Below are 271,723 nucleotides of genomic sequence, written 5' to 3' on the forward strand. Positions count from 1 at the left end.
TGGTGTACCGGGGTGCAGGAGGCACACAAGGCTGATGTGCAAGTTTGAATGTACGGTATAAGGCTAAGTGAGTTGTTTGATATTAATCTGAAACAATATTTAAATATAGTTTGCTGCTATGTTGCTTGATTGTTCTGTTTCTTTAGGGTGGGGGCTAAGGGTTCTTTTCTTTGGTCTGATTAGGAATGACCTGGCCGCTATTGCTGCATGCATCACATGCACAGACCTAGGTCTGAGTGCTTCACAAGGGAGGGAGGTGGGTGCAGGTGGGAGGGAGGGAGGGCCAGGGGTTGGAGGGGGTGGGGGGCTGAAGGGGTGGAAAAGGTTGGGAAGGGAAAAATTCTAAAAAATGAGAATACCTGGTACTATTTGGTTTTTGTTCTGTGCGTTGCAGGACTTTCTATATGTGCACACTTATTTTTGCTGGTACAAAAGGGAGGCGATAACCTAAAAGGGATTTATGGGGAAACTTAAGGTAGGCACAATCAATATTGAGGGTTTAAATGATTGGAGGAAGAGGCAAAGTCTGGCTTATTTTGTGAGCTCAGCTTGTATCGATGTGTTATGTCTACAGGAGACCCATCTACCCTGGGGAAAGAAACATCTGTTAAACATAAGAGGCTTTGATCTGGTGGCCCGCTCCTCCCAGACCTCTACAGTTAGAGGCGTAGCAATCTTAGCTAAATCTTTGCTGGAGGTGCAAAGCGCCGCAAGGCTGATACTCTAGGGAGATGGGCATTGGACGAGCTAGCTGGTGGCTGTACAATCTGTGGGATCTATGGTTCCAATCAGGATGATCCGGAGGCGTTTTATTTTTTGGGAAGTGAATTAACTAGCTGGCCTACTCCTTTTATAGTGTGTGAAGATTTAAATATATTTGCTGACTTTACCAACAAGTGCCCTATGCAGGTCGTAAACCCAGGGTATTTCGAGTATTGAGTTTCCTAATTAAGACACACGGACTAGCTGATGTCTAGGGTGATAAGGAGCCTAATAACCCGGGGTTTAGCTTCTTCTCCTGCCCTTTTCAGAAGTATACTAAACTTGATTGCTTTTTATATCCTTAACAGAAATGAAAAATGTTAGCATAAAAAAACTGCCAAAAATAATTTCTGTGCATAGTCCGCTAATTTTGTATTTTGATTTAGATATGTTTAATAGGAAACAAGCAAGATGGACTTTTGAGAGGAAACTACTAGCAGACACTAGATATGTGGAGCATCTAAGGAAAAAGACCCAAGTGTACTTTGATGCAAATCGCTTTAGTGCGTTCAGAAATAATGTTTGGGATCCATTTAAAGCTGCCTTGAGAGGCGAGACAATCAGCTTCCCTGCTCGGCTTCGGAAAGAGGCTCGGATAGAAAACGAGAGACTGACGGGGCAATTAGCAGCAGCAGAAGAGCAACATGTGAGAGATATTTTACATGGGAAGTAAGGGGATGAAAGCCAACAGAGGATCTGTATTATTAAAGCAGAGCTCCATAATCAGATGGCTCAGAAAGCATCCAATGAGCACCAGGTTCATAGGGGTAAGCTTTATGAAATGGGGGAGCAGGCGGGTAAAGTATTGGCACTACGGATCAGGCAAAGAATTACAAAGAATGTAATTCCAAACATACAGGAATTATACAGAACCAATTGATGTTTTGAAAGTCTTTAAAAACTTTTATCAAACATTATATAAGGAAGAGATGGATACTGATGTGCCTAGGGGAGAGTTTGTGGATGTGGGCCCACAGTTGGATGATTCAGAAAGGGAATCTTTAGATAAGGATCTGATAATTAGTAAGGTATGCGAGGCAGTACAGGAACTAGCTGCGGGTGAGGCCGCAGGGCCAGATAGTATCCCACTGGAAGTTTACAAGAGCATCTTGAGTGAAATTGCCCCAATACTCCTGGATTTATTTAGCGGAATAATATGCACTGGCTTAATTCCAGAGTCTTGAAAGGAAACAAACATCATTGTGTTCCACAAAAAGGGGAAACCAAAAGAGAGTCCTGGATCATATAGGCCAATATCCCTCATAAATGCGGACACTAAAATATACGCCAAGGTTCTTGCTAAAAGGTTGGGGAGGGTCATTGGCGGTCTGGTCTCCCCTTGGCAGCATAGGTTCATCCCAGGTTGTGGTACAACTGATTATATTAGGAGCTCTATTGCCGTTTTTGATGCCCAGGCTGCCACTGGGGGATAGATGGCCATGATCCTCCTAGACGCGGAAAAGGCCTTTGACCGCATGAAGTGGAAGTATTTATTGGAGGTATTGGAACGTAGGGGCTATGGCCCTACCATTCGGAGTGCACTCAAGGCCATGTATCATGGTCCAGAAGTCAGAGTCCAGCTAATGGGAGAAAGTTCAGGGAAAATTTACACCACAAGGGGGACACGCCAGGGGTGTCCCTGTTCACCCATATTTTTTGCGTTCTATATTGATCCGTTGGTACGGATGATTCAGGGCTGTGTTGACATTAAGCCTGTAGTTTTTAATGGGTTTGAGACTAAATTGTTAGCTTATGCCGATGACCTGGCTGTAATTACTCCAGAACCAGATAGGGCTATGTTAGTTCTTGCCGGTATGGCAGGAGATTTGGCTGTCATTCAGGGTACCTTTTGAATGAGTAAGACACAGATAATCTGCACCAATAATATTACTAAAGCTGACTCAAGATATGTGGAATCGGCAGTCTATTTAGGAGTCAGGATCAACGCAACAACAGATCTATTATAAAAGATAACTTTACCCCGCTTTTAAAATCAATAACGACGGACCTGAAAAGAATTGATGCGCTACATTTGTCCCTAATAGGGAGGGCTAATGTACGGAAAATGACCATGTTCCCTAAAATTCTGTATCTTTTCCGCTCTGTCCCGCTCATTATAGATGAGGGTCTGATAAAATCATTAGAGGCAATTTTTATGAGTTTTATATTGCAGTACGGCAAAATTAGACGATCAATGAAGTATTTGTCTCTTCCGCAGGAAAAAGGGGGGTCAGGAATTTATCAGTGGGCATGAATGCTAACCCAGATGGCAATATTATTCGATCCAGCCAAGAACTTGGATGATACTCCGTGGGGCAATCAAACCCCCCCCCCCTCTATATATGAGCTATTAGGCAGAGAGGCTGTGGGACTGCTATTAAGGAAAACGGATAGGCGGTAGCACAAGAAAATTAGGTACAAGTTTCTAAGTAGTGCTTGGGGGTCTGGAACCTTGTGCAAAGGTCATTGGCAATCACGAAAATAAATTGCCACGTGTCACTTTGGAAATCCAGTATTTTTCCACAGCTTAGTAACGATAGAATGTGGAAGTTCTGGGAGCAGCAAGGAATTACAACAGTAGAAGATATCAGGGAAGGAAATGCCGTGTTGAGGTTTGAGATTATTCAACAGAGATATGGTATCTCAGCTAATTTATTCAGATCTCCCAAGCGTTAATGGCCAAGAGACCTCGATTCTCTCTAGGAGACAGAAACAATTTATTGGATTACCTAGTAAATGGTGGTAGTAAGATTAAAATGGTATAGAGATCACTATTGACTGGGATCCAAGATGACCTGGAAAAATGTGAGGTCTCTTGGGCCTCAAAATTGGGTGATCCAGACGTGGATGTGGATAAAGCTCTGCAATTAGATAAGAAACTATTTTGATCCTCGAATCTGAGAGCTCAGCATTTTAAAACACTTTTTAATCTATACTTCACAGCTGCTAAATTGTATGATTGGGGTAAAAGGGAGGATAACAGATGTCCTAGGTGTTTAGAAGGTCTGGCCAACCTGTTGCATATGTTTCATCAATGTGAGAAATTAAACTCGATCTGAGGGGAAATTGAGAAATTTTGGGAGGGGATGATAGGTTTTAAGATCAACCTATCCCCTGCCCTAATGATAATAGGAATAGATAGTAATCTGGGGTTGAAACAAGAGACCGAAGCCTTCGTGTTTATTTCTGTCGCGGTCCTTCGGATCCTTATTTCAGCAGGGTGGAAGGATACAGCAGCACCCTCCTTCCAGATGTGGCTGACCAGACTTCTGGGGATACATAATATTGAATCCTTTCTTTATGAGCATAAGGGAAGGAAAACTCAGGAAATGGGGTTGAACATCTGGGCCCCATTTAAATGCTGGAGGGATTCCTGAACATAAAAGGAAACTGTGTGTGGAGGTTGGCTTTTAGAAGCTGTATATGAGTTGTCTACGTATAATGCTGTTTTTATCCCGTTGCTATGAATTATTATTCATTGTATGCGGTGTGCCATATAGTACGTTTTTTTCTCTTAAATCAATTTATATATTGCATATTTCTTTTTAAAATAACTATGCAATAATTAGTATTCATTGTATGCTTGTATAAGGTGTGCCATATAGTACGTTTTTTTCTCTTAAATCAATTTATATATTGCATATGTCTTTTTAAAATAACTATGCAATATATAAGATATTTATTAATTTTTGTACCAGGAAATTCTCAATAAAACTATTTTTAAAAAAATGGAAGAATGAGGATCCTGACGGGGCTCCTGGGAGGTGAACAGCCTGCCAGATCTGGGAGCTCCTGAGGAGGCTCCACAAATTCCAAGGGGAGCAACAATACCTTTGGCGACGCCGGGTGAGAGGGCGGCGTGGAACTCTCTCCAGAGGCCTCTAGAGAAGAGTCCAGAACTCAGCGGCGACAGCGCCAAAACGACATGGGCCGGCGCCGATCGTGCCTCAACAGGCGCCGACTCAGCTGCATCCGGCGTCGAATTGGCACCGAAACTATGAACAGCTTCTGGATTTCACATTTTCTGAGGAACTTTCCTACCGTCCCAAAAGGGGATTTGTTAGACTTAAGATTTGTAAGCAGGTTTACTCCCAGACTGTTTGCTTTTTGACCTGTTTGTAGTTGGTTTTAGGACTCTGGGCACTTTACCACTGCTATTCAATGCTAAAGCGCATATGCTCTCCATTTAAATTGTGCATTATTGGCATTCCATGATTGGAATATTTGATTTACTGGTCAGTCCCAAGTATAGTGCACTGTGTGCCATCCAGACATGTAGTCTGTCCAAAGTGTCTCAGACCTGCCACTAGTGTCTGCACACAATTTTCACTGAAATCCCGACATGGCAAGTGCATCCACTTGTCAGGCCCAAACCTTCAGTTTTCTTTCATGTAAGGCACCCCTCAGGTATACCCAAGGGCAGGGTGCAGTGTATGTGAAAGGTAGGTACTGGTATGTTTTACATGTCCTGATAGTGAACTACTTCACTATTTTTACCATTGAAAGGCTATCTGTCCCCATGGTTAACATAGGAGCTGCCTTGTAACATCTTACAAGCGTAACTTTCCATTGGGACAAGATAGAGAAATGGTGTTTAGACTTCCTGAACTCAGAATTTAAAAAAACATTTTTTAGTGAAGATGATTTTTATATTGTGTGTTTGAAAAGGCCACTTTTAGCAAGTGGGCATTTTCTTGATTAACCATCCTGTGTACCTCTGCCTTTTGTGTATTCACTGTTTGGGTTTAGAGTGTAAGGAGCTGGGGGTGTGCATTCACAGCAGACAGACACTAGGGTGTGTCCTGTCTTTCCTAGGTGACTCATAGCAAGGCTGAAGACTTGGCAGCATTTAGAGTAGTGGGAATTGTCGCTTGCACCTTAATGGACTATGGCTGCTTTCCACATCCTGTCTCCACCTCCTGTAGTGAACCTGGCCTGCTCCGGGAGGAACTGGTTTGTGTGTGGAGGAACTTCGCTTGTATCAACTTCAAAGGTAAATATGTATGAATTTTGGGGCCCTGACCTCAGAACTTTAAATTACTGCTGGACTAATGAACTTGCCAGGAAGAAGAGCTGCCAGGAGTATTGCCCCTTTGCTGTTGTTGCTTTGTTGGGTTGGCCTGCATTTGCTGCTTCGTCTTTGGTAGGGAAAGACTGGACTGTTCTTTTGCATACTAAGTATTTCCAAGGGCTTGATGTAGAGAATCGCTCCTGTTGGAAGTCTCAGGGAAATCAATGACTTAAACATCTTCTGGGTACCGGCTTCTGGAACTGAAGGTTTCTTCTGCCACAGAGGCGAAAAGTAATCAGATGCCGTCAACGACACCACTGCTGGATCCGTGACCTGAAGGCACGCTAGCGGGCACCGCTGCATTTTGTACCGCAACCCTGATCTCACCGATGACACCGTCCACCACAGCCACAGAGCCCCTGCTTGCACTGCATCCCTGGTCTCACCACTGCTCCAAGCGGACATCAATGCCGCTGCCTGCACCGTGATTTGAGGCCCCCGCTTTAAGTTATACGATGCACCGCCCTTTCCCACACCGCAGCCTTGGCCCACCTGTAGTGTAGTTCCCATATTCCCAATAGGCTATGCGCATTGGAATAACATAAACAGCAGTGTAGACGTAGGACTGAGGTCATCTAGGTCTCTACTGACTATGTTAGACTTAATTAGTTTTGCCAGCTAGCTCAGAGGTCACTAGAAACTTTCTCGAATGTTCAGGAAAGGGTTAACCGTCCTGATTTGGACAAGAAGGGATTAGTTTCTGACAACCGCATAAACATAACAACTTTGCTCCCCCAGAATAAAGAGTGTATCTCAAGAGTCATGTGAAAACAATAGACAGCTATTTCACTCAGTCAATCGTGCATGCTTAGTTCCACCAGAATGCAGAGAAATAGAGAGACGGGCGTTTTCAATAAAAAGGTGTCATTTTATTGAGCAGTCTTCCTTCTCATGCAAGAGAAATGAATTGCCACAATTGCAATACTTATTATAAAGTGCGTACAGTAAAAGTAGTATTATGAAATAATGCTGTAAAAGCATTGATATGGTTTCTTAGCCATATGATACTTAAAATGGATAAAATATATACATACATAAAAAAAATTGACTAACGAACCCAACTGGTGCTTCTAAATACGCCTACCCCGGTGTACCTGACCTAAGCCTAATACGTGTGAAGGAGTAAGGAAGTTTGTAGTTTTTAAGTTAAGTTATTTGCCAAGTATCGGAATCAAGAATTCTCTCTAAGGTTTTAATCAGCTCCGTACCTTGGTTATAGAATGAAGGAGGTCTTGTATCTCGTTTCTCAGGACTCTAGCTCCCAGCAACCCGCGAGGGTGACTTGGGAACACCAGAGCTGGATATTCTCGGCTGGAGAAAAAGACAGCGTCTCTCTCAGTGCGTCAAGGGGAGGGGCGGTTTCCGTCGGCTCTCATAACAGCTGGGCTCCCGGGCAAGTAGAACGTTGCTCTGCTCCCAACCACCGTGTGTTTGCTTAAGGCAACGTTGGTATATTTATACCTGAAAGGTCCCGGGTTTGACGTAAGGTTGGACATAAGACGTCACTAAGAACTAACAGTTCTTTCTGGACTCCAAGAGCTCTTGTGCAAATCAAAACAAAAGCAGGGGGTTTTCCCGGGCTGCTGGAGGCTTGGTTTGTTTAAAGAACGTGTTGTGCTTTCTAGGAGTCTATGGGAGTAGCCTTGCCGTGCTTTGGACTGCATGGGCTATTACTAAATATGGATATGATTCTTATGCCTTTATAAGGATACTATTTATTATAACCACATAAGGGCATGAATCGGGAATATCGAATTAGGGTCCTAGATAGAAATACAACACCCACTCCACGTATTAATGTCCATCATTACTAAATAATAAGCAATATAAACATATAACAATGCATGTGTGTTTTCCAACCCACCCCAAAATACATAAATTGCATTTGAAATGGTGTATGGTTTATACACGAAAATGGGTATTGGTACTGTACGCTTTTTCAAGCAGGGTTATCATTCAGTTAAATGCATATATATCAGCTGAACGAATTGCGAAAATTGCACATGAAATGGCTCTGTATACAGAAGAGAAGGTTGAGACCATTTCATCACATATTTATACGATAATGTACATGTGCTAGAGGCTGAGGTAAAATATTGTCTCTAATGTCTCTAAAAATAGAAGCTCTGTTCTCTAAGAATAGTTCTACTTTAAGCAAAGTACCATGTGTCGAAAAAATTGTAAATATTTTGATTTGAAAGAAAAATAATTTCGCTTTCAGGGGGAAAATAGTTCCAAATGTTTTCAGTTGCTTTGTTTAACAGAACTGAAGGCCAAATTCAGAGTTCAGGGAACGCTGTGTGCTTGTTGTTTTTAAAAGTTATTCTCGTTGTTCAGGGGAGAACAGGCTTGCAAAAAATTGGTCTACAACATCAGGTGAAAGTTCGACCAAGTTTGAAAATACTGAAACTGTGCAGTTCTGTGCGTGATTGCTATCATCGATGTTTGGATCAGCAATGCTCACAGAAGGTTGTACCTGTTTGGTGCTGCTTTCCTCTCGTACTTCACCGCCACCTACTCGTAGTGGTGAAGTCTCAACGAATGCCGTCATCAGAATAGGTAGCCACTGGGGACAACACGTTGCATGAGTCGTTACTGGACAAAGCAAAGTATCGATATCCATTGGTACTGCTGATGGTAGTGTAAGACAGACGTCCAACACGCATTCTTCTCTGCATAGCAGACATCGAAGCACAGGTAAGATGCAATCTTGCCAGATTGGTCTGAATGAAAGAAACCAAGTTGTACTCAGATCTCTTAGCCGGGCCAATCCGAGGACCTTAGTGATACGGTCTCGGTATCTTATTGCTAGGATCGTTTCTTCCATCGTTGCTGGAGTCTTGTCTGTGGATTGGCTTGCCATATCGGAGCAGGAGGAACAAAAATAAAATTCCTGCCATGAGTCCCAAAATTAAAGGTAGGCCGCTAAAGACAGAATGGACAAAATTCGGGAAGATACCCAGAACTGTTTCAAAGGGTGCTAACAGTCCCGAAAAAACTGTCTTAAATACATGTGCGATGCCACTGGTATCAGACATGTTTACAATTTGACTTAACATTTTTACGAAATGCACGGGGCAATTTGTTGATAAAAGGGTATGTATCTCTGATGTCGTCCTTGCAACTTGCAGATCATACGCTTCTTTTGACGACGTCAGTGGCACAGTAGTCTGTAAAAGAATAGACTTCATTCTGCTTAAAGTATCAATTCGAATAGAAGAGATATTCACATAGGGCCATATTGCCGCCTCCATGTCTGGATTGCTGTTTGGATACAATACTTGCATACAGCAAACGATCCTGGAAGTAACAATTACGAGATAGCATTCTCCTAGCACCATTCCACAACAGCTGTGGTCAGTTATTAAAACGTAGCTCCCGTTGGAAAGCTGTCTGAAGAATGGTTCTATCTGTGTTGCAGGAGTGCCTTGCAGGTGACATGAAAGGTTATTTGAAGACCCTTCGCAAGCTCCATGCAAGTTAATACCTTGACACAGAAGTGTACCGCTTAGTGATTTTTTACAATTATTGCCACTAAGGAATACCTCCTTTTTCCCTTCACTATAACATTTGTGTGTGTAAGGTAAATCCCAGGTTGATTTGATGTATCCTTTACCCAACCTTTCATACTGGCCTTCTGGTATATATTCTTGGCAATATTTAAACTGGAAAGTTGTTATCGGAATTGTAATTGTTCCGTGTATTATCCATTCAATGACAGGTCTCTCTGATATTGTCAATGGTAATCTCTCAAGTTTTTCAATGCTCAAAATCGTATAGTCTGCTCCTTTTTGTGCCAAACTGATTTGTTTATCAGTAAGGTTAAAGATAGAAAATAATGAACTTATGTTGATTAGACGCCATGGCACGTAGCCTGAACGTAGGTTTTGCAACGTCCAGCCAAGCTGTACAATAGAACGCAATTGGGACTGACCATGTTGTAACATTAGCAAGTCTTGCTCTATTATATCAAAGGCAGATGATACAATGCTGTCCAGTGAATATATTCTGGAGGACAGAGTCGTTAACCCATTGTCCACTACAGAAAGTGATTTTTCCAAATGTATACGATCAATTTCTCGTATTTTTTCCGCTGTTTGAATTTGCATTACTTTCCAAGCTTCGTTGTATGCAGCGTATATACCGGCCGCTATGAAACGTTTTTGACGCTGTTTGCGAGGTCCCATTATGAAATCTCGCAAATCAGCACCTTCTTTAAGTAAAGTCAAGTGTTGCTTAATTTCAGCCAGTGTGGATTTCTGTAGCCACTCAAGGCATAATTTCCCTACACTGTATGTTGTAACTATTCCTGGATGTTGTCTCTGGGAGTATCTTGGGTCTGGCCTGGTCAGTTTGAACCCCTGTTTTTTGTTCAGGAATCTATCTTGACAGTTATTTGTGTCTGTGGGCCAGATCAACCATTTTTTCCAATCAGGATTTGTTCTGTTTTGGTGAAATATATGGGATACGTCTATTTCCACATCAGTAGTGCTATTACTATCAGGTATGGGCTTCCGAATAGACGGTTTATTTAAGTCTTATCTTAGCTAAACCAAGACAAGTCGTCTGTTGAATGGTATCATTCAGGAATATTATTTGTTCTGGGATCATGCAGGCTCTTAACAATGATTCTAGACCTTGTACCTGCCAGTCTTTTGTACCCCAGATAGTTTTTGTTTCAATGTTATTTTTCCAGAACTCAAAACCAAATGTAGACATTTTGTCATACAATTTTTCAGAATAAATCAATTTAGTATTTGTCAACATTGTTTTCATTCCTGTTTTGTTTAACATTTTAAAATAAAACGTTTCTGAATCACTATTGTTAAACCCTGAGAAGTATGGACATTTCTCATAGGATGTCTTCGAGCTGCCTTTTGGCAGAGTTGGACAATGTTCCCATTGATTATAATTAAAAACATTTCTAGGTTGTGCAGATTCATGCACATAGTGATGACCATAGTGATTGTAACAGTATAATTCTTCATAATTTGATGAACTCTGTAAATAATCATGTTCTGTAAATTTAGCTGACATTACTAAATCTGACATCATATTATTAATATTTTCAAAGTCCCAATCATCAGAAAAAGAACTTGGTATCACAAAGTCACTTAAGGAAACCTTAAAATGGTGTGGATACTTCAAGAGCTCAATCGGGCCATAAATATCATAGTCAGTTTTGTCCCATGCAATACCACCAGGTATTGGGTTGGCTGTGATGTTCACTGATGATAGTTCTCTTTTCTCGATGTGAGAGGATCTGTGAGACTTTAGGACCAAGTTGATGTACTGACTTGCTGTGTCCATTGTACTATATTTTCCATCAATGAATCTACCCAAACATAAAACCACGATGAGCCAAAGCAGGAGAAAATAGTACACCTAACACAGTCCAAAATTCAATCAATGGTGAAATCAGTTATGTTTCTTTTAGTTGGTGAAAAAGCTCGGTAATTTTTTCTTTGAAAGTTTTTTGTTGCTGGCTTGTGTCCATGTTCACTTGGATCATTGGAAAAGTCATTAAAGTTGATAAAATAGCCAGATGCAGTTCTGTCAATTGGTGGGATTGCTTATCCATTGATCTTTGCATTTTCTTTTGTTACATTTGTACACTCTGATGCTACATCTTTGTAGATTGGTGTATCTTCACGAACTGTTGCAATTTGGGTTTCAAGAGGCACAAGTTCCATGGCTTTGTTGCATAGTCCCTTTTTATTTACTGCAGGTTTATCGAATGTGATTAGTCTTTCAGTTTGAACCTCTTGGATTGTAGCAAAGTTTAGTCTTCTGCTATTTCTTGGTAGTCCACTGGGCCTGCTATTTATTATCGGTCACATGTTTGTGGTTTCACCAGATCGATGGAAACAATTCGGTTTTCCTTTTTACCAGCAAGGGGCGGTAGTACTACTGATCTTGTTCCGCTGACAGCTAAGACAGGTACTGTTTTTCTGTAAGAAGGCCCAAATTCCTTCTTTACCGCGATCTTTTCTCTGACCAGATCCCCAATCTTCGGAATCCAAACAGGTCTTGCTGGGACAGGTGGTTCTTCAGTGGTTGTTGGCTTAAACTTTGTTACTTAGACTCTTTCTTGTTTCATTCAAGTCCTGTAAAACAGCCAAACGATCTTTGATATCAAAGGTTTTTTCTTCTACCACTGAAGTCCGACGATCCAGATCCTGGATAATCATTCTAGTACCAAACAAAAGTTCGTACGGACTGATACCTCCTAGAGAATTTCTTGGCATGTTATTAAGACTACGCTGGACACTTATTAAATGTTTGACCCACCCATCACCCAAACCTAATACCCTCGCCGTTATAGATTGCTTTATGCCACGTTTTTTTCTTTCCACTACCGCATTTCCATCAGGATGGAAGGGAGAAGAGTACCGCAATGCAATGCCCATGCTGGTCATGGCCTCTTTGTAAGCTCAAGAGCTAAACGCTGGACCCTGGTCAGAGTGTAGCATGCCAATTGCGTATGTGCCGATAAAGACTCGCAAATCTTTTATAACAGTTCTGGCGTCAGCCGAGCGCTGGGGTCTACATTTTCAAGTGAATTCAGTCTTAATGATTATGGGGACGCATTTCTCCGGCTGGATTTCTGCGTATAGATCGCCTGATGCTTTCTAATAAAGGTATCCTGGCAATAGTCTGGTCCGGTTCACAACTGTGATCTCTGTTGCAGTCTGGACAATCCATTGCAAATTTGTAAATTTGCAAGCTCATCCCCGGCCACCAGTATTCTGATTGTAATTCTATTAGAGATTTCAAGATCTGTTAGTGCCTCGGACCCAGTCCCATGTGTTCGTCTTCAATCAAGAAAACCCTCCGGTTTGTGTTTGGAATTACTCTATACCCCACTCCAGGGATTTGAGCAAAACGAACAGAGTTTGCATCAATTATGTATGTATTACTGAGTGGATAGTTGAGAGGTAATGCTGCATAATCGCCTTTTAATGACGCTTTTACCGCCAGCATGGTTTCTCAATCTATGTGTTTTTAGAACGCTTTTTTGTGGCTACGGAAGCCCGTTGAACCGCTTCCGCTGTGGCTGTGCTAGCCACTGAATTCCCTGCAACGTGAACGCCATCACGTTGATGACTCAGTGTATGCATCACGTGAGTCTTTTGTAGTTCTTTCTGTAAAAGAACTACTTGTTCCCAAAGCGTTTTATGCTTTATTGTGGCACCTGTGTCATCTTTGTAACCGTTTGCTCCTTATCTGCATGTCATTGTTGTATGACTTGACGCAGTAATGCAAATGGAAAGGGGCGACCAATCGGTCCCCCCGAACGTATGGTGGAGTACCCCGATCCCCCCGGGAAGCCATTTTTGGGCGGGAGGCGCGTCTCGGCTGGTATGCCCGAAGCGGCGTAGCCGGGGCGCGCTTTTTCCCGCCAAAGAGTGGGTTGTCCTAGACACCGAAGCCGTCCGCCACGCCCCGGGAGGCGGGAGGAGGCGGGTTCACGCCCGCCCAGAGAAGTATAAAAGGAGCCACAAGCCAAGGAAGCATCCTCTTGTTCCTGTGCTCTGAAGCTGCACCTCCTCGCTGCACGTGAGCTCGAGACGGAACGAAGAGCCATTTTTGAAATTTGTAATCTCTCTCTTTTCTCTTCTAGCACTGCAAATCGCGTTCAGGATCTTTCACCTACGAGAAAATGCCGGGCAAGAGAGTCGCAAAGAAGGTCAGCACCGACCAGATGCTCCGGATGTTGGTGAAGGACATGGCAGAGATGAAGAGAAAAATGGCGGCCAGGGACGGTGCGGGAAGGCCAAAAAGACCCAACCCGACGGAGGCCCCGGCCGGAAGAAGGAAGAAGGCCAGGAATGGGGCAAACGAGGACGAGGTCCCAGTTCCGGAGGCTCCCCCGGTGAGCCCTCCTAGACCAGCGGAGATTCCCGCGCCGGCTCTTGCCGAGGGCCAGCGGATCCCCGTTGTGGTTACCCCAGTGGACGAAGGGGACATGCCTCCGGAGTTGGCCGCCCAGTTGGCGGCATGGCTGGGTAATAGCAGCGGGCGTTCCGTGGCTCCGGGGGACACGGCAGAGGAGGCCAAGCAATTAATGAGGCAGTTGCGGCAGTCTCGAGAGGCCGCGAAACCGCCTTGTCCGTTTGTTTCCCCGCAGGCTCCAGTAGAGCAACCCGCAGCTGGCACAAGTTCGGCAGCAACGGCGGTTACAGCTTCTAGCCCAGGTAAGCAGCTAATGCCGATTGCGGGGAAGGGGTCTGTACCCTCGAGAAGGGAAAAATTGGCTCAGCATATCCCGATGGAGGTCAAAGAACGGATATGGGCTGAGAAATACGTAAATATGTTCTCCTTACTAACTGACCATTATGAGATTGAACATGTGAAAGTCCAGAAGGAACTCATGCATCCGAGTGTTTGGCGCGCAAAAATGGCCGCCTTTAGAGTCGATGAGACGATAGGTAACTGGGGTAGAGCATTTGGCATATTCACTTCGATTATGGGGGAACGGAGACCCGATTTGTTGACCGAGTTACCTGTGTACCAATCACGTATTATGGAATATTCTCAGACATATGTTGGCAATGAGTGGTTTTGTTATGATAATATTTTTCGTAAGGCTAAAGAGTTCGATACGTGCCTGACGTGGGATTGTTACGACTCCATTTCGTGGCAAAAAATGGAACAATCAGGCATGTTAAAGGCGCCATTGTTGGGGGGGGGCGGGGGTGAACTTTCCCGCCAACCATCCGGGGCGCCCTTTCGGACAGGGGCAAGTAATGAGCATCACCCAAAGCCGAACGGCAATACAGGTAAAAAAGGGGTATGCTGGAACTTTAACAGGGGAAAGTGTACGAGGCCCCACGGGTCATGCAAGTTTAGACACGAATGTGGGGGGTGTGGACAGTCTTCGCATCCCGAGACCATGTGCAGAGCCAAAACGGGTGATAACGGTAGTAGGGCAAGCGCCAAACAGGTCTGAAATAGTCCGAGGGGCGGCTTTACCTACACCGGTTGATACCATGGCAATGATTCCTTGGCTCAGCGAATACCCTGATCATGTCTCCGCTGGGGTGCTGCGAGACGGATTTTCTTACGGTTTCCGCATCCCGGTGGGGAATTTTCAGGGTAAAGCACAGTGTAAGAACCAACTTTCGGTCCTGCATAATACGGCAGTGGTGCAAGCAAAGATTGGGAAAGAAGTATCCCGGGGTCGGGTGGCAGGACCATTCAACACGCCACCAGTTCCTAATTTCGTTTGTTCGCCTTTGGGAGTGGTCCCCAAGAAGGACCCGGGTGAGTTTAGACTGATACATAATTTGTCAGCCCCGAGGGATTTGTCAGTTAATGATGCAATAGACCCAGGGCTTTGTTCGGTGCGGTACGCATCCTTCGATGATGCAGTCGCCATGTTGAATCGCCTGGGGCCCGGAGCGCTGATGGCCAAATCTGACATCGAGTCCGCTTTCCGGTTGCTCCCGGTGCACCCGGACGATCAGCGTCTCCTGGGCTTTATGTTTCAGGGGCGCTATTACATGGATAAATGTATGCCGATGGGCTGTTCCATATCGTGTGCTTATTTTGAAAAATTTAGTTGTTTTCTGCAATGGGCATTCACAAGGATTACGGGTTTTCAGCATGTCATGCATTATCTAGACGATTTTCTGTTTCTGGGGGCAGCCGGGGACACAGAATGTGCACAGGCTCTAAATGAATTTTGTGATTTGATGAGACAGTTTGGTGTGCCATTGGCGCCAGGTAAGACTGTGGGGCCCTCAACTTCGCTCGAGTTTCTTGGAATAGAGCTCGATTCCGAAGAAGGTTGCTTCCGCTTGCCAGGAGAAAAAGTGCGGAAATTCAGGGCTTCGCTTGAAGCATGTATTAGAGAAACTAAGGTGAACTTGCATCAATTGCAGCAGATTGTGGGGCAGTTGAATTTCGCCCTTAGAGTAATGCCAATGGCCCGCCCCTTTTCCCGCTCGATTGCACAAGCCATGGTCGGTCTTAAAGAGGGGCATCACCGCACGAGGCTCTCGGCCGAGATTCGCCAGGACATGCGCATTTGGTTGGCATTCCTGGCGGACTTCAATGGTCGGGTTGTCTGGACGAAGCCGGCGGTGTCCTCCGAAGAGTTGGGGCTGTGGACAGATTCGGCGGGGAGTATAGGCTTCGGCGCCATCTTTGGCAATCACTGGTCGGCTCAAACGTGGCCGTCATGGTGGCACGAGTGTGGACTTACAAGTAACATTGCTTTTCTTGAACTGTTCCCTATTCTGGTGGCTTTGAAAACATGGCCTGAGGGGTTTAGGGATCACTCTGTGGTGTTCTGGTCTGATAACATGACCGTGGTTGAGTGTATCAATAGTCAGGCAGCACGATGCAAGTGGATCCTGAGGTTGCTCAAGGAAATTGTTTTACTATGTATGCAATTGAACGTGCTCTTTAGAGCGAGGCATGTGCCAGGGGTACTGAATCAGGCTGCTGATGCGCTTTCTCGTTTCCGTATGCAGGCCTTCTGGGGTTTTCTGCCCACAGCGGACCCGGTGGCGGCACCATTTCCCGAAGCTCTCTGGTCTCTCGGTGCCCCGAACTACAAAACCTCGTGGGAGAGAGTTTAGCACCCAGGACAAGGAAGGCATATGAAGGGGCGTTCCGTTCCTATTGGTCCTTTTTGGGTTCAGCTAGGGGAGAGCTTTGGGGTCAGGAAGAATTTGTCATAAAGTTTTTACTGTCTCTACGCAGGGCAGGCAAATCGGTGGCCACGGCCCAGAGGCATCGGGCCGCCATTTCCTTCATGGCGCGAGCTCATGGTATCCAGGACCCTACAGCGTCTTTCGTGGTACAGAAAGCGCTGCGTGGGTGGCAACGCCTTGAGGGTCGCAGAGTAGATGAAAGGCACCCGATAGGTCTGGATAGGTTGGCCCTGTTACTGTCCGTACTCCCTGCTACATGTTCATCCCAGTCGGAAACAGTGTTATTCCGGGCCGCTTTTGCATTAGCATTCCATGGGGCTATGCGGGTAAGCGAATTGGTGGCAAAAAATAAGCAGGATACGGGGGGTGGACTGTGCCGAGAGCACATTCAAGTAAAGGGGGAGACGATGATTGTCTCGTTTGTCAGGTCCAAGACCGATCAAGGCGCGATCGGGGATAGTGTTGTAGTCCAGCGGATTCCCGGATCTCCCATGTGCCCGGTTGCATGCGTTGAGGAGTATTTGGCGCAGAGGGCGGCATCATGGGGAGGGACCTTGCTGAGGCATGCAGATGCCACCCCACTGACGAAGTTTCAGTTCCAGCGGGTGCTTGCAATGGCAATTTCGGCCGCGGGCCTGAACCCGGGCGAGTTTGGGACTCATTCCTTCCGGATAGGGGCTGCTACAGAGGCTACAGCCAGGGGTCTGAGTGTGGAAAAAGTGAAACAGTTGGGGCGTTGGTCCTCGAATTGTTACAAAAGGTATGTGCGGTTGCACATGTTGTGAAGCTGATATCATGTACTCACGCTTCTTGTTTTTTGTTTGGTTACAGTTTCGCAAACCTACGAGGCGGGGCCGACTGTGCAGTCGGCCCGACACCTGGGAACCAGCGGTCAGAGATCACCGGCTGAGGAAAGAGTGGTGTGGGTCGTGGGCCACTCATACGTGAGGCGTGCCGGGGACGTATTCAAAGCAGGTGACATGATTCACACAGCTGGGGAATACGGGTACAGGGTGACCTTCTACGGAAGGGGCGGGCTCTGTATTGACCAGTTTCAACATTTTCTTGAGGGTTTGTTAGGGCGGACAAGGTCACCGCCAACTATAATCATAGTACATCTTGGGGGCAATGATTTGGTGAACACTGGTAGACGACTACTTCTCGAGGCAATACTATCCACAGTAAGTTGGTTGGCGAGGAGAGTTCCAGGGTGCACGATTGCATGGTCCCATATGATTCCACGAAAGGTGTGGCGGGGGGCTAATTCAGTGTCTGCGATAAATCATTCTGTGAAAAAGATTAATAACAAGCTTGGTAGACTGTTCCGTACCAGTACATTGCATTCGATTCCTCATGGTTGTATCAGGGGGGACAATATGTATCTAGAGGATGGGGTCCATTTGTCCCGGGTGGGGAATTCTTTACTCATAGGAGACCTCGTAGCCTGGTTAAGGAGTTTGCAACATGACCTTTAGGTAGGAGTTTTGTGGGGGGTCCGGATAGCCGGTCAACTATCCGGCCTGTGGCGGTAAGGTCATGATCGGTGAGCAGTCATTGGAAGATCCCTAGGGGGGGGCGTCACCCATTACGGATGGGAGCGCCCGGGGGGAGGTGGCCATTGGCCCCTCAACGGGGAGGCGGTCCCTTCTAAAGGACGGGACGCCTAAAGGAAAGGGAAGGCGGTCAAGGCCCCTCCCTGGATAGGAGGGGCTACGGGCCCCTCCTGGGAATTTCCCGGGGCCAGGACATCTGCGACGGCAGATGTGGTAAGTTGTGTAGGGTGGGGAGGGGGGTCTACGCTACCTTCTAGACACCTCACACGAGTCCTCGGACGACCACGTACATGGCGTCGAGTTAACAGGGGCCCCCATCAAGACAAGGGGAATTGATATGGCACACGAGGTGCAGTCCTCTGTGCGGCCGCCCCTCACAAGTGAGGGGGGTGTTCTGGTTTAGGGATCTGACACCGGTTACGACCTTGCCGTTGGCCCTTAACGTTAGGATGTACAATTTCAATTTGAAATGCAATTTTGTAAGGATGTTAGTATCGGCTAGGAGAACCTTTGTATTAGATATATGTTAAGGTTAGCCAAACATCGTAATGTGGATATGAAATTGTACATGATATGAAACTGTTATTTTAATGTTATGATTTTGTTTCATATTTTAATAAATACGGCCGGGAAGGGTAACTCCCTTCCCGCCTTCCAAAAGTTCAAGAACTGTTTCCGGTTTCCCAATTCTTGGGGATTGTGTTGAGAGAGGGTGGCGGGTATCTCAGCCATATCGCACACTATTAGTGTGGGGAATTCGCGATCAGCATTTTCAAGCGCCATCTTTAAAGATCTTATTTCAGCTCGTTCAGCTGAACAGTTTCTGAGTGATTCAGTTTTGGTAATCATAGGTCTGAATTTATCACAGTGCCAGCGACCTTTTACTATCGTGAACGCTGCATTGTAGGATTTTTTATCTACATCGTAGTGTTGTGCGAATCTGTCTATAGATTACGCAGGTATATTGTTTGAGAGGCAGAATTTCGATTGGCAGAGGATATTCTTGTTCATATTGTAGATCATCTAGTTTTTTCAATTTCGGGTCAAAATAGTATTTCACGTCTTCTGTAGCAAGAGAATTTTCCCATGGTATCCATTTTGGATCTAATGCCACTGTATTCAGATTACGTTGAATTGTTAATGCCTCAAGGGCTGATTCTGCTGTGTAAACAGTTATTCTCTTGCCTTGGGCTAGGGTTCTTTCTTTTGCTACAGCAGTTTGAACCGCTGTCAGAATTTTTTCTGTAGAACTGAATTTTATTTCAGCTTGAGTGTACAAGTGTGATTTGTAAGCTATAGGTACCGTTTCTCTCTCATTAGAGGTCAGGTATGTGAATCCGCATCTTTCTGGGATGACTCGGATTACAAGGTTGCGTACGTTGTCGCGAGTTTGCAATTTTGTTTTAGTTAACATGTCTGTTTGTAGTGATCTCAAAATTTCTGTGTGTTTTTGAGTCCAATGTATTGGTTTGAAATCAGGTTTTATTAATTCATAGAGAGGTTTAACCCTCTCTGCATAATTTAGAATGTATGTTCTACCGAAATTCAGGAAGCCTAGTATTGATTGTAAATTTTTCAGCGTTTTTGTTGCTTCGAGTATTGCACACTTCTCTAAGAAGTTGTCTGCCAGGCTTTTGCCTTCACTTGATAATTCATATCCTAAAAATAGGACTGTTAGATGGGCAATTCTTGACTTTTTAAAGTTGAATTTGTAACCCTCTGATGCGAACCCCAGAATTATGGTGTTCACTCTTTTTAAGTGCGTTTCCAGGTCATCGTCCGTAAGATAGATGTCATCGACATATGATAATGCCTCATCATCAAATATCTGTAGTAACTCTGTTACCCTTGCTGAGAATAATCCTGGGCTATTCTTGAATCCCTGTGGGAGTCGGCAAAATTGTTTTTGCGACCCCATTATTGAGAAAGCGGTCAAATACCTGCTTTCAGGTGCAATGTTTTGACAGAAGAATCTATTAGAGATATCTAATGTTGTTTTATATTTTTTGCGCATGATGTTGTTCATTAGTGCTGCACTGTGTGAGTTTTGTACTGCAAAAGTTCTGCAGCAGGAGTTTAAATGACTGTAGTCCAAAACTAGACAATATGAATCGTCTGGCTTGGAGACAGGAAACAAAGGATTGTTCATTTGTGAGGTGAATGTTTCAATCACCCCTTGATATTCAAGTTGATCTAAGGTCTCCCTGACTTGCTTTTTAGCTTCTTGTTTAACTGGTTACTGCCTTTGTGCAGTCGGTTAATTTTTTAACTGGATTTTGTGGGGAGGAGAGTCCTCATCTCATCCTACATAATTTTTGTATAATGCAGGGTCTTGGGCCACTGCCCATTTTCTTGCAAATGTGTATTTTTTATGAATCGGAATATGATTTGAGAAGGCAGGCATAATCATTTCTTGGTCATGAGGGCACTCCCTGACAAACTCTGGTGGCGAGTCTTTTTCCGCTAACAGGATGTCATAGCCTTTAAAAAGTTTCTCCCAAAAGAGACCTTTTATTTTTCCTAGTTTTATCTCCCTCTATACGTAATGTTATTTCATATAGTTTATGGGGCACACTAACTCGTGTGTCTGCAGTTTCCACCTGAATGTATTCATTCGTGTCCACTGTCTCCAGAAGATTCATCAGGATCTTGCAAGCTATGGTCACTTCTGCTGCGCTGTCTAGCATTGTCTGGGCCCACTCTCAGTTTTTCAGTTTTGTCCTCAGAATCCTCTGCATGTTTAATTTTAATACTTGCTACCTTCTTTCTGGGAAATTGAGTTTTATTACTTTGATGAGCAGGTTCTTTGTCTTTGGACTTGACGTGCTCGTCCTTGTGTTCTGACCGTCCTCTTCTTTCTGATTTCTGATTTCTGTGAGGAAGTCTGAAAAGATCAAAAGGGACGTGTATCAATATCTTGATATCTATCAGGTTTTCTCAATTTATCCCTGTCTCTAAGGCTGTATCTTTTCTCAGAGGGTTCCCTTTAAGAAGACTTGCCTCCTCGGCCTGGAGATCTTTCTCTCCGTTGAGGAGACCTTCCTCTGGACGGGAAACTTTTTTCCTTGGGAGTGGATTGTTTATTACCCTCCCAACCCTTCTTTGGGGTATTTAGATTATTTTTAATAAATGTTTTTTCAGGATTTTCAGTTAGTTGGGGTTTTACTGGTTTCCCACCCAAACTATTTCTTCCTAGCTCTTCATAGGATTTTTCTATGATTCTGGCAAGTTCAAATGGTTGGTCAGTTATATCGGTCTCCTTCAATTTCTGGAGGTACATTATATCGTCCCTTGCCAATTGAACTAATTCTCTATATGCCTTTGCTAATTCTTTTAGTTTAACTAGGAGTTCTTCGCTTGACATTGTTTCAATGTCTGGGTGTGTTGTGTAGCTGGCTAGAACCGGCCACGTGGCTCCTGGTCTACCTAGTGGACCGTGCCTGGTGATGTGATTTTGATGTTTTAGGGCGCCATTAAACCAGAGCAGGTGCTCTTGGTAAGTTAGTGGGATTTCAACGTCCTCGAAAGGAGTGTATATATCCGGAGGTTCCTCTATTTTGTAATAGTGGAAATCTTTTGTCACAGCGTGTGCTGCAGGAAAATTTATCCATGTGTAGAACACCTGTCTGCCGATACTCATGTGCCTCTATCATGAATATGACCGTACCACCTCTTGGTGATAGTCCATTTTCTATAAGTTTAAGAGTTATAGTTCTTCTTATATTGACCGGAATGAGTATAGCATTCGGATCCTTTTCTTGGATGTTTGTGTCATCCGCTATGAGGTGAGCTGTTATTCTAGCTTGCTCCCTTTCGTCTTCACTTTCTCCCATTTTATTGACAGAAATTTTTGTTGCAGATCAAGGTTCAAGGAAACAAAGATTAGGTGCACAATATTTTGGAACACTGTATCCTTCAACGTTGACTAAACCAAGAACTAATACATAGGATTCTCATCCTACTAAGTTCCGGCGGATATTAACCTTTCACCCACTCCAGACGTCTATTGGAGTTTTTAGGGGAGAACGGGGTCTGTGTGAAAAGCACGACTGAGTTACTCTAGTGTCTTGCGTTAGTTTTATCGCCTTACCAAACGTTGGGCGCCATGTAGTGAAGTTCCTATATTCCCAATAGGCTCTGCGCATTGGAATAACAAACAGCAGTGTAGACGTAGGACTGAGGTCATCTAGGTCTCTACTGACTATGTTAGACTTAATTAGTTTTGCCAGCTAGCTCAGAGGTCACTAGAAACTTTCTCGAATGTTCAGGAAAGGGTTAACCGTCCTGATTTAGACAAGAAGGGATTCGTTTCTGACAACCGCATAAACATGACAACTTTGCTCCCCCAGAATAAAGAGTATCTCTAGAGTCGTGTGAAAACAATAGACAGCTATTTCACTCAGTCCATCGTACATGCTTAGTTCCAACAGAATGCAGAGAAATAGAGAGACGGGAGTTTTCAATAAAAAGGTGTCATTTTATTGAGCAGTCTTCCTTCTCATGCAAGAGACATTAATTGCCACAATTGCAATACTTATTATAAAGTAAAGTGCGTACAGTAAAAGTAGTATTACGAAATAATACTGTAAAAGCATTGATATGGTTTCTTAGCCATATGATACCTAAAATGGATAAATATATACATACATAAAAACATTGACTAACAAACTCAACTGGTGCTTCTAAATACGCCTACCCTGGTGTACCTGACCTAAGCCTAATACGTGGGAAGGAGTAAGGAAGTTTGTAGTTTTTAAGTTACGTTATTTGCCAAGTATCGGAATCAAGAATTCTCTCTAAGGTTTTAATCAGCTCCGTACCTTGGTTACAGAATGAAGGAGGTCTTGTATCTCGTTTCTCAGGACTCGATCTCCCAGCAACCCGCGAGGGTGACTTGGGAACACCGGAGCTGGATTTTCTCTGCTGGAGAAAAAGACAGCGTCTCTCAGTGCGTCAAGGGGAGGGGCGGTTTCCGTCGGCTCTCATAACAGCTGGGCTCCCGGGCAAGTAGAACGTCGCTCTGCTCCCAACCACTGTGTGTTTGCTTAAGGCAACGTTGGTATATTTATACCTGAAAGGTGCCGGGTTTTACGTAAGGTTGGACATAAGACGTCACTAAGAACTAACAGTTCTTTCTGGACTCCAGGAGTTCTTGTGCAAATCAAAACAAAAGCAGGGGGTTTTCCCGGGCGGCTGGAGGCTTGGTTTGTTTAAAGAACACGTTGTGCTTTCTAGGAGTCTATGGGAGTAGCCTTACCTTGCTTTGGACTGCATGGGCTATTACCAAATATGGATATGATTCTTATGCCTTTATAAGGATACTATTTATTATAACCACATAAGGGCATGAATCTGGAATATCGAATTAGGGTCCTAGATAGAAATACAACACACCGAGTGGAGAAGTGTGGCTCAATGATTAGAGCGACAGACCCTGATGCAGAGGTCTAGCCTGGGACCAGGGTTCAATTACCCGCCTCGGCAGGTCTTGGGCTCAAAAATTCCACGGACCTGATAATTCTCGCCTCGGTGCCCATTCCAATAGCTTGCTTAATCTCCACAATGGCCCCCACAATGCTAAGGATGTCTGGCCTCCACCTTGGGGGTGGAGGCCAGGAGTGGACGCCTCACAGGGAAAGCCAGGATGGGTTCCACAGCGGTATTCGTACAAGCGCCTTGAGACCCTTGCGGGTGAGTAGTGCGCTATACAAGTACCAATTTACAATTTACCGACACCAGTGCCATCGACTCCTGTTAGCCAACCATCGGCGCTGCCTGCACCCTGACCTGTGGGCCCTGCACACTGAATTGACCCATCTCACACCGCAGCCTTGGGTCTACCGACAACAGCGCTTCGGCACAGACAACACCGCTGCCTGCACTGCAACGAGCACCACCCCACTTCGCACTGCAGCTCTGGTCTCATCGAGCTGCTGGACGACCGTCACCAAGCCACTGCCTCCACCGCGACCTGAGGGTCACCCTGCTCCACTTCACACCACAGCCTCGATCCCTGCTGTAGCCGGCGCTCCTGAATTCAAACTCAAGGAGTTAGACCTGCAAAGCGTGTGACTTCAAGGGCCTGATTACTCAAGCACTAACTTCCGGAAAGTACTGTTTTACAGGTCTCCCTCACACCGTGGCCGGCCTGCGACAGACTGTAACTGTTAGATTAGTTTGTTTACGATGCTGAGATAGCCCTGGACAAAGCTATCAATTTCCAGGATCTGTATATAAAGCCTAGTGTTGCATTATTCACATTTTGATCACTGTATGTTGGATTTTTATAGTTTTGATCTGGTTTTACACAGATAAATATTGGATCTTTTTCTAAAACTGGTGTGGTGTCCTTTTGTAACCTTTTCACTGTATTACTGTTTGTTATGTACAAATTCTTTACACATTGCCTCTGATATAACCCTGGCTGCTCATGCCAAGCTACCAAGGGAGTGAACAGGGGTTATTTTAGATGTGTAATCCCCTTACCCTGACTAGAGTGGTGGATTCTGCCTGGTTTATGTGCATACCCTAGCCAGCGACAAAAAGCATTTCTAACAGGATTAACCACCAAGCATATGCTTAAATGTGTATTAAAAACAGTTTCTCCCATCTGTACCATCCGCCATTTAACAGTGAGCCTCTTTACAATGAAAAGTTTCAACTCTCTGCTGGAACCTCCCAATTTATTAGTCCCTGCCCAGTAAATTAACTCAGATCAGTTTAAAATCCACACAAATAATCTGTCCTAAGCCACAAAACTGTTTAGGGGGTTTAAATGATTCCATTGCATTACCTCATAATTGTACCTAAAATAAATTGTAAAAAAGATACATTTAAAAATCACTTTTCGTGTCCATTGCTGTGATTGCAACAAGTATGGCAACCCTGGAAATCTTTACTTTGGCTGGGGCTAGGTCCAAAAGGACTGCCATTTCAACCTCAATTAGTTAATGTACACCGAATGAGTCTCTTCAAGGAAGATCATGTTGAGTTCTGCCACTCTGAAGAACTTCTATGCCAAACCTTCAGCACTTATTCAAAGACTAATCATCTTAAATTCAGACATGCTAAGGGTTGTAGCTTCAGGGATAGGGTGTGACACCATCCCAAATAAATGCATTCTTGGCTAGGTAGTTTGGTCTGGGGCCACTCACCCCTCCTCCTCCCACCCCCAATTCAGGGTTTACTATCTCTTTGTTGGTTTTCTTGTCCTGAGACAAGAATGGAAAACAAAATGGCGTTTATGTTAACGAGAGACTGAGATATCCATCTGGTGGCCGAATTTAAAATGTGAACCCCGATAGCCTGGAATCAATACCAGTTTTCCAGCTTGCCTAAATCCGGTCATCCCAGGCACATATTTTATTTCACAGAGCCTCCTTTTTAGGTCTCGCCTGAGCCAGTGCATGTGCCGCTCTGGCAAGACTTTTAGTAAGTGGGCTTCAAAAAGCTCACCACACGCGTTTGCTTGTGGCCTAAAGCTTGCGGTTACGCCCAAAGGCACCATCTGGCTCTCATCTCTCGTCATGGCTTATTAGGCGCATCGCTCGCGGGCACCCTGACGGCGCGCGCACATCGTACACCACTCGCCAGACGTGCCTTCTTTTTTTTCACTTTTAGCGCGAGGCGCACGCACACACACGTGCTTGTTTTCTTTTTGTCCATTCTCCCGCTTTCCTTTCCTTTAATTCCTCGTTTGATTTCTTTCAGCCTTTGCTTCCTCCACCTTGATTTCCCTCCTCTTCACCATTCCCCTCTTTCATCCCTCCTCCTCTCATTGCCTGCCCTCTTTATACTAAGCATTTTCTTGCCTCATTCTCCGTACTTCTCGCCTAGCCTCTTCCTTTTCTCTTTCTCCTCCTTTTTCTTTGTTTGCGTATCCATCCTTCTCATTCTTCGTACATTATCCCTCTTCGTTTCCCTTTCTCTTTCCTGATTTTACACCTCCCATCCTTCATTCTTTTTGTCAATTGCTTCCTTTCTTTTCCAGATTAGTTCTTTTCTCGTCCCGCCTTCCTTCCTTGGTCATTGTGCGTGCTGTGTAAATAACCATAGTGCACAGACGGAGTGATATAAATACGCCTATTTAGTGGGGGAAGTATTTTTTTTTTTTTAAATCAGTTTTGTTTTTTATCAAAACATCGGCATGCACATCAGAATACATTCATTCACATGTTATGAGTATACCATAAAACCATTCAAGCAATTTCGCAGGAGATCCCACGTTTGGTTGGTTAACATTATTTACAATATTGGACAGATCCCTTGGCACAACGCCCCTATAGCTCCCCGAGTTCATCATCAGTGCTGTCGTCTTCAATCTCTGGTACTGGCTCACAGATGTCCCCTCGATACGCGTTCCATGCCGCCCATATTTTGGTCCATTTCTGGGGGCATTTCCGGCTTATATAAACTGTTCTTTCCTTTGACATAATGAGGTCCATATCTTTACACCAGTTTGTTAGTGACGGTACATTCACTGCCCTCCATTTTTGCGCAATGTTGCGTTTCGCTACCATGAGTCCCAATGTGACCCACGTCTGTCCATGTCTTGTAAGGTCATTGGGCTCCCACACATTCAGGAGACATCTACGCGGCTCTGGTGTAAGCGATACATTCATTGCCTGTGAGATCGTGCGTAGTACTTTACGCCAGTATTCGGTTATTCTGGAGCAGTCCCAGAGTGTATGGAAGAAGGATCCCTCCTCGCCGCATCCTCTAAGGCAATATGGATGTTGTGCTCTGCCCATTTTGAATGAAGTGCTTCTAGTATAATATGTGCGGTGGAGGATTTTAAGTTGTATAAGCCAGATCCGCGATGGTATACCTATTTCTTTGGGTGAAGCCGAGGCCTCCTGCCACTCTGTGTCGTCCATGTCTCCCACCTCAGTCACCCATTTCTTTCTCAATGTGCCCATGAGGTCTGGTAGGTTATTGATGATTTTGCGGTAAGTGAGGGATGTGGTGCGTTTTGGCATGTGGTCTGTAAGTAGGCGATCTTCTAGTGGAGAAGCCTCAGGTACGTCGGAGTTCAGTGACAATATCGCCAACAATGCGTGTCGTATTGGAGTATACCTAAAAGCCTCAGTGGGGGCCAGATCATACTGCTGCAGCAGTTGTGCAAACAGTATCTCAGTCCCTTTGTCCCATATGTCTCCCACCGTGGAAATACCTATATCGTCCCACTGATCAAATCCCTTGCTGGTTTTCAAGTACCCCCAACCGCTTTGTGTCCCAGAGCGGGGTAAGTCTAGTGATCACCCCCCTCCATCCCAATCGCGTCTGCACCACGTGCCAGAGCATGACTGTATGTTTTGTCGGGCCCACCAATTTCGTGATCTGTCCCCTATTGTACAGGACTGCAAGTATGTTCCCTGCTCCTAACTGTACCCTGTCCGCCCTATATGCTGGGTCCGCCTGAGAGGCGTGTATCCATTGGTTAACGACCTTGAGATGTGCAGCCCAATAATACATGTGGACGTTTAGGAGTGCAATCCCTCCATCGTACCATCCGCGATGCAGTTTCGCCTGGGCTATACGGGCCGTCTTTCTGCCCCATAGCTATGTGGATACCTGTGTTGCTATCTGTTTAAAGTATTTTAGCGGTACATGGAAGGGCGTATAAGAACCGTGGCATAGCCATCATCTTCAACAAGGCGGCTTTCCCCAGTAGTGTGAGGTGAAGTGATTCCCAATGCGCCACATCTCTTTTTAATCGCTCTAAGGGAGGCACTAAGCTCTTGGAGAAAAATGTCGCTGGATCAGCTGTGATGTGGATACCTAGATATTTAAAGGAATCCTGAGCAATCACCAGTGGGCAAGTCTCGGGGAGCCGTGGAGGCGGACCCTTCAGTACATATAACACCGACTTGGTCCAATTGATCGTGTACCCCGATAGCTTACCGAAGTCGTCACTTCTCTCAAGGAGCACAGGAATGGCGTTTTCAGCGTCTGTTAGGTACACCAAAATATCATCGGCGTAGAGGGAAAGGCGATCTTCCCACCCCTCTGTCCACTGAATGCCTCTTAGCAATGGATGTCTTCTAATTCGTGTCGCTAGGGGTTCTAATACTAATGTGAAAAGGAGCGGCGACAGGGGGCTTCCCTGGCGCGTCCCTCTAGCCAGAGGGATAGTATCCGAAACATGACCATTTGCAGTCACACACGCCAGTGGACTGGTATACAGGAGACAAACCCACGAACAAAACTTTGGGCCAAAACCCAAATGAGTAAGGACTGCAAAAAGATAATTCCATTCCACCATGTCAAAGGCCATCCTCGCATCTAGGGAGAGGACAACCGCTGGTTCGGACAGGGCCGACACCTTTGCCAGCGCTCCATGCAGGCGTCTAAGGTTCCGAGCGGTGTTTCTGTTGGGCATGAAGGCGGATTGATCTAGGTGGATTAACTATGAAAGGTGTGCCAACAGCCTAGTTGCCAGAGCCTTGGCAAGAATTTTTGTCTCTGCATTGAGCAGGGAGATAGGGCGGTATGAGGTACATTCGGACAGAGGTTTACCGGGTTTCGGGATAGCCACTATTGTGGCCAATCTCTGGTCAGGTAGAAGTTTGCCTCTATCTATGCTATCAATGTACATTCTCAGAAGGTGTGGGCTAATAGTGTCCGCCATCTGCTTATACAATTCTATCGGGGTCCCAACGCCTTACACGACTGTAACAAGCGGATTGCAGCGTGAACCTCTTCCTCTGTGTTATCCGCCTCAAGCTCTAAGGGTGCCTCTCGTGTGAGTTTGGGCATGTCTATATCCTGTATGGAGGCCCCAGACTCTGCCTCTGACACGTTCGACGCTGAAGTATAAACCGCTCGGAAATAGCCCGCCAATTCCTGCACTATAGCCCGTGGATCGTATATCTTATGTCTAGTCGCTGTGATGTTGGAGACTGTCTCTTGTCGCAAATAGTCCCTATATTGTACCTGCCTGAGGTGTAAAGCATGTGCTGATTCGGGGGTGGGATTTGCTGAGTGTTCCATGACAGTTGAGTGTAATTCTAGCTCCAGCTCCGTAAGCTCTCTATGTTTCTCTCGTGGTGCCCCGTGATGGAGTCTATGGCTTGCCCCCTAATAACTGCCTTGTAGGCCTCCCACAGGACTGATTGGGAGTCCACTGATGTAGCGTTTTCCGCAAAGAAGTGTTTTGTGGCCTTGCGAATTTCTCTTCCAATGGCCGGGACTTGTAAATATCCAGGGTAGATTGGGTAAAGCCTCTTATGGGACCTATGATTGTAGGAGAAAGTTAGCAGCACGGGTGAGTGGTCCGATATGCCCCTGGGCTTGATTGTAATGTCAGCAACGTTCTCTAAGTTGGCCTCTGACGTCATGAAGTAGTCAATTCGAGACTGTTGTGAACATTAGAATGAAATGTGTATTGTCGTGCTGTGCGATGGTTGTGTTTCCATGCGTCCACCAACCCCAGGACCTCCGTGAAGCTCTGCAAGCGGGATACCCCCGCTGTCCGCCCCCTCACTGGATATCGGTCTAGTCCTGCATCCATTGTGGCATTAAAATCCCCTCCCATAACTAGGTCACCCTCCGGCAGAGTAAGTAAAAATTCACCAAGGGCTGGAGTGCCACAGTGTGGAGCGCCGGGGGAATGTATACTGATACTACATTAATAAGTTTACCTTCCCATTGTCCCTGTAGTGCTGCAAATCTACCCTGATCATCCTTACGACTCTGGAGTATGATGAAGGAAGAGATTTTTCGCACCAGGATACGTAGTGGGGGGGGGGGGTCACTGTAGCCTCAGAGGCCATGTCTCGGGTATGATCTGTCATAGAGTGTGTCGCTATAGTAGTGGCAAGCAGTGGGCGTGAGCCACAGTCCAACCGTGCCGTGTGTAAACCTGCCAGTTTGAGTGTATTCCCTCATGTTGCAAACTAAAACAAAGAATCTCAGAACCCACAATCCCCAACTCCCCGCCCTGCCTCCCTGCCCGACGGGCTCTGAACTGCCCGCCACCCCAACTCAGCAGAGTGCTTCAACCCCACCCGTAACACTGTACTTGCGTGAAGGGGGTAGGAAGTCCAAGGAGAGACGCAGACCCTTCTGTCCTCCCAGAGCCCACTGTGGCCCAGTGTCCAAAGTCGGAACAGCCGCCGTCTTGATTATGTGTGAAAGTCTCATGGTGAGCCAGAAAACCTGGGGTAGTTTATTAGCCTTGTCCGAGGTCTTCTGCGTCAGGCCGCTGTTCTTCATCCCCTCCTGAGTGGAGCTGTTCTTGGCTGCTCACGACCTCACTTTAGTCTTGATTCCGATGTCCTCTACGTCCGCGACGGGGTCCATCTACTCTCCGCCATCCTTCAAGCCAATCATGGGCCTCCTCAGGAGTCTCGAAAAAACAAGTTTTCCCGTCGGCTACAACTCTGAGTTTTGCTGGGAAGATCATCTAATAAGGCAGGTCCTTACCCCGTAGTGCTTTTTTAACTTCTAGGAAGGACCGTCGTCTCTGTGAGACTGCTGCTGTGTAGTCGGGGAAGGATACCGCTGAGTTCAAAATGTGAATCGGGGGAGATACCCTTGCAGTCTGTAGTATTGCATCCCTGTCACGGAAATTGAACAACTGTGCGAGCACCGGTCTGGGGGGCGCTCCCGGCTTTGGCCTTCCACCCGGGACTCTATGCGCCCATTCTACGGAGAAGAAGTTGGAGAGGCCCTTCGGCTGTAACCTGGTCTACGTAGAGATTCATGGGAGGAGCGCCTTCACTCTCCGGAATTCCGATAATCCGGACGTTGTTTCTTCGAGAGCGTCCTTCCTGGTCATCCAGCTTCTCCATCAATAACTTATTTTCGGTTTCAAGCCTTGACACTGTCTTCTTCAGTGCTGCCGAGTCCATCACCAGTGTTTTAGCGACCTGTTCGACTTCTGTTACTCTGTTCGTTATTTTTTGAAAATTAGCCCTTAATAACGAGACGTCTGTTGATATTATGCCTACTGTAGCCTGGACTTTTGTGAGGGCCGCCATTATGTCCTCCAGAGTCACTTTACTAGCGCCATCTCCGTCGGCTGCTTTGCCAGAGGGTTTCTTGCTCTCAGGAAGCGGTGGAAACTCTTTTCCGTAGGCATATTTGTGAGCTTGGCCTGGGTGTTCTGCGTTCGTGGAGCTCTGCCCGCCATGTTAACCCCCAGGGCCAGTAGCGAATGTCCCTGTGCTGCGGCATCTTTTATTACTGGGGTAGTCAGTCCACGGGGCCCTCAGTGCAACGAGGTGCTCCCCTCGGGAGTGGTGTTCGAGGAGAAAGGGGGGGGGGCGAAACACCCCGGTCCGGCACCCCTGCCGTCCCGTCTGGATCTCAACTGCGGGGGCCAGCTACACGCCCGCCTTCTGGCACTCGCCCCTCCCGTCCTCCACTTCAGGCTGCTGTTTTTCGGGGCCCCCCGGGCGCAAGGTGGTCTATGCGGGCGCGACCCACCTTCAACTCAGCAACATCTCCACCGGGCACGCCTCGGTCAGGGCCCCTGGAAAACGAGTCCCCGGCGACTAGGTCTCACCCCTCCGCTTGCAAGGCCAAGTAGATCTGAAGCCCAGTGCGGCGGCGGCGGCTGCTTCACCGCTCCAGATGGTCAGAAGTCCTTTTCCTGTGGGTGTGAGCCGCTCCTCCCACCGTCGCCTGGGCCGCCCCGCCTCCGCCGCAATCTGCACTGGGCCCTGCTGTAAATTTAGTCTCCGGCGGCTGTGTGGGGATTAGGCCCTGATAGCCCACCGATTTGTAACACCGGAATCCGGCTTCGGATCGTCTCCTACGTTACACCGGCGGCTGCCGCTTGGTCCTCGGCCCCAGCGTGTTGCTCTGGGGAACTTTAGTAGTAAGGATAAGTGTCCGGATAGTTAGGAAAGGCTACATCGCCTCCGGAGCTTCTTCAGGCAGCTGCCATCTTGCACGGCCACTAGCCACGCCCGGGGAAGTATTTTTTAATGAGATATTGTACTTCCAACTAGCTGCCCGGCAGCACTTTTTTACATGATTATTTTAAAATAAATTGTCCATTCCGGAGGGAATTAAAATACCCACATGTGTATTGGATTCAGTCCAAGATGGCCCAGTAATTTTACTTTGTGACTTGCATGGGGCGCAACCACCACAAACGCGCTCTCTTATCATGCATTCCATCAGCTGAAGCTCGGAAGCGCTAACAGAGGTGGCATGATTGCTTGAACTGTGGTTTAAGAGTAAGTTTCCAATGATAATGTGCTGCATGGACAAATACTTATAAGTGTTGACCCTCTTCTCATTTGTGCTCAACTTCCGTCTGCTAGTTTTTAATAGCACTGCCTGACCCCGTTCTTACAGTCTGAGCGGAAAGCCGAAGACTGTGGCATAGTGTGAAATTCTCTCACGTTTTAGATAGCCCGATGCACACTTCTGAATACTAGGAGGTATCACACTGCTTGTCAAGTCCACAGGCTATAGTGTATAAATTTACACGGCATGCAGTCAACAATACTCCACCCTACTGAACTATTCTTTGGGTGGCTCGCTTTTTTTATTTCACTGCCAGCAATGCAGAGCCCCCCTTATTGACAATGAATGTTATCATTAGCAGCAAAGCGGGCAGCTTTAAGGGTAAATATTTGCTGCTGTCAACATTAACTCACTTCTTTAAAAAACACAGCATTGTGCTGTAATAAGAGTCCAGAATCCAGCTATGTATTTTAATCCCATATGTAGGCCGTTTTTGCATCTGTGCAGTGTTCTTCTGCCTTTGCATGAAGTAATGGCGCCAGGGACTCACGGTATGCTTTGTAGTACTCAGCAGGTAAGCCGACCGGTCCTGGCGTCTTCCCACGCGCCATTGACGCGATTGCCTTCCCCAATTTCCTCCAAGAAGAGAGGCTCATTAAGTGCCTTCTTATGTTCCTCTGAGGCTGTGGGCAGTTGGATAGAGTCCAAAAACCTCTCTAGAAGATGCCTGGGGCCAATTCCTCTGGCTCTGTACAAGTGTGTGTAGTGATCGGTTAGGGTGTAGTGATTTAGCGCTGCGTATACACCAGCATCCCTTCCGCAGTGCGAAGTGCCCCTATCAGGGCATGGTTTCCCTCCTGCCATAGCAACCAAGCTAGTAGGAGGCCCGCTCTATCTGCCCTGGCATGGGACAGGCCATGTGTGCCGCGAGTTGCGGCATCGCGCCGTTCCAGAAGTTCTGCATGTTGGGTGTGGAGGGCCTCCAGCCGATATGAATGTCTGCCCCCCCCCCCCTCACGCTCATATTGTAACAGCTCAACTTCTAAGCGCGCAAGAGAGGCCGATAGCGTCCTACGTATATTCCACGTGGCTCCCAGGCAATGTCCCCCCGACAGCCACTTTGTGGGCGTCCCATTCGGCTAATGTGTTACTTGCCGTCCCTTCATTAATATTGAAATATGTGAGAATAGCTGTTCCAAGGGAAGAGCGAAATTCTAAGTCCTCCAGTGCACACGGCTGGAGTCGCCACGTGGGCACAGGTGGACGGTCTGCCTCCCAGCTGATCTGGAACCACAGGGAGTTATGATCGGAGGGTGTCCGCCCCAGGTATTCTGCTTGCGCAATTAGCGGGAGCAAAGACTGGGAACCCACCTTCCGGTCTAACCAAACATGCAAATCATGGATGCTGAATAGTAGTAGTAGGTTCTTTCAGTAACGCCCATTTAGAGAGCCAGTTCCTAAGCGCCTGCGCGTTGGACACCGCCGTTGTCGCAGTTAGATCTGTCTAGCAACATATTAAAATCACCGCCTAGTAACCAAGGAAGCCCAGCATAGGGGTTCAAGACCTGCGTCAGCTGTGTTAGAAAGGAAGGCTAGTCAATATTAGGGGCATACAACGATCCCAGTAACATCTCTTGACCATTTAGGTTTCCCCCGCACATGGGTGTATCTGCCCTCCCGATCCACCACCACCTCTTCACAGAGGAGGGGAGTGCCTGCTGGTACCCAGATCAGTGTACCCCACGCTTGCGCTGAAAAGCAAGTGCCATATATTTGCCCACTCCAACACCGCCGAAGTCTGTCAAGCTCCGTCTGGGTCATGTGTGTTTCTTGCAAAAGGGCGATACCCACTGAGTGCCGCTGGAGGTAGGAAAAGATAGAGGAACGCTTCGATGGCATGTGCATGCCACATATATTCCAGGTCGCGATATTACTGCGTGTCATAGTTAATCTGGGTAATCAATCGCGGCTTGGGGCGCAGGGGCCGCACCAAGGCGTCGGTGCCATGGTCAGAGAGCATAATAGTGTACACTGCAATGTAAACAACATAACTACTGCAAACAGTATAATAAATGGGGCGTATCCCCGGAGGGGCATCCGTCCAAACCTCAAAAACAACAGTTAATTATGAGCTATTCCAGTGTAGTGCCTGGCGAGGTGCGTGTGGTGACATTGACTTATCTGCACTATTCCCCCTCCCATGCCTCCTGTGTATACGGGAGGTGCATCAATATGTCATGATCTAGACTAGCGGCAAGCTGTCCCCCGGCGTTGCGCATGCGCCCAATTAGGTTATGAAAGCACCCCTAGTGTGCAGCGCAGCTTAACGACATGTGAATGGAAATAGAAAAGACAAAACAATTCTCTACTAGTGTAGGTTGACCATGTCTGAACTCAGCACAGCGGAATAATATCACATAATCAGGTCAGCAGTCTGTGGAGTCACCACTGGCAGGTTTGAGTCCTCTGAATTACGGTGGACTAGGTGATGAGCCACTGGTTCCCGGGGCACTGCGTATGTAGGCCTCCATGCGGTCGCCGCTATGTACAGTCCCAAGGGTTGCCACCACCTCCAGAGCTTCCAGACGTTCCATCCTGATTTTCTCCGGACTGGGCGCTACTGGGCCCAGCCTTGCAGATTGGTGCGTTCCTCCCCGCCTACGCCGTCGGGGTCTTCTCTCAGTCAGTCTGCCAGTATCTGAACCCGGAGGTCATGCTCCTGTCCACTGCCTGACTCCTTAAGCCAGTCCCACACTTCTGCCGGGGAGTCGAAAAAACAAGTCCCATCTTTCGTGACCACTCTGTCGGGCCGGGAATAGCAGGGAGTAAGGCAACTCCAGCTCCCCAAGTTGATGCTTCACCGCCATGTAGTTGCTTCTGCGCCGTTGCACAGATGCTGTTTAGTCCGGGAAGAACATGACTCAACTACTTCCCACATTCAGATCGTCTGACTTCCATGTTTCGCGCAGCACCATGTCTCTATCCTGGTAATTAAGGAGTTTGAAGAGTAACGGTCGGGGCCTGGCTCCCGGCTTGGGCTTCATAGCCGGACCTCTGTGCGCTCTCTCCACGACAAACTGCGGCGAGAGCACCCCCTGGGGCAGGAGATTTCGCAGCCAGTGCTCAACCTACTGCTCCGGATTTCTGCCTTCCTCTCCCTCCGGAAGGCTCACCATGCGAATATTGTTGCGTCGAGAGCGCCCTTCTGTGTCTTCTATTCGGTCTTCAAGCGCATGGACCCCGTCAATCATGTCTTGTAGTGCTCCCTTTGGACAATGGGTGTGGATACCTGGAGGCAAAGTTGGGAGGAGAACTTGCAGGTGAAGTTCCCGCTCATGAATCTGTTGCCTCTGCCTGCTGAGGCAATCTGCGATCGGATTGTCCTCGGAGGTGTTCTGCCAGGAGATACATTTTGTGAAGCATGGCCCATCTCCAAATGGCCTGTGCAAGGCTAGACAGCAGGAGGGTGTAAACCCCCCCCATGTTTCTGTAAGTAATACATGGCTGTCATTTTGTCGGTGCGTATCAGGACAGATTTGCCTGCCCGGTTAATCTGAAAGGGTTTGAACACTAGAAATACTGCTAGCAGCTCCAGATGTTTGATATGAAGGGGCTTTTGCCTCCACAAACCTTGAATTTATGAGTATGGAGATGAGCTCCCCAACCAGTGAGCGATGAGACTGCAGTTAGCACAGTCTGTGGAGTCGATGAAGGGCTGCCCTTTAGATAGGTTTTGTGGATTACACCACTGCAGAGAGCGATGGGTGCGGCCACCTAACAATACTAGATCTGTGCTCATAGACATTACATTAACGTTCTAACGATCTGTGCCCCTGAGACATTACATTAACGTGCTAAGCATTCTTGCAGGGGGAACTATAATGATGCAAGACGTCATCATTCCCAGTAGTTGCATATACACTCAAACTGGTAATGACTGGTTGGGCTGAAACTGAAATTAGAGCCCAAATATTGCAGATTCTGTCTGGATTTGGGACAGGCTAGAGTATTGAGAGTGTCTCCTAAGTAAATGTAAATTGATACTTGTATAGCGCACTACTCACCCGCAAGGGTCTCAAGGCGCTTGTACGAATACCGCTGTGGAACCCATCCTGGCTTTCCTGTTTGCGTGTTGGAGATGGGACTTCAACACAATTACTGTGAACCCAAGATCGTGCAGTAACTGTACTGTCCTTTGAGTATACTTTGGGTAGGAACTGGCTTTGATGAGCCAATCGTCGAAGTATGGGAAGACATGAATATGTTGTCTTCGCAGGTGAGCAGGGACTACTGCTAGGCACTAAACTCTGGGAGCAGTGGTGACTCCGAATGGAAGTACTTTCAACTGGTAGTGCTGTCCCGCTACCACAAACCTGAGATATTTGCGATGTGCGAGATGTATTGGAATATGGAAGTATCCGTCAAAGTCCAGAGTAGACATAGTCGCCTTGCTGTAGGAGTGGGAGCACTTTGCGAAATGTCACCATGTGACAGTGATCTGAGTGAATATACTGATTTAATTCTCTGAGGTCTAGTACAGGCCTGAGAGAGTCATCCTTTTTGGGTATTAGAAAGTACAGGGGTATAGGCTGGAACCGTGATATTGTAAAGGTACGGGCTCTATAGTTCTCTTTTGCAGAAGAGAGTGAACCTCCTGCTTGAGGAGGAGTAGATGCTTGGTTGACATTTTGTGTGAATGTAAAGGAATGTTTGGGGGATTGTTGGTAAGCTCCATGCATTTACCAGATTGGATAAATCCTAGGACCCATCCGTTAGAAGTTATTGTATGCCAGATGGGGAGGAATTGAGAGAGATGTCCCAAGACAGGTGTGGAATGATTTGCGGGGGAGAGAGGAGGCAAGTCACTGTTTGCTTGTTGAGGGGGAGGTGCGGGTGTGGAACCTTTACCTCATCCATTATTATTGCCTCTAAATCCGCCTCAAACATAACCTCTCGAAGAGGGTGACCGACTGTTGTTTCTATATGATGTTGAGATGTCTGTAGATCTGCTTTTGCCCCCGCCCCCCCCTGTAGAAGGAACGACGAAAAGAACCCCGATTGGATGGGGACTGTAGGGCTTCCATAGATTTTGCAACATCTGTGTCCTTCTTCATCTTCTCTAAGGAAGGGACTACAACAAGACCAAACAGACGTTCTTTATCAAAAGGTAGATTTAAGATAGAAGCCTGGCCTTCAGGTTTAAACCCTGAAACTCAAAGCCAGGCATGCCTTCTTAGCAAGACACTGCTGTTGATTGTAGAGTAGCTGTGCAAGCCGCATCTAATAGTAGTGTTTGAAATTAGTTTCCCTTCCTTAATTAGGTTGTGTGCCTTAGCAATATGTTAATAAGGTACAAAATGGAGCAATTGTTCCAATTCATCTTATTGCGCTCTGTCGTATCTATCTAAAAGAGCCTGTGTATTGGAAATACGCCTGTGGTTGCCTGCCTGTGTAGCTACTCATTTTCCGGAGGCATCTATTAGTTTAGATTCCTTGTCTGGAGGAGTGGCATCCCCCGAGGTAAACTGGATCTGTTGGTTCAGATTTATACGTATCTACCCTTGGTGTTGCGCAAACGGGATCTTTAAAAATGTCGTCCGCATGCTCTAGCATGCCCTTAAGCATAGGCAGTGTGTGAGTGGATCTCTCGGAAGAGCTTAGTGATTCAAAGAGAAAATCCTCAAATGACGCTTTATGAAGCTGAACTCCATGATATTCAGCTGCCCTATTTAATAACGAATAGTTTCTTACCTGTCGGTGTCGTTTTACAGCTTGAAGATCTTTCTGGATTCACCATGCTGTGCATTATTCCGCGGTCTAGTGGTTGGGTCCGGAATCGTAGTCTTTTCTTTGGTTTTTTAATTTTTTCGTAGCCCAGGTGGGCGTCGACGTCCCACCTTTTGGTGTCTGTCCTGTGACGTCGGCATGCTTCCTGCGGAAGCTCCCACCCTTGGGCGCCATCTTCGGATTCTTTTTTCTTTTCCGTTTGTGTTCTGTTTCCGAATTGTATGGCAATGTTTTTCTCTTTTCTCTTTTAGCGCTGTCTTCCTTGAAGTTCCATGAAGTCTTTTAATTATACGTTTTTTTGTTTTGTTTACCACCTCTTTTCTCCAGCCTCATCTTTCTGGCAGAGGTGGGTGGGTTCGCTAGTGAATCCAGAAAGATCTTCAAGCTACAAAACTACACCGACAGGTAAGAAACTATTCGTTTTGCAGCGTGAATCTTTCTGGATTCACTATGCTGTGCATAAACTTCGTAGCGGTTTGTTGTTATTGTGGTGGCTGGGTGGAAGATGAGCTTGTGTTCTTGAATATGTGCTGAAGCACTTTCTGTCCCACTTGTGCTTCCTTGTTCATTTGTATGTCCACACAGTAGTGTTTTGTGAACATGTGCACAGAAGCTCATGTTGCCGCCAGGCATATGTCCTGAATGGGAGTGTTTGCCAAGAAGGCTATTGTAGCTCCCTTCTTTCTTGTTGAATGGGCCCTTGGCCCCTCTACTAGTTCTTGTCCAGCTTGTTTGTGGCAGAATTGCATAGTTTGCGCGATCCATTGTGCAATTGTTCCTTTAGTAACAGCTTTTCCCATGAAACTTTCAGCAAAGGAGACAAAAAAATGTTTCGTTTTTCTGTGATCTTTAGTTCTCTCTATGTAATGCATGACTGCACGTCTCGCATCCAGAGTGTGCAGTGCCCTTTCTGCTTTTGTTGTTGGTTTCTGAAAGAAACTTGGTATTTGAATCGTCTTGTTGATGTGGAACTTGGACACCACCTTTGGCATAAAGTGTGGCTCCGTTCTCATCACCACCCTGTCGTTGTGAATTTGTATGTAGGGTTCCTGTAGTGTTAACGCTTGCAGCTCGCTTACTCTGCGTAGCGAGGTGATTGCCACTAGGAATGCTGTTTTTAACGTTAGCATCTGTAGTGAGGCTTTATGCATCTGTTCAAAAGGTGCTTTCATGAGTTCTGTCAGTACTATATTGAGGTTCCATGCCGGTGCTGGTAACCTTTTAGGTGGTGCTATTCTTTTTGCACCTTCCAAGAATATTTTTACAATTATAGAAGTAAAGAAGCTTTTGCCTGTTTCTCCTCTAATGTAGGCGACAATGGCAGCTAGGTGTACCCTTAGCGACGATGAGCTCAGGTTAGTCTCGAGCGGGTGTGTGAGGTACTTCAGGACTGTAGAGTCTCTTGTCATCTTGTTGTGCAGACCCTCCTTTTTGCACCATAATGTGAACCTCTTCCATTTGGCCACGTAGCACTTACGTGTGCTTGGTCTTCTTGCCTCTCGAAGTACCCTCAGGGTGCTCTCAGGTAGCCTTAGGTGTGCGAATTCTATGTCTTCAGGAGCCAGGCTGCGACTTTCTGGCTCTGGATGCAACACCTCTCCGTTTTGCATGGAGAGTAGGTCTTTCCTCCTCCCAAATTTGTGAGGTGCACTCTGTGTCATTTCCATAATCTGTGAGTACCATGTTTGTCTGGCCCACTGGGGTGCGACCAGTATGAGGGTCATGTTGCTTGTCCTGCACTTGCTGAGTACCTTGTGTATCAGGGGAATCGGCGGAGAAGCGTAGGCAAATGTCTTTGACCAGCTTATCCATAGGGCATTCCCCAGGGACCCCTCCCCTGGTTGCCTCGATGCGAAGTGTTAGCATTTTGCATTCTGGTGTGCTGCAAACAGGTCTATTGACGGTGTTCCCCACCTGTTGAACAGTCTCTTTGTTTCTTGTGCATTCAGCTCCCATTCGTGCGAGGCTGATGTCTGTCTGCTGAGCCAGTCCGCTTCCACGTTGTCTTTTCCTGGCAGATGTATCGCCAGTAGATCTATTTTCAATGGTATTGCCCATTTCCATATTTCTTGCGCTAGCTTTGACAGCGGTGCTGATTGTGTTCCTCCCTGTTTTGTTTATGAAGAACATCGCTGTTGTGTTGTCCGTCTGGATCAGCATTGTTTGATTGTATAACTTCGTCTGGAAGGCTTTCATAGCTAAGAGAACGGTCTTTGGTTATAGGTAATTGATGTGTTTTACCACATCTGCTTGTGTCCACAAGCCCCTCACACATAGTTTTTCCATGTCTGCTCCCCATCCCTTTTGGGATGCGTCCGTGGTGATGGTCACTGTTGGTGGTGTTAGAAGTTTCCCTTTTGTTAGGTTTTCTTTGTTCCACCATGATATCTCCACTTGCACTGCGTGCGTCACAACCACTAGGTCCTCTCAACACCCCGTCGCTTGTGACCATTGGTCCTTTAGCCACTCCTGGAGTGGTCTCATGTGTAGTCAGACATTTGGTATTATGTGGATGCATGAGGCCATCATGCCCATCATTTTGCTCACCGTCCTCACTGTCAGAGCTTGCCCCTTCTGGTAGAGGCGCGCCTCCTTCAACAGTGCCGTCGTTCTCTTCTCGCTTGGGAACACCTTCCCCTGAATGGTATAGATTTGTGCCCCCAGAAATATCTTGAACTGTTGTGGGTTTATGGAGGATTTCTTCCAGTGAATGGAGAAACCTAGGGCGATTAGTGTGTCTGTCACTCTCTGAGCGTGCTGTTTGCACGTATTGTATGAATTTGCCTTTATCAGCCAATCGTCTAGGTAAGGGTATACGTGTATCCCCTCCCTCCTTAAGTGGGCTGCGACGGCTGCCAGACACTTTGTGAACACCCTTGGTGCTGATTTTAGTCCGAAGGCCAATGCCGTGAATTGGTAGTGGTCTGAGTGGATTGCAAACTGTAGCAGATGCTTGTGCCGTCTGTTCATTGGGATGTGTAGGTAGGCATCCTTTAGGTCTATGGTGACCATGAAGGCCCCGGTTTGGATCTGTGGGAGTACTTCTTGCAGGGATGTCATTTTGAATTTCTGTGTCTTTATGAATTTGTTGAGGAACCTTAGGTCCAGGATGGGTCTCATTGTTTCGTCTACTTTGGGTACTAGGAAGTACGTAGAGTACACCCCCTTGTTCCTTTCCATGGGAGGTACAGGCTCGATAGCCTCCTTTAGTAGCAGTTCCTCTGCTTCCCTCTGAAGAAGCTCTAGTTCCTTTTTTGCTAGTGCTCTTTTCTTTGCTCTTCTGCTTGGAGGTGTTTTTTCTAACTCTATCCAGTACCCGTACTGTATTGTGTTGATGATCCATTTGCCCGTTGTAATGTTTCTCCACTCCTGTAGGAAGAGTTTTAATCTTCCTCCCACTGGTATTACGTGCTCGTGGTGTTTCGGTGCGTGAGACTTCTGTTTTTTGCTTTTGTGCTCCACCCTTGGAGTTTTTTGTAGGGTGTGCACTGTCAATGAAGCCGAGTCACTTGGAAGTGGTTTGCTGTCCACCCCCCCTGGTGTTTCCACGTCCTCCCGCTCTCCCGCGAAAGGACAGGCCCTTATGATGGTATTGCCATTGCTGTTTTTGATGGCCATGTTGTGTATGGGTGTCGCTGTGGTGGGAATGTTGGAAGGACTGATGCGACGTTCCCAGCTGGTTCCCACCTCTCCCGTGTGGTCTCCTTGACGGGGTCCCTCTCTTCGCTCCCCTGAATTGCAAGGCCCCCATGGATCTTGCGGTGTCATTATCCTTTTTGAGCTGTGAGCTTGTCGTCCACTATTGCACCGAACAGTGTCTCACCATTGAACGGAGTGTTCAGGATGTTGTGTTGCACCTCCGGTTTAAAGCCTGATATTCTGAGCCAGGCTTGTCTTCTTTCTGTGATGCCCAGCATCATAAGCCTGCTGGCCGTGTCTGCTCCGTCCAGTGCTGTTTTTAGGCAACAGTTTGCCAAGTTCTTGCCTTCCTCTACTAGGTGCGAAGCCCTTTGTTGGTGCTCCTGAGGTAGGTGTTTCACCAACGGCCCCAGATCCTCCATGTTCTGGTAATGGTGTCTGTGGAGTAGTGCATTGGAATTAGCCATGCGCCAGTGCATAGCGGCATTCCTTTCGATCTTCCTTCCTGTTAGGTCCATCCTTCTCCTCTCTTTATCAGGGGGTGGACCTGAAGTAGTTGGCACATTATCATCACGGCAACAGCAAGAAGATGGGCCAGAGTCAGCAGCGACCGACCCCTGTATGTAGGCTGGGTCCTTTGAGGAGTGCTTGTATTTTTTCCCCGTCCTTGGCGTGACGGGTTTACAAGTAGCAGGCTCCTTCAATGCCTCTCTTCCTTGCCCTTTGATGCTTTCAAGCATTGGCAGGTACTGGCTCCTAGTGTGCATTGGAAGTAGTGTCTCTACTAGGAAATCCCCTTTCGGCACCTCCTCTTCGAGCTTGACCCTGAACGCTGTTGCAGCGTTCTTGATGCATTCATTATAGAGCCCAATGTCGTCCGGTGGCGAGGGCCTCGCTGGATATGTGTCCACTCCCTCTTCTGGACTTTGGGCGTCGATGTCCTGCCACTCGACCTCCTGTGTATCCAAGTATGTTGATTCTTGGTACACCGTCTGTTCGTCCTCTCTCTCCTCCTAATAGGCATTATCATCTTCCTGATATGCCAGATCTTCCAAGCTCTCCGACGCTTGTTCTACTTCGAAATCTTCCTCTTCATCTTCGACCACTTGTACCTCTGGTGACTTTGTCCTCGAGGGAATTGTGTAAGATTTTATTTTTTCTTCGAAATCTTTCTTTCGCTGCAGGATGTTGTCCATCTCTGCTTCGAGCCTCCTCTTCTTTCTTTCCATCTCCGCCGCCTGGTCGGCGTCGAGTGGTTGTGCCGGTCTCTTTGGCGCGTTAGTTGGCTCCGAGATGGCTTTCGGCGTCGACGCTGTTTTCGGCATCGAGGCTGGCCTTGCGTCTTTCGTCGTTGACTTCGAAGATGGTTTCGTAGTCGAGCGCTCCTTTTCTTGGAGGCTTTTCGACGAATTTGGTTGGTCGCCGTCCTTCGGCGCCAGGGAGTCCTTCTGAGAGGATCCGCTGGGCCTGGATGTCGCTGCGGACGCCGAAGTTCTCGGTGTCGGCGCTTTCGGGGTCTTGGCCTCGTTTTTTCGAGAGTCTTGGGTGGACTGTCGAGAGTCTTTCGGGCCTTTTTGGGGCGTTGATTCTCCTACCTTTTCAGTAGTCTTCTTATTATCGGTCTCTGCGACCGTGTAGCCGATGTCTTCTTCGGCGACGTAATCCTCCTCGTCGGTCGAGAGTCCCAGGTCTTGAAAGGGACGGAGGTTGGGCCTTGCCCTGCATGGTGTAGTTTGCGATCCTTTGCCTCTCTCTCACTCGAAGGGTCTTCGGGGTGAATGCGGAGCAGGCGTTGCAATCTCTGCTTTCGTGGTCGACCGGCAGGCAGAGGTTACAGACTGGGTGTTGGTCCTTCTGTGCGTACTTATGATGGCAGTTGCGGTAGAATTTGAATGGTGTGTTGTCCATGTCTTGCGTTCAGGAGGCCCCCTGATTGCGCATTCTCCTCTGGACGTCGAAGAAACTCGAAATTCTTCCCTTCTTTGTCGTCCTTCCGATGGTGTAGTCTTCCTTCGTCTTTTCCAATGTTTTTTCTCCCAAAACTCAAGTCTTGCTTCTTCTTTTCTCCAAATCTCTGGAGCCCTCTCGGGAACGATCCAGACCCAACGGCGGAAAAAAGAATCTGAAGATGGTGCCCAAGGGTGGGAGCTTCCGCAGGAAGCATGCCGACGTCATAGGACAGACACCAAAAGGTGGGACGTCAACGCCCACCTGGGCTACGAAAAAAACAAAACATAAAACAAAGAAAAGACTACGATTCCGGACCCAACCACTAGACTGCGGAATAATGCACAGCATAGTGAATCCAGAAAGATTCACGCTGCAAAACTCTATGTACCTTACATTACCATCAGGTGGAGAGGGCTTTGTATGGTATAAGTCAGGATCGTTATCTGGGTTTGGATCTGTATTATAATCGTCCCATGGATCAGGACTCTTATCGTCTATACAGATCAGATACAGATCCTCTGTTGGCTTTCATCCCCTTACTTCCCATGTAAAATATCTCTCACATGTTGCTCTTCTGCTAGAACTTGCAGACGTTGAGAGGCTGACCACAGAGGGCGACTGGTCTTGTGAAGTCGCCCATCTTCTCCGCGACGTCGCCCATCTTCTCCGCGACGTCGCCCATCTTCTCCGCGACGTCGCCCATCTTCTCCGCGACGTCGCCCATCTTCTCCGCGACGTCGCCCATCTTCTCCGCGACGTCGCCCATCTTCTCCGCGACGTCGCCCATCTTCTCCGCGACGTCGTCCATCTTCTCCGCGACGTCGTCCATCTTCTCCGCGACGTCGATCTACGCTTCGACGGTGAGTGGAGGTGTCGCCTCGAAGGCGAGCGCCGATGTCTCCCTGACCCAGATCGACGGCGATGATGTGTTGACGTTGACTGGGATGTCCTCGACGTCGACCTCAGCCGAGGCCTCGACGTCCGGCCACTCTACGTCGCTTAGACCCAGTGCCCTGAGTCGGCTAGGAGCATATCGTCATCATACCTGGTTTCGATGTGGTAGCCTTAGACGTCGACCTTGACCGGCGTAGTGTTTGAGCCTTTTGTCAACTGGGGAGCCCCCCCCCCCCCCCCCCCGAGGCCGACACATGGGTTGTGGAGGAGGAAAGGCTCTCTCCTTGCCCAGATGTCCCACCTGCATCCTGTTGTCTTCTCTGCTCTAGGCCTTGAAGACAAATCTTCTCCCCGTCACGCAGGGTCCTCCTGGAGAAGGATTTACAGATAGCGTAGGATTCAGGAACATGTGAAGTAGGTAGACAGAGAATACAAACTCTGTGGGAGTCAGACTTGGCCTTCTTCCTGCCACATTCAGGGCACTTGTCAAACAAAGATTGCATTTTGACAAGAAAAATGTGGGCTAACTGCCAAAAAAAGACAGCAAAAGGAAGGAAAAGGCCAAAGATGTCGATTAAAATACTCAAACTAACTTTAGAGAGCCTAATAATTGGAAAAATATACCACTGAAGGTAGAGTTCAATGCTCCAGAGTCCTGCTAGCAGAAGCCGGAAAAAAAGAACTGAAAGTAACTGACCTTTGGTTGTGCATCATGGGATACCGAGGGTCTCTGGAAGGATTCTTAAAGGCACGGTATCCATTTACAGACACATAATGGCAGCCTAAGGGGCTTGTCTGTCCAACCCTTCATCTCGATCATGAAAAAGGGATCTTTGTGAAGGGGAGTTTCTCTATGTGTGAAACTTAGTAAAATAGTTACATTTAACTGTTACTTGGCTATCTTTTTCACTTCAGGATGAAGTAATGGCCAGAGTAGCCTAGTTGTTTTCAGGCTGCATTATTGTCTTTTATTATCTCTTAGGTGTCTATGCAGGACTGCTGAAGAGGACAACTTAAGAGACTATATCTATTGAAGTGCTCCGGGGTCAACGCACATGGGCAGGACTATTCATATGATTATGACTATACACAGATCCCCTACTACAGAAGGGCTCAATCTGATTTATGACCCAGGCTGGGGCACAGATGTGACAATCTGAACACTGGGGTATTTAACTCTTAAATAAAAGTCCTTGTCAACTCAATACTGGAGCCTGAGAACAACTTGATGTTTCTGAATGCTTTTAAATGAGAGAAATGTAAAATGAAAAGCTTCTTTAATGTAAGTTAACTCTTCAGTATAAATTTCTCTCATTATAAAGTTTTGCCTTTACACACATCAAGCATCTTTCTCCCAGTGGCTGGCAGACATGGTGCCATATTTATAACTGAAAAATATAAGCGGTTATTTTAAATGGGAGAATGTTAGAACTTCATTAAGCTTTTCCCTATTTCTCAACATTTCTGCAGAACATTTGTCTACACTTTAACTTTCTTCCATTTAAATAAAATGGTTGTATGTTTTTACTATACATGTAATGGTGTGACATATGTCAAAAGGTATGTCCTGCGCCAAAAGTACATGACACAGGCTCTCAGTCACCCATACACACATCCAATTCATACACATGTTCATGCATCTCCAAAAACCACACTCTCACAGACTCACATGGCTGCCCTGCCATAGTGCCCCTTAGTAGTCAAAGTATATTGTTCAAACCATAGTATTGGGCTCTCTAGACAGTAGCCTTTAAGTAAAAGATGCTGGGAGTGTCTGGTAACAATGCACAAGTTTCTTATCCTTCAGGAGCACACAATGATTTTCACTGATCAGAAGTAGCTCTCACAACAGAAAAGGATGGAGACCCCTGATTTAAAATAAGTGATTCCCAGAGAAGGAACTCAAGGTTGTTGTGTTGTAAATGACTCTAGTCATGAGTTCCCAAGGAGAACTACTAGGCCTAGGTGGGACGGGCAGGTGCCTAGCTTCAGAGGGTATTTGGGGTGTGACATCCTCAAATGTATTCTTGGTTTGGTAGTGGGATCTGGGGTCCTTCATGTCGGGTCTGCTCTGTGCTATTTTTTTTTCTCATTTCACTAAGAGGTTTTCACTTGTCCATTGTTTAGACCAGGAATTAAATCTATATAGTAACTGGTTTTCCAGTGAATCTGCACTCCCAGAAGTACACCTTGAAGGAGTGGGTGGAAATGTATAACTTTTTGAAATTTACAAACATTGGCTGTAGTATTCTTGGAAAGTTGAGTGAGTCTCAAGTTATCAGACACACTACTGGCGATCAGACACCCAAAAGGTGTACAGACGAATACTTGTAAATTGTCTATCCAGCGGCAATCGATGAGAATAGCATTCTAACCCATCGTTTTTAGTTTACTGTGACACTCCAGACAGAGGCCAACCTAATTTCAAATCAGTACTGACCACAACCGTTCATCTCGAACCTTAGTTACCTCATCCTGTCGTCCCCATCTCCCCAGCAGCTTACTGCTTTTTGTAGTTGGGATATTTGAGCTTCTCAGCCTCGCATCTCACCGACTTAGCTATGCCCTTGAGCATGATGAGAACCTAGCTACTGAGTGAAGGGTTATCAGATCACTGTGAGCTAGCAATAACATGGTGCAAACTCCTTTCAAACAGTCCCCAAATCAAAAACAACCCAGCCTGTTTTCAAATCCATTTATAAAAAGAACAAGCAATACCCAATTATTCTTGCTAATCTCTGTATCTGACCACTATTCAGTGGATCCCAGTTTGGATGTAGTGTTGGAGACTAGGGAAAACGTCTAATGCTTGATTACTATGACTACTGGAGTGCCCAAACTAGTTTCTATCTGTTGTAGAATTTAGTGTAGCCCTCCTTCCTCACTTCAACCCCACATAACCTCTTGGCAGAGATTCATAGTCAGACATGCCTCTCTACAGCCATATCAGATGGAAGAATAATATGAAAAGTAGACAAATAACAAAAGACAAAGGCAGTTTAGAATGCAAGAGCTTTTTCATTTTTAAATACAAAGGTTTATGAGTTAAATATCAGCAGCAGCCCTCCTGTTCACTGAGAATCTAGGCCCAGAAAAACACTTAGATACACGTTACATAAATATTTAAACATGAAAATAATACATAATTGGAGAGATTAGTTAAGCGTCTCCCTGGAAAGAAAATACTATTCATTTCAAAGAGCCGGCACAAAACGACATATCTAATATAGACAGTTCTTAGGATAAATTGACCTGTGGGGAAAAAAACAATCTCCTGGCACTGGAACGCCAGGTAAGGCAAAACCTCCAGGTCAGATCAAGTCCTCGCGAGCCCTGTAACTACAGCCAGAGGCTGCTGGTGGGGGGCACCAAGTAGTAAATTCATAGCAACATTGCAGTTCACATCGAGAGCATTTTTGTCAGTATTAATTCGAACTCTGTGGCATCACTGCAAACACCACTGATTGAACAAGTCAGCACAGAGATATGAAGACTTATCTAGCAGTAAGCAGGCTTTATGGCAGCTGTGGGATGATCAACAGGATGATCAACGAAATGAGCAGCTTGTATGGCTGTGTGAAATAACTGCACCAAAGAACAAGGCACCAACGAGCAAGCTTAGTCTTTTCTTTTACTGGAGACTTGCCAGACGACATGCAGTTTCCCAAGTCACATTTCAGGCTTCTAGTAGAAACTAGCAAACCCAGCCCATATTCAAGTGATATTGTGCACACCGGTCTTATTGATCCATGAACCCCTGCATAGTCTGCAGACACCACGGAACTAGATAACAGTCAACTGCTGCCCAGATTGTAGTACATCATGCCCTTAAGGACCCATGAACAATTGCATAGTTCACCTACAGACCACTACATAAAATGCAGTTCCTACCTACATTAGAGAACTATGAACCACTACAGAGGCCACAGAACCCCCACCCCCAAATACAAAACTCATGACCCGCTGGTTAGGCTTCAGTAAACTCCCATCACTGAGAACCACGAACCACTGCAGACTGCAGTACACGTATGTATCAGAGACTAAGGAATCCCCAATTGTGGTACACACCAGTACTGGACAATCAAATGTACACAGGGTTTAAACAGCAGTACACATTCAATCTCAAGGAACCAGTTCACACACGGTGTAACTGGAATCAGAAACCACAGTACATGTTGCTGTGCATACCCATCCAAGAAGGAACCACTACAGAGGTCCTCCACTAGTAGAACAACTCTGTATTAAGAATTTGAAGTACAGGCAAATTACACTTATTCACCAAGGACAGCATGTTGTCTGGCGCACAGGTCACAGACAACAGTATACTGTTGTACAAAGAAGCTGTAGATCTTACGCCTTCCCCAAACTGCAGTTCATGCCTGTACTCAATTTGAGAACTGAAAAACACGTGATGGTACGATTCCGGATAACTAATGCACACCGTGCACCACATACCTATACCTTTAGACTGTGGAACACATTCACAGGCCATTGATAGCAGTACACACTGACACTCACGTAGGTTGTACCAGTCCAGCCCTGTGCTGTGGATTGTGAAACCAAGACACATGCAGCCATACACATGCAATGGACACAGGCTGCAGTACACTTTTGTAGTGGAAGCTGCAAAACCCAATGCCCCAACCACACAATACCACTGTCCTGGAGCTTGACAAACTGAAGTACAGACAAAAGCATAAATATGTTCTGAGACAAGGTACATGGATCAATTAATAGGTGTTTCACAGCAGTAGCAGCTAGTTACTGCACTTAAATCATACTTACTGTGAAACGGTCTCCAGGCACTGGGCTCCAAGGAACCAAAATAAAAATCTGACGCACGAGCATCGAGAACAGCTGCCAAGGCAGCAGATTATAGTACATTCCCATGCCAAACACACACCCCTCTGGTCTGTACTGCTTTCTGTTCAGTTTACACTTTTCAGTGCCTCCTAAGAAATTGCTTTTAAATCTGGCAGCCAGTAAATAACAGGAGCAGGAGAAAGAAAACTAATTGCTGCATTTGTCATTGTAGATATTCCCTAAACAAGCTGCATTTAACATTACACTACATCAATAGCAACCTTGTAGAAATGTGTTCCTAGTTAGGAGTCCTGGTTAAACATAGACTTGCAAAAAAGCACACTAGGAAACATTCAAAACTTTCAGTCTAATGTTTCCAGTCTATCAAAGATAGTCGAACTTCGGTCTGAAGATGTGCATGAACCGACACACCCTCGTGAAAAGAAAGTTCAACAGCACCTTTTTCATCAGCTTATTCTCACAGCAAGGATGCAACTCAGCTAACGGAACAGACCTTTCTTAGGCAAGTTTTGGTCCAAGTGCCCTGCAAGCACACACAGTATCTCATATGTAGTACTAGGAGTGACTCATACACCATGCACATTGCAATTATCTGGGTTTGTTTGTGATTCTGCACATCACGTGCCGAAACAGGTATGTTTAGTGCCTCCGTCTGGACCATATCAATTGTGAGTCGCAGGATAGGTTCCAGAATGTAATGTTCATCCAATGATGTAGAACTTCGGAGCTACGACAGCTCCCGGGATCAAAGTGCTCAGCATGCCACTTGGCAGAGTACAAGAGGTTTGGTCCGGGTGTCAGAAGCTACTGAAGGTAAGGTGGCAGTGGATGGTTAAATTGGTAAAAGTAAATTTTTCAAGAAGGCCATTGTTCAATAAGGCCAGATTAAATTTAAAATGGGATGCGGCGAACCTTCCACACTAGTCATTTAAAAAAAAAAAGTATAAAAATATATACAATCATGTTTAACAGCACTTGATAAAAGCATTGCTTGGCGCCACTGCTAAGCTCCAGGAAACGTTTCAAGTATCTGGAAGACTCCAGATCTCTGGTAAATCAAGTGCTAGCAATATCAGCTAAACTTTGAATACATAAAAAAGTATGTAAAATAAAGTTGATCTCGAGCAAGCGGTGATCTGCTGTGCTCCTTCAACGTCTTCAACGTGCAGAAAAGAAATTCCGCAGAAAACTCAAATGATCTTCTGACAGATACTAACAATCATTTCAAAATATTTTTTGCTATGGAGAATAATATTCAAGATATTAATAAAAAAACAACACTATCTCCCCATGGTTGTTGGAGCGGTCCGAACACCATTCATTTGGCATTCTTAATGTTTCACGGTTCAAGCTTTCTTTCATAGGCTTTCCTTTTCATATAAACTTAACTCTGCACCGTTCCACAGTAGAACTTCTCTCTGAATTCTGTCCACTATCATCTGTAGTTATGGCTCTTGCCATATGGATCAAACATGAAGAGGCAGCAAAAAGACTTCTTCCAATCGCTCCATGCAGAGAAATCTTTCACACCGGCAGGCGGTGGATGAGGTATCCTGGCCAAGCCGGTGGCAGGCTCTCTTTCAACACCGTCATTTGCTTCCGTGTTCCTTGAGATTTACGAATACATAATAGGAGTCCATCCACAAAGACGAAATATCAGTGAACACTACACCAATGACTCAGGACTTCACACCACAGGTGTCCCCATCTGCTCATTCACTACAAGGAGACAGAAAAAAGAGTTTGTTCATTAATCACATGGTATACTATTTTTCCTAAACATTAACTCATGTTTAACCTAACCTTCCATTCCCACTGCATCTGTCACTCCCAAACTAGAACATCATTCCTCCCCTTCCACCTTTTTCACCCAAAACTGATGTCCACATTTTTCACCCGAAACTGATGTTCACCTATCTTTATCCTCAAAGTAAGAGATCACCACTTTGACTGTTGTTCAGTAGTTGCATTAAGGGTGATCATCACTTTCTCCGCAATTACTTCTGTGTCAAAAATGTAATGCTAAGTTTACGGTCACTATATCCTTCGTTACACATCAGTAAGAAAAAAATTATACATTATTCATGACTGTTCCCAGCAGCTTTGACCCAATCTTTGTCAGGCATAAGTCCATTTCAATGCCTATACGGGCGATTATTTCTAGAATATTTTCTACTGTAAATGGATACTTTTCCAAACCAAAGTGATAATTTTCAAGACAATAGAAAATTATTTTAAAAGACGCAATCATGCTCAAATTGGATAAATCAGCTAGAGGTAGTATGCGAGCTAAAAGTGCTTAAAAACTCTATTTGTGTCATGAAAACACAGTGTGGCATCACAGAAACACCCTTCACAAGAGAAAACCTTCAAACATTCAGGGGGGAGGGGAAAGGCACGGACAACAGGAGGGAGGGCGGGGGTAAACAAGGCAAGTCAACGGGAGGGTGCGGGGTAAAGAAGGCACCAAAGCACTTTGTGCCTGCAGTAAGAGAAACTTAAGAAAGAAAATAGTGCTCACAGTCTAAATAAAATGTACCATGTAACAATCGAAAAAAAGGGGACAGTCGCCATGGAAGGTGACAAATGAAGAGGAGGCGGTAATAAGGAGGGACTAACAAGCCTATTTTCGAATCAGAAGCCAGCATTTTGGGCAGACAATGAAAAGCCAATGGCTAATATGGGCGGAGAGTGAGAGGGGCTTCTATTCGCTACTCCACCACAACAAGTCTCGCAGAGCAGCGCATACGTGCTGGCTCAGGGTCGACCTAAAAAAAAAAAGGATAGTAGGAACTGAAGTCTACAGACTCTAGGGAAGTTTAAATTCACATTGCCACTTTACAATAAAAAACTAATGCTTTCTAAAAAGCTACTGTATTACCATGGAGTATTTAATCAAATAGCTCAAATGGAATTTTAGACGTTTTTAGAAACCAAATACACATATTTAAACTAAAAACATCAGCAAAGCACATGATCTGCTTTCATATGGAACATTTCTATTTGTTCTGTTTGTTCGAAGAGGTTTTGTGGCCTTCATACTTGCAAGAAATGTACATTTTAAATTTTAACATTGATGGATGAGGGAAGAGGTGTGGTGCAGTGGCCAGGGTGGTTGACTCTGGAACCCAGGGGCTCATGGTTCGATCCCCGGCGGCAGATCAGCCCAGCACCATGCGACTCTGGGCAATAGCTCGTTTAATGTTCCTGTCGGCCCCCAGCGCCTTGACGCCCTCGGGTACTTGCGCTTTACAAATACTGGACATTTACATGGATTGCAATGGAGGGATCAAGCTATGCATCTACAATTAAACTTACCAGGCAGCTCTCAATTTCCTGTAGTTTGCCATCCCTTTCTTCTGCACACCCTTTTGGCAGCTCATAACCACCTTCAGCCATTACGTTGTCACTAAAGGAAATAAGAACAGGTAAGGATAACAAACCGGGCTTTTTGGCGGGGGGAAAAAAGGACAAACTAAGATGTTAAAAAGCTGTGTATTAAGAGTTTGCACTCAATCATTCTCAGGACCACCTTGAACAAAAACGCACAATCACAAACTACAACACTCACCTCTCAGGCTGGCTGATGACTGTAGTTGCACCAATTGAAGGCTCTACACTGGGCTCTACAATAGACTCCGCATTTGCAGGTTTATGCACATCTACACCCACCGACCTATGGAGAATCAGGGGGGAAAGGAAAAAAATTAACCACAAACGACCACATCTAAACCACAACAGATGCTGAAGTATCATCACTGCTGTTAAATGTAATGTAAGGCATATTTTTATAGCGCTAACTGTCACCCAGAGGATATCCTGGCTCTTTGACTCTAGATACATCACGAACAGAACAAGATCACACAGCCCTAGGAAAAAGATGGGACTTGAGCCCCTTTTTGAAAAAAGACAGTTAATTCAAACTCCTCAAGGATTGGAAAGGAATTCCAGAGTTTAGCAGCCGTGAAGCCAAAGGAGCGGCCACCCATCCATATCCTCTGGATTCTAGGAACTGCCACCAAATAGGCAGAAGAGGAACGTAGAGGTCTGGCTGCCGAACACCATGAAAGGAGTTCCTGAAGCGCAATGGGCCTTTGACCGTGTAGTGCCCTGAAGACAATGCAAGAAGCCTTAAAGCAGATCCGCTGATGAACAGGCAGCCAATGAAGGTCCCCGAGTGCCAAAGATGATGAGGCTGAGCGCGCCCGTGAAAGGGCCAGCTTGGCTGCCATATTCTGGATCCGCTGCAATTGTCTAATCAGGGAACTAGGGCCTCCTAGGAGCAATGCATTGCAGTAATCAAGTCTGCGGAGTATGATGCTACGCACTACTTCAGGTCTGGCCGATACAGGTGGAATGGGGAGGATCTTACGCAACATTCGTATCATCATCATACAGGTACCAATGGTCTTGTTTACAAAGGCATCCAACTGTAGGTGTGGACCAAAGATGACACCCAGGTTGCGTGCAGCATCTGCTGCTTCGATCGTGACCGAGGTGGTGGGGGGCCAGAAGTCTGCAAGCAGAGGGCGAAATATTTTGTCCAGTGAGCAGTGCAGCACCTCGGTCTTTGATCCATTGAACTGAAGGGAATTTTGTCTTAGCCAGTCTGCAGTGGCTAGCATCAAATGTGAATTTGATGATGGGGGCGTGGCTAGCAGCCGATGATGGCGGCAGCAACCTAGAGAGGCTCCCGTAGCAAGGCGGCTTCCCGCAACAATCCGCATGCCAATCCGCTCACTACTCAGTCCGAAGAGGGTGTCCTGGGTGCGGTGACCGAGCGGCACCGGCACAGAAAATTTGGGAGCGCCTGGACCCCGGTTTCGGGGCGAAACCTCATCTCTGTCCCTTGTGCGAGACGGGCCTGGTGACACGAGGCGAGCATCGGTCTCAAGTGAATCCTGAGGCCGGGCGGAAGTTCACCCTCCCCGGCGCAACCATCCGGAAGTAGCCGACGACGCCATTGCCCGACACCTTTGGCTAGTGATCCTCCCCGACGGCGGTTCTACCCCTCCCGTGGAGTACACGGTGACGCTGGGCATCGGTGCCCCTTGGCTGCGCTCGACACGGACCAGAGGTCCTGCACAGCACCAGTCGCCATTTTGCTGAACTGGCCGTGGCCGCTACAGCTCCGCGGCGGCCGGCGGCACTGGCATAGCACCAGCGAACTTTGGCCTCCCACCAGTTCTGAACCCCCCCTGCATTCCTTTCCCACCCCCCGTGGACAGCGACGGACCTCCGGCCCGCTCCAGCTTCGACTTTGTCTCACTGGACAGCAATGGCGGGGAAGGGACAACGGCAGAATGCTGCTCAGGCGAAGCTTGGGAAATATGCATACGAGAGCCAGTCAGCCACACAATCTGAGCAGCGCAAATCATTGGGGAAGGGTGCTGACAACGACGGCGCTAAAAAGGCCACGCTGGACGACGTGCTACGGGCACTGGAGCAGGTGCAGGCCACGGTGGGTTCGACCGCGGCGGAGGTTACCCTTATCAGAGCCGACCTCCAGAAAATGAGCGAAAGGGTGAAGCAGGTGGAGGTGGTGACCAAATCTTTAATAGAAGACGTTTCTGACCTACAAGTGGCAATGGAGAGGCTGCAGGCGGACAATAAACTTTTGAAAAGTAAGCTGGATGACCAGGAGGGGCGCTCCAGACGCAACAACGTCCGTATTTTGGGGGTCCCGGAGTCTGAAACAAAGGGGCCATGGACCTGTACGTTGAAGACCTTATAAAGACCAAACTGGCCCCGAAGGGACTATCCAACTTCTTTACAGTAGAACGGGCCCACCGGGTCCCGGGTGGGACGCCTACCCCGGGTGCCGTTCCTCGCCCCATCTTGGCGAGACTCTTCAACTTTCGGGACCGCGATGCAGTCCTCCAGGCCGCTAGGGTGGCACCGCCCATCCAAATCCAGAATTCACGGATTTCATTCTTCCCTGACTACACGGCGGAGGTCACCCGTAAGAGGAGGACTTTCCTCGAAGTTAAAAAGTCACTTCGCGACCAAGAACTGCCGTACTCCATGCTGTTTCCGGCCCGGCTACGAGTGGTAGCGGATAAGAAGGTCTGGTTTTTCGATTCAGCAGAGACTGCCAGGGAATGGCTGGATGGCTGGCGCACTGTGGACCGCACCACTAACCGTCGACGCAACAGATCGGGAGGGATGAGTCGACGGGGCTCACGCTCTCCATCCAGGACCAGCGAGAATGGATCACCGCCGCAGGACCAATTGGGAGCTGCTGGCGGCGAATGAAGAGACCACAAGGGACTACCGAGCTACTCCTGAACTTTACTCCCACTGAATATTCTTTGAGCCGTTAATGGACACTGGCCCGGACGCCCAAGGGCTCCAAAGGGACCGCCTGCTTTGGGGGACACTCTCCCCCGACGTGCAAGTACTCTGTTTCAACGATGGGTTAAGCGCTCTGCTAAGTTGGGGTGGCGGGCAGTTTTGAGTCCGTTTGGCAGGGAGGCAGGGTGGGGGTGTTGGGGGGGGGGGGGATTTGTTTGGTTTTACGGGAAATTCATGCTATCGATCGAACAATGTAGAATGTACAGTGCTGTTTACTGGAACGATGCTGGGAGGGTGGGCCATGTGCTGAGGGTTCTGGCCCCCGAGTTTCGATGGTGGTGGGTGAGCGGCCTAACGTGATGCAGGCGGGTGAGACGCGATTGGGCAGCTCCTCCCTCAAGCTTCTGGCCTGGAACGTGCGTGGTTTGGGTGATAAAGTGAAGCGAGGCCTTGTTCTGTCCGAGGTCAAGCGTCATAAACCTGACCTCATACTCCTTCAAGAGACCCATCTAATGGGTACTGCCACCAAGGCCCTGGACAGGCGAGGGTATTCAATGTTGGCCCACTCCGAATTCTCCACTGGGTCCCGGGGCACGGGTATCCTGCTCAGAAAATCCTCAACTTTTATCACCAGTAGCACAAAAACTGACTCACAGGGCTGTTTTGCCGCAGTGAGCGGTCAATGGGAGGGGCGCCCCCTGACAATAGTATCAGTGTACATCCCGCCGTCCTTGCACTCTGTGATGCTGCCTGCCCTGGGCGATTTCCTACTGTCCCTCCCCGAGGGTGACACCTTGTTAGGCGGGGACTTTAATGCCCCTGCCGACCCACAACTCGATAGGTTCCCAGCAACCGCTCTCCCCGGGGGTACCTCCAGATTCCAGAGGTTCCTTGAGGCGTTGGGGCTGGTAGACATATGGCGACACGTCCACCCAACACTGCGACAGTACACCTTCCACTCCACCGTCCACAATAGCCTGTCCCGCATTGACCACTTTCTGGCGCTGGGGGATGGGTTGCAGCGCGTAGAAGAGGTGCTCATTCACCCAAGGGGCATCTCGGATCACTCCCCACTGACTCTCACCATTACTTCACAAACACGCTCACGCCACCGCATCTTCCCGATGCGTGCCTCATATCTTAAGGTGCCTAAGGTCCGGAAGGCACTGCAGACTGTCACGACACATTACTTCATGGAGAACGAGCCTACCGCAGCCTCGGCTGAGGTGCTATGGGAGGCCTACAAGACTGTCCTGAGGGGGCAAGCCATTAGCTCCATAACTTCGTATAGACGAGAACAGGCGGCGGAACACTCGGCGCTCGCGATACGACTGCGTGAAACAACCGCTGCCCATGAAACGGACCCCACCGACGACACACTGCATGCGCTCATGCTGGCCCAGCGTCTCTATACAGACCACGCTCGACACATTGCACAAGGTCACATCACTGACACGCAAAACCGGGTGTATGATTTGGGGGACAAGGCGGGGAAAATGCTGGCCTGGTTAGACAAAAGAGGTGGGAGTGCCAAGGGGATTCAACAGGTTAGGGATGACCAGGGGAACATTCACACGGACCCAGCTCGGATAGTAGAAGCGTTGGCTGCCCACTTCGAGAAAGTTTACACCCCGGAGCGAGACGTCACGGCCATTGCGGCCCAGGGCGCACTGTATGATTTGCCCATCCCGGCACTGTTGCCCGAGGCGGCGGCCGAGCTTGAGACGCCCTTCACTGCTGACGAACTGCGGATCGCCATTGGGGCCCTGCATACGGGCAAAGCGCTCGGACCGAACGGCATCCCAATTGAATGGTTCCAGGACCGCACTGCCGTTCTTAGCCCATACCTGCTCCGAATGTATGAGGAGTGTCGTAACGCGGGGGTACTCCCGTTAGACCAACGAACGGCCACGATAGTGGCTATCCCCAAGCCTGGCAAGCCTCCGGAGGTCTGCTCCTCATACCGTCCTATATCCTTACTCAACGCGGAAAGTAAAATTCTGGCGAAACTGCTGGCAAATCGCCTCATGCCCCACCTCTCCGATCTAATTCACCCGGACCAGTCCGGGTTTATGCCCCACAGGAACACCTCACTCAATCTACGACGGGTGCATGGGGTGTTGGCCAAAACGGAGGAACTCGATGGACCCGCGGCCATCTTGGCCCTAGATGCCAAGATGGCCTTTGACATGGTTGAGTGGGCTTATCTCTTCGAGGTTCTCCAGTACATGGGTTTCGGCCCTGTCTTCATCTCTTGGGTTAAACTGCTGTACACCAAGCCGGTAGCGCATGTGGTGGCGAATGGACACATTTCACGCTCCTTCCCGCTCAAGCGCGGCACTCGACAAGGCTGCCCTCTTTCCCCCCTGCTATTTGCGCTGTCGCTAGAGCCTTTGGCAATCCGCATTAGGACCACCCCCTTGCTCAAAGGGATTCAGTGGAGGGAGGGCTGGGAGGACCGCATTTCGCTTTACGCGGATGATATGCTTGTATACCTGACAGACCCTGACCACGGCATCCCGGCTCTCTTGCGTATCTGCAATGCCCACGGGGAGGTGTCGGGCTACACCATTAATTGGACTAAATCTGAATTATACACCCTGGCGGGCAGCCCACCCGCGGTTGGCTCTGACTGTCCCCTGCGACTGGCCGGCCCGTCCTTTAAATATCTTGGTATTCATGTTACGAGCGACCCGGCGGAATTCGAAAGATTGAACCTGGCGCCGCCGCTGGATCGCCTCAGGCGAGATGCGAGCTTCTGGGCAGGGTTGCCGCTAACGATGCTGGGAAAAGCAGCCCTCTTTAAAATGAAATCCCTGCCCCGCTTTCTGTATATTCTGGACAACACCCCCTTTGCGGTGCCCCCCAGGTACTTCAAGAGGGTGGCGGCGGTGGTCTCTGGTCTGCTATGGCACAATCGCCCAGCACGGATAGCTCACGCCAAGCTCTGTAAAGGCTGGTACGAGGGTGGCATCGCACTTCCTAACCTCCAACTTTACTACTGGGCGGCTCAGCTTAGACCGATTAATCAATGGCTGCACGCATCGCAATCGGACCCTGCATTCCAGGCAGATCGGGCCCAGCTAGGGGCGGGTACCCTGCTGGCCCCGCTCTATGACAAACGTAAACTCAGGTTGTTGAAGGGGCCCACTAAGATCACGGTAGCCGTCTGGCATGCAGCCACTGCTGCGCTGGGATGGAAGGATACTATTACCAAGCTCACCCCGCTTTGGGATTCACGAGCCCTGGGCAACCTTCGAACCAGCAAGGGGTTCTCCCGCTGGGACGATATTGGCATCTCAACAGTGGGAGACATGTGGGACCGTGGGGCTGTCATCACGTTCGACCGCCTAAAGGAACTCTACGAAATGGGACCACATGAAACCTATCGGTATGTTCAAGTCCGTCATGCTCTGCTGGCGGTTATTCCGGTGGGGTCAACTCTCCCAGAGTCGTCCCCGCTAGAGGATCGCCTCTTGACTGACTATATGGTGGAAAAGGCCACCTCCCTTACCTACCGGAAACTCTTGAATAATTCCCCAGACCCGCTAGTGCCTCTTAAGGGAAAATGGGAACAGGAGGTGGGGGAGATGGATGAACACGAATGGAATGAGGCACTGGCATCCCCTAAAGAGGCGGGCATATCCTCTAGAATGAGGCTCATCCAACTCAAAGTTCTGCACCGGACATACTACACCAGGACATTGCTTCACCACATACAGCGAGCCCCTGACCCCTTCTGCTTGCGCGGCTGCGGGGAGGAGGGCACACTACTACACACACTCTGGGACTGCTCCCTTATACAAACATATTGGCGTCAGGTCATGCGCACCGTCTCACAAGTCCTGGAGGTCTCCGTGCTTCCAGAGCCACGTCGCTGTCTTCTTAATGTGTGGGAACCAACTGACCTGCCCCGACATGGCCGCCTCTGGGTGACGATTGGTATGATGATGGCTAAGAGGGACATCGCGCAGCGCTGGGGGGTGGCAGATCTACCGAAGGCCTCACAATGGTGTGTGAATATGGATAGGGCCATGGTCACGGAGCGGGCGGTGTATTTTTCCAGGGGGTGCCCGGCAAAGTGGAACAAAGTTTGGTCCCCATGGAATGTTTACCGGGGTGAGATTTGTGAGCCACTCCCCGAAGGGGACACACTAGAATCGGATGAGGAAGAGTGAACGTGAGGGGAGGGCATGATGGTGGGGGGGGGGGGCTACACTGGGAGGGGGCGGTATAACGGAATGGGGCGATTGCTTGGTATCTACCAAGAAGTGCAAAGCACTATTGGAATAGACTCAGAAGCACACTTCCACCTAACTGGCATTAAGTTTCCTGTGTCGATGGCAACGTGTTTTCCCGAAGTTTGAATGTTTTCCTTTTTCTTAGGCATAAAACAGAAAACGAAAACCTCATAATTAGGCATGGACCATTCGCGATTCCTTCTCCACAATTTCCTTTTGGAGCCTCATCCTTAGGTCCTCACGACCGCATGTACTGTATTAATGCATATTTATTTGCCTATGCACTTTCTTAGCGGCCGGCCCGGTTGGGTTGTAGGCGACGAGCTGTGTACTACTCTGTGAAGGCTCAATAAAGGTTTTCAAAAAAAAAAAAAAAAAAAAATGTGAATTTGATACATAATCATGACCCACTGAGTGGACACAGCTGGTTTATTAATAATAGTATCTAAGTAATTGAACAGAACAGTGATCAGGAAGCAAAGAAACAAAAAACCCAAGGCCAATATGTCTGTGTTGACTGCATGCCTTATGGCTTGGTCTATGCTGGTTTTGTACATCATGGTTTTAGTAAAACACCATTTTGGGGGGTAGCTTTTGGGCCTCCACCAGTATATATAAAAAGAAATAATAAATTGGATGAAGCCAAAACTATTTGTCTCAAAAAAATAAATATTGCCACGGTAGTCACCAACACTGAAGAAAACTACTTTATGTGTAGATGTGAATGAACAGAATGCAGTCACTCACAGTGAAGTTAGCCAGCAGCTGAATCAGACTTAATCCCTGACCCCATGCTGCAAGTAGACGAAAAATGTGAGTGAAAGCATATCAAGGGATAAAGAGGGCTGGCTGGAAGCATCTATAGGTATCTATATGTGATATATGTTTTTAGTGAAATCAAAAAGATCTTAGTTAATACTAGACCTAAATATATCCAACACACTATCATTTAGGTTTGAACAGCCGGCCAGAAGATTACCCAACTATAGACTGATCTAAATAAGTGTTTCATTAGAGCAATGTGCACCAAGATTACCAACCTCCCCCCCCCCCCCCCCAAACCATTTCAAGTCTCCATCATTCTCTTCCTATTCTAGTTTGTCTAAAATAGATATCCTTTCAAGATTCATTTCTTAAGAGTGTTTTTCCACCATCAGGCAAAATGGCATTGTGGGGTTCTCTCCTACACAGCCAAAAACTCACAGAATGGGACTCCTGGAAGGACATCTAAACCAGGGAAAGCAGGATTAGTGTGTGTATGTGTATGTGTATGTGTATGTGTGTATATATATATATATATATATATATATATATATATATTCTTCATTGTCCGATTAATTAAAATCATTACAATAAAACAGTTCGTGAATCATTACAATAAAACAGTTTGTGAATCAGAGCAATTTCTTACATTCCTTAAAGATAATAAGTATTAACATATCTTTATAACTGTTAGAAGTACATAAAATATCATAAAAAGGTATTTTGTTCATTAGCCATCATGATTGCCCTGGTCTTGTTTTTCCACTGCTCTGGTTAGCAGGTTTTCTTCACATCTCTTTCCAACAACAGAAATTGTAAACAATTAGGTCTTCAGCAGCCACAGGGATTGGCAGGTCTTGCACCACATAAAACTGTGAACTTGACCAATGAATTAGCAATGCAAGTCCCTTCTGAGACTATGTCATGCAATCTCGGGAATGTAAAGGACGGCTACCAAGCAATCTGGGGAACTTATATGGAACCATATGATTATTTATGTTTTGGTGACATTGTGCTAAAGTTTATATATTTACTTTATGAGTTTTATAATGAGCAAATCTATTCTTCTCCAACATTTGTTTCTCCTCCCTCAACCCTGTGTTAGGTCTAAATTGGATTAAGTGTTCTATCACTGTACTTAATTACCCACATGGCTGTATTGCAAAACTAATGTTTCCCGATGTGTTAGGATGTTGTTTATTTCTTGTCAATAAAAAGCAAATGCAAAATCTGACACCACAGTTCTACATTTAAGATAATCAGGTACAAGTGACTCCACGGGCTTACCTATGTGCTGGGCCAAGTAACCCTTCACTGCCCAAAGAGGAAGTGGACAAGGTTGTTGCTATGGAGTCATTGGTATTTTCAGTCACTGGAAGTGTCTTGGGGAGCAGGTCCGGACGTCCCAATTGTGCACCTGTGGGTAGGCCGAAGACTGATCACATAAGGAGAATCTCTAGCTCTGAAAGCACAGTGCACTGCTGCACTAGTATAAAGTGCACAGGAGTAATGAACAATGGAAACAGTTATTTCCGCACCTTGCTCTTAACTAAATAAGCCTCATTGTCTGTCTTCAACCTCATTTCATGACAAAAAAATTAATTTACAAAACTTTACATTTGAATACATTGCTAAACCATTTATGTTTAGAAAAGTTATGTTTTAGTTACAGTAAATATGGGCAAAGTGTTGTAAAGGAAGACAAACTGGAAGGAAACTTGACTTGTGCTTGGGGTGTCCGAGTATCTTTACTTTACTTGCTTATCAGTTGGCTAACACTGGTGTTGGGGGGCTAGATGAATAAGAGAAAAAACTTTGATGCTACTCTGCTTAGGACTAGGCCAGGGCAAAATGTAAAATATGAAAGCATAAATTTCAGGAATTCCGCATTACTTTATATTTCCGAAAGTATACCATCACCACTTCGCATAATCATATGCTTTTTATGGTAAAAATGTACCGCCAATGCCCTGGAACAAACGTATGTGACTAGCTGATGTTCGTGGTTTTTTTTTTTAATGCGAGGCTGTGTTTTGCCTGAATATATAGTGTAAAATAACGGATTTGCATTTCATGCAATTATGCTAAAGCAAATTCCACGCACTCCTAATACTGACCTAATAAAACCCACTAAGAGGCAAGTGAGATTCACAGACACAGTCACTTAGACTGCAGCACCGCGGTGTTCATCTGAACAGCCAAACATCTATCTTGTGGGCAGGAGCGCATTATAACTATTTAATGCATCTACCATATTGCTTACAACAGAATTTGAAACAAGATTTAAAGATCCTTGGAATATAGTGGGAAAAGTACAAAATCAAGTCATTAATTTCAAGGGGAGACCTGGCCTAGCAGTTTAGGAAAAACTGTTGCTATAGGATCAGGACCAAGCCCGATTCACATATAGTCAGTCTGCCTGTAGAACAGTGAGCAAAAACAATGATCAACTGGAATACATTTCAAATAATTATCAACGGGCGAGATTACTTCAAGTTTTCCACTTGCCAGTTCTTATGTTTCTCATTGAGACGATCTAAGTTTAATGGGTATGCCAATAGTGTCTGCTCAAGGAGACTTAAGCTGAACTCCACTGATGAGGCCCAACAAGGTCAAGGGTCATTACTAAGAGCTCAGATTAGTTGAAACATTACATCAAATTTTTTTTTCTCAATCCTTCACGGTTGGATCCAACACTTTTTGTAGGGTTATCCCTAAACTTTTTGCCTTTCTCCTCCCTTTTTTCTGACATTCGTTTTGTTGGTGTTAGGACTCTGGGCACTTTACCACTGCTAAAGTGCATGTGCTCTTCCCCTAAACATGGTATGATTGGTTCACACCAGTTTGGCATATTTGATATAATTATAAGTCCCTTTTAAAGTGGTAAACCATATACCTAGGGCCTGTAAATCAAATGCTACTAGTGGGCTTGCAGCACTGCTTGTGCCACTCACAGAAGTCTCCTTTCTAACCGGTCTCTGGGCTGCCACCGCAGGGCCTGTGTGTGCAGTTTGCTGCCACCATAACTCAGTATTTTAAACTACTTGCCAAACTTTAAACTCTAATTTTATTACACATAGGTCACACGCCTCAGGTAGGCCCTAGGTAGCCCTATGGGCAGGGTGATGTGTAAGTAAAAGGGAGGACATGATCTTTATGGTTTGCATGCCTTAGTAGTGACAAATAGCCTATTTCGTTTTCACTGCTGTGAGGCCTGCTCCTCTCATGGACTAGCATTGGGAAATTCCTTATATACAATTAAGAACAATCGTTACTTACCTGTAATCTGTGGTTCTCCAGTATTGGTGTCTTTCATAGATTCACATGCCTTAATCATTCACGTCGTCGTCGTGGGAGTCCCACGGTACATAAAATAGCAATAACATGCACATAATAACCCAAAAAACTTTGATAATAAACAACCAGGAAGTAAAGTAGCCCTAAGCTACTAGAGCAAAAACTTCTACACTCATGACTATCATAGTCATTTTGCATAGTCCAAACTGCAGCCAATCAGGCAACAGCACCCACCAGAATGTTCTCCCCAGAGGCTCAGGCTCTCAGATTTTCTCGCACAGGAGTGAAGCTAATCATAGCCAAAGAGCCTCTGCGGGGAAGTGGGCGGGTTGCATGTGAATCTATGAAAGACACCAATACTGGAGAACCACAGATTACAGGCAAGTAACTATTGTTCTTCTCCAGTATTGGGGTGTCTTTCATAGATTCACATGCCTGAATCAGAGTAGAGCAGTACAAACCATAATGCTCGTTAGACGCTCTTTGTATTACAGTATTTATGTAAACATGCATCTCAATGCAGCATGAGCCGAATCTTAAACGTATATAAATACAATAGTGCTTACAAATGCATACTGGGCAAGAAAGAACACAATGTAAGAATAAGCATCTAAAAAGAGCATAGTGGAGGAGGGAGAACAGAGGCTCACCTTATTTGAAAAGATTGCCGAGAACTGCTTGTCCCACTGACGTATATCTGCATCTCTTGCAGTGTCCAAACAGTAATGCTTGGTAAACGTGTGCCTGCTGGACCAGGTTGCCGCTCTGCAGATCTGATGGAAGAGGCACACCAGCAAAGAGAGCTGTGGAAAAGGAGACCGCTCTTGTAGAATGTGCTCTTGGCATGGAGCGTAGAGGCCTCCCGCCTGTTGAGGACACAGACTAATCGTCGAGGACATCCAACGAGCTATAGTCTGTTTGCATACAGCGTAACCTTGACGTAGCCTTCCATATGCTACAAATGCCTGATCTGTTTTCCAAATTGTTGCAGTTCGTTGCAGATAGAACTTGAGACATCTCCTGATGTCAAGGAAATGCAAAGCTCTCTCTGCAGCTATTTGAGGATTTGGAAACAATGTCTCCAGAATTACTGGTTCATGAAGGTGAAAGTCTGAAGGAACCTTAGGCATGAAGCTTGGATTGCTACCAAGCACTACTGAATTTGACGTGAATTGTAGAAAAGGTGACTTGATCGTGAATGTTTGAATGTCGCTGACACTTCTTGCAAATGTCAGCACCAAAAGTAGAGAAACCTTCCACGAAAGGAACTCAAGATCCACCTTATGAATAGGTTCAAAGTGGTGACGCATGAGCTGAGCGAGAACCACATTCAAATGCCAGGATGGAGGCGGACGTCGAATAGGAGGAAACATTCAAAAGAGTCCTTTAAAAAATTGCTGAATAACTCTAGTAGAATAGAGAGACTTCGAGCCATCCTGACGGAACCTCGATATGGCTGCCAAGAATACTTTCAACTTGGAATGAGAGAAACCCGATCTAGCCAAATGAAGAACGGTAAAATCTGTTCTGGCTTGGCATGAATTGGATGTAAATTGGCAGAGTGACACCAGGGGCAGAATCTCTTCCATTTGAGTTTGTATGTCTTAATCGTGGCAGGTGCTCTAGCATTGGCTAAAACTTCTTGACAATCCGCAGGGATATCTAAGTGTGCAAACTCATGGTGTTGAGGAGCCAAGCTGCTAATCTCAAGAATGCTGGGTCCGGGTGACAGATTTGACCCCCCCTGAATGGTCAGAAGGTTCGATATTGGTGGAAACTGAATGGGATCGCACTCCGAAAGGAGGAGAAGTTCGGTGAACCAGTATTGGCAAGGCCATCTGGGAGCAATGAGGATGAGGCGACACGGCTGTCTCTTCATTTTGCGGATGACTCTAGGAAACAACGGAATCGGAGGAAAGGCATATGCATATATCTTAGACCAGTTCATCGAAAGCGTATCCCCCGCATGAGTCCTTGTGGGGAAGCCAGCTTGCAAAGTGTGGGCATTTGTGGTTCTGAATTGTTGCAAAAAGGTCCAGATCGGGGTGCCCCACTCCCGAAAGACTAGGTCCAACGTCGGTTGATGGATCTCCCATTCGTGATTGGATATTGCAGAACTGGAACATGGACCACTGAAAGATTGATCTTGTGACCCAGAGCGCAATCCCAAATTTCCTGGGCTTGCTGGGAGAAAAGGGCCGATTTTGTACCGCCTTGTTTGTTTAAATAATGCATACTTGTTGTATTGTCTGTCAGAATTAGTACCGAGGACCCTTGGATGACTGTTCGAAAGGATTTCACGGCCAAGAATATGGCTCGTAGCTCTAGGAGGTTGATGTGCCACTTCCTATGTTGCACATTCCACTTTCCGTTGACAGTCATTCCCTGAAGGTGTGCTCCCCATCCTTAGAGGGAAGCTTCCGTGGTGATGGTAAAATCAGGTACTTCCTTTAGGAATGCACATCCCTCTTGCAAATTTTTTATCTGAGTCCACCCGTGAAAGACTTCTCTCATACGAGGAGTTATGCGAATGATGTCGAACGACCCCGAAACCTGCAACCATTGGAGGTTGAGTTCCTCTTGTAAAGGTCTCATTCTGAGACGACAGTTGGGTATTCGAGGGATGCAGGATGAGATCATCCCTAGGAAAGATTTGAACATTCAAACTGAAACATACTCTTTTTCTTGCAATAGGTGAGCCATCTTGCAGATTTTGTGTTGCCTTTTTTTTGAGACGAAAGCCTGAATGAGATGGGTATCCAGTGTGGCTCCCAAGAATGACTTTCTTTGAGACGGAATTTTTCGAAGTTGATGGAGAGACCCAGAGACTGGAATAGAGACAAGCATCTTTGAACATGTGCGCTTGCTGTTGTAAAAGAACTGGCGTTGACAAGGCAATTTTCCAAGTATGGGAAGATTTGAATGTCCTCTAAGCGGAGATGTGCTGCCACCGGAGCTATAACCTTTGTGAAAACACGGGGCGCTGAACAAAGCACAAAGGGGAGAACTTTGAACTGAAAATCCCTGCCAGCCACTCTGAATCGTAAGAATTTTCTGTGCCTGGGGAAGATCGGCACATGAAAATAAGCGTCTTGAAGGTAGAGGGTGGCTATGTGATCCCCTATTGAAAGAAGCTGGAGGATTTCTTGAAGTGTTAACTTTTGGAAGGTCAACTTCTTTAAGTATTTGTTGAGGGCGCGCAGGTAGAGGATGGGACGCCATTCCCCCGATTTTTTCCTTAGGAGGAAAAATCTGGAGTAAAAACCTGTTCCCTTTTGCAAGTAAGGAACTTTTTCGATCGCTGCCTTCTGCATCATTGACTGTATTTGGGTGAACAACTCCTTGATATGAGCTGGAGGGGGGCCCTTGAGAGAATTTGGGGGAATTTTGACGAATTCTAAATTGTGTCGTCTGGCCACTATATCCAGGACCCACTTGTCTGTAATAATTGCGGACCAGTTCCAGTAGAACCGGGATATTTTTCCTCCAACTTTGGACTAGGGGAGGGTAGAGATGGTGGCAGGTCTCAGTTTTTTATTGGAATCTCTTCCACGGTAGGAGGACTTCCTTCTGGACTGCGTGTAAGAGTTACCCCGCTGATATGACTTTTGCCGATTGTAATTTCCTCTGTTGAAAAAGGATCCACGCCCTTTAGCCCCTCGAAAGGACGACTTGCGAAACTGCAGGCTACCCAAAGATCTTGCAGTTTCAGTGTCCTTCTTGATAGCCTGTAGGGCCTTGTCAACATGCTGGCCAAAAAGAAACTCGCAATCAAAAGGCAGGTCAATTATTTTGGTCAGGACCTCTTGGCGAAACGATGTGGATTTTAGCCATCCCTGTCTCCTCAACACAGCCGCACCCGCTAGCGGTCTAAAACCTGTAGACTCTACGTCTACTGCTGCGTCGATCATTTCTGCTGAAGCAAGTTCACCCTCCCGCAGGATCTGCCTTGCTTCAGATCTCGCAGGTTCTGGTAACATCTCAACATAGGGGGAGATGTCGGACCACATTTGCCTGTCGTATCTCCCTAATAGCGCTAGGGAGTTCGCGACTCGTTCAGTGGTTGCTGCCATCGTGGAGACATTCTTCCTGATGGAATCCAAATGCCTGCCATCTTTATCAGATGGAGCCGAAATAGGTGAAGAGGGGTTCCTGGCCAGTCTTTGCGCCGCTTGAGCGACGACCGAATCAGCCTTAGGTTGTCCTATTAGGCATGCAAGAGAGTTGTCCGGTGCCTTGTTCTTTTTTTCTAACACGGGCAATACAGCCGGAAGGGAAATGGGTGTCGCCATAATCTTTAAACCTTCCTTCCTTATGAAGTCAATGATGGGAATAGTTTTGACTTGCCTTCGCGGCTGATCTTTAAAATCATAAAGAAAGCACTCCTCTTTCTTTGTTTCCATTGGGATTAGGAACCTTTTAGTAGCTCTTTCCATCAGGAGATGGAATCCTCCGATGTCTACTGGAGGCGAATTAGCCGCAGCTGGAGCAGAAGGTGATGGTGTCTGAATTTGGTAGTCATCCCACTCCGACAGACTAGAATGGTCATCCACCTCTCCTCCCTCTCTATCCTCATCCGTGGTGTTCGCTTCTTGAGAATGATCCGATGGTGCTGGAGAAGGTGGTCTTGGAGATTTCAAGGTGGATGCAGAGGCCTGAGGCATGGGAGTGGATAGGAGGGATCCCGCCGACTCCGATGGAGGGAGACGATGTTAGTAATCGTCTAACATGTACTGTAAGTTATTAAGACGGGCCAAAGGCATTTGTGCGGTGGGCACCATGGCAGGAGCTGGACATACAGATTCAGAGAACTGTTCTTCGTCTGGATCTTCCTCTTGATATTTAATAAGCAATTCAGATGGACTTGTAGCAGTGCGGAACCGGTCGTCTACATCAGATTGCTCCTCATCATCATCATCGGAATCCAGCAATTGGTCAGGCAATTTAAGCAGTGACAGAGCTTGTAATGATGAGTAACGTCTCTCGCAGAGAAGGTGTCGTAATCGGTTGGGCAAAAGAGGCCGTATATGGTGTGGAAGACCATACTTGTAGTTCAGTAAACGTCGATGCTGCCGTCGTCTGAGATGGTGTTGATGAGACCCTTAACTTAAGCGATGGTGTAATCTTCGTCTATGTCTTCCACAAGGAGGCATCCTACGTCGACAATGTCTTCGTCGACGGGGCATTTTTTATTGACGATTAAGCTGTCAACGACGAGGCAGTCTTCTCCGACGGTGGGTTTTGACTTAGAGCCAGCCTTCATCAACGGTGGGGTCGTCGACGTCAAGTCAGTCTTCGTCGACAGAGCATTAGTCGACGGAATCTTACCTCCCTTCGTTATAGACGACGGAGCGTCGACGATGGAAGGCATGATCTTCGTCGTCGAAATAGGTCTTACCACAACAGAGACCAGCGTCGACTGTGAAGAGTCTGATGACATCATCTTAGGCTTAGGAGATGAGGTGACTGTCGACATTGAAGTGGCGTCGACGATGATAATCGACAACGAGGGAGCAGACGACGACTCCGTCGACAGCGTAGACTTCTTCTGAGGAAAAACCTTCTCAGGAAGCCTCTTTGATGCATAAGACTTTCCAGTCTTTTTAGGGGGCGATACAGATGATGATCTAGAAGGTGGAGAAGCCTTTTTTGCAGAAGGCAAGCCAGAGCCCTTGGAGGGCTCAATCAATCAATCAATCAGTGACACTTATAAAGCGCGCTACATACCCGTAGGGTCTCAAGGCGCTGGGGGGGGGGGGGGGGGGGGGGGGGGGGGGAGCCGCTACTGCTCGAACAGCCAGGTCTTCAGCTTCTTCCTGAAGGAGAGGTGGTCTTGGGTCAGGCGCAGGTCGGGAGGGAGTTCCAGGTCTTGGCGGCCAGGTAGGAGAAGGACCTTCCTCCTGTAGTCGCTCTTCGGATGCGGGGGACGGCGGCGAGGGCGTGGTTGGCTGATCGGAGGTGGCGTTTGGGAGCGTAGAAGTTGACTCGGCTGTTGAGGTAGCTCGGGCCTTGGTCGTGTAGGGCTTTGTGTGCGTGGGTGAGGAGGCGGAAGGTGATTCTTTTGTTGACGGGGAGCCAGTGAAGGTCTCTCAGATGTCCGGAGATGTGGCTGGTTCGTGGGATGTCGAGGATGAGTCTGGCTGAGGTTGAACTTTCCTTAACACCTTAGCCCCAGTAGAAGATAGAGCTTCCTCAGCTATCCTCTTTCTTGAGGATACAGATGACCCTGAAGCCACACTTCCCACTACAGATAAGGGATTGTCCTGGTCTTTAATCTTCTGTAGCCACAGAAGAAGGCATCCTTCCCTGTCTGAGGGGCTGCTGAGGGATGGTCCTGCAGATTTTACACTCCATCACCTCATGATCAGGATAAAGGCAGTAGATGCACTTTTTGTGGGGATCTTCTTTAAAAAGCCGAAGCTTCCCACAAGATTCACAAGGCCTGAAGAGAGATTTTTTTTAGTAGAGGACATCTTGGTAGGATAGTCATGAGTGTGTAAGTTTTTGCTCTTGTAGCTTAGGGCTACTTTACTTCCTGGTTGTTTATTAGCAAGGTTTTTTGGTTATTGGTTATTATGTGCATATTATTGCTATTTTATGTACCGTGGGACTCCCACTCCGATGACTGGGAATGATTCAGGCATGTGAATCTATGAAAGACACCCCAATACTGTAGAAGTGGTAATTCCTGATCAGACTGGCAGTGATAAATCCTACACGTGTGGTTACATTTCACATTACTATTTTAGAAATACCACTTTTAGAAAGAAGGCATTTCTGTGCTGATGGCTCTTTGTGGCATGCATCCTGACTAATACACATCTGGGCTGGGTGACAACTACACTTTGTGCATACTTTCTAGACAGTTACAACACAGGAAGGGTTGGGTGTAACAGGGGACATATCTGCATACTGATAGTCTGGCTGGGAGAGGTGGTGCACAATTTATCATTTGTATAGGTTGTGTCCTACCCTCATACCCTCACTCAAATGGCTGATTTACCCCCTATTGATTGCCTGGAGCCTGGGTTAAGAGGGATTGCTACCAACTTTTTAGGGTTCCTTTGAAGCCACCCCTTCAAAGACATCCTTGTGATCCGTAGGCAAATAAAGTTTATTAAGAGCCATCCTGTGCGGTGTGTCATGCCAAATGAATTTGCCCATCAGCTGGTCAAGCGAGCGGAAGAAAGGCTTGGTGATATAAAGGGGGAGACAGGTGAAATAGTATGGTAAGTGCAGCAGCATTGCCATTTTTGTGAGAGCTATGAGACACCACTGAGCATGACAAGGACCTCCAAAACGCTACATGTGTTCGCAGTGAGGTCACCGCCTGAGCAAGGTTACCATCTAGGTCAGCAGGTATACGATAAATGTGAATGCCTAGATAACAAAACAGGACAGGCTGCCATGTCAGCAGGATACAAAGTGCGTAGTCTGGCATTGTGGCAGTTCGTGGGAAGAGGCAGGATTTAGCCCAGTTAGGCCTTCCAGCTGAAAGCTCTGCTAACTTATTGAGCCTCAGTGCCATTTCAGGCAGGACTTCATGGCTATCCCTGAGATAGAGGATCATGTTGTCTATGTAAAGGAAAACGGAGTGCAGCCTGTTGTCTAGTGTTATTCAAAATGATCCCCCCCTCCCCAAGCGCCTTGAGACCCTCTGGGTGAGTAGTGCGCTATATAAATCCCTGAACTTGAACTTGTTATTCGACCCCTCAACACCATCCCTGTGCATGCACCAGTGGCTCCACGGCTAAAGAGAAGAGTAGGGGGGATAGTGGGCATCTCTAGTTGGTGCCTCAGTGAATCGGTATGGGGTTAGATATAAGGCAGCCTGTTTTTATTACTCTGGATAGTGGTTGAGTATAAAGAAATGTTACCAGAAGAATAAAACAAGCACCATATAGCGGCAGCACTCCGAACAGACAGGCCCATTCCAATGAGTCAAAGGGTTTCCCAGGTCCAATACCAGCCTGCCTGCTCAGTTCCAGACAGAGGAGGTATATTACAGCACACACAAGAATCTGAGCATATTGAGAGAATTGTTTCGGGCCAGAACAAATCAGTTTTGATCCGGACGCATCAGAGTTGGAACCAAAGGAGCTAAACGATCAGCTAGGATTGTGGCAACATTTTTGTAATCTGTGTTAAGAAGTGCAAGTGGTCGGAAAGACCCTAGCTCTGAGGAGTCCTTATCTGGTTTCGGAAGTGATAGAAGTTTCGCTTTTCAAAGCGTGGCTGGTAGGCAGGCAGCCGACAGGGCCGGTCATGCAGTGCCTTTAGAAAAGGAGCTAAAAGGGGAGCATATGCATTACAGAAATCAGGCAGAAACCAGTCGGGTCCTGGAGTCTTGCCAGTGGCAAGTGCAGGGATAGCTTCCAGAATTTCAAAGAGTAGGATGTCACTATCAAGATCAGCTCTCTGCTCTGGTAACACGTGGATGGGGAATGCTAGTCAGGAAGGAGCCAATCTTATCTGCCGAGATAGTTGCCACCAATGTGCATAAATAAGTATAATGGCGTGTAAGTTCAGTAGGAATGTCTTTCTGTGTATACAGAGGGGTTCCGGATGTAGCGCGTAGTGTCAAAAGTGGGATTTTGCAGCTGTTCTTGGTGGATTAGTCAGGCGAGAAGTGACCTCGATTTGTCTGCCTCAGGGTGTGTCTTAGCAGAGTGAGCCACATAATTAAGGCAGCGATATCTCTCCAGCAACGCAGGGCTTTCCTGGTGCGCCTGTGCATGGCCTTTCCTGCCCTCCGTGGTGGACTGCGCTTGAGATTCATTTTCCAGAAGCACAATCTCAACCTGGGAGATAATACTGATTGAGCTGATGGCGTATGTTCCAATTGCCGCCCAGGCAATGACTCCTGGTCGGCACTTTGAATGCCTCCCATTTAAACGGGATGTGGCTGTGTTAGCGTTTATGGCGAAGTATTCTGTTAGGTTTCGGAGGGAAGCACGAAAAGGAGGGTCATCTAGGGCAGCCAATGATAACCACTACTTGGAGATGGGAGGAGGTTCTGGGTCCCAACTTAAGCGAAGGTAATGTGGACTGTGATCCAATCAGGTTCTACCAAGGTTGTAATTATGGGTGATGTGAGTGACTAGGTCAGGGGTGCTAGGAGATCTACACAAATATGCATGTTGTGTGTGTGTGAATAGAACAAGTACATTTTCGTAAGGGCATTACGAAAGCGCAACCTATCAGATAAATACCAGTGACTCAGATAACAGGACACTGTCTGTGCATCTGAGGTGGCAACAGTTCGGGGAAGGGGGATTGCGGGTTGGGAGGGGAGAGAAGAGGTACAGATCGACCCTCAGGAAACGCTTCTGATGCCCCCTCCCAGCAACCAGGGAATCCCATTCCTTTACTAGATCACGGTGGACAAGATGTCCAGGAATCTCATCTGGTCGGAGCTGGGAGCATATATGGCTCCAAGCAGTATATGGTGGCCTTTTGGATGGCCTTCCACAAATGCATATCAATCCTCCAGGTCAGAATCAATGGTATCGCAAAGAAAGGGAACTCCGGGTCTGATCCACAACAGGACCCCGCGCCCATCTGTGGAGGAGTTGGTGGAGTACACCTGCCCTTGTCAGCGCCTCTGAAACTGCACAGGCTCCACCTGGATGTATGCTATATGGGTTGAAGCAGAAGCATAAATAAAAAATGGAACAAAATAAAGAGCATACAGCATATCTATTGGAAAGAATGTACATGCCTGAACATTCCAGGTGAATATTTTAATGTTAGCAATTGTGGTAACTGTCTAAAGGGTAGTATCTGGCTCCAGTTACGGTTACATGAGGTCCTTCCAGAGGTACGTGTGCAGGGTGAGTGCGGGGAGTAACAAGGAACCAATGAAAATAATCACAAGTAAACTTACAATTCCATAGGGTGTGGAGGCATGTGTGTCTGCCCAAACTTACTGACGTGAAGCAAAGGAGGCAAACTGTCAGGGTGGCATAAGTAGCATGCGGAATGTAAATTTGTGGTGTTCCCCTGGTGTTAAGCAATTGTTTGGTCACTAGTATTACCAGTGAGAAAAATGGTCTGGGCGCAAACAGGGCAAACCAGACAGCTCACCAGCTTCGCAAAGAGCAGAAAGTACCACACCAGGTACTTTCTGGTATAAAAGCACATTCAGTGCAGATGGGTCTGGATGAGGAAAGGACTCTGCCGATTGACACCTGTGCTGGCGGGTGTTCGTGGACACAGCATATGTTTAGGTGTCTGCTGCCCGGGGCGTGGCACTGCCAAAAGTAATACACAAAAGCAGGTGCACAGGCCCCGGACACCACAAGGACCATGACCAAACACAAAAAACTCAAGGGGGTAAGAATATTGAGTTTGCTGCAAGTGAAACATACACACACAATTACATCACCCACAGTGTTTGAGTGGTCACATTGGGTGGCGTGGTGGTACCTAGCCGAAGACGGCAGTGCGCTGAGGAGCCATTATTACTGCAGGAATTGGTGCCATCGCTATCAGAGTCCAAGGGCTGAGCAGCATCCTGAAATGGCGCCACTGTCTGTAGTGCACGTCTACACTCTTGAATTACCTGTTCCAGATCAGGTTACTCCTGCGTCCGTCAGGCCGGCCGATTGCACTAGCTTCCCTCCACAGCCCTGGACTACATCACCAGCTGCCATGAGGGGGTACCGGCCCTAATCCCTCAATGGGCTGCCCAATCCCATGCCTCCTTAGGGTCAGTAACGAAGTGTGCTTTGCCCTCCGCAAGGCTCCGTAGTGGCACGTATTTTAAGTTGGAGTCCTGGAAACTGCGGTTAACAGCAAGGAACGTGTTTGGTTGGCGTTGCACTTCCAGTGTGTAATTTGGAAAGATCACGCGTACGTTGTCCACCACCAGGTCGTTGAGTTTGCGAGACTCCTTCAGTTTGAAATTACAATCCTTGTAGTGCAGAAGCCGGACACCAAGTGGTCTGGGAGTAGCACCAGAAAGGGGCCTCCTTGCCAGGACTCTGTGACTACTCAATAGAAAAGAAGTGCAAGAGTGCGGCGGAGGGAGCGATACAGCAAAACCACGTTTCCAGGTAGGTTATTGCATCTTGACCCTCAGCATGTTCTGGGAGACCTACCACGTGCACATTATTTGTTGGCGAGTGGCCTTTGGCATTCTCTGCTCGCTGTTCTAATGTACAGACGCAATCTTGCAGTGTGCGCAGCTGCGTCTCTGCCTCCTGGGTTTGTGGCTAGATGGCAGCCAGTGTCTGCTCTGTGGTATGAACACTGTCGGCCAGTCTGCGGTGGTCATCATGCAGTAGGGAAAGATCTGTTGCCACAACATCAATTTTATTTTCCAGTGAGACATGAGATTTCTAGTAGGTTGTAGCAGAATGCCAGGCCTTAGGTCAAAGTCTTGGCTACTGAAAAGATCAATGGTAGGAGCGGCCAGCGGGGCAGGTCCTCGCCTCGCCTCCCGATTTCACACAAATTACAGATAAGCTAGCTGAAAGAATCGCTGGGTGTGGCTAGTATCACAGTGGGATGTCAGTCGCCAAGGGAACAGTTGCAGGCATGGCATGGTATGTCCAGGATGGATTAGTTACTTACCTGTAATCCTAGTTCTCTTCCAGGGGTATCCTCATCAAAGTCATAAGCATTAGAATATTCCCGCCCATGCGCGGGACCCCGGAAACACTATATTATATGTGCTATATATATATATATATATATATACATATACACACACACACATATATATCTATATATAAATAATATATATATAAAAACAAGCAATAGCAGCCAAATCACATTAGAGTTGAAATATGCTGTGAAGAATTTCCACCATACATGTATAATAAGCATTAGAAACATGAGAAACAACACCAAAGATTGTTTAGAAATTGTTTTAATGCTCAGAAAGCAGTAGAAATTCTCATAACTCACTGGAAGCATAGGAAGCTCCCAGGCTGCATTGCAAACACAGTCTAAAAAGACTAAAAAGCTAACCTGTAGCTGAATAGCAATAAACTGACACTGACTGTGCCTTTAACCACATCGCTGCTGTGGTTATTTTTCCCCTGTGCTGGAAATTGCCATTTTGCTGGTGTCATGACGAGCTCAGCTCGTCATCAGCACAGCTCCACTGTGCCTCATGACGAGCTGAGCTCGTCATGAGCATGGAAGGGGTTAAGGCACTCATGACCCCCTGTATCCCATCATGCCCCAGGGGTGACAGTTAGGTCAGTTCTTTTCGGAGACTGAAAAACAAACCCAATAACAAATAGGTTAACAATATCTCCTTATTAAAGAGTATCCTTTGCCCGGGGAGGCGGGAGGGTTGCTTATGACTTTGATGAGGATACCCCTGGAAGAGAACTAGGATTACAGGTAAGTAACTAATCCTTCTCTTCCAGGGGATCCTCATCAATAGTCATAAGCATTAGAATAGAGTAGCGAGCCTCTCCTCATCCCTGCGGGCAAAGGAATGATAAGACAGTAATCTCATCAATAAGTCTGAGTAGACTAAAGACTACCTAAACAGATTCCTCAAGGAGGCTTGCCCTACTTGAGTATCGGCCCTGGAATCAGATTCGAGGCAGTAATGCCTCGTAAAGGTATGCACTGATTTTCAGGTTGCAGCCTCGCATATTTCCGACATTGGAATGTCATGCAAGAAAGCCACTGTAGCGGCCTTCCCTCTAGTGGAATGCACTTTTGGAGACATCAACAAAGGTTTGCCTGCTAGTTGATAGGCCAACTTAATGCAAGAGACAATCCATCTGGAAATGGACCTCTTGGCCGCTGGAAAACCTGTTCTCATTGAGCCATAGTTCACAAACAGCTGGTCCGTTTTCCTAATCCCTTTAGTCTTTTCCAAATAAAACTTAAGCACTCTCTTAAGATCTAAGGAGTGAAGCGAACCGCTCGGCTGGGGTCGTAGGATTTGGGAAAAAGGAAGGGAGGGAAATAGACTGATTTATATGAAAATCAGAAATGACCTTAGGCAAGAAAGATGGGTGAGCCCTTAGGACTACTCTGTTGTGGTGGAAAATAGTATAAGGTTCCTTCGCACAGAGCGCTTGAATCTCACTTACTCTGCGCGCAGAGGTAATCGCCACCAAAAAAGCTGCCTTCCAAGAGAGATGTTGTAAGGAAGCTTTGTGGATGGGCTCGAAAGGAGGTGACATTAACCTGGATAGAAAGAACTAGGTTTAATTCCCAAGGAGGGGAAGGATTTCGCACAGGGGGATACACTTTCTTCAACTCCTGGAGGAAGTCCTTAACCACTGGAACCTGAAAGAAAGACATCTGATCAGGTGATTTTCTGTATGCTACAATAGCTGACAAATGCACTCTAATTGAAGTGTACTTTAAACCAGCAGTTGCGAGGGAAAGGAGGTATGGTAAGATGACGTCCTCCTGTCCCTTAGTCGGATCCAAGTGATGATCTCTACACCACAAGTAAAATCTTTTCCACTTGAATGCATAGGACGCTCTTGTGGAAGGTCTCTTGGCCTCCTTTAAAATGTTCATGCATTCGGCAGGCAAGTTCAAATGTCCATATTGCAGGACCTCAGGAGCCATGCTGTTAGGTTCAATGATGGGAGGTTGGGATGCATTATCCTCCCGTTCATCTTGCTCAACAGGTCCGGCCTGCAAGGGAGCCGTTTGTGTGGACACACAGACAGATGTAGAAGGTCCGGATACCACCACTGCCGAGGCCAATCCGGAGCAATCAGGATCATTTCCATGTTTGATCTGAGGAGCTTGGATACTACTCTCGGGATCAGCGCTAGGGGAGGAAACGCGTATGCGAACATCCCTGCCCAATCCAACAGTAGAGCGTTCCCCTGCGTTCCTGGCCGGTGGAACCTGGACGCGAAGGTGTGGCATTTGGTGTTTTCGTCGTCTGCAAACAAGTCTATGGATGGACGACCCCAGCAACGAAAAAGCTCTTCTACTACTTCGTCGTTTAGCACCCAGTCTGGCTGATCTTCGAAGTGCCTGCTGAGTGCATCTGCTTTGATGTTTAACTCGCCTGGAAGGTGCACTGCCACTACTGCGAGACCTCGAGAGAGAAGCCAATGCCAGATTGCCTGAGCCTCTCGAGATAGTGGGCGAGATCTTGTGCCTCCTTGTTTGTTCAGATAGAACACGGTGGTCGTATTGTCCGTCTGAACTAGGACTGAGTTGGATTTGATCGCTGGTAGGAAAGCTTTGAGAGCCAGGAATACCGCTCTGAGTTCCAGCATGTTGATGTGGTATGTCTGCTCCTGCGCAGACCACTGGCCTTGAATCTGAAGCGGACCCATATGTGCTCCCCAGCCTTGCAGGGAGGCATCCGTCACTATAGACTGGGAAGGAACGGGTTGGTGAAACGGCACTCCCATTATCACATTCTTTCTCCGAGTCCACCATCTGATGGCCTCTTTCGTCGCCTGGGAGAGAGCGATTCGATCTTCCCAGCGTCCTGTCGCTTGGTCCCACTGATCCTCCAGAGCCTGTTGTAGAGGACGCATTCTCAGCCTGGCGTTTGGGATGAGAAAAATGCAGGACGCCATGGACCCCAGTAGAGATGCTACTTGTCGGGCTGTTGGAAGCCGAGACTCTAGCAGAATCCCACATTTCTGACTCATGGAAAAAAAAGTCTCTCCTCCGAAGGAAACGCTTTTCCCAATCTTGTGTCCAGAACAGAGCCTAGGTAGTGGGTGGACTGTGTAGGCCGCTGGACTGACTTCTCCAGGTTCACATGGAGGCCGAGTCTGTGTAGCTGGTATAGGCACAGTTGCAGATCGCGCGTTACTTGTACCGGAGATGGACCTTTTAGGAGCCAGTCGTCCAGGTATGGGTAAATGAAGAGACCCTTCTTGTGAAGAAAAGCCGCCACCACTGCCATGCATTTGGTGAAGACTCGTGGTGCGGACTTGAGACAGAAGGGTAACACCTTGTACTGGTAGTGTTTGTTTCCTACAACAAACCTTAGGTACTTGCGATGTTGTTGCGCAATCGGGATGTGAAAGTACGCATCTTGCAGATCCACCGAACACATCCAATCTCCGGCTTGAAGATGTGGACATATTTGGTGAAGCGCTAACATGCGGAACTTTTCCTTGACGAGGACTTTGTTTAATAGTCGTAGGTCGAGTATTGGTCTGAACTTGTCCTCCTGATCTTTTTTGGGGACAAGGAAGTATCTGGAGTAAACTCCTTTTCCTCTTAGAGCGGGAGGAACCTCTTCTATCGCTCTTTTTTGCAGCAGGATTTTCACCTCTTGTCGGAGCCAGCTTAGCTGGTGAAGGCAAGAGCTCTTTGGAGGGATGCTCTTTGGAAGAGCACGGAAACGTATCCTGTATCCATTGCGCAGTATATTCAGCACTCACTGATCTTTTGTGATGCTGACCCACTCTGCCAGGTGTTGTGAAGCACTTCCTCCCACTGAGTGGGCAACGGCGCCAGAGGAAGCCTCTGTTCAGGCCTTTCCTCCTCTTGTGGTGTTGGAGGACTGTTGGTGACCTCCTCTACCTCTGCTGGGCTTGCCTCGAAACTGGGGTTTCCCTTGAGTTTTGTTTTGGGACCACTGAGGGGTTTTAACCCTCTGTTGAGCCCCTCTCCCCCTGTTGGTCTTGAAGCGGCGCTTGAATTCTTTTTTCTTCTCCAAGCCCACCGCCTTCACCGTATCCAGCTCAGTCTTCATTCGGGTCATCTCTTCGTCCGCATGTTCTCCGAAGAGAGCGGAACCCGAAAAGGGAAGATTTAGAATCCTATGCTGAGCATCCGGTTTCAGGCCTGTGAGGCGCAACCAGACCGATCTTCTGGCACAAACTCCATGGGAATAGGAATGAGCCGAAAGCACCGCCCCATCCGCAGCCGTGCTTATCATCTGATTCGCCACCAGACACCCCTCTGTAACAGTTTCTTCAAAGTCCTGCTGGTCCTCTTTTGGCAGCTTGGCTTTGAATCTTTCCATCGAGTCCCATAAGGCTCTGTCATATCGACCCAGGAGCGCAGCTGCACTAGCTACCTTAAGAGTGGAAGCAGCTGAGTTGCAAACCTTTCGACCCCAGGAGTCTTGTGTTTTGCTGTCCTTATCTGGAGGGACTGAAGAGGAACCAGCAACCGCATGTGTCTTCCTCGCCGCTGCCACAATCACAGAGTCTGCTGGAGGGTCAGATTTTACAAACACCGGGTCAGAAGCCGCCGGTTTGTATTTCTTCTGAATGCGGGCTGGTACCGCTCTGATTGCTGCTGGGGTTAGGAAAACCTCCTTGACAGGATCCATAATCCCCGGAACTAAAGGCAGCAGAGGTCTGGAGATGGCCGTCTTATGTAAAGTTTCAAAAATGACTGTTGTTGTTACTTGAGGGACAGACATCTCAATATTCAGTTTAAGCGCTCCTCTTTGTAGCACATCCAGATACGTGCCAATGTCATCCACTGGGGAGGACCTGGACGCAGGACTGTCCGTCAGTGTCGGGGAGTAGTCCCTCTTGGACGATCTGGTAGAAGAAGTAGACGGAGTACGTCGACGTCTACGGTGAGCACTGAGTCTCCGCTCCCGTGACCTTCTTGAACGCTCCTCCAGTCTAGGGGAGCGAGATCTGATCAGATCTTCTGTCTTTCTAGGAGATCGGGATCTTCTGGGAGATCTGGCTGGTGATCTCACGGGCGATCTGCCCATAGGAGAGCGAGACCTTATCCGACCTTCCATTCGAGGTTCCCTTCTAGGAGATCGGGATCTTCTGGGAGATTTGGTGGGTGGTCTCACAGGGGATTTGCGCCTGGGAGGGCTACGCCTGTCCATCTCCTCCACCAGATCCTGAAGCGGAGACCTGTGGTGTGGGCTGGCATATTCCTGCATACGGTTGGTAGCCCCAGCATCTCGCCAATGGTCCAAAGATTTGTACCATCTAGGTGACAGCCTGATTCGCTCGGCCGACGGATCTGGTCGACGCTCAGGAGATCTGTGTACAGGGCTTCTGGACCTCGAAGGTTCAGTTGAGGAGCCAGAGGACCGATAAGATGAGTGATGAGAAGCAGATTCCGTCACCATGATTGCATCTGAATGCCTCGACGTCGAGCGCTCTTTTCTCGCCGTCGAACTTCTTCGAGGAGTGGGAGGATCAAACAATCTCGACCTCGAATGTCCATGAGAGGATCTGTAGTCTCTCGACGTCGAGCGGCGATGAGTAGCCGTCGATGGAGTCCTCTGTCTCGACGTCGAACGGCGATGACCGGCCGTCGACGGAGCTCTCTGCCTCGACGTCGAACGACGATGGCCTGTCGTCGACGGAAGCTTCTCTCTAGACGTCGAACGACTATGTCCAGTCGTCGACGGAGCTCTCTGCCTCGACGTTGAACGGCGATGGTCGGCCGTCGACAGATCTGTCTCGACGTCGAGTGCCTGTGCGACGACGGCGGAGGGGTATTGGGCACCCTCGACGCCGAGCGCCGACGCTGCACTGACGGAGACTGCGTCCTCGATGCCGATCGACGAGCTGCTGTCAACGGCGGAGGGGTCTTGGTCCTCGACGCCGAGCGCCGCTTCTTGGACGACGGTGGAGGGGTCACACTTCGACGCCGGTCGTCGCCTGGTTGACGACGGCGGAGGGGTAATGGATCTCGACGCCGACCGTCGCCCGGTTGACGGCGGCGGAGTAGCCTTCATCGACGCCGATCGTCGCCCGGTTGACGTCGGCGGAGGGGATTTCGACGACGGAGCTGGATCTTTCGTCGTCGTACCTGGTCTTCACCTCGACAGCGAGCCCGCCGCCGACGGTAGTTTTGAAGAGGTTCTTCTCTCAGCGCCGAGCCCGACGCTGAAGTTGAAGGGTATGAAGGCTTCTTTCTTGAAGATATACGAGTCTTCTTGGAGCCCTTCTTCACTGGTGATCTTCCTCTTGAAGCCCTGTGAGCCAGGCCATAAATTTGAATCCTCTCCCTGTCTTTGAGAGTTCTTCCTGACAGGTGCTCACAATGTGGACAGGTGCCTGGATCATGATCTTCAGGCGGACATAGGATACAGACGTTGTGGTTGTCTGATTTTGCCTTCTTGTTGCCACAAGAAGGACATTTATCAAAGAGTGAAGGCATTCTCAGAAGAAAATGTTCACTAAACTGACTGAAACAAGCAGTATCTTACTTGACTAGATGTTAAATGTCGAAGTAAGAGTAAAAGTTGTCAAAAATGAAGTATTTTTCTGTCAAAAGCCAGAAAAATAGTGGAGCTGTGTAACCAGGGTCCTTCACTGAAGGAGCCGGAAAGAACAACTGACCTAACTGTCACCCCTGGGGCATGATGGGATACAGGGAGTCATGAGTGCCTTAAAGGCACAGTGTCAGTTTATTGCTATTCAGCTACAGGTTAGCTTTTCAGTCTTTCTAGACTGTGTGTTTGCAATGCAGCCTGGGAGCTTCCTATGCTTCCAGTGAGTTATGAGAATTTCTACTGCTTTCTGAGCATTAAAACAATTTCTAAACAATCTTTGGTGTTGTTTCTCATGTTTCTAATGCTTATTATACATGTATGGTGGAAATTCTTCACAGCATATTTCAGCTCTAATGTGAGTTGGCTGCTATTGCTTGTTTTTTTATATATATTATTTATATATATAGATGTATATATATATGTGGGGCACATATAATATAGTGTTTCCGGGGTCCAGCGCATGGGCGGGAATATTCTAATGCTTATGACTATTGATGAGGATCCCCTGGAAGAGAACAATCCACACCACTAGGCTTGCCATGATGACCAGTCATATGCGCCCAATCAGAGTCCATCCAGGCTTCAGTTCACCAGTCTGTGCCCCCCCTCAGGCCTCAGCACTAATATGTCCAGGTTCTATTGCGGCATGGAGGAAGCAGACACATTATTTCCTGCCCACAGCTCTGAAATTTCCAGCAGCTATCGCTCTAGCCGCCTGCTTGCATGTAAGGAGGAGCCAAACTTTTATTACCTTGTGGGGGCCAAATAGGGATGTGGAGCCTAAGAGATTGTGTTCACAGGATGGGGGGCCCAGGTAGTCTAGAGCCGTTGCTGTGCTGTCCCACTCACCTATCGACCCGCACAGGGCCAGACTTCGTAGGCCACAGGGGTCGCCCTGGTGCCACAGGGGTGAGGTACCCACAAGCCGACTCTCTAGCATCAAGAGGAAGCAGATCTCTCTGTGCATCTGCAGCGAGGGGAGGAGGGGGGGGGGGGGGAAATGGCACATCCTCCGATCATTGAACCGATGGAGTCCCCATCACTGAGCCTAGTTCCAAGCAGCGGTGCATCTCAGCACGAGGCAACCAAGGCCGCGACAAGCCCCCCAGCTGCTTAACTGCATTGACAAAGCAACCCCAGGACTACCATCACCTATGGATAAATATCTTGAGGGCTGGAAGTCTGGAAGTGTTGATGGCAGCCAGGGGGATGTTAACAGAACATGGGGTTCGATGCAGAGCTCTGTTAAAGAGTGCCCGCCATCCTTGCTGCACGAGCCACGCCATTCTACTGACATTATTATGGGTTTGAAAATATATTGAAGCTGTAATTGGGACGCATACAATGGTCTTTTACAGCAACTGTTTAAGATTTTACCATGGGTCTGCAAATATACTGAATCTGTAATTGGCACGCATATAAAGTCTGGTACAACTATAGTTGTTATGGAAAGTATTTTGAGTCAAGTGATCACTTTCATAGAAATTGGATGTCTATTCTGTGGAGGAAGGAATATCTGCTCTTTAAGATTTAAGACTTCCTTATATGTGGGGAAACAGAGCAGAACGTTTCCAATGGCAAAAATGTGTATCAGATTTGAAAACACGAACTCAATTACTAAGGACAGTGCAGATAATCTGTTGCCTGGAAATCTTTTGAACACTTATGTGGATCATACAACTGACCATTTTGAAATTAAATAGTGCTACTTTGCCGACTAGTTGCCTTGAAAAAGAGGCGGGTGTCGCCAAAGATGTGCAGGCTGTGTGTGTTGGTTCATTCATTTCATGGTTTATGTACTACATTGTTTCTTAATTAAATTAATACATGTAATGGTACTCAAAGAATAATGATAAATGAGATTCAAGTATTACATGATTATACATTGGTTTGCTCTTAATGAGGTATTTTGTTGTTTGCCATTTCCGTCTATTTATTCATATTTATATTTTGGGGCATTTTATCTGTATTTATCCACATTTATTTTTGCCACAATCAAAAAGGCAGTGCTGCAGCTAGTATTTTTCCACATTTAAATAGACAATGTACACCGTTTCCCTTTCATTTCTGTTTAATATGGGTGATGTGTGAGAAGCTACAGACATTTCTTTTAGATCAAAACAGACCTCACCTATGAAAAATGGGCAGGTGTCACAGTGATTATTTGCAGTAAAATAAATAAATTGCTGCTGCTGTTGTGCACTCAGGTGAGTACTGCTGCTGCTTCCTTTGAAGCCGGTTTGTGCTTGAGCCATAGGCTTGGTTCATGGAATCAGAAAACCGACTTCCTGGCTCAAGGCTTCACTGGGGTGCTCTTGAAACCTGGGTGCTAGCAGCGATGAGACCCTTGTATAGGGTTGCCCCAGCCTGGCCTGCATGAGTAATATCGACCCAACAAGCAAAATAAAAAGGAGTCCGAGACATAAATATATTCAATTGCTTTGAGGAGCAGCCGAAAAGGGTACATTTGAGGCGCCCTGCCCCAGTTAATGCATCACAAGAGGAGAGGATCCACCTAACTCCAGGGCTTTAAGTGAGCTGGGTCCTGCCGGTGCTCAGCATCAGCAGTTCTAAAAAACAGGTGCCGACGGGTCCCTATCGGGCTCTCCATTTTTGCCTTCAACCTAGGGGGGGAAAAAATCACGGCAGTATCGCCCTTCGCTGCTTTGATGTAACTTAAGATATTGGTTATAGTTCCTTCACAGTCTCACTATGTCAAAACTGAAGCATTTTTAATATTATATAGGACAAAGCCGTAGTTGTTGCTTATTTATCACATGCACTTAATTCAGCCCAACTCTGCTAAATGTGCCGATGTAGATTTCTTTTTAATCCCCTTAAAGAATTTTTCACAAAATAATTAAAAAGGGCATGAGTTAAAGGAGGCTCAGTCCTTTAAACCGTCAATCCCTATCCTCATGACAATTGTGAAGTTTCTCAGCTCTCTCACCACTCTTCTTAACTACACAAGTAAATAAACAAGCATGTGCATTAATTATGTAAACATGAGGACATATTCATTTTAATGTTACAGGGAGATTAAGTAACAGTACACAGTGTACTGCACTGCAAGAACTACCCTGCAACAAACTCTGCAAACACTCCAACCCCTGCGAGTAGACTGTGAAGCTGCCATCAAGCTTTGCTTGGCTTTGCAGATGCAGTGGCTGGAGTGTTTCCCAAGTTTGTGGCCGGATTGTTCTGGCAGCCACATGTTGCTGCAGATTTATACAGCGCGAACTCAGCACGGAGGTATTTGAGCGCTTTACCTTTCCACACAAATTTCATAGTACAAGGACACATTCATTTTTGGCAGTCACGGGGAGATTTCGTGACAGTACACAGCACTGCAAAAGTAATACGGCCACAGACACGTAAAAATTCCAGCCCCAACCACGATTGGCTCAGGGGCACGGCAGCAGGTCAAAAAATACCCTAATTAGAAGGAATCTCCAGCAAATCACAAGCCCTGCAGCCAGGGGCGCAACTAGAGCCAAATTACGGGGGGAGAGCACCCACCACTGGACACAAGCTCTTTACCCCTTTTTCCTTGTCATTTGTAAATACCCTTGGGCTGTAGTAACTCTGAAAGTCAATACCGTAAATTGGTAGTGTTGTCTACTTACGACGAATCAAAGATGGTGTAGATGAATCGGATTTACTGAAATGTGAATGTAGGAATCTTTCAGACCTAGAGCGGTGAGAAAGTCACCTTGCAATAGCAGAAGGCTAAAATCTTCTAGGGAGGTCATTTGGAAATGTTTTAAGAGGACATATCTGTTGAGGGGGACGGAGATTGAGGATCAGTCTGAGAGAAATCTTTTTTGAGTATTTGAAAGTAAAGGAAGTACAACCTTTTGCCTAAGTGTTGGAAGTGCACAGATTCTAAGGTTCCTTTGAGTGAGAATACAAGCACCTCTTCCTCGACAAGGTGGAGATGTCCTATGCATAAGGCATGTGCTTGAGGTGGCATGATAGCACGCATCGTGTGAAACCAAGTAACTGGTTTCAGAAGAGTAACTGGATTGTGAGTTGGAACTGGATTCTCCACGTACCTGAACTGTGGACATTCGCCGGCGACGGGACACCTACGATCTTCATCGGAGCTGAGCCCTGGTCAGCGGGGAAGAGGGGATGCGGGCGTAGCTGTACGACGTGACCGCCTTTGAATTACCGACGGCCGGCTGGGGCTGCTGCTGCTATCGTGCAGCCCAGGGTTCAGGGGAGAAACGCGGCCTTCCTCTGCCCGAGCACACCTCTCTCGCGGAGCGGGCGCCTCGAGACTGTCTGTCTGCCGGGTCCGTAGGATCGGCCGTGTGGCACTGGGGGCAGCGTGAGGCGCTGCCTGCCTGCCGCCTGATGCCGGTGGGCTCCGTGAGGCGAGGCTGAGCGGAGAGGCTGGGAGCCTCCGACCACCCGAGAGACCTGCCGCTGTTGGCCGGTGAGCGCTGCCGAGAGCGCGGTGGATCGTCCCCTGAGTTGGAGGGCTGGTTCGAGGTGGCTCGCGTCGGAACTGCATCTGGCCTCCCCCCCTCGTTTGGCTGTATGCAGCTGAGAGCTGGTCAGACTATGTGACAAAGGAGCAACCGGGAGCCTCGGGGCGTGAGGGAGAAGTGGCGGCGGGTCGGCTGGTGGACCCTGGAAGGATCGCGCTGTGACAGCGCCAGGAGGAAAGGAGTTATCAGCCCCGCCCCCCCCTGGAAAGGCTCGAAATAAAAAGACAAACACCCAGCATTGGAGTTTCATCGTGTTTAATAACCAATCTTCTGGAATAGTGGATTTGCCTCAGTTACACTTGGGTATAGTGAGCCTGACTTGGACAGCCTCATTGGAACCTGACCATCCTGAAGGTATTTACAAGCATATTATTTAATCTCTATCTTGAACATGCCGGCGCTACACTGTTTGCCCTAAAGATACAAAGCTGTTTGCTTACAAACTATTCACGCGGCATGGCGACCCTCTTGCTGGTCTCACTCTCCTTTACCTAAAATGGGGGGGGCCACATACCGGAGCCATAAATCGCCTCCACTGCCCACCAAACGACCGTGAAGCTGCATACCAACGAGGCCACAGGTCACCTTAACAGAGATAAGGCTCCCTCCTCGTCTCCTGAACAGTTGGAAACCTAATCTCTCCCCTCCCCTCCTAACACAGAGGATGGACTAACTCGACCTGCCCCGGAAAGGGAAACTAGCTCCCTAAGGCACATCAACAACAGAGATAGGACTGCTTCTGGCTCCCTATATGCCACCCTGGTGGCCATCTTTGAATAGTTCTCCACTGGAGGGGCCATCTTAGACTAGTCATCCATACCTACTGCCTCTACCCATATCCATAACCACTACACACACTACCATTTAGGCTTAACGCCCCGCAACCACACAAGCGCCCCACCTCTTCTACCCACGCCTCTTCCGCCATGGAACGCTTGGGCAAGCACACCTACAAAATCATATACCCACCTGAGCTCACCAAAAAAAACGCCAAACGCTACAAACACAATTTCCTGAAGGCACACCCCAAATTACCGTGTGTGGACACCTACTTTTCATTGACCAACGGAGACACAAACAACGATATCATCTTTTACACCACACGGAGAGCACAATGGAGGAAAGCGTTCCTCTCCACTCTCACTATTCACACCACCAATAAATCCGCTCATGGCCTAACTCGCTCTATCACACCATCCCTAGTCTTCCCAGGCAGAGCCACAATCACCATCTACAACAATGGGACCATTCTACTCCAAGCCACTGATAGGAACCTTGACCGACTAGACAACTTATTCCCTACCTTCTTAGAACACATCGCCAAACGGCGGACCCCCATTCCGCACACATCAAGCTACACAACTCCCCCCAACACCAATACTCAAAATAACCCGCCTTGCCCACTGCAACATCGGAAGGACATACACCCCTCCCATCCCCCCAGTGTTATAGTTAGGATCACACCTGAGTTACCCCCCGCTCCCCTCATCCACAGACGTAGATCATTCCCCCTCATACATCCAACTTACCCCCACCCACCCTTCCCCCCCCCATCTCACACCTCATACGAATCTCGCTGAATCCAACACCACCAGGAGTATATCACCCCCCCCCGCGGCAGATCTTCCCTCTCAACCCCCCCATTCTCACCACCCACTCCCCCACACCCCCAGCTAGCACCCCAGAACTTGCGTCCTCCCATACTATAACATCCCCCCTCTTCTCCCCCCCATTACTCAGTCCCCGCTTCCTTCTTACCACCCCCATTATCTTCGACCTTCACTCATCCCTCAACTCACCGGCACCACCCCCCCCCCATTCTCCCCCCCACACTCCCAACTAGCACCCCAGAACTTGCGTCCTCCCATACAAGAACATCCCCCCTCTTCTCCCCCCCATTACTCAGTCCCCGCTTCCTTCTTACCACCCCCATTATCTTCGACCTGCACTCATCCCTCAACTCACCGGCACCACCCCACACCGACGACCCCACCACTACTTCCCACCCTCCCCCTACCTCATCCACACCCATCACCTACAAATCATCGCACCCACCGAATACCACCCCACCCACTTTAACAGCAGAGCCCTCCACTACCGCCCCAAATTCGCCCTCTAACTCCCCTCTCAACGCCTCGCCCATGGCCCACATCACGAACACTAACACCAAGACACCTCTCGACCTGATTCTATCCACCCTCCTACAACTCAAAGAAGAGCTCCGCACCATCAAAGAGTTTCTTCACACGCCTCCCAGACAACATCGACCAACAACGACCACCACCCTACCCAACAAACGACGCACTCTCCCCACAGTCCCTCGCACTCAACTCTCTCCACACTGGCCCTCTATCCCCGCCCGCAACAACACCCACCGTCCCCGGCGTGCCCTTAACTCCCTGTCGGACCACGACTTATGCACCCTCCTCCGCTCGTTTGGCCCAGGACCGGTAAAACACATAACCCCCACTCACCTCCCCATACCCACTACTCTCTCAAATCCCCTTAGGCACCCAACACTAAACATCAGAAGTTCTGTCCCAAACAACCTCAGAAGAGTCCCCCTATCACTAGAACACTCGACCTCCCTTCTCACCCCCAGACTCAAATGCATCCTTCTCAACTGCAGATCGGCCCAGAGACACTCCTCCGACATTGCAGAACTCGTCACATCAATGGATCTTGACCTAGCCATATTGACGGAAACATGGCTAACTGAAGCCTCCACGCCCATTATGGACATACTAGTTCCCCCCAATTACCACATCATCAGACTAGACAGGACCGGCAAGACGGGTGGGGGAATCGCATGCATTTTCAGGAACAATCTATCTGTCACCAGAGTCACCTCCCCCTCCCTCACTTCCTGTGAACTCTTTTGCCTCGATATCTCCAGTGAGGGCAAACCAGTATGTGCTCTACACCTCATCTATCACCCGCCGAGGGACAACCTCATCTTCTCCCAACAACTCATGGACACTATTACTTCCAACGCCAGTCGGCAGATCACTCAAATCTACCTGGGTGACTTTAATCTCCACTGGAACGATCAGAAAGACACAGTGGTTAATAGTCTCAAATCTTTCCTTAATGCGCTTGACCTCACCCAAATATGCAACAGCCCAACACATGATAAAGGTTCGATACTCTATCTCATCATCGCCAAAGAGGACGCTACCCAACTGGGGTCAATCCAACCCTGTGATTGGTCAGACCACCACATCATCACCATCTTTATCAATGAAAAAGTCAAACCCTCCCCGGCTCAACCCACCAAATGCAAGATCTGAAAAAGGGACATGAAGAATCTCAACCCTAACGCCCTACCTCCCCACACCTACAGGCTCCTCCTTCCCCCTGCTGACGTCTCTGATGTTCAATCACTGACCGACCTCTACCTCGACTCTATGACCTCTATAATCAACGAAGCCGCCCCACTGCAACTAAAGAGAGTCTCCACCAAGAGCTCGAACCCTTGGTATGACGGCAGACTCAACGAAGACAGGCGTGCTATGCGATCGGCAGAGCGCACTTGGAGAGCTGACCCCTCATCACTACATTGCAAAAAGCTTAAGAACAAGAGAAATGCCTATTTTAGGAAAATCAAGCGCGCGAAATCTGACTTCTTTCGCCTCCAGCTTGACCAAGCGAAAAACCGACCAAGAAAATTGTTCGAACTAGTCAAAAGTCAAACAAAGCCGCAACCCTTGCAATCAAACAACCCAACAAGCGATATCCCACACAGTGAAGACTTTTCCGCCTTCTTCAAGCTAAAGACCGACAACATAAGAAAGGATCTCCTCAATGACGTAAGCCAACACACTGTTCACATCAGAATGTCTAACTTTCAGCCAAAAAACAGCGCATCGTGGGCTTCATTCGACATCTACTCTGAAGATGCAATACGCAGACTGCTCGTTACCTTAAAGCCCTCTAATCACCTCACAGACCCCCTGCCTGCTAACGCGGTAAAAGACTTCACCACCATGCTCCTCCCACTCTGGACTAAAATCATTAACAGCTCCCTTCAACAAGGTCTCATCCCTGACTCACTCAAGGTGGGGCAAGTCACGCCCATACTCAAGAAACCTACAGCTGACCCGTCTGACCTAAACAATTACCGTCCCATCACAAACATCCCCACCTTGGCCAAACTGCTGGAAAAATGTGTGCAACTTCAACTAACAAAACACATTGACAAGTTTGATCTCCTCAACCCTCATCAATCAGGCTTCCGAGCGAAGCACAGCACGGAAACGGCTATGACTCACATAATCGATGACGCCCTCCAAATGCTTGATCGCAATGATTCATGCCTCCTCATCCTTCTCGACCGTTCTTCAGCTTTTGACACGGTCAAACACGAGAACCTCCTTGAGCTGCTAAACACTAGAATGGGTTTATCCGGGACGGTTCTCAAGTGGTTCACTTCCTTCCTACATAACCGGTCTCAGAAGTTCAAGATCAACAATGTGTTGTCCTCGCCTGTGCCAGTAGACTTAGGCGTTCCACAAGGATCCTCCCTTTCACCCACACTGTTCAACCTCATCATGGAGCCACTTGCCACCCTGCTCCAAGCATCCAATGTATGCTTCCATATGTATGCCGATGACACTCAACTCTACCTAAAGGTACAATCCCCGGAAGATATCAAACTCCTGAACTACACTCTTATAAAGACCCAATCGTGGTTGGCCGACAATCACCTCAAACTAAATACTTGAAAACTGAGTTCCTTTTGATAGCACCCCCTGCGAAATCTACCACCACCCAACTTTGGCTCAACCACCTAACAGCATTCAATGTCCGGCCCACCATCGTGGAGTCCGCGAAATCCTTAGGTGTCACACTTGACGCAAAGCTCAACATGCAACAGCACATTAGCAAAGCAACGAAAGCAGCCAATTTCCATATCAACACATTGAGGAAGCTGAAACCCTTCCTCCCAGCCAAAGACTTCCAAAATGCAGTACAAGCCCTCGTCATCCCCCGCATAGACTATGGAATTGTGACCCTCAGTGGTCTCCCTCTAGCAACAACTGCACCCCTAAGAGCCTCCTTGAACGCTGCCGCGAGACTCATTACGGGCTCAAGAAAACACTCTCATATTACCCCTGACTTGAAATCTCTGAAATGGCTGCCCTTTGAAGCCAGAATACAACTGAAAATTGCTGTGATGACACACGCGGCCGTACACCACAAGGCACCTAACTACCTCACTCAAAAGCTGACTATATCAGGAGGTTCGAGATCCAATAGAAGAACAAAAAATCTACTCTTGAAACCTTGCAGATTCCGGAAGGAAAAAACATACAAACGCTCCTTCTCAGGAATGGCACCGAGGATCTGGAACGCACTCCCTCCTGAAACCAGGCTTATCTCCTCCACGGCTGTCTTTAAGAAAGAGGTGAAAGCCATCCTCATGGCTAAGTTCACCTGAACTTTAATGTTTGTTGCTCAGAGACTTCGCACCGCTTGGGTATTACTGGTTACATGTTTGTCTAATGTCAAATAATGTCCTATTATTCAGGATCTAGATTCGTTTATTCTTCTTGTTTGCCATAATTCCATGATGGATAGTCGATCCTTTTATACTACTCACTAAATATCTATTATTAGACTATTCACGTTAGCCTACGGAATCTCGATGCCCGTCCCCTTTGCTCCCCGTAACCTTTAGATACTGGCATAAGCAATCCCTTTAGCATTAGTTCTCCTGACTTTTATCGTAGTTGTATGAAAGACTCAGTATCGTCTTATATTATCGCTTATTTGATTGTTTATTGATCTTTTATTAGAACATGACTGCCATCCGATCATGCTACTGAAGGAGTAGTTTCTGTCCTGTAACTCCAGTTCTGTAGTAGGGGTATCTCTGTTATAGTCATAATCTAGTGAATAGTCCCGCCCATGTGCGTGGACCCCGGCAATCAAAAATAATCTCTTAAGTTGTCAAAATCATGCAGAAACTGCAAAGACACTTAAGAGAGAATTTAAAGACAAATAATGCAGCCTATATCCACAGGCTACACTGTCCAGTACTTCAACTAGAAATTCCACCAAAAATCACCACACACAACCCAGCCTGCCAGTTTCTACCATAGAGAAATCTGCCTCCCCCAGTCCCAGACTCAGGAATGATAGAGAGGAAGGTAGGGACAGACAAGCCCCATAGGCTGCCATTATGTGGCTTAAATAAGATACTGTGCCTTTAAGAGAACTTTCCAGACTTCTCCCAGTATCCCAGAATGCATAGCAGGTCCAACTTACTTTCAGTTCTTTTTGAAGGCGTACAAAACGCCAGACCTGCCGCATTGTTCACATGAAGAATTCTCCACCAGGGAGGAGGGAGGGCGCTTATGACTATAACAGAGATACCCCTACTACAGAACTGGAGTTACAGGACAGAAACTACTCCTTCTGTAGTAGGGGATCTCTGTGTATAGTCATAATCTAGTGAATAGAATGGCAAGCCCATCCCCACAACTAAGCGGTGGTGGATAATAAGTACATAATGCCACTATTGTGCGAACAAATTCCGCAGCGAAGCCTGTCCAACCTGAGCGTCTGCCCTGGCGTCAGTGTCCAGGCAGTAATGTGCAGCAAAGGTATGAACCGACTTCCAAGTGGCTGCCTTGCAGATTTCAGCAATCGGCACTTTACGGAGCAGAGCCGTCGTGGCAGCTTTGCCCCTGGTGGAATGAGCCTTAGGCTTACCTCCTAAGGTCTTATTAGCTTTCTGATAACACAATTGTATGCAGGACACAATCCACCTAGAGATGGACTGCTTAGAGGTCGCAAGACCTGTCCTGACCGATCCATAATTGATAAACAACTGGTCAGACCTACGGATATCTTTGGTTTTATCCAGATAAAATTTCAACACCCTCCTAACATCCAGAGAATGGAGAGACCTCTCCGCTGGGGATGAAGGGTTCTGAAAGAACGTAGGTAAAGTTATAGTCTGGTTGACATGAAAGTCAGAAATAACCTTGGGAAGAAATTTAGGGTGAGTACGCATAACAACCTTAGCAGCATGAAATACAGTATAAGGTTCATTACAACACAACGCCTGAATTTCACTCACCCTGCGGGCCGATGTAATGGCCACGAGGAACGCCGCCTTCCAGGACAGGTGCTGCAACGAAGCCTTATGAATAGGTTCAAAAGGTTCCTTCATCAATCTGGACAGCACCACATTCAATTCCCATGAAGGCGAGGGAAGCCTGACAGGAGGGAATACTTTCTTCAATCCTTCCAGAAAATCTTTGATCACGGGGATCTGGAAAAAGGAAGTCTGTGAAGGGCATTTCCTGTAGGCAGTCAATGCAGCCAGATGAACCTTAATGGAATGCACATTAAGGCCAGACTGCGCCAAATGTAAAAGGTAAGGAAGGGTGACATCTTCCTTACAGGTCGTAGGATCATGGTTCTTAGACTGGCACCAGATACAAAACCTCTTCCACTTGTAAGCGTATGAAGTCCGAGTGGAAGGTCTCTTGGACGCCTTCAGAATGTCCATGCAATCGTCGGGCAGATTCAGATGGCCATATTGCACTATCTCAGGAGCCATGCCGCCAAACTCAAAGACGAGAGGTTGGGGTGTAACATCCGTCCCCCGAACTTCGTGAGAAGGTCCGGCCTGCACGGCAACCGGATGTGAGGAAGGAGAGACCGGTGAAGTAGGTCCGTGAACCACCACTGCCTGGGCCACTCCGGGGCGATGAGGATCATCCGAGCCCTGGACCGGGCTAGCTTGATGAGCACCGCCGGAATCAGGGGAATGGGAGGAAAGGCGTACAGAAAGCTGTTCGTCCAGTCGATCCATAACGCATTCCCCAGCGTCCCTTGCTGGAAGTACCTGGAGGCGAAGTCTCTGCACTTGCTGTTTTCGGCGGTGGCGAACAAATCTACGTCTGGAGTACCCCACCTTGCGAAGACTTCTCCTAGTACTTCGTCGTTTATGACCCATTCGTGGTTTTCCTGAAGCAGTCTGCTCAGTGCGTCTGCCTGAACATTCTGCACACCTGGTAGATGGGTGGCCGTTATCGTCAGTCCTCTGGCTAGGAGCCAGTGCCAGATCGTTTGCGCCTCCTGCGACAGAGTGCGCGATCTCGAGCCCCCCTGCTTGTTGAGGTAATACATCGTGGTGGTATTGTCCGTCTGTACAAGCAGAGAGTTGGTCTGGAAGGACGGAAGAAAGGCCTTCAGCGCCAAGTGAACAGCCCTGAGTTCCAGGAAATTGATGTGATACGTGGCCTCCATCGGTGACCACGTGCCTTGAATCTGTAGAGTCCCGGAGTGCGCTCCCCATCCCAGAAGAGACGCATCCGTCACGACAGTCTGCGTGGGAATGTCCTTGTGAAAGGGAACCCCTCTGAGGAGATTCTCCGCCGAACACCACCACTTCAGGGACTGAAGAGCATGCAGCGACAGGCGAATCTTGTCGTCCCAAGATCCTTTCCTCTGATCCCACTGATCCTCCAAGCACTCCTGCAGCGGTCTCATGTGCAGCCGTGCGTGCGGCGTCAGGAAGATACAAGAGGCCATCGATCCCAGTAGAGAAGACACCGTCCTCACTGTTGTAGATGGAGTCGTCATAAGAGCCTGAGCCTTCCGAAGGAGTGATAATCGTCGCTCTTCCGAAGGAGACACGCTTGCTGACAGCGTATTGATGGAGGCTCCCAAGTACTGTATGCATTGGACCGGAGTCGGGACAGACTTGGCCATGTTGATGTGCAACCCCAGCTTGTTCAAGAGAACGCACGTCTTCTGGAAGTGTGCTCGCGCTTCCGAGAAGGAGGATGCCTTGATCAGCCAATCGTCCAAGTACGGGTAGACGAACACCTTGTTCTTCCTCAGGTGTGCCGCTACCACCGCCATGCACTTCGAGAATGTCCTTGGCGCAGACTTCAGTCCGAATGGGAGTACTGTGTATTGATAGTGATTGGTGCCGACTTGGAACCGCAGGAACTTCCTGTGTTTGTGTGCAATGGGCACATGGAAGTAAGCATCCTGTAGGTCTATAGCGCAAAGCCAGTCTCCCTGTTGCAACTGAGGGTAGATCTGGTGCAACGACAGCATGCGGAACTTTTCTCTGCGAATCCACTTGTTTGCCTGTCGCAAATCCAGAATGGGCCTGAACTCGTTCTTGTCCTTCTTGCGAACCAGAAAGAACCGGGAGTACAGACCTCTTCCTCTCTGAGACAGAGGTACGCCTTCTATCGCCCTTTTCCTCAACAGGATATCCGCTTCCGCCTGAAGCTCGCGCAGCTGGAACTGCGAGCTGACCGGGGGAATCGCTGGAGGGGGGCTGGTGAACCGAAGACTGTATCCATTGCAAACAATATTCAGCACCCACTTGTCCTGAGTAATTTTTCTCCACTCTGCCAGAAAAAGTTGGATGCTTCCCCCTACCGGAGTGGGTAACGGATCCGGGGGAAGTAAGTTCCTAGGGCCTAGACCCCGCCTGGCCCTTGGGCGCCGGAGCCGACTGCTGGCCTCCTCTGCCCTTCTGCCGCTTCTGGAACGGCTTACGGAACGGCTGCTGCGAGTGCCCCGAAGCCTGTCCCCGTCCTCGGCCTTGTCCTCCGAACCGCCGTTGGAAAGGGCGGTACTGCTTCTTGGTTTCCTTGGGCTTTTCCAGGCCCACAGCCGTCAGCGTTTCGGCCTCCGCCTTCATGCGGGCCATTTCATCATCTGCGTGTTTCCCGAAGAGGGTCTCCCCGGAAAACGGCAGATTGGCCACCCTCTGCTGCACGTCCGGTTTCAGGGACGTCAGCCGGAGCCAGGCGTGGCGCCGTTGGTTGATCCCGTGGCAGAACCCATGAGCAGCCAACAGTGAAGAGTCCGCAGCCGCGCTGATTATCTGGTTGGCCACCAGCATCCCCTCACTCAGGACCTCCATGAAGTCTTCACGCTGCTCCCGAGGTAGGTGCTCCGCAAAGCGCTCGAGGGAGTCCCAGAGGGCGCGGTCGTAACGCCCCAACAGAGCCGTGGCACTCGCCGCTTTCATGGATGTCGCGGAAGTCCCACAGATCTTTCGCCCCGCCGAGTCCATCCACCTAGACTCCTTGTCCGGGGGAACCGTGGAGGTCGGGGTTGTGGAGTGCTGCTTGCGGGCCGCCGTGACGATGACGGAGTCAGGCGGAGGCTCCGCTTTCAAGAAGGCCGGATCAGAGTCGGGAGCCCGGTATTTCTTCAGTAGTCTGGACGGGGCCGCTCTCGTCACAGCCGGGGTGAGAAACAGCGCCATTGCCGGTTCTTCCAAGCCCGGCACCAAGGGCAGGAGGGGACGAGACATGTGCCTCTGATGTAGAGTCTCGAAAATGACGGACGTCTTCGGAGTAGGCACTGTCAGTGTAATGCCTAGCTTCGCCGCGCCCCTCAACAGGACGTCCTGAAAGGCAACCAGGTCATCTATCGGGGACACCCTGGTGTCCGGCGACCCCGACAGCGTAGGCGAATAGTCCCTGGTCCCAGACGATCTTGTGCGTGAGCGAGATTCGCGCCTCCTATGGCGGTGTCTCGACCTCGTGGAAGATCTGCGCCTAGAGCGAGAACGAGACCTGCCAGCTCTAGGGCGCTCCTTCGGTTAGCGAGGAGGGGTCTTCCGTGGCTTCTCACGGGGACTCTTCGGATCCTCCCGGGGCTTCGGTTTCGGGGTCCCCTTGGGAGGAACAGGCAGTGACGGCAGTGAAGCGGACCTCGGCGGAGGCACCACCGGCCGTGGGGCGGGCCCATGCGGTGGGACCGGAGGTGGAGCAGGATCCTCCGTAGGAAGTGGTGGCAGGGGCGGAGGGTCCTCCTTCGGTACGGGTGGAGGAGGAGGAGTCCCGGGTCGAGATGGAGTGTACACTTCCGAGTACACCGAGCCCGGTGAACCCTTAGGGGACGGGTGCGGAGATCCATCCCCATCCGCAGGCGACCTCTTCCTCGTGTCCACTGGAAGTGGCGTGACTCCTGGGGCTAGAGCCCCCTCTGCGTCGTTTGGGAGAGGGAGACCTACTCCTCGACGCTGACCGCTGTCTGCTGGTCGCAGAACGACGCTTTTCCGGCGTCGAACGGCGCTTCCTGGACTCCGGCGTCGAACGCCGTCCCCTCGACGTCGACCCTCTCATCCTCGGCGTCGAACGTCGACTCCTCGACGTCGATCCCCTCTTGCGCGACCTCTCACGCCGTCCTCTCGACGTCGGGCGGTCCGCCCTCGGCGTCGATCGCCGTCGTCGTCTTGATGTTCCCGCTTCGGCGTCGGTATGAAGACCTCGACGTCGACGAAGACGATGACGTCGACGGCGGCTTCGACGTCGGCTTCTCCTTCGCCGTCGAGTCGTCGCGCCGTCTCGACCCGGAGCCCCGGGGAGACGGGGAGCACGCCGTCGTCATCCCTCTCGACGCCGCCGAAGCCTTCGACGTCGACGGAGAATGGGATCGTTGGCTGGACTTCCTGCCCCCGGGGAGCCCCCCAGGGGCCTCAGCAGAGGCAGAGGGATCCCTCCCAGGCTGCCCAGACCCACCTGCAGCACGTTGGCGCCTATCCTCCAGGCCAGCCAGCCTGATCTTCAATCTGTCCCTGAGTGTCCTAGCAGAGAGTTGCTGGCAGATCACACACTCCTCAGGGCCATGATCTTCTGGAAGGCACACGATGCAGACATCATGGGGGTCGCTTTTGGCCGCCTTCCTCTCACATGCTGGGCACTTAACAAAAAGGCCAGGCATTTCGGAGCCCCAAAACGCCTAAAAAACAGCACAAGGGTGAGAAGAGAACACCAAGCAGTATCACAGCACTTTTAAAAGTCAAAAAGTGCAAAAACGAATTCAATAAACCCTTGAAAAGGGAGAGCTCAATGCCAGGGTCCTGTAAGCAGGAGCCGGAAAAAAGAACTGAAAGTAAGTTGGACCTGCTATGCATTCTGGGATACTGGGAGAAGTCTGGAAAGTTCTCTTAAAGGCACAGTATCCTATTTAAGCCACATAATGGCAGCCTATGGGGCTTGTCTGTCCCTACCTTCCTCTCTATCATTCCTGAGTCTGGGACTGGGGGAGGCAGATTTCTCTATGGTAGAAACTGGCAGGCTGGGTTGTGTGTGGTGATTTTTGGTGGAATTTCTAGTTGAAGTACTGGACAGTGTAGCCTGTGGATATAGGCTGCATTATTTGTCTTTAAATTCTCTCTTAAGTGTCTTTGCAGTTTCTGCATGATTTTGACAACTTAAGAGATTATTTTTGATTGCCGGGGTCCACGCACATGGGCGGGACTATTCACTAGATTATGACTATACACAGAGATCCCCTACTACAGAATTTTATATTGCACCCAATATTATGTTGCGTCACCTTCATGCTATCCCCACCCCTGTTTCTGTGAAGCGCTCTGATATCTGTAAAGATCTTGTTCGCGCTATATAAAACTCTGAATAAATAAATAAATAAATGACTGGACTATTTGTTTCCATCGGGGAAGAAACAACTGTAGTCTTCCCCCAACAAATGTAATGTGATTTGTGGATGCATGGCAGGGCAATATTTATATGAGGCTCCTTTAGTGGGAGTGTCTCTACCTTTGCCTCTGTAGAACTGCCCCTGTAAGAGCCACATGGGTATCTCCACTACTTGCAGGTTGGATTAACTTGTGTATTTTGCTGTAACAAAATTACTTGAGATTACACAGAATTAAGCAGGGAGTGTGACCAAACATTTAGAGCTAGTTTCTTAGGGCAAAATGCATCCTGGAGTCCATTTTGGACGCAAAGGTGCTTTTTTCACCAGGAACACAGAGCTAAATGCACCAGAGGTTTGTTGTTCCGGCACTTCTATCATAGGATTTTTGTGCCAAATTACTCAAATACGTGAATTGGCGTAATCATTTAATTTTGCATCAAAGCAAACAAAATGACCGAAATTACACCTCCGGCATAATAAAAATGTTGCCCAGGCATAATAAGATTGTTGCAGACATTTATAGGATTGGGAATGTTTTGAGGAAGTGGCCCTTGATGCATCCTTGTACAGTTGCCGACTAATGGAATCCCTTATTGTAAATCAACGGCGATTGAGTTAAGCATTAGCAGAAGACATGCTGTGTTTGACCATTATCGTAGCAAATGTACCGACTCCATTTTGTATTTGTAGCAGCCATTTTGCATGCCATACATCGCCATGTGCTCATCATGTGCTTTGTCCTACCTTCTTGTTAACTGCGCCTGAAGTCTGCCCGGCAACAGGCTATGTTTAGCATCCCCCGTTTCCAGCATGTCCAGACATGCTCAGTAGGGTCTACGGCCGTTACTAATTAGTTCCAGATAGGAATGTGTTTTTTAGTTTCCGAAGACTGTTAACTCCGCCCACCTATCGATTGGGCCTTCCAATATGTCCTTCTATGTCATGAAATTGCTCTTGCTTACAACACCCCGGTAAATAGCGTATGTAGGACCACCATGCTTTTGGCTGTATCAGTATTTTTTTATGTTTCCCAGCATTTGTCGATTTGTGGACTCTTTGAAAACTTAGTCCAAACAGGTGCTGTTGCACCTCTGGCTTGAAGCTAGAGACAGGGAGCCGCAAATGTCTCTATAGGATCACCAAGGTGTTTACCTCCCTCACTGCTTCATCAGCACCATTCTAGGCACACTGCACGAGTTGCTGGAGATTACCTTAGCCCACGCCCACACTCCTATACGTTTTTCTTTTCCCCTTGGCTCAATTGTTCGGTGCGGTCACGTTGCAGACTCTTAATCTTCTCCAACATTGCCATAGGTTATCATAAGAGCACTAACGAACAAGTTACTTACCTTCGGTAACGATATATCTGTAAGAAACATTAGTTAGTATTAGATTCCTTACCTTAGAATATCCCCAGGCGTCAGTCTGGATCCGGAAACTTTTGCGTAGCAGTACCCCTGCGCGTCGGTAGGCGTCGTCTACAGGCGTCCCCTGCGGCTCCGCGTCCGTCGTCGGCGTCGTGATAACGTCGCTGGAGTATATAGACGCCGCCTCCGCGCGCTGACGTCAGTTCTTTGTACACAGCTTTTCCGCGCCAGAACACGCAGAGCCATGTGAGAACCAACACTGGTGCCATTTGAAACTAGGGCCCTGAAAGGGATGTCCTTAACCCTAGGTATCAGTTCGCAGAACGGGGAGGATGGGTGGGTCCGGTAAGGAATCTAATACTAACTAATGTTTCTTACAGATATATCGTTACCGAAGGTAAGTAACTTGTTCATCTGAAAGAAACACGTTAGTATTAGATTCCTTACCTTAGAATAGATACCCCAGCAATACCAACCCCGGTGGTGGGTCTGCGAACCAATACATTCCTACACCAGAAAGTCCTGGAGGACAGAACGGCCAAAGAAGACATCCCTCCGGACTTGACTGTCCAGGCAGTAGTGCCTCGCAAAGGTGTGCAGCGAGGCCCACGTAGCCGCCTGGCAAATGTCCTGCAAGGGGACTCCCCGGCCCAGGGCAGTAGTAGCCACCGTGGCCCGAGTGGAATGGGCCCTCAGCCCAACAGGCGGCTCCTTCCGAGCCAAAGAGTAGCACGCTTTGATGCACAGAACGACCCACCAAGAGATGGTCCGTTTATGTACCGCCCGTCCCTTCTTCGCACCCACGTAGCCAACAAACAGTTGGTCATCCACCCGGAACTGGCGTGTGCGATCCATATAAAATGAAAGCGCACGTTTTGGGTCCAGACGATGGAGCCGCTCTTCATCCTTTGAAGGATGCGGAGGCGGGAAGAAGGAGGGGAGGGTGATGGACTGCCCGATGTGAAAAGCAGAAACTACTTTGGGCAGGAAAGAAGGTCTAGTCCTTAGAACCACCTTGTCAGGATGAATGGACAGGAAAGGAGGTTGGACAGAAAGAGCCTGGAGCTCACTCACTCTCCTGGCAGAGGTGATGGCAACCAGGAAAGCAGTCTTTAAAGTCAGGAGACGGAGAGGACAAGAATGAAGGGGCTCAAAGGGAGCACACATCAAAAAGGTTAGAACCAGGTTCAAGTCCCACTGAGGCATCACAAACGGAACAGGTGGATACATGTGTGTGATGCCCTTCAAGAATCTCGTTACAATTGGGGACTTGAACAAAGAAGGCTGATCAGGAAGCCTTAGAAAGGCTGAAAGGGCCGAAAGGTAGCCCTTGATAGTGCCCAGACCAGAGCCCTGCTGGGCAAGAGAGAGAAGAAACAGAAGAACCTCGGAAAGAGGGGCAGAAAGAGGATCCACAGCCTTTGCTGTGCACCATGCCACAAATCTGTTCCACCGACAGGCGTATACAGACTTTGTGGAGGGACGCCTGGCTGCCAGAATTACATCACAGACTTCAGGAGGCAAGTCAAATGGCCTCAACTGCCGCCGCTCAATCTCCAAGCATGGAGGTGGAGACTGGACAGGTTCGGGTGGAGGACCGTCCCCTGCTGCTGCGACAGAAGGTCCTCCTGAAGGGGCAGGCGGATCGGGGGACCGACTGACATGCTGAGTAGCTCAGGATACCAGTACCTTCGAGTCCAGTCCGGAGCCACAAGGATAACTTGGGCCCGGTCGCGCCTGATCTTCTTCAGCACTCTGGGCAGAAGTGGTATAGGCGGAAAGGCGTATAACAGACCGCAACTCCACTCGCGCCGAAAGGCGTCGCCGTGCGAGTGCCGTCTTGGAAACTCCAACGCGCAGAACTGATGACATTGCGCGTTCTCTTCTGTGGCGAATAGATCTAACCAAGGCTCTCCCCATTGCAGAAAGAGGCCTTGCGCCACGTCCGAGTTCAGACGCCATTCGTGATCCATCGAGCACCGACGGCTGAGTTCGTCCGCCCTGGCGTTCAGAGAACCTGCCAGGTGTTGAACCGTCAAAGTCACGCCCTGACGTTCCAGCCACTGCCAGAGGCGCAGAGACTCCTGGCAAAGGGTCCACGACCCCACCCCGCCCTGTTTGTTGCAGTACCACATGGTGGTGTTGTCTGTGAACACCTGCACTACACTCCCGTTGACAAAGGGGAGGAATGCCTTCAGTGCTAGACGAATCACCCGTAGCTCCAACAGGTTGATATGGAGCCGGGACTCCGCCGGAGACCAGATGCCTCTGATCTCCGCCTCTCCCAAGTGGCCTCCCCAGCCCTGGAGGGACGCGTCCGTCACGACAACGTGCTCCGGTTGGGGAAGGGAGAGGGATCTGCCTCTGACCCAATCGCGGTCCGTAAGCCACCACTGCAGTTGACTTGCAGTGCCCTCCGAGATCAAGACGTGGTCGGACAAGTTGCCCTGATGCTGGGCCCACTGAAACTTCAGGTCCCACTGCAGAGCCCGCATCCGCCACCGGGCGTGATGCACCAGAAGGATGCAGGAAGCCATCAGCCCCAGCAGCCGCAGCGTCAACCTGACCGAAACCCGGGATAGCGGCTGAAAGATGGGAATCAAAGCCTGTATATCCCGGACCCGCCGTTCCGGAGGATAAACCCGAAACTGCGCCGAGTCCAGAACCGCTCTGATGAAAAGGAGCTTTTGAGAGGGACACAGGTGTGATTTCGGCACATTGATGGAGAACCCCAGGTCGTGCAAGAGGTCTGCCGTCATCTGAAGGTGGTGGACGACTGTCTGGGGCGAGCCCGCCTTCAACAACCAGTCGTCTAGGTAGGGGAAGACTGAAACCCCCAACCTGCGCAGATGGGCTGCGACCACCGCCATCACCTTTGTGAACACCCGTGGGGCGCTGGTAAGGCCGAAGGGGAGCACGATAAACTGAAAGTGCTCCTGGCCTACCGTGAACCGCAGGTAACGCCGGTGGGCCGGCAGGACTGGGATGTGAAAATACGCATCCTGCAAGTCCAACGCTACCATCCAGTCTTGCGGGTCTAGAGCAGCCAAGACCTGAGCCAATGTCAACATCTTGAACTTCTCCTTCCGGAGGAAGCCGTTGACGTTCCGTAGATCCAAGATAGGACGTAGGCCCCCTTTGTCCTTCTTGGGCACCAGAAAGTAGTGGGAATAGCAACCACGCCCTACTTCTGGCCCAGGAACGCGCTCGATGGCCCCCTTGGCCAAGAGGGCCGTAACTTCCTCCTGCAGAAGTGTCAAGTGGTCCCCCGACACACGGTGGTTCTGCGGTGGCATGGCTGGAGGAGTGGTCTCGAAGGGGAGGGAGTAGCCCCTTCGGACGAGTTGCAGCACCCACCTGTCCGATGTGATTGTGCGCCAGCGGGCGTGTTGATGGCGAACCCTGCCACCCACTGGCGTCACATGGGCCTGAAAGCACGGACTAGGAGGATTTGGAGGCAGATGCTGCGGGGGGAGGTGTGGCCTGACCCCGCCGTTGACCCCGACCGCCTCCACGGCGGTTTCCACGGCCGCCACCGCGTTGAAAAGATTGTTGCGGCGCGGGGCTGGCAGCACGTGTGGGGACGCCCCTTCCTTGGCCACGAAAGGAGCGAAACGAACCAGTTTGCTGGCGCTGGGTCGAGAGACCTAAGGACTTGGCCGTGACCCTGGAGTCCTTGAAGCGTTCCAGCGCGTGGTCCGCCTTGTCACCAAACAGGCGTCAGCCATCAAACGGCATGTCCATCAAGGCATTCTGGACATCTGCCGAAAAGTTGGCGGATCTCAGCCAGGCGTGGCGACGAATCGCCACCGTCGTGGACATCGCTCTGCCCAGCGAGTCGGTCGTATCAAGACCACACCGTATGGAATATTTTGCTGCATCTCGGCCCTCAGCCACAGCCTTGCCGAGCTTCGCCCACACCTCCAAGGGGCATTCTGGATCACCAGACTCTCAGGGGTGGGATGGGTGGACAGGAACTTGGGGTCGTCCGGACAAGGACGGTGGCGTCTGGCCACGTTCCGATCAACAGGCGAACCTGAAGAGGGCCTTGACCACGTGCCCAACAGAACGTCTGACAAGGCTTCGTTAAACGGCAGCAGTGGCTCCTGTGGGCATGACTGCGGTTTGAAGACCTCAGTGAGGATGTTAGGCCTCACGGCCGCGACGGGGAGCTCAAGGTGTGAGGCCTTGGCAGCCCTCATCAACACCACTGAATAAGCAGCTCCCTCCTCCGATGCCACGGAAGGAGGAGAGACAAAGCCAGGGTTAGGAGAGTCGTCCAGACCACTGGCATCCCCAAATCACCTGTCCAGTCCACGTCATACTGGCACTCACGTGACAGAAGGTCCTCAGACCCCTCCCAACCTTCCCCGTATTCTTCATCATCTCCATATTCGGAGTCAACAATGTAGACCGGCTCCTCGGGGTTCACAGGCCCCATCGGCGTCGAGCCCGGCATCGAGCGACGTCGGTTCGACTCAGCATCCGGATTCGGGGAGGGTATGGGGACACCGCCGCCCGGAGCCAGCGCCGGAGCCCCGGCCGGAGCCGGCACAGGAGAACCGGCGCCGCGCGGGGACGGCGTCGGGGGTAACCCCGATGGAATAGGCGCCGGAGCGGCCGGCAGACCACCCGGCGTCAATCCCGAAGGCCCTTGCGGCGCCGGAGCCGTCGGCGGCACTGGGGCCGGAGCACCCGATGGCGTCGAGTCAGGAACACCCGAACCGCCAAGGCCCCCAGACGGTAGCACTGGGCCCGAAGGCGCCGTAGGCCCCGTCGGAGAAGTGAGCGCCCTCATGGCCATGAGGAACGCCTCAATCTCCTCAGGCGTCGCACCTTGCCCAGGGACCGGAGGGTATGGAGCAGGCCGCGCCGGCGACTCTCGCGGAGCCGCGGGGTTGGGGTCACCCGAACCCCCGGCCGCGTCGTGCGAGCGTCGGGGGGGGGAGTCGGGGGTACGATGACGACGCCCCGACTTCTTGTGTTTCTTACCTGAAGAGCCCGACGAATGGTGACGACTTCCGGAGCGTCTGGCGCGGCTCCGCGACCGCTCCCTCGAACGCTCCCTGGACCTCCGGCCGGACCGGGACCACTCCTGACGCGGGGCCGACACCCGGAGCTCGAGTAGCTTGCGGGACCGCTCCCGTCTAGCCTTATTAGTCAGAGCCCGGCAATCGACGCAGGCGTCCACGTCGTGGTCGGGGCCCGGGCACCGGAGGCAGAGTCGGTGATGGTCCGTGACCGACATCGTGTGGTCACAACCGTCACAATTCTTGAAACCGGGCATCCTACCAGGCACCAAAAAGATATAGAACAAAACTTGGTCAAAAGACCGGAGTACTGCTCTTCGGATCTGCGCTTACTGGCGCGGAAAAAAGAAGAACTGACGTCAGCGCGCGGAGGCGGCGTCTATATACTCCAGCGACGTCATCACGGCGCACGACGCCGACGACGGACGCGGAGCCGCAGGGGACGCCTGCAGACGACGTCTACCGACGCACAGGGGTACTGCTACGCAAAAGTTTCCGGATCCAGACTGACGCCTGGGGATATTCTAAGGTAAGGAATCTAATACTAACGTGTTTCTTTCAGATTTTTCCTCCCAGCATACATTTTCTTGCTCACTTTACCCAGTGGAGAAGTATCCCCTTTGGCTTGCTCATAGGGCCTCTTTATGGGCTGGATGCAGTACCAAGGAGTCCAGAGTAACATCACCCTTAAGTACATAGTGTCAGAGAGAGGGCTTACATTTTCTCTTCTCTGCTAGTAACTACCTGGGTTCGGACCAGTGCCTTAAAGATGTCTGGTGGTGGGGGGCAGGGGTCGCGGTGTTGGTTGGGCATCCCCTTTCACACTGGAAGGAATTGCAGGCAGCATTCAGACTTTAACAGGGTTCCCACAAGGAAGACTTCTTGATCGTGGATGGGGTGCATGTCTACCTTGTACTATAGTGCAGTGCACTGTATGACCCTGTAGTATGAGGCAGTATCATCAAGTGGATCTACATCATAATCCTCCCATGGATTGTAGGCGGGCACAGGATAAATGGGTGAATCTTAATTCTCAGGCGGGGTGCAAGGATGGGGCTTCCTATCTCTGAAAAAGATTGTGAAGCATGAGGGGGGTGATGTTGAAGTCAAATGGTGGTGGGGAGGTAGCTATGGGAGGAAGAGAGCTAGTGGTTGTGTCCTTGAAAAGCTTGAGTTGTGCTGGAGCATCAGGTGAACTGTACAGCATAGGCTCCTTCTCAAAAGCCAGCTTCCTCTTTTTTGGTATCGGCCTGAAGCATTCAGGTTCTAAGAGGACATTTACCCCCTGCGGAGAAGAATAAAAATGTACAGCTATTTCTCATCAATCTCCTTCTATAGTCTATCGAGGATTGGTCTTTGAGAGTCTGCAGAGCAGGGTGGTCTCAGGTCCGATGATTGCTTCAAGCAGACAGCTTTTTGGGGTATGAAAGCAGTTCTGCCGGGTCTTTTGTCTTCAATGGTTACTTGGTCTTATTGGAGCCAGGAGGCTATGGGGATCGAGGCCGTTGGTTGAGTCCCTCTTCAGGTCCAATGCCTTGCCTTGGTGAGGCCCTGAAGGCAGAAGAGTTATGTGGTGGACTGGATGCCTCGCTCCCGGAGGGGTGGTGCTCCACCTCGGTGTGTACCTGTTGTCAGGGATCAACCATACTCCCGATGCTTGGCATCAATATAGTTTAAGGCCAGGAGGTAGACATGGAGGGAACATCTTCCTGATAGAGCTCTTCTGGCCCAGAAGACTTGGAATGGATTACCTTTGGGCTAGACTGGCACACATGCAAGCATTTAAATTTGACACCCTCTTGTGATTCTTCCTCGTCAACTAGGGGAATCAGCCTCACCAAAGATGTCAAATGCAAAAACAACAATTGATGGACAGAATGCAGGAAAATTTGTATCGCTTTTGGCCGCCATAAGTGTGGCAGGGTATGCTCGGACGTGAGTCCCTTGCTCACTTTGCCACTGGATTCAAGCAAGCCGGGCTGAAGACAGCTGGAATGCCAGAAACCGGTCCTCGGAAGCTGGTTTCCGGTCCAGGGAAGACATGGCTTGGCAGTTCGGGCTGGACTGTTCCCATGAGGCACAGGGTCAGACTGATTTGCATATAGCCATGTTTGAACTGGGGTGGCAGAGTGGGCTAAAGAACGGTGATGGATTAAACCCAGATCTTTTGACTGGGTGTGAGTGTTTGATTGATTCAGATGCTCCGTCCATCTCCACCCCCTTTTGTATCACCAAAGATGTCAGGCTGTCTATGGATTGGTACTGCATCATCATGTACGCTAGAAGTCAATCTCTACACTGCCGAAGGATCTTTTTCACAGCGAAACACTAAGCAGAAAGTACACTGTGTCCTTGGGACCTGTAGAAAAGCACAGATCACAACCTCTATGCGAATCCGTCCGGGGGTATTTTGCATCACACGAGGCCACTTTTTAAAGGGTGTACGTTCCAACACCCTTTGCAGCTCTCATTCTCTTGAGTTGAAGGAATGCGTCAAGATGGAGCCTACGACAGTAGAGGGGCTCTGTGTTCAAGTGTCCTGGTCTGGTTCTGAGATTTCCTTTAGGTGTCAACCACAAAGAAAATCGAAAGCCGGTGCAGATGAAATGCTTCTCTCAGCCATTGGGGTGGTGGGAGGGTCGAAGTTCTTATTGTGGGCACCCGAAATACTAATGTTGAACGTATCTAGTCCGGGAGTCTTGACTGTATGCAGCATAGCAATGGTGGAGAAAAAAAATCTAAAAAGGAGCAGGAGCTCACTGTCATTCCCTTCTAAGGGAGGAGTCACAGAATAAGTCAAGACTCAAGAAACTTCTACGAAAAAAACCAAATTGCAACACCCGAGCCCAACACTAGATGGCAGGTATATGCAGAGTACGTGTATCTACAGCCACACCTGGTACAAGCAAGCCAATACCCAAAGTGTGACTATCGTCCCTTTCATACAGAAGGCCTCCGGTTTAGTTGAAATGAAATCCCAACTGAGAACGGACTGGTGACAAAAATTGACTTGACAGAAAACAAAGGCAATTAGGATCAAAACTAAATGTATATCCTGAAAGTTTGAGCAAGAGGTGGTAAGCAGGCTCATTCGGTCCATTCATTAGGTCCTTGCAAATTCATTAATAAGTGAGGGCTAACCGGGGAGAGTGAGATGGGTGATGAGACAATATACTGGCCCAATGTTAGCAATTTTAAATTACAGAACAAAAAGTTTAATTATTATAAAGATGTGTGTGTGTGTGTGTGTGTGTGTGTGTGTGCGTGCGTGTGCGTGTATCCATCCAGAACAAAAATGCAAATGATTATATTTAAGCGTGTTTGAGTCCATCTTTAGGTGTTAGGCAATATTTTATCCATTAAAAAATAACTCCTTGATGCATTTCTAATCCAAATTAATAGTGTTTTCTACATTTTTGATGTTCTTCAGAGATTTCGTTGAAAAGTCATTAGAAGTTCTGACAAATTGTACAACAAGTAACTCTACAGTGAAATAAGGAAATGAGAAAAACTGAGTTGTTGAGGAATGTAGAATAAAATACTCTCCCAAACCCTTAGCAAATACATAAAACACTGGTGCTCACCCACCGTCAATAATGAGAAGGCACCAGTTCCCTGCTGGTTGAAGCAAGAGACAGCCTAAATATCATGTAAAAAATTGGGATTTGGCCGAATTGCTTCAAAATGTTGTGCCACTAAAGACTGTGGTTTAGCTACCCATAAGTGAACAATTTTGGAGCAATTAGGCTTCAGAAATATTATGTTGTATTGATAGAAAGTGCAAAAAAAAAAAATATATATATATATATATATATATATATATATATATATATATCGACACCAAACCAAACTTTCCATCAAAATAAGGCGCTGACTCCGTGAATCAAAATCCAAACGATTTTTAATGGCTCATTTGCTGCATAGACGCGTTTCGGCGGCTTGCCCCGCCTTGCTCACTACATCTGCATTGTCATTATGTTACACTTTAAATATACATGAATGTTACATGGTTGCTGAGGCGTTTGATGTGTTACACGTTTTCATTGGCCCAGGGTTGGTATGGTTACATGTTTAACCCTCATGTGTGGACATAGAAAAGTTTCATGACTTGCATGTGAAACATCATGTCAGTCTTTCACCTATGTTTATGCAACTTGGTAACGCTCAATTGAACCACATTACTAAAAGGTCCCTTATATTCATTGTTACATGTGTTAACTTCACACTTGTATAATTCATGAATTTGAGAACACTTTAAATTACATTTCATAAAATAAATAAATGAAATAAAGTAAATTAAATAAACGTGCGTCCACACTTATTACAAATCTTATGCACACGTGCACTGTCTGCCATAAGTTTGCCATTAGTTTTAGTGGTAACTGATGGTTGCGCTAGCGATTAGTGATGGTGATGCTGGAATTATCCCTCCGTGACCACCCGTGGATGGACATGCTTGTAGGACCAATATGAGGAGTACAGACCCAGGTAGGTTAAGCTGCTCCCTAGTGCATGTGCCATACTTAAGGTATTATACGTTTGATGATATATATGTACAGCAGTAATTACTCTGTCAATTACAAATATTCATTTCCCAACTATAGCGTCAGCTAAGTCAAGTGCTATATGTTATTCATGTTAAACATATACATGCCGGCGCAGCTCATTAATGCAGTACTTAACAAGTTGGCTTTCTCTCTTCTCCAAGTGGAGTAATGGCTTGTGACTTGTTTTAGTGTGATTAGTGGGGTAATAAAAGGTTCATAAATTAAAAGTGATAACTAGGGCTACTTGTGATTAGTTACGTGGAAGGTGACTTTGTTGCTGTGCTTGTGGTTTAAAAACAGTTCTAAGTAGTAGTAGAACAGCAGATGTTAAAGAATGGGTTTAGAGGGATGGGAAGAGTACATACTGATTCATAAGTGTACGTTCAGGGCTTCATCCGCGTTCAATCCGAACGGGATTTTGGAGTTCAGAAGGATTATATATCTGGACTCCAGTCGGCGTAGGGCTAGAATACGGTTGCCTCCTCTCGCATTTTTAGGTACACTATCAATGACATAGTAAGTGAGATTCTGGGCATTACCTTCATGTAGCTGGTTGATGTGCCTTGCTACCGGGTAAGTAGGGTCTTTGTTCACTATTGCCCTCAAGTGCTGCAATATTCTGACATGTGCTGGGTGGATGGTGGAACCTACATATCTCTTGCCACAGACACATGTCAGCACATACACCGCAAATTCGGTTTTGCACGAGTGTTGTGCTCTTATGGTGTATGGTTTATATATATACACATATACATATACATACATACACACACACACACACATATATATATATATATACACACACATATATATATATATATCCTGGTCCTTCTTGTGCGTGATGTCTAACAAATTCTCACATGATGCAATGCCCGGTCATGAGGGCCACGGGGATGCTGGTGCAGTATTCAGGTGATACAGCACCAGTTGCTTTTTGTTTTATTTCAGACCATTAAAATTGTGGCCAGATGGACATAATAATAATAATAAAAAAGAAACTATAGCTCGTTTGCAAAATTTAAAAAAAATGCAGGGCTTTCGAAATAGGTTTTATAGTTGCAAGCGCAAAAACTCCATAGATGCTGTAGGTCAAGAGTAGTTGCGATTTTGTGGCTTTTTCTCTTACTACATCTATGGGGCTACGATTGAGCTGCTCTATAGAGTGACAGATCAATCACTCTGAGGATACACAAGGGGTCAACCACTATGTATCTGCATTTGTCCTTGTTTGAGTGTCTGCTTGCAGCTGTAGCCCCTCCCCAACACTGACCTTGGTCCACGTCTGTGTCTGTGGCTACTTGAAGCTTGGCTTCTCCACTTAATGGCAGCTGGCTGGGAATCCCTGTCTGAGTTGCTCGCCGAGAACCACACGGGAGTGTCCGACTCTTTTTAGAGGGAGAAGGTTTGACTTTATGAAGAAAGAAGAAAAAATAGATGGCAGTGTAAAATGCTCCAGTTGGATTCAGTGTTTTCTGCACAAAGGTGAAATGTGGCATGCCCCTTCATGAGATGAGCCTGTTCCACCAACCAACACTCACTGCCATGCATCCGAAGGAGCTTCCAAGGTAGGGGATTATGTGATAGAGGTAGTCATGCGACTTAGACAGCCACTGATACTACATAAAGTAATCCAGTGCATGCAGGACAGCCGCTCTAGTGGTTAGCCTATGGGGTTTAGCGGGAGTAAGTCTTAGACCACAGTTGATTTGGGGCCAGCCACTTTATTCTTCTTTGCCTTTGGAAAATCTAAAAAAATGGTTAGCAAATAAGTGAATAAGAGCCTTGCTAAACATGCAGCATTCTTCCTGTTCCTGAGTCCCATATGTCGTGACTGAACATGTTTACATAACCTTTGTTGGGAAACCCTACATTCCACCTACTGATGAAAACCCTTTTTTTTGTAATCATCACTTTGGTGATCTATAACCATCTACACTGCTGTAAGGTCGCAGAAAGACTCTAATCAGACTATAAGCCACACAAACAACAAAAGCCAAAGAGAATCCAACTGTGTCTGCTAGCCTCCGCTTCTTTTCCATTATAGGAAACTACTCTTAAATGTTAAGGTGCTTAGGGCTAATATAGGCAAATCTAGGAGAGAAAAAGACCGCTGAATTAAAAGGCATTTCATGTTGGGACAAAACAAGAAAATTATAGATTTGAATGCCATGTACTAACAAGGAATCTTTGCTTAAAACTATGTGGACTTGAAATAAGCCCAATGAGCACTTTTACATATATTTTAATTTCGTTTTAATTACATAGGGTTCACTGTCGTTCTCCTGGTCAAATACAACACTAACAGTAAGAGGTACATCCGTAATCCCAGTTTCAGCAATCAAAAATACCTATTTACATATTTGAGGCACTTCTGTCTCTTCTACATGCTTTGGGGACAATGTACATCAAAGTCATAAACCCGATTAAATATCCCCTGTTTCAACTGGCAATTGATTAGCAGTGAGTGGCCTTTGCAGTTATGAATACAGCAAAACCTAATGGCTCTAAATAAATATGAGTGTCTTGGAATGTTTCTTTAAAAGATCATGAATATTTACGATAGTGGTCAAGCACAGAACAAACAGTACCCCATGCTTATATTATACACATGCCAGGCAAGAGACAATAAATATACAAGCATGCATACAAGTACAAAATGAGTGTTATGACTGCAAAAGGTTATATACATGGTATGGACAGCCACAAAGCACTTGCATATTAGAGCCACAATTGCTTAATTCTGTCTGTTCCTTCTCTCTCATAGAAGCCAAGTGCTTAAAATTATGAAGTTAGACTACAACCATCCAGGTAAATCTCAACTGGTAGGCCTACCCTGAGAAACAACTTAGGTTTTTGCTATAATGTGAATATGTGCTTTAAAAAAACATTACATTTAAATCTCAGAAAGCATTCTGAGACTCGTAAAATATGCCCAAATCTAGCTAACGTTTCTTTTCTGATCCAGGACTTGCTTTTGTATTAACTACATGTCACGCAGCATGCTCTCTTCTAGTAGAACGAATAGTTTCTTACCTGTCGGTGTAGTTTTGCAGCTTGAAGATCTTTCTGGATTCACTATGCTGTGCATATTCCGCAATCTGGTGTTTGGGTCCGGAATCGTAGTCTTTTTTCTCTTTTTTTTTGTAGCCCAGGTGGGAGTCTACATCCCACCCTCTGGTGTACCTTCGGTGACGTCGGCATGCTTCCGGCGGAAGCTACCACCCTTGGGCGCCATCTTCGGATTCTTTTTTCTGTCTTTTCTGCTTGCAGTGAATCCATGGCTATGTATGTTAATCCTTTTTTTTTTTTTTTTTTACGTATCTTGCATGCCTTAACTTTCTTTCCTTTTCTATGCATTTTCACCTTCTTATCCAGCCTCATCTTTCTGGCGGAGGCGGGTGGGTTCGCTAGTGAATCCAGAAAGATCTTCAAGCTGCAAAACTACACCGACAGGTAAGAAACTATTCGTTTTGCAGCGTGAATCTTTCTGGATTCACTATGCTGTGCATAGATTTTGTAGCGGTTTTGTTACTTTTGTGGCAGCTGGGTGGAAGATGAGCGTTGGTTGTTGAAAATATGTTGAAGCACCTTTTGTCCTACCTGTGCTTCCTTGTTCATTTGAACATCCACGCAATAGTGCTTAGTGAACGTGTGCACTGAAGCCCATGTTGCCGCCAGGCATATGTCCTGAATCGGTGTGTTGGCCAGAAAGGCAATTGTTGCTCCTTTCTTCCTGGTTAAGTGGGCCTGCGCCCCTCCTGTTAGCTCCTGGCCCGCCTGCTTGTGGCAGAATTGAATAGTCTGTGTGATCCATCGAGCTATGGTGTTTTTTGTCACTGGTTTACCCATGTAACTGTTTGCAAAGGATACGAAGAACTGTTTTGTCTTCCTGTGTCCTTTCCATGTGGTGCATCACTGCCCTTCTTGCGTCTAGAGTGTGGAGTGCTCTCTCAGCGCTTGTAGTGGGGTTTTGGAAGAAGCTAGGGATCTGAATACTTTGATTCATGTGAAACCTTGACACCACCTTCGGCATGAAGTGTGGGTCCGTTCTCATTACGACCCTGTCACTATGTATCTGAATGTAGGGTTCATGTAGTGTCAGAGCCTGCAGTTCGCTCACTCTCCGTAGCGATGCGATTGCTACCAGAAAGGCAGTTTTCATAGTCAGCATTTGCAGTGATGCTTTGTGGATCGGTTCGAAAGGTGCTTTCATGAGTTCTGTCAGAACTTTATTCAGGTTCCAAGCCGGTGGTGGCATTCTTTTTGGTGGAGCGATTCTTTTAGCCCCTTCCAAGAATCTTTTCACGACCTGAGATGAGAAGAAGCTTCTCCCGGTTTCTCCTCTTGTGTATGCCACAATCGCTGCCAGGTGTACCCTTCGCGAAGATTAGCTTAGTTTAGCCATTATTAGGTGCGTGAGGTACCTCAGCACCGAAGATTCCCTTGTCATTTTTCTGTGTAGTTTTTTCTTGCGACACCATTGAGTGAATCTTTGCCATTTTGCCCCATAGCATTTGCGTGTGCTGGGCCTTCTTGCCTCTCGCAGCACTCTCAGGGTGCTCTCTGGTAGTTTTAGATGTGCGAACTCCAAGTCCTCAGGAGCCAGGCTGAGAGGTTGAGGCTCTCCGGCTCTGGGTGTAGCACTTCTCAAAAAGAAGAGACCTACTGTCCATGGAAATCGGAGAACTTGTGGTGAGGCCCCTGCGCCATCTCCATTATCTGAGAGTACCAGGTCTGCCTGGCCCATTGTGGTGCCACCAGGATCAGAGTCATGTTGCTAGTCATGCATTTGTTCAGAACCCTGGGGATCAGCGGTATCGGGGGAAAAGCGTAGGCAAATGTCTTTGACCAGCTTATCCATAGGGCATTCCCCTGTGATTGTGCTTCTGGTTGCCTGGATGCAAAGTATTGGCATTTTGCATTCCGGCGTGTTACAAATAGGTCTATTGTCGGAGTGCCCCACCTCCTTAATAGTTTCTCTGTCTCCTGTATATTGAGTTCCCACTCGTGGGATGCTGAAGTCTGCCTGCTGAGCCAGTCCGCTTCTACATTGTCCTTCCCTGGTAGGTGTATGGCTAGCAGGTCTATTTTGAGTGGTATTGCCCATCTCCATATTTCCTGTGCCAAGTTTGACAGGGGAAATGATTGAGTTCCCCCTTGTTTGTTTATGTAAAACGTCGTTGTGGTGTTGTCTGTTTGTATCAGCACCTTCTGGCTGTACAGGTGTCTCTGGAAGGCCTTGAGTGCTAGCAACACTGTTTTCAGCTCTAGGTAATTGATGTGTCTGACCGCATCTGTAGGGCTCCACAGGCCTCTCACTCTGAGCTTGTTCATGTGTGCGCCCCACCCCTTCTGGGATGCGTCTGTGGTAATGGTCACTGTTGGGTCCGGTGGTGTTAAGAGGTTTCCCTACAGTTATCCGTTCCTTGGTCCACCACCTTATTTCTTCCTGCACCCTGTGCGTTACAACCACTAGATCCTCCCAACTTCCTGAAGCTTGTGACCATTGCTGTTGTAGCCACTCTTGGAGCGGTCTCATCTGTAGGCGTACATTGGGGACCAGGTGTATGCACGACGCCATCATCCCTAAGATCTTGCTCACTGTCCTCACGGTCAGAGCTCGCCCCTTCAGGTAGTGACGTTTCTCCCTCAGTAGGCTGAGTGTTCTCTTTTCGCTGGGTGACACCCTGCACTGGACGGTGTCTATTTGAGCACCCAAGAAGATCTTAACCTGCTCCGGTTCCATTGAGCATTTTCCCCAGTGTATGGAGAAACCCAGGCCTGTTAGCGTTCTCGTGACTTGGTGTGCGTGATCCTAGCATGTCCTGTACGAGCTTGCCTTTACGAGCCAGTCGTCTAGGTAGGGATACACGTGTATCCCCTCCCTTCGCAGATGCGCGGCTACTGCCGCAAGGCATTTGGTGAACACCCTTGGTGCAGATTTTAGACCGAAGGCCAGGGTTGTAAACTGGTAGTGATCGTTGTTCACTGCGAACCTTAGCATGTGCTGCCTGTTCATGGGGATGTGTAGGTACGCGTCCTTGAGGTCTATGGTGGACAAGAAGTCCCCGGCCTTTATCTGTGGGATGACTTCTTGCAGGGACGTCATCTTGAATTTTTGGGTCTTTACGTATTTGTTTAGGAACCGTAAGTCCAGGATGGGTCTTCGGCTTTCGTCCACTTTCGGTACCAGGAAGTAGTTTGAGTACACTCCTTTGTTTCGTTCTTTGAATGGGACTGCTTCGATGGCCTCTTTGAGGAGTAGTTCTTGAGCTTCCTTTTGGAGCAGCTGTAGCTCTGTTCCCGAGTGCTCTCTTCTCTTTGGCTTTCTGTTTGGTGGATTCTTTAAGCAGCTCTATGCAGTATCCGAACTGCATGATGTTCAGTATCCACTTGTCTGTGGTGATTTTTCTCCACTCCTGGAGAAAAAATCTTAGCCTGCCTCCTACTGGAGTTATATGATCTTTTGTGTCCTGTCCGTGTATCCCTCTCCTCTTTTTTTCTCCGTGCTCTTCCCCCGGAGGGTTCGGGTGGGTGAGCACCTTTTCTCGTCCGTTTCCTCTTGAACGAAAGGACTGGCCCCTGTTCTGGTAGTTCCAGTTTTGTCTCGGTTGGCCCTGGTGACCTTAGCTGTCACTCTGTTGTCCCTGGTGGAACGCCTGGTGAGAATCTCCTCGCTGGTTTCCACCTCTGCCGTTTGGCCTCCGCGTAGGAGTGCCCCTTCTCATCCCCCTGAATTGCCGGGCCCCCATGGACCTTGCTGTCTCGTTGTCCTTCAGTTGTGTGAGCTTCTCATCAACTGGGGTTCCGAACAGTGTTTCACCATTGAAGGGTGTGTTCAGGATGTTGTTCTGCATCTCAGTTTTGAAACCTGAGATCCTGAGCCAGGCTTGCCTTCTCTCTGTGATGCCTACAGCCATCAATCTGCTGGATGTTTCAGCCCCATCCAAGGCTGTCTTCAGGCACGAGTTTGCAATGCTTTTCCCTTCATCCACAAGGTGTGATGCCCTCTCACAGTATTGTTCCGGGAGGTGTTTGAGCAATTGCCCCATCTCATCCCAATGTTGGTATTGATGTCTGTTTAGGAGGGCGTTTGAGTTCGCCATCCGCCAGTGCGTTGCAGCGTTTCTCTCTATTTTCCTCCCAGTTAGGTCCATCCTCCTGCTTTCCTTGTCAGGTGGAGGGCCAGATGTTGTTGGGACGTTGGCCCTTCTTCTGGCCGTCGCAGCGATAATAGAATCTGCTGTGACGGACCCCTTGATATAAGCCGGGTTCTGTGAGGAGAATTTGTACTTCTTTTCTGTCCTCGGCGTTACTGATCTGCATGTAGCCGGGTCCTTGAAGGCTTCCTTCCCCTGGTCTGTGATGCTTTTCAGCATGGGAAGGAATTGGCTTCTTGTTTGTGCGGGGAGCAATGTTTCCAACAGGAAATCTGCTTTGGCTTTTCCTCCTCTAGCTTCACCCCATAAGCTGCTGCTGCCTTCCTGATGACCTCGTTGTATGCCCCGATGTCGTCCGGTGGCGAAGGCCTCGACGGATATATCTCCACCGCCTCCTCCGGGTTTTCATCCTCGATGTCCTGCCATTCCTGGTCTTGGGCCGTCGAGGAACCCAGAGCCGTAGCTTGACTGCTGGTCCCCGTAATCCTCTTCATTATAATAGAGGTCCTTTTCCTCTTCGTGCTCCGAGAGCTCTGGAGTTTTCGGCGGTTCTTCGACGTCGAACTCCTCCTGTTGTACCACCTCCGCGACGGACGTTGCCGGCCTCGAGGGGATCTTGTAACTTCTCATTTTGTCGTCAAAGTCTTTCTTCTTCTGGAGGATGTTCTCCATTTCGGCCTCAAGCCTTCTTTTCTTTCTCAGCATTTCTGCGGCCTGGTCTTAGTCGAGCGTTTCGGCCGCTCTCTTCGGCGTCGTCGAAGCTTTCTTCAGCTCCTTTTCCTTCGAAGTCGAAGACCCTTTTTCGGGGGCTTGCTTCGACGACCTTTGCTTTTCGTCGGTCTTCTGCCTCCGGGAGTCCTTGTCGAAGGATCCGCTGGGCTCTTTTTCAGAGGATGCAGCTTCGGCCGTCGAACTTTTCGGCGCCGGTGCTCCTTTCGAGGCTTTGGACTCTGCCTTTCGAGGGTCCACCTCTGGCTTTTGAGGCCCTGAGGGAGTTTTCGGGGTCGTAGACTCTCCTACCTTATTAGGCGTTTTCTTATCGGTCTCTGCGACCGTGTAGTCATCTGGACCTTCGGCGATGTTGTCCTCGTCGTCTGTGGAGAGGCCCAGTTCGTAAAGCGTTGGGGCCTGGCCCTTGCCGTGCATCGTGCGATGAGCTATCCTCTGCTTCTCTCAAACGGTCTTCGGCTTGAAGACGGAGCAGGTGTTGCAGTCTCTAATCTCGTGCTCGACAGGCTGACAGAGGTTGCAGACTGGGTGTTGGTCCTTCTGCGCGAACCTGTTGGTGGCAGTTTTTGCAGAATTTGAATAGAGTCTTGTACATCCCTGCGCTCAGGGGGCCCTCTGTATGCGCATTCCTCCAAGGACGTCGAAGATCTCGAAGTTTTCTTCTTTCTTCGTCGTCTCCTCTCTGATGGTCTTCTTCTCCTCAACTTTTTCGGTATTTACCGTCGAGTAGTAGTTGTATTCTCTCCTTTTTTCCTCCAAAACTTCTGGAGCTTCACGCGCCGATCCAGACCCAACGGCGGAAAAAAGAATCTGAAGATGGCGCTCAAGGGTGGTAGCTTCCGCCGGAAGCATGCTGACGTCACCGAAGGTACACCAGAGGGTGGGACGTCGACGCGCACCTGGTCTACAAAAAATAAAACAAAAAAAAGAGAAAAAAAGGACTACGATTCCGGACCCAACCACCAGATTGCGGAATATGCACAGCATAGTGAATCCAGAAAGATCCACGCTGCAAAACTTAGAATCTCTTCACTTTCTCAGAAGCTCTGATTACCCTTGGTTTATACCTCAAACTAATCTATTCACACATTAGACTCCCCCCACCCCCTAAAATGCACTACTGCAACCACTTATCATATGCCACAGGTTGTCCTTTCCTTACCCAAGATTTTGAAATTGTATGCATCCATTTCCCACCAATATATCAATTATTCCGATCCCAAACTCAGCGACTTTTCTAACTGGGAGTCCGCCTTTCTTCCCCTCAGAGCTCAAGGCTGGTCCCTTCTCCTCGAGCTCTAGTTTTTCAAGAATTAGTCACACTTCAGTGATCGGCCAGTGGTGTCCACCTTCAGCGCCAGGACACTCTAGCTTGAGTAGCTGTGCGCTACATTAAATCTGTGTCATACTTTCTACATTTGTTTCCAAAGAAATATTTTACACCTCTAGACTACATTGATTTTATTTCTCCGGCTGGGAATCTTATTCTCACAGCAGATGGCACATATGCTTCAACCTAGGGGCAGAATGACTTTGGATGCCTTTTTCTTACACACTGCCCTGTTATTTGAACCCCCCAGGAGGAGCCCCTCCTTTCCGGAGCTACCAATTTCTGTTTCTATTTCTCAGCTTTTGCCATCTTTGCCAATGTCAATTCAATGATTCTCCCTACCACAGAGTTACGTTACATGCCGCAATTATTTCGCAATCTAAGTGCCACAGTGGTCGTCTCACTGTTTGCAAAACTTAATTTTCCACAGTGACTCCTCAATGGGAATTCAGTACCAAGAACGAGATTGCACATGTTGCCAAAACCTGCCAACCCTTTACAAGTCTAATTTTAACATTGGTTTCTGGGAGAACTGACTCTTCCCATCCTACACTAAAGATACAGATCTGTTTCCATAAGAAAAGTGCATTCTGGAATCACAAATACAGGACTATAACTATCTACCAGTCCAAAACCTTATCCCTAAAACGTGACATGCTGCAGATTGAATAAAGAAAAGACTAAAAATGGGCTAACCATTCAGAACACCTATTTAAAAAACATTCTTTATAAGCAGGACAGCGAAAAGCATCACAACAAGGAAAGGCAGACAGTTTCTGTAAGGAAGGAAACCACCACTTAAGAAGACACTTTACATGACAGGTTTTCAGAAATCATGAGAGCACCATGTGTTAGGAACAGAGCTTGCACCAAGGCACAAAGCCAGTGACTTCATCCCACTTGGAAATGAAAGCCGGGCGAAGTGTTGGAGAAACACAACTCTACTTACGGGGAATTTTCTTGAATACAGTGTGGCACATAAATTTTTGAAACCGTTCTGCATAGAATCCCGGCCTGTGAACAGATACAGTGTCCTACAAAAACAGTGCGAGAAGGAAAGGTTAAAAATAAGAAAAAGGTTTCACCAAAGAGAAGTATCCCAAGGGATGCAATTAACTCAGGCTCACAACCTGCTAACATCAGACAGATGTGTAGAACATTTGTGATCCAACAAACACACCGGCAACGATTATGCACTGCTGGTTAAAAATAAATACTGTGTGTGTAGGAAAGCTTTCCACTCTACTCACCCCATCATGGACCAGGGCCTTCCAGGAATGTTCCAGCTTCTTCATAAACCTAAAGCATGAACAGAGAATGAATACATCTGATTTATCTAGGACGTAATCCACTGTATCTCATTTTTAAGCACATACCATGTAGAATTAGAGCACGTCACTTCTTGCCAGGGAGTCAGATCTAACCAAAAAGTCTAACAAAACAATACTTTGGGAATAATATGGAGTACATTTGAACATATATACACGAAAATCTACCCATGGATCCACCCTTCTTCACTGTAAATACCTCCATGTTGTCCCTTCTAAGTCCCCAACTGATTATAGTAAAAACATGTTTTCATATAGTGCTTCAAGTCGGAAATTCAGTTGGTTCAAAGGGCAGCAAAAAAATAGGAGTAAGTTACTTACACTGTAGTCATCTATTCGTAGCGTGTAGCGCTGAAGATTCTTGTGCTAAGTGTACTTCTGCCATCTAGTGTTGGGCTTGGAGTCGACAAGTTGTTTTTTCAAGAGAAAGTTTCATGATCAGCACTGTGCGTCCTCTCGCCTACCCCTCGAGGTATTGCGAATGTTCAACGGTTCCTTTGCTAGATGTTTTTTTCCCCTTGCCATATATGGAGTGAGGATACAGGGTCACACGTACGACCGTCTGGTTTTGTGACTTGCAAATTGCGATTTTTAGCGACTAACAATTTGCGAAATGCAAAACCGGACGTAAAAGTGTCAGATACTTTTTGGGAATCTCGAACAGGTCGCAAGGAACTGGCTTCATTAATCGTCATGAGGCAGGTCAGAATTTGCGACCCATTGGGAATGGCTGGCACTCAGAGGGATGGTTGCCTGCTAGGGCCAGCAGACCACCATGTCGGTGACTGCTTTTTAAATAAAACAGTTTTTATTGTAATGCAGCCAGTTTTCCTTAAAGGAAAATGGGATGCAATTCACAGATACAAATGTAATTTTTTTTTTCCTTCAATTTTTAATATCGTGGGCAATGGTCCGTGGGACCACTGCCTGCTCTGAAAAAATGTTGGCTATCCTTTCACAAAAGGGGAAGGGTCAGTTGGGAGCACCACTTTCCGTTTTTTGAAATTGGTGGTAATCTGCGAATGTTTAGCGACCGCATTCCCGCTGTGAACGCAAGAACTTTTTTGCACGTAGGTCAACTATACTCGCGGTACGTGGTGTCGTCTTGGTCCTCAGCCTAGACTCTGGAATCAGTGTAGGCGATGTGGGCCCCTAAACCGGAGCATGTTCGCCCCCAGAGGATGAATCTGAAGAGATATAGTGGGGGCTGGCGATGTCCGCCCACCCACCCACCCTACCACCGAGCATTTGTCTTGCTCTCCGAGTCACTGTTGTGTGAGAATTCTGCATCTGGCTGCTAGCTCCATGGTGTGTGCGAGGAGTCTATCACTATGGGTATGAAGCGTCTTTTTGTTCTTGAATAATGCACAGGCCGTGTAATCATCTTCTTTGTGCCCTTAGGATAAGCCCAAATTACACACTTCAAGTGTGTCGGAGTGTGCGTATTTGGTCCTGCACTTAGGGCACCGTCAAAAGAGGTCCTTCTTTGTCTCCATCACCCTCAGACCGGCATTCTCGACATGCGTGTGTGTCGATCGCCAGGTAACAAGTCCCCTGGCGTCTAGGATCCGCTGGTGTCGTTCGCTGGATCTCAGGTCATGGTTTTTCTGTACCGTAGGCAATTGAATTCTGAAGGACTCCAACGCAGTCTGCCCGAGACTGATGGTGTAAAAAACGTTCAAACAAAGGAATAGTTCAGCATGTGCAATACCTCCGGAGAAGAGTGACGCCGCCGATCATAAATCTTTGCTGAGGAAAAACAACTTGCAGAGTACAGGCCCAACACTACATGGCAGGAGTATGCACAGCGTGTGCATCTGCAGCAAACACATGCTACGATAACAATGTTACTTTTATTCCAATGTAATGGTATTTCATGTATAATCTTGGCCTGATGAAAGGCTGAGTTGGCTCGGTCAAAATTTCAGCTTATGCTGTACGTGGGTGGCTGTCTCTCTCACCCACACACATACACGACTAATCCCTCACTTTTATCCATGCCTATCATTATAGCTCAGTTCGTCTATCCTAGTCTTTACAAGACACTGTTTGGACAGTCTTTCATCAGAAACAAATGATTACTCTGACTAGGCGGTCCTACCTGTAAGCCTGTAGAACATCAATGACGCCGATGTACAAAAGCAATCTCTCCCCTTTTGAATTCCGGGCTGGGATACCTCCCATTCTGTGGGGAAAAAGTAAATATAAGGTCTTGAGTTCAATACCCCCTTCAAATTCTACACCACGGAGATCAGAAAACCTACCCAATTGTTGCAACCTTGAACCTACAAATTATAACTCAATGTACTCAATGGAAGGGGTTACTTTGTTTCTGGGAGCGGTCAAGTTGACAAATAAGAACCAAAGCACCAGCACATAAGCAGCGAAAATAACATTAGAAATCAGGACATATGGCTCAATCAATCACTCATCTCCCCTACCACACCAACTATAGGAAAGCGATTTAAAATAAAGATTTAAGATTGGAGCAAATTTTCAAATGCAGACAAGCATGCGTTTTCTAGTGTCTGGAGTCACACATAGAAGATTCATAGAAGCGATTACCACAATGCTCACTGCTTGAAGTCTTGAACATGTACTTTTCTGGTACATACACAAACGTTTATGGTCTTGTCTGGAAAATTAAAACAACTGGAACAGAGGAAGCAATTAGCAGGATAAATTACTATGATGGGAGCTGGAGACGGGCATGGGTTTCTAGAATGTGTTGCAACATTCTTCGAGAAACAGAATTCTGCATTCTGCAGAACCTTTGCCAAAGGAACTGTTAGAAGCCAACAAGCAACAGCTGAAGCGTGAGTAGGGGACAGTAGAGAATTCCGTGGAGGTGCAAGAGGAGGTTACAGAATGTGCTTATGAGCCAAGCGGAGAAATACACCACCTTATAAAGGTTTTAAAATCTAAGTTGAACACTTCCTCAGAAGTACACTGTCAATTAGGACTCTAGTTTAACTACTGGCAACAATCATGGAGAGGCTATATACAAAATGTAATTAAATAATAATTTTTAAAATTGCTACAATATTCCTTGAATTTCATAATGCGGGAAATATTCTTACCGAATGCGGTTCAAACATAATGCTGCAGTTGGGAATAAGCCATTTTCTAGCTGTGAAGCACCTCTTGTATTTTCTGACACTTTTAGTTTTAATGTGAGTAATATTATTAAGTATGGAAAGGTCTGTACAGAGAACAACCCAGAACCTTTCATGTAATCCTGCTTGCCATGATACAGAACAGACATAGCAGCAGGTAGACCTAAAGACTGTTTAGGAGAAAACTGTGCTGCAGAGCAGGAAGAGTCTTGAAAGAATGATGTGGCAACAATCATTTGCTGTTTGGCTTGCCAAGAAGGTACCTATAGTGTAGCTTGTGTTACTGAAAGCTACTTGGCCAATAGAGGAGTATTCTCTCAATTATTGGCATTTAGAAGAGGTTCCCTTTACTGTTTAGGTTGTAAAAGATGTGCAGCAAGGCCACATTTACACCGAAATTAATGCTAATCAATGCTAAATCTTTCTGTCACTCCTCCCACGGCAGTCCACAAATTGCCTGTAAAGGCGGTGAGCACTGAATCTCAGACTTTACTGCTCATCCTCTTTTATATACGCTGAAAAAAGGTACACTTGAAGTAGTAATACAACACCAGAAGGGAGGTAACCATCCTTCAACTTAGTCTCTTGAAAAAAGAAAATCCTCCCCAAATGCATTGTGTGGAATTAGACTATCCCAACACACAGTTTTCCCCCTAGGGATGCATGAAATAAATTAAACACTTGTGGTTTCATATCATGAATTTTGCTCAAAAAGGCCACATACTGGTCATCAGATTGTATAGTCCCCCCTCGCCAGGCCTCGCCCTGGATGGATTCCATGGCAGTGGAGTAGAGTGCTTTCTGGCCTGCTGGCTTCCGAGTGTCCGGGTGGTTATTCCCATCCATTGCCGCCCTCTCTTTCAGCGCCTGATCCATGTTGTGGATACCCACCAACAAGCTGTAATCCATAATTTTAAAACTCTGCAAGACCTGGAGAGAAAAGCACAAGTGTCAAAAATATTCCTTGGTCCCTGCAGATGGAGTACAAACTTGTGAAATGGCAGTGTATATAGGTAGGAGGTGGAGAGGAAAGTACTGTAGGCACACCACAGTCTCCAGCTTTACCCATCCCTGTATACCCGTCCAACGGGCAGCCAATAATATATCCTTCTTATCCCTGCTAAACACTGACATTTCAGAGCAGGGGTATAGAGGCCATCATAACAAGTGGCAAAATACAAGACTATTAGGAGGAGAAGGTTTCACACCTTCAACAATTTTACAGAATGGACAGCATCCCCAAATTAATACAATCGTTGGATTCTCCTTAAAGCGAAGATTCTAAGGATATATTAATGTGGAGAAAGGTTGTGATTCAAATGGAAAAATATATGTATGTTAGAACTATTACTCCAGCATTGGTGTTGTTTCCATGTTCCCCAGCTTAGGATAATTCCCTGCCTTCACCTGGAATGGGTGGAAATTGAGAAGACCATCCCCGAATGATACTCACTCTGAAGTTTTGCAGAAATTGTAATTCCACACTCACATTCAGAGACTTGGTCTACTTTTCCCAATACATCACATCTATACTGTAAGAAGCTTCACTGGATAATGTTTTTTTAAGCCACAGTGAGGCTAGTTAGGTGTAGCCACTGCAATATACTTCCTGAATGGCGTACTGTGGCACTCGACGTGGGTCTTATTTAGTTCACCATCTCTTATGACACAGTAGATGGATTGATATCTCAAGATCTATACTGTAGTCCATGGGTAAGCAAGATGAATCTTCACTGAAAATCTTAAAAATCACTGTGGCTTAAAACAAAATAGACTATATAAGCCCTGTTTTGGCTGCCTAAAAAGGATTTTAGATTTTTCTTTCCTTAAATAGACTGAATGGACTTGGTTTTTCAAGTGTCCACCTTTGTTTCTGCAAAAAGGGGGTTTAGGAAGGCAGCAGATAATCTTACCAAACAATCTCTCATGATGGTTTTGCTCAGAGCATTGTACATGTCTGGGTCAAGGAAAAGCCCATCCCCAATATCTTGCATGAAGTCCAGGTCTTTGAACGTGGGGAAGTTTTTTTCTCGTTCCTTCTGAGATGCCCGACGTTTGTAGGTGGAACCCTTCAAGTCATATTTCAAGTGCATCTTAACTGACCGTGGCAACAAGTTGTTCATGACAACAATGCGAATGTTCTTGCCAGCAGCCTGCACACAGTACAGACCGTAAAATTTTGGCAACAGCGTACGTGGATTCTGGTTTAAATTCTGGAAGAAAAAAAAAGTTAAAAATTAGTCACTGAAGAGAAACACGTACACCGACAAAGCAAAGATATGCTCCTATTAGAACATTGCTATAAAGATTGTGTTCAAAGTCCTGCCCAACACACAGCTTAGTGCAGAGTTCTTCAAACTTTTGTAGGTTGAGCCCCCCCAGCTGAATTTTTTTAGATGTTGGGCCCCCCCCACCACCTGACAGAAATTTCTGGACTCGACCGCCACGCGCACATTCCGGGCATATTCAGCGAATAACATTCAATACAATAAGTTTTTTATGGTTGTTGCATGAAGCAAACATTTCTATACAAATAGTAATAGACTCCCTCACATCAATTACATTAAAAAGAAATTAAACAAAACGGTATTTACAAGAATTTGTTTAGGAATTATTCCAGTCCATCAGGGAAAAACAGAACTGTCTCTATCAAGGGGCTCCTGGAAGGCTGAATTGTAGTGCATTTAGATGTATCCTTTTGTAATTTAGGACGAAAACCTTAATGGGGCACGACATGCCCATACTTGTGTACAGGGTTGAGTGAGGCGACCATATGAATTTGGGTGCGCATGTTAGTGCAGAGTAGGACGAATAAATGTATGGTTAGTGGTGGGCTTATTCGAGTGAGATTGCAGATTTAACAGAGCGGGGGACAGGTGAGTGAAGTGTCACGAGTGCAGGTTGAGTAGTGTGCTCGTGTGACTGCAGGGTGAGGTACAGGGTGAACAGCGCAAGTTCATTGTGAGTGCAGAGTGATGACTGTGAGTGGAGGGTAAGGGGGTGAACGGTGTGAAAACATGGTGATCAGTGTGAGTGCAAGGCGAGAAGGTGAGTGAATGAATAGTGAGTGCATGGTGATCAGTGTGAGCGCATTGTGATCACTGTGAGTGCAGAGTGATCACTGTGAGTGGAGGGTAAGTGGGTGAATGGTGTGAGTGCATCGGGGTCAGTGTGAGTGCTGGGTGAGAGTGAAAGTGAAGGGCGAGAATGAGGAGTGAGTGGTCTGAATGCAGGGTGCATTCCTAGACACTTAAAGTAACTCGGCATGTTATTGACAGCAGTGTTGGGTTTCAAATGTGTTAAACTATTGCTATTATGGCAGTAACCAGGGATCAGGGTGTCGGAAAGAAATAATGTGCTCATGCCTCAACAAACTTCCAGTCTTATGATTAGGGTTGCCAGCTCATTATTTTGATGTCACAGATGGTATAAAAATAATCAGTCACCTAAAGATGTACAAGCTACACTAAGTGGGGTTGTTAGTGCCGGTTTTATTCTCCCTGCAGATTACATCTAGCAATGTCTACTCCCACAACATTAAGCACATTTGAAATGCAAATGAGATAAAAGAACCATCTGTAGTTGTAACAGTAGGTTGCTTTGTACTGACCCCATTTGTGCTGCAGAGAAGACAGCACAGCAGTTAGAAAGGAATAGATTTTGACTTTTTTCTCCAGCTTATTTGCGGAGTTTTTTTGAAGAAGCTGCTTATCCGGTCATTTTACCTGAAAACTTAACGTTACCTCCCACTCATCATTGTTTTTTTACAGTTTTTAACTTTTATTTAGTAGGAGCTTGACCCAAAGGGGTCTTATGGCTTTTTACGTGAGCGCCAGTTATGTTACACAAGCACACTTGTGTTGTTTTTTTTAGGCAGCGTTGACTAAGTGATTAGCCCAGAATCATAGAATGTTAATTAACCTGACCCCATGACCCTAACTAGGCTCTCCAGTTCCACAGTGTTTTCATCACACCTTTATTAATATTTCCAAAATGTACAGCTTTTTGTGTGGCGCGATATAAAGATGAAAAACGGTTTCAAGCCTGATAAACTTCACTAAACCAAGACGTCCAGAATGCAGGTTTGGACATTTCTCACCTCAGACAAACCTGTTCTTCTTAGTGAGGCGCATTCCTACTTGTATGATGATGTTTCCAGTACCTTTCCTGCTTCATAAGTGAAACTGAACTCCCCTCAATGTGCTGTGTGATTCTTGCACTGTCTGTCCCGCTGTATGTTCCGTTTCTTTATGTGACGCAGCTCCCACATTTATTTGCCTCTGTTATTTATGGTGTTCAGCTCGCAGGGCAGTATCGGATGAATTCTCAAATATGCAGCGCTGCCACTAAGTATGAAAGAGCCCGCCCTGGGATGGCCGTAAACACAATAACTCAAGCCTAAATTGACTCCACAGACTGACGTAATAGCTTGGTCTGTGGCGTCTTTCGCATGCTTCCTAAACCCACCCTTTCACAGATCGTCACAGGGTGAGGTGTGGTCTGTGAGAAATTGTCACTCGCATTTATTGATATGTCACTTGAAATAACACTGAAATTATGAAAATGTCACACACAGCATTCTGACGCCTTGGCAGCTATGGATAGATAAGGAGCTACAGTATAACAATTACTTACCCAGCATTATCTCGCACATGCCCTGTACCCCAGGTTGTAATTATTCCCAGTAAAAGAACTGTGTTCCCAGAAGCACCTCACACGTACCTTGTTCTCCTGGGCACAGTCAGTCAAGCAGAACAGTTTGTAGTGAAAGCTGCGATCCCAGCAGTGCCTCACACATACCTTGTACTCTTGGGCAGCCTCATCTACAGTTTCGTTTCTGCTGCTTATAAAGTGAAAGCCTTCTGCAGCGGACTGCCCCCCCCCCCCCCACCCCCCTAGCTACGCTTGCCTCCCACTGCACATCGAGCATGTCACCTACAAATTAACCCCCTCCTGGGAGACTTAGCAACACAAAAGATGCAATCGAACTCCCCTCCCTCCCCCTTTCAAATACCGGAGTCCTCCAAGTAGACAGGGAACAAAGGTCAGCGTGGAGTTCGCACTCCCCCTGGGAAGGTGTCGCGCCCCCCCTGGGAAGGTGTCGCGCCCCCCCAGTGGGGCGCGCCCCACAGATTGAAGAACACTGGCTTAGTGGGAGAAGACAACTTTGTAATGTGATTCTGTGACATGAAGAAACAGACTATTGTAAAGATAGAACCTTACCGTGGTATTGCGCTACAATATTTAATTTCCTTCTACTTCTTTGCTGTTTTACGTCACAGAGGCCTTTTAGGATTATTACAGATCACGTCTTGGAAATACAGACACTATTTGGTTGTCCTTGGATTCCTTGTTTAATTTTGGGTATAATTTCATAGAAGAGCCACGCCCTTCAGCTCTTTTTTGAATTGGGGGTGTTCTGTAGATTGTTCAAATAAGATACAGTAAAGCGAGAAAGGCCTTCTGAAAACCGAAATGTCATTAAGTCGGATTTGCATCACCCCCCCCCCCCCCCCCTCTTTTTGCTTGGTATCTGATGCAATTTTTACAGATAGGCACCGAGTTCCAGCTATCCAGGTTCCCAGAGCCAGAACTCTTTACCTGACACTGTACATTTTCCCTCCCAATTGGCAATACCTTTAGCGCCCACTGTAAGTCCCTAGTAAATGGTAACCTTGGTACCTAGGGCAAGGGGGCTTAAGGGGGTCCCTAAAGGCTGCTGCATGTAATGTGGCACCCCAAGGGACCCCCTCACCACCACTATACAATGTGCCATTGAAGGATGCATGCCATGGTACAGAGAAAAGTGAAGACACAACATGGTACACCTGTGTGCCATGCCTGCAGTCCCTGCATGCAGTATAGTGAAGTCACCCTACAGCAGGCCTAACAGCTCTAAAGCAGGATGCACTATACTACATGTGTAGACATATCTGCGTTAGCAGAAATGCCCCTGTGATATCCAAGTTGATTCTTAGATATTAAAAGTGAACAGGGAAGCCATTTTGAGTACATGTGCTGGAATTCACCATGTACGAGTTCCCCATCTATATGATGGAGTCACTGAAACTAGAGAAGTTTTGTATCAAACATCTTGTATTAATAAACCCGCACGGATCCCAGTGATGTATTTATTAATGCATGAACCCAGAGGTGCCCCCTATAAACCTACCAACTACTAGTGTGCTGGCTGACTGGTGTAGACCAGCCTGCCACCACAGGCAGGTTTCCGACTACCTTGCAGGTAACAGCTTGTGCTCTTTAAGGGAAGAAACAATGGCTAAGTGATCAGCATATCAAGGCAGGAGGTTTCAAAGGGCTTTGATATGCGACCGAAGACTTCCCCAGACAGGGGCAATGCATCCACTTTGGAAACCAGGACAGGTGGGAAAATTAGCTAGTCAGGAGGCGTGTTTCCCTCTCAGGCTAGTTCCACCCCTAAGGTGGGCTACCTGATGTGGACACTACCTTTAGAATTCCACCATGTTAGTTTTGGCGGAATCAGGCAATCTGGGTGAGCGTTATGTCCACTTCACACCCTAAAAATAAGTAGCTCACCTGTCACTTCCCTTAACGCCTCTAAATGGAGTATTTATAGGCACCCCTGACAGCAGGAATTTTAATGTGACGGATCCAGAAGAGGACTAAGAAGAGCTGAGAGAAAAGCGAGAATTGAAGACTTGCTGTGGACTTTTGGCGCCAAACCCTGTCTGCACAAGTCTCGACAATCATGACCAGCGACTCGTTCTGCAGCTGAACAGCTTCCAAGAGGCCCGGGAGACTGCATGCCCTTCGCAAATTTCCTGCAATCTCCCTTGGTGAAAAATAGCTACTTCAACGCAGACACAGAAAACACAAACTCTGGTTCCCCGAGTTGCCGCAATCCAGTCAGACAGATGCAGCAGCCTCCTGGGAAGAGGAACCTGTACTCCTGATGGACAGATCTATCCCTCACGAAGTAAGAGGACACCAGGATCACCCGGCGCTATACGGGACCAATTCCTAGAGTACCGGACACATTGCATCAAATTGAGCGCATGAGAGTCCAATCCGGACTCCCACTGCACAGAGACCAAGCAGCCGTCCTGCAGAGGCCCAGCTGTCCTGATTTTACACCCTCAAGACAGACAACCGCAGACCCTAGAACACACAGATCTCAGCTGACATTTCCACTCTGCACCCAAGCACACCAGCCCGGGAACCGACGAAACAGCTGTGCCCTCTTGTCCCCAGGACTCTTGCGACCCGAGCCTCCTGTTCGAAGCTCCCAGACTTGTCCACAAGTTCCCCCTACAGCGTGTTTCTAGTTTCTAGGTGCCCCCCTTCGTTCCACCGGCATAGAGCGCAGAGCTACCAACCAGAACAGCACCTCGGCACTCAGACACCGCAGGACAGGTAATGAGTATCTGCTGGTGGTGCTTTCGACCAGGCCCCACTAGGAACCCAAGACCCGAAGGAGACCCCCTGAAAAATGTATATTTAAAAAAGAATTTACCTGATAACGAAGTTCTTGATATCAAAATGTATATAAAAATACAAATTCATTTTCTAAATTGGTCTCGGATTTATTCTGAAGTGTGTGTTTCATTTACTGCCTCTGCGAGTACAACAAATGCTTAGCACTGCCCTCTGATAGGCCTGAACTGCTCGCTCACACTACCACAAAAGAGAGCCTTTAGTGTCATCATCTGTGCCTGGGTAAACCAATAAGGATTGCTTGGATGCTTTACACAGTGTACATAGTTTTGGTCTACTATGTAAAAATACAGCTTCTTACAGTTCTTCCCTTAAGAAGCTATTGTTAAGAGGTTAAGATTTTGAATTGGTGTATCCAATTTCTGGAATGGAGTAGAACATGTTCAAGGCGGAGGCAATTTTTTTCTTCTTTCCAGTCCATGTATCAGTTCTGATCACAAAAGAAAGGGGGACAGATGGCGTGTTTCGCCTTGAGCCATAAACTCATGAGGTAAAATTGGTGAGGTAATTAAAAAACTGAGTGAGACACTTGCCAAATCTAAGTTGCCAAGTGAATTCAGTATAAAACCAAAAACAGGAGTCTTAACAGAGAAGGAAATGAGAACAGGCAAGCATCTGCATCATGCCTTTGAGACGGTCGATCTACAACATGAGGGACATGCTCATGTGGAACATTTTAGGAGAATGTGCGAATGATCAAACAAGTTGTTTCGCTTAACTAGGAGTGGGTCAAATATAAAGTCTAAAACATGCTTAAGTGTCTGGGGTCTAGTTATTTGCGGACTGTTTATAATGCAAGTCTACCAGCAGAAACAGTGGAGCACCAGTCAGACATCTGCTAAGAGTAACAAATGAGTGCCAGGAACATTAGTAGAAGCATAAGTGAAGAAACGAAATGTTCATTATAGGAGATGTAACATGAAGAGACTAAGTCTGCTCTAACACTGGAGGTCCAGATTTATTCTGATAAGCTACAGGATAAGATGTCATCATCCAGGTGTCAGGCAGAAGAAGGTTTGTTTTAGGGTTTTGCTTTTTTTGGGTTTAAACATTTTTGAAAGACGACTAGCTGTGCTTTGGATTACTTCTTACCTCCTATTAGTAGAATGTCAGCAGCATGTTTTCTTGGCTACGGAGGCTCCCTCGAATGTATTTCTTACCGACAAAGGAAGCTACAGATCTCTTAAGTGAAGGTGGTGGCCTGGCAATATGAGTCGAAATGTGAGGCTGTGCAAGTGACTAAAGTCCCTTATCCAGCTTCAAGCAAAAGAGTTGAATACTGCCACCTCGATTATTGGTTTGAAGATCAAAAATCGCTAAAAAGAATACTTTCAGTACATAGAAAGAATTGCTTGCTAGCGATAAAGGTTTGTGAACACGGCCTGTGGACACCATGAGCCGCAGTGTGAGGTGAATAGTTTTGGACAAAGACAACAGGGTTTGAACTCGAAATTCGGTCTCATCTCTCTCCCTCCCAACTCCTGCCATCATGGGTTGTGTGGCCTCAAATAGGGATTAACATGCAGGCTTTGTAATTCTCGATCTTTTCAGAGAAGCAGATCTTCATTCCGGGCTCAATAACTGGCGCTCTCTTCTGCTTCCACTTCCAACGTGATCTCTGAAGGAGATAAATGGGGGTGCAATGAAGATCACAGTAGGTAGTAGATTAGGTTGCTGGGGCTAGGATTAGATCCTACAATGCTACAGACTGATTGCTTCACCACCACTGTGTAGAAGTGGTCTCAGTCCCAGCCCTGTGCTGTCAACACTTTCACCTGGAGCAGACCTGCACCCGGGGAAACTGGCAACGACTTTGCAGCTGGTAATCCCGGATGTGGGAACGAAGGACAACTTGTAGCCCGGCGATACAGCAGAGGACTTGGTTAACAATCAAACTTCAAAGTCTACCTGGAAAGGTATCCGTTAAAGGCGAAAAATCATGAGACTATCCCTTCGACAATTTGGAAACAAAATCTAGATCAGATTGATCAGTCTGCAAAGCTCTCTGTTGTGATCAATTATTTCTTCTGCTTTTTTTGTTGAATACATTTTTAGTGTTCTCCCCGGTTTGCATTTCGTATGCCATTGTGTGTATTGAGTCAAATTTAGCATTACTAATTGATAATTATTACTGCACTGTATGGAGTTTGACATTCAAAAAGAATTGAGATAAATGCTTTAAAAAAAACATCAGGTAATAAAAGCCAAGTAAGGACAAAGCAACAGCAAGTAGAGGCAGTCAAGAGAACCGTGAGTAAAGAAAAGGGGTCTGAAAATTAAATTTTATGTTGCGCTATGATCTAGAAGCATCACAGCTATTCATCAGGAAAGCGTAAACATATAACTGGGTATAATCTTCATACAACACAATTGCATCCATTGTTAATGGACCAGTGCACAAAAAGGGTCATACTGAACTATAGAAAAGAAGATCTACCATGGCATGTTTGTGCTACCTTACATGGTCTACACATGCATCTTTCGCCAGCTCACCTAGGTGCCATCTACAGAGTTTGGCACGTACAGAGTAATGACACTATTACTCGTGATCAGCAACAGGTTTTCATACCCTCATTGGTTGTCAAGGTCTCTGGGCATCTATTCAGCAATATTAGCATCAACCTACAGATCAGAATAGGATACACCAACCCTGTCTCCTGACAGCTTCCAATACTTCCAAAAGTCTCATGGTGTTGGTCTGGCTCCACTGGAGCGTGTGTCATACTTCAGCTGGGCTCCCATTGGAAATCTTGTCCATAAAATACCCACATCTTAACCTCATTCTCACAATGTGTGTAAAAGGGACAGATTTGGCTTAATGCCCATTTACACTTTGGGTTTCTTTATTTGTTTAATACAAATTCAATTAATACATCATAAGGCGGCTAAAAAGGTCTGGCAAAGAGCAGCATGATGCCTGTGACAATAAAACCGCGTGAGTGCAAGAACAATTTGTAAAGCACCTATTCCAGGAAGGCGGGCGAGTTACAACCTCAGGCTTCTTTGTGCACCCTTTTTTTATTTTTTTATTTATTTATTGAAATTTTCAACATAGTAAAACAGATTCGTACATTCAATATATCACGATACATAAATCTGCAGTGCAAATTGTGGGGAAGTAAAACAAAAAATCTAAATTCAACAAAACATACATCAAATAACAGTCTCAGTGGTTTGTACTATCCAAAAGGATGCCATAATAGGACAAATTATGCATTCACGCATTTGGAAATTGCGGATGGCGTGGAATTGCGGGTGATTGTGGGTTACAACATGCAACAACAAATTTGCGTGGGGTCCATCCGGGTTGAAGCATTATAGTTTACAAGGCAGACAGCATTAAAAAACAGTGCACATTAAATTTCAGACATCCTTTCCAACATACTGAGTATACTCATAAACCAGTAGCATTCCGCTCATTTATCTCCAAGTCATTGCCTAGTCTGGTGCAGGAAGAAAATCCATGGCGTCTGGGGTGGGGGATGATGCTCTGACTCTTGCCCAATGTAAAAATGGTTCCTAGATGTCTCGGGGTCTCGGGGCCTTGGGCATCAAGTCCCAGTAGACACCCAGTTCAATTCAATTCAATTCAGAAATTTATATAGCGCACTACATACCCAGAGGGTCTCAAGGCGCTTAGGGAGGGGTGGGGAATTATTTGTCGAATATCCAGGTTTTAAGTTGCTTTCTGAATGCTAGATGGTTTTGAGTGAGGCGAAGGTGAATGGGAAGTGAGTTCCAGGTTTTAGCCGCCAGGTAGGAGAAGGATCTTCCTCCCATGGTGGGTTTGTTGATGCGAGGTACAGCAGCCAGGGCTTGGTTGGAGGAGCGTAGCTGGCGGGAGGGGGTGTAGAAGGAAAGTTGTGTGTTGAGGCATTCAGGTCCAAGTTCGTAAAGTGCTTTGTGTGCGTGGGATAGGAGGCGGAATGTTATCCTCTTATTGACGGGGAGCCAGTGGAGGTTTTTCAGGTGACCAGAAATGTGGTCATTGCGCTGGATGTCTAGTATGAGTCTGGCTGAAGCGTTCTGGATGTGTTGGAGTTTTTCTGAAGTTTTGCGGTGGTACCGGCATATAGGGTGTTTCCGTAGTCCAGTCGGCTTGTAACCAGTGCGTGGGTGACCGTTTTTCTGGTTTCGGTGGGGATCCAGCGAAATGTTTTTTTGAGCATGCGAAGAATTTTGAAGCAAGAAGATGAAACAGCATTGACTTGTCTGGTCATCGAGAGTGAGGAGTCCAGAATTACGCCCAGGTTCCGTGCGTGGTCCGTCAGGATGGGTGCTTTTCCGAGGGACTCTGGCCACCAAGAGTCGTCCCAGGCAGAGGGGGAGGTGCCTAAGAGAGCTATTTTTTCTACGCGCATAGAGCAGTAAAATGGCATGTAGTTTCCTACTTTGGGGCACTGTTTCGCATACAAGACCCAGAAGCCCCAAGTGGGGGGAAGGGGGATAATTTCGCCCAACTATCTGGTTGACGGCGTCAAATATCTCCTCCCAATAATTGGTCAGTCTAGGACAATCCCATGCTATGTGTAGGAATGTGGCAGGTTCGAACCCGCATCTCCAGCATCTCTCATCCTCCCTTAAATGCATGCGGTGAAGACTGATCGGCGTTCTGTTAAACCTGTGAAGTAATTTAAAGTGTAGGAGTCTAAGTCTATAGTTCGGGGATAGTTCCAGCAATTGTTGCAGCAAAATGACCACTGCTCGTCCGTCAATTGGGGGTCCAGCTCCCTATTCCAGATCTGAATCGAGTTTGGCACTATAACTGGGGCTTGATCCTGCATCGTGGTATAAAGCTGGGTCACTAACTTTCGCGATGAAGCTCTCGCTAATATATTTTGCAAGGCGTGCATCGTTTGGGGGGCCTCCGGAAATCCCTCCCAGAGGGAGCGACATGCAGTCTTGAGTTTGTGATATTCGAATTTCACGAAAGGGGATCTCCTGCCCTTCTCCCTTCACCGGTGGGGGTCTGAATAGGCATTCCGGGTATAAATCCGCAAACGTGCGCATTTGAGTGCCGCCAAGCCTCACCTTGCCGTCACTCTCCTCCAGACATGCTAGCATCGGATTGTTTCGCAAGGCGACTGCAGGTGCATATAGCAGTGGAAGGCGGGCACATCTTTGCAGTTCCCGCCATGCCCACCTCAGGGTGTCAGTTGTATCTACATCTAGTGTAGGTCTGGGGGATTTTTTATAAACTGCCACAGCCAGTGCCGTTGGTGCCACCGCGTCTAATTCCACCGCCACATGTGGCTGATAAGGTGTTGGATAAATCCAAAAATTAAGGAATTGGGCCTGCGCGCACATATAGGTGCATATCTGGAGCTCCCAATCCTCCTTGCCTCAGTGGTAAAGTTAGGAGGGCCCACGAAACTCTAGCCTGGCCTCCCGCCCAAACGAGAGTCAGCAGTTGGGATCGGAGACAATCGAAGAAATGCTTAGTTAGCGGGATTGGTACATTTGTAAATAAATACAGGTATTTGGGGAGGACCACCATTTTAGCCAATGCCACCTTACCTGCAATGGAGAGTGGCAATGTCGACCAGATTGCTACCTTACCCTCCAGCCAGTCCACTGATCTCCCGAAATTTAAGTTCCAAATGTCTTGCATATTACGGCTGAGCCATATTCCCAGATACTTAATCTCTTCTGCTTCCCATCGTAGGGGGAATTCGGACCGGACCTCAGGTGTGCGGTCTGTCAGCGGGAATATCACTGATTTCTCCCAATTTATGGAGACCCCTGACAGGCCACCAAATTTAATGAATTCCCGGAGTAGGGGGTCTAGGTTATCTGAAGGATTTAGCACATATAGAGTCACATCGTCTGCATAGAGAGATATTAACAAGCTCCGAGTGCTGAAGCCTATCCCCCTGGCTGTGTGGTGCTGTTGTATTCTGGCTGCAAGAGGTTCCATAGCAATAGCGAAAAGTAAAGGGGACAGCGGACAGCCTTCTCTGGTGCCACGAGTTCTGCATAACTTCTGAAATCATACCATTTACTCTTACCCTAGCTCGTGGCTCAGTATAGAGCAGCTTAATTTGAGCCAGGAACAGAGGGCTGAACCCCATGCGTGCCAGTATTTGGAATAAATATGGCCACTCCAGAGAGTCGAACGCCTTGGTGGCGTGTAAAAAAACTGCTGCAGCATGCACCGTAGGATGGAGATAGTGGAGTACTGACAACACTGTGCGGAGATTGTGCGACGCGGATCGACCCGGAACAAAGCCCGACTGGTCAGGGAGGGCTACCATCGGAAGAAGGGGTTGGAGGCGGTTTGCCAGGAGCTTGGCATAGATTTTGACGTCCACATTTATTAGGGACAAAGGCCTATAGGAATCCAGAGCTGGGTCTACTTTGTCTGGTTTTAATAACGTCATTATTAATGCCTCCCGCATAGATGCTGGCAGGATTCCCGTCTCCATTGCCTCTGCATAAACAGAGTGTAATCGCGGAGACAATTCTTCAGCGTAGGTTTTATAAAATGCATTTGTCAGGCCCAGGGGCCTTATTCAGAGGCAATCCGCTGATTACTTGTGTAATATCAGAGATCGTGATAGGGTGATCCATGTACCGACGATGCGTGTCATTAAACCATACCAATGCAATGGAGTCTAGAAATTCCCTTAGGCCCTTCGGGATATTCGGTTGTGTAGCAGTGTATAGGGTAGAATAAAAGGTCTGAAATTCACGCAACACTGCAGCTTGGCCCGTGACAGTGTGTCCCTTCGGGTCTATTATTGTGTGTATGAAAGTGGCGGAGTTGGATTTCCGAATCATATTTGCTAGTGTACGGCCTGGTCTTTCCCCTTTCCCATACTTCCTTGCCTCTGCGTACTTTCCCCAAAAACTTGAGTTCTCTCTGGGCTTATTCTGCAAAGTCAAGTAGTGTTGCTTTGAGTTCTGCCGCCACGTCAGGTTGTGGATTGAGACAGAATCGGCGTTCCAGTTCCATAATTTGTTTTTCAAGCGTTTCTATTGTGCCCCTAATAGCCATTAGGATCCCAGCTTGCTTAGCCATACATTTCCCCTGTATCACCACTTTGAAAGCATACCAAAGGGTCGCCACAGCCGCCACCGATCCCGAATTAAGGTCAAAGTAATCGGTTATGTCAGTTCTAATCTCTTCCGTCTAGCAGTGCACGCCCCCTTCTTAGTGCACCCTTAACAGAGGTCTAGGTCATGAAGAAATCAAATTCCTAAACAATACGTAAACATTTGCTAACAATGACCTTACATTGCACACAGACTTCCACCCTTCATTAATGACAGTGATGGCAAGACATTAGCAGAAACGTGGGGTAAAAATGTTACTTAACGGTTACAGATGCACACACTTCCATGTTTTTTTTGTGATGGTCAGTTTTACTTTATTTGGGATTTTTTTCTGAGAAAGTGCCAAGTGTAGAGGAGATTGTTGGTTTAAAAATGTTTTATCTGGTAACAGGGCTAACAAGTTACTACTGGATCCCTGGTAGCTTGACCATGGGTCCGAAGGTCCATGGGCTCCATCAGAAGCGAGAACAGACTGGCTGCTATGAGGTACAACAAAAAGGCCTGTTCCCTCAACATTATCCTCAATGTTTCACTCCAGCATGGCCATTCCATTCTTCATGGCTTCCACTGAAGGCTGAAGTAATAGACTTGGTACGCTTTGACAAATGAAGGGGCTGCTGATCACTGCTCCTGAACTTCTCCGTTACTTGTGAGCTACCTTGACCCAGATGCTTGAGCTGCTTTGTAGCTCCACTCTGACTTTCAGTGTAGGTACGATACTGAGGCCCCGATAAACCATGAACCTCAAGAATGCTGCATTCTGCGGGACCCCAGAAGGCTCTAAAGACATTAGAAGAGACCCAACTGCTTGGCTTGGTGGAATCAATTAATCAATCAGGAAATTTGTATAGCGCGCTACTCACCCGGAGGGTCTCAAGGCGCTTGGGGGGGGGGGCGGAAGTCCTCTACTGCTCGACCAGCCAGGTCTTGAGTTGCTTCCTGAAGGCGAGGTGGTCTTGGGTGAGACGGAGGTGGATGGGGAGGGAGTTCCAGGTCTTGGCTGCCAGGTAGGAGAAGGATCTTCCTCCCATGGTGGCTCTACGGATGCGTGGAACGGCGGCGAGGGAGTGGCTGGTCGATCGTAGTTGGCGGGTGGGAGTGTAGAAGTTCAGGCGGTTGTTGAGGTACCTGGGGCCTAGGTCGTGGAGGGCTTTGTGTGCATGGGTGAGGAGGCGGAACGTGATTCTTTTGCTGACGGGGAGCCAGTGCAGGTCTTTCAGGTGTCCGGAGATGTGGCTGTGGATGTCCAGGATGAGTCGTGCGGAGGCGTTTTGGATGCGTTGGAGTCTTTTCTGCAGTCTGGCTGTGGTTCCGGTGTAGAGGGTGTTTCCGTAATCCAGTCGGCTGGTGACAAGTGCCTGGGTGACCGTCTTCCTGGTTTCGGTGGGGATCCATCGGAAGATCTTTCAGAGCATGCGTAGGATGTTGAAACATGAAGACGAGACGGCGTTGACTTGTCTGGTCATTGACAGGGAGGAGTCCAGGATGAAGCCCAGGTTGCGTGCGGGGTCCGTTGGTTTGGGTGCGCTGCCTAGGACCGGGGGCCACCAGGAGTCATCCCAGGCAGATGGTGATGATCCAAGGATGAGGACTTCCGTCTTGTCTGAGTTCAGTTTCAGGCGGCTGTTCATCCACTCGGCTACTTCTTTCATCCCTTCGTGCAGGTTGGTTCTGGCGGTGGCGGGGTCGTTGGTGAGGGAGAGGATCAGCTGGGTGTCGTCTGTGTAGGAGATGATGTGGAGGCTGTGTTGGAGTGCGATGGCTGCGAGGGGGCTCATGTACACGTTGAAGAGGGTGGGGCTGAGTGATTATCCTTGTGGTACGCCGCAGATGACTTTGGTGGCCTCAGATCTGAACGAGGGGAGGTGGACTCTCTGGGTCGTCCGGCGAGGTACACGATGATCCACTCCAGTGCCTTCTCTTGGATTCAGACGTTGCTGAGGCGTTGTACTAGGGTGCGGTGGCAGACAGTATCGATCGCTGCAGAGAGATCCAGGAGGATGAGGGCCGCTGTTTCCCCGTTGTCGAGCAGGGTTCGGATGTCGTCGGTGGCTGCGATGAGGGCGGTCTCGGTGCTGGGATTGGCTCGGAAGCCGGACTGTGAGTGGTCGAGGGATCAGTTTGTCTCGAGGAAGGCGGCCAGCTGTCTGTTGACGGTCTTCTCGATGACTTTGGCTGGAAACTGAAGAAGCGAGATGGGATGGTAGTTCTTTAGGTCGGTGGGGTCTGCTGATTGTTTCTTCAGGAGGGCGCTGAGTTCGGCATGTTTCCAGCTCTCCGGGAAGGTGGCGGTGTTGAAGGAGCAGTTGATGATGTCCCGGAGTTGGGGTGCGATGACGGAGTTGGCCTTGTTGAAGACGTGGTGAGGGCATGGGTCGGTTGGTGATCCGGAGTTGATGGTGTTCATCGTGCGGATGGTGTCTTCGGTGTTGACTGGGGTCCAGTCGCGGAGGGTGGTGGTGGGGGGGCGTCCGTTCTGTGGTGGGGTGCGTGGTCTGTTCGTCAAAGCTGTTGTGTATGTCTGTGATCTTGCTGTGGAAGAACGTGGCGAGTGAGTCGCAGAGGTCTTGTGAGGGAGTGACATCGTTGTTTCCGGCGCTGGGGTTGGAGAGCTCTTGAACGATGCTAAAGAGCTCCTTGCTGTTGTGTGCGTTGTTGTCTAGTCGTTTCTTGAATGCTGTCTTCTTGGTGGTGTGGAACAGCTGGTGGTGTTTGCGGGTGGCGTACTTGAGGGCGGTCATGTTGTCTGTGGACAGGTTCTTTCGCCAGGCTCTCTCGAGGGTGTGCCAGTTCCTCTTGGAGTTCTTGAGGTCGTCGTTGAACCACGGGGCTTTCTTGCTTCCGGGCCTGTTGGGATGGGTTTTCAGGGGTGCGAGGTCGTCGGCGAAGTTGGTGATCCACTGTGCGAGGTTGAGGGCTGCTTAGTTGGGGTCCGTTGATCTGGCGGGAGGGTTCTGGTTCAGTGATGTGGTGAGCTGGTCGGTGGTGATCTTGTTCCAGCTCCTACGGGGAACCTGTTGCGGGTGGTGGTGAGTCGTGGTCTTTCTGAAGCTGAAGTGGACGCAGCTGTGGTCTGTCCAGTGGAGTCCGGTGGAGTGGCTGAAGGAGATGTGCTTGCTCGAGGAAAAGATTGGGTCGAGCGTGTGTCCTGCGTAGTGGGTGGGGGTGTTCACCAGTTGCTTGAGTCCGAGGTTGGCGAGGTTGTCCAGTAGGGTGGTGGTGTTGTCGTTGTTGTTCTCCAGGTGGAAGTTGAGGTCCCCTAGGAGGATGTAGTCAGCGGAGGGGAGGGTGTGCGGGCTGATGAAGTCTGCGATGTCTTCTCTGAATTGTGTGCGGGGTCCTGGGGGTCTGTAGATGAGGGTGCCTCTGAGTGTGGTCTTTGGGTCGGTGTGTATCTGGAAGTGGAGATGTTCGGCGGCTGTGAGGGTGTCTTCGGAGTTGGTCGATATACGGATGGTGTTCTTGTGGACGATGGCGATGCCTCCTCCAGTCTGGTTGACGCGGTCCCTCCGGGTGATCTTGTATCCGTCCGGGATGGCTATGGCGATGTCGGGTGCTGAGGAGGCGTTCATCCAGGTCTCCGTGAGAAAGGCGACGTCCGGAGATGTGGTGTCAAGCAGGTTCCAAAGTTCCACGGCATGTCTATGGACGGAGCGGGTGTTGAGCAGGATGCACTTCAGGTGGTTGCGGTTGGCGCTTGGCTTGGCGGGTGCGGGTGCGGGTGGGTTGCAGGTCCGGATGCAGGCGAACTTGCAGGATTGGTAGGTGAAGGGTCCGTGGGTGCGTCCTGGGGTGGCTTGGTGGAAGCCGGGGAGGCGTCCGGTGTTGAGTCCTCTCAGGGTGGCGGCGTCGTACGTCCGGCGAGTGGGATGGCATCTTCGGGGACCAGGTGGTCGGGTGCTGGGCGCAGTCCAGGCGCAGACGGGCTTGCCTTTGGCGCACAATCGGCGCGCCCGCTGCGCGTGAACGCTGCGCGTACGCGTGGACTCTGCCATAAATGGAGAGTGGTCGGGGCGGAACGAGGGAGGAGCAGCTGGGAGGCGGGAGCGGGGTGGTGAGTGGGGAGTGGAGCGATGAGAGGTGAGGCTGAAGGAGCGGGAGGACAGAGAGAACAGAAATACAATCAGGGACCAGTCAGGGGCACAACAGTGACAATCAGGGCACAACAGAGGGAGAAACGGAGTACTGGCACAAGCCAATAACAATCCAACAAAAACAAAAACAGTTACTGGCAGTGGCGGCGGCAAACGGGGACTGGGCACACGCAGGTGGGCCACGAGGCGGGTGGAGCGACTGGCACCGACCAGGTCAGGTCAGGTCACAGCTCCCCGCCTCGCGGGCCCCCCTTAAGTACTCAGTGGGAGGGACGAGCAGCGGGGTGGCGAGTGGGGAGGGGAGCGATGCGAGGTGAGGCTGAAGGAACGGGGGTGGGGCCGCGGGGGAGCAGCGGCAGGGAGCGGGGAGCGGGGTGGATCAGCGGGAGGACTGAGAGAACAGAAATACAATCAGGGGCACAGTAGAGACAAACAGGGGCAGGCAAACAGTCAGGGGCACAACAGCGGGAGAAAAACGGCGATGGAGCGGACAAACCAGTCGGGGGCACAACAGTGACAATCTGGGCCCAACAGCGGGAGAAACGGAGTACTGGCACAATACAATAACAATCCAACAAAAACAAAAGCAGTTACTGGCAGTGGCGGCGGCAAACGGGGACTGGGCACACGCAGGTGGGCCACGCGGCGGGTGGAGCGACCGGCACTGACCAGGTCAGGTCACAGCTCCCCGCCTCGCAGGCCCCCCTTAAGTACTCAGTGGGCGGGAGGAGCAGCGGGGAGGCGGGAGCGGGGTGGTGAGTGGGGCGATGCGAGGTGAGGCTGAAGGAACGGGGTGGGGCCGCGGGGGAGCAGCAGCGGGGAGCAGGGTGGATCAGCGGGAGGACGGAGAGAACAGAAATACAATCAGGGGCACAGCAGTGACAAACAGGGGGCAGGCAAACAGTCAGGGGCACAACAGCAAGAGAAAAACGGCGATGGAGCGGACAAACCAGTCAGGGGCACAACAGTGACAATCAGGGCACAACAGGGCACAACAGCGGGAGAAACGGAGTACTGGCACAATACAATAACAATCCAACAAAAACAAAAACAGTTACTGGCAGCGGCAAACGGGGACTGGGCACACGCAGGTGGGCCACGCGGCGGGTGGAGCGACCGGCACTGACCAGGAAGGAGCCATGCAGTAGGTGCAAGACAGAATTGGCTGGGGTCTCACAACGTCAACTTACAAGAATACTTTGGTGTTCTGAAATTAGCAAAATGTGAAGGTCAGATTTCAAATATGCAGGAAAATCACAATGATGTGCACAGCTCTTTTGCCAAGTGCACCTCGCCACAAACTGTCAACAAGAAGTCCTTTTATTTACAGATGAGAACTGAGTCATTAGCTGGAACACTGGTACTGGGGACCTGGGTAGCAGGAACTCAGTACACTTTAGCCAAAGATGCATCAAATACTCAGACTTACAGGGGTGCGAAAGACCTTTGCCATCTGTAACACAATTGGACAACGCATTGTTTCATGGAAGGAGCACTGGCACGGAGGACTAGTTAGCAGGTCTCAGTACAGTGTCTGAGTCAAAAATCAGCATCTAGTAGCTAAAAAGTGAGCAAAAGAGGGCTGTTTGGGGTGTGTGACTGCAACAAAAGCAGCTTTAGGAGGTAGAGGATGAGTTTCGCTGCTGGATCTGAAGTCTCATTAGGAGGTGCGAGGTGATTCTTACTTAGAGTACGCTGCCGTAGTCCAACTGGTGGGTAACAAGGGCTTGAGTGACAGTTCATCTGGTGTTGACGTGGAGCCATTTGAAGAAGTTATGGAGCATGCGGTAGAGTGAGGAAGCAGGCAGGGGTGACTGCATTGATCTGGCTTTTCATGGTGATCTTGCTGTCCAGGAAGATGCCATGGTTGAGGGCATGGTTTGTTGGGAGTTGGTGATGGTCCTAGTTAGGTAGGCCGTAAGAGTCGTTCCACGGGGAGGTGGCGAGACCTGCACTGGCTCCTCCGTCAACAAGAGGATAACCTTCAAGCTCCTCACCCACAAGGCACTCCACAACACCGGACCAGCGTACCTCAACAGACTACTCCGCTTCTACATTCCCACCCAACCAGCCTCGCCCTCGTCACAGTCCCCCGCATCCGAAGAGCGACCTCCGGCAGCAGATCTTTCTCCCACCTTGCCGCCAAGACCTGGAACACCCTCCCCACTCACCTACAGCAGACCCAAGACCTGCTGACCTTCTGGAGACTCCTCAAGACCTGGCTTTTCGAGCAGTAGCAGCACTCCCCAACCCCAGCGCCTTGAGACCCTCACGGGTAAGTAGTGCGCTTTACAAATGATATGATTGATTGATTTCTGGGATCAGCACTTCAGTTTTGTCTGTTTGACAATGGTGGCCATCATGATAGAGGGGTCTTCTAATAGCAGGGGATGAGCTGGGTGTCGCTGGCATAGGATATGATGTTTAGTTCATGGGTTTGGACGATGTTGGCCAAGAGGTCATGTAGGTGTTGAACAGTGTAGGGATGAGGGACGAGCCTTGGGACGCTGCAGATGATGTTCTGAGGTGAAAGGTGGCAGGTTTTCCAGTGAGGAAAGAGGCGATCCATTTGAGGTGGTTCTTTGGATTCCAATGTGGTGAAGCCTATTGATAAGGATGTGGTGCTGAACACTGCTGAGAGATTGAGGAGGATCAGGGCAGGCCGTTTCCCCCGGTTAAGGAGGGTTCTGATGTTGTCTGTGATAGAGATCAGGGCGGTTGTAGTGTTCTGGTTGGTGCGGAATCCAGATTCTGCACAGAATCTTCTTCGGCTCATGAGCGACACATTTTAAAGCCATATGGGCGAGGCGAAATGTTTCATCTGGGCATTTGGTTTATTTGTATAGAAATATTTGTGCACTACCCACTTTTTACACTATTTCACTTGGATTGTGTATTCACCAGGAGCAGCTATTACCAAATGTGTATGTTGGTTTAGCTTTGCTGTCCATAATACTGGTTTATATTACTGGTTATTATGTTATAGCATTTATTGATATGAGGGATTTTTCGTCAGTACTCATTAAGGATCCCCAAGATAAGAATGCATTCTAATGAATCTAAAAAAAGATTTTGTATTTCTACAGTAACAAGCAACCGAGCACGACAATGAAAGGAAGAATCAGGAGTTCATTGGATGTCAAAATTCACTATTTGTCACAATCCGGAATAAGCAGATAAAAATGTGGGTATGGCTACTATATATTTAATTATAGGGATTCTGAATTTTGATTTAACATGTGACAATATTAATCTTGTTCTGGAACAATAAGTAGCTAACTATTATCCTGGTCTCTACATTTGCCAACCTGGAGTACTGAGTGAGACAGTCAGGATGTGATATTATAGGAAAAAAACACAGCACTTAGTACTGCAAATGCAATGCTCAGTAAAGCTAAGAGCTTCCCTTCGATTGACGACGGCATACACTGCGTGTGCCAGAGCACTCAGGTTCTTGGCACAGATTTGGGGGAGTGTGCAGCAAAGTAGGTTGCTCCAAATCAAGAAAAGTCACTTAAATTCGGACTGGGACTTTCCCGGTCGAGGATGGGAGACATCTAGGGGTCCAATACAAGGAGGCTAGCTATTTAAATGGAAATTACAAGAAAATGTAAATATTCACTCAAAACTTAGAACTGATGTTAGCCAGTTTCCAAGAGTATGCAACTTTTGCAGATTTTGAAAATGAACCAGGCATGGATGACAATTTGTGATGTGGAAAAGCTGGGGTTGGAAATTGGGTTTCCTGGTACCACGAGGTAAACAACTCTGCCACCAAATCATGTCCACTCTAAAAAAACACAAACTAGAAAGCACTTTTCAGTATCGCGTTTCAAGACAGGAAGTGGACTCAAAAGGGTTTAATCTGATGGAGAAGGATGTAGCCCTGGCGCACTTTTGTATAAAACCTTACTTTTTACTCAAATAAAAGATACACACTTCCTCTATGACATGATGATGAAACAATGTACATGACATTTAGAAAACCCTCTGCCAAGCACTTGGGTGTGTTCCGGCACGTGGGTGGAGTTCCCAGACTAATCCCTTCAGAATGTGGTTATACTTCGTATACAATGATTGCAGAGTTCCTGCACTGCTTTCTCAGTAAACTTCCTCTCGTACATAGGCACGTGGACAAAAAAAACATTGAGTCAGCATGAAGAACACACCCAGCAGTGACTCCACCTTACACCCCAGGGGAAGACCATGATTCATAGGAGAAATATCCAGGGCAGGCCACGCTTGAGAGGGGGATGAAAACCGGTCTGGGACATTTTCAGATCTCGAAGATTTAATGAAGGAACCAATTAATATTCCCTGTCGTCACGCAGGCTGTACACTAAAATGTGTATTAATCTATTTTGTATAACTTTTAGTCCATCCCTCTTTCTAAAGTGCTCCCAGCAACCTCCGAGCCTGGTTCCTGTTTAATAAACCTTCAAGTACAACAAAACATTTATATGTTACCCTTCAAGGAGGAAGCCCTAAATCACTGAAACTTACCACTGAAATATGACTATTTACTACAACTTAGTTTCAATCTACGTTTCGCACTGCACTAAAGCTTTGGTGGCAAGAGGGGAATTGACGGGGGTTCAGGGACCCCATTTCTAAGCAACCGGACTCTGAATAATCTGTTTGATCAACCCTTTAAATAAATCAAAAGTAGTCAATCACCCTCACGGTCTGTGCTGGTGGTCGTGGGTGGGCATGTGCTCTCTATACTCATCTGCCAAGAAAGCAGGAAAATGTGAGATGTTTGTTAACCAGGTTAAATGCAATAAGGCCAGAAGAGGAACAATGAAGAAGGTGGTGATACACATCTGGCCTAGTGAAACAAGGAGGTGGAAAAAAAAGTGGGAGTATGAAAGGGACACAGTCCAATAGGGTCGTGTGGGCAAGTGGTCAAAGGAGGAACAAGGGGCAAGATTAAAAAGGCATTCGAACTGGGAAAAGGGGTAGAACATGGATGAGCAAGGGTATGATACAGACAGACAGATAGACCACAGCAAACGAAGTAAAGTGTAGATAGGATAAGAAGAAACAGACTTGCAAGGGAGGATGGATAAAAGAACAGTCAAGGTCAAAGTGACTACTGCAAGGGAGGGGAAATGAAGAGATTTTGTTTTTTTTAGCTCACCTACAATATGATTGGATTTTTTTTTATAACGCACGCAAATACCACAACAACGGGGTGTCCTGGTGTTAACAAGAACCATGCAGCCTACATTACTTAAATGGAGAATAAGCGGGTTCTAAGCAGTTTACTAAATGTGAACAAACACTTTTCAGCTAAGAAAGAAAGAAAAAAAAAAAAAAGAAGAGCATTTCATGCTTGGGAGGTGACCACCATAAAGGAACTGACACGGAAGCAGGCTTTTTTGAATTTAGGAATGCTGACAGTGACAAATACTGGAGCAAAGGTATCGCCCAGGAGTGTAGAAAGTGAAAAGAGAGGCCAGGTAACCCCCAAAAGACAGGTTATGTAAAGCCGAATGACAGAATGAAAGGGCCTTGAAGAGACCTTGTTTGAATGAAGAGCAGTGAGATGAGCAATAATGCTCACTCTCCTGCTTAACCCCAGATTTACACTGGCGGTTGACGGCTGGTGGCGGGTTGGCTATGGAGTGTATATTCAAATTGAGAAGTTAGTAATTCTCTTACTGCTTTTAGACATCTGGTTGACACATTTCAAATTCAACCCGGTAAGTTATACAGGGTTTAAAAATGGGCGGTCGTTTTAGAAACACCTTTACTTAAAGATGGTCTTTTGTACACCGCTGTGACGCCAAAAGACTGAAACATTGATGATAAATCCACTTTAACCTCTTACAGTACTAAGATTCATGCAAGGACTCTTGAGGGGAATTTTTAAGCGGATTAAAGCCACCACAAAACGTGTTACATTGTTCTAATGTTGGGACTATTGGATCAGCCAATGTTTGTCTATGTGACTGTTTTGATGGATGAATTGAAATCTAAAATAACTATACTGTTTTAGTATTAGCTCTTATTCTTGTGATACCAACTGTGGAAAAAGGTACAATATTTCCTTGAAAATTACTCCATGTTTAACCCCACGATGAGGTGGGCAGCTGCATTATAAATAAGCTGCAGCTTGAGGAGAAGGTAGCTGGGCAGATCTAAGAAGAAAGTTACATTAGTCCAGCTCATCGATGAGGGCTTGGTCCAAGGTTTTCATGGAGAGCTAAGAAGCAATGGAGTGATTATTCCAAATACTCTTCAATAAAGAAGTAGAGATAAGCTTGTTGATGTGTACCTCAAAGGAAAGATTAAGGTCAAAAGTAAGATTCCAGGCTCTGGAAGAAGGTGTTGAAGGAATGCCAAGAGTCTAGCCACCAGTTGGAGGACCAAATAGAGAGCTTTGCCAAACACAAAGACCTGGACAGGACTCTTGATCTGTACTGCTGGCCTAAGTACGCAAACGTGAAGCCAGCCACAAATGCCCTGTGTGGATTATTCTTAAGTCAAGGCATCCCATAAGACCAGCCATAAATTAAAAACGCGGACTTCACACTATCACGAGATAGTACTGAAAGAAACATTCTTTTTAGCTAAAGGGATATATTTTTTTTAATTACATTTGTACGTGAAGTAGAATGTATAGATTGTACTTTCAAGGAAGAGAAGGGAAAAAGGGACATTCGATGAAAGACCACTATTAATTTTCCATAAGCGAGTTTGAAAAGGCATGAAAGACTATCTTTTGGAGCACACCTCACTCTAGGATGCTAATACCACCTTTTTAATAAGTTGTGTTTCAGTCATCACTAAACCGCAACCATGGACATGTCACAGACTGATGGTGGACAGCACTAGCATCTGTCATATCAGACAATATATATATATATATATATATATATATATATATATATATATATTTTTTTTTTAACTACTATCCATCCCATCAAAAAAGTACTTAAATATTTAGGCATTACAAAAACAAGACTTCAAGGATCACATAAATAAAGTGAAACACAATTAGGAGCTGCAGATGGAAAGAGAAACCAGTTAAGGAATAGTGGCAGCTGGTAGCCCCGATGGCGGTGGCTAAGAGGGACAGTAGGTGGATAGAGCCCAGAGGGGGTATGACAACATAGGAAGGAGGCATTGAGCAGCAATTGTATGCCCACAGCTTACTCCTGATGTAGAAACAGCTACAATCCTGTATAGAGAGCTCTCTTAACATCTCTTTTGTGGCAGCTCTATGCTCTTTAAAGTATCACACTGAAACATACTAGAAAGCATTTCGCTGTCAGATCGGTCACAGATGCACAACTCAACGTGATATTTACACCCATGTACTAAAAAAAAATAACTAAAAACATGTCACATTTTCTTATGTGCTTACCATATAGTAGCCAGGAAGCAGCTTCTGCAGAAACTCTGCTTCTTTATGCTGGACAGTCTTAATGATGAACTCATCGTCTCCAGACACATAGAAGAGCGACCCACTGGCCCCCGAATTCGATAGTTCAATCAGGGATTCGTTGCAGAGGGAATACTGAAATGGAAAAAGACATGCTGTCACATTAACAGTTGCTAAAAGCAATTGTGTGTGTTGTGCTTATTGGAAATTGCAAGGAGAAATTAGAAAAACAATTCGGTCACCCCATACTACCCTCAGCAGTTTTGACGAGCTTAAGCCACTGAAAACCAAGTAGTATGAAAATACAAGTAGATGAGATCAAGGAAGAATGATCCCATGAGACACAAGATGACTATCTTGCATTAGTGATCATACCCCTACCGATATTAGACGTTATTTGTAATGAAATTAAAGACAAAACATGAAGGTGGACTTTTTTCGAAAGGCAATCGTGGGTTCTTAAAGAAAAAACACTGCACACAAGACCCAGTAACCAGACAAACACTCTTCTGATGAAGGGGAAGTAGAGCTTTCCTTCCTTGTAGGCGAGAAGGTGGTTTCATGGCAAAGGAGAGGGGCATTTGTTAAACATCGGGGATGCTGCTGTGATAAAAATATACTTAGGAAATCCCATACGAGAGATGCATTAGGAATTTCCAGGCAATGGTTTTTTAGGTCTCGCCTGTCAATGCGCTTGCGCATTGAGCTTGCGAGAATATAGGGGCTTAAACAGTTTAACCATCGGGGCGATTCCATGTGGTGCCCGTGAAAAGCAAGCTCAAAGCGCATGCGCATTGACCTAAAATGCGCGTGCACATGTAAGCCAGCCATCTGCCGCCAGCAGCTTCACTTCAGTTGAAAGGCATCCGCTCCGCCCCCTGCTGCATCAAAGGCTTTCGGTCGGGTCGCATTTCTCCTCCCCCCTCCCCACAGCAATGCCAAGAACTTTCACTTTCACGGCCGCCAGGCCGTGTCTCTCGTTTCTCCTCCCCCCTTCCCACTCGCTCATCAAAGGCTGCTCACTCCTTCTCCCCCGCCCCCCACCCCATCCAACTTGTCTTCATTTCGCGCTGATTTTTTTTTCTGGCCGCCAATGCTTGTTTTTATTTTCTACTGATTGTTTAGATCTCGCTTATTTCTCAGCAGCTTAATGAATAGTTGCCTCTTGCAATATTACTTTATCAGCCACGGTTCAGGAAATAACACTTCACTCGGAAGCAGACTTGTGCTTGTTTATCCCCTGAGGGCATCCAATGTATAATCATTCATTTGTGAAATCATTCTTACCCATCCGAATGTTTATTCCTCTCTTTGTGTGCACATTGCCTCGAATATGTGGGCAGCTGTGGGGCAGCTCAGGAGGCTATGTACCCTCACAGTGGCACCTTAAAGTCAAGGGTTGGAAACCAGGCACTGCAGAGTCCGCTTTTCATCCTTCCCGAGTCGATACAAAGAACACAATTTCATTGTGTAGTCATGCATAGCCTTTTATCCTTCGTATCTCGATACGGACTTGGGGTTGTCCATGCAACTGCTGTTCAGTTTGCGATGAGTCTTACACAATCATTATATTATAATTTGTCATTATGCATCAGGCCACGGTCAGGAGCTCTCCCCCCCTCCCCACAGCAATGCCAAGAGCTTTCACTTTCACGGCCGCCAAGCCGTGTCTCTCGTTTCTCCTCCCCCCTTGCTCATCAAAGGCTGCTCACTCTCCTTCTCCCCCGCCCCATCCGACTGGTCTTCATTTCGCGCCGATTTTTTTGGCGGGCCGTGTCTCTCGTTTCTCCTCCCCCCCCTTACCCCCTTCCCACTCGCTCATCAAAGGCTGCTCACTCCCCTTCTCCCCTGCCCCCCCCCACCCCATCAGACTGGTCTTCATTTCGCGTCGATTTTTTTTGCGGGCAGTGTCTCTCGTTTCTCCCCCCCCCCGGCCCCCCTCCCCACTCGCTCATCAAAGGCTGCTCACTTCCCTTCTCCCCCGCCCCCCACCCCATCCGACTTGTCTTCATTTCGCACCGATTTTTTTTTACGGCCGCCAATGCTGGTTTTTATTTTCTACTGATTGTTTAGATCTCGCTTATTTCTCCGCAGCTTAAAGAGTAGTTGCCTCTTGCAATATTACTGTATCAGCCACGGTTCAGGAAATAACACTTCACTCAGAAGTTGACTTGTGCTTGTTTATCCCCTGATGGCATCCAATGTATAATCATTCATTTGTGAATTCATTCTTACCCATCCGAATGTTTATACCTCTATTTGTGTGCACATTGCCTCGAATTTGTGGGCAGCTGTGGGGCAGCTCAGGAGGCTATGTACCCTCACAGTGGCACCTTCAAGTCAAGGGTTGGAAACCCGGCACTGCAGAGTCTGCTTTTCATCCTTCCAGAGTCGTTACAAAGAACACAATTTCGTTGTGTAGTCATGCATAGCCTTTTATCCGGCGTATTTCGATACGGACTTGGGGTTGTCCATGCAACTGCTGTTCAGTTTGCAATGAGTCTTGCACAATCATTATTTTACAATTTGTCATTATGCATCAGGCCACGGTCAGGAGCTATAAGAAGTTCTGGAAATAATGTCTTACTAGTTACCTGTTGGTTCTGGTGTGACCGGCTTTGCACAGAGAGGTTCGGACCTCAAGCATTAAAAATATTTGTTTTGAAAACGAGGTCAAACTATACATGTTTTGCAGGCAGTTCGTCACCAGAATTGACAAACTATTCCCATACTTAACTCCCTTGCATAGGACCTAGGAGCATCGCTTCTCCACATCAGTAAATCCTTTCTTTCCCCATAGAGAGTGTGTCCAACTCCATCAGGATGTTCTAGAGCTCAGAGTTCCAGAGCCCATGCAGCACCTGTAAGCAGCCTTCTTTCTTTCCTTCTCTTTTTCTTTATTTTCCTTCTATGTTTTGTTGTTGCAATCTTTCCTATTTTTTCATTTTTTCTTTCTTTCATTCCTTTTGCCTTCTTTTTTTCCTTTTTGCTTTTTCTGCTTCTTTCTTCATTTCTTGCCTTCTTTTTCATTTTTCCTACTTTTCCTCTTTCCTTCTTCCTTTACTTTCCTTTCCCTTCTTTCGGTCTTTATTTCCTTCTTTCTCCCTTTCTTCTCTTTCCTTCAATCTTCCTTTTTGTCTTCCTTGCCCTCATTTGTCTTTTTTTCAAAATTAATACATTTGCTATTATAAAAACAAACATAACTTTAAAAATTATTAGATTTACAAGACCAATAGCTCCAACTTTTCTAATGCGAGACCTATTGCATTTCCAATGCTTGTTATAATATATGAAGTTACGGCAATGTTATTACTTCCATTATGAGCGAACACTCATGCTTCTAGTTGGGAGCACAGGCAGGAGGTAATACATGTGGTTATCTCAAGACAACTCCGTTTTGGCAATGATCTTGTCCATCACTATTTAAGAACTGCTTTTAGGCAATAGGTTTTTCAGTGTTTCTGCTTTGTGAGACATGCAGTCACTGCAGGATCAACATGTCTAGAATTGTTGCTTACCAGGTAATCATCTGGTCGGATCCCGAAGAGTTCTCTGAAGTAACGGAAGGCCACAGGAGCATAGGTTTTAAATCGAAAGTCATTGTAGTGATGGGCTGGGGTCAGGTTGCTTCCTTCCCTGCAAGAACAGCAGTGTAGGGGGGAGATAGTTATTTTTGTGTGACAAAAACACCTTGCTACCCAGTTACAGAGGACTCTACAGATCTACCTTCGATATGCCCAAGTACAATAAAGTTGCTGATTAACTGCTATCACAACCACAAAGCACTGCCAACCCAGCTCTGCAATAGATACTACTAATCCACTATACCTCATCGCACGCACAAAAAAACAAATGCTGCCACAATCAATCGCAGTCAGCCTGGGAATAGAACACCCTCCTTTCAACTAAGTGATCAGTTCCAGAATTACTCCTTTTTGGAATGAAAATCAAACAAACTCCCACAACTCCATTTCATTTCAGACTGCTAACACACTGCAATGTCGGTCTTCCGGTCTGCAACGACCACGGTTCAGTCTTTTAAACCTTCATTCCGAAAGCTGTCTGTACTAGGACACAATAGCGCATTAACCGGGCGTGAAAAGTACCTTTGATGAGCTCAACAGTTTCAAGAACTTATTTCCTATTACACTTGAAACAAAGCTAAAGGAAAAGCACTGGCAAGTAGGAGAAGCAGTTTGGAAAATGAACAGTAAATACATTATGAATGGGGTTATAATATGCAAATTTGTAGAGTGCACTATCACCCTATGGCCTAGTGCAGAGCCTTCCAAACTGTGTTGTCGCGACATGGTACTGTGTCGCCTGACATGGGTGAGTGTGTCGCGCGATGACGCTGGTACTGCGCATAACAAGGTCGGTATCAGTTTTTTTTAATGAACTTGCTCTTCATCTTCTCCAAGCTAGTTTTAATTATGAATTTATGCTTTTATACAGTGCCAGTTACGCCCAAGGAAAACCTGAGAGCTTTTCAATTAAAATGCGGTACAAATAGAAAAGGCAGTTCGTACGCGGAGAAAGGAGAGGGAGACCGTTAGGCAAGTGTGCGCGGGTGGCACATGCGCAGTCCAGTTCGCAGAGACACCTCTTCTACCCATTCCCTGCAGGAGTGTTAGCCCAGGGACAAGGAGGAACGTCGGGGAGCACAATCCGGTGGCCGCCGGGCTCCGCTGTCTGTCTGAGCCCCCGTGGCACGGAGACGCCCGGGCGGTACCGCCACAATGAGAATCAAGCCCCCCCGTTCGCTGTACTTCAGCTGCTGGATGGCAGCCGCTGGCACAAAATTCAGGCCAACTTCGAGCAGTGAAAAAAAAAAAAGTCATGAGCACCACTTCATCACATGATGATGCTCTATTAACAAATGATAAGTGAAAAGGGTGAAGGTAAACGGGGTTGGTAGTGGTAGATTTGATTTTTTATGCTTTGTATTTGTTTGTTTGAGCTGACACTACGACTACACTATTAACTGTACAAATTCTAAAAGGCTCTTCATGGGCAGCGGCAACTCTGCAACATGCTTCCCTTGAAAAGCACGCTTTTACAACAGTTTGCACACATCAGGCAACACAAGAACGTCAGAGAGGACCGTCAGTAACTACAAATGCCTATTTTTGTCCTGTTGCCGGGTGAGATCAGAGCCACAGGAACACGAGTTAAGAGGGAAGGAGGAAATGGATCCACAGGTAAGGAAGAGGAGAACGTTATTAGGGACTGAAACTACATCAACCTTGGTCTGCTTAACAACTTCGCCCAAAGAACCGAAACCTGCTTAGCTCCCCCAGAATAGAAAAGTAAATGCAGGAAGGGTATAAGGTACCTTGAGGGCAGCAAATTCACAGCCAAAATATGAATAGCGCCCATGTCATAGCTTTCAGAATTTCCAAAGTTTAAAAGCGGGCCGCGTGACAATAAAATGCTGGTTCACTTTTAATCGAAATGCTTTGGTATTATATTTTTTGACAGTCAGAAGAAAATGCTAATAGAGTTCAGGACAGGCTTGTGATACTACAAGTGGGGCAACTTGAAAGCTGAGAAATATAATCAGATGGGAGTTTTCGGACAGTGAGTTCTGAAGGGGGTGGGGGCACCCTTTGAGTGCTGGTGGTGTACAGTTCTAGCTACATACCTAGTTCTGTTCCCAGGCAAGAAGTCTCTATACATTTTGTTATTTACAATTTCAAATCTATGACATATGTATTTGTCCTTAGCACTTATATGCAGTTAATTTAACCCACAGTTTTCTAGTAAAACTGAATTATGTCGCGAAATTATGCAAGTCTAAAAATGCAGTTAATTTAACCACCGGATTGCTAGGAAAACTGAATTACTGTGTCTTAAAATGATGCACGTCTAAAAACTGTGTAACCAACATGAAAAGTTTGGAAAGCACTGGCCTAGTGGGACCACTCGAAAAGCCAGGTCTTCAGCTTCTTGCGGAATTAAATAATTGACGAGGCGGTTCTAATGTGTAGCAGCAAGGCGTCCCATGCTTTAGTAGCAATGCAGGAGAAGACTCAATTGCCAGACCTGGTTTTCCGTATGTGTGGAATGTGTATAAGTAGGAGTCCAGATGAGCTGAGGTGTCTGGAAGGTTTGTGAAAGCAACACAGATTTGCTGATCCACTTTATGGACCAGTCCAATCCGTGACATAGTTTCAAAGGATTCATTAAACTGAAAAGATAGACGCTTGGCACACCCACACCGTAGAAGGAGCCTGCTACGACATTCGGCAGCGGAGTTCTAGATGGCAAGGAGCCCACAGCTTTGAAAGCAGGCGTTTGATGATATTCGGACACTTCTATCTTACCACCTTTATTCTGCCACTTTAACTAATTGCCCCAGTACCATCACATAGTTCTATGCAGTCTGAACGGGCACATTCGACTCACTCAAATCTCGCTTTCTGCATTTAGAATGCTAAGTTTTTTTTGCTTCACTATCACACAATGTCTCAAAGTTTGACAGATCGATATGTCATCAACACAAGAAGCAGCCAACATCATAAAAGCCATACCAGTAAATCAATAAAAAAACTGTAAACCCACAACGGCGCTTTTCGCCATCAAATTTGGTAAAGCCATGGGCCCAAACGGGGTCCCCATTGAGTTTCTGAAAGGTATGGCCCCCGGAATTGTCCCCCATCTCAAGAATATGTTTGAGGAGGGGCGTAACCTCGGTGTTCTGCCACTCGATCAAAGAATGGCTTCCATAGTCGTTATTGTCAAGCCAATCAAGCCTCCCACTGAAAGCAGCTCGTATCGACCGATCTCTCTTATCAGCGCGGAGGCTAAGATCCTTGCGAAGCTTTTGGCCAATCGCCCCCTTCTTCTACTCCCACCTTTAGTCCACGCCGACCAGTGTTGTTTCCTCCTGGGGCGCAACACGGCCCTGAATCTACGCCGGGTCAATAACGTTTTAGGTAGACCGCCCCATATTCAGGAGGACGCCGCCATCCTCTCCCTTGAAGCTACAATGGCGTTCGATTCGATTGAGTGGTCCTATCTTTTTGAGGTCCTGTCCAGATTCGGCTTAGGACCCAAATTCATTCAATAGGTGCGGCTCCTATACACGGATCTCCTGGGCCAGGTACGTGTCAACAATCGCACGTCTAGGCGATTCAGGCTTCACAGACGCGACAGGGGTGCCCCCTGTCGCCTTTGTTCTTCGCCCTGACCCTGGAGCCCTTGGCCCATTGGGTCCGCACTGATGTTTCTATCAGAGGCCTCCAATGGAACGATGACACGACCGACAAAATTTCCCTTTATGCAGACGATATCCTAATCTATGTCGCTTCCCCCAAGTCTTCCATCAATAGTTTATTCCATGTTCTCACCAACTTTGGAAAATATTTGGGCTATTTGATCAATTGGACTAAATCGGTCCTATACATGCTACATGGTTCCCCCCCTCGGTTACCCCGTGGATTTTCTATCACAGTGGCCCAGGATGGCTTTAAATATTTAGGTAGTTTCGTTACGTCAAACCCCACGCTATTTTTTGACCAGAACCTGTTGGCCCCACAGCGTAGACTTCGAAGCGATGTGACCCACTGGCGTTCCCTACCACTCTCCCTTACAGGTAGAGCAGCACTGTTCAAAATGTTGGCACTCCCGCGCTTCTTACATGCCCTCTAAAATTGCCCCTTTCTGATCCCGGACTCCTATTTCAAATCAGTGGAGAGTGATCTTCGGCTTCTTTTATGGGACGGAAAAGCGGCCCGTATTGCCCTTCCTAAGCTAACAAAAAGTTGGTATGACGGAGGCATTACATTGCCTGACTTACGTCTCTATTATTGGGCATCGCAATTAGTCGCTGTTAACCACTGGATACATGGTTGGCCTAGTGCCCCGGCTTTCCACTTCGATAAATATCAGACTAGTCGGGAGGGTTACCTGGGGCCCTATACAGCAAACCGGTCAAGAAAAGATACCTGGGCCCTATGACACACACAGTCGCTATATGGCATCAGGCCAACAAAAGACTGGGCTGGTCGAACGTCCTCACTAAGGCATCACCGCTGTGGGCATCACAAGCACTTGGCTCCCTATGTTTCCATCTGAGATTTGACAAGTGGGATACAATAGGTATTTCGACAATAGGAGACCTTGTGCACAAGGGCAGAATACTGACTTTAGCAGAACTACAAGCCAAATATGCACTCACACATACTGAATCCTTTCGCTATCTTCAGATCAAACACACTCTCCTCGCTGCCATCCCTGACACTGCCTCACTGACTGAATCTTCCCCCCTTGAAGACAGATTGCTTGCAGAACCCCTCCTGGCGAAGGCCATATCATGCACGTACCGGAAACTCTGTAACAACCTCCCTGACACGTTTCAACCCCTACGAGACAAATGGCAGGCAGATCTGGGCGTGTTGGATGAGGGAGAGTGGCAAGCGGCCCTGATGTCCCCTAGAGAGACAGCGATTAATCACAGATTTAGGTTAATCCAACTGAAGATTCTACACAGGACTTAGAGGTCCGCCCCTCTGCTTGCAAAAATTGGGAGGCGACAGGATGCTTTGTGTTTACAGGGGTGTGGCTTGATTGGCACCTTTTATCATGTGTTATGGGATTGTCCAGTAATACAACACTTCTGGGGAGGTATTGCTGGAAAGATGAGAAGCTCCTTAGGGAAACCCGTCCCACTGTCACCGAAAGAAGGTGTTCTCAATAATTGGGGAGCCACGGACTTGAGCCTATTGGAGACTCAGTGGGCAGCGTTAGGTTTCTTGATGGCTAAACGAGCGATTGCTATGAAGTGGGGTACTGCTGATGGACTGCTGGTGGTGGGATGGATGGCGGAACTTGACAGATGTATGTTGGCTGAAAAAACTATTTATAAGCTTCGGGGCTGCCCTGCAAAGTGGGATAAAAAGTGGCGTCATTGGAATAAATATCAGGGTGAACTGTGTGATTCTCCTACTGTCGAACTGGCCATGGACCGAACTATATTGATATCCTTTTTGGTAATTCTGTATTTTATTCCGTTTTGCCATAATGTTTGTAACTAGATTTCTGACTGACTTGATTTTGACGTGAAATTCTTATTTTAATACTAAAGTGGGGCCTCTGGAACACTTCCAGTGGTGAACTGTGTCGCTCCCCCACCGCAGATATGGCTATGGCCTGAGTTAGACTTCTATATTGTTATGAACCTTGATTAATCATTTTTGTTTGCTATTTTTATATATTGTGAGGTGCAAATTGTGTCACTGGATTAAGACTCTGATTCGTTTATGTTTCCAATAAAAAACTTATTAAAAAAAAATGTAAACCCCATAATTTCCGTAAGTGCGGATTAAAAAGACTAATAAAAAAGTTAACATTTCTAAAACAAAACCTACATAGGTGGACTCAGTGCACATTTATTTTTTACACAATGTCTCAATAAAGTACAAGGCTGCAATTAATCCTTGCATTCCCTGCATTTTTCCAGGAAACAGCAAATCTGCATGTCTGAGGACTGCATGTTGCCAAACTGTTTTAAAGCTGGCTGTGGGTCCTTATTCCTTTTTAGGGTCTGTGCGAGTGCATGCGCTCCAGCTTCCGAAACACTACTGTTGACAATAGGGGGCCTGCTGCCCACCCATTGTGTGCCGCCCATTAGCTTAATTGACACTCTTCTTTGCCGTCTCCTAATTGGCCAGCGGGTGCCTTGGCGTCAGTTATTTTTCTTCTGGGGAGCATGGACCAAGCTCAGATTTATTCACCTTCATTAGTGCCCTCCGTTGATCCTGCTGTGATTTAGGTACTGCTTCTGTTGTCCATATTTCTTTATCCCTCTTCCCTACTCGCACATTGTGCTCATTTCTTTATTGTTGCTCATGTTTCTTTACTTTTGATCGTGTTTCTTCACTGCCCCACCACCTGTCTGTTATTTGTGTTTCTTTGTTATTATTTGGGTTTCTTTATCTCTCCACCCGTCTGTTATTTGTGTTTCTTTATCCTTTCGTTTATACCTTCCTCACCCACCTGTTGGTTGTGTTGCATTAGCCCCCTGTACCTATTGTGAGCGGTTTTTCATCCCCCCCCCCCACATCCCAGTTTGTGCAGCTTTATCCCTTACAGCCACTCGTTTTCATACTGCTTAACCAGCTCAAACACCACCATCGTAGCGTTTTTCCCTTAACTTTTAGCCATGTAGCGTGGCTGAAAGGTATGAAAAAATAGTGCAGCGCTGCATTATAGGCTAGGAAAATAGTGCTATGTCGCTACTAGCACTGGCCACAGTATTTAAGTCTATTTCTTTCAGCTGTGCTGCTGCACACCATGGCTAAAAGACATTGACAAAGCCAATAGCTCTCAGATCAGCAAGACCTCTCTTGGATTTGACAATGCTGGTCAAAATAGGTGTCGATTGTGTGCTATTTCCACATGGCTCTAAAAATACCACTGTTTCATTAGCAGAACTGACATGACTTGTTGGACCACAACTCAAGTGAATCTAGAGCAGACCAACTGTTCTCCCTTTGTGAGTAGCACGCCAGATGCTCAAATCAAAATCGCACAGAAAAAATAAATCCTACCCTGGGAAGAAAATGCTTTCCACCACATAGAAATCTTGCATAAGGACATCGCGTTCTGGCTTAGTACTTAGGCTGCCGACGGTGTGGGTAATTCCAAGCTGAATGGCACCTTTTAAGGCAGAGGACGTAGTCTGTAGAAGGAAAACAAAAGGTTAGAGTTGGGAAACACACAACGAAGGAACTACATACGCGACCACCCACGAGGCATCACATCCAGTTTATACAACCAAATTAGTTTCGCTGTAGAGTCTAACAAAGCCCATTAAGTGCTCAGAAGACATTTGAGATCCGCCACAGAACCAAACCTACAACAAAAAAAAAATGCAGAATAAATGTGAATTACAAGCTTTGTAAACTGTGCCTCAGTACACAAGTATAGCCTTGCTTTTACCAGGAGGACCTACAATAGTATAGAAGGTGACTCAGTGTCAAAAGAATAGCTTACTTCCAGTCCTGGGCTTCCATTTGCCAAATCAAAGCATTCTGCAGTAGTAGCCTTGTTTTAATCAAGTGCACCGACACCTGAAAAGAATCACTGGAAAGGTAAAGCTCAGGGATGGACCGGCTACGTGTCAACTACAGGAGTCTCCCTTAACCCAAACTGAGACAAAAAAAAGAGACCAAACCCGGTTCCAAATTAGGAAAGAATTTAGGTTGTCCGTCTTTAAACAACACTCATGATGCAGCTACAGTTCACTTCAGCTCCTAGAAACCAGCAACCTCTCCAATCACTCGTGGACTCTATCCTTGCCATAGGCCCTGTGCAGTGCTTCGCTCCATTCTGGCGAGGTTCCTGTTAGGTACATTTCAAAAATACACACAAGATGGGCTTGTATCTATGGTACCCCACAGCTCTTCGTCCTACCAAGTTTATTTTGGCTCTAGGTTTCTCATGTATCCGAGACTTTAGGGACTCCCACGTGAAATGGGACAGATCTCTGGGTTATTCTGGTAAAGCAGTGACTTGGTGACAGAGTGCAGGGAGAACTGTCTGCAAAGGGAGATGCTGGGGCAGAGTGGGAGGGAAGAAAAACAGGCCCCTGCTTGACTCAAGTTATTCTGTAAAGTAGCGATGTCAAGCCCACTGTCTCCTGCGACTTCTAGCTAGTTTTCATGCCAAGTTTCCTCCAAACACCACTAATTTCACTCCCTGAACTCAGTCTCTCACTCTGCAACAGAGTGGATTCAAGCTGGAGTGTGCGTTGTGACACCGCATGACTGGTAAGGCCTTTGCTGTCAGATAATCACGCCAGACAAACCTGTTGGTGGGAAAACAATGCAGTACTGACTTTAAGTGACCACCGAGTTGAATTTCACAAGATGGCTAGTCTTCAAAGTAAAGGATATTTTCTCTCGGACATGCCTACATTGCCCACTCAATAAGTTCACCAGATAACTCCATGCTACAAAGCATTATTTTTGACGGGCGACGGAAGCCATTGGAGACCAACTCCCCGAAACCACTAGGTTGTTAAGCTAGGTGAGCCATAGGGAGTTTATCACTGCCTCCTTGGTTAAACAATAACCTGTTAATACTCAAGCGCTTAAATGTGAACACCTATCAACCAGGTTACCAATTAGCCCTGAAAATGAAGTGACTGTCATGTAGTGTCAAAGACTGGGTCATGCGTTTATGACCATGTTCAGTTTTACATTCCAACCTAGGCCTCCGATCAATCTGAACTGGGTTCACAACAAGAATATATACATTTTCGCCAAGCATGCTTGCTAATGTTATAGGGTGAATCATTAAAATTCTCCAACCAATAGAAAGTGTGATTGCACATACTGTGCTGTGTTGTTGTGATCGCATGAAAGCACGCTCCTGCTCAGCAAGCTTTTGTCAGTGTTCAGCCCTGCCCCAATGCCTTGTACTTTCACTGAAGCATGCCTGTGCTCAAATGCCTGTGTTCAGCCCAGGCCACTGCCTTGTCCTGTCACTGAAGCATGCTTGTGCTCAGATGCCTGTGTTCTGCCCTGCCCCAATGCCTTGTACTTTCACTGAAGAATGCCTGTGCTCAAATGCCTGTGTTCAGCCCAGGCCACTGTCTTGTCCTGTCACTGAAGCATGCTTGTGCTCAGATGCCTGTGTTCAGCCCTGCCCCAATGCCTTGTACTTTCACTGAAGCATGCCCTTGCTCAAATGCCTGTGTTCAGCCCAGGCCACTGCCTTGTCCTGTCACTGAAGCATGCTTGTGCTCAGATGCCTGTGTTCAGTCTTACGCCAAATGCCTTTTTCTTTTACTGAAGCATGGGTCCGCTCGGACGCCTGTGTTCAGCCCTACAACACTGCCTTTGGCCTTCGTTGGAGCAAGCTTGTACTCAGACACGCATTCACCCTTACATCACTCACTTGGGCTTTCAGAAAAGCATGCCTTTGCTTAGACGCCCATGTTCAACCCTACGCCACTGCCATCTGCTTTTTTTGAAGCTTGCCTGCGCTCAGATGCCCGTTTTCAGCCAGGCCCAATGCCTTGTGCTTTCACTAAAGCATGCTTGCGCTCAGATGCCTGTGTTCAGCCCCGCGCCAATGCCTTTTGCTATCACTAAAGCATGCGTGCGCTCAGATGCCGGTGTTTAGCCCATCGCCAATGCCTTGTGCTTTCACTAAAGCATGCTTGCGCTCAGATGCCTGTGTTCAGCCCCGCGCCAATGCCTTGTGCTTTCACTAAAGCATGCTTGCGCTCAGATGCCGGTGTTTAGCCCAGCGCCAATGCCTTCTGCTTTCACTAAACCATGCTTGCACTCAGATGCCTGTGTTCAGCCCCGCGTCAATGCCTTGTGCTTTCTCTAAAGCATGCTTGCGCTCAGATGCCTGTGTTCAGCCCTGGCCAATGCCTTGTGCTTTTACTAAAGCATGCTTGCGCTCAGATGCCTGTGTTCAGCCCTGGCCAATGCCTTGTGCTTTTACTAAAGCATGCTTGCGCTCAGATGCCTGTGTTCAGCCCTGGCCAATGCCTTGTGCTTTCACTAAAGCATGCTTGCGCTCAGATGCCTGTGTTCAGCACTGGCCAATGTCTTGTGCTTTCACTAAAGCATGCTTGCGCTCAGATGCCTGTGTTCAGCACTGGCCAATGCCTTGTGCTTTCACTAAAGCATGCTTGCGCTCAGATGCCTGTGTTCAGCACTGGCCAATGCCTTGTGCTTTCACTAAAGCATGCTTGCGCTCAGATGCCTGTGTTCAGCCCTGGTTAATGCCTTGTGCTTTTACTAAAGCATGCTTGCGCTCAGATGCCTGTGTTCAGCCCCGCGCCAATGCCTTGTGCTTTCACTAAAGCATGCTTGCGCTCAGATGCCTGTGTTCAGCCCTGGCCAATGCCTTGTGCTTTTACTAAAGCATGCTTGCGCTCAGATGCCTGTGTTCAGCCCCGCACCAATGACTTGTGCTTTCATTAAAGCATGCTTGCGCTCAGATGCCTGTGTTCAGCCCCGCGCCAATGCCTTGTGCTTTCACTAAAGCATGTTTGCGCTCAGATGCCGGTGTTCAGCCCTGGCCAATGCCTTGTGCTTTCACTAAAGCATGTTTGCGCTCAGATGCCGATGTTCAGCCCTGGCCAATGCCTTGTGCTTTCACTAAAGCATGCTTGCGCTCAGATGCCTGTGTTCAGCCCCGCGCCAATGCCTTGTGCTTTCACTAAAGCATGCCTGCGGTCAGATGCCGGTGTTTAGCCCCACACCAATGCCTTGTGCTTTCACTAAAGCATGCTTGCGCTCAGATGCCTTTGTTCAGCCCCGCAGCAATGCCTTGTGCTTTCATTAAAGCATGCTTGCGCTCAGATGCCTGTGTTCAGCCCTGGCTAATGCCTTGTGCTTTTACTAAAGCATGCTTGCGCTCAGATGCCGGTGTTCAGCCCCGCACCAATGCCTTGTGCTTTCACTAAAGCATGCCTGCGCTCAGATGCCTGTGTTCAGCCCCGCGCCAATGCCTTGTGCTTTCACTAAAGCATGTTTGCGCTCAGATGCCGGTGTTCAGCCCTGGCCAATGCCTTGTGCTTTCACTAAAGCATGTTTGCGCTCAGATGCCTGTGTTCAGCCCCGCGCCAATGCCTTGTGCTTTCACTAAAGCATGCCTGCGCTCAGATGCCTGTGTTCAGCCCCGCGCCAATGCCTTGTGCTTTCACTAAAGCATGTTTGCGCTCAGATGCCTGTGTTCAGCCCCGCACCAATGCCTTGTGCTTTCACTAAAGCATGCTTGCGCTCAGATGCCTGTGTTCAGCCCCGCGCCAATGCCTTGTGCTTTCACTAAAGCATGTTTGCGCTCAGATGCCGGTGTTCAGCCCTGGCCAATGCCTTGTGCTTTCACTAAAGCATGTTTGCGCTCAGATGCCGGTGTTCAGCCCTGGCCAATGCCTTGTGCTTTCACTAAAGCATGTTTGCGCTCAGATGCCTGTGTTCAGCCCAGCACCAATGCCTTGTGCTTTCACTAAAGCATGCTTGAGCTCAGATGCCTGTGTTAAGCGCCGCACCAATGCCTTGTGCTTTTACTAAAGCATGCTTGCGCTCAGATGCCTGTGTTCAGCCCCGCGCCAATGCCTTGTGCTTTCACTAAAGCATGTTTGCGCTCAGATGCCGGTGTTTAGCCCAGCGCCAATGCCTTCTGCTTTCACTAAACCATGCTTGCACTCAGATGCCTGTGTTCAGCCCCGCGTCAATGCCTTGTGCTTTCACTAAAGCATGCTTGCGCTCAGATGCATGTGTTCAGCCCTGGCCAATGCCTTGTGCTTTTACTAAAGCATGCTTGCGCTCAGATGCCTGTGTTCAGCCCCGTGCCAATGCCTTGTGCTTTCACTAAAGCATGCTTGCGCTCAGATGCCTGTGTTCAGCACTGGCCAATGCCTTGTGCTTTCACTAAAGCATGCTTGCGCTCAGATGCCTGTGTTCAGCACTGGCCAATGCCTTGTGCTTTCACTAAAGCATGCTTGCGCTCAGATGCCTGTGTTCAGCCCTGGTTAATGCCTTGTGCTTTTCCTAAAGCATACTTGCGCTCAGATGCCGGTGTTCAGCCCCGCACCAATGCCTTGTGCTTTCACTAAAGCATGCCTGCGGTCAGATGCCGGTGTTTAGCCCCGCACCAATGCCTTGTGCTTTCACTAAAGCATGCTTGCGCTCAGATGCCTTTGTTCAGCCCCGCACCAATGCCTTGTGCTTTCACTAAAGCATGCTTGCGCTCAGATGCCGGTGTTCAGCCCCACGCCAATGCCTTGTGCTTTCACTAAAGCATGTTTGCGCTCAGATGCCGATGTTCAACCCTGGCCAATGCCTTGTGCTTTCACTAAAGCATGCTTGCGTTCAGATGCCTGTGTTCAGCACTGGCCAATGCCTTGTGCTTTCACTAAAGCATGCTTGCGCTCAGATGCCTGTGTTCAGCACTGGCCAATGCCTTGTGCTTTCACTAAAGCATGCTTGCGCTCAGATGCCTGTGTTCGGCCCTGGCCAAAGCCTTGTGCTTTTACTATAGCATGCTTGCGCTCAGATGCCTGTGTTCAGCACTGGCCAATGCCTTGTGCTTTCTCTAAAGCATGCTTGCGCTCAGATGCCTGTGTTCAGCCCTGGCCAATGCCTTGTGCTTTTACTATAGCATGCTTGCGCTCAGATGCCTGTGTTCAGCCCCGCGCCAATGCCTTGTGCTTTTACTAAAGCATGCTTGCGCTCAGATGCCTGTGTTCAGCCCTGGCCAATGCCTTGTGCTTTTACTATAGCATGCTTGCGCTCAGATGCCTGTGTTCAGCCCCGCGTCAATGCCTTGTGCTTTCACTAAAGCATGCTTGCGCTCAGATGCCTGTGTTCAGCCCTGGCCAATGCCTTGTGCTTTTACTAAAGCATGCTTGCGCTCAGATGCCTGTGTTCAGCCCCGCGTCAATGCCTTGTGCTTTCACTAAAGCATGCTTGCGCTCAGATGCCTGTGTTCGGCACTGGCCAATGCCTTGTGCTTTCACTAAAGCATGCTTGCGCTCAGATGCCGGTGTTCAACCTTACACCAATGCCTTGTGCTTTCATTGGAGCATGCCTGCACTAAGACGCGTTTGCCCGTGTTTAAAGCTACATTGGTTGTCCTGCCATTCAGCAATACTGGATCTCTTTGGTGGCATGCATGAATGAGGTGTGCAGGGCCAATACGGAGGCCTCTGAGAAGTGGTGCATCCTTATTGTCTGGGAGGCTATGGACCTCCCTCACCTAGGCCAGATTGACACGACATGGGGATTGATGGTGACAAAGCACTGCATGTGAATGGAGGGCCGCCCAGGTGCCACGACTAAGTGACCCAAGCAAAGACAAGGATTGGTGCATGCTGGCAGAGAGGGCGGTTTACGAAGGAAGGGCCTGTCCAAAAAAAACATGGGCCAAAGCATGAGGGAAGCGGAACGACTTCCCAGGTGTTTTATGCAACCTGACTGCTCCCACCGAATCTGATGTTCTTTGGTACAACCTATGGGCGATTTGGTATATGTCTCGGCACAAGGAAGGGGAGAGTAACAGGTCTTAATTTACTCCAGTAGATTCAGGATTGTAATGCTACAATGGTCGAGATTTAATGTTATTGTAGTAATGCTCTTTTCCTGCAATAAAAAGATTTTGAACATAAAAAAAATCCACTGGCGCCGATTGCTTTCCCCGGATCATGCTTTCGCTATGCCAGACCACCCGGAATGAGACAGCTGAAACCCTCGTGTAACCCCTGGCACCGCTGGTCACTCGGCACGCTCTGCACTCTTTGCCCTCCGTGCTAATCACTACAGCGTCCCCACCCCCTCCCCCCTCCCCGGGCGCGTCACCAGGACCCCAGGGTGACCCGGGCGGCTCTTTAAACTCAACCTCCCCCTCCTCCAGCGAACACGGACATCCTTTTGTGCCGAGGGTGGTCCGGGGTCTTGTTTACCACCCCCTAGAAAGTATCTGCGTCCTTGCTTGACCTCTCACCCCCTCCCCACACCCCGCCCTCTTCCCAGAAGGTCATCAAGACAAACGCTTTTCAAAGGCCTGACCCTGCAGCTGCGCGTTTATGAGCAACACTGCGCTGGGTCAGGTCCACAGAGGACTGCGCCGCCGCGGATGAAGAAAGAGCATTTTCCAAAGGCGGCACCCCAGAAGAGCCCCCCCCCCCGCCCCTCCATCGCGCCAGCTCACCTTCTTGTAGGTAGTTTCCCCCGTAGAGTCCACTCCCCGGTGGCCGAGTTTCTTCATGGACAACGTATTGCTCGGACCCGATGAAGCAGACATCTACAGCAGGGAGAGAAAACACATTTTAACCATCTGACCCGGGGGCGGGAAGCCCTGTTCCTCCACCAGGGTAAAGGGGGTACCTTTAAACTCCTGCCTTAACCAGCCAGCACAGCGGCGTGTGGTCACAGCAGCAGTATCCTTAAACTGCACGGCCAGACCACCCGGGGATGATTAGGTGGATTTTATTCACTGATGAGGGGAAAAACACGAGTTTTCACTGCTGGGTGACATGCGATGTTATATGGATTTTACTTGGCCTCTTAGCCCGTAATTTGTATAGCGGGGGCTCTAAACTGGTGGGTTTTGTTTATTAATCAAACTGGTTGAGGTTGCATGTTTAGGAGAAGTGGGTTATCCTCATGGAAGTCTTCCATTAAAATATTTTTTTTAAAATGCCTAATCGATTTTGTTATTATTCAACCTACCGTTTGAGTGTACAGAATTTAGTTGAGGTCACTATCAAGAGACAAATGCGTTATCAATTAAGATGATTCCCCACCATGGATGGTTGCTGGGTTGAGGGACTGATCCATTCCAAACATTACCCCCAAACTCTGTACACGATTTCTTTTGAGATATTGTGTATGCTAATTTATCAACTGTGGATATCCTGAAAATCTGGCATGGATTCAGACCTACACAAGAGGACACTGCAATCAAAGCTGGTTATAACAGTACCTCCCCTTGAAGATGAAGGACCATGGTCGAGGGTTTGTTACTCTACAGAAGACTCTCCCATTGGCAACAAGGGGCAGATTGAGGGGTGAGAATGTAATGAAGGTGTGGGATCCTTATAGCTCGAGCAGGTGAAGATGGCGGGAAACAAAAGCCACCATTTCTTGTCTTTAGTGTTTTGTTGAAAAATTCCTGAAGGTGCATTCCCTCCAGGGCTGCAGTGACAGATCGCCTGTTTGGGACTACCTCAACAATGCCTCGCCTTGTTTCACCTCAGCGCGTGGTGACACACAACACCTTGTATCTTTGCCAACTCGTTCCTGCTGCAAACTGATTCTTTACATCCTTCCGCCCACTGTCTCGAAACTAACCAACGGTTGCAGATTAAATGCCAGGAACCATACAACCCCTGACAAAATTGCTCCGCACCAGAGGAGTAAACTAATTACGTTTAGCATGAGAAAATATGGTGTTCTTTGTGTGCAAGTAATAGAGCTTCCTTACACCCTCAAAATCAGGAACTACCTTTTGGGTTTCACAGCTGACTTTAGTGAGAAGGAGGGTTAACTAACTGGTCTTTCTTGCCAGACAGCGTTGGTCTCCCCCAACCAGGTCATCCACCGAGTCCCAATAATACAGACAACACTTACTGGATTGGAAGAGTAAGCGTAGCAGTTTATTAGCTTCTTTTTACTAACGAGTGCTCATTATCTGGTTCATTTTGCACTCTACATATCAAGTGACAGCCTAATCCATTTCTGCATTAGGAATGTTCACAACTAGACATTCCACCTATACCAAGTGACCATTCTATCCTGGTACCACCCAACAATACATCCAGTCAGGCATACCAGGCTGCTTTTCAGTAGAAGCCGTACCCTTGAGGCAGTCATACCCAACTCATTTCTGCATAACGCCCTGCATACCATATGGTCATATGCACTGCCATGGAAGAATAAAGGGTTCAAGAGGGTAGCAAGACTTTAAATATACTCCTCGCCACCTTTTAGTCGCGCATGGGGGGGGTGGGGAGTGGGGGGGTTCAGTCCTAGACCCACATGGCACCAGTCGCTCAGAGTCACTCTTTTGCGTCTGAAGCCTTTGAGGATGGACTCTCTCTGGTGAACACCCTCCTAAGACTCTGGCCTTTCAAAGGCCCCTGCTGAGTGGGGCCCACTTAAGGGGGTTGGTGCAGAGGCTGCTGGACGCTAAGCAAAGCTGTATTTGGTTATATTTTGAGTCCTTTCCTGTCTCTTGGCAAAGGGGGCTGTTCCTAATGCTTTTAACAGCAATTTACACCATTCCGCTAGTAGCCCTCGGAGGTTGTTCAATAGCACCTTAATGCACAGAAGGCCTGCCCTGGCCAGTAGATACCTATATTTTATAGCTACACCACCCAGACCACATGACCTGCATAGTAATAACAAATGTTGCAGTTTTTCATCTCCCATCAGAAATGTGAGGCCAACAGTCTTTTTTTCTACATGAAGATAAACACAAACGGTCTGGCCACAACAACAGAACTCCAAGGAACTCAAATGGCTGAATCCACCATAAGTCCAAAAGCAGGTACCTAGTGCTGTGGTCCACCAAACACAAAACACCCTAGCTAGCCCCTCCCCACTGTTATTCCAGCTGTAATATGCCTCAGACATAGCCAAATCCCACTATGGCCGTCTACCGTTGTAGTTATGTTCCGTCGAGAGAAAACCTTTAGCTGCCACAAAGCAGCAAAAATGAGCAACATTAAAATGGAAAAACAGTTAAAATTACAATTAACAAAATTAATGAACAAAAACCACTAAAAAAACGTAAAATCTTCACGGTTTAAGCTTCAGATTATGTACAAAATAAATAGAGGACAATTACAAAAGTCAAAAAGGCTTTAGTCCGTTAGGATATTGAACTGAAAATGCCACTGTTCCTGCCAGGAAAGAGACAAACTATAATTGTGTGATGGAAAATTAAATAAGGATGGAATTAAAGTGGTTCAGTGCTAACATCCACCACACACTACTACTGTTGTCTCAGCATGTATACTTGAAACCCTCTATCTTTAGGATAGAGAGAATACAATAAAAAAAACATCAACCTCCCATTTCTACGTCTCTGCCACTTACCTCAGTTGTCAGGGTCTTCTTGAAGGTGCCTGGGCCTGAAAGAAGAACACAATGTAAGGACAATGACTACAATTACTAAATGTTTCACGTTTAGTTACACAAAAGCAGTTAAGCATTACATTCTTAGCAGCCATTCATCAATTCTGAAAGCTTCCCGTACACTCAAAACACAGAAGCACATGCCCAGATAAAGAAACTGCAACAGCCCCGAACGTCATCTAAATGTCAGAGGTACTGGCCATTTGTGCTTCTTTTGTGTGCTTCAATTGCAGGCTGGCAACTTTGTGTCAGAGCATACTAGAAGGAACATCTGGGTCAATCGTTTGCTTTTCCTCTGGTAAGAGAATGTCTCTCTCGTCCCAAAGGCAGAGAAAAATCCTGGGGAGCGCTGTCCGTGACCTCAAAGGAAGCCAATGGGCACAAACAGATAAATGCAGTATGAAGCACATGCTATTCCATCTCACCTGCTTCTATTAGATTGTCACACCTAATTCCACCAGAAAGTTAGTCTCCACCCAATGAAAGCACGTGGTAAGACTGCACGCATCAGACTCCACTCTTATCACATAGGGCATCCAAACACACTGATCCACCTCTATCCGCTGAGAACACATTAGAGCACTACCATAGTACACAAGGGGCAGTACAAATGCTAAATAACTTAACTTTCTCTATACACATAGACCTGTGGATAGGAACGCTATAGTGACCCCCCTCTCGCATGCCAACATTAAAAGGACAAAGTTACCAATTGTGTAGTTTAAGACCACCTTAATGACTTTCGCTTACATTGTATAAATGTCCAAAATCAAACAATGCGCTAACAAAAAGGGAAATAACAGCTCTTTTGGGAACCTTGTTTTTTTCCATACATATATCCATTTTCCATATGGAATACAGAGTTGCCTTGTCCCTGCTTATCTCTTTTGATTATGCCAGTCACTGGAGATGGCCCGTTTTTAATTTTACGTTTTTCTTTTTTTAACGTTAACAGTTAAAGCGACATACTTTGCAGCGGACCAGCACAACACAATAATACACAGCTATGCAAACAGATGTCTTCTTGTCCTTTTTCTCCCTGTGCCTGCATATTAGAATTTATAACGTGGTACACCACAACGACTGAGAAAGCCCGTTGGGGCGGTAGTGACCTCACGGTTTTCGCACAAAAGAAGCCAACAGAAACAAAAACCTCGCCACATCAACATTACGGCTCTCGTTTGAAGACTGACAGATATTATTTTCCTAATGTGAAGTATAAGCACACATGGTTCTGAATGATGACATTTATAAGGTCTTTAACGGAAGCAGGACTTTCTCACTGTGTCCCCTTCACTGTCAAGTTGGGAAAGAAATACTGGAAAACTACTGGAGTTCAAAGAACATGAGTAGCCATAGCACGTGAGACCAATCGGATGGTATGGCATAGGAGATACCCCAGGATTGCAGCAGCCAATGAAAGTCAACTGGGCTAAATTTGAGAAGGCTGGCATGGTCATGGCGGCGAGAAAAGGCTGCTTGTGCCATACTGGTATTTAGTTGAGGACCGCGATAATTAGGTCACATTTATGATAATTAGGTCACATTTATCACTTGCCAGTGACTACAACCCTGTCCTTTAGGAAGACATAACTTTGCCCCCACAAGCTGTTGGGACACTGGAATTACTTGAATAATGCTTCAACAAGCAGGCATGAGCTCTCCACACAATTCCCTCCACAGTAACGTCAGCCTTTTGGAGCCAGACTCAAAGACATGGAAGTACCACTCTGAAAGGCAAAAGATGGAGGGGTCATTTCTGCTTTTCCTTCCCAAAGAGAATAGCACGAAGCATCACGAGGTCCACAAAATAATCACGTTTCAGAGATCGCAATCATTCTTCAGATGTTACTTCAAACAAATTGACTTATGAAAGGGTAGATCTTGTGTGACTGGACATTTGAGTAAAGGAGTTTGTAGTGTTGCTGGATAACAAAACACTTAAATATTATTTACCTTTTCTTTTTGTAAAGTACCACAAACCACCAAAAATGACAGTCTCAAAACACAGAGTCCAATACACAGATCGCTGAATGATCACTCCAAGACTGACAGTAGGCACTCACCAGTGGAATATAATTACCTGACAGAATCCATTATTCTCACATGCCAACATAGATGATTAAGGCGTCTAGAGGAGTCGTGCGACTGCTTTTAGGCATTTAACCTGCAGCCTATACAAGGCAAGCGAATGAAAAGGAGCAACCTAAGGGGGGCTGGCTAACTCCGTCTGTCCAGTAAATGGGTTTTTAGAGTTCTACCCACCTTAAGGCGGTTTCAAGCCTTGGGTTCATGGAAGTGAATCCCAGAGGTAGGACCCTGGCACATTCAGAGCCCCAATACCAAATTTATTGCTGCTGATCTGCTACAGCGGGTGGGAAATATGGGATGAAAATCGTAGTCAAGCAATGATCCATTAAACGCTTTGTGGAGGTGATTGGGGGAATGGATATTCACTCTTCCTTCTCCTGGAAGCCTGGGAAGTGTCAGGAGAGGCACACAATGGTTGTATCATTTCAAGCCACTTCGTGAGATATGTACATAACAAGAAACACAACGATGCCATTGCTGGATATCTTTCAGGGCTAGACACGCCGATTCCCCTGTAGGCTGGGTGGTCCCGAAACAGAAGGTATCACAGAACACATTCGTACTTCTATTTATGGCTGAAGCGCGGGTGTTACATCCTCCCTCGCCGTCTTCTTACACTAAACGGATTTCTGGCAAACAATGATGCCACTGTCGAGGGCAGGCCTACTCCCAGGAGCGCTCTCCGCACTCCTGAGAAAACGCTGCAGGGACCCCAAAACAACTCGCTTCTTAAACTGCGCTTCCCAGGAATCCTCCAGGTGTTCAAGCGCTTAGCGACATGTCTGCTGCAGAATCCCCGGCAGCCGCTAGACCAGCCACGACCTGTCCCGGGGGTTTAATGGGCTTAAAAACAACCAGTGCCCCAGTCTTGGAAAATTCCCCCATGGTATCCATGCCTTTCACTGTAGTCTGGCAGACTACCACACACGAGGCCCGACCTACAAGGAAGATGCGAGAATTCCTGTCAGGCTAGCGCCTATGCAGGGCCGAGGAGGCCGCATGTCAGGCCTTCACATCTGTGGGGGGGGGGGATTAGGCCTCGGCCTCAGAAAGATGCCCAAGCAACGCCTGACGTGCGACGGCATTCTCCTCTGCCCTACATGTCTTCCGGCCCCACTGCCACCACGGCTCTAAATGGCAATCTACTGCCGCAAATAATCACCCGACGGTACGTCAGGCAGGTTACAGGGGAACGGAATGCAGCCAAAAAAGGGAAAAAAAGTTAAACGGGAAGGGAGCGAGTCTACATCTGCCGTCACTATAAACACCGAAAATAATTCAGCCTTTCGAATGAATTTTGAAGTTCTAATGCGTAGCCATGTATTTAGCACGAGTCAGTCACTGAAACAGAGTGTTGGCAATTTTGCTCGATAAAGTGTCAATTAGGATGCCAGCCCAGGGGGCTGCGTTCCGGCTGCAGAGAGGAGTGAAACCCGAAAAAACACATAATCAAGTGCTGTCTGGGTCTTTCTTCCTTCAGTGATCGACATAATGAATTCCACAGAATTCTGTAATAGAAATTGTAAGTGCAGCTGTAGGAGAAAACACAGTTAGCCTGTGAGCTATACACTTTATCAATACCATAACCATAAGATCCATAGGGAAGGGCTGCTCTATAGTTTCATGGGCAGGAGTGAGCAAGGAATCTTATTCAGAACTCGAGGGTGGGAAAGAGGCAATGAGGGCTCTGAGACAAACTAGATATAATGGACAGCGCTTTCTTAAGTCTTATGTTAGCTAAAGATCTATCCAAGACCCTAGCTCTACCCGGAGAAACTGCTTGGAGAGCACTTAAAGGAACAGACACCACCTGGGAGCCAGAAGATTGAACAACTTATTCGCCTAGAGAAGGCAGACTAGTGTCATCCAGTCGTGAAGCAGTTACTAGGCCTCCTCTCAAGTGACTTGATAGACTATTGAATCAGACCTTTTCGTACCCCTAGGGTGCCCGATCCACTTGGTTCGTTCTCAGAATGGACTAACAGTTTCATTTCTTCCCTTGCCTTCTGTGGAGCTTGCACACATTGGCTAGAATTTATTAGTGTGACTTAGGATTATTATCAAACATCTTATCGTTCAGAAGATATTGTTCTTGTTAGTGCTAAACCCCAAACTCCAGTTCCTTGTGGGAAATGGAGAAAACTTGATGTTCAGTGGGATCTTCTGGTCCTGTGGATATTTTTGAGCTATAGCCCCCCCCCGCGAACAAGATGGATGTAGCTACAAGGTGTCACTGTATTCTGTCTGCCACCGTTAAAAAGGCCAAGAACCACTTTGGGGCTCAATTAGTTCTAGAAATACCAGCTCTGTGTTTCAAGTGGCATGGGTAACTGGTCTCTTATTTACCATGGACACCACTACTTAGAATGAACTTTGAAGTGCACCATTAACTACACTCGGTGGAACCTCATTGTTTAGCGGTGCACTTTTGGACGCTGGGTCTTCACTATTTTTGTGATGAAAAGCATAGCATAGGCGTCCGCTGAGATCAAGTTTTGCACACAAAGCCAGAGACGCTTATACCCGACCAGTTATATCAGTGCCAGGCAACTACATTGTATAATTCCGTCTACCTCTTCATATCTACTACATCGCTATTTCCTGGAGCTTGTGTAAACGGTGGTAAAAGTCCTGACAAAGCCCCTAAATACCCTACATTGCACCCCAAAGGTAGGATATTGGTTACATACTCAACGGTCTAGTAATGCTAGCAGGTAAATACATTTGAGGTCATATCTCCGCTCGAGAAGTCGTTAGCACCTTCTGGTGTCTTTGTGTGTACACTTTCGAATTGAACTTTTAATTTACAAACAAGGAACGTTTTATTTTACTTTGCCAATATAGAAGTAGCTAGACAATGCGTTTATTCAGTGTTATTTTCTGATTAATGCTGCATCAGAGTTCCTGCTGCACTTTGAGTGTGTGGGGGGCGGGGGAGTTACTGGTCCTAAAACGCTTTTTTGAAAAAAGAGTGGCCTGGCAGGAAAGGACAACTGAGGGTTCCTGAACCAATTGAAAAAATAAAGAATTGTGCCAAAACAGAAGGGACTGGGAAGCCTTTGAAAGGAGCATGGTGATGGCAGCAAGTATGAGAGAAGTCAACTAAGGGGAGCAACGGGGGAGTTGGAGAATGGGGGGTCTAGGGGAGAGCTGGGTGTGCAAGGATGAAGTAGCAGACGCAGAGAGAGTGTGTGTGTGTGTGTGTGTGTGTGGCGAAGGCGGGTGCAGTTATTTGAGGTGGAAGCAGCACACACGGGAGAGAGCAAGAAAATACACACACAGAGCGCTTAAAGAAAAAAGAAAAACTAGTTCTCTGAATAAAAGCAGTGGAAGGAAACCATTGACTCAAATGTATGGCAAAGAAGTTATGCTATAGAGGAGGGACAAACACAAGAAAAGAAAGGAAGGAAGCAAGAGTGTGTTTTTGGTATGGTCGTCAAGAGGCCTTTTGGCAACACACCAGCTAAAAGCTGTTTGTGTGTGAGACTTAAAAAGCAGTCACCCCCGACAAGTCTGAACTAGAAAGGATGTTAAGAAACTATGCCCCAGAGGCAAAACAAACAAGAAAATGAAGGAAAGCTCTTGCATACAAAACAGGGAATTCAGATAGACAAGTAAACCATCCAATTAAGAGCAAGAGACCGAGGCAATGACCACTCGGTAGATTGGATTGTACATAATAGGTCTTTGATTACAGCTATAGTTGTCTGTAGACAAGAACTAAAAATTAACATTCACCAGAGAGATTATATACAAATAAAGCTCATTCACTGCCAAAATCCAATATCTGCAGACTAGATGCAACTGTTACAAAATGTATTTTGAAATGCAATGAACATAGAATTAGAAAATACTTCTTCAGAACATAAAGAGATACGAGGGCTAGGTGTCCCAAACACTAAAGTTTGTCAAGAGTCTCAAGGACACTATCAAAAGATGGACACCGAATGTGGGGGTGTTGGCAAGGGCTCTTTGAAAAAGGGTTTAGCAGTTATGTAGCTCTAAATTATTCTCGTTACACGACCCAAACAAAAAGATTCAGTGCTAAAGGTCCAATGTGGACTGCATTTAGAGACATCTGGTGAGCTCTGAATCGTCTTAAAGCCAGCCCTTTGACTCCAATAGTAAACCACGAAGGATACCAAACAGAATTGATAACTATTATGGTGACTGTCATCTGCAGTTTGGCCATGAGTTGAAAGCAAGTTCAGCAATAAAGCAATCTCATGAAATTGAAGATTCAAACACTGCCTTCATAGGCACAGGCAATACACCATCACAGAGTATGCTTTCTGGTATAATCTCCAACATGCATCTTTTATATCCAACTATAATTGGTGTCTGATCGCAAACAAAGCTTATTGTCGTACTAGAAAGGGTACTGGTTTGCCACTTCGGAATAAAAATAATGCACAAACTGCAACATGCATGCCGAGGGACACATCCCAAAAATGTTTTTAAAAGCCTCCATTTGGAAGTTCCAGTGGTGGAAAAAATACTGCAGCTTAGGCTTCCACCTAGACACAGTACTAACGGTATTAGCTCTGATTTTCGAACACTAGAACCTTAAGAGTTAAGGTCATCAATTTTTTTAAACAAATGGTGCCCGGAAGATCCAGTCATTTCAGAGACTGTAGAACTCCCATGATGAAAAAGAGGTGGCTCAGCGCTCTCTGTTGCACTACCACAAATAGGTATTGCTACCACAAGTTACCTACAACTTAGGATTTTTGATGCTCCATCTCTTATTAGTGGAAAAAGAACCCTTAAGGCATGAGGGATCTCAACCATAAACTATACAAATGTAGAGCATGCATCAATCTTCAAAGAACACATGAAAAACAGAAAGTCAGTAAGGTACAAAGATAAAAGCAGGAAATGTATATTAAAAGTAATTAGTGCAAACATAATTGTCAGATCTATTACTTCGATCTTCTCATATTCTAGCAGTAGCTCTGAGAAATCCCCAGATGTTCCACTTAGAGACCATTAGACGGCAAAGCATAATCAGACAGGATCACTCGAGCAACACTATCAATTCACATGCCACGCCAGCCAATGGGATCCACACTACTCATTTGGGGCACTAAAGAAACTGAATTAGTTATCCAAGGAACTGAACTGCTTTCTTATTAAGAAATGTCAACACAGTTCATGCCTGGTAAGCAAGCAATCTTACCACGTAATCAAAAGGAAAAGTACCTCTCCCGCGGTCCAGAGTGAAACGTCCACAGCACCCACAATTCAGTACTAAGGAAAAAACCATGAACAAAACAAACAAAAATAATCAAGTTGATTTACGCTGTAGCTTTATCATAGGAATGGTCATCTACAGATGATGTGGATCACAAATATGTTTTAGGGCTTTCCATTATTGACAGCAGTGGAGTGTGGGATTCCACAACGGCACCCAAAACAGTAAATCGACCTACTGCAGGATTCCAATAGAGTGTTTAAAGAAAGATGGCTGCCTGTTATTGCACCCAGGAATAACAGAATATTTTGTTACTTTTGGATAGGTGGTAGGTAGCATGTGCACTGTGCCAATCAAAGTCAGATACTTGGATAGGCACGCATTTGAAGAACTTGTGTTTATGCCTCTGCAAGGCAATTTTGAAGAGGGCGAGGAGACAGCTCCTCGTGCTGCTGTCCTAGCTAAGTTATATTGAAGCAAAGTAAGTCTCCTGTCATCACAGTCTCGTTTTACTCTGAAATGTCATTCCCTAACAGTAATTAAAGTGGAAGCTGTCTGTAAGAAAATCTTTAGGACAGGAGAATGCCTGATCAGGTAAAACTAGAAAGAACAGGGGTGGAGGAGATGGCATGGAAGTTGATAGAAGGGTAACTCTGGCCAACCGAGCTGTTCTAGCAGTCATGGCGGACCTGTACTAAATGCTTCATTCCATACCAATGCAGGGTGCCAATCTGGCTAGAGTCTCAACCATGTCTCCAGAAAGGAATCTTTGGGAACATGAGAAGCGCTTGAGGTATCAACCTCTGCTCAAAACGAGGACCTCTTTGGACCTGGCACTAGTAGGTGAAATCTGGGCCTTTAAAGATTGCTTAGTTTTGTAACAGACTTCAAAGCTCGATTCACCTTCCACTTTTCTCCTTGTCCACAAGGAGTATTTGTACAGCTGAAGGGAATATTCCTGCACTTTAAAAAAGTGAATAATTTCTATTAATTTCAGCAACTCCCATTTATGACCATTTGGCATCATCTTACTAATTTGACAAAATCTATGCGTTGGATATGTTGCCGTAAGGTTAACTGGGCCTTCACTGATGACCCTACCCTTTCTGTTTGGTGTATATGTACATCACCCCTCCTACTACGGCAGTGGTGTATAGCTTCCTATATGTTTTAGTCAGAACTATAATTATAATTTGCAAGTATCTCTCTAATCCCACCTCCTCCATCACAATGCTAGTGACCACAACAAATACAACACTGCTAATCGCACACTCCCCGACAGTGCAGAGCACCACCCAGCCAAAAATGCACTAAAGCACCCCAAACAGGAGTATCAAAGTATCAAACCGTATATAAATGTTACAAAACAACAGCAAAGACACATTATACACTTGGGTGTGACTGCTCACAGTATACGGAGACACACAAACACACAAAATACAACCATCATTCAACAGAACGCATGAAGACTTGACTCCGAAATTGCATCCAGCACAGCCCAAAGATGCAACTAGCCGGTTAATATAGCATCCATCAAAAATGAAGGCTACCACCAGATACCTCCAGACCTGCATCTGCTGGGAAATGGAAACACTTACTGACCAAGACTAATCGATTTCCTCCAGCCTTTCTCTTTCCATTAAAAACCGAGAACTTTCATGGACAACTTGTTAACACGTTCACTTTCCACCAAGACATCACATTTCCATAGGCAGATTCAGAATGTGGCCTGGGGTGGAAACTTCCGAACCATTTAGTGCGTGATTCGTAGACTACTGGATGCACTGTGATGCCAAACCAATGTAACAATGCATGCTACATAAATGTAGCACACACATATATATATGTACAATCATTGGAAAGAAAGAATTGAAAATTAATATTCCCGAACTTACTGATTTCTCACACGAAAACCCTGTTGTGTCCCAGTAGCAGGGGGAAAGTAGACACACTGAAACGGTACCTCACACAACTAAATAAGATGCAGGCCTGCAAATTAAAACTTTTGGAAAGTCTTTGCCAGACTGTCCATGAAACTGAATTAAAGGCAGAATGTACGGAACAATTGCACGGCTAATGCATTTTTCGAATATTTATGGAGTTACTGCACTTGCCACGTAATACACAGTCTGCTGAATAATTTACGAATATCAACACAAAAATGATGTTAAAATCTTAAACGTATCACGAGTTGCAAAAAAAAAAAAAAAATTAAACCAGCACACTCGTTAGCACGTTGTTGAGGGGTTAAACTGGTACTAATGAGGTAACTTTTGCCCAGACCTCTTGTGTGTTAAATAAACAATAGTGAAAAATACTGAGTCAGCACGTATCCTGGGGTATCTAATATTCTCAGAGGAAGAAAGCCACTGCGATGCTGAAGCCAAGAAATGGATTGCCCAAGAGCCAAACCAGGAGTAAAACACATCTGCGGATCAGCCACACGGCAACGCTGAAAACAGGAGCCGGGTGCTGCAGAGCAGGAAGGGCGTTGCTAGTTTTAAGCCAATAACATGCGTTTGTAATTTTTGCACTGTTAAAATTCCTTTATTTTTGTAGTCCGGTTGGATATTAAAATGTACGCTGCAGCAGTTGTTTCTAACTTTAGATGCAAATTCACAGAACTTAAAAATTATTAGTAAAAGCGCTTTTAAATGTTTTTCCAACTAATAAAGGTTTTGAAACTGAATAGTTATTTCTACGACTACAGGGTTAGGAATGGCTATCTGCAATGTATTTACCTCTATAAAGTCTGTAATGGTGACAGCCATATTATAGTCAAGCCAAGGGTTCCAAATGATGCCTCTACAGGTCACTCCATGGAAGGATCACTCATAATACACATCCGCTTCCTCTCTGGGCACCACCCAGTAATCAGCTGACTGCTCATGTTAAAGGAAGGCCTTTTGCTCTACCCAAAACATTCTGTGCTACTGGCACGTGTCCTAAACCAGGCCAGCCTCCTTTCATATTTAGCCAGACACATGTAGTCTGGTCTTTCATGTCATCTTTGGCAGCTCAAGAAAAAGAATGCTTAGAAGTTGCAAGCTTTGTCTTTCGAGCTGTAGAAAAAGTTTGACTGGTGAACTCTGGTAGTTCAGGAGAGAAAGCTCTCTCATTAAGGACACCCCCACCTCCCTCCCACCACAGACAGTACGCAGGGTACAGACATCTGCAGATTTTGCTTCGTGTCCTTGTGTCTGTAACTCTTGATATCCCCAAACAACCTCCCCTGGGTGACACTGCTCTTGGAAGCCGGACTTAATGCCTTCTGTGAGTGCAGGAAATCAACCCTAAGAGCGATCCAAGCAGGCTCATGTTGTCGCGGTCCGGAGGGTAAACAGAAACACATGAATAGGTCTCCTGTGCAGGGGCTTCTAAGGTTTCCTTCCCGGCTCTGCCCATGCCCTGCCCGTTCATTCAGAGGGCACACAAACAAAGACGGACTTATTTTAAGGAGGACAAGCAAGTGTATCGCATTCGGTGCCCACGGCAACTTCGGAGCATTGAAGAAATCCTGCCTGAAAGTTAGCTGGCCTACACCGAAGGGCAGGGAGAAGTAATGTGTACATAGAGAGCAATCTGGGCTACACTGAAGGGAGGGGCGATTTATAAACGGGTAGTAAAGTGGCCTACAGTCAGTGCTTTGAATGGGCCGGTACTGAGTATCGGTACTTTCCTATTTTAAGAGGGAGAGTACCTGCACTTGTCAGGAGTGATGTAATACTTTTAACTGGAGAGTGCGGGCACTTCTTAGAATCAAGCAGGTACTCTGGGTCATTGTTCCTGCACTTCTATATTTCCATTTCAAGAACTGCCTGCCTACAGGGAAAGGCTGGAGGGAGTGATTTATACATAATAAGTAAAGGCAGCGATATATACATACATAGGCACAGAAAAAGTATTGTACAAAAAGCTGCAGCCGTTGCATACGACTGAAGCTACTTCGAGAAAGCACCCGAAAAGTTGCTATGGAGAATAAGCACCGGCGAAGCCATTAGATTTTACCTATGCAAGATAGATTACCTTTGTCAATGTTTTCTATTCAATTAAACAATACTTTAGTTAAAAAAAATGTTTTAAAAAAAAGCTTTGACACTGCCTGTGCTGATCGTATCACAGCTGCTCCCCCCATTAGAGGCAAATGTTGCACAGCAACCTGTGCTGCTGTACAATATGTGTGAAAACAGCAGAGGGGGGCGGGGGGGGGGGGGGGGGGGGGGTGTACAACGGAAAGTGCAAGGGGGGCAGAGAAGAAACAATGACAACGGGAGGAGTGCAGGGGAAGGCAATGACAACAGGAGGAGGGTGGGGATAGCAACACGTGGGGGCTAGAACTGCAAGTGAGGTAGAGGTGTTGTAGACACATGCACGCTATAAGAGTGTATGTATAATAGTTTACAACAACAAAAAAAGTACCCAAAGGGTGCCTGCGGGAGGGACACTAGTTTCAGACAAGAAGATGTACTTGGTTCATGCTTCACTACAAGGATCAAAAAGAAGACCCAGGAAGTAGCGGGAAGCAAGGAGAAGGAGCCACCTAATAAGAAGCAAGAAAATGAGTGACGTGAAAGCCAACAAATGGTACGTAATGGGCGGGCTCGAAGCTCATTTACAAAAGATTTTGCTAGCAGAGGAAACAAAAAATAGATCCACATTTAAGCACAAAACATGACCAGTTACCAGCACAAATGTGTCTGTCTCTGACAGCTTTTTCACTTTGTGTGTGGAAAGTATTGGATGGAGAGACCTGGAAATTGTAATTCCGGAAACCTCGCAGGTCAACTTAAAAATGCACTGTCCTCTGCCCCACAGCCAAATGAGTATATTGTTCCGACAGAGAAGGTGAGGCCTGGCACCTCTGTGGGACATGGCAAGGCCCAAAGCACTAGAGATGAACGCTTTCTCAGCAATTCATTCTCAACCTTGGCATGGCTTGCAACCTTGCAAGTATTTCGTGTGAAATAAGAGAACACTGAGAATTACTTGCAATAATGAAAATGAAAATGCTCTTTTTGAATCAATGTTCATTTATATTTTGACATTTCTGGCAAGGAACATGCAAATGGGAAGAGATATCAGACAGTGAGATCCTATCAGCTATAAAAGCTGCCCTGTTAATCTACAAAGGTTCTTTGTTTATTGAGGATCAGGTGTGTTATAGGGATTATATTTATAGTTTCCATTTTATTTTTCCTTTTTAACTTCACAATTTTATAAAAATGTTGGTTTCCACATGCTTTTTACTAACACAAGAAAATAACATTTATTTTTGGTAGACGTTGTTCTGTAGCCTGCACTGTTAGTTCCAGGTACACATATTACTAGAACACAATGTCCTTGCTTTATTATGTGCTCATAGGAGACACCTCTTTTTCTCCAAACTATGTAAAAGTGTTATTCTGAGTCTCTAGCAGAAAGAGATAAGGATGGTGTTTTATTATTTATACAGCGCCAATGTGATTTTGGTGAGAAGCTCTTCATACAGGAGTGATCATGGAAGCTGAATAGAGCTGTTACGGAGATGCAGTTCAGCAGTCTAGACTTTCATCCTAGGATGGAAGAGATCTGCACAAGCAGAGATGTGCGCAGGCTTGCCCACTGAGACTGAGTGCATTTGTTAGTGCACCAAGGCATGGGGTTAGATCATTCAAACTGGGTCTGGCTGAAGGGTACTACCATCATGTTCTGGTTAGAGTAGGGATTTTAGAGATAGATAGGAGGAACATTAGGAACAATTAACAAGGTTGAATTATTTGTGCTTTTCACCATGCTAATAATGATTATAACCAGGGCCACTGGAATTATGAGACTATGTGACTGCAGCGATTTTCGCATAAGTATGGATTTGCCACATTTGCCACATAATCCATCATCTGCTGCATAATCTGCAGATGATAAAAAAACATTGCTTCTAGCTCAAATGATACAAAAGTTACAAAAAATGCAGTGGCACATGATGGCGCGCAGTGAAAGGGCTTTTGCAAAGGTTGATTGATCACCTTTCTGTTGTTTATTGCTATATTTGGGTATTAAACTGGTACTACTGAGGTGCACACCCAATGCCTAGACCAGGTGTTCACTAGTGTAAAAGTACAAAACAAGGAAGCAATACAATTAACAAATGTGCTGCAGTACGCCTCATAATTTGCCTTTTCTGGCCACATAATTTAGCCTTCTCCTGCCACATAATTTTAGTGGCCCTGCTTAGAACAATGCGTCTAATAATCACAGTTCATGTTTTACTTACAAGGATTAGACCTTTTTTAATATTCATTTGAAAATGCATTTATTATTACTTTTCTTTGAAAAACGTTGGGAATGCAAAAGTGACAAAGAAAGGGCTACATCTGCTTCCACAAATACCTTGTGAATAAGAGTGGTCATGCTCGAGGTTACCGAAAGCATTTATACCTCTGGAGGTTTAGGAGTTTAGATGCAGTACTGTAAACTACCCAAACCAACATCTACTGATGATATAAAGACTCAGTGTCTGTATTATGAAGTTTTGTTGATCAAATGCATTGTCCTACTAAAGCAGTGGGAACGGTACAACAGGTGGCCCACTACGTATACGCATGGTAACCGTGCACATTTTCTTGGGTAAAAAGACTTCCCTGAGTTGATATTCTGAACAGTAGCTAAATTGAATAGGTCTGCATCTTTTGCTCTATAATCTTGGGATAATAGTTGACTAGATTAATCACTGTAGTTGTGATTTATGTTATCTGGGAAGTAGTATATTCAGATATAAACTTTTAATAAATATGAAGATGGAGATCGAAGGGTGTCAACATACATGTTTGCACTCAGAGTTCATATCCAAAAGTGAGAAACAATTTAACTTTGATGGGGCAGGCATATAGTTATAACAATTTTATACAGAGCATTTAGTCGACTGATGATTGTGTTATATATTAAAGTCGGTAGCTCCATATAATGTAAGTGCCTCCATGATGAGTTTTTAATGGAGCAATAATCCACACATTTGATACCAACTGCTGAATTAATCTGGACACATAAAAATATTAGCTATGTGGTGAGCATAAATAATTTCATTGAGAAAGCAGAGATACATATTTTTGTCAATGACTATTCTATATTTCATATTTGTTCTATATTTCATATTTGTTCTTATCGATTAGGTGAGGAGATACAATTTAGGATACAAGTCAAATAATTCATAATCTGTGGGCATTTTGGAATTGATATTCTAATGGACTTTGGAAACCTTCCCCTTTTGCCTGGTACACAACATGTTACAGCATGGAGCAATAGTTAGTCCTTGGGGTGTTGAAGATATGGAAGTATTCCTCCGTCTTTGATTTAAAGAATTTTTATTTTTATTAGTTTTATCGTCTGTATGAGGATGCAGTTTTAACCCAAAACATATATTGGCTAAAATAGTTTGGAAATGATCAGGACTATTGACATATCTAAGTATACCAGAGTTCCCTAGGATATAGATATATGGACAGACAGCAATTGTTTTCATGTATATCCAATTTCAATTAGAAGAATCAAAGACTTAAAACATGTATAAGAAAAAAGAACAAAAATATGGCGGGTTAACCTACAACATTCAATTGAAAACTACATTTATTTTCATTATCTTTTTTGATATTTGAATAATTGTGTTTTACTGTTTATAAAATAATCAAGAGAACTGATTTGATTCTCCATAAGGGAAAACAATTAACTATAGCTATAAATTCAAAGCATTTTGAGTAGGATTTCTGATTTCTTTGATTTGAGGATATTAGCTGAGTAAGTCAGAAAAAAATCCAAACTTAAGTAATTATATTATTACAGAAGACATTACATGTCCATAAACATGACAGAGCCCGAAGCTTGCCAATCATTCTACCAGAGGTGATCACCACCTAGACATGGTTTCCAGGTCAATAAATCAAGTTAAAATAAAGACATAGTACTTATAGCTGCACTTAAATCATGATGAGAAGCGAAGAAGAGTAAAGGATACTGTTGCAAATCCTGACACTATCAGTGTGTCTGGTTCTTCAGTTATGGAGGTAACAAGGGCATGAATTACAGTTTAAAGAGAGGGTGACATCAGTTTTGGAGCTCCTAGGTTCTTTCCACATTCTTCAATTCCAGTTGATCAGGATATTTTTTTCCTTTGCCATCACGTCACGGAGTACCAGGAGCAGGCTGTCTAACAGAAAATTTTGAGCGTAGCATTGAAGTTTCACTTGGGTGAAATCTGGGATCTGCCCTGGATTGCCCTTGAAAGTGGTGCAAATGGCAATATGTAGCCAAAGGACTATCTGTATGAAATTTGTGTAGTGGGAGCGTAATCAAAGGTAAAGGCTGTCCATCTCCCACATTCTGAATGACTTGCGAGGTGTGGCAGTAGGCTAAAGTATGTGCTCAAGAGTAAAAAGATATGGAAACCTCGTGGGGCCCCAAACTTAGTATGGTGGGAGAAATATGTTGCCAGATGTACCAGAGTGGTAAGAGACCAAATTAAGGAAGTTCTTTAAACTGTAAAAATCTTCTAGCCTCAGTATAGAGTGGGGTATTAAATGCATCAAAACATGCCCACAGATCCAGAAGCAAAAAGGTAGCAACTCCATTTCGGTCAACTGTCTTCAGATAGATCAGTAATCAAGCAGCAAGTTATTTTGTAGTAAAATTTCAGAGGTCTCACAAAAAGACTTATCTAGATGAATTTACGAAGAAACAGTCCACTCAAGACTGGTCGGTAGCTCGCAAGATCGAAGTATTGTTTCGGTTTCAGAAAGCCTTGGGGTTACAGAGAAAAAAAAAAGATGCCTGAGATTATGAAGCAGTTTAGGAGGCCCACTGACAGGACGGTGGTATTGGTGGAGAGTAGATCATCCTTGAAATTTTGAAGTGAGAGATAGTCCATAGAGTGGATCTAGGTGAGCCACAAAGCTTGAGCAGTTATTTTACAGTGATCAGCGAACGATGCTTGAAGGCAGCCAGGATGGCATCTTGCATATAGTGATCCCGTGATAGTTTGGGCTCTGAGGTTTATGGATTAAGAAGTGGACAGTTCAGAGTGCGGCATATACCAGGAAACAAAGATTTGTTCCATTAAGGGAGATATTGTGGTAGAACAGTGAAGAAATTTTAAGTCCTAACTTTGTACTCTGAACCAGAAAACGTTAGATATAAAGCACTGTTAGTTGAGAAAAACACCAAAACCAGGGAACATACTTTAGGAATGGCAGGAGAAGATTTGGTGCCCAAGTTTATACTCAATGCTACAGAAACCGGTACAGATTTAAAATGAGCACTTGTCCATTTCATACTTTTTTTTTTTTGCCCAATCATGTAGGTTAGGAATTTGCCTAAAAAAAACTATCAACTTCCTAAAGGGATAAGCCTCATCTACAGCAAGGTGCAACAGAACTATTGGTAATACTGAGGGAGCTGAGGCAGATGCAACTGTGTCACACAGTTCATGCCAGATCCAGTTTGAAAAGATCATTCAATACTTCAAGAACCTCAATCTCTTGAATTTGTTTTTTTTCATCCAAGACGCACAGAGGCATGGTTAGTGAAGGGATTGGATAAAGGGATCCTTATCCAGTTCTACATAGCTTGACAAAGTTGACAGACGTATTAGAGAAATCACTGCTGTTTACATATCTTGGACATCAAAAATAGCAAACAAAATGGTCATCAACCCCAAGTGCTTGCGGTGGAAATAAATCACCCACACTGCTGGGGAGTAATTGCGGTTAGATGGTGCTGGCCGTTGCCTAGGACCATACACGTACACTCACACCAACCCTTCAAACCAGCTCCCGCCCCCTACACCAGCTCCGTGCTGGAATTTAATTCTACTCACAGAAGTAAACGTTAAACATGCTAAGTACACAAGTTGATCTTTCGCTTGGGAACAAAGACCAAATGCCACAGGGGAAGCAGAGCAGTTGCAACGAAGATTCCTTTTTAGGTCTCGCGTGGCAGCGCATGCGCTGCTCTCCTTGCATGATTTACTGCTAATAAGGACTTTCAGAAGAGGGCTTTTTTTAGCCCTGCCCCTCATTTCCATTGGCTGGCGTCAATGTTTATGCTAAACAGTGGCCTGCCACTGGAAATTAGTGTTTTCTGTAGGTGCCCGTTGGCCTCCGAACCAGACTCTGTGGCCTGCTTTGCGTCTGTCACAAAGCACTTTATCGTTAACCGCTTCGCTGCGGCGCGTATTCTGCAGCTGTGCTGGGACATTCCAATCCTGGGCGTGACTCGGACAGCCCCTGGCTGTCATGCGCACACACCCACTGTGACTCACGGCGGCCGGGGGCAGTCATGAGCAGGGAAGAAGTTATAGGGCTATGTGTAAACAAATGGCCCATAAAGACAAGAGATCCCCATGCTCCAGCTGCAGCGCGGTCCTCTTTCACTTTCGGGACCGCGCTTGTTTTACACAAGAGTTGCGTACGGATAAAAAAAGATTAGGCAAGATACCAGAAAACTACATCTCACACCAGAAGCGCGCTTCTGTGAAACTTTCATGACGTGATTTCGCACATCACTAACAGGGACATAACGCTGTAGACCAAGAATTCAGCCACGGCTGTTGATGAAAAAGCAGTGATGTGCTGATTAAGATCCAGAGAGGGACGGAGCCGGGATCCGTGAAGCGCCTAGAGTCAGTGGAGACGCTAGATGAGCGCATATTTGATGCAGTGCCCTCTTTTACCTTCCAGAGCCCGTGGGTTCATGTCCTTCGTACAGAAGTGCCTTGTTTCAAACACAACTGATTGTATGTAAGCATCCCTTGTCCAGAGCACCAGCCTTCGCTTGCTGTTTTCATCAGGTGTGTCCAGGTTTGGCCCACAGTAACTGTATTCATGTCAGATTTCCATCTTACCCACTGACTGTGGATGATTCCAGTATACATTAGTGATCTGCAAATGTATCCCATTAGAAAATGCTGCAAATGTGGCGTGGGAGCGGCTCTCACTGAGCAACCTTAAATGCTGTTTGTGTAGCTGTAATGACCGGATTCTCAGACCAAGAATCACCCACTCACCTAGATACAACAAACCCGGCCAAAACGCAACATCATCCCTTCCCGGGCCCTATTAACAATGGTTCCTGAATACTTACCCGGGAATGGGGCACTCGCAATATACAAGCTTATATCATCAAAAACACTGCTAGATCCAAGGGATTTCTAAGAATAGTCACTAATAACTATGGAATTCCATGTCCCATCCTATGATCTTACCTTATAGCCCTGCGACAATCTGGCCCGGACTATTCTACCCTCCTTCTCATGGTAGAGAGCAGCTCACTTTACCACACCAACCACAATTGGTGTTCTCATTAACTCCCTATCTTGAGCGATCTCATTACACACCATCCCCAATCGGTGATCTCACTAATGCCCTATCTTGAGCAATTTCATTACACACCAATCCCAATTGGTGTTCTCATTAACGTCCTATCTTGAGCGATCTCACTGTCCTATTAATACCTTCTTCTCTCTCTCTCTCTATTGGGGAAGTTTCTCCATACCTAATATTTACTGGGAGTCTATCTTATATAAATTATTATCCCTCATGTGATAGATAGGAGATCCGATCCTCTCACACAAGAACTGCCAAATTGTTACACTTAAGAATTATTCCCTGACACAAAACTCAAATCAATCTCCCGCATCAGTTACCTATAGGAAGGGAATCGCCGATCCTTCCATACGATAGCACCTGGATGTAAAGAAAGGTTAGCTTTATCATAGAAACAATACTCAAGTATATGTTCATTACAAACTGGGGTCCCTTTATTACACAATAACAGACAAAGAAAACATTATATTATAAAGTCACAATACTACCTAACAATCTAAGCATAGCCTGAAAAGTAAAGGAAAGAATTAGTATAGATGCGCGCTATAATAGCAGGACAGACTTCATCTTATAATTACGGAGTCCAGTTCTAGCTGTCATCTGGGTCCCTCTCTCATCTGTGCCTTGGCTCATCTCAGATTCTACTCTGCACCCACAGATACACGTCTGCACCGCTATGCTCCTTCAAAGCACTGGAACCCTTCTCTCGTCGTCTTCTCTGTTTCTCAGCTCTGCACCGATTACTTTGCACTGGCTTCCTCTCTCCCACGAACTGTCTTCACCTCCAGACTTCAATCTAATGACATAGTTTCAACCGCTCTGGATACCATCTATTCAACTAACTTCTTCACTCTGATTGTTCTAACTCCAACGTTTAACTATCTCCAACTGCTCTCTCTCTAAAAGATAATCGGCCTTCGATCGCTCCAAACTCCAACTGTCAACTGCAACTGCTAACTCATCTGCCCACTGCCGTCTGCCTGCCTCTCCTCTCTACACCTTGATAATATAAAGCGCTCTTCGTTCATGGAAATTTCCAGACAGTAACCTGCCGCCCACCAGATTCCTGTACTAGGCTCCGGGCCTTCGACGCTCCCACAGTGGCCAACTGTTTCGTCTAAAACCCAAGCTCTGCTTACATTCCTCAGATAAGGGCCAGCTCTGACCGGTTCCTCTCCAGTGAACAACAGTTCATAACTAAAACATCACTCTTGACCTACAAGCGCCTCGAGCAGCCGAGGCAGAAAGGAAAATGGAGTCTCTCTCGTTGGGCCTTGTAGGCCCAAAAAGATGAAAGACGCATAGCTCTATCTGAATACATAAGCAAGCCCTACCAATAGGTAATATAGTATCAGAAATAAAGAATCTACACTCTAATATAGGCCTTCAGGCCCGAAAATGATGAAAGGACATATTATTATGCCAAAGTCAATAGGCTAACCCTAAGAATAAGCCGAAAATAGGGATCTATCCGCTATACTAAGATGGTAGTAGACTAAAGTCACCATCACTCAGAAATAGGACAAAATATTCAGTCACTACAGTAGCTCAGCCCGAAAGCTAGTGGAGGGCTTATCAGGTTACTTTATTAACGAGTATTGTGTCCTTACACGAGCATGGTTTCCTTACATGCAGGGTTTAAGCACCGTGTTTCCACTACATGCCCCTGTAAAGTATTTTCAGATAATACCTCATTAACACTCCTAGTCAAGTCAGAGTGGCCAACCTCGACAGGCGTCTGGCAACAGGAGCTTTTAATTGACAAGCAATCTGCATTTATTTCATATTTTTGATTTATTGCCAGCACCTACATCTGCTGCTGCAGGCAGCGTGCTCGGTATTATCTTTCAGTAAATTTTCTTTGCAATCTGTGGATCCCACACACTGAGAAAGATAATCATTTTTAATGAGATGACAGTAACCATCCCCTTAATGTTGGTTGAAGGCACTTTTTAATATTGCCTAACAGTGAGCACATCTTCCTGTCGCAGAAGTGTGGCTCAATGGTTAGAGCGGCAGACCCTGATGCAGAGGTCTAGCCCGGGACCAGGGTTCAATTCCCCGCCTCGGTGGGTCTTGGGCTCAAAATTCCACGGACCTGATAATTGTCGCCTCGGTGCCTATTCCAATCATGGAGTCCCACTCTGCAACTCTGGGCAATAGCTTGCTTAATCTCCACAACAGCCCCCCACAACGCTAAGGATGCCTGGCCTCCACCTTCGGGGTGCCCAGGAGTGGACGCCTCACAGGGAAAGCCAGGATGGGTTCCACAGCGGTATTCGTACAAGCGCCTTGAGACCCTTGTGGGCGAGTAGTGCGCTATACAAGTATCAATTTACATTTACATCATGGAGGGAAAGCAAAAGAGACACAGATGATTGACAGAATGTAGAGCAATTAATAACTGAGATACACTGCTTAAAGGCGATGGTAGTGTAAGTGCTCGCTCGCGCATGCGAGCTTCTAACTGGTCACCGAAAGGCAGTTGCACGGCAGCTGCACAATGCCACTTCACAGGTGAGCGGAGACGCTTAGATGATCAAACTTCTGCTCAGGCAGGAACACCAGGTACACGGTTAGAAAAGCGGACTCTATATTTGAACAGTTTCTAACTGGTCACAGACAGGCGGGTGCACAGCCCCCGAAAGGCGCAGGGATGGTTACCAAACAGAGACCCGGGAAGGGAGGTGAAAAGTAAGCATGGGCAAATTTTGTGAATTGGCAATTCGCGAATTGGCAATCCGCAAAATTTGCGCTAATTTTTTTATTTTTGCGTGTTCGCGAGGCGTTTGCGTGTTCGCGAGGCGCTTTGCAATTTCGCGGGGGTATTTTTTTTGCCTGCTTAATCACTGCCACCCTCTCGTTTTTTATGCCCAGGCAGGAACACCAGGTACACGGTTAGAAAAGCGGACTCTATATTTGAACAGTTTCTAACTGGTCACAGACAGGCGGGTGCACAGCCCCCGAAAGGCGCAGGGATGGTTACCAAACAGAGACCCGGGAAGGGAGGTGAAAAGTAAGCATGGGCAAATTTTGTGAATTGGCAATTCGCGAATTGGCAATCCGCAAAATTTGCGCTAATTTTTTTATTTTTGCGTGTTCGCGAGGCGTTTGCGTGTTCGCGAGGCGCTTTGCAATTTCGCGGGGGTATTTTTTTTGCCTGCTTAATCACTGCCACCCTCTCGTTTTTTATGCCCATCTGCCCTTTGTACCACTTGTTTCTGTGCCCTTCTGCCCCACTCATTTTTTGTCCCCTTCTCCCCTCTGTCCCACTTTTGTGCCCTTCTGCCCTCAGCCCCACTTAGAATGGCGCCGGCAAGCTGCCAGCGCCATTCTAAAATAGCTAGAAATAGCTTCAATAGGAAGCACTAATAGATAAAGTAAAACAGGTGCTCCAGTTGAAGGTCAAATTAAGTTACACAATCATTAATCACCCCAAGTTTGGGGTGATTAATGATTGTGCAACTGAATTTGAGCAGCACCTGCTTTACTTTATTTATTAGAGCTTCTAGTTGAAGCTGACTTTTCTAACTATTTTAGAATGGCTCTGGCAGCTTGCCGGCGCCATTCTAAAAGAGTTACAAAAGTCAGCTTGAACTTTGGACCCAATCCCTTCCCTTCGTGGATTTTGCGGGAAATACGCGAATCTCGCGGATTGCGAATTTACCGAAAATCAGCGAAATCCGCGAGCGGAACGGATTTTCCGCTCATGCTTAGTAAAAAGCTAATCTCCTCGTCAGGGATTACAACAAACACAAAGAACACCTGACTTTAAATTAGGGCACGCTCGGCCGTCCTTCCAAAAATCACAACTCGATTCTCCAGAGGAACTAGGCGGATAATACTCGACCGTGCGCGAAACCGTGGTTTATTTTTTTCATTTTTTTTCGCTTGTCATTTTTTTCCCTGGCTAAAATTAAGAGGACAAGTAAACAGTTATTAGAATCAGTAGCGCAATCGGTCAGTGTGGTTATTTCAGTCACGTTCTTTCTGCCTAGACTATACAGTTTAGTAAATAATGCGACATAGCACTACATATCCCACCCTGCAATGGTGAATTTTCTAGTCAAGCTGTACAATAGGAGCCAGGGGGAAAAGACCAATGAGCAGCAGCGGTTCAGGAATTATTTGCAGGTATCTTAAGTGAGCCACCTTCTTTCCCTTTATTTCCACATATTGCTGCTTTGGCAAAGAGGAGGGGGTCGTTTTAGTGTTCTATATTAGCAGGGTTCTCAGTTATGCTGTACTTCTAAGCATTATAGTGACAAAACACTTAGTTCTAGGAGGGGTAATGACTGACAAAATATGTAATTTGTACCCTAATTTAACACTAAATAATGCAAAGCTAGAATACAATACCATTAGCAAAGCAAATGGCTTTAACTTAATCAAAGGTGAGACCTATTGCATTTGTAATGCTTGTTTTGCATGGCATGGAAGGAACGTACGAAAACAGCAAAGCTATTCTTGGAGAAGCATCATGGCAGACAGATATTTCAAACAGAGGCAGATAAATAGAAGACAGATGAGCTCAGAGGCTATGACTGAGCGTCTGCATGCTTGTTAATCAAATAGCTCCAGAGTAAAAAAACAAAAACATTATTAAAGTTCCGATTACTTGGCAAACAAAACTCTGTTAGCACAACAGACCCCCCCCCTACTTCCCACAAGTTTGCCTTAAAACAACTGTAAGTCTACAAGAAAGCAGGATACATCAGCCAAATGTTAAAGTTACCCATCCACACCACATTTTGAACACATACATATTTCTAGCATACCAAGGAACAAGAAATCAGAACACCTATACATTACTAGGTGAATTACAGTTATCACACGAAGTTTAGAAGGAGACTTCTTTTCTTGGGCTTAAAAGAATTTTTGAATTGGTAAATTTTTTTGCAGCAGCTTCCACTTCTCAGAGTTGAGCTGCAATCTAATTAAATCTGTTCTATTGAAGTAAAAAGTACCAAGTGGTACAAAAACCTGAATAGACCAATGGATAAAGAGGGCCGATTGAAAGCCTTGATGTATGGATGTGTATGTAAAATGGGCAGCAATGGTGCCAGAGTAGTTAGATCAGAGTTTCAACTGAAAAGACATGCTACGTTTCTTTAAAACGTTGGCGTTGTTCAAAGAATCTGTAAGAAACTTTTTTTTTTAAAACCCACATTGACTTTAGATCAGTGGCGGCTCCTCCGCTAAGGCAAGGGAGCATTGCCCCAGTGCTTTTAGCAGTGCAAAGAAGGACCAATTAAAAGATAACTTGACGTTATCATTTTATTTGTTCCTGCTGCTTGGTAGCTTTGCGGGCGGCTTCACTGATCACAGAGCAGAGGGAAGGAGGGGTGGGCACTCTGCAAGGTGTGCAATGACAGTTTGGCCGGCCTTGATGGGCCAGCCATGCACCCTTCACATTTTCTCTACTCTGGCTGCATTACAGCCTGGGTGGAGAACATGCCCAGGCCCCCTGCCTGAGCTCCGAAAAGCGGCGCTCAGACCAATCCCAACCCTGCATTGCAGTGTTGTGATTGACTATTGGGAGCTTGGGAGCCCAGGAGCTCCCCGCTTGCACTGAAGCTAGGAAAAAGAAGTAGTAGAGGCGGCGGCACACGGCCAGCAAGAGAATTTTTTAATTTTTTATTAACCTCCTCCTTCCCCGCATCACTGCTGCTTCTCAGAAGCAGCTGTCGCTGCTGCTCTGGGTACTTAACGGCAAGTTTTGCACAGATACTTCAAGAAAGGGCCTGAACATAAGGGCAGTGGTGTAGGAAGGGGGGTGCGGGCCGCCCTGGATGTCATCACTGAGGGGGTGACAAAATGGCGAAAATATATGTTTTAAACATATTTTAGCCATTTTGTCAAGCCGGGGGTGACAAGAAATTTTACGCACCATGTACCACCTGACCTGGCTACGTCACTGCGTAAGGGGCTACATCAAAAAGGACATTTCCAATTTTAACTTCCATAGGATTACTTGCTCTTCAATATGGAAAAAATGTATAAAAGAAATTACGCCACACTTGGTATATAGGTAGGTATATATATATATATATATATATATATATATATATATATATATATATATATATATATATTAGGAAGGATCTTTGGTTGGTATGGTGTAAATCTAAAAAGTGATCCTTCTGGACATTAAGTTAAATTTTACGCCTGGTATGGCCGAAAGTTAATTGTTGCTACCCACCTCCACTATGTACGACCAGAGGCCTTATGAAGGATCTAGTGCAGGCCTTTCTCTGAGGCCAGCCCCCACTGTGCACAGCAGTGCCTGGCTGTTCAATGTTGGTTGGGGGCAGGGAACTATCACGTGCAAAAAGGATTCCAAAGAAAGAAGAAAAAAACTAAAAACTAAAGAGCACTGAACAAACCGGTTAAAGTAAAGTTATGGTTATGACACATTAACATAAGTTTTTTTTTTAAATACACAGGCATCAACTAACAAAAAAACACCCAAAAAACTGCTAAACTTCAGGTATGGTTAAGAATGCAAACCGATAAACCATTGAAATGTGCAAGTTATGGTTTGGACCACAATCCATTGCTTTCACAACAAACCATATTTCGTACATCGAATGTAATGTTTCTGAGCTATGCCTGGCACTGTATTAGTCCCTCATGCTCTTTCTAGTGACTTTACTAGCCAGAACCCGGAGAGGTCCGTTCCGAGCGCCTGCATGGACAGTGGCAGAGAGCCTTTCCATTATTTGTGTTATTGTTTTGGCCGAGCCTATTTATGCCCAAACATTGCTTCGTTGTAGACAGCCGGCAAAAGTCCCACGATGTGGAATATTCAGTAAAGATACAGTCGGAGCAAACTAAATACATTTTAAAAAATAACTATGAGCAAAATAATCTACAGGGACATTCATTGTATTCATTTAAAACGTAGGGACTAGCTTCTTTTAATCTCTTGCACTTCCCACTTCACAATTTATGGAAATTATGAGGTATTTTATAGATTGGGCAATTGCGTTATGAGTAAAACAAAAAGTACAGTCATTGCAAGAATAATTTCCAGGTAATCACAAGGCTGCTGGCCTGACGCCCGTCTTGGGAAGTGAGACTCTAGCCAGAGTGCTGACAGATAAAGCAAAGTCCTAGCATTCCTGAAATGCATGATGTTTTATTATAGTTCTTTGTTTATACGGTGCCAAGACAACCAAGCAAACGTAAGAACGGAACAAAACCCGCAGTTTTGGAGGCTAAACACTTCCTGCCACCACCATAAGTGGGCCCCACAAGCACTACCCCGAAAATCAAGCCACTGTTCTTTTCTAACACCTGGCTAAAACCAGCACACACTGCAGTGAAGCAGTTCGAGGAACACTACTGGCAGCTGACACACCTGTGGCACTCCCAAAGACAAAATGCTCGCCTCTGTATTTTGATCAATCACACGCAACATAGAACAGAATATTTCTCAAGTTTGTCAGGCCCATGCACAAGACGCTGATCACGTCCTGGATTTTCCATTGCACTCTTATACGTGCCGTCCTGACTTCACGAGACAAACAGGACAGAAGTCTGAGAGCATCAAGTTAAAATTTGGGAGAAAGGAGGCCAGTCATCATGGGCAAGGGAAAGCTATTTTTCTACGGATTCTACACGGTTCTCCTTCGCCTCCCAGAGCCACTACAAGGTTTTAATCTTGCAAACTATTGCCATCGAAAATCCAGAATTCTATACCAGATGACAAGTCTCTCATCGGCCATGCTGCCCTCATGAAGGGGCTCAAAAAGTATGTCAACGGGGGAGGAGCTACGCTGGCAAACAAGATGGCTGCTTAGGCTCCCGGCTCCGCCGACCTCAGTCTCCCGCCACAAGATCCTGTACATTAACCTGATTTTACGCCCAGTCCCTGTGTGAATGAACTGTTCCTCACTCCGATGGTGAACTCCGGAAATTTTTAATCGGCTGGTTTGACGAAGTTACATCGAGTTGAAGATTGTGGCCTACTCCAGCAGTGAATCCGGGGCCTCGAGTATCTGCAAAGCCAGGCTGCAGTGCAACAACATCGGCTGATAGACCGGTCTGGTCAATCGTAGTGGAGGCTTCTTTTACGCCAGAATTTGGCGGCAATTGTTTTCTTTGCTCAGCATTGATGGAGGAGTGACTTTGCTTGCTACAAACCGTGGGTGGGGGTCCCCGTCCCGCAGGCCCGGTGTTGGTCCCCGCCAGGGTTCGGTGGGTCGGGGCCCCGGCCTGCGACGTTAAGCCGGGTGAACGCCGCTGCAGAGAACTACGGGTCGCCCTCCACGTTTGCCCTTTCGTGATCCTGTTTGTCCCCCCCGGAGATGCCAGATTCACCCGGGGAGGTGATTGTGATTGGTATTGGGCGTGAGACTATGGATCGAACGGTGCCTGAGCCATCGCGGAGGTCAATATTGGCAGAAATGTGGGCGTTTCACTCACAAGTGGATGTTTTATTCAACAAACTGGATGCAAGCCTATCTGAGATGCTGCTTGTGGTACCGGACCCTGCCCCACTGTTGGAACAGTAATCTGCAGCCATTCCAGCTGCGGCCATTTTGACTCCGTGCGAGGACCCCGTGGGGAAGAGAGTATTGGAACCATCGGATGGTGCCCTGGAAGACGGTGTTCCCGAGGTCGTGAGTGTACCACCGCACCTTCCATCACCATTGACTTTGGAGGTATTGAAAGACGTGTGTGTGTTGTCCCCCCCCCCCCCGGAGACTTATGTTGTAGACACTTCTCTCATCTTGTGGTCGTCTTCTCCCTTCTTGGAGATTTTACGACTCAGGGGCAAGATACATCGGGACTGTCCATCTAGGAGAAGGAGACTTTCTGCGTCTGAAGTTCTCGTGGACTTACTATCTACGAGTGGTAACGGATTGACTCTCTATGACTTCCTTCTCCTCTAAGACTCCTTTGTGTGCATTTGGGTCTCGCTGGGGGGGGGGGTCGTGTGCTGGTTCGAAAGGGTCAAGGTTAAGATCAATTAGATCGGGACGGTTTGGAGTGGCTATTATGGATGTCCGATCTGCAATTGTTTGATTTAAGAGGCTGGGCGGTGTATCATGGTGCCCCATAATTTCTTTTATAAGAGTCGTTCTACATCGGTCTTTTTGCGACAGGGGGTGTCTGTTTCTGGCAGGGGGACTAAAGGGGCTGGGAGCACATATGGATATGCCCTCCATTCTTTTTCCTACTTTTAGGGTTTTAGTTACTTGGGGAGACAGGCACGCCGCGAGTGGGGTTAGGCCGTAGCCATCTGCAGGGGTGCAGGGTGGGGGGTTGGAGGGGTTTTTTATTTTGCCTTTTTTATTTTCTATGGCCTTTTTCTTCCTTCCCTTCCTTTAGGATCAGTGTAGCTCGTGAATTATTCTGATTCTTACTGTGTTCTGGAGTTTAGTGCTCATGCTTTTTACGTCATCCGGATTTCCGGGAGGGCAGGCCCTGAGAACTGGCGCTTACGAAAATGTATATTGTATTGTTGTTTACTCCGATTCATATGCTTTGTCGCCAGAGTTCCAATTATAGTAGTTCCTAGGTGCATATCCGGTCTCTTGGCCTGTCCCTGTATTCTTTTCTTTGATTGCATGGCACCTGATCCGTTTATTTAGATAATATAAAATAAAACCTTTACATCCTGTGACATATTTAAGCGTTCTAATACAAGTTCTATCCTGAATCGCTGCCGGACCTCAGGGTTGTCGGCTGATGAGCTGTGTCGTACCATAATACAATGGGTCCTAATTATGTTTAGAGGCCGGCCCCTGCGGTTGTAGGCCCATGCTTGTATTTTATGAATGCTGCAATAAAGGTTTTTCAAAAAACAACAAAAAAAATGTATGTCAACGGTTAAAGTGCCTACAGCAAAATGCATCTGCAAAGGGCTCTCGAATATTGTAGCGCGTAGAATTATGGATCAGGGCTCAAAATATGCAAACAGGATTAGACTTTAAATGGTATAAGTGCATATTGTGTTAACAACTGCTGTGCTGAGATATTTAACCTGCAAAATACCTCTGCCATTCTAGAAGATGTGCCCAACCATCCCCTGGCAATCTTCTCGTGCCTTTGGAGATCACCTTTATCCTCCGTCTAGCTGGCTGACATTGTTAATATGTACATCAGGCCTTTTGGGTGCATGAGCAGGGCATTGCTATGGCGTGAGGCTGAACACAGTGAAATGAGCAGCTCATAAAATGTGACTGTCAGCTTTTAGAAGTACGAAGTGGCAGTCTAGGAGAAGGAAATGACGGGACAAAAATAAATAGTAACCTGTAAAGATCCACTATACGCAGAGTAGGAAGTTTATTATCTTTTATTGGAGCAAGATATAATCACTAAGCGCCTCCAGCTCTTCCTCCCAGCTTCACAGCCCCCATCTGTACGTGGCTGTACATGCAGTTTCTGAAGGAATTAGAGCACAGCGAAGGAGGAAGGGCTTGTGCGCAGATGGAATCTCAATGACTGCGCGTGATTGGATTTAAAAGTAAGCACGTAAGTAAAGTCAGCTAGCAGGATGTTGCAGCGGGACAGAAAAACGTTGAGTTTAACCAGACTAAGGCAACACATTCTTTCCCAGTGGATCTTAAATCTGGGAGCGAAGAAAGACCCATCGGATAGTACCTGTGGAGCAATTTAGGCCTTCAAGATAAGTACACGAGGAAGACAGCTGGAAAACACATGCACTCTTGTGGAATGCCTAACCCAAAAGAAACGAGCATTAAAAATGCAACAGGTCTCGCCTTTTATTAAGTTAAAGCAATTTGCTTTGCTATACAATACCATTAGCAAAGCAAATGGCTTTACCTAAATTAAAGGAGAGATCTATTGCATTTTTAATGCTTGTTTTTTACTGTTGTACACTATACTAGAGACTGAGTGGTACTCCAGAGTGCTGTATTCTGTTGCCTTCACTCAACCCTACAGCTCCCTGTCGAACTGATGTGCCTGGCATGGGGGTCAGAGACTGACCAGTTACAAGACCACATGGCATGGAACTGCAAGCCTTTGTGAGGCACTGGGAAATAGAGCAAGTGAACAACTGAGCTGTTCATTGTGAATAAAGAATTAGCCAATCACCTGCCTTTTCGTTGCAAGTATTCCAGATCTCCAACTAGGTTTGTTGAATGGTGCAGACAGAGTTGTCTAGCACTGCACACATACATCAGGAACAACTGAGGAATAGCGTGTCAAATCAGGCAGAGCTGCCTGTCTGTGTGCACTCTGTAATAGTGGGCGAGTCAACAAATGAAGAGGGGGGCCCAGGGTGCGGGACAGTCTCACACTGGTGTCATTGGTCTGGTTCTGCTCTAAGAGCCCATGCACTAGCTGAACCATGAAATTGTTTCCGTTTTTTCCTGCATTTACCAATGCTTGTTTCTAGTCTGCTTCTCTTATCAGTTTCTCGCCATCGAAATACTGTTAATATCCGCTTTGGTGAACTATATTTTCATGAAGATTGCCTTTTACTATTAAAACATATTTATATAAGTTGGTTAATAAAATCTTGAGTTTTCCGCCTGATACAAAGTCTAGATACCTTAAAAAAAGACGTTCACCACCCCACTTAATAATAATGTGTTTCACATAGCTCTACTTACTGCTCTTGTGCGGTTTGTAGATAAGAGGTATTGCTATTTTCTGATTTCAAGGTCATTGCTGTAACACTGGTTCAACAGATCGCTAAATCAGGCGTTATTCCACTGTCACAAATGATAGGTTTTTTCTTCAGATTCACGTGTTTCTTTCACATTTATCATACAGCTCGTCATTTTATGCAGCATAGTCTTTCCTTTGTGCCAATGGTATCAGAGTTGCTATGGCGATGGGCAGTGGAACCCGTGGCTTGTGTCGGGAGTTAGGGGAAGAATTAGTTTGGTGTATTCCGGAAGTTGTTTGATTAAGAGTGGCGACCTAAACTCTGTGCATTGAAAGCAGGCTTACGGGCAGCCTCAGAAGCGATACCCCGGGAAGGGTGCCTGACCCATTCTGACACGGAGAATGTTTTTTGGGCTGTAGGACCTAGGGGTAGCAAATGGAGAAGATCTTAAGACACCCCATCCAACTGCGCAGAGTCGCTAAAGGCCATTGAGCAGTTTCAGGTGCCAGATATCTTGATAGCAGACATGCCAGTGTAATGGTCAGTGTGTTAAGTCGTGTACACTGGTTGTTGGATAGCCGATAGTAAATTTGCTAACTTGAATTGTAGATGCATGTTTTGGAAGGAGGAGATGGTATACAGAGGCATTTCTTAAGCAAAGTTGTGAACATTGCATTATTTGTAAACTGGCACATGTTCAGCTTGTTATTTATTGGGTTTCAGTTTTTGATTATAATTGTCGCAGACACAGCCCTCTAAAATATAAACATCCAGAAATGGTAACCACCTATGCTTTAGAGACGTGTGCTATAAGTCTCTTTGCGCCCCCCCCCCCCAACAATAAAGATGCCAACATCACACTTCTGAATCTGCTTCCATTTATTTATTCCCTTAAGTACGCCTCTGAAGGCAGTGTGCATTTATATAACAATTTATCACCCGGAGAGAATAAGGGATTTGCATAGAAACCACAGGACGTTGTGTGGCGGAGCCAAGACTCAAACCGGGATCCCCAGCTCTTGAGTCAGCTCTGCCCGCTGTGCCACATCCTGTCCACTCCTATGTCAGGGAGCTCTTTCCTTCTCCCGGGGGATGATTGATGGAAAAAAGCTTTATTCATTACATAGGCCAAGCCAATGCATTAGCAGTGCTGGTTTAAAAACTTACTGGACAGTTTAATGGGAGGTAAGTTACTGCTCCTTCAGTTCTGCTAAATGTGAATGGATGCTGGCCCTTTGATTATGCCAAACTTCAAGGCTTGCTTCTTATGGACACTCTCAGTGGATCTACAGTTTTTCGGTGGCAATTGCAGCCACATCAACCCAGGGCATCCACAGGACTAACCAGTTTCTATTAGTAGCAGGGTCACCTCATCAAACCGGACGTCTCTGAACTACAGGGGAGGAGAAATAATTAAAACGTTTTGACAGTCAACGTGATGGGCTCCCGCTAATGGGTCATTATGATATTGATGACCTTCTTGGAATTGTACGAGTTTGATTTGGTTGCCCTGCAAGTATTGGCAGGCAGGCATGCAGACGGCACCGATGATGCACGCTTATTGTACTGCAAGGTCTCCTGCAAATGCGTAGTCGCATTTTGAAGTGAAGATCTTACGTTCAGTTTTGCCCAGCTAGACTGTGTAAGATCATAATGGTTCCTGGCGGACGTGCTTACCCAGGGCAACCTTCACACAGGATTATTTTCTATTTTTATTTATGTCATTCCATGTTCAGATAGAGCTCTGACTTGGAAGTATATGCATGGCACCGAAATTAAGCAAAGGGATAGTGTTTTCTACTTTATTATGGCTATCACACCTGCCTCAAAATCCACTATGTCCTGCTTAATTTGCAGATTTCAACAAAATGAGTTTCTATCTCAAAGGATTGACGCTGATTGCTTTATTTCAGTGTTAAGTGGTACTAATGAGTTGAGACTTGTGTACACAGCATAAATGTGTTTTGAAGTGGCAAAATGGAGAAATAATACTGCCACAGAATGTGTTCAATTATACACATACACTGCATTTTCTTGCTGCATACTTTGATGAACCCTGCAGCATTGTTTTTTGTCCTAAAATTCTGCATAACTTCAGTGGATTGGAGTGCATTGCATCTACAGACACGCCAAGGAATGAAACGCATTGGTTTTAGAAGTGCAGCGACAGAAGTACTGCAATTGTCTTACCCTATAATTGGAAACTACCATCTTGCTCTGGATGCAAAATGCCCTTGAAGGGAGAGTCATTCGTAATGCAAAGGGTCTCCATGCACAAAAACAACGCCCTTGCGTAGAAGACTACTATCCAAGAAATGGGGTACTGAACCTCTTTACGAGGAATTGGGAGTCCTTTTTCTGCTGCTGGAAGATTGAACAAGGAAAGAACGCACGCAAAACAATGCTCACCAGCCAGCCTGTGTTTATTTTTGCATCTCGCTTTCACTTTAAAGTGAAAGCGCGATGCAAAAATAAACATGCAGCCTGCTTTCCTTCTGTCGTGACGATTTCTTGTCTTTATGGGGCCAAGATAAGAAACCTTTTACTTCAGAAGGAAAGCAGGCGAGTCCGCCCAAGTGAGACGGCAGAAAAAGAGTAAAGTATACGTCATTAAAAGCTCTTTTCCAATGGCTGGCGACCGTTTAGCATAAACGGTGACGCCAGCCAATGGAAAAAAGGGGCGGGGATTGAGCCCCCTTCTCAAAAGTAACTGGATTGCTATAAGTCTCGAGGCCAGGCGCGCATGCGCTCCAACGCCAGCCGAGACCTAAAAAGTAAATACCAAGCAGTGATCAGTGGAAAGACATAATTAAAGGGACAATACTCCACGGCAAACAAAATAAGAAACAAGCAACCAAGAAAAACCAAGCAATGGTATGCAAGGACGGGCTCAAAGCCCCTACATGTTCTTGGTAGGAACACAATATGTCTCCCAACAGAACACATGCCACGGCTAGAAGGCTCGACCAAAAACGACTGAAAGAAATCACACATTCATTTTTTCTAGTTCATTCAGGTGATAAAGTGAAATAAGTGTTGCCAAAGTCTATAAAATAACCTTGAAAAAACTAAAAAACTTTCCTTATCTCCTCTATAGGTTTTCCTATATTATGCACTCAAAGGTTATTTACTCAGCTCTGTAAGTCAAGTTAGTCCAGCTATGTCAATACTTTTGCAATAGTCTCTCTTCCCTGTCAACACCTACCATGATCAGTATTAATGGAGCCGTAGAGTGGCAGACAAAACGTGGGTGTCCCTTACTCAACCTCGGAATATTCACTCAATTAGGCAATATCTGTAAACACCTCTGAACACATTCTTGCTATACACAGGTTATACTGGCCTGCTCCCGCCCACACCCAAGGTCAATGCTGAATGCTGTTTTGAAATGCTGGTCCTTGCCCGGATTCTCACATTGTTGCTCATTATACATAGGTTTCTGCTGAGTCAATGTATCTACAGTCTTTTCAAGTGGCAGCAAGGTGACCTGCCTGGTATTTTAGGAAACAAACAAATGAACACCACCACATGCTGCTCTGCTCTCTTATATTGAGATTTAAAAAAGTGTGAAATTAGCTCCAAAACAAGTGAGAGATCATAGTTTGGAATAATTCCCAGCAACTGAATGACCACAGGAGTCCTGCACCAAGGCTTACCTTTCTACCTATAAACTTAAGCAGTCGTGTGTTGCCAAGCACACTTCTGTATAATGGTCGGTAAAAATCAGAGTGAGTGTTATAAATCTATAGGGATATCCTTTCCTGGTTCAACATTAGACCTGGTCTTGTTGGTATACTTGCAAAAAACACTAGAGGCAACAACTGCAATAGGACTTCTTTTAGCAAAAGAACATATTCAACCAGGTGCAAGCAAACCCTACAATGGATTCCTTAAGACACGCCAAAAAGATTTTAACAATGTTCTGGTTCAAATCCATAAACATATTCATCATTAATGTAATTGTTCAAAGGAAATTAAGACTGCTGGGTGGGAAAATCTTTTATTTCTCAAGGAAGTAGCTCACAATCCGAACGGAAATGAGAGATCTCTTACCGGGGTAACATCATGCCATCTACAAGTGTTGAGAATGGTTGCATACTGATTCATGTGTACGTCAGTCACATGAACATTTGGCAACAGAAAGAAGGCAGGACAAGATAATTAAAATATGAAGGAGGTTTGGGAATTTCAAAACACACAAGCCTTTGGCCGCGTAGATGTGTTCCCGGTCATTCAGGTTTTGGTGCCAAGAGCGGTTACCCCATTGGCTTTTAGGATATCTAAGAGCCTTTCTGCGAACTTTCTGGCCCCACCACTCACTTCCGCTAAAGTACACACTTCTATTTTCAGTTGCGGAATTACTTGGGTACTGCGAGATGGCCTACAAAGTAGAGTAGATTACTCCAAAAGAACAAGGTTTCAAAACGTTAAAAAAATGCGAGTACTTGAAACAGACCATCCGTGCGGTTAGCTTCATTCCCCTTCTAAATAGATAGGGCACTGATTGGCACTTTAACACTCCTTTGCATTTCGCAGACTCCAGAGAGGCGGGTAAAAAGTCCCTTAGCAGAGTGACAAAGTTCAACTCAGCTAGGCATTGAGCACAAAGAACAGTGTGGATTAGCATACTCTGGGGGAAAAGAATGACTTCAAGTAATCAAAACAAGCACCCTTTGTTAATACACTGCTGTAGTGCTTCTCTTTAAAGCATGCACATTGAATACAAGTTTAATAGAGTTTAAAATGTAAACCATTACATGAAAATATTCAAAACTAGACAGGCTATAAAAATAATTGCGTTAAGGAAAAGCACTGGTCAGTCTCACACTATTCAGCTTGCTCGCCTGATTTCAATTAAAGACTATGGGACAGATGTACGACCACTACAAATTGCGACTCGCAATTTGCGCTCAATTCCAAGTCGCAATTTGGAATGTAAAAATGTCAGACACAGATTGAGATTCCCAATGGGGCCGCAAAATGCGTGGCTCATGAATATAAATGAGCCACTCGCAATTTGAGACTCCATTGGGAATGGCTATCCCTCCCAGGGATGGTGGCCTGCTGGGCTGAGCAGATCACCATGTCTGGGACCGTTTTCAATAAAGCAGGTTTTGTTTTTTTTAAACGCAGCCCGTTTTAAAACGGGATGCATTTTTTTTTTAAAAAAAAGGGAAACGTTATAGTTTCATTTTTTAAGGGCAGGTAGTGGTGCTTGGGATCACTGCCTGCCCATAAAAAATATTTTTAAAGCTTGTCACAAAGGGGAAGGGGTCCCCTGGGGACCTCTTCCCAATTGCGACTCCATTATCAGCCTCTTGAAGAGGGCGGTAAATTGCGAGTGTTTTTTGCGACCGCAATTGCGGTTGCAAAACATTCATACATGGCTAGAGAGTCGCTATTAGGAAGGGAACGCCCCTTCTCAATAGCGAGTCGTAAAAGACTATTTTGATAGTCACAATTTCTTGCGACTCGCAAAATAGTATTTGTACATGGCCATATAGCTTTTGAACACACGCAAACTGGTTGCTAACCAGTTCGCGTACGCAAAAACTGGTTGCTAACCAGTTCGCGTACGCAAAAACTGGTTGTACACCTGGCACTATGTGAAGGGAGATGGGTTCAACTAAGTGATACACAATTCAGACAGTTCTTAATGCAAGGGGAGAAAGGCTGGATGAAAAGACTTCTTTTTTGTGTCAGAAGACTTTTCCTAAAAATTTAGAAAAAGGTGCAGGTGTTATAGAACCTGATAGTATTTACAGTATGCGGAACACACCTCGAAACTCTTGCTAAGGGACTTTTTACCTGCCTCTCTGAAATCTGCTGAATGCCAAAGGAGTGTTGAAGTGCAATCAGTGCCATAGCTTCACCTTGTTTCTGATTTAACGCACTTTTAACAGATGACACACAAAATGGCTCTTAATAAAGAACAAATCAACTAAATGGATCTGCTTTTTGAGTTAGGCTTCTTATTATCCATCGTATTTATGCCAACCTGGCATTTTTAAGAACACATTACATCAACAGGACATGGGCCCTGTAGATGGTATCGGAAGGCACAGTTTGTACAGACCGTGTTTGCGCTTAAATGGATTTGTTTAGAGTTAAAGATACTGCTGCAACTGGTGCTTCCATGTGAAGGTCAGGAACAGATTGACATGATAAAATCAGCGACTAGCCGGTTTCAGTTAACATAGCTCCATATCTGGAAAAGAACGCAATGTGGCTTTTGTAAGGGCAAGATGTAGTTGCTCACAGGGGTCTGTGGAGCACAGTACAAGTCTAATGGTGTACCAGGAAGGCTAAGGGGTCAAATATGTTGAAGGCAAAAGCTTAAAACATGTTTCAATCATCCACACTGTGATTACACCAGCTTGCTCACTTTGCACTGCAGAGGAACTACCACGTGGAGTGACCTTAAAAAACGGGTAACCGTTTGTCAACAGAAGCTGTGCATAAATATATTTTAAATGCAGAAGGCCAGGATTATAAAACCAAAGAGAGATGCATCTACTTACAGGATGGTTAGGCCCAATATGCTCCCCAAGCAGTACCATAGATTGCAAGTTACACGCATCAAGGACACGGCCTCAAAGTGCACACGAACAGTCGCGGTTTCAAAAGCATTGTACCAGTTCAGAGGTCCCATAAATAATAAACTCCAAAGATGTAACCAGCACAGTCTTCAGAAGGGGGCATATGAGGCCATTGCTTTAACTCTGGACTAAGGAGAAAGCCCTCCCAGAAGGTGCAATTGGGAAAGAAGTTTCTGCCCCTATAGAGACTGACGCCTTCATCTGAGGAGCAATCTATGAGCAACAAAACAATCAACTATTAACAAAAATTGGCATAGCCAATAAGTCTCACCTTTGGGACGGTATAAATGTTTAGCCAGAGCTATTGGCTTTGCCAATGTCATTAACCTATGTTGTAGAGAAGATGAATGTGGTTGCTGTGCATCATGTTGAAAAGTTATAATAAAGTGTTATACGCTTTTTTTTACCTTCGATATATAACCAAGAAGACTTGTAAAAGTGAACGACCATCTTAAAAAACGATTTAACATAACAAATGTCTTCTAGTTTTTTGTCCTTGCAATGCAGACAACTTACTCCTGCCTGTTCTAATACTCGTTTTCTATACCTGAATTATAACACGAGCAGTGGACAGACACTAAGGGAGAATCAAAAGATGCCAGATTTCGTGGGTCGACTTAGGTGGTGGTGCGGAGGTGATGCAGAGTCATGCTGGGGTGGTGGTGCAACACTGGTGCTGATCTGAGGTGAAGCTGTGCTGATGCGATGCTGCATTGGTGCTGAATCGCTGCTTAGGTGGAGCTGGCGCACTGATGCAGAGATGATGCGGTGCTGATGTTAAGGTGGTGCTGTGTGATGCTGTGGTGGTGGTGCTGCACTGGTGCTTAGGTGGCACTGCGCTGATGCTATGCTGCGTTGGTGCAGAGTTGCTGCTGAGGTGGTACTGCACTGGTGCTGGGCTGCTGCGGAGGTGGTGCTGGGCTGATGCGGAGGGGGTGCTGGGCTGATGCCGAGATGGTGCACTGATGAGGAGGTGGTGCTGTTCGGATATGGTGCTGTGCTAATGTGATTGTCAAATGATGCTGACGGACACTGAGGTGATGTTGAGTCATGCTGAGGGGGTGGTACTGCGCTGGTGCTGAATAAAGCTTATTTGGTGTTGCTTCACTGATGCAGAGTCCTGCATTGATGCTAAATTGCTGATGAGGGGAGAATACGCTGGTGCCGAGGTGGGGCTGCAATGGTGGTGGTGTACTGATGCAGAGGGGATGCAGTGCTGCCCTAATGCAGAAGTGGTGCTAAGGTGATGCTATGGTGGGGCTGGACTGGTGCCGAGTTGGTGCACTGATGCAGAGGTGGTGCTGTGGTGGTGTTAAATAATACTCAGCTGGTGCTTAGGTGGTGCTGAAAGATGCTTTGGTAGCACAGAGTGAAGCTGTGCTGGGCGAATGCTGAAGTATTGCTGCAGCAGAAGGTGGGACTGCACGGGTGTAGGTGAAGTTGCGGTTGTGATGCTGCGCTGGGGCTAAAATTTCCAATATAGGGTTGTTCAAAGAGGATCCAAAAAAGCTCGATCCAAACTAGATTTGCACAATGACCACTGACTAGATAAATTAATTTGTTTTATAAAAGAGTATCTTAAATCGATAGCCTGAAATACGGTGTTCGTGAAACAATCTGTGGAGAATTCCCCTGTCAATGCCTTTAAATACAATCACAAAAAACAACGGAGACTACTATATCCTAGGGGATGCGAAAAGGTTCAGTTCTATATAAATGATAGATGGTAAGCAATTGGAAACTTCAAACTCACATAAGCCCAGAAAAAGTTGCTGAAAGCAAAAATATTTTTTGATCTAAAAAAAAAAAATCACGTTGTCACTATAGTCTTCGACACTGAAAGGAACTACTTTGTGTGGGGATGAGCTGTCCCATTGGCCCATGCTGTGTGCTGCAGTGGGAGGAATAAGAATCACTACAAGGGACCAATGGACAAAGCAAGCTGGCTGAAAAACCTACATGCAAGAATGTTGTATATATAATTTTAGTAAAATCAAAAAGGTCTTGGGTAATGTCAGACCTAAGAAGAAGCAGGCATGTGGGTCTTCTTCACGGGAAGAACATCTGGTATTAGGCGGATAGTTTTGAGACTTCAGTTCCAAATGTCTGGGACGCAGCAAAAGACTTTAATTTACTTTGTCGCCTTGTCAAGATTACTGTGGCAGCACCCCAAGCAAAGAATGTGAAGTAACACCCTCTGCTGTGTTGGACATCTGTTGCATGCCTACTCATCCAGGTGGACATTTAGCTTTGAAATATTTTAGGATAACCACAATCCTCTTCTCTCTGCTTTAATTCCCAAGGCTTTCAATGCAATAAAACGGTTGATGCATTGCATGCACCTCGGTCGACATTGAAATGGTAAAGTTTTCATCGAGAAATGTATACAATTGAAATTATGCTGTTTGAGGAGATCTTATGACACACACCTACATTTAAAACAAGCATTTGCAATGCAATAGGTCTCGCATTAGGAAAGTTTGAGCTATTGGTATAGTAAATGACACATTTTTGATTTATGTTTTGTTTTTGAAAATAGCGAAATAGCTTTGTCATTTACAATGCCAATAGTTATAACTTTCGCAAATGTGACACCTATAGCATTTGTAATGCAATATGTGTTGTATTTACGTGACTTACATGTATTGATATTAGAAATAACAATTGCTTTTAATTTTTTTCCAATAAATACTTAAATAAAAGTTATTGTAATTTATAATGGCAGTAACTCAAAGTTTTGTACATAACTTGTATGAAGATTATGTTCAGTGTATTTTATTGTGAAGAAAATCCAACAACAGAAGTGAAATATTAACATCTTTTTGTTACATTTGTAATAAAGCTTGAAACATTGAGAGAACATATTTGAACCAGGTTTTGTTGAATGGTTGCACAGATTGATGCTGTGGTGGCGCAATATTGTGATGGTGAACGAGTGATGCTGCGGCGTTCAGTGATGCTGTGGTAGCGCATAGTGATGTTGTGGTGCCCCTGAGTGATGCTGTGGTGGTGCGGAGTGATGCTGTATGCTATGTTTTGTTATCCTATGTTTTGTTTTGTTATGCCATGCTTTGCTATCCTATGCTTCGTTTTGTTATGCCATGCTTTGCTATCCTATGCTTCGTTTTGTTATGCCATGCTTTGCTATCCTATGCTTCGTTTTGTTATGCCATGCTTTGCTATCCTATGCTTCGTTTTGTTATGCGATGCTATGCTACCCTTCGTTATGCTACCCTTCGTTATGCTACGCTGTATTATGCTACGCTGTATTATGCTACGCTGTATTATGCTACGCTGTATTATGCTACGCTGTATTATGCTACGCTGTATTATGCTACGCTGTATTATGCTATGTTTTGTTGTGTTTGGTATGCTATATTTGATATGCTATTGTATGTTTTGCTTTGTTATGCTATGTGTTGTGTTTTGTTATGCTATGTTTTGTTATGCTTTGCTTTGCTATCCTATGCTTTGTTTGGTTATGCTATGCTATGCTATGCTATGTTTTGTTATGCGATTAGGGTGTGTGAGGGGGGTGAGGGTGTGTGAGGGGGGTGAGGGTGTGTGAGGGGGTGAGGGTGTGCGAGAGGGTGTGTGAGGGTGAAAGGGTGGGTGAGGGTGTGAGGGTGTGTGAGGGTGAGATGGTGAGAGGGGGTGTGAGGGTGAGAGGGGGTGTGAGGGTGAGAGGGTGAGTGAGGGGGAAAGGGTGAGTGAGGGGGAAAGGGTGAGTGAGGGGGAAAGGGTGTGTGAGGGGGAAAGGGTGTGTGAGGGGGAAAGGGTGTGTGAGGGGGAAAGGGTGTGTGAGGGGGAAAGGGTGTGTGAGGGGGAAAGGGTGTGTGAGGGGAAAAGGGTGTGTGAGGGGAAAAGGGTGTGTGAGGGGGAAAGGGTGTGTGAGGGGGAAAGGGTGTGTGAGGGGGAAAGGGTGTGTGAGGGGGAAAGGGTGTGTGAGGGGGAAAGGGTGTGTGAGGGGGAAAGGGTGTGTGAGGGGGAAAGGGTGAGAGGGTTGTGAGGGTGAGGGGGTGAGGAGGTGTGAGGGTCCGAAGTAAATGGTGTCAGGGTAGACATAAGACAGAGAGAAGAGACTGCGTGGTGACTGCCCCTCCTGATTCTGAAACTGACCAATGCAGAGTCAGCGAGGGAGCAACGTGTCTAAAGGCAAGGCATAGCGGATGTAGCATTGCAGCAAGGAAGTCGAGTGTTCAAGCTCTGTCCCTAGAGAGATGGCAACACAGCAACAGCATTTGAGGATCAAGGCTACTGTAAACAAGCACGGTAGGCATTTCACTTTCGTCCAGAAAATAAAACGAGAAAGTTGCAGAGAACGCCAAACAAAACATGGCTTCCCCACGAAATGGATGCAAAAAAAAAAAACCAAAAAAAAAAAAAAACCTCTGCATTGCTGTGGCGGGGCGGGAGCGCATTCCTTTGAAGTCTGATGTCAAGGCTCAGACAAATGGCATTCCTTTCAAGTCTGATGCGGGGGGGAATGGTGAGCGCGCGCCCGGCGCACATGCACTGGCCATAATCTGCATTCCAAAGCCCTCTGGCAGCATTTCCTGGAGCCCCTAAATAAATCTTGCCAGAGGAATGTGCAAGCGCATTGGCTCAGGCGAGACCTAAACAACAAAATGGACCACGTTATTTAGCACAAACTATTCATTTTCTGGTTCGAATACCATTGCAATTGAAGATTATTAAATCAACTGCTAAGCACAATTCAAGGTTATCATCAACTCCTTTTCAGTATTGTTACTAATAGTAAAAGTGAAAAAACATGTAGGGGAAGGATAAGATAGCGCAGAATAAATAGTCATTGCAAGAGATTCAAAATAAGCAATTAAAATAAAAACAGGAACAATATTCAGATTACACCTCTAGTATGAAGGTTTCTGGCCAGCATCCTACTACTGTGTCAGAACACATACCCTTGGTCTTATCTTTTGGTTTCAGTGTGAGTCCAGATAGGAAAGGGCTGTTGAATGGAAAAGGCTGTTAAATAAAAAGTGCACTATGTTGGAGGTGTGTCCCGACATCCGATATATGTAAGGGCACTGTAATTATGTAGGGCCACTGTAAATATGTAGGGCCACTGTAATTATGTAGGGCCACTGTAATTATGTAGGGCCACTGTAATTATGTAGTGTTGTGGTCGCTGCAGTTTCTACATTATTTTGAATTTGACACATAACCTATCTGCTGCATACTCTCCAGATTTTAATTAAAAAAAAGATGGTTCAACGTAGTCATGTTGCAGTGCAGTGGAAAACCCTTCAAAAAGGTCGACTAGTCACCTATCTTTTGCCTATTATTTGGGGGGGGGGGTTAAACTGGTACTAATGAGGTACAACCATGCCCAGTGTTGAACTGTGTAAAATATAACAAAATAATGAAGCAATACTATCACAAAACATGACGCGTCATTTTTCTTTTATTGCCACATAAGAATTACTGGTTGTTGCCTGACCTGCAAGTCACACACTCACAACGTGCCACCCGTTTTGCTAATTCAGCTGTCCTCACTGGGCTCAAAGGTCAAAGTCTGTCCACCTTCTCCTTTCCTCGAGCCTAAGAAACTGAAAGGAACACACTTTTCAGGCCTTCAGAATGGCACCCAGGTGTAACCACGCCCAGAACAACCGCTCGGCTGAAATGAAGGTGTATGCAAAATATAATCCCAGCAAAACACCTGAGGGGATGATACCAAACCCTGGGAGTGTTAATCACCCATGGTTCCAGCTTTGACGACATCTGCAACAGCGAGGGAAGATATTTAGAAATCTTCTCAATGCAATACCAACAGCAACCCCAATCGGCCTTGTGTGGGAGGCCAGTCTTTTGGCTTTGCAAATCCTTGTTATGTCATGGTTTTAGCAAAACTCCATTGTGAGGGGGAAGCTGTAATACATATATTCACTGAAAATACAAAACATTACAGGGATGTTATAGTTGGGCTCAGATTTCCCTCCTACAAACTCAGTTAAATTTAGCAGCTACAGTTACCTCAGCTAACTATAAATTACACCCCGCAATGCACTGATTATGAAGTCAAATATTACATCATTCATGACATGGACAGTGACAAAGGGGGCGTGTGCTCCGACAACCTCTTAGCAATCCTGCAATGTGGGACTTACTGGAGGTAACAGGAGGGATAGTTGGCCCCCACGAGCCAAGGGGACTTCATTTCCCAAGTAATAGTGCGCCAGGAGGCACGTTTGCAGAGTGCTAGTGAAAGTGGGTGTGCCTCCGACGACTTGAGGCCAGCCACCGCCCCCCTTTTTTTTTTTTTAATGGGAGGAGGTGCATGCCCCCCTTCCCTGGCCGATTTGGGGTTCTGGGACCATAGCTCATGTGGCCATGTTTTTTTTTAATTGGAAGAGAGGGCCATGCAGCCCCCCCCCCCCCCCCCAGGGGCCTGGCCTTTCTGAAAAAAAAGTCCTAACTATAACTATCTACTGGTTACCGCCATTAGGATATATATATATATATATATATATATATATATGTGTGACCATGGGCACTAGTTGCTCGAAACGCGTAACCAGCGAGGTTTTTATTAAAGATCTCCTTGACTGCAAACCATTGGGTCCGTGTCTTTGTTTCCACAACAGGAGTGTGGTTTATTTGAAGATTGTTCTGTGTGTGTATATATATATATATATATATATATATATATATATATATATATATATATATATAAATGTTTGTATATATTTTAAAAGGAAGCATGAGGACTTCCAGTTTGGACATCTGGGGCTATTTGATACAAGGCATTTAAGCAGTTATCATAAGTGAGCCACACCATAGACTGTATTTCGTCTGCAGTATTGCACAGATTGTACATATATGAAATTTTATGATATAATCTTAGGAATACCTAGAATGTCCTCATTTATACCCGCACATGAACTATCGGATAATTATATTGTATTTAAACATGTATTACAACGACTTGCTCCATCGTAACATTGCCTATTTTTCCCATTTTGCATTTGCAAATTGCTGTTTTAACAAATGTGTTGTGTATTTCCACTAATTAAGTTGCAACCAATCAATGTCACCGTTGTTACTGCACTAGCACTTTAAATACACGCAACTCTTTCAGTGCGTCATGTGACCAAGGCCTCTGTGCAGGCCGAAACGTTATCCTGGCGTGGTGTGCTGAAAAATAAAAACTCACCTGCACTCTGGGTCTTCCGTGTTCTTACTCGTCGATGGCTGAGGATTGATAGTCTGTCGTGGTAGCAGGAATACAAGTGCGGAATATATATATATATACATATACATATACATACACACACACACACATATACATATATACACATACATATACACACACACCCACATTTTTAGCCAACTTTTCACACATGCCAACACATTCCTGGGTTAAACAGACCACACCCAGTAACACATACTGTAGTGCACTTAACCACTCAGCATGTATCACATATTGCACTGCATCACCTAACTGAATATCCGCCTTTACATACTTTACACTGCTCCAATGCAGGAAACACCATCGCCAAAAAGGTCTGTCGCCTACAGCGATCCTACCTGCATTGTATTCTTTACAGCTCACATCAGAATAGGCCCTTGCATCCTCTCTACAACCCCACCTTTATGGTCTCCCCACGAAAGCCCTCCTCATTATATTATGCATCCAATGGGCAGCCAGCCCTGATCAAAATACAAAAACGTTTAACACCCCCCACCCCCACAAAAACAAAGAGCAGAGACTTTTGCCCTGAATGAGGGGGGGGGGGGGGGGGGGGGGCTCTAAAATTGCTACACAACACCTAAATTACCTTGCCCCATTAACTCTTCGTCAGACAGCCAAATTGTTTAGGGTCCAAAAACTCGCCAAATATGGCAGAAGTAAAATAAATTATTTATGCCTTTTATTTATTGTCGCTTTCAGTCTAAAAACCTCTTCCATTGTCACTGGCAAAGCGATTTTCACCTCCAGACATTTCTTTAAGAAACAAACATACCAAGGAAAACCAGATCTGCCTCCAACCAAAAAATAATGCTAACTGGACAAACATCGAACTCATGTCGGAAAAAGAGGTCTTCAACATAAATTGCAAGCTTAAAGTCCTCTTCCCACACTATGGACCTCCTCCCATCCACATTAGTAAAACAACTCAATCACATCATTTCTGTTTTCTGGACAAAAATCATCAACTCCTCTCTCACGTCAGGCTGTGTCCCAGACTCCCTTCAACTAGGACAAAGCACACCCATACACAAGAAACCAGGAGCCGACCCCAACCTATCTCCAACCTCCCGTTCCTAGCTATAACATTGGAGAAATGCGTTCAACAACCTCAACAAACACATTGACGATTTCACTCTCCTCAACACCTTTCAATCGGGATTCAGGAAAGGTTGTAGCACCGAAACAGCGATGCTCAATATTTCTGACGATATCCACAGAGCCTTAGATGAAGGCGAAGCCTGTCTCATCATCCTTATTGATCTATCTGCGGCATCCGACACAATAAATCACCTAGCGCTACTTGAGAGACTTTGAAGAGGCGCGCCGGCATTAATGGCTTAGTACCAAAATGGTTCTCATCCTTCCTTCAGCACCATTCGCAACAAATTAAAATCAACTCCTGTCTCTCGAGGCCAACACAAGCCACACTCAGGGTCCTGCAAGGTTCGATCTTCTCACCATCCCTCTTCAAGGAACCCTTGACAATCATTCTGAAACAAGCAGGAGTTAAATACCACATATATGCAGATGACACACAAGTTTCCTATAAAAACAAATCTCCCAGGGACATCTGTCACCTCAATGTCACACTAACCAAGATCCATTCTTGGTTCAACAAAAACCACTTAAAGCTGAGCCCAGATAAAACAGGACTAACTCTGTTCTCTCCAAAAAGTAACCCCGGACAAATCCAAGACTGGCTCAAGAATCTTGATGCCCTAAACTGCTCCCTCGTCCTATCCGACTCGTTAAATCACTAGGCATAACTCTGGACAAGAACTTATCAGTTAAGGACCCCATCAAAAACTCTGCAAAAAGGTGCGCTTTACTCAATAAAACACTTTAAGAAAATTAAACCTTTCATTCCCCAAGATGATCTAAAGACAATAGTACAATCCCTAGTCATCTCCAAACTGGACTATGGGAACGCCATCCTAACAGGGACACCGAAAGCTCACCTAGCCCCACTAAGGTCACTCCTCAACATGGCAGCCAGACTCATTACTGGTGTACAAAAAAGATTTGATCACATCACACCAGCTCTCAACTCCCTGAACTCGCTTCCCATGGAAGGTAGATGTATGTACAAACTGGCCAGCATCACATACAAAACCCTTCACTCACCTTCCCCCAACTACCTAAACAGCAAACTGGTAAAAGCAGGAAAATCCAGAACTCTGAGAAGCTCCAACTCACTTCTTCTCATTCCTCCGAAAGTGAAAAGGAAAACCACTCAGTGCTGACCCTTCCCTGGTAATGTACCCAAGGTGTGGAACTCACTTCCTAGAGACCTCAGATGAAACCCCTCCTTCGCCTGCTTCAAGAGGGACTTGAAACTCCATTTCCTCAACAAATTCTTTACCAATCAAGGCTAACTAACCTAGACTCTGATAACCTAGTTGACTCCACCCTCAGTTGACTGCCTACCACCTACTTTTTTTTGTCTCCCTCCGCTGCACTGTTTGCCTAATTGTTATGTGTTTGTCTATATCTTTTGCTTCCTCGATCTTGCTTTGTAATGCAACCTTTCTCTCATGTATATATGTATAGCGCTTCGATACCCACGGGTCAAGCTAGCGCTATATAAAACTTTTAAAATAAATAAAACAATTAAATTCTGGTCTAGTTAATCCTAAAATGCAGCGACTGACGTTACAGAAGACTTACAATCGGTTATTTAAGGTTTTGTCAACCCGGAACCACACTGGAACAGTAACTATTTAACCTGTACATGTATTTCTGAGGACATATCCTCGAGGGTCATCGGATAAGGAAACGTGTTCGAATAAGGCACTATGCATCATCCGGCTGGATGATTATCATGGACCCTGAAGATGGATGCCCTGAATGTATCTGCCAATAAACAGTAGCCAGGTGGCAAATATCATGGAAGCGTTTACTAAAACTGCCAAAGTAATGCAAATATAAGCACTGTACCCCCCCCCCAAATAAGAAACGCGTCTATTGCAACTCAGAGCAGAATCCAAACAAACATTGTTATCGCAAATTCGGGGGAAAAAACAAAAGCAGTGCTTAAGTAACCATAAGTATGATATTAAAATGTTTTATTTTAATACCAGTGTGCTGTTTGAGGTGGTACAAAATCCTCGCCCAAATAGGAATTACACTGCGGCTTGTGACACGCTAAAATGAAGATCTAACTTTATGAGGGTGCAAAACTACCCTGTTGTCATTTTCCAGTCACTTGTTATAATCAGACGACCAGCTAACAATAAATATAGTGAATGTTTTAGAACTGCCAGAAGTTCAAATGAGAAAAGAGAAATAAACAGGCTAGTCTGTCGGAAGGGCTTCATTCGTGCCCACGCTCTTGCGTTTTATACCTGCCGCTTGACTACAAGAACTTTGAATCTTAATGAATCTCCTGGCATAGCGTACATTAGCAACTGCATCGTCTTTGGGCACTGTCGAAGGCAAAGAGATGACAGGATTTGCTCAGAATCACACAACATGGTCAAACTAGAAAGTCTGTTCAAACCAAATTTCCCAATGCAGAAATCGGACAATTGACCAAATCTCTTGTTGACAATCCTCACATTCCGTGACCGGGTAAAAGGATAACCAAAGAATACGTAGAATTGTTCAGGTCTGTGGACGTTCTTCATTAGTCTGCGGTACCACGAGGTATATATGCTTGTAATTGCTTTTTAATATGTTTGATTATATTCTATGGCATGGTCATATAAACTTCGCACTTAAACTGACTTAAGTTTTGCTTCCAATGAAAATAGTTGGTTCCTTTAGGAAACAGTGAAGTGTTTGGAAGAGTTAGTGAGCCCACCGCCCTTCAAACTTTAAAAAAATACAATTGGGACGAAGCACCGGGCTTTTCTGTTCAGGTACACCACGATTGGGCTGCTACAAACAGGTCAATAATTAAAATCATACCACCCCGAAGTACAAGCAAAACTGAACACATGCTTCTTTCTCAACAGCACCCCCAGTATACTCCAATTTCCACTCTCAACCCACCCAGACGGGGGTTATCTACCCCTCGCCCCCCGACCCATTTCAAGATAGCCCCTTCATACCCGGGCTGGTGCTGCTCCCGGGCTCCAAGGCGGTCGCCATCTTCAGGGTTGAGGCTCCCTCGGGGTAGGTTCCTTAGGGTGACCACCAGTCCAGAATTTTCTTTGCCAGTCCGTTATCCGAAACGGAATCCCGCTGCCTTGTTTTGCTGCTCCTATAACGTACGTCTTTTGTCCAACTACGGCGAGAAGGGCCTGAGCTGTGGCACCCAAGTGTCCAAAACCAACGAGGGAGACAGAAACATAGCCCACTAGCGGGCGGAATGTCTGGCCACGTACGATTGGTTAGAGAAATCTTTGTCCTGGGATTGGTTCGTAAGCTCTTATCATTAGCTGATTGGTTGCATATATTTAGAAGGAGTTGGATTGGTTTGGGTGATCTTGTACATTTTGTTAATTGTTGCGGAGTGACTGGTAAACTGTTCCCGGTCGGTGATTGGCTGGAGCAACAGTAGATAGTTTTAATTGGTTGTGAGGCAATATAGACTAACATTTCTGACAGCTCTTGTTGCTGCTGCTGCTTGTACCCATTGCCTCAGAGCAGACTCTTGGGGAAATAAAGACACTGACTCTTCCTCGGCGACTTTCTTGTGGGAGGAATTTAACGGGTTTGGATCTGACCACTTGCCTATTTGATAGCCCAAACAGCACCCCAAAATGACGGGAATACCTCCAAAAAACTCGGGTGACTTATGAATGAATTTGTTCTGCAAAATTGACTCGTCAGTATGGATTTCCAATTATAATTACTGTGGCGCGATCTGCCACTCGAGAGCCACCCGGACTGTACTCCGTCATGAAACGTCATTTCCTGCTCACTTCCGCCCGCCTTTTCGGAGATTGTTCTTTGGACTTGGGTACATCATGTCTATTTAAACTACTTTCACCCACTTATTTTCGGTATAAAATTGCATTTTTGATTAGAACAAATATGCACATTACAGATAGAGCAGTAGAAGTCTAAGAGTAAAATATACACGAATAAGAAGCGAAAGTAGCAAAACAGAAAGCGAAATACGCTCTTAGCAATGGGCCCAAATGTACATAAACTGTGTGTTCTGTCCTGGTAATCTTATCTCCAGCGTCAGGTAAGAGATTCCAGTTTTAGGTTAGGTGGGTAATGGAATCTGGGGTTTGAATTGTGTTGGAGGGGTGAGGTAGGGGAGCCTGCCAGCGAAGGAGGGCGTTGCGTCCTCCCCAGCCTGTGTACCCGCAAAGGACTACGGCACACTCTGAGCTTAGTAATACATGTCTTTATTCGTCTGCGTGTAACTGCAAACTCAACATTCTAAACCAGCCTTCAGTGCATTGTATGGTTATTGCATTTGTATAGTGCTTACTATCATGCAAACAACAAGGACCCCCTGCAATTCGTCTAGAACTCCTAGGACAGGGTATTAATACAATGGAAACAAAATTCCTAGGCAGTCTAACACTTCCAACTACATTAATACAGTTTCAACATGACAACAGTGATAACATGAACTCAGTGTAAGGAGAAAACAACTGTTTAAAAACATACATAAAAAAACTTTATTCATATTTATCTAAAATGTAAGCATAAACGACAAGTGAGAACAGCAAAATGATGCATCATAAATTAGGATTTTTTTTGTGAGAAATAAATATTTTGAAACCCTTCATCTTCTAAAAAGGCAAGCATCTTTCAAAATACAAAAGTCATAACGAATAACATTGCCAGTGCTTGTTGTTTATTGAAAAGGACTTTAAGAGACTGGTGTTTCGATGCACAGTGAGTTGGAGGGAAATGCTGCCCCCATGTGGACACTTCAGGATCGTGTTTGCATGTATTGTGTACAGCAGTGCTTGCTAATCTTTTTAGAACCATAACTCAATCTGTAGTATGACAAACTTTTGCAACTCACCTAGTTTTAATGGACGAGGCAGACAATTTTTTATTGTAATTAAAGCGGTGTGTGGTAGCGCACTGTCATTTAAAGACAGCACATTTTCCATTGAAATGTCCACTACATTTGCACAGACATACAGTTTTACTGGTAAAACTATATAGCACACAAATGATAATGTGTGGAAATCAGGGTTCAGGAAATGTTTATCATTTGTGCATCACCAAGTAAAGTGCCTTGATTTGTATTGGGCCTAATAAAATCTTTGTTGCCATCACACTTCATAATTACAAAAAATTTGTTTCATTTTTAGGTCTCAGGCCTAGCCTACAGTGTGGGCATAGCCCAGAGTCCTGTTCCAGGGGTTTTGAAAATGGCCCTTGGATTCCACAACGCCGTGCCCTTGTGGAATCCAAGGTCCAATTTCATTGGCCTTTGGGTGCGTGCTGCTTTTAAACAGAACACGCAATAGGCGGTAGCGTAGCTCCGCCTATGGCCTATTGGTGCCTGTTACACGCACCAGAGGCCATATGTTTTGAATTATCGCAGCTTGACAGCCGAGATAATTCAAAACATATGCTTGCAGTGGCGCGCGAGCGCACCACTGAGGGCTTCTTTTTAGGTCTTGTTATAAACAAGCAGATAAGAGCACATTCTTTGAGGCACGGGAGAGCGGAGGTGCAGGGGGCACGGGGAGTGCAGCTCTGCCCCCACCCACCTCGGCCAGGCTTACTTGTCTTCTTGCCTTTCTGTGGCATTTATTTATTCGCCTGTGGGTCGGACAATTTCTATAGGCTGGCAGGGGCAAACACAACCTGCATATTAGTTCTGGTTTATGATACCCCTTAGAGTGCACAGTAGAACCTTTGAACACGTTTCCACAATAATCTTGCATCATCAACCTCATGTTCACACACAAGTAACTTTACTCTCTTATCGGCCAGCACAATCACCTTGAATGGCTGCACGAGCTTGAAGAGGTCAGACTGGCTGATGGGATGAAAGGCTTAGAGACATCGCTCTCTGCTGCAAAGTGAGTGCAGAGTGAAGGCAGAGTGAGTGCAGAGTGAGAGTGAGTGCATAGTGTGAGTGAGTGCAGAGTGTGAGTGAGTGCAGAGTGTGTGAGCAGAGTGAGTGCAGAGTGAGTGCAGAGTGAGTGTGCAGAGTGGGGGTGCAGAGTGTGAGTGCAGAGCGAGTGCAGAGTGAATGCAGAGAGTGCAGAGTGAGTGTGAGTGCAGAGTAAATGTGAGTGCAGAGTGAGTGTGCAGAGTGTGAGTGCAGAGTGAGAGTGAGTGCAGAGTGTGAGAGTGAGTGCAGAGTGAGAGTGAGTGCAGAGTGACTGCAGAGTGAGTGTGCAGAGTGTGAGTGCAGAGTGAGTAGAGTGCAGTGTGAGTGCAGAGTGAGAGTGTGTTCAGATTGTGAGTGCGCAGAGTTAGTGCAGAGTGTGAGGGCAGAGTGAGAGTGAGAGTGACTGCAGTGTGAGTGTGCAGGGTGAACAGTGTGTGAGTGCAGGGTGAACATTGTGTGAGTGTGTAGGGTGAGCAGTGTGTGAGTGCAGAGTGAGTGAGTGTGAGTGCAGTGTATGAGCAGAGTGAGTGCAGAGTGTGAGCAGAGTGAGTGTGAGTGCAGAGTGAGAGTGACTGTAGAGTGAGTGCAAAGTGAGAGTGAGTGCAGAGTGAGAGTGAGTGCAGAGTGAGAGTGAATGCAGAGTGAGAGTGACTGCAGAGTGAGTGAGTGCAGAGTGAGAGTGACTGCAGAGTGACTACAGTGTGAGTGTGCAGGGTGAACAGTGTGCAGGATGAACATTGTGTGAGTGTGTAGGGTGAGCAGTGTATGAGTGTGTAGGGGAAGTGTGTGAGTGTGCAGGGTACGAACACTCGAACTAAGTCCACCACACACACACATAAGACCACACACATAAAACCACACACATAAAGCCACACACATAAGACCACACACACACACCGCTCTCACCACGACACTCTCTCCACAGCACACACCACCACACACGCAACCACACACACACACCACCAGCTGTCAGTGCACGCTTTCACCGGGCACAAACACCACCAGCCGTCAGTGCACGCTTTCACTGGGCACAAACACCACCAGCCGTCAGTGCAGGCTTCCACCAGGCACACAACACCAGACATCAGTGCACGCTTTCACCAAACACACACACACCACCAGCCATCAGTGTACACTTTCACCAGGCACACAGAACACCAGCCGTCAGAGCATGCTTTCACCAGGCGCACTCACCACCAGCCACCAGTGCACGCTTTCACCCGGCACACACACCACCAGCCGTCTGTGCACGCTTTTACCAGGCACACACACCACCAGCCTTCAGTGCACGCTTCCAACAGGCACACACACCTCCAGCCGGCAGTGCACGCTTCCACCAAGCACACACACCACCAGCAATCAGTGCACAATTTCTACAGGCACATACACCACCAGCCATCAGTGCACACATCAATTGTTAACGCATCCACAATTAACTATTGTAGCAATCGCAGTATGGTGCACCTTACCTTTAAACATATTCATCTAAAGCGCAACATGCCACCATTGCTACAATTCCAATCCAACCCACATAATTTCAGTACACACCACATGCATACACTCCATAACACATGGCTAAAAGACATTGCCATTTACAATGGCATTAGCTCTAACTCAAATAAATCCGAGAGCTATTGTATTTCCAATGCTTGTTGCTTTTGTAAATGCTAAACGGTTACAGTTCATTTACATTTACATATTTACATTTCATTGTGTGGTACTCAAAATTATATCATACAGCTTTTCTTTTCACACTTTCTGTACGCTGGCAATATTGTCGCATAATTCCCTTTACTTTTCGTCCTCTGCAAAAATGGGAGTTTTAAACACCAATCCCCATATTAAAAAAATAGCAGCAATTTGTTAGAAGATATATCCCGACACCTGACCTCTTTCTTTGTTGTGTACCAAATATGGCAAGATAATTACAGAATGTAAAGGCATCCTTATTATTTGGACTTCCGCAACCCACAGGTTGGAAAACACTAGTCCAGGGCACTTACGTCCTTGGCACTTAAAAAAAGCATTCATTAATAAAACACTTTTTTTACATTCTTGTAATTATATTAAATTCTTGTAATTCATTCCGTACTTAGATCCATACAAGCTAGCTTTTTAATACATATTGAATGTCCTAAGGGCACATCAGGCAAAATGGTCATCTTAAGGGTCCAAAAGGTATGAAATCAGGTTTCACAAATACATCTGTCTTGCTTCAGATTCTCATATCTGCCCAGGCTATACTTTGTGCCCTGAGTATACAGTTATTGTTCAAGAATTAAAGAAACACGTTTCATTGATGGCTGCTACGGGGTTCATTCTTGTATAATAATAGAATGTAGGCTATTCACCAGTGGCGGCTGGTAGGGAGCGGGGGTGGGAGTTTAGGAAAGGAGAAAAAAAAGAAAACTTACCTGGGGTCGCTGTGGTTCGGCGCTCAAAGAGAGACTGGGAGTCTGTGCATGTTCTCCACTCAGGCTGCACAAAACAGCCTTTGGAGAACATGCATGCACATGACGGTTTGGCTGGCTCAAGACGGCCGGCCAAACCATTGTGCGCACTTAAGATGCAGGCACCGCCCCTCCTCCTCCCTCGACGCCAGGGGAGGCCAGCCCCACCACGCCCTAACAGCCCGGCTGGCTGCAGTGCAACTGCAATACTAAAAATAAACTGATAAGGTTCGGTTATCATTTTATTTTTCGTTTGCACTGCTTTAAAGCACGGTTGCGGCGCAATTATGTATGAAAGGCTAAATGATGCTTCCATGCATATAGGCTGTTGACTGCTGCTGGCGTCTGTTCGCTTATATCGCGCAGCTGATTTGGGCGGCTCTTTTGGCAAAATACTATCTGCACCTTTTTATCGTCGGCACGGCTGGCTGTTCTTTGCCGATCGGCATTTCTTTGGGAGGAGCCTGATCTATTAAGGTCATGTGCCAGCTATTTAGAAGTGCAAGCTTCCATCATATGGCAGCAATTGTTTGGTGGTCCTCAGCCTGTTTGCTGACAGGCACAGCTCTTCCTTTGTATCCTAACCTGGATTCAGCGGAAGGGCTCTTTGCAGGTTTCGTTGACAGGCACAGTGCAATGGCCAATTCAAGCATTTCTCACTGATCGGCACAGCAATTCTTAATGAAAAAAAAAGTAATTTATTTGCAGGTTTCCTAATGTTTAGGAAAATTCTTCGTCTACCGTCATCTTAATCTTCAGGACTCTAACCCAGGAAGGTCTTCCGGTGTATTGTGAGGAACCTCCAGTCCTAATTGTAAAACAAGCGCACATGACTGCCAGTGAAACTGAACGCTAAATGAAGTGCACGAGGAGAGAAGTGTGAGAGTAGACTCATGCGCGTTCACATCAGATGTCCGTGCGCACACATGGTTTGTCTCCCTCCGCTATCAAAAGCCACAACAATAGACTAACCAAGGCGAAGCGAATCAGCGCTTGCGCTGCGTTCGCTAGGCGAGACCTAAAAAGCATTCATTAATAAAACACTTAAAAAAAATTCTAGTAATTATATTAAATTCTTGTAATGCATTCTGTACTCAGATCCATACAAGCTAGCTTTTTAATACACATTGAATGTCCTCAGTGCACATCAGGCAAAATGGTCTTCTTAATGGACCATAAGGTATTAAACTAGGTTTCACAAATACATCTGTGCTGCTTCAGGCTCCCATATCTTCCCAGGCTATAGGTTGTGCCCAGAGTATTGTTCAAGAATAAAAGAAAGATGTTTCATTGGTGGTTGCTACAGGGTTCATTCTTGTTTAAGAATAGAATGTAGGCTGTTCACCAGTGGCGGCTGGTAGGGAGCGGGGGCGGGGTTTAGGAAAGGAGAAAAAAAAAGAAAACTTACCTGGATTTTATGTTTTTTAAGGGGAGCTTCAGTATCGGGCTTTAAGCCCTGCCCCTCTTACCCATTGGCCGGCGTCCCCGTTTATGCTAATCGGTGGCCAGCCATTGGGAAAGAGGTTTTGATGACGTATACTTTTCTCTTTGTCAGACGGCCCACTTAGATGGGCTCGCCTGCATTACGGCTTTCGTAAGCTATTTCTTATCTATATGGGGCCATGTGTTTCAAACACATGGCCCCATAAAGACAAGAAATCGGCGGACCATGTTTTTTTTCCTTTACTTTTGGTATAATCACGGGACCCACGCTTTACTTTTAATGTTGTAAGTAAAGCGGGGGTGCCGCGATTATACCAAAAGTAAAGAAATAGAAAGTTCTTTTTTTCTTTACTGTTGGTATAATCGCGGCACCCGCGCTTTACTTTTAATGTTATAAGTAAAGTGCGGGTGCCGCGATATACCAAAAGTAAAGAAATAGAAAGTGCTTTTTTTCTTTACTTTTGGTATAATCGCGGCACCCCGCTTTACTTTTAATGTTATAAGTAAAGCGCGGGTTCCGCGATTATACCAAAAGTAAAGAAATAGAAAGTGCTTTTTTTCTTTACTGTTGGTATAATCGCGGCACCCGTGCTTTACTTTTAATGTTATAAGTAAAGCGTGGGTGCCGCAATTATACCAAAAGTAAAGAAATAGAAAGTGCTTTTTTTTCTTTACTTTTGGTATAATTGCGGCACCCGCGCTTTAGTTTTAATGTTATAATTAAAGCCCGGGTACCGATATTATACCAAAAGTAAAGACATAGAAATAAAGATCAATTTCTTTACTTTTGCTATAATCGCGGCACCCTTGCTTTACTTTTATCATTAAAAGTAAAGCGAGGGTGCCGCGATTAAAGCAAAAGTAAAGAAATAGATGTTTTTTTCTATTTCTTTACTTTTGGTATAGTCGCGGCACGCGTGCTTTACTTTTAATGTTATAAGTAAAGCGCGGGTGCCGCAAATATAGCAAAAGTAAAGAAATAGAAAGTGCTTTTTTTTCTTTACTTTTGGTATAATCGCGGCACCCGCGCTTTACTTTTAATGTTATAAATAAAGCTCGGGTGCCGCAATTATATCAGAAGTAAAGAAATAGAAAAAAACATCTATTTCTTTACTTTTGCGATTATAGCAAAAGTAAAGAAATAGATGTTTTTTTCTATTTGTGTACTTTTGATATAAACACGGCCATTTCAGCTTGAAATAAAGAATACAAAAATATTTCCGATATTCTGTTTCACACAGATGCAGAATACCCACTACAAGATATCTTCCAAGTACGATATATTTTTGGGGCGGACAGTTTTTTTGGTGTGTTCAGGTTTTAAAAAAAAGATTTCCAGGTTATTATTTGGTCCTTTTCCCCATTCTGGTGCTGATACTTTTATGCATGCTCAGAGAGACCTTTTATGCATACTCAGAGAGAACTCGATCATTACCCACTGCATTACCTCAGTCAACCCAGCCTGTCCTGTACACTTTACCTAAGGGTCAGCTGATGATTGTTACATTCACTTCTGATTTGATGCATTATATAGGAAATACTTCCTTAAGGGACATGGTACTACAGGCGGAGCTTTTAAAAATAACAGCGTCTCCCAGGTGCAAAAAAAAATACTAATTTGTTGAAGGGACTAAAAATGGGGGCAGCACCAACCTGAAACTATGACTGAAGTTAATAATTTGGCACCATTTTTGTCTTCTACAGCAAAACAAGTTAGTGCAATATGCCATTTATTGTGTGCACTGAGGCCTGCTGATTTTTGTCTTCTCCGATACCCTTGGATGTGAATGTTTGTTATGGTTATTGTTTCATTGGTGCAGACAGCTTGAGGGACTGCTGTTCTAGACGCTCACCCACCACCCCCTTTACAGGGAGCTGGGTGGCTGTTAATCTTCATCAGCTACCGGACCCTTGTCCCTGCTAGGCACTTTGGGCCAGATGTAGGTAAATCAGAAATACCGATTTCTTAATAGTGAATTTTACTGATTCGCTATTAAGAAATTGGTATTTCCTATGTAGGTAAAGATTCGGTAAAAAATACCGAATCCTTAATATTCCTTATTATCAAATCGGTATTTGAGATCCTGTAATAAGGAATACCTACCCATTCATTTCTATGGGCCTGGAGGCCCATAGGAATGAATGTGAAGACATTCAGTATTAGCGATTCGGTATTACTGAATCAGTAATACCAGGAGGTATTTCAAGGGTGTCCAAAGGACACCCTGTTGCACCCCTGAAATGTACATGTGTGCACATGTGGCGCACATACATGCCCTAAGGGCATGGATGTGTGCCACATGGCACTTTTAAAAAAGCAAAAAGGGCTTTTTTAAGGGAAATCGGTAATTACCACCAACTTGAAGTGGATGGTAATTACCGATTTCTTAAGGCTCAAAAGCACTCTTTAATGTTCTTCCTACATTGCATTTAAGGAATCGGTATTATCGATTCCTTAAATGCAAGAGCAATAAGGAATCGGTATTAAGGAATCGGTATTTACCGATTCCTTATTTACCGATTCCTTACCTACATTAGGAATGGCTAAATACCGGTCAGTAACGCTGAAATTTACTGAATTTCGGCGTTACGGACCGGTATTTAGCCACCTACATCTGGCCCTTTGTGACTGCCCTGGCCCTAGTGTCGGTCTGTACTTGTCATGCTTGCAGTTCGACCTCTGACCACCGAGACAATATTTACGTCCCCTGTAATGCTTTCCTTACCAGGGCCAGTTCACACATGACCACAACAGAAAGCAGAGGCCTTGGTCCATGTGCTTCTGTCAAGAAAGTGTATGAAATAATTTTGCTTGTGTGTAATAAACTACCTCTGATACAACTTGTTATTTTTTGTAATTACACTTGCCAACATTTAGCACAGTAACTGAGAAGAAAATCTAAATGCTATATTACATCTCCATCAACCCTATGTGTAGATATGTGGTGATCTACCAAAAAGCAGGTTTGATTCAATGGCTGTAAAGGAATACTTTTTCACATTCCCTTTTCAATGGCTATGGTGGTTTACAGTGGGGTCAGTGGTTTCTCTGCGCATAAGACAGAAAATATATCACTGCGTTCTGTTAAAATCCTTTTATTCGTATTGTTTTGTAATTGTATTTATGTAGAGCTCACTATACCTATTGAGGCATTGAAGTGTGTTATGTTGGGCAACACACTGTTCCCCAACTCTAGATCTCCATGGATTTTGTTGATTAACGTGATTAGTACTGGTCTCTCAAGGAGACCATTCTGTGCTTTTGATCCAGTTCATTTCAAATTAATAGGTTACCTGTGCTCATTAGTGGCTCTGGGTCATAAAACGACATTGCCTACATTTAATCACAATTTTATTTCTTGTGTGTTTGTCTGCAACAAAGTTTGGGGGATTTAGGTGGATATTTGATGTTGCAGAACCGCAGTGCAGAGTTAAAATGTACAGCAGTTTGCAAAATTCTCTTGACCCATCCTATGCTGCTTATGCATTTTGCTCAAATGCCAACTCTTCCCGTAGGTTCCAACGTTTAACCAGTTTTGTTTTTCTATTCTCTGTAAACTCTGTTCTTGTTTGTAATACAAACTGTAATCCTATAAATTACATACACCAATAGCAAAGTCCCCATAGTTGAGTTTTACAATACTCCATTTAAAATATAGGATATCCCTAAAGAAATTACGATCTTATCCTGTACTAATACTCTAAAATGTACAAAAAACCAACAAAAGTCTTGAATTAAAAAATCATTAAGGGCTCATATTACTCCGTATTGCTACGGTCCCTTAATATAGACACAGTGGGTGCTAAACAAAATGTTTGTCATTCAGACATGAGCCTTGAGACATCACATAAGTACACAGAAAGAGGGACAGGAGCTAAGGGAAACAAGCATTGGCATAGCCAATAGGTCTCGCCTTTGAGACCTTATAAGTGTTTAGTCATGCAACAGTTGATGTTGTTGCACCAAGGATATTGTACTGCATAACTAAATACTTATAAGGTCCCAAAGGGGAGTCCTATTGGCTATGCCAATGCTTGTTAGAGGCTTTCAGTAAAGGGTGTTAAGCCCCGCCCTTCTTTCCTATTGGTCGGCGTCACCGTGAATGCTAAACAGTGGCTAGCCATTGGAAAAGAGCTTTTTATGACGTTGACTTTTCTCTTTTACAGACGGCCCACTTGGACGGGCTCGTCTGACTTCTGTGTGCATCGCAAAAGGATTCTTAACTTTATGGGGCCATGTGTTTCAAACACATAGCCCCATAAAGACAAGAAACCTTTTGCGACGCACAAAAGTGAAAGCTTTTAACTTTTCTCCGTCGGTGCTGCACATGAAAACATTCCTGTGCACGGCATTACTTAGTCCCTTCATGCCACGGTATGAGCTTCCCCATTCTCGCTCTCAGTCCGCCTCTGAAAAGACTCCCAGGGTCGAGAAGCGGCACTTCAGGACGTTCTTGCATGCTCCCTGCTCTCTCCCCTCATAAGGCTTGCCTGTTCTACGTGGCCAGGCTGCTGCTGATGCCTAAGATTGTTTTTCAGGCTTGGCCACTCCCTCGCGGCCAGGTGAACAGGGCTGACAGCAGTTTCTGCCGCAGGACCTCCCCTTCTGGGCATAGTTGGACTTTCCTGCCTACCCGTGCCCAGCGAGGGGAGGGAGTAACTACAAGCGGTGGCGGGGGTGGAGAGGTCGGTCTCTGTAGTGTGGGAGCCTCTCCCCCTTCTGATCTCCCCGTTGCGGTTCTACAGTCGCCCAGGTCTGTGTGCTGCCTGCAGCTGCAGGTGTCCCTTCCTGTGCCCGCTGGCTGCTCCCTGGGAAAAGGCGACTTAGCGTGAATGTTTTATCCTTCAACGCACACCAAGCGCCAAGTGTCTTCTTAATTCTCGCCGAGCCTGGCCTCCCTTCTCGAGCCCAGCCTCCCTTCTCGAGTCTCACTCCCTGCCCCCATTGGGAGGAGCCCGACAACAAAACTTTTCTCTATCCCACCTGTGGAGTTTGATTCTCCCCACCCCATTGTTGTCCTTCACTGCCCTTCACTGGACCCTCTCCCCACCAAATTTTTTAAAATCTATTTTAAGGTGACACTTAAGATTGCGTGTGGCTGCTGTATCGGCAGATCGCCCTCCTGCCTACGGCGTTTGCTAAATAAATGCCTTTTCTTCCTGGTGAAGTAGGCCGTCTCAGCAAAGCGGCCAAAGACCGTACTTCTGACAATCTGCGCGGCTCCCGATTCTTTCTGGCTTACTGAAGGCACCCCCAGCTGGTCACCCCACCCAGATCCCACAAACTTAGACCACACCAGTTTCGCGTTATGGCAGAATTGAGGCCGCAGTTTATTAGGCAGTTTAAACTTACAAGCGATCCTTCCACATGCGTTACTTGAAAGCTTGTGATCTCTGTACCATAGCCAGAAACACTGTGCCCTAGATTCAGTGCCGGCCATCATTCACTTCCCACGGGGTGACTTTTCACTTTCGGTGCTACCACCTTTCATTCCGGGTAAGCGTCTGCTTCCGACCCGACCGGGTGACCTCTCACTTCCGGTGCCCCACACATTCTATTCCGGGTAAGCTTCTGCTTCCAATCCGACCGGGTGACCTTTTCACTTCCGGTGCACCCACCTTTGCTTTCTGGTATGCATCTGCTTCCAGCCCGACCTGGTGACCTTTAACTTCTGGTACCACGATGCCTTTTCTTCCGGGTAAGTGCCTGCTTCTAACCTGACCGGGTGACCTTACACTTCCGGTGCCGTCACGCCTCCCAACTTTTTCAGGACCACAGGCTCCGCCCTTGACTATTTTCTTCCGGTTCAGCCCCCAAGGCCATTGCGGTAGCTTGCCAGTACCCCCTGGGTCTTGACTGCTACCGGTTTGTGGCCTGTTCTTGTTCAGCAGATGCTAAATTTAAGTAGGATCACTAGCCTCTGCTAGTAACACGACCTCCTGTAAGTCTCCTCTGCCCCTGGGACTGACTTTTTCTAAGTGTAAATGGACACTTGTGACAATTCTAGACCATTGGTTAGAAAAACTATGGTATCCTCAAAAGACCCAATGTGAACAGGTTTTGCGGTATATATCGTTCATCCGCCCCTACATTGTGGTTTGTCGGCAGTTATCATTGGATACCATAGAAAGTGTGGGTGCCTGCCTCATCCAGAGGCTCCTCTGGTCTAGGTTGCAGTGTCCAGAGATGAAAAAATTAGTGCAAAGAAAGGTCAAAAAAACTGTTAAAAATAAGGTCAACACCAATAAGGATTTTAATGGAATGGTGGAGATCTTATAGTAAAAACAAGTGGGTACTTGTCCTAGATCGAGTTATGGGATCTAGAAGTGCAAATTTACAAGAATGTCGACATGTTTCAGCCCCCTTCGGCTCGACGGAGTCTATGGGGCTTTCGTCAGGACATAAGGACAAACAAACATAGATACTTGTGAGAAGTTGGCCTGATATGTAGTGTTTCCAATTCTGGAACCACTGGGTATCAGTCCAAACAAACCCCAAAGATGTCAGGTTGTAAGTCAACCTTGTAGACAAGCTATCCTAGTGGTAGCATGGACTAAGCAGCCTTAAAGGCTTAACTTAAGAGGTCGTGTTAAGCGAGCTTGTTTTACCACATACAATCCTGTAATCAAATGAAAGGACACCACACAAGTATATATTGTAAAAATATATGTATTTATTTCTAAATTACTCCCCAGTACTCTTTATGAGGAAAGGGGCACAAGCGTTAAATCAAAAGCACTGTTAAACATATAAAGTTGGCACAATTATGGCTGAGGGCGGGGGGCCACTCAGACCATATACTAAAAAAATGGTATAAGTAACACTTATCGAACAATGGTTAGGCCTAGGGCCTAGAGATTCGCTGGGAGCAGTCAGGACTAGCAATGCTGAAGTCGGGAGTAGCCCACAGGAGACGGGTGCAGCACGGAAAAGTGCGGCGCGCACCAATGCAATGTCAATGGTGCGTAAAAGTTAGATAAAGTGAATTAAAAGATACTTCCGCTGAACCTAAAGGAACAAAACTTTAGACACAGACCCTAGAGGTGTGTACCAGTGTAAGAACACCAGCGTTGCAAAGTTACCTCACCCACAGGCCGTGGGTGCACAGGGTCGAAGTGGCGTCGGGTTCTGTCACGCAGGTTCTTGGTGCTTGAAGCTGTTGCAGCTGCAGGCGCTGTGAAGCAGAAGTGTCCGGTGGATCCAAGGGTGGATCTGAAGTGGTGAAGACCTGAAAGCAGAGGGGACAATGTTCAAAGTCACTGACCAGTGACCACCGTGGAACCAGATTGGAACCAGGCAAAGTCGGGTGCAAACAGGTGATCAGGGGTTGCTTCTCTCTGCAGCCACGTGAACACGAAGAAGTCAAGGACGTCCAGGAGTCGATCACGAGCTGTCCCTTGAAGGCTCTAGCTGATGGCGGTGTCGGCAACTCGATTGAAGCAAACAAGCCTTGGCTAATGCAAGCCACGGGGAAAGTGAAAAAGGCTTATTACTCGGACCAGCAAGGTCAGAGCGGGTACTCCTTTCTACAGGAGCGAGGGCAGGTATGGAGCAACCAGACCCACAGTGTAAATCGTAGGTTTCGTCGCCAAGATGGCCGCTGACCACGTGACAAGCGGCCGGGATGGCGAGTCGAGTGGCAAAAAGCAAAAGGGCCCCACGCAGATCGTGGAGATGCTGGAGGGCTGGTCTTTGATGCAAATGCTGCTCGGTTGTGGGGCTTCTCAAACCCCAAAGCACAGAGTCGAGGGTGCCTCGGGTGCTGCGCAGTCAGCGTCTCGGGGGTCTTTCAAGATGGCCGCTCCCACGTCTCTCGGTGCCTCCACGGATCCCTTCTTTGCAGGGACTGTGGATCGGGCTGAGGGAAGTCTGGGAAGCTGGGTCTTGACAGGCTCTGCACTCGGACTCCGGCGGGAGGCGGCGGCAAAGCAGACGTCGAGGTGCTGGGTGATGCCTGTGTTCACAGGGTGGCCCCTCCTAGGCCACAAGGGAGATGCTCTTCAGTCTTCTGTCATCAGAATGTCGAAGTCCAGTCGTCTTCTTAGTTTAAAGTTGATTTCAGGATGATCTGAGTTGCATTGGCACTGCTCCCCCTCTTATTCCAATCTGAGGGGTGGATCTCCTGCTAGGTCCCTCCCCTATGGGTGGGACCAGGAAGGGGGGTGGTTACACCCCCTTTCCTTTGTCCAGGTCTCACTGGAGCTGGGGCTGGGCTGCCCCAGAACCGGTTTGACCGGATTATGCAAGGGGAAGCCTTGTGCTCCCCAGGCACTGTCTGGTTTCATTCAAACCTCCCTGCTACAATCCACTATCTCCTGTCTGGGGTGGTGTCACACCTCCCTGTGACAGGAAATCCTTTGTCCAGGCCTCCTCTGCTGAGTTTCGGTCAGCAGCAGGAGGTCAGACATGTGTCTGTGGCAGAAGCATCCATTTTGTGGATCTGAGGCTCTTTTAAAAATCAACCGCGTTTTAGCAAAAGTAACATGTCGTCCCCTCTAGAGGGGTGGAATGCTACCCCCGTCGCCAGGACTGGCGAGGGGGTAGTATTCCAAATCGTATGACACCTTACACGACATGTTTTGATAAAGCCAAACCAAAGTTGACATATAACCGCGAGGATTATAATGCACTTAATAGTATATGGTTTGGCATTATCCCAGAACAGCTAAGGGAATTGGTCCCGACAGCTGCAGACAGGCTCAGCTCATGCTAGAGCACCATCTCACATTAAACCACGCACTCTGCCTTCAGGATTGTTAAGGCCTGCCATAGGAGTGGCTCACAGGTTTATATGTGTCCAGATAGGTTTAGATATAGGCATACTATATCTAAGCAAGGGGTGATTACACCACCTTGCCCCAGCTGAGTGATCAGCCAGTTGTGTCAATTTTAGATAGCCAGCCAGGGGTGGCAAAAGATATGCTGCAGCCCCTGGTAGGCCTTGGATGCACCTATGCCCTGGGCACCTATAGTGCTCTGTACAGGGGCTGATAAGGTGACCCAAGCCAATCTAGTTATGCACCTAGGGTACATGGAATCCATTTTAAAGAGAGAGCAGATAGCCTGGGGCCCTGATTAGCAGGGAACCAGGCCAACTAAGTCGAAAACCAGCTAAACACAAGGCAAAAAATCTGGGGTAACCATAGTCAGGTAGCCACCTTCCTACATAACCCCCCCCCAAACGAAAGGAGATAAGGCTATCCTTGGCCAGGTAAGCCTTTATTGCCTGAGTGGCCATATAAGGAAGTACCTGCACTAGCATGGGTACCCCCTGTCTCATGGTCCACTAAGCAGTCCCTCACCCTAGGGGTATTAGAGGGTCTCCACCATAGGGAATCACTACCTTGGGTGTGTTTATGCAAAGTTAAAGGCTGGTTTGGATATGGAGCATTGAAGTGAGGCTCCACTATTTTTGGGCTCAACTTCCTCCAATTATCTTCCACCATGTGTGCCTTTCTTTCTTCAACTGAGTTGCACTGAGCTCTCAGGGTCAACCTCTGGCTACCTAAAGCTGGAGGCTGGGTCCCTCTGTTTGGCTTGCTGGAGGGACAGTTCAGGTTTGGGCCCTTTGGGTCCCAGGTTTGGCTGTGCCCAACAGAATCCATCTGTGGGAGGTCCCTAACTGTTTTTAAGGGGGCTCCCTCAGGAGTTTTTAAAGTTTTCACCTTACTAGGCCTACTAGTTTTGGTGCCCCTAATCTGTTGATGGGGGTGCTTTATTTGACAGGGGGCCCTCTGGGTCTCACTGTCCTTCTTGTCCTCTGCAGCCCTGGGCTGACTAAGGCAAGGTAGAGAGGGGCAGGTTACCTGCTCCAGACTGGATCCCACCTGAGAAGGGTCCACTGCCATCAGAGGCTCTGTCAGGCCAGGCCTAACAACCTCTGGGGCAGTTCCTTCATCAGGGGTAAGATCAGTTCCCTGAGGAGGCTGATCCTGTCCTACTGTCTGGTGAGGGGGAGATTTCTCTTCCTCCTCCATGCTCTCAGTTTGGGTGGAGTGATCCATCATTTCAGGCTTCACAACACACATATCTGTTTGAGTTTGGGCTGTGGCCATCACAGCCCCACCAACCTTTTCAGGAGGAGACTCAGTTTGGGTTTCTGCTGTTATCATAACAGCTTTGCTATTCTGTTTTGGAAGAGCTTCTGGTAAAGATGGGGCAGAGAGTTGCTCAGCCCTACCAACCCTTTCAGGAGGGACATCTTGAATTGGGGCTATAGCCACTACAGCCCCACTAACCTTTCCATTGGAGTTTACCATTCTAGAATGGATTTCCTGTTCAACCTCAGCCCAAGCTGAGATTTCCAAATCATTACCCAGTAGACAGTCTACAGGCAAGTTTGGTGACACTGCCACTCTCTTTGGGCCAATGACACCTCCCCAGCTGAGACTTACTACTGCCATGGGATGATTTGTTTGGATGCCATCAATGTTTGTTACCTGGTATGTGGCACCTGGTAAAAGTTGCTTAGAGGGGACTATACAGTCAGCCACCATGGTGATGCTAGCCCCTGTGTCTCTAAAAGCTTCAACTTTCAAACCATTGATGATGGGTTCTTGTCTGTATTTGCTCAAGGTATTTGGGCAAACTGAGAAGTTGGCAAACCCCATGCCAGTCTCATAAACAAGATCATTTGGGGATGGGGACCTGGATAGGCCAGGGTCCCCTTGGGCTCCAAAAGTAAACCCACCCAGATTCCTGGGTGTGCTCCCACTTCCTGGGGGATTACTGCTGACAGTAACAGGAGGTGTTGGAGCTGGCTTTGGAGGTATGTTTTCTTTATTGCCATTCTTGGGACAACAGTTGTCTGTTTTGTAATGCCCAACCTGTTTACAGGCATGGCAATAAGGCTTTTTCTCTGTTGAAGAAGTGTCTTGGGACCCACCCCCCTTCTTGGAGTTTTGGGGCCCTGGGGAAGTGTTTTCTTTACTTTTATCCCCACCCTTATCTTGAGGCTTGGTAGACTCCTTCTTCTGGTTATTGTCCTGATTCTTAGGCCTAATCCGGGTTCTGACCCACTTATCTGCCCTCTTTCCCAATTCTTGGGGAGAGGTCAAATCTGAGTCCACCAGGTGCTGGTGTAAGAGCTGGTTCTGACAATTACTAAGGATCTGCTCCCTCATAATCAAATTATACAATCCTGTGAAGTCATGTACTTTGCTGCCATTCAGCCAACCCTCCAGAGCCTTAGTTGCACAATCAACAAAATCAGTCCAGTCCTGAGTCTGTGTCTTCTGGGTATCTCTGAACTTTAACCTGTACTGTTCAGTGGTTAAGCCAAACCCATCTATCAGAACACTCTTCAGGACTTTGTAATTGCTGGCATCCTCATGTCTGACAGTGAGGAGCCTATCCCTCCCTTTCTCTGAAAAGGAGTACCATAAGATTGCTGCCCACTGTTCCTCAGGAACCTGCTGTACCATGCAGGCTCTCTCCAGAGCAGTCATCCATTTGTGGATGTCATCCCCTTCCTGATAGGGGGGCACAATCTTTGTCAGGTTTCTACTATCATAGGACCTGGGTTTCTCTTTAGGAATTTTGCTGCCACCAGTGGCATCTAAGCCACACAATTTTCTTTCTCTTGCTAAAGCAAGTTTAGCTTGAGCCAAGGCTACCTCTTCCCTTTCTATTTGGAGTTGGACAGCCCTCATTCTGGCCCTATGCTCTTTTCTCTGGGAGGAAGTCATTCCTCTTTGAGATTCTCTTGAGGCACTAGAAAGGTGAGAGTCCCCTGATAGAGATCTCTCCCTCCTATTACCTGGGAGAATTTGGTTATGAGATCTGGGGTGGTGCTGGCCCCCCCCATTCCCATGTAGGTCCAAGTTGGCCTGGTTAAGGCTGGCAACCTGTACCTGGTTTCCCCTCTGATCCTGATCTTCAGGCTCTTCTAAATCAGAGCCTTCCTCTTCCTCTTCCTCCTCTACTACATCATCATCTGGAAGATCCTCATTCTCAGGGGAGTGTATCCCTTCACCTGATTCTAAGGGAGCCTGACTCACCTTATCTAGGTCATCCTTTTCTAGGAGAGCTATTAGGGAAGGAATGGTAGGGCCTCTGCCCTTTTTTAGCCCCCTGGCTGTGCACAAGGCACTCAGGTCTTTGTGGCTAAGGTTGTCATATCTGGATGTTGTCCCTATAGGATCAACTTCTACAGGAGCAGAACCTGAGGGTCTACCTGTATCAGACATGACTGCTAGTGAGGTGTAAGTGGTGCACTTACCTACACTAAGTGGTTTCCTACTGTACCTTGCTAGTGAGTTGTAGTCAGGGTGTGCTAATCCCTTTAATCTACAACTACTAAGTTCAGTAGAACTTAATATGCTAAGCTTTTGATTTATATGTACCTAGAGGTACTTGATGTGATCTTTCAATTTGATAAAGATTGCAATGGTAAAACAAACAGCAAGCTCAAATCCGCACCGCTGCACACCAATGTGAGAAGTTGGCCTGATATGTAGTGTTTCCAATTCTGGAACCACTGGGTATCAGTCCAAACAAACCCCAAAGATGTCAGGTTGTAAGTCAACCTTGTAGACAAGCTATCCTAGTGGTAGCATGGACTAAGCAGCCTTAAAGGCTTAACTTAAGAGGTCGTGTTAAGCGAGCTTGTTTTACCACATACAATCCTGTAATCAAATGAAAGGACACCACACAAGTATATATTGTAAAAATATATGTATTTATTTCTAAATTACTCCCCAGTACTCTTTATGAGGAAAGGGGCACAAGCGTTAAATCAAAAGCACTGTTAAACATATAAAGTTGGCACAATTATGGCTGAGGGCGGGGGGCCACTCAGACCATATACTAAAAAAATGGTATAAGTAACACTTATCGAACAATGGTTAGGCCTAGGGCCTAGAGATTCGCTGGGAGCAGTCAGGACTAGCAATGCTGAAGTCGGGAGTAGCCCACAGGAGACGGGTGCAGCACGGAAAAGTGCGGCGCGCACCAATGCAATGTCAATGGTGCGTAAAAGTTAGATAAAGTGAATTAAAAGATACTTCCGCTGAACCTAAAGGAACAAAACTTTAGACACAGACCCTAGAGGTGTGTACCAGTGTAAGAACACCAGCGTTGCAAAGTTACCTCACCCACAGGCCGTGGGTGCACAGGGTCGAAGTGGCGTCGGGTTCTGTCACGCAGGTTCTTGGTGCTTGAAGCTGTTGCAGCTGCAGGCGCTGTGAAGCAGAAGTGTCCGGTGGATCCAAGGGTGGATCTGAAGTGGTGAAGACCTGAAAGCAGAGGGGACAATGTTCAAAGTCACTGACCAGTGACCACCGTGGAACCAGATTGGAACCAGGCAAAGTCGGGTGCAAACAGGTGATCAGGGGTTGCTTCTCTCTGCAGCCACGTGAACACGAAGAAGTCAAGGACGTCCAGGAGTCGATCACGAGCTGTCCCTTGAAGGCTCTAGCTGATGGCGGTGTCGGCAACTCGATTGAAGCAAACAAGCCTTGGCTAATGCAAGCCACGGGGAAAGTGAAAAAGGCTTATTACTCGGACCAGCAAGGTCAGAGCGGGTACTCCTTTCTACAGGAGCGAGGGCAGGTATGGAGCAACCAGACCCACAGTGTAAATCGTAGGTTTCGTCGCCAAGATGGCCGCTGACCACGTGACAAGCGGCCGGGATGGCGAGTCGAGTGGCAAAAAGCAAAAGGGCCCCACGCAGATCGTGGAGATGCTGGAGGGCTGGTCTTTGATGCAAATGCTGCTCGGTTGTGGGGCTTCTCAAACCCCAAAGCACAGAGTCGAGGGTGCCTCGGGTGCTGCGCAGTCAGCGTCTCGGGGGTCTTTCAAGATGGCCGCTCCCACGTCTCTCGGTGCCTCCACGGATCCCTTCTTTGCAGGGACTGTGGATCGGGCTGAGGGAAGTCTGGGAAGCTGGGTCTTGACAGGCTCTGCACTCGGACTCCGGCGGGAGGCGGCGGCAAAGCAGACGTCGAGGTGCTGGGTGATGCCTGTGTTCACAGGGTGGCCCCTCCTGGGCCACAAGGGAGATGCTCTTCAGTCTTCTGTCATCAGAATGTCGAAGTCCAGTCGTCTTCTTAGTTTAAAGTTGATTTCAGGATGATCTGAGTTGCATTGGCACTGCTCCCCCTCTTATTCCAATCTGAGGGGTGGATCTCCTGCTAGGTCCCTCCCCTATGGGTGGGACCAGGAAGGGGGGTGGTTACACCCCCTTTCCTTTGTCCAGGTCTCACTGGAGCTGGGGCTGGGCTGCCCCAGAACCGGTTTGACCGGATTATGCAAGGGGAAGCCTTGTGCTCCCCAGGCACTGTCTGGTTTCATTCAAACCTCCCTGCTACAATCCACTATCTCCTGTCTGGGGTGGTGTCACACCTCCCTGTGACAGGAAATCCTTTGTCCAGGCCTCCTCTGCTGAGTTTCGGTCAGCAGCAGGAGGTCAGACATGTGTCTGTGGCAGAAGCATCCATTTTGTGGATCTGAGGCTCTTTTAAAAATCAACCGCGTTTTAGCAAAAGTAACATGTCGTCCCCTCTAGAGGGGTGGAATGCTACCCCCGTCGCCAGGACTGGCGAGGGGGTAGTATTCCAAATCGTATGACACCTTACACGACATGTTTTGATAAAGCCAAACCAAAGTTGACATATAACCGCGAGGATTATAATGCACTTAATAGTATATGGTTTGGCATTATCCCAGAACAGCTAAGGGAATTGGTCCCGACAGCTGCAGACAGGCTCAGCTCATGCTAGAGCACCATCTCACATTAAACCACGCACTCTGCCTTCAGGATTGTTAAGGCCTGCCATAGGAGTGGCTCACAGGTTTATATGTGTCCAGATAGGTTTAGATATAGGCATACTATATCTAAGCAAGGGGTGATTACACCACCTTGCCCCAGCTGAGTGATCAGCCAGTTGTGTCAATTTTAGATAGCCAGCCAGGGGTGGCAAAAGATATGCTGCAGCCCCTGGTAGGCCTTGGATGCACCTATGCCCTGGGCACCTATAGTGCTCTGTACAGGGGCTGATAAGGTGACCCAAGCCAATCTAGTTATGCACCTAGGGTACATGGAATCCATTTTAAAGAGAGAGCAGATAGCCTGGGGCCCTGATTAGCAGGGAACCAGGCCAACTAAGTCGAAAACCAGCTAAACACAAGGCAAAAAATCTGGGGTAACCATAGTCAGGTAGCCACCTTCCTACAATACTCTACTCACACTATTTTTGTGGAGTTCAATGGAAGTAGTGAGGGTCAACTTTAGCCACTCAAATCTTAATAACCTGTAAGAGACAATACACACAAGCATGTTGTGCACGGTGATATACATTCTCACAATACTGCTGGAGTGAAGGTAGGCACAGTAGTAAGCATTTGTCTCAACTATCACATTAATGCATGTTAGCAAAAAATTTACACGTTGATTCTAAACAGTGGAGCATCCCCTGGTAGGGTAGAGGAGAGAGGGAAAGGCAAGAGCGAGTAAGATGGCCGCATGGTTATGTTTACAGCATCCTGTTAAAAATAGGCAGTATATAGTGTAAAATATTCATGCAAAAGGGACCCCGGGGGTACCGGTCATTCGTACTGAGTTTTGGTAAATGAACTCTGTAATAACTATAAAACAATCCCTATGTCTAGTCAGGGCGGACAAGTGAATCTAGATGAATGGAGATTCATGAAAAAAGGTATTGCGCTCGTGGAGGGAAACGCGGAGTCACTGACTACAACGCGATAAATAGATATAGCGCAAACACATTAGCAGTCTAGTTTTGGACTTACCCCTAATGTAGAGTCTTAAGGTGTCATCGGGGAGGCCCAGAGCTGTGGGGAAGAGGTAGAAAAGGTCAGAATCACCTTACCTCACGGGAAGAGAAAACTTCCCTGAGTGACTCGTTCCGCCATTACCCGCGTGTGTGGGATCCTGCGCCGCTTGTCCTGACTCTGCCCCCGGATGTCGAACTGATCTCTGGGGGAGTGTTTTTGAAGGAGATTTTTGAAAAACCCAACTTTATTTAGATATGACACGGAGACCTGAACATTAGAATACTGTATAGTATAAACACACGTTATGCTCGTTAGTGAGAATTATAGTTGAAGCAACGCGAGGGCTACCAGACATAATAGGGTAGGGACAAATACCTCATTGTCAAAGGTATACATACTGACTGGTGAAATAATGTATGTAAGATGTGATTTGGCAATGTTTATAGTACTTATCACGGGGTGTATAAACACATGTTATACTTGTTAGTCAGAATTATAGTTGAAGTGACGCGGTAAAGGTATTATGTTGGTTATGGTTAGTTTAGCTGTAGTGCGAGGGCTACCAGACATAATAGGGTAGGGACAAATACCTCATTGTCAAGAGTATACATACTGACTGGTGAAATTATGTATGTAAGTTGTGATTTGGCAATGTTATAGTACTTATCACGGGGTGCGAGGGATATCAAACTTAATTGAAAATACAGTAACCTCATTGTATCTGAATGATGGTAAACAGTGTACGTTCAGTGGACCGCAAACTGGTGCCAGGGGACGTTGTCATTCATGCCTGTGATATTAGTTTTCAAACGGTCCACCCACCTTTGTTCTTTTTCATGCAGAATTCTTTCTGCGTTAGGGGTTTTCTCCAACTATAATTCTCACTAACGAGCATAACGTGTGTTTATACTATTCAGTATTATTACTATTCAGTATTCTAATGTTCAGGTCTCCGTGTCATATCTAAATAAAGTTGGGTTTTTCAAAAATCTCCTTCAAAAACACTCCCCCGGAGATCAGTTCGACATCCGGGGGCAGAGTCAGCACAAGCGGCGCAGGATCCCACACACGCGGGTAATGGCGGAACGAGTCACTCAGGGAAGTTTTCTCTTCCCGTGAGGTAAGGTGATTCTGACCTTTTCTACCTCTTCCCCACAGCTCTGGGCCTCCCCGATGACACCTTAAGACTCTACATTAGGGGTAAGTCCAAAACTAGACTGCTAATGTGTTTGCGCTATATCTATTTATCGCGTTGTAGTCAGTGACTCCGCGTTTCCCTCCACGAGCGCAATACCTTTTTTCATGAATCTCCATTCATCTAGATTCACTTGTCCGCCCTGACTAGACATTGGGATTGTTTTATAGTTATTACAGAGTTCATTTACCAAAACTCAGTACGAATGACCGGTACCCCCGGGGTCCCTTTTGCATGAATATTTTACACTATATACTGCCTATTTTTAACAGGATGCTGTAAACATAACCATGCGGCCATCTTACTCGCTCTTGCCTTTCCCTCTCTCCTCTACCCTACCAGGGGATGCTCCACTGTTTAGAATCAACGTGTAAATTTTTTGCTAACATGCATTAATGTGATAGTTGAGACAAATGCTCACTACTGTGCCTACCTTCACTCCAGCAGTATTGTGAGAATGTATATCACCGTGCACAACATGTTTGTGTGTATTGTCTCTTACAGGTTATTAAGATTTGAGTGGCTAAAGTTGACCCTCACTACTTCCATTGAACTCCACAAAAATAGTGTGAGTAGAGTATCTATGTTTGTTTGTCCTTATGTCCTGACGAAAGCCCCATAGACTCCGTCGAGCCGAAGGGGGCTGAAACATGTCGACATTCTTGTAAATTGGCACTTCTAGATCCCATAACTCGATCTAGGACAAGTACCCACTTGTTTTTACTATAAGATCTCCACCATTCCATTAAAATCCTTATTGGTGTTGACCTTATTTTTAACAGTTTTTTTTACCTTTCTTTGCACTAATTTTTTCATCTCTGGACACTGCAACCTAGACCAGAGGAGCCTCTGGATGAGGCAGGCACCCACACTTTCTATGGTATCCAATGATGACTGCCGACAAACCACAATGTAGGGGCGGATGAACGATATATACCGCAAAACCTGTTCACATTGGGTCTTTTGAGGATACCATAGTTTTTCTAACCAATGGTCTAGAATTGTCACAAGTGTCCATTTTTCCACTTGATTAACCGTGATACTACCTGGGGAAATAAATGGACATGTATTCCTCCTCCCCCTTTTGATTACCCCTGTATTAAGCAGCGGACAGCTGCGGGAACTTTCTCAAAACAGTGAATACCACATTGTTTTTTCTCTCTTCACTTTGGAGTATAACCATGGAGGGTAATGTTGGACTGAGCTTTGGCGAGAGCGACATAGAAGAAATCCTAGCAGGTCAATCCCTTCTTCAGAATAAAGATCTTACTGAAGCACTGGAACAAACAGATAACTGGGACACACTCTCAGAAAAAAAGAGAGAACAAATACGGACTGCAATTCACGGCATTATTATGACCGAATACCTCCGACAAAAAACAGCTCCTAGAGGCCTTTGGGTCAGTAATGCCCCACGCATCTTCCTACATGACTTGGCCTTTCGTAAAGACTGGTCTTCCATCTCCTGGAAATGTACCCTTGATTATCTGGTGCTGATCATCAAGACAGCAAAAAGACTCTCAGAAGCATTACTAGTGGAAATTCAAACTCTTGAAAATGAATTAAAAAAAGGAATAAATCCACTAACCTACAAAAAGAAATTAGATGAACTCACCAAAGAAATGGAAGAGACCCAAGAATTCATTATGCAGAGCAAATTACTGAAACTGAGCAAGGATCTGAAGAAGTTTAGTCAAGAAAAAATGCATCCCTACACTAAAGAGGACTACAATTCCAACGATCAAAGCTCGGATAATGAATCCCTAGGGAGAGCCTCTTCAAACAACTCGGTGAGCAGCTCTGAGGAAAATACGCCAAGAAGAGGTGGGTTCAACAATCGATCTCAAAGATTTAGGAGGGGAAATCGATGGCAAAGACCCTTCTACCCAAACATGAACATGCCTCATTTTCAACCCTACATGCCACCATACGGGGGATGGATGACACCATACAATTATGGGATGCAACAAATGCCCCAACTGGGCAATGAACAACACCCAGGACAACAAGGACAACAACAACAACAACAGCCGCCTTTTTTAGGCAGGGGCCAAAACCAATTCAGAGCAAGAAAGAAAACCATAGTCTGGCAAGATCAGCAGAGGAATGTCCAAACGAGAAGCATGTCGTCTGCCCAACCGAGCACGAGCAAAACAAACACTCGCTAATAATTAACATTGCCAATATTGACTTAACAGAAGATCAAAAGAATGTCCTGGAAAAAGGGCTTGGATTTGTCCCTACACCACCATTAGACAATTTCAAGCTAAAGTGTGAATTAGCTGAATTTTGTCGCACCTTGAAACTTAAGGCATTTTTTGCAGACAAACCTTCTCCGCCATCTGAAGGAGACACCAATCTCAGAAAGAAATCTACCTTCAACCCTCCAGCAGGCAGTATACCATCAGAAATCCACACTTTTGAACAGGCATTATTAAAGGGCATTGATGAAATGACAACCAAAAAGAAACAACATTTTCACAACTTGAGTAATAGAGAACGACAGGCTTTAAAAACCCTTGAATCTAATGCGGATATTGTCTTCAAACCAGCGGACAAGGGGGGAGGGATTGTGATCCTCAGCAAAGAGGGTTACAACTTACAATGCCTCTCCCTCCTATCAGACACAAAGTACTACAAGAAAATCGATGAGGATCCCACAGAAAGACTTCAGAACACTATCAACATAATGGTCCATGAAGCTGAAACCAACAGGTGGATAACAGGGAAGGAAGCTGATTATCTGTGCACTAAGGAACCCAAAATCCCTTTCTTTTATTCCTTACCCAAAACTCATAAAAATAAATCACCTCCACCAGGACGCCCCATTGTGGCTGGCATAGGATCATTGCTCGAACCCCTGTCCAAATTCGCAGATGAGTTCCTCAAACCATTAGTGCAGAAGACACCAACCTATCTTAAAGATACACGTGACCTGCTAGTACAAATCAAAGATATACCTTTTGACCAAAACACCATGCTTCTGGTAGGTCTTGACGTGGAGTCACTGTACACCAGCCTGCCTCAAGACGACACCCTGCAAATGCTGGAAGATGTCCTCTACAGTGAAGACTGGGAATACCACACTCCTAGACATTTTATTTTACAGTGTTGTCAACTAGCACTCAAAGAATTTTTTTTTTAATACAACGGAATGTTGTATTTACAAAAGCATGGAACCTCGATGGGCAGTGCCTTCGCCCCTTCGGTGGCAGGATTGTACGTCAGCCATTTTGAACAACAATATGTACTGAATGAGGCAAACCCGTACTCTTCCAGTATCCTATACTGGAAGAGATATATTGACGACATCCTTCTCATTTGGGACATCAAACTTGACCTGGACCTTTTTTTGAGGTGGTTAAATGAAAAGGATCCTTGGCTCAAATTCACACATATGGCCAACAACACGTCCATTGACTTTCTTGATCTTACAATTTTTGCAGAAGACAATCAACTGAAAACTAAAACTTTCACCAAACCAACTGCGAAAAACAGTCTACTATCTTATAAGAGTCACCATCCTAAACCACTGAGGGACAATTTACCTTATAGTCAATTTTTACGTTTAAAACGGAACTGTACTAAGACAGATGACTATAAAAGCCCAAGCAAAGGATCTGTGCACCAAATTAAGACAAAGAGACTATACGCAGAGTACCATCCAGAAATGCATGAAACGTGCGAACAATCAACCAAGGGAATGCCTCCTACAAAACTATCCAAAAGACCCCATACCGGATCTTATGACCTGTGTAACTACGTTCTGCCCATCCACCTATGAGGTCCAAAAACTGGTAAATAAGAACTGGAAAATCCTCAATACTGGGAAATTTAATTGGCCAAAACCACGTTTTGCCAATAGAAGAACAAAAAACCTGCGAGATACATTGGTTCATACACGGCCACGACAAATACATAATCAAGAAACTATCAGAAACATTTCCATGTCCCCGGTCAGCGGTCACTACCCCTGTGGAAATTGTACAGCCTGCCAATTTGCCACCCATTCTAAACAGTTACAACTATCAGAGACTCTAAACTGGACCCAAAAGCAACACACGAATTGTAATTCTTCCTGTGTGATTTACATGGTCAACTGTCCATGCAAAAAACTATACATAGGTATGACATGTCGCAAAGTAAAGATCAGAATAGGGGAACATCGTAGCAATATTCGCTTGAAGAAAACTACGACCAAACTGTGTGCCCATTTTTTAGAGAAGGGACACTCTTGTGATGACATCAGATGGACTTTCATCGAAATGCTGACGGAGAAAACCCCTAACGCAGAAAGAATTCTGCATGAAAAAGAACAAAGGTGGGTGGACCGTTTGAAAACTAATATCACAGGCATGAATGACAGCGTCCCCTGGCACCAGTTTGCGGTCCACTGAACGTACACTGTTTACCATCATTCAGATACAATGAGGTTACTGTATTTTCAATTAAGTTTGATATCCCTCGCACCCCGTGATAAGTACTATAACATTGCCAAATCACAACTTACATACATAATTTCACCAGTCAGTATGTATACTCTTGACAATGAGGTATTTGTCCCTACCCTATTATGTCTGGTAGCCCTCGCACTACAGCTAAACTAACCATAACCAACATAATACCTTTACCGCGTCACTTCAACTATAATTCTGACTAACAAGTATAACATGTGTTTATACACCCCGTGATAAGTACTATAAACATTGCCAAATCACATCTTACATACATTATTTCACCAGTCAGTATGTATACCTTTGACAATGAGGTATTTGTCCCTACCCTATTATGTCTGGTAGCCCTCGCGTTGCTTCAACTATAATTCTCACTAACGAGCATAACGTGTGTTTATACTATTCAGTATTCTAATGTTCAGGTCTCCGTGTCATATCTAAATAAAGTTGGGTTTTTCAAAAATCTCCTTCAAAAACACTCCCCCGGAGATCAGTTCGACATCCGGGGGCAGAGTCAGCACAAGCGGCGCAGGATCCCACACACGCGGGTAATGGCGGAACGAGTCACTCAGGGAAGTTTTCTCTTCCCGTGAGGTAAGGTGATTCTGACCTTTTCTACCTCTTCCCCACAGCTCTGGGCCTCCCCGATGACACCTTAAGACTCTACATTAGGGGTAAGTCCAAAACTAGACTGCTAATGTGTTTGCGCTATATCTATTTATCGCGTTGTAGTCAGTGACTCCGCGTTTCCCTCCACGAGCGCAATACCTTTTTTCATGAATCTCCATTCATCTAGATTCACTTGTCCGCCCTGACTAGACATTGGGATTGTTTTATAGTTATTACAGAGTTCATTTACCAAAACTCAGTACGAATGACCGGTACCCCCGGGGTCCCTTTTGCATGAATATTTTACACTATATACTGCCTATTTTTAACAGGATGCTGTAAACATAACCATGCGGCCATCTTACTCGCTCTTGCCTTTCCCTCTCTCCTCTACCCTACCAGGGGATGCTCCACTGTTTAGAATCAACGTGTAAATTTTTTGCTAACATGCATTAATGTGATAGTTGAGACAAATGCTTACTACTGTGCCTACCTTCACTCCAGCAGTATTGTGAGAATGTATATCACCGTGCACAACATGTTTGTGTGTATTGTCTCTTTCAGGTTATTAAGATTTGAGTGGCTAAAGTTGACCCTCACTACTTCCATTGAACTCCACAAAAATAGTGTGAGTAGAGTATCTATGTTTGTTTGTCCTTATGTCCTGACGAAAGCCCCATAGACTCCGTCGAGCCGAAGGGGGCTGAAACATGTCGACATTCTTGTAAATTTGCACTTCTAGATCCCATAACTCGATCTAGGACAAGTACCCACTTGTTTTTACTATAAGATCTCCACCATTCCATTAAAATCCTTATTGGTGTTGACCTTATTTTTAACAGTTTTTTTGACCTTTCTTTGCACTAATTTTTTCATCTCTGGACACTGCAACCTAGACCAGAGGAGCCTCTGGATGAGGCAGGCACCCACACTTTCTATGGTATCCAATGATAACTGCCGACAAACCACAATGTAGGGGCGGATGAACGATATATACCGCAAAACCTGTTCACATTGGGTCTTTTGAGGATACCATAGTTTTTCTAACCAATGGTCTAGAATTGTCACAAGTGTCCATTTTTCCACTTGATTAACCGTGATACTACCTGGGGAAATAAATGGACATGTATTCCTCCTCCCCCTTTTGATTACCCCCTTTTTCTAAGTGTACCCTGCTCTCAACTTTTGCATTTCTCAGCGGGTGGATGGGTGGGTCTTCTCTGTAACCTTCCCAGGAGAAAGAGGGTGTTGTGACCCGCGCTTGTGCCTAACCTTTTCGACGCTGATGACGGAACCGCTCTGTCATCAGCCACGGTAGCGCTGTGCTGATGACGGAGCGGTTCCGTCATGGCCCGCTCGACCCTCCTGCTCGGCGCGGATTCCGCGCCTACGCTGGGCGTTCCATTGAGCGGGCGGGGCCATGACGGAACCGCTCCATGAGCACAGCTCAACCGAGGCTGGTGACGGAGCGGTTTCGTCACCAGCAGGGGCACGCCGCGCGGCCGCCGCGCCCCCTTAGCGCTGCGGCGGAATAGCCGCTGCAGCGAAGGTGCTAAATACCCCACCACCTTCAGCCAAATTCCTTGCCTAATTTTATGGCTGGGCTGAACCCAGTGTTCTAAACTGCTGCCCTGCCAGTTCTCTGCCTACGCTCCCCATAATCCCGCCCTTTCTTGCCCGGGTTCTGCTCCCGAGGGGTGGCCTCCACTAAGGCCCCAGGTCCAGCCACAACCCCATCCCCCCCCCCCCCTCCCCACTCCTTTGGGGTGGTGGGGGGAGGGGCGAACCAAGGGGCATAGTTTGTTGCAGTGAGCTCCCGCCGGGACCGGAAGTGGGCAGAGGGCACTTCCTGGCATAGTTTATTGCAGTGAGCTCCCGCCGGGACCTGAAGAGGGCAGAGTGCACTTCCTGGCATAGTTTGGTGCAATGAGCTCGCACCTGGGACCGGAAGTGGGCAGAGGGCAGTTGACTTGTGACCGGCCCGACGGGGAGCTGGAGATCCGGTCTGAGGACAGACTCCCGGCTCCGCAGCTGACAGGCACTGCTGGGGACACGACGTCTGACACAAAGAGGAACTTTCTCCCCGGGGCTGGGGAGAATAGTTTACAGAAGCAAACCAGCTGCTTGCTTGTCTCGCAATTTCCTGTGCTCGATTTCCACTCTTGTTGCAGCAGGTGTTGAAGTCGATAACGCTGGCGGTTTGCTCTCTTCCCTATTTACGTTGTTGGCTTAATTGAGATCCACGCGCGCTGCAGAGGATGCACCTGTCACAAATAAGCAGAAAGTACAACAAAACTACACATTATGCCAAATAAACTTTAGACGCATAAGCGATTGAAACCACATTCGAAGGATTCAGTTAGAAAGGTGAAATACGTTTGGATACTACTGGAGAAGTGATTTCTGGAATCTTTTTTGTATGCCACGTGCAGTGCAAAGACGCTGAAGCAGATACTTCGGCTGTTTATCATCGACTATTTTGTAGAACATTTTAATGCCATCTTCTGACCGCTAGCGCGAGCCTGTAAAAAATATATAGGACATTTTGCGATGACCCTCAGCACAGCACTATTCCGCAAAAGCACCCAGGCCGTCCAATCTGTGTGAAACAAACCATTCTATGGCGGTGACTGGCTGTCAGCTTATGAGGTGAAGTTGGAAAAGGCAACACGCCAAAAGACTGCAGATTAGTTGAATGTTACATTGTGAAGAACCATTGGAGGGAAAAGTGAGTGGTAAAGATTGTACACATTTTTTGGGGGACATTTTTACTCCAGTTGAACTATTAGGTGGTACAGTGGGCAAAAGCATGGGACAGTGAAGATTAGGAAGAAACAAGGGGTGCTGCAAACTGTGTCGAACTGCCAGAGGTAAGAAAATGAAGAGGCATTGCTGTCAGAGAGAATGAAAAAATGAGATTAACGGAACTAGGATAGAACTGTTGGTTTATACTGATCCGGCGTAGTAAATAATGAGCACTATATCACGTGGTAGTAAACAGTCATTGCAACAAAGGCTAGGCAGAGTCGGATGGAGTAAAGTCTGCATGGTGGGACTTTCGTGTAGAATGGACTGGATAAAACGGGGGGCGCACTGGGAGTTGCCCAGAGTGGTATCTCCAGGGGTTAGGGTATACTGCTTCGGGCAGGTGCAAGTGTTTCCAGACCCAAGACGCCCAGGCCTGAGATCACCGGACCAGGTAACTCTGGCTCCCTAAAAACAGGAGCAGGTTTTATCAGCTGTAGGCTTGCCACTGGTGCAACTGCACACAGGGGCAATGAATCCACATGGTCCCCGCCATTCCGCGTCTGTATCGGCCTCCTGGCATCTCTGCACCAAATAAAGGCCAACTCATAATTAGGCAACATATGAAGAGAGCAAGCATTCGTACTGCCTCTGGATGGACCATAAGATAGTCAAGTCTACATTCACATTACAACTATTTCAGGCATACCATATCAGTAATAGTACAGTGAGACTTACCCACAGTTCTGTAATTCCAAGGTGTGATTTTACTGCAGTATTTTAAGTTTTATTTTCATGAATTGGGAATTATGCCAGGAATCAATGTTGGTGCAGCAATTCTCCACGATTGTCCCCCATTCCGGACACTTTTCCTCACACACATTTTGCCAGTTTTTCCTGGTGAAATGTGCGTGGTTTAAGGATCTCAAAAGAGCTGTCCTTCCTCACAACACGCAAACCCTAAGCGGATAACTGCTCACACTTGTCAAATCAGGATTACTGAGGACCTTTTAATGAGGGCATACGGGTCCTTAGGATAGTTCATGTGACCTGTGCACGAGGACTGATAATGGCCCGACATTTTAAAAAGCCTAAAGTGGAGGAAACACCTTTCTGTACAAGCCTCATAATAGTGGAAAACTGGCTGTGTAGCTATGACTGACACATGATTACCTATGGGTTAGGGAAGATTTCACATATTTCTGTGGAGTGCCTCCAAGTCAACTTTATGTCCAGCCACAACAAGGGTAATTTTCAGATCCCACAGCACAAAAATACTTCTTGTAACGTGCACTGAGCATCGTCATTAAGTATTTTATTTTTAGCATTAATTGGGCATAGCAATAAGATTGAAAACTTAGTCAAAACAAGCATTGGGATAGCCAATAGGTCTCGCCTTTGGGACCTTATAAGTGTTTAGTTATCCAGCACAATATCCTTGGTGCAACAATATCAACTGTTGCATGGATAAACACTTATAAGGTCCCAAAGGCACGACCTATTGGCTATGCCAATGCTTGTTTTAAGTGGTTGAGGCATATAGACTTAAACAGAGGCTCACCTGATCGGAGCAGCAGCAGCAGGACAGCGGACTTAGCCTGCATACAGGGGCGAGAGCGAGGGCTCCATTGCCGACACCGCCAAGAGTCAATATCGCAAAACTACTCGCGCCGCCGCCCCGGGACTACACTTCCCAATGGGCTAAGCGGCGGCGCGCACTTTGAACTGCTCAAGGGCGCCAGGAGGCACATTTAATCGACGCGCTCCCCGGCAGGAACGGGGAAATCCTTAAACCGAGGCTCACCTGATCGGAGCAGTAGCAGCAGGACAGCGGACTTAGCCTGCATACAGGGGCGAGAGCGAGGGCTCCATTGCCGACACCGCCAAGAGTCAATATCGCAAAACTACTCGCGCCGCCGCCCCGGGACTACACTTCCCAATGGGCTAAGCGGCGGCGCGCACTTTGAACTGCTCAAGGGCGCCAGGAGGCACATTTAATCGACGCTCTCCCCGGCAGGAACGGGGACATCCTTAAACAGAGGCTCACCTGATCGGAGCAGCAGCAGCAGGACAGCGGACTTAGCCTGCATACAGGGGCGAGAGCGAGGGCTCCATTGCAGACACCACCAAGAGTCAATATCGCAAAACTACTCGCGCCGCCACCCCGGGACTACACATCCCGGCGGGCTAAGCGGCGGCGCGCACTTTGAACTGCTCAAGGGCGCCAGGAGGCGCATTTAATCGACACGCTCCCCGGCAGGAACGGGGAAATCCTTAAACAGAGGCTCACCTGATCGGAGCAGTAGCAGCAGGACAGCGGACTTAGCCTGCATACAGGGGCGAGAGCGAGGGCTCCATTGCCGACACCGCCAAGAGTCAATATCGCAAAACTACTCGCGCCGCCGCCCCGGGACTACACTTCCCGGCGGGCTAAGCGGCGGCGCGCACTTTGAACTGCTCAAGGGCGCCAGGAGGCACATTTAATCGACGCTCTCCCCGGCAGGAACGGGGACATCCTTAAACAGAGGCTCACCTGATCGGAGCAGCAGCAGCAGGACAGCGGACTTAGCCTGCATACAGGGGCGAGAGCGAGGGCTCCATTGCAGACACCACCAAGAGTCAATATCGCAAAACTACTCGCGCCGCCGCCCCGGGACTACACATCCCGGCGGGCTAAGCGGCGGCGCGCACTTTGAACTGCTCAAGGGCGCCAGGAGGCGCATTTAATCGACACGCTCCCCGGCAGGAACGGGGAAATCCTTAAACAGAGGCTCACCTGATCGGAGCAGTAGCAGCAGGACAGCGGACTTAGCCTGCATACAGGGGCGAGAGCGAGGGCTCCATTGCCGACACCGCCAAGAGTCAATATCGCAAAACTACTCGCGCCGCCGCCCCGGGACTACACTTCCCGGCAGGCTAAGCGGCGGCGCGCACTTTGAACTGCTCAAGGGCGCCAGGAGGCACATTTAATCGACGCGCTCCCCAGCAGGAACGGGGAAATCCTTAAACAGAGGCCCACCTGATCGGAGCAGCAGGACAGCGGACTTAGCCTGCATACAGGGACGAGAGCAAGGGCTCCATTGCCAACACCGCCAAGAGTCAATATCGCAAAACTACTCGCGCCGCCGCCCCGGGACTACACTTCCCGGCGGGCTAAGCGGCGGCGCGCACTTTGAACTGCTCAAGGGCGCCAGGAGGCGTATTTAATCGACGCGCTCCCCGGCAGGAACGGGGAAATCCTTAAACAGAGGCTCACCTGATCGGAGCAGCAGCAGCAGGACAGCGGACTTAGCCTGCATACAGGGGCGAGAGCGAGGGCTCCATTGCAGACACCACCAAGAGTCAATATCGCAAAACTACTCGTGCCGCCACCCCGGGACTACACATCCCGGCGGGCTAAGCGGCGGCGCGCACTTTGAACTGCTCAAGGGCACCAGGAGGCGCATTTAATCGACGCGCTCCCCGGCAGGAACGGGGAAATCCTTAAACAGAGGCTCACCTGATCGGAGCAGCAGCAGCAGGACAGCGGACTTAGCCTGCATACAGGGGGAGAGCGAGGGCTCCATTGCCGACACCGCCAAGAGTCAATATCGCAAAACTACTTGCGCCTCCTAGCGCCCTTGAGCAGTTCAAAGTGCGCGCCGCCGCTTAGCCCGCCGGGAAGTGTAGTCCCGGGGCGGCGCGTACTTTGAACGGCTCAAGGGCGCCAGGAGGCGCATTAAATAGACGCTCTCCCCGCGCCGCAGGACGCCCGGCGAAGCCCGGGCAAAGGGCGGGCCCTCTGTGCCCCTCGGAGACCGCAGGACTCTGGGCTGGCACCCTTCCTTTCATCGACCTAATTATGGTTAAGACGTTTTAATATATGATGTAGTAAGCTGTGGGCACTATTATTATTCAGCCAGGTTGCTTGTAAAGTTAGTTGCTTGTATCGTTTGGTGGGCCACAGTAGTGTGTTAGAATAAGCCCCACTAGTGATTGATGATGCCGTCTCCCATAAAGGATAAGCAGCCACCAATAGGAGGAGCTAACCAGCGCACGCTGGATAATTTTATATTTAGGGTTACCACTGGAACAGATAAGGAAATCGCTCTTTCTGAGCGACGAGCTGAGACGTCGCTCTATTGAATCCATCAAAAATAAGCGATCATCTTTAGGTTCGCCAAAGTTAACAATTTCACCTATTTACAGTATCTCCTCTGAAAATAGGGACAGTGAGGCATTTCTAAATGTTAGTATCCCACTACTCTTGCAAGAAAGAACTCCCCTATAGTTGCAGTCAGTGACCTGACTATAAATGAATCAGCTTTTAATTGTAACATGACACCAGAGGCAGAAGTTCTGTCCGACACTCTGCCGCCACGAGTGGATTTAACTAACACAGCAAAGGGAACATCTAACACCCCCAGAGCCCAAGGTCCACCGCCCAAAAGAAGAAAAACAAGCATTTACAATGCAATGGTTTCGCCTTTGGAAAAGTTAGAGCTATTGGCATTGTAAATGACAAATTTTGTATTTATGTGTTGGTTTTGAAAACAGATAAATAAATGGCATTGTCATTTACATTGCCATTAGCTTAATCTCTCGCAAATGTGAGACCTATTGTACCCTACGGACGAGCTCAGCAGACAGCAATTACTACCACACACACACACACCCAGAGCGACACACACACATACACACCCAGAGCCACACACACACATACACAACCAGAGCGACACACACACATACACACCCAGAGCCACACACACACATACACACCCAGAGCCACACACACCCAGAGCCACACACACACCCAGAGCCACACACACACCCAGAGCCACACACCCAGAGCCACACACACACCCACACACCCAGAGCCACACACACACCCACACACCCAGAGCCACACACACAACCCCACACCCACACACCCAGAGTCACACACACACCCAGAGCCACCCACACCCACAACCAGGGCCACACACACGCCCACACCCAGAGCTACACACACACCCAGAGCCACACACACACCCACACACCAGAGCCACACACACACCCAGAGCCACCCACACACACACCCAGAGCCACCCACACCCACAACCAGGGCCACACACACGCCCACACCCAGAGCTACACACACACCCAGAGCCACACACACACCCACACACCAGAGCCACACACACACTCCGAGCCACACACCCAGAGCCACACACACCCACACACTCAGAGCCACACACACACCCACACACCCAGAGCCATACACACACACACCCACACACCCAGAGCCATACACACACACACACACACACACACCCACCCGGAGCCACACACACACACCCGGAGCCACACACACACCCAGAGCCACACACACACCCAGAGCCACACACACAAAAACGTCCCTAGTTACAGTTTAACCGGCTTGTATATGGCTTTGTACTAATGGAATATGTTAATGTAACAACTCACGATATGATGTTACATTGGGTTCTCAGCTCGTGATGCATAATTATGTCCTCAGTAAAGTTCCCGGAGCGTTCAAAATACCACAATCGAAATCTCGCGATATCATAAAGAACTACAGGATGACGTCCTCATTATTCCTCCTGTAGTTCATTCTGCATGCCCTGAATATAAAACCAGTCACAAAATGTAGTAAAAGTAATTAAATGGCCAGTGTTGTTAAAGCCGATTGTACATCACCCAGATCCGACACATATCCCTTGTTAGAACGCTATCGAGAAATGCATGAAAAAAAGGGGGGAAACTACAAATTGACGGCACTGCAAGTATGCGGGGACGGCGAAAAAAAAAAGCATTACGGGCAGAGCTCCCTCTCCTGCGGGATGCAGAGCAGGGGCTGAAATCACTCTCCACCGGGCGCCATCTTCAAAGAAATGCCCAAAACAAACCTTGGTGAAAATAAAAAAATAACATCCGCCCACTGCCTGTTTTATGCCAAGCAAGATTAAATAAATGTGGCCCGATAACACGATATTTAATCCACATATACTTAATAGAACTGCATTGACATATTACTACAGTGAAGATGTCAAATCATGAACATAGAACAGCACAACCGCATGAGACAACACTTCATACCGTGTCACATAATATGCGATGTATAACTATTGTGGACGAGTGGGATGCAATGTCAGCCACTCCAGGCTTTCGCACTCCCACAAAACACAGTTAATTAATGTGAATACACAGTATTTTACACTCAGTGCATCTATATATATCCCACAAATGCATGCATCTAGACACACAAAACAGACAAAAGTCTAACATGCAGCACCCTTGATATTTGCTCCAGACCCTGTGATAGCTGGGGGTGCACAGAACTCACCAGCTCTTGCCGGAGTCCAGCGCCTGGCCCAGGGTGGCGAAGCCCCGGGTGTTCATCAGTGGCATGTCCTCCGCCTATGTGGGGGGTCGGCGGGGGCGCGGTGGGATCGAGCGAACATGGAGGAGGTTGTTTACTAATGTGAGCTAGACCAGCCTCCGCTGAGTGCGCAGGAAGGTCACCGGAACGAGCCAGCGTGTGCAAGGGACAGTGCGTCGGTGTGAATGGGCAGTGTATGTTTTAGTGAAGCGTGTATGGCATAAACAGATGTTCTACACACGTGAAGAAGCAAGAAAATGTAAACTAGGTTGCATGCAATAAAACGTGTGCACTGCAAGTATGCGGGGACGGCGAAAAAAACAAGCATTACGGGCAGAGCTCACTCTCCTGCGGGATACAGAGCAGGGGCTGAAATCACTCTCCACCGGGCGCCATCTTCAAAGAAATGCCCAAAACAAACCTTGGCGAAAAAAATAAAATAACATCCGCCTCCCGCTCTGGGTGAGATCTGGCATTTGTCTGTCACTGTAGCGACTCATCTGCATTCTCACGCGATTTCTCTCTGCTGCGTTGCTTCTTTCTAATCTCCCTCAGGGTTGAGGTGGTTCTCCCCAATTAGTTTCCACAAACAACCAACTGGAGCTTTTTTGAAGCACTTTTCCACCTATATGTGACATCTCTTTTGCTGGGTTCTTCAATGAAGGGTTCCTTTTCCGGTGCTGCGGGGTCCTACCTTAGCCTCAGGAAGCGGAGTCTGCCACAGGTAGAGGGTTCATTTGCTCACCCACAGGTGAGCCGCACACAGGATAGGCAGATCAACAGGACGATGCAGCAGGCATGCGAAGAGCAGGGCTGATCAGCAAGTGGATAGAGAGGGAAACGGCACACGCCAGAGGGAAGCAAACAGAATACAAGAATAGGGAGACAGCAGAGGCTATGAATTACCGCTGTTGGGTGCAGAGGCTCACGCATTGGGGGAGTCTCACTACAAGACTCTAGTTTTTAGACAGTCCTCCATAAGGTGCCACCTTACTGATTTGGGGCAGTCTCTCTTGATGGAGACTCACCTACAACAGCATTAACCACACTAGTCTCACACTTAGCAAAATAGCACAAACCATACGCCTCCTAATTGTCTTCGTAATGTCCCGCCTCTGGAGTGACTATTGCGTCTTGCAGCACAGCCTCACTCACTGTTTGTAACTCTCACTTCGTGGAACACAGTCTGACCCACTTACACATTTCCAGGTTCCCGCAGCCACTATTCACCCAGCAGAAACCAACATTGCGTCAGGGACCCTTCGCGCCTCTAGCGCGTCTCACCGCAATGCTGTTGGGAGGGGGGATTCCCTTCCAGGCGCACCCCACGGCGAGCGCTCACTAGCGCTCCAGCCCGGCCGGTCTCAGTACGCTCCTCCGCCCGCTCTCGGTTCTCCAGGGAGCAGCGGGGGGCAGAGACGGCAGGCCGGGGGCTGGAGCACTCTTTCAGGTCCCTCGGCGAGGTCAGGTCAGTCTTCCCCGGGCCCGGCGGTGATCGCGGTGAATTCTCGGCTCCTCCAGTCGAGCGGCCCAATCCAGACACGGCAGAACGGGCGAGCCTCCAAAGCACCCGGGAGTCAGCCTATGGCAGTGCGGCTCCCGGGTCAAGCCTGCGATGACGCTCCTCGCCCTAGCCAATCACCACACGGCAACAGTGGTGACGCTGCGCCGCACGGGCCAATCCCGTCGCGGCGTTTGGTGAGGGGGCTCGGCTCTCCCGTCCAATCGGAGAGCAGCGGGCTCGTTTTCGGTCGCGTTGGTACCAGCAAGGTACGGGGCCCTTCGTCGGGGGTTTACTGATCCCGGGTCGCGGTGGTGAAGCTGCACACAGGTTATTTTAGTGCGCTCTGCTCGGGGAAGGCTCACAAACCTTCAGTCTGCACCAAACACGTGTCGATGAACACGGCGACCTCACAGCACTGCACAGCAGCCGGCCGGACCAGATTCGGGGGCGTTCCCGGCGTCGCGTGACGTCGGCAAAAGCCAAAGAATCTCGGGAACGCCCCCGAGTCTCCTCCGGCCATGACGGACGCCTCTCTGTTCCAATGGCTAGCCTCCATTTATGGAGCTAGCCAATGGGACGGGGGGGCGTATTCCAGAGTCACTACTGCAATCAAGAGATTTCTCTGGAGGCGGAGCCTAACGGCTCCGTTCCCCAGCGAAACCTAAAGAGGGGGGATTCTTTATGTAAAAATAAGGCTATTTGTAAAAATGGTGGGCCCCTCAAAAAACCCTCCCTTAGTGTATCCACACCATCTGTAACGGTTAATTCAACACCTACCCCGATAAATGACCGACCTAGCATCAATTTAATGGGCAGTATAGAACAATGAATAAGATCGTTCACACTGCCATTGGTGGAGAGACTGAAAGGATTAACCCACCAACTCGAGAAGCTAGAAAAGGACATTGGGGAAATCAAAGTGGCAATTAAGGATCTATCCAAACCAGAACTAGAGCCCCAACCCCCTGTCGTGCCTTCAATCACTATTGCCCAGAATGGAACAAAAACCACCAATTTGCCCAAACCAAAACCCCGTAAAATATTACCCACTAACACAGCAGTGATAAATAGTAAAAATAACGTTAAGAAGACGCAGGAAGGATTAACATCAGATAAACTTGGAAATGCCCCGAAAATGAATCCTGTTGGAAATGCCCCCAAATCCATTGACCAAGAAAAACCTGCCACGACATTCCCAGCCAAGAGGCTCAGAGTAGAACTGCCCCCGGAAGCGGCTCTGTATGTAGCGGTCCTCACCGAGGTGCCAGTCTTAGCAGATGGTTGTGGAGAAGATCAACGTGGGCTGAAAAACAAAGTCATACATTGGCTGAGGCAGAATTGCTCACTCCCACCACAAATAAATGGGGCAATTCTTAACGTTAGGAGTCTCCCCTGGCTGGGTCAAAGAACTAAGGATTTAATGGGTGACATTGTTATAATAAATTTTCAAGATGACAGAGTTGTCAGATACATTGTAAATGGGTTTCCACAAAATGTTGGTAACTCAATTACTGTACGTGATCTGACTTACTTTTACCCTAGAGGAATAGTTGCTCCGATATCCAATCACAGGCCCCTGGTTTATCAACAGAGCAACTATACAGGCCCCTCACTTTGTCATCAGAATTTTGGTTTTGGGCCCTCATTTCAAATGCAGGAAGGTGGTTCCAGACCATTCTTTCACCATCAAGCGGACTACTCCTTGCCCACTTTTATTCGCTTTGCAGCATTAGCGGGCATGGAGGGAGTCGATTGACTTTGCTTAGGGGGTATAGAAGATAATGAAGTCGCTGGACCACAAAAGGTCCCCTCCCTACTTGTAGAGCCAACCAAAACTAGTAATGTACATGTTCCTTCCCCAAAGCATACTTGGTCCCAAAATATAGTGATTGAGAACGTGACTGAAGATGAGGGGCAACCAGTTCATGCACAAGTTTCAGACTGGGGAGGCAAAAGGGGGGAGGTAGCTGATGAGGTAGTCAGAATTGTGTCCTGGAATATAGCGGGTTTGGCCGCCAAAATTAATAACAAAGAATGGCGCCAGTACATAAGCAAATTCTCTATAATTCGCTTACAGGAAACTTGGGCAGTCGACAACAGCTCACTACACATACAAGGGTACAAATGTTTCTTTGTCCCAGCAAGGAAATCTAGATCATGTAGGGCTATGGGTGGGTTATCAGTATATGTGGACCTGAACCTCCCTGGCACATGGTCGACCTCAAATTGTAACTCTCATGATATCCAAGAGTTGCGGCTCAAGGGTAAAGGACTTAATCTGACAATGTTCAATGTTTACAATAATGTGGCGGGCGGGGGATGCAATGCACTGATAAGAGAACTGGAGTATAGATTGTGCCAAGACTCTATTTGTGAAGCCAGGACCCATGCCCAAAATAGTTTGGTCATGTGGGACTCTAACTGTCACCTCTGCCCAGCCCTTTTCCCAATAGATGAGACATGGTCGCGATGCCCAGAGGATAATGGAGCCCACTTTGAGCACTCACTAGAAGGTGATGCTTTAACAAAATTCTTACAGAATCAGGATTTGGTTCACACCATGGATATGGTGCACATACCACAGGATGAGATCCTGCCACCTACTTTCAAGGGTAGAGGATGTTCATCGTATATCGACTATATTCTCGCATCAAGGGCTTTTAAAAATAGAATTTCCAGGGTTGGGATTGACTGGAAACCGTTTAGTGATCACAACCCCTTGGTGTTAGATGTACCCTATTGGGCCGCTCCCAGCGGGAGAAAGCCTGTAGCGGTATCTGAGAGGGTCACTGATCAGGCCAGACGCCTAAGGTAGTCTAAGATTGATGGAGAAAGGTTTTATAGATCACTGATGGAGAAGGGGAAAACAGCTTTTGAGGCGTGTCTAGACGTGACAATAGAAGGGCAGCAGCTACTCATAGCATTCGAACACATTGTGCATTTAGTAGATGGGCTGTTAAAGACTAGTGCCCCGATAAAAGAGACAGGTAGTCAGCCGCGGTGGTTTGACCGAGACTGCTCCAAAGCCCTGAGGGAGCTCAAAGATAGTATTAAAATAAGGCCAAGGGACGTCACACAAGTTGCCTCCTGTAGAAAAAAATACAAGAGCGAGCTGAACAGCAGGAAAAAGGCATTACAAGCAGAAGGTTGGGCGGACCTAAGGGAGGCGGGGGAAAAGAGGGACATGACAGAATTTTGGAGAATTATCAACAAACTCACTTTCCAGGATGACACGGTCCCCAAATTAGGAACAAACATGATATGTGGATTACACATTACAGGGGTCTATATAACCACGAAACGGGCATACAGTATGAACAAGGGAATGTAGACCAAGGTCAGCCCGTAGTTTTTTCACTAAAGGAAATCAAGGTCGGGATTGAGGGGCTGTCTAAAAACAAAGCCCCAGGCCCAGATGGAATCCCGCCCGATTTGTTCCTAAGCTCTGTGGAATTATGGGCCCCTATAATGACAAGAGTTATTAATACTGCAATCCGCTGTGGCTTACCGCCCTCCTGGTCAACAGCTATCATTGTTCCTATTTTCAAAAAGGGTAGCAGGGACGACCCTCAATGCTATCGCCCCATCTCCCCGATTGATGTATCCGCTAAAATTCTGGGAAGTGGGATATTAAACCGGTTGTCCGAGTGGACAGAAGTAAATAACATCATCTCAGACACACAGTATGGTTTCAGGATGGGTCGTTCCACGAGTGACCAATGCTTGAACCTCTATATGTTAGCAGCCAAATATACTATGGCCAGTGATGAATCCCTTTATATGGGGTTCATGGATCTGGCAGCTGCTTTCGATCACGTTAATAGGGGCAAGCTTTGGGATATGATAACCAGTATGGGGATAGAGGTCGGCCTCATTAACATCTTAAGAGAACTGCATAGTAATACCTCAGCGCAAGTCAGGTATAACATGGAGGGCGGATGGAGGGCGGAAGCACTGACTCCTTCCACTGCAGAAGTGGGGTACGCCAAGGCTGCATCTTGGCGCCTTTTTTATTCTCCCTTTATATTAATAATCTGGAGCAGTATCTCTTACAGCTGGGATCTGATTGTCCACGAGTAGGGACGCGTCATGTTCCTGTGTTACTTTACGCAGATGACGCAGTCCTACTCGGACGCACACCAAAGAGTTTACAGATTTTAATTGATGGTTTTGTATCCTTTATGGGCTCATTAGACCTTTCTGTTAATTTGGGTAAATCCTATGTTTTATCCGCTGGTAAAAAACCCTGCAACAAATGTACCTTCACGATAGGGAGCCACAAGATAGAGAAGGTTAAATCATCCTCATATCTGGGCTTACTATTTGACGGGTTATTAAAATTTAACTGCCTGGTGGAGGAACGTTGCCGTAAAATGAATGTCACTAACGGGGCAATTGCAGGATATGGTCGAAGGCTGGGGAGGTGGTGCCCTAAACAGGTGATGAACTTGTATAACTCAATGTGTTGCTCTAAAGTCATTAATGGGGCAGAGGTGTGGGGCTTTGCAAAAACTTGCCAACTACAGCGGGAGGAGAATAAATAACTACGCTCTGTCCTGAAAGCCCCACGTAGTCTAGCTGCTGCAATTGCACACAGGGAGTTAGGGATACCCTACCTTGAAGATTCAGTGAAGGTTAGGCCAATCCTAGCTTGGCTTAAAATCTGGGTAAACCCAGAGGCGAGCTTAAGCAGGGAAATAATGAAGGACTGCTTGGGCAGAGAAAAATGGTCGCGAATCCCGTGGCTCAGTTATGTCAAGTCCATATTGGAAACTCTGGGCCTCGGGAATCTCTTTGCCGATCCGACAGTGATTATCCCTCAGCATAAGACCATTGTTAAAAAAGCGTTTTTGGCACACAAAGCCACACAGAGAGCAGAGCAAGAAAGGGCTAAAACCACGGTGTGTGCATATAACCTTGTAAAGACCACAGAAGGAATGGAACCTTACCTATATTTGATACATAATGCACAGGAAAGGTTTTTAATGAACCGTTTTAGGCTCAATCTTTTACCATATTTATTGGGATCACCACTAGGGTATTCACTTACAATTGAGCAGAAGGGAACCTGCGGCTGCAACAATAGGTCTCCGCAGGATTCCCTTCATTTTTTACTGTTATGTTCATTTTATTCTGAACCTAGGCGTAGATTCTTGGTAGACATCCTAAACAAATTTTAATATAAAATGTGCTCAAGAGGCCTTTATCTTTTTACGACAGGCGACTGATCCCCTTACACTTTGCTGCATCATTAATTTTATTAATGTAGCGGTTCGATTGAGGGCAACTTGGGGGGGGGGTTGTGAGACTTCTGTGACTGTTTTTAAAGGTTTATAATGTCTTTTTAACCCACTGTGACTTTGTTGTACTTATATTAGGATTCATGTTAATTTAATGGTTTTTTAAAATGAACGGAGTGTATATTGTATGTCTGTACTTTTATGGTGATTTTTAATCATCGAATAAAGAATCCTGACTGACTGACTCTAACATTTCTGACACCGCCTGTTGCTGCTGGTCCCCATTGCCTCAGAACAGGCTCTTAAAAAAATAAAGACGCTGTCTCTTTCTGAGTGACTTGTGGGAGGAATTTAACGGGTATGGATCTGACCATTTGCCTATTTGATAGCCCAAACAGCACCCCCAAATGACGTGAATTAGTTCTGCTAAATTGACTCGTCCGTATGGATTTCCAATTATAATTACTGTGGCGCGATATGCCACTTGAGACCCACCCGGACTGTAGTCTGTCATGAAACGTAAATATATATTCACATTACAGATAGACCAGTAGAAGCTGAAGACTAAAATATATACGAAAAAAAGCAAAAGTAGCAAAACAGAAAACTAAATACGCTCTTAGCAATGGGCCAAAATGTACATAAACTAAGCTTTTAGTGTGTTGTGTTCTGGTAATCTTATCTCTGCAGTGAGGTAAGAGATTCCAGTTTTAGGTTAGGTGGGTAATGGAATGTGGGGTTTGAATTGTGTTGGAGGGGCGAGGCAGTTGAGCCTGCCAGCGAAGGAGGGTGCAGCGTACTCCCCAGCCTGGGTACCCGCAAAGGACTACGCCACACACTGAGCTTAATAATACATCTTTATTCATCTGCGTGTAACTGCAAACTCAACATTCTAACCAGCCTTTAGTGCATTGTATTGTAATTGCATTATATAGCACTTACTACCCGTGACGAGACATCATAGCACTTTTTCATCGAGAAGCACGCTACTCCAGAACCCATAAAGGATTAGTGTTGAATTAGTATAGTGAAATATGAAAATAATGTGAGTGGTGGATATGGAGGATATGTTAGTCAGTTATTTGGATTTAGTAGGACAGCAGAGGGATAGGGAAAAAGGTTTGCATTTATAAAGCGCTTGTTACCCCTGATGGGATGTTTAAGCGCTTTTTTGGCGTGTAGCACGCTACTCCAGAACTCATAAAGGATTAGTGGTGAATTAGCAAAGTGAAATATGAAAGTAATTTGAGTGGTGGATATTAGTCAGTTATTTGGATTGAGAAGGATAGCGGTGGGATAGAAGACGGGAAAAAGGTTTGCATTTATATAGCGCTTCATACCCCTGATGTGGTGTTGAATCGCTTTTGAGCGAGTAGCACACTACTCCGGAACCCATAAAGGATTAGTGTAGAATTAGTATAGTGAAATATGAAAGTAATTTGAGTGGTGGATATTAGTCCGTTATTTGGATTGAGAATGATAGCGGAGGCACAGAAGAGGGGAAAAAGGGTTTGCATTTATATAGTGCTCTCGCTGTTGGTGTTTGGTGCTGGGCATCTGGTACCCCGGGTGTTGGTACTGCACTGCTCCAGTTGGTCCTGGTATTTTCACATTCAATTGAGAGATAGATCAGACCATCCAAAACACGAGTACCTTCTCCTGGTTGTCGGTGGCATCGGTCGGGCCAGGGAGCTGCAATTCGGTGGACCGGACTCTGCGTGTCGGTGCCGGCAAAATGAAGGAGAGTAGCTCCTCTACTCCAAGGGAAGACTGCAGGCTATTTTCGAAGTGCTGGCAGGCTACCCAAGGCTTTGATAGTCTCCAGCTCACAGGAGCGTCACTCTGTTGCGATAGTCAACAGAGGGCTGAGGGCGGGCAGGGTTTCGAACCAAAGCTCATAGGTCTACTGCAGTTCTTGCCAGGTAGTGACTCTTCTTCAAAAAGAGAAAGGTACCCCCTAATTACTTTTAGATCCAAGAGGAGAGGGAAACAGCAAACATTATAAGAGAAACCTCTCAACTGACCTATATTTCTTTATAATCTGGCCCCTTAAGGCCCATTAACAGCAACCAACCCAATATCAGTGACATGCAGCAACAATTAATAATTCAAAAATATATTTTGTATAATTTTTTTTCCATATAAAAATATTTTATACTTTTTTTATATAATGATGGTGCTGCCATTCATTATTGATCAGAAAAGTTTTTCTTCGTTATCTACATGTACAAAATACATTTGAACAGATAAACCGGCAGTTACAAAGATACCACCAACTTTTCTGATCAATAATGAATGGCAATACCATCATTATATAAAAAAAAGTATAAAACATTTATATGGAAAAAAATGAATAACAAATATATTTTTTAATTAATAATTGTTGCTGCATGTCACTGATTTATTTATTTATTTATTTTGAGTATTTGTATAGCACAGCTGATACCTTGCAGGCTTCCTGGCGCTGGAGAATACTCTACTGAGGAGAAACCAAAGTGAATGGCAGGCGGGAAGATTTAGGGGAATAGCCAGGTCTTGATCCGTTTCCGAAAGGGAAGGAGTTGTGAGATTTGGCGTATGTCGATGGGCAGACTGTTCCTTAATTTGGCCGCTGCGACCCTGAAAGATATGCCCCCGGTTCTGGCTTTGTTGAATCTGGGCACTTTCACCAGACAGGCCGAGGACGATCGCAGGTCTCTGGTCGGAGTGTACCACAAGAACAGAGCTTGCAGAGGGTTGGTTGCTGTTAATGAGCCTTAAGAGGCCAGATTATAAAGAAATATAGGTCAGTTGAGAGGTTTCTCCTATAGTGACTCTTCTTCATCCTTCTAGTCTTGATCCGTCAAATCTGACTTCTTGGTTGCCACCTAAATACTCAATTTAGGGGTGTTTAAGGGGAGTGACAGGGAGTAGCCAATGGGCTACCTAACTTTAGGGTGTCAACAACCTTTATATAATCACTTCCTGTTGGAAGTGAGCATAGCCCTGACCATAGGATGCTAATACCGTCCAAAACAAGATGGGGGAATCTGAAAAGTGGGTTCCCTAATCAGCTGGCCCGCCCTAGCGGTGGTGCTGGCTGAATGTGGGCACACCTCCTAATCTTACTAATTTTGCTGCCTGTCTTCCTGCTAAAAGTGGGAGCAGGACAGGGGGTGGGCATCTCCTACTATCTGGAGAGGCCTGGGCTGCATAACAAAGATGACAGCGCTTTGAAGCTTCTTGCCCTGAAATGCGCATCCTGTGTTGAGGGTGTGGGAACACCTCTGCCCAGAGCATGCTTTGTTCCTGACCTCTGAGAGCAAAGGTTCTCACCTCAGTGGGTCAGAAATCTGTATATGGTGGCTCGCTGGTCGGGAGCAGTCAGTGAACACACTAGTAATCAGTAGGTTGTAAGGGGGCACCTCGAAGGTGCCCTCTGGGTGCATTGCTTACTAAATCTAAGGCTGGCATCTGTGCAGGTTTATCAAGACAAGGTGTTTTAGGGTACAGTGAAGCCATCATGCAGCTGCGGAACACGTAATCACGAGTGTTCAGCCCATGTACTTGTCATGGCTTCCCTGTGCACTTGTAATTGCTAAGTTTCTGCTTAGATATCACAACAACACTTCTACTAACGCAGATATGCCCACACATGGAGTATAGTGCTCCCTACCATAGGGTGTAAGGCCTTCCGTAGGGGTGACTTACCTATACCACATGCAGTGTTTTGCTGGCATGGCATGGAGTGTGTGCCATGTCAGCTCCTCATTTTTCTCTGCACCAAGACATGCAGGCTGCAATGGAGGTTTGCATGAGCTTGGTGAGGGGCCACTTAGGGTGGCACAATTCGTGCTGCACCCATTAGGGACCCTCCTTAGTTCCAAGCGCCTGGGTACCAGAGGTACCACTTACTAGGGACATGCAGGGATCCTAAAGGGGTGCCTATTGTGGAACAATTGTCAAGTTTAGGGAAAGAACATTGGTGCTGGGGACCTGGTTAGCAGTGACTCAGCACACTTTCAAAGTTAAACAAGATACCAGGTAAAAAGTGGGGGGTCCTGCAACAGAGTCCATTTTCTTACACTGGCCATGCCCAGAAATTAATGCACCACAGAAACATCTTGCGGGGGATCGGCATTAGACAGCGCTTGTACTTTAGCTGGATCTGGTATCATACCCTCACCAGAAAAGATATGGCCAACATTTTTTAGCTTTGTCTTATGGAAATCCCACTTGTCTGCATTCAAAGTCAAACCTGCTTCAGCAAGTAAACTACATACTTGTGTAAGAGCTTTATCATGTTCTTTTTAAGTAGCGCCGAAAACCAATATTTCATTGCTGTAATTGAATGCATTGATGACAGGCTGTAGGATACGTCGAATGACGTCTTGAAACATGTGGACCTTGATGTCATTTTCATTCAATTGTCTTGTTAGCCTGACGCATATCAATGCATATGCGTACAGCTCTTTCACTTTCATTTTTGGGCACTACTACTATGGGAGAACCCCATGGCGTTGGACCATTAGAACGCTCAACAACATCATGCTTAAGTAACAATTCAAGTTCTTTCTCACCAGCTTCTTGCAAATGAAAAGCAATTTGTTTATGTCTTTGAGCAATAGGACGGACATGATTATGCAACTTCACTTTCATAGTCTTAAGTTTTTCAAAACCATGAAATAACAAAGGGAACTGACTTACTATTTCGTGGTAAGCATTCATGTTGTAATTCACAGAATTCAGTACCATATCAGTGGCTGTACTGAAACTGAGTAGACAGGCCCTGGACGCCATGCCTTCAAGCACATGGATGGGTGCTCGTACCTTAGTTTTCTTGTGTTTCATTGTCGCTACAAATAACCTTGACTTTTCACGGGCATCGATGCAGCCCATGTAAACACTCTGGTTCTCAATGGCATAAGTTGTGGCAATGGAGATAATTCATTGTATTTCTCCTCAGGCATAATGCTTATCGATGCACCACAGTTGATAACGAAAGTTATCGAACAACCATTTACTTTCAGTGTAATTTTCAGGCAATGTTTGAATGATTTTGGTGCTTTAGCATGTCGGTCTTTCTCTGACTGACATTTTTCTTCAGAAGCGGCCAGCCCAACATGTGCACACTTTTCTGGGGTAAACATTGACATGACACAATCATTTTCTTCACTCTCACTTGATCAGAAGACCGGTTTGACGATGGGTTGCACGACGGTCAAAATTGTTCGTTGTCGATTTGTCTTAACTGATGTCGCCGCCTAGCCTTGTGGGTGTGCTTCAAACATTGTTTCTGGAACATTTTGGCAGCTATTTTGTTTTCACACCATGACACACTTGCTTTTCTCTTGGCTTTACAGATGGTTACAAAATGGTTCTCCTTCCTACAGCCTTTCTAGATCTATGCAAAAAGCGGGACATCTACCTTCTTGTCGAAATAATTATCCACATCTAAAACACAACTTCTTTTTATGGGCAGACATCACTTTGTGTCCTTCAGTCTTTGGCTTTAGATTACTTTTCACTCATGATTGATTTATTCTGGGCACCTCCGGCCTCCATGTCAGCAGCTTGTCTATTGGCACACTCTTCAGCTCTGGAAGCCATTAACACTCACTCCAGACTACTAAGAGTTTCTCTCAGCATTCGTCTTCTGAATCAATCTGACAAGCAGCCACCAGTACACCTGAGACACATAGCTTCTTCATCATTAAATTCATTGAACTTACAAAGTCTGACAAGTATGTAGTCTCTCCACAAATTAATCAGTGGAGTCACCAACTTTCTGGCTTTCCTGGTTGAACATGTATCTTTTAAAGTCAGCATTTGGCATTGGATAAAACTTGAGATTCAACAATCTGACAATATGTGACTTCTTCATCGGTTCACAGCATTCTCTCTATGACTTCTTTTACACCATCGCCAGCAAGATTTTTGAGCTACTTGATAATATTTTTTATCAGTCTCTTCAAGTGCATCGATAAAATCATAAATCGCCTCTATCCAAGCAGTGGATCTATCGCCAATATTTTACATTTTGATGGTGTCGAATGATGGTGGTGGTTTTGGGAAAGAGGCAACATTGTAGACCAGTGTGGAATTTACTGACACTGCATGTGGATCTCTGTGGCTTGCTTTATGTGACTCAGCAGTGAGGCCTTGTAACGTTCTTGCCTCTGGATCATCTTTAATGATACTTGGAAGGCGCAACTTCATTCTCTGCCAGCTGAAACATTTCACTATTCGAAATATATTTGGAGACTGTGGTGATGGTCATGCACTTGTCAAACCCAACCCCTATCCTCATCTGGGTTGCGATGCCTGCAGTAGAGGTTGTATAAACTTACTTTACTCTGGTTCTGGTGAGTAACTAATTGTTATATCCTTAGGTGTCTCTTTCCGCTCTCTTTGTCTTCATCACTTTTGTAACGTAATGTTATCTTGCACATTGTGATTATCAATAACCACTCTTTGAAAACCTGGTTGTATCGGCCTTGAGCGTTCACGTTCTGGATTACATATGACTGTATATTGTGTAGCAGCGCATTGCCTTTATGTATGATCTGGCCAGCACGTTCTCGGTTATTGATACGAAGATTTCTTGGCAATGTTTTTGTCATTTTAAACTTCTTTACGGTGGCTGGAGTTGCACTTTGACGCCACATGCTTTAAGCGTCGGTTCCTCACTTCGGGGGTAGCACAAGTGGCATGTACAAGCAATTTGCTAGGACCATGGCAAACTCTCTGGGAGAGCGCTGTTGATCTCCAGGTTACTTATCCCCTAACTCGTTGCCAGTTGTAGCCGCCTCCCCAGCCTGAGTACCCGCAAAGGACTACGCTACACACATACAGACCTTTATTTGTCTGCGTGTAACTGAAAACTCAACATTCTATACCAGCATTCAGTGCATTACGCTCTAACACTGATGCCACAGATCTATAGAGTTAATTTGGAGCCAAAAGAGTTTCATCCTTCCTAATTCGCCAGACACTACAAAGGGTTAATGTGCTTTATGGTTTTTCCTCAGCAGGACTGAATAAAGAGTACCTACTTACAAGTCAGAGGTGTAGTACTTCATTATACACCACAGAACTGGCAGCGAGATTCGACCTTGGCAAAGAACCTGGGTGGGGAGCTTTTTTTGCTGCAGATTACAGACTGCTGTTGCAGATCGCTGATCACTGGCTGCTGCTGCAGATCGCTGTTCGCCGGCTGCTGCTGCAGATCGCTGTTCGTCGGCTGCTGCAGATCGCTGTTCGTCGGCTGCTGCTGCAGATCGCTGTTCGTCGGCTGCTGCTGCAGATCACTGTTCGTCGGCTGCTGCTGCAGATCACTGTTCGTCGGCTGCTGCTGCAGATCACTGTTCGTCGGCTGCTGCTGCTGCAGATCACTGTTCGTCGGCTGCTGCTGCTGCTGCTGCAGATCACTGTTCGCCGGCTGCTGCTGCAGATCACTGTTCGCCGGCTGCAGCTGCAGATCACTGTTCGCCGGCTGCAGCTGCAGATCGCTGTTCGCCTACTGCTGCTGAAGATCGCTGATCGCCAGCTGTAGGCAGCCATATTTATTTTGGAGTGTTTGATTATTTTAGCAAAATACCTCTGCTTGCGTGACAATGTTGCGTGGATGCAGAATTTCAGCTGCATATTAAATCTGCAGGCTGTACACCAATGGGGTAACATTCTCTGGGTCTTCAAGGTTTAAAAGTGTACAATGGTTAAAAAAAATACAGAATCCCTAATGAAAGAGACATTTTTGAAAATGCTTGGTCTGATCTGGATAGCTGTTATTCACCATTAGTATGTGTTGCCATTGGCATAAATACATTCTTTCAAAGGAAACAGGCAAAATCAAAATCCGTTCAAGACTACGTGTCGGACATAAAACAATTAGCAATTAATTTCAGATTTGGTTCCTTGCATGACGAACTTGTAAGGGACCAGATACTAATGCATGTCAATAACGAGTATGTGAAAGAAAGATTGTGGGTTCCAGTTCTCATAGTGGCAGATTCAGGATCTCCCTGCATTATACTGGATAAGCACGTATGAAAGAAGACATTTGAGAGGGTATTGGTGCCCATATCCTAAAAGCTGGTATTGTCCTAGAAAGTATTATGGGTGAGCCTATACCAATGTTGTGATAGAGATTGGTAAGCTATGAACATAAGAATAGGAAAGTATTGGGTAACTTGTATGTTGCAGAAGAAGGTCCATCTGTCTTGGGGTGGATGGATCAGAGGGCCCTTGACATACTTTTAGACGCTAACAGTCACAAGCACGTATTAGTGTTTGGAGGAGGAGAAGAGACGAGTAATGCTTTGCGGAAGAATTTCCAGAATTATTTTCCAAGAAGGAGGGAGTATTTATTATATCACAAGATAATACTTAAAAAGGATACCAAACTGAAAGGTGGATCTGACCCATCTTAATCCTAAAATAGAAAGGTTGTCCTTGCCCTAAACAAATGAGATGCTAACCATGACTAGAGAGATGAGATGGTTTTCTACAGCTGATTTATCGTCAGCATACCATAAGATTGGTTTGCACCAGGATTGTAAGGATTGAACTACAGTCATGACATCCTCTGGGTGTTATAGGTATGTAGGGATGCCATTTGGGTTAGCTTCGGTCTTCCAAAAACGTATGCATGAACTGTTCAAGGGAAATGGGGGGATACTATTTTTCCAAGATTAT

General features: G+C 46.6%; 1 protein-coding gene across 2 annotated transcripts; it reads right to left on the reverse strand.

Moving 5' to 3' along the window:
* Positions 1-47,520: 47,520 nt before the first annotated feature.
* PIP5K1A (phosphatidylinositol-4-phosphate 5-kinase type 1 alpha) lies at positions 47,521-218,653 on the reverse strand. 2 transcript variants are annotated; one of them, XM_086947354.1, is made up of 16 exons: positions 218,378-218,599; positions 170,246-170,280; positions 167,355-167,447; positions 160,229-160,359; positions 153,194-153,311; positions 149,658-149,810; positions 125,573-125,872; positions 124,384-124,589; positions 122,645-122,728; positions 120,466-120,514; positions 120,165-120,249; positions 111,267-111,404; positions 61,931-62,060; positions 52,918-53,022; positions 52,665-52,755; positions 47,521-51,065 (listed from the first exon to the last, which is right to left on the reverse strand). In XM_086947354.1, the coding sequence occupies exons 1-16, from the start codon at positions 218,415-218,417 to the stop codon at positions 51,063-51,065; spliced, it is 1,761 nt and encodes a 586-aa protein (XP_086803480.1). In that variant the 5' UTR covers positions 218,418-218,599; the 3' UTR covers positions 47,521-51,062. The 2 variants fall into 2 exon arrangements, with proteins under 2 accessions (XP_086803480.1, XP_086803481.1); XM_086947355.1 differs by lacking the exon at positions 111,267-111,404 and having other exon boundaries at positions 218,378-218,653.
* Positions 218,654-271,723: the final 53,070 nt, after the last annotated feature.

The sequence above is a fragment of the Lissotriton vulgaris genome, chromosome 12, assembly GCF_964263255.1.
Source record: "Lissotriton vulgaris chromosome 12, aLisVul1.2, whole genome shotgun sequence".
Lineage (NCBI taxonomy): Eukaryota > Metazoa > Chordata > Amphibia > Caudata > Salamandridae > Lissotriton > Lissotriton vulgaris.

Excerpts from the sequence above, each read along its gene's own strand:
- PIP5K1A (XM_086947354.1), bottom strand. The coding sequence starts at position 218,417 with ATGGCGACCGCCTTGGAGCCCGGGAGCAGCACCAGCCCGG. Across the intron at positions 160,360-167,354 it reads GGGAAACTACCTACAAGAAG|ACTACGTCCTCTGCCTTAAA; the intron begins GTGAGCTGGCGC and ends TTCCTTCTACAG. Across the intron at positions 111,405-120,164 it reads TGTATTCAAGAAAATTCCCC|TCAAACCTTCTCCCTCTAAA; the intron begins GTAAGTAGAGTT and ends TTCTTCATAAAG.